The sequence below is a fragment of the Miscanthus floridulus genome, chromosome 3, assembly GCF_019320115.1.
Source record: "Miscanthus floridulus cultivar M001 chromosome 3, ASM1932011v1, whole genome shotgun sequence".
NCBI lineage: Eukaryota > Viridiplantae > Streptophyta > Magnoliopsida > Poales > Poaceae > Miscanthus > Miscanthus floridulus.
In genome coordinates this window covers 144,408,328-144,691,232 of record NC_089582.1, presented here as the reverse complement: position 1 = coordinate 144,691,232, position 282,905 = coordinate 144,408,328, and the positions used below count along the sequence as shown (strand labels likewise).

The 282,905-nt window shown below is 47.2% G+C and overlaps 20 protein-coding genes, 1 long non-coding RNA gene and 4 pseudogenes across 30 annotated transcripts; 13 read left to right on the top strand and 12 right to left on the bottom strand.

Annotated features, from left to right (window-relative positions):
- Window positions 1-12,451: 12,451 nt before the first annotated feature.
- On the bottom strand, window positions 12,452-15,367 carry LOC136547373 (uncharacterized). The gene is made up of 4 exons (XR_010781546.1): window positions 14,993-15,367; window positions 14,559-14,583; window positions 13,959-14,033; window positions 12,452-12,931 (listed from the first exon to the last, which is right to left on the bottom strand). It is a non-coding gene; the product is annotated as an uncharacterized lncRNA (long non-coding RNA).
- A 6,968-nt stretch (window positions 15,368-22,335) lies between these two features.
- LOC136544626 (glycine-rich cell wall structural protein 1.0-like) lies at window positions 22,336-22,803 on the bottom strand. The gene has a single exon (XM_066536719.1). It carries the CDS (start codon window positions 22,801-22,803, stop codon window positions 22,336-22,338), a length of 468 nt encoding a protein of 155 aa, XP_066392816.1.
- A 29,469-nt stretch (window positions 22,804-52,272) lies between these two features.
- LOC136544625 (protein NRT1/ PTR FAMILY 3.1-like) lies at window positions 52,273-56,625 on the bottom strand (annotated as a pseudogene).
- Window positions 56,626-57,315: 690 nt separating this feature from the next.
- On the top strand, window positions 57,316-63,017 carry LOC136542711 (BTB/POZ and MATH domain-containing protein 1-like). The gene is made up of 4 exons (XM_066535266.1): window positions 57,316-58,014; window positions 59,273-59,621; window positions 61,243-61,519; window positions 62,399-63,017. Exons 1-4 carry the CDS (start codon window positions 57,536-57,538, stop codon window positions 62,572-62,574), a joined length of 1,281 nt encoding a protein of 426 aa, XP_066391363.1. The 5' UTR covers window positions 57,316-57,535; the 3' UTR covers window positions 62,575-63,017.
- A 380-nt stretch (window positions 63,018-63,397) lies between these two features.
- LOC136547372 (rhomboid-like protein 19) lies at window positions 63,398-67,225 on the top strand. Its single transcript, XM_066539328.1, has 8 exons — window positions 63,398-63,679; window positions 64,030-64,154; window positions 64,611-64,671; window positions 65,270-65,436; window positions 65,530-65,641; window positions 65,732-65,934; window positions 66,019-66,153; window positions 66,532-67,225. Exons 1-8 carry the CDS (start codon window positions 63,635-63,637, stop codon window positions 66,629-66,631), a joined length of 948 nt encoding a protein of 315 aa, XP_066395425.1. The 5' UTR covers window positions 63,398-63,634; the 3' UTR covers window positions 66,632-67,225.
- A 516-nt stretch (window positions 67,226-67,741) lies between these two features.
- Window positions 67,742-84,778, top strand: LOC136542710 (protein HUA2-LIKE 3-like). 9 transcript variants are annotated; one of them, XM_066535265.1, is made up of 14 exons: window positions 67,742-68,092; window positions 70,648-70,745; window positions 71,892-74,075; window positions 74,289-74,751; window positions 75,296-75,404; window positions 75,486-75,598; window positions 75,687-75,868; window positions 76,509-76,974; window positions 77,063-77,693; window positions 77,929-78,035; window positions 83,734-83,794; window positions 83,934-84,021; window positions 84,150-84,240; window positions 84,352-84,778. In XM_066535265.1, the coding sequence occupies exons 1-12, from the start codon at window positions 67,967-67,969 to the stop codon at window positions 83,975-83,977; spliced, it is 4,584 nt and encodes a 1,527-aa protein (XP_066391362.1). In that variant the 5' UTR covers window positions 67,742-67,966; the 3' UTR covers window positions 83,978-84,021; window positions 84,150-84,240; window positions 84,352-84,778. The 9 variants fall into 9 exon arrangements, with proteins under 9 accessions (XP_066391362.1, XP_066391356.1, XP_066391353.1 ...); XM_066535259.1 differs by lacking the exon at window positions 83,734-83,794 and having other exon boundaries at window positions 77,929-78,003; window positions 84,198-84,240; XM_066535256.1 differs by lacking the exon at window positions 83,734-83,794 and having other exon boundaries at window positions 77,929-78,003.
- A 2,422-nt stretch (window positions 84,779-87,200) lies between these two features.
- LOC136547369 (probable pectinesterase 66) lies at window positions 87,201-88,638 on the top strand. The gene is made up of 4 exons (XM_066539326.1): window positions 87,201-87,391; window positions 87,616-87,832; window positions 87,918-88,387; window positions 88,485-88,638. Exons 1-4 carry the CDS (start codon window positions 87,204-87,206, stop codon window positions 88,636-88,638), a joined length of 1,029 nt encoding a protein of 342 aa, XP_066395423.1. The 5' UTR covers window positions 87,201-87,203.
- A 2,232-nt stretch (window positions 88,639-90,870) lies between these two features.
- LOC136547371 (uncharacterized) lies at window positions 90,871-91,710 on the top strand. The gene has a single exon (XM_066539327.1). It carries the CDS (start codon window positions 90,871-90,873, stop codon window positions 91,708-91,710), a length of 840 nt encoding a protein of 279 aa, XP_066395424.1.
- A 5,525-nt stretch (window positions 91,711-97,235) lies between these two features.
- LOC136544624 (uncharacterized) lies at window positions 97,236-98,822 on the top strand. Its single transcript, XM_066536717.1, has 3 exons — window positions 97,236-97,725; window positions 97,868-98,177; window positions 98,579-98,822. Exons 1-3 carry the CDS (start codon window positions 97,236-97,238, stop codon window positions 98,820-98,822), a joined length of 1,044 nt encoding a protein of 347 aa, XP_066392814.1.
- Window positions 98,823-100,393: 1,571 nt separating this feature from the next.
- LOC136547368 (uncharacterized) lies at window positions 100,394-105,655 on the top strand. Its single transcript, XM_066539325.1, has 9 exons — window positions 100,394-100,570; window positions 101,585-101,646; window positions 101,963-102,017; window positions 102,123-102,221; window positions 102,569-102,655; window positions 102,801-102,917; window positions 103,386-103,478; window positions 104,514-104,544; window positions 105,255-105,655. The coding sequence occupies exons 1-9, from the start codon at window positions 100,475-100,477 to the stop codon at window positions 105,428-105,430; spliced, it is 816 nt and encodes a 271-aa protein (XP_066395422.1). The 5' UTR covers window positions 100,394-100,474; the 3' UTR covers window positions 105,431-105,655.
- Window positions 105,656-107,651: 1,996 nt separating this feature from the next.
- On the top strand, window positions 107,652-131,727 carry LOC136544623 (protein trichome birefringence-like 11). The gene is made up of 4 exons (XM_066536716.1): window positions 107,652-108,065; window positions 108,195-108,599; window positions 131,046-131,207; window positions 131,340-131,727. The coding sequence occupies exons 1-4, from the start codon at window positions 107,809-107,811 to the stop codon at window positions 131,725-131,727; spliced, it is 1,212 nt and encodes a 403-aa protein (XP_066392813.1). The 5' UTR covers window positions 107,652-107,808.
- Window positions 131,728-135,563: 3,836 nt separating this feature from the next.
- Window positions 135,564-141,960, bottom strand: LOC136544622 (uncharacterized; annotated as a pseudogene).
- Window positions 141,961-147,477: 5,517 nt separating this feature from the next.
- On the bottom strand, window positions 147,478-151,805 carry LOC136542707 (DEAD-box ATP-dependent RNA helicase 57-like). Its single transcript, XM_066535254.1, has 11 exons — window positions 151,458-151,805; window positions 151,227-151,369; window positions 150,816-150,907; window positions 150,628-150,724; window positions 150,446-150,526; window positions 150,140-150,372; window positions 149,479-149,673; window positions 149,312-149,402; window positions 148,782-148,904; window positions 148,510-148,660; window positions 147,478-148,138 (listed from the first exon to the last, which is right to left on the bottom strand). The coding sequence occupies exons 1-11, from the start codon at window positions 151,687-151,689 to the stop codon at window positions 147,936-147,938; spliced, it is 1,641 nt and encodes a 546-aa protein (XP_066391351.1). The 5' UTR covers window positions 151,690-151,805; the 3' UTR covers window positions 147,478-147,935.
- Window positions 151,806-151,983: 178 nt separating this feature from the next.
- On the top strand, window positions 151,984-158,773 carry LOC136542709 (E3 ubiquitin-protein ligase SP1-like). The gene is made up of 11 exons (XM_066535255.1): window positions 151,984-152,202; window positions 152,287-152,339; window positions 153,059-153,183; window positions 153,284-153,379; window positions 153,880-154,017; window positions 154,093-154,158; window positions 154,271-154,383; window positions 154,458-154,568; window positions 157,396-157,439; window positions 157,518-157,623; window positions 158,160-158,773. The coding sequence occupies exons 1-11, from the start codon at window positions 152,126-152,128 to the stop codon at window positions 158,260-158,262; spliced, it is 1,032 nt and encodes a 343-aa protein (XP_066391352.1). The 5' UTR covers window positions 151,984-152,125; the 3' UTR covers window positions 158,263-158,773.
- Window positions 158,774-161,001: 2,228 nt separating this feature from the next.
- On the top strand, window positions 161,002-163,899 carry LOC136542708 (uncharacterized; annotated as a pseudogene).
- Window positions 163,900-164,437: 538 nt separating this feature from the next.
- Window positions 164,438-166,446, bottom strand: LOC136547367 (uncharacterized). Its single transcript, XM_066539324.1, has 3 exons — window positions 166,226-166,446; window positions 164,795-164,951; window positions 164,438-164,695 (listed from the first exon to the last, which is right to left on the bottom strand). The coding sequence occupies exons 1-3, from the start codon at window positions 166,429-166,431 to the stop codon at window positions 164,648-164,650; spliced, it is 411 nt and encodes a 136-aa protein (XP_066395421.1). The 5' UTR covers window positions 166,432-166,446; the 3' UTR covers window positions 164,438-164,647.
- A 1,091-nt stretch (window positions 166,447-167,537) lies between these two features.
- On the bottom strand, window positions 167,538-169,259 carry LOC136547366 (uncharacterized; annotated as a pseudogene).
- Window positions 169,260-171,444: 2,185 nt separating this feature from the next.
- LOC136544621 (uncharacterized) lies at window positions 171,445-204,010 on the top strand. Its single transcript, XM_066536715.1, is given in 11 exon segments — window positions 171,445-171,806; window positions 172,281-172,383; window positions 172,901-172,988; window positions 177,344-177,388; window positions 177,891-177,985; window positions 182,677-182,745; window positions 183,106-183,207; window positions 183,409-183,477; window positions 186,921-186,962; window positions 186,964-186,984; window positions 203,924-204,010. Coding segments are annotated over 11 exon segments (1,083 nt in total).
- A 16,144-nt stretch (window positions 204,011-220,154) lies between these two features.
- Window positions 220,155-225,653, top strand: LOC136547364 (cytochrome P450 734A5-like). Its single transcript, XM_066539322.1, has 2 exons — window positions 220,155-220,455; window positions 224,368-225,653. Exons 1-2 carry the CDS (start codon window positions 220,155-220,157, stop codon window positions 225,651-225,653), a joined length of 1,587 nt encoding a protein of 528 aa, XP_066395419.1.
- Window positions 225,654-226,740: 1,087 nt separating this feature from the next.
- Window positions 226,741-231,120, bottom strand: LOC136547365 (uncharacterized). Its single transcript, XM_066539323.1, has 11 exons — window positions 230,869-231,120; window positions 229,712-229,876; window positions 229,516-229,634; window positions 229,123-229,197; window positions 228,720-228,813; window positions 228,560-228,619; window positions 228,307-228,372; window positions 228,134-228,232; window positions 227,430-227,474; window positions 227,144-227,246; window positions 226,741-226,986 (listed from the first exon to the last, which is right to left on the bottom strand). Exons 1-11 carry the CDS (start codon window positions 230,974-230,976, stop codon window positions 226,910-226,912), a joined length of 1,011 nt encoding a protein of 336 aa, XP_066395420.1. The 5' UTR covers window positions 230,977-231,120; the 3' UTR covers window positions 226,741-226,909.
- A 7,009-nt stretch (window positions 231,121-238,129) lies between these two features.
- Window positions 238,130-239,896, bottom strand: LOC136547363 (probable galacturonosyltransferase-like 4). The gene has a single exon (XM_066539321.1). It carries the CDS (start codon window positions 239,764-239,766, stop codon window positions 238,693-238,695), a length of 1,074 nt encoding a protein of 357 aa, XP_066395418.1. The 5' UTR covers window positions 239,767-239,896; the 3' UTR covers window positions 238,130-238,692.
- A 6,282-nt stretch (window positions 239,897-246,178) lies between these two features.
- Window positions 246,179-247,810, top strand: LOC136542706 (uncharacterized). Of its 2 annotated transcripts, none has more exons than XM_066535252.1 (2): window positions 246,179-246,246; window positions 247,474-247,810. In XM_066535252.1, the coding sequence occupies exon 2, from the start codon at window positions 247,491-247,493 to the stop codon at window positions 247,800-247,802; it is 312 nt and encodes a 103-aa protein (XP_066391349.1). In that variant the 5' UTR covers window positions 246,179-246,246; window positions 247,474-247,490; the 3' UTR covers window positions 247,803-247,810. The 2 variants fall into 2 exon arrangements, with proteins under 2 accessions (XP_066391349.1, XP_066391348.1); XM_066535251.1 differs by lacking the exon at window positions 246,179-246,246 and adding an exon at window positions 246,585-247,355.
- A 1,272-nt stretch (window positions 247,811-249,082) lies between these two features.
- On the bottom strand, window positions 249,083-252,593 carry LOC136542705 (disease resistance protein RGA5-like). The gene is made up of 3 exons (XM_066535250.1): window positions 251,689-252,593; window positions 249,339-251,426; window positions 249,083-249,216 (listed from the first exon to the last, which is right to left on the bottom strand). Exons 1-2 carry the CDS (start codon window positions 252,486-252,488, stop codon window positions 249,449-249,451), a joined length of 2,778 nt encoding a protein of 925 aa, XP_066391347.1. The 5' UTR covers window positions 252,489-252,593; the 3' UTR covers window positions 249,083-249,216; window positions 249,339-249,448.
- Window positions 252,594-255,120: 2,527 nt separating this feature from the next.
- Window positions 255,121-259,736, bottom strand: LOC136547362 (disease resistance protein RGA5-like). The gene is made up of 2 exons (XM_066539319.1): window positions 258,649-259,736; window positions 255,121-257,521 (listed from the first exon to the last, which is right to left on the bottom strand). The coding sequence occupies exons 1-2, from the start codon at window positions 259,476-259,478 to the stop codon at window positions 255,424-255,426; spliced, it is 2,928 nt and encodes a 975-aa protein (XP_066395416.1). The 5' UTR covers window positions 259,479-259,736; the 3' UTR covers window positions 255,121-255,423.
- A 2,205-nt stretch (window positions 259,737-261,941) lies between these two features.
- Window positions 261,942-265,405, bottom strand: LOC136547361 (uncharacterized). The gene is made up of 4 exons (XM_066539318.1): window positions 265,048-265,405; window positions 264,692-264,959; window positions 262,802-262,906; window positions 261,942-262,430 (listed from the first exon to the last, which is right to left on the bottom strand). The coding sequence occupies exons 1-4, from the start codon at window positions 265,248-265,250 to the stop codon at window positions 262,320-262,322; spliced, it is 687 nt and encodes a 228-aa protein (XP_066395415.1). The 5' UTR covers window positions 265,251-265,405; the 3' UTR covers window positions 261,942-262,319.
- Between the last annotated feature and the right edge of the window lie 17,500 nt (window positions 265,406-282,905).

Here is a 282,905-nt window from a genome sequence, read left to right as displayed (position 1 = left end):
TGAGCCTCGGCCACGTACGGGCTCGCCCATAGTCATCCCTGACTCTATTGTCCTGGGGCGGCTGTCGAAACCCTTAGGGGCCTAGCCTTCGAACCCCTGGACCGTAACGGGCTTGATGCCCTTTATCATGTTTTGCTGAGCCCCCGAGTGCGAGTTCGGGTTGCTTGTCTTTGACCTGGTTGCTGGAAGTGTGACCCTCGCACATCCTTTTCGTTCAAAAGGAGGGTTCATTTGCCGAGCCCACGAGTGCAAGCCTGGGTCGTTGGGTCTTGGCTTGGTTGTAGGAAGAGCCCTCGAGCCTCCGCACAGAGCGAGAGGGCGATCAGGAGTTTCCCTGTCTTTTTTGTGCGACCCTCGCGCATCCTTTTCGCTCGGAAGGAGGGATTGTTTGCCGAGCCCTCGAGTGCGAGCCTGGGTCGCTGGGTCTTGGCTTGGTTGCAGGAAGAGCCCCCAAGCCTCCGCACAGAGTGAGAGGGCGATCAGGAGTTTCCCTATCTTTTTTGTGCGGCCCTCGCGCCTCCTTTTCGCTCGGAAGGAGGGCTGGAATATGTCAGGCTACCCTCGGTGGGCACGAGCGGTGACACTTTCGGTGAGCTATTATCGGGTAAGTCCGTGTGGAGGCTCGTGCCCCATTCGATAGGGGTCGGCTGGTGGTCCAGGGACGCACTCCAAAAGTACCAGAGGGCTTCTCTAGTGGGTCCTAGGGCCGTTCGATTGGCCCTGGGGGCTCGATGCCTCCCTATGGTGGGATCCCATTCAGAGACCTCCCTGCCGGTCTCGGACACAACTTAGGGCATCCCAAGCAGTCGCCTGCTTGGGCCTCGGCCATGTATGGGCTCGCCCATAGTCATCCCTGACTTTATTGTCCTGGGGCGGCTGTCGAGACCCTCGGGGGCCTAGCCTTCGAACCCCTAGACCATAACGGGCTTGGCATCCAGTTCCTTAGCCTGAAAGGAATCAGGTGGGGAATATTCCCTTCCCATTGGCTAACAATCGGCACGTGCGCCTTTTGAGGTGGTTTCTCGGGGAGACGGAACGGCGCCTGCTATCGCTGTGGTTGGATGCGATGTGATGTCAGCGGATGGGACGTTACTGTGCGTGCGTTTAATAAGGAAAAGGTGGGCACATGGACGGTTTAATTGGATCCAGATTAACTGCGCCAGATCTGAGGGAAACTTCCCTGATTTCGTCGCCCGTCCATTTCGCCCCCTTCCTGCATAAATATGTGATGAGCCTCGCCCCTTTCCTCCTTACCTTGCCTGCATTCGCCTTTTCTGCCTTCGAGCCGTTGCTAAAAACAGAGAGCGCCGAGGAGAGGAAGGGAGAAGGGCGAGGAAGAGAGAGAGAGAGAGAGCACGTGTTACCGTCGTAGTCGCGTTCTCCACTACACTCGTGGCTGGCGACGCTTTTGTCCTCCGGGTGGATCCTTAGGGTCCGTCTGACATGTCAGAGGAGACACTGCAGTCGCTCATCGATGATGGTCTCCTCCGCTCGGTCACCAACCCCAATAGGCTGGAGTGGATTGCTCCGAGGAGCGAGCTAGAGCCGAGGCCACATGATGGCTACGTCGTGAGCTTCGTGTCCTTCCACGAGCATGGCCTCGGCGTTTTCTCATGATGTGTCATCTTTTTCTCGAGTCTTCTCGTAGCGCTTGATGTCCGTTCTGCCTATCCAGGAGCTCGAGGCCCGGTCCCTCGGGAAGTCATTGTTCCTCCAGTGGGAGAGGGATGTCTGGGACCAGCTCCAATAGCAGAAGGACTTGCTCGCCAATGCCAACGAGTTTCTATCAGCGTGGAGCATGGAGGTGGAGGATCTCTGCCTTCGTTGTGCTGATATCAAGGCCAAGGCGGCCATGGCTTAGGAGCAGGCCTCCCCTTTGGTGGCATGAATCAAGGAGCTAGAGGAGGAGCTGACCCGGGTGGCTGGTGAGCGGGACTCCTTCAGGTCTCGGGCTGAAGAAGCGACGGCCTCTGCCAAGGCCATCACTGGGTAGCTAGGGGCAGAGCAGGGCACACACCTATAGGCGAAAGGCGCCCTGGCAGAGACCCACAAGGTGGCCGAGGCCTCCTGGGCTGAGGCTTTAGTTTGGAAGGGGAAGGCCGAGGATGAGTCCTGTTCCCCTTGTTTTATTTGTTTTTCTTGCGTTCGACCCCTAACTCCCCGATGTGGTGCAGAACTGGAGAAGGAGGCTTCTAGGGCGGCCGAGGCCTCTTGGGTCGAAGTCTAGCGCTGGAAAGAGAAGACCGAGGGTGAGTCACATAGGCCTTTGCCCCTATTTGGCTTATTTTCTTTTGCGCTTAACCCATCCTGCTTGTTTTGGCGCAGGGTTGGAGAAGGAGGTCTCCTGGGCAGCTGAGGCCTCTGTCGCAGTGTAGGCGGTGCTCGAGGCCAAGATTGGGGAGCACAACACGCTGCAGAGTGTCGCCCATACCATCTACGAGGCCCTGGAGGTTGAGGGGGTTGAGTCGGGCAGCTCCCTTAGGAGTCGCTTGACTGCGTTGAGTGGCCAAGCGCGCTAGTGACTCCGGGGGGCATTGCACACGGGCGTCAAGCGTGCCCTGGCCGTTGTCTCTTCGCACTACGCCGGCATCAACCTCGAGGCTATCAGTGACGGTTATGTCTTGGCTGAGGATGATGAGGAGGCCAATGAGGAGGTCATGAAGCTAATGGAGGCGGCTGAGGGCCCCGGCACGGCACTGTCTAAGCTGTTCAAAGAGGAGGTGGTTCCTCCCTCACCGTCCACCGATGCAGGAGACCCTAAGCCTTGACTTGGGCCAAAGGGGCCATGTAAACAGATTGAGATTATTATCGTACCGTGATGTTTGTGGCTGTTGAGGCCTTTATAAAGTACTTATGTGTATACGCTTTTTAATCGTTTTATTGTATTTTCGAGCCTCTACCCTCTGTCTCGCCTCTAAACATATCATTTGCAGAAAACTTCCTCGGAGCCTAAGCTGCCCCTCAGGTAAAAGGTGGTGAGGGAGTTGCCATAGCCTAGAGGCGTAGGCCATTCTCATGGCTCGGCCAGCCTTTTGGCCCTGAGACAGACTTTCGGTCCTTAGGTTTTTTACAATCAATTTGTCAGAACATGCCAGAGAGTTTGGCGTAGGAATTTATTCGAAAAACGATTAAAAATGGTGCGTGGGACTTAGGGGGGTTCCCTCCTTCTAGCCCTCGAGGGAGGCTCGGTTCTGCAGAGGTAGAGCCGAGTCTCCCTTATAGCGTTATCGTAACGTCGATTCCCCATCGATGGGGGGGTTTCTCGAAAAATTAGAACAACTAAAGAATGCTTCTTTAATGTATTTCGAGAAACAATGTATACAATGCTTGGAAATTTAAGGGTAGAAACGACGTAGATGTTCTATGTTCCAAGCGTTGGTGAGGATTTCGCCCTTCTCGTTGGCCAGCTTGTAGGTCCCAGGCTTTAGCACTTGGGCGACGATGTATGGCCCTTCCCATGGCGGGGTCAGCTTGTGGCGGCCCTTGTTGCTCTGCCTCAGCCTCAGCACTAGGTCGCCCACCTTCAGGTCTTGACTTCGAATGCGCCGGGCGTGATAGCGTCGTGGGGCTTGCTGGTACTTGGCCGAATGTAGCAGCACAACGTCTCGAGCTTCCTCCAGTTGGTCAAGGGCATCCTCGCGGGCAGTGCGGTTGCTTTGCTCGTTGTAGGCCTGTAGCCTTGGGGAACCATACTCCAAGTCAGTGGGGAGGATGGCCTCGGCTCCATAGACCAGGAAGAACGGTGTAAACCCCGTGGCTCGGCTCGAAGTGTTCCTCAGGCTCTAGATGACCGACAGGAGATCAGCAAGCCATTTCTTGCCAAAATTTTTCAACCAGTTGTATATTCTTGGCTTGAGGCCTTGTAGGATCATGTCGTTGGCACATTCTACTTGGTCGTTTGTCCTAGGGTGTCCTACGGCCGACCAAGCCATACGGATGTGGTGGTCGTCACAGAACGTCAGGAACTTGTGGCCGGTGAATTGTGTCCCATTATCGATGATGATGGTGTTTGGAACTCTGAACCTGTGGATGATATCAGTGAAGAACAGAACCGCTTGCTCATATTTGATTCGAGTGATCGGACGAGCCTCGATCCACTTGGAAAACTTGTCGATCGCTACCAGCAAATGGGTATAGCCCCCGAGGGCCTTCTATAGAGGCCCAACCATGTCTAGCCCCCATACAGCGAATGGCCATGTACTGGGGATGGTTTAGAGGGCTTGGGCCAGGAGGTGTGTCTGTTGCGCATAGTACTAACATCCCTCGCAAGAGCGTACTAGCTTGGTGGCGTCGGCAACCGCCATTGGCTAGTAGAACCCTTGGTGGAAGGCGTTTCCGACGAGCGCCCGAGGCGCTGCATGGTGCCCGTAGGCTCCCACGTGCAAGTCCCAAAGTAGGGCTTGGCCTGCCTCGGTGGTGATGCATCGTTGGAGGACACCAGATGGGCTTCGCCTGTACAACTCGCCGTTGCTAAGGACGTAAGTTTTGGCTCGTCGCGTAAGCCATCGGGCTTCGGTCCTGTCTGCAGGAAGCTCTCCTCGAACGAGGCAATCAAGGAACGGGACTCGCTAGTCTGTGCCCTGGTTGGCCTCGTGAGGTTCCACATTGATTTCCATGACCTTGGGCTCGGAAGCAGGGGTCTCGGTGACTGAGGGGGCCTCAGGCCCTGCGGTAAGCTCGACCGGTGGGCCCTCTTCTGCCGTCGAGGCATAGTTGACGGAAGGCTTGTGGAGGTCTCTGGCGAAGATGTTTGGGGGGACCGGAGCCCGCGTTGACACCATCTTTGCCAGTTCGTCCGCGTCCTCATTGAATCTTCGCGCAATGTGGTTGAGCTCAAGGCCATCAAACTTGTCTTCCAAGCGACGCACCAACTTGCAGTACGCCTCCATTTTGGGGTCATGGTAGTTTGACACCTTCATCACTTGATCGACAACGAGCTACGAATCGCCCCGTACGTCGAGACACCGTACTCCAAGTTCGATGGCAATCTACAAGCCGTTGACGAGGGCTTCGTACTTGGTTGTGTTGTTGGAGGCGGCGAAGTGGAGCCGAATCATGTAGTGCATGTGCACTCTGAGGGGTGAGATGAAGAGCAGACCTGCGCCTGCCTTGGTCTTCATCAGGGACCCGTCAAAGTACATGGTCCAGCATTCCGCCTGGATTTGAGCAGGTGGCAGTTGGGTATCGGTCCACTCCGCCACGAAATCGGCCAAGACCTAGGATTTAATTACTTTTCGAGGCATGAAAGACAGGGCTTCCCCCATGAGTTCCATGGCCCACTTGGCTGTCCTACTTGAGGCCTCCCGGTTATGGATTATCTCCCCTAGAGGGAAAGATGACACCACAGTCACCGGGTGGGACTCGAAGTAGTGACACAGCTTGCGTTGAGCCAAGACTATGGCGTAGATCAGCTTCTGGATGTTGGGGTAGCGTGTCTTAGTCTCGAAGAGTACCTCGCTGATGAAGTAAATAGGTCGTTGGATGGGTAGAGCATGCCCCTCTTCCTGCCTCTCAACTACTACGACCACACTGACCACTTAGGTTGTTGCGGTGACGTAGAGTAAGAGAGCCTCGCCCTTGGTCGGTGGTACCAGGACGGGAGGGTTGGTGAGCGGTGCCTTGAGCTTGGTGAGGGCTTATTCGGCCTCGGGGGTCCAAGAAAAGTGTTTGGATTTTCTCAAGAGACGGTACAGAGGTAAGCCTTTTTCACCAAGGCGCGAGATGAAGCGGCTCAGGGCCACGAGGTATCCCATAACCCTCTACACTCCCTTGAGGTCTCAGATTGGCCCCATATTAGTCATGGCCGAGACCTTCTCCGGGTTGGCCTCGATGCCATGTTCTGAGACTATGAACCCCAAGAGCATGCCTCAAGGGACCCTGAAGACACACTTCTCGGGATTAAGCTTGATGCCCTTCTCCCTGAGGCATTTGAAGGCTACTTCCAAGTCATCGACGAGGTCACCGGCCTTCCTGGACTTGACCATGATGTCGTCCACGTAGGCCTCGACGGTTCACCTGATGTGCTCGCCAAAGACCTAGGTCATGCACCGCTGGTACATGGCCCCTATGTTTCTAAGACCGAATGGCATAGTCACATAGCAGTACATGCCGAATGGGGTGATGAAAGAAGTCACAAGCTGGTTGGACTCTTTTATCTTGATTTGATGGTAACCGGAATACGCATCAAGGAAAGATAGGGTCTCGCATCCTGCAGTGGAGTCAATGATCTGGTCAATTCGAGGCAATGGAAATGGAACCTTTGCACATGCTTTATTTAAACCGGTGTAGTCTACACACATCCTCCACTTTCCATTTTTCTTCTTAACCAATACAGGATTAGCTAACCACTCTAGATGGGACACTTCCTTAATGAATCCGGCTGCCAAAAGCTTCTGCACCTCCTCGCCGATGGCCCTGCGCTTCTCCTCGTCGAATCGGCACAGGCGCTGCTTCACTGGTTTGGAGCCGGCCTGGATGTCCAAGGCGTGCTCAGCGACCTCCCTCGGTATGCCCAGCATGTCCAAGGGACTCCACACGAACATATCAGCATTCACGCGGAGAAAGTCGACGAGCACGACTTCCTATTTGCTGTCGAGGGTGGCGCTAATCCTTAGCGTTCGGTCGTTGGAGCAGTTGGGGTCGACTAGGACGAGCTTGACGACCTCTATGGGCTCGAAAGTCCTGGCACGATGCTTGGAGTCGGGCACTTCGCTACTGAGTTGGTCGAGGTTGACGATGAGGGCTTTGGCCTCCACGATAGCCTCGGCGTACTCGATGCATTCGACATCGCAGTCGTATGCATGCTCATACGTGGCTCGACAGTGATGACGCCGTTGGGGCCCGGCATCTTGAGCTTGAGGTAGGTGTAGTTGGGGATCGCCATGAATTTGGCATAGCATGGGCGCCCCAAGATAGCGTGATAGGTCCCCTTGAACCCAACCACCTCGAAAGTAAGGGTCTCCTTGCAGTAGTTGGAGGGAGTGCTGAAGCAGACGGGTAAGTCGATGCGCCCAAGGGGTCATGTGCGCTTCCCCGGCACGATGCCGTGGAAGGGTGCGGCACCGTCTCAGAGCCGTGGCTGGTCGAGCTCCAGGAGCTCCAGGGTGTTGGCGTAAAGGATGTTGAGGCCGCTGCTTCCGTCCATCAGTACCTTGGTGAGCCGGGTGTTGCCGATGATTGGGTCGACGACGAGCGGGTACTGCCTGGGGTTTGGGACATAATTGGGGTGGTCTTCCCGATCAAAGATGATTGCCTCCCGAGACCAGTCGAGGTGCTGGGGAGTGGCTACCTCAACTGAGAAGACCTCCTGGCGTTCCCTCTTCCGCTGACGCGCCGTGAGGCACGCTGAAGGCCCGCCGAAGATCATGAAGGCATTTTGTACCTCAGGGAACCCATCGTCCTTGTCATTGTCTCCATCGCCGGCGCCCTTCTTCTTGGCATCATCGTTGGGGAGCCTGAGCTTGGCGTAGTAACATCGAAGCATGGTGCACTCTTCGAGGGTATGCTTCACTGGGCCCTGGTGGTAAGGGCATGACTTCTTAAGCATGTCGTCGAAGAGCCCGGGGCCTCTAGCGGGGCCTCGGGGATTCTTGCGATCTGTGGCTATGACTAGACCGGCCTTGAGGACCTCCTGCTTCCCCTAGTGACCCTTTTTCTTTTTCTTAGGGAGGTGGGGGGCCGAGGCCCTGGGGGCCTCATCCTTCTGCTTCCCCTTGGCATCGCCATCGGGGAAGATGGCTCCGACAGCCTCTTCGCCCGAGGTGAAGTTGGTGGTGATGTCGAGGAGCACGGCCGCCGTGGTCGGTACGTTTCGGCCTAACTCTCGGACTAGGTCTCGGCAGGAGGTGCCGGAGAGGAAAGCCTAGACAATTTCTGAGTCGCCGATGCTGGGCAACTCGGTGCACTGCTTGGAGAAGCGTCAGATGAAGTCACGAAGAGACTCGTCTGGCTTCTGGCGATAACTCTTGAGGTCTCAGGAGTTCCCGGGGCACACGTATGTGCCCTGGAAATTCCCAACGAAGACATTGACCAAGTCACGCTAGTTGTGAATCTACAAGGAAGGGAGGTGTTCGAGCCAGGCTCGCGTCGAGTCTGACAGGAACAACGGGAGGTTTTGGATGATGAGCAGGTCATCATCCGCACCACCTAGCTAACAGGACAGGCGGTAATCTGCTAGCCAAAGCTTGGGGTTGGTCTCACTGTTGTACTTTGTGAGGTTGGCCGGTTGCCAAAACTGGGCCGGGAAGTGAGCGCCGCATATGGCCCTACTGAAGACTCGAGGGCCAGATAGCCCAGGAGAAGGGCTGCGGTCCTCCCCACTATCATAGCAACCACCTCGGTGCGGGTGGTAGCCTTAGGCAGGCCCATCATTGTCATGGTGCCGTCACCTGCTGACCACATCGTGGTCGCCTTGCGCCTTGCATCGGTAGCCGAGGCGGTCGTGCACCGAGGGGGCCCTGTTGGTTGTCGGCGCCCGAGCGGGCTCGAGATGAACTGAGGCCTCTCTATCCCACTGAGGCGATGCCGCAGGTAGTTCCGAGGCACCCCCGTGCCGTCGAGAGGCGAAACTTTCAGCCTACTGTATCGCGGCAGTTTTGAGGAGATCCCGGAGCTCACCGCGGGCCCGTCGCCCCTCCGTGGTAGAGGGCTCGGGCATCGTTTGGACTAGCATCGCTGCTACCATGACATTCTGGCTAATGCGATTGAAGATTGGGGGTTGCTCACTCCCTTCGTCATCATTGATGCGGTGGTGGACGTCCCGAGCCCTCCGCCGGGCTCCTCCGCCATCACCGTGACCTCGCTGCTCCTGCTCGAGAGTGTCTCGAAGCTGCTGCAGAAGGAATCAGTCTTGTTCGACTTTGGCCTAAAGCTCACGGAGCTGCTCTAGGTCAAGGCGTCGAAGTTCCTCAGGGGCGGGGTTCTTATTCCGCCCTGCCTGGGGCTCGATGAGTGGAGGCATGGCATCGCCTGCCCCTTGGCGGAGCGGGGAGTGGTTGCCTGCCCCTTCACTCTCATTGCTCGCCCTTGGCATCCCGAGCCCGATGTGGAAGCACTCTCGAGTGGGATCGTAAGTGCCTTCGTCGTCGGAGTTGGGGTAGCCAAAATAGTAGTCGCTCGCGGCCAAGAAGCGGCGCATAGCTTCAGGGTCGCGAAGCCTAGAGAAGTCCGCTCCGGCCCACGCCACATCCTCCTCCGAGGAGTCAGCGTGGGTGTGGGTCGAGGTTGTGGCGAAGAGGTCGAGGGTGAAACATTGGTGGCGTCCTGAGGGCTCCGCGTGAGTGGAAGCGTAGGCGGAAGCGAATGCGGCGGCGGCGTTGCTCAACCCGAAGGGGTACGGGGATGGTGCCATCGCCAAGCTCCGCTTCGCCGGAGTTGACTCCTTAGGAGGTGGCGGGGCGGAGCTCGATGACAGGGTGTTGCTGCACATCACCGGCGTCTTTCCCCTACCCAGGCTTAAGCTAGATAGGTCCCCAACCAGGGACTCTGTACCAATAGCCGGGCATGGGATACCGGCGGAGCGCGGTGCGTCGCCCTGAGCTCATGCGGTGTCGGGGTGGTCCCGCTCGCGTCGTGCCTAGCGAGCGCGACGAGAGCAACGGCCCAGGCGCCGCCTACGCCTAAGCTGCTGGTGCGTGACGTCGTCGTCGGTCGGTGGGGCTCTGGGCGTGAGGAGTACCATATCATACTCACAACCTAGAGACATGAACTATAGGGTCCCAAACCAGATCACCGTGCCGAGACGTAGAGGTCGCACGAGGTCTGCCATTCGGAACTTGTTGGGATGATTAAGCTAACACGCAGTATGACCCCCTACCTGGCGCATCAACTGTCGGTGTTTTAGACCGGGGGGTCCTCAACCAACTAGTGAATTTGAACCGCGTGCCCCTAATCCCGGATGGTGATGCAAAGAGACATAAAGTTTATACTAGTTCAGGCAATAGGTGCCCTACGTCCAGTCTGAGAGAGCGATCCTGTATTCCTTGCACCGAGGTGCTTCTAGTAGGGGTTTACAAGCAGGGCGAGAGAGGGAGTTAGTCCCAGGTCTCTGCATGGAGCGGCGTGGGTTGCTTGAGATATTGATCTCTCGCAGTGAGGAAGAGCGTGTGTTACAGAGTGTTGCTTGCGTGTGTGTGCGAGCGTGGTCCTCGATCTGTTCTCCCTCTATCTAGAAGCGGCCCCGGTCACTCCCTTTTATAGTCGAAGGAAGGCACGGGGATGGTACATGGATTGCTACGTGGCGTTTTATGAGCGGAGACGGCGTGCCGAGCCCTATAGCTTGTCACTGTGGCGGCATGGTCGATGGAGCGGTCTTGTCCTTGGTGCACTGGAGCGACGTGCCGGTCATGCCTGGTCCTGTGAGACGTGGGAGCTCCTGTGGTGGCAGGCGCGTCTTCTCCTGCGGGAGGTGTACTGGTTGCTGTATGTTTGACCGGTGTGGAGTGCCAAGGCCGGGCTAATGCGATGGCGTGGGTGTGCTGACTCTGAGGATACAAGGGTTTGGCCCTATGCGTGACGTGGGTGCAGCTTGGCGCAGGATATGATGCGTACTGCAGACGACGTGCCGGTCGCTGTGTGTCGACAGCGTAAAGAGCCGAGACTCAGTTGGTGCTGAGGCCGAGCCATCGTGGGGGGCTCGACGGGCGCGAATCCTGAGGCTGCCAAGACCCTGAAGCGGATTGCCAATGCTCGGATGGAGCAGTTGGTCCTGTACACTGATTTCGAGGCTACAGGGAGCCGGACCTGACTCTCCACGTCGCGCTGTCCTTGGAGCAGGAGTTAGATAGCATAGTTCAGTATGGGCATCAGCAGGGGGCACAGTGCCGAGCATAGTGGCCGGTAACCCCTGCCTCGCCTTGTCCCTGACTGCATGGCGTCGATGTGACTCCCGTCCCGTCGGCCACTCCGCTGTACTGTGCTGACGCGCGGCTGACGTTGCGGGAGTGGTTGGACGCGTTAATTGGACGTGACGTTTTGTCAGAGAAGTCGGTCGAGGCAGCGGTGACGGGTCGTTGTCGAGTCGGCCTCGAGCGAGGCGGAGAATCGGTACTTCGTCCGAGGCCTTACGGGCGGGGCCTCGGGCGAGGCAGAGAATCGGTACCTCGTCCGAGGCCTTGCGGGTTGGGGCCTCGGGCGAGGGGGCCTCGGCGAGGCGGAGAGTCGGCACCTCGCCAGAGGCTGTGCGGCCGGGGCCTCGGGCGAATCGGAGAATCACCCGAGGCCTCGCGGTTGTCACTTGGCTTCGATATTTACAAAGTCTAAGCAATTTTTTCAGTTCTTGCTCAGGGTACCTCTTTTTATGGTATCCGACAGCATTGTTCTTGAATTGTATTATTTTTGGAACGACAGAAGTAGTATCGGATAAAGCCTAGTCATAGAAAATACCGCAGTTCTAAAATGTGTTCAACAGCAACAAATACAACCATGGCAACATGCCAAGTCTTAATAGCCATAATCTAAGTTACATAACACATCTAACTAGAGATGCCCATAGTGCTAAATTATGTGAGGAAAATCTAAACTGATACATCTCCAAGAACAATGATCTCATTCATGGCTCTTCTTGTTGCGACAGGGTACTGTCGTTTTCTTCTTTCCTTGCGATTTTTGCTTTGTGCATGATATTTTCATAATAAATCTATCTGAAGACAAAATGTTGATAATATTTTATATAAATCTAGCTAAATTTAAAGTTAGTTGATTTCTCAGGAAGCAAGACTTAGTTTTCTACGACGGGAATAATTCTTATGAGTCCTCATTTATATATTGTGCAAACTTTATCCTCGATAGGGTACATTGAATAAATATGGTGATAATCTTGGTTCAGGTACAGATATATATACCAGCATACATACATGTCTTTAAAATAAACATAGAAAATGATAGTAGGATTATTGGAGAGAGAACGTGGAAATTGATACGTAACTGGAGCGAATAAAAAAACAAATTAACAAAACCATCTATGAGTCCTGCAAAAAAAAATTAGAAACGAAGTAGTGCCATAACGTTTTATTTTGCTTTTATAAATTTATATCTGGAACGGTGCTCATAGCGATGGACCAAGGAACGTGGGATGCATTTCTACTAGGGTCTTGTTTAGATGGCAAAAGTTAGAAAAATTTGGCACTGTAGCACTTTCGTTTGTATTTGACAATTATTGTTTAATCATGGATTAGCTAGGCTCAAAAGATTCGTCTTGTAATTTACAATCAAACTATATAATTAGTTATTTTTTTATCTATATTTACTACTGCATGTATGTATCCCTAGATTCGATGTGATGGAGAGAGAGCGAAAAAACTTGGAACTCTGAAGCCATCTAAACAAGGGCCTTGTTTAGATCACCTCCAAATTCAAGTTTTTTCACTCTCTCTCCATCACATCAATTTTTGAACGTATGCGTGGAGCATTAAACATAGATAAAAAAAATAACTAATTACACAGTTTGGTTGTAAATCACAAGACGAATCTTTTGAGTCTAGTTAGTCTATGATCGGACAAAGTTTGTTAAATACAAATGAAACGAGCTACGGTGTCCAGATTGCAAAAATTTACAATCTAAACCAGGCCGAGGCCTAGCATTCTTGACGAACTGTTGCTAAAGTACACCCCCATCGCATCGCTCCTTTGCAGTGCGCACAAAGCTTGAAGTCTGGCTCATGCCGTTTGGTCAGCTGTTGTCACATCTCATGCGCAGCAAGCAGTAACTCCGACCGTTGCATTTTTTAATTTTTTTATACCTGCAACAAGATAGGGGTCTCCGCCACTACATTCCGAATTTTTCATACATGAAGCAGAAAACTTTTGTTGCAACAGGGCAGGGGTGGCTCCGGCCACTGCATTTTGAATTTTTTTTTACACCACCAGTACTCCATAGAGGAATAGAGGCAAAAAGGCTGGTACTGATGTGATGTGATGTTTATATATGCTCCATCTGTTTCAAAGCATTTATAATATAATAAGTCCAAAAATAATATAATTAGCTTGTCCTAAACATCAATTAAAAAACAGTGAGTATATTGAATCAAAATATTTGTATAAAGTATGAACATATGACAACCAAAAAAAACATATGGCAACTATACGGTGAGCAGGGGAAGGAAGAACAGCACAGTGAATGGGTAAAATGGACAACAGGAGGGCGTCCTAGTAGAACAAATCCAATATTTTGACATGTATTATACACTGGCTGCTGATTCAAGCTACAGTGTTTTTGTCTTACACTGGCAGCAGCAGTCCAAAAGGCTTTTGTTATCATTTGTTCAAAGAGATATATACTATAATGATTTTAAGTATAGAAATAATTAAAAATCAAATTTTAAGTATAGATGTGTTGAGCAATAAACTCCGTACTATCATGTATTACCTCCATCCCAGATTATAAGACAGTTTGACTTTTTTGACACCAAGTTTGACCACTCGTCTTATTCAAAAATTTGTGCAAAATATCAATTCTTTTGTCGTGGCCTGCTTTATTAATAAAAGTTCTTCAAGAATGACTTAAATTTGACTATGTTTGCATAATTTTTTTAAATAAGAGGAGTGGTCAAACTTAAATAAGACGAGTGGTCAAACTTAAGGTCAAAAAAAAAAGTCAGACGTCTTATAATTTGGGACGAAGTAAGTAGCACACAACTTGTTCATGTTGATAATACAATAACTGGATAGGGCAACAGAACATGGCCTGAAACTCATATATATTGGCTGTGGATGGGAAATGGTTGCCTGACAAAACGTATTAAACACATGCAGATGCAACGTATGTGAGCTGGCACTGAACATTGTGCTATCCTCTCCACCTTTTTAGTTTGTAACAAGAATATTTTCTAACAAATTTATTACCAAAGTATACATTTGTAACACAAACAAATCACAGTATCGTTCAAATAAATATGTCAAGTGTATAGCAGCAGTGATACCCCAATAACCATTGAAATATCCAACAAGGTTCTCCACAGTACCTTCATGCTTATACGTGTAGAGTTGAGTTAAGTCTGTATCAAGCATTTGTCTGCTTCATTGCGGCATATCAGTACCTGTAGATAAATGTAGAAGTATGTGTGACAATTCTCAAAATATTCACAGAACTAAATCTCTTCCAAATAAGCATACAAGTAAATAGATCATGTGAGTTACATCTGCAAGCAAACAGACAGTTAATTTGTTTGGCAACAACACCCAACTTATCTTAAGTGGTATCTTGGTAATGAAAAATGCTCCAACCAATATCGATGACTGTTTTTTTTTCACAAAAACGTAAATCATTGAAATTTCCATGGTAGGTCAAAAGAAGATCCAGGATTGAGAAATCAATCTCAAATTTACTTAGGCATGGTAACTATGAAACAGAGTTGTCTGTGGTTCTTAGCACAGTATCATAAGAGCGCACTTGTTACAACTAAAAATGCTAGCACTAAAATCATTAGTTCTCCATTTTTCGCTTAATTGAGTTTAGTTGACTAACACATATTAAAACGCGTGGTTTCCAAAAAAGGAAGTAAAGGTCAATAATGAAGGGTTGTAAACTGAATTTAAGATACTGTCAAAGAAGTCCCCCTCACCGGATTCAGAAGTTCATGGCTTGTCCTGTGAATAAGAATAAAAACGAAGATGGATTAGTAAGGGTAAAGAGATATATTTGCATGAGCGTTTAGAAAATTCACAAGCAAAAATGAATTTTGCTATTATTTATAGGAGTCAACATGGAATGGGGTATGAATTATGAAGATTATGCCTAGTTCTAAACACCCATACAAAAAAAAACATTCTTAGTATTCCATTAGCAATAACAGAAACTTCTCAGTATTCCATTACCAATTTCAGATGGTCAAACAAACATAACCAAAAGCTAGATTGGGTAATGTTGTCAGCAGTAGAACCTACGTGTAGTCATACACAGGAGGAAATCAAACCAAATTGGGGTTGACTATACAACTATGCATTTACTATCGAATCAAACAGGAATAGGAGCAAATCAATCCATCAGAAAAGGTACCTTCATGATGAACAAATCCCGGATCTGAAGAGACATGAAAACCCCGGTCAAGAATGTGGCACTTCCCATGGAGAGAGAGGAAGGAGGGGGAGGGGCGGGGAGAGGAGCACACGCAGCAGCAGTACCGGAGAGAGAGGAGCAGCGTCGGAGAGAGGGGAGCGGCGCCGGAGAGGATCTTAGCTTGAGCAAAAGAGGAGAGAGAGGCGAGGATGAGATAGGGCAACCCGATGCGTGCTCGTCGTAGATGTGAGGCTGCCCGATGAGGACGAAGACGGTGGCGCGCTACGAAGAATGCGGTGGCGGCGCTTTTTTTTTTAACTTGTGGCGACGATCTTGGAAGGTGGCGGCGTATTCTAGGGGTCAGGGGATACGGGAGATGAGACCAGATGGAATGGGAGGGGACAAGAGAGAGAGACGCGCATGTGCATAGAGCTGAACGAGCCGAGCTCCAATTCACAACCCAGGCCGTGTTTAGATGCCATCCAAATTTCGAGTTTTTTCACTCTTTTTCCATCACATCAATTTTTAGCCGCTTGTATGAAGTATTAAATGTAGGTAAAAAAATAACTAATTACATAGTTTAGTTAAAAATCACGAGATAAATCTTTTAAGCCTAGTTAGTCTACGATTGGACAATATTTGTCAAATAAAACGAAAATGGTACTATTCATCAAGTTCACTTTTTTTTTTCAAAGTGAACGATGCCCGAGCCAAAGAAAATGAGCTGAACGTGTTGAGCCGGACGTACACGCATTCAAGTGGTCCTTTGTCTGACAAAAAATGTGCATGTACGTGGGTCACATACCAAAAAAACAGCCAACCAGAGGCCTGCAATAACCTGCACGGCCGTTGTACCACCGACAGACGCGGACAGCGTGGCGCGCGTGGCGGACTTAGGCCTCGTGCTCCTGCTCAACCCGCCGCCGCACGCCATGGCCCTCCTGGAGGCGCTGACCGGCAAGGCGCCGGCGCCCGACGCGCACATAGAGCTGTTCAACGTGGAGCCATGACCATCACGATGCGGCACCGGAGCAAGAAGCTGACGCAGCGAGGACGCTACCTCAGCACCGAGGCTATGCAGGTTGTCGAGTCCCTCAAGCGCGTCGCGCTCCGCGGCGGCCCCGCCACGTCCGCCGCTGCCGCACTGGAGCCCAAGCTGCGACGCCTCGTCAAGGCGGACGCGCTCCTGCCGCTGTCCGTGTCTGCACCCCGCCCAGCAGGACCGACTTCTTGGCGACCGGGAGGGAGCCGCTCCCGGCCTGCCGCGGCTCGCCAGAGCGCCCACAGCGGCGGCGGTGTCGCCTGCTCGCGCGCTCGCAATATGCTTGACAAAATGCATTGGCAAAGAGAGCTTTAAAGAGTCTAGTGCACTATGTAGAAAACGATTTTTTAGAAATGGATTGATTTTTTTTTTTAGAGACGGCTGGTGATGAAGCCGCTCCTATAGTTGCGTGCTCGGGTGGCCAAATACCAGTCGTCCCTACAAATGGAACAGCATGGACGACTGGTGTTACGAGCCACCCCTACTAATAGGGCCTGATTTGTAGGGGCGGCTTAATCACCAGCCGCCCCTGGAAATTCTATTTGTAGGGACGGCTGGTGATTGAGCCGTCCCTAAAAATGGCCCCGTATTTATAGCTCCTATTTGTAGGGGCGGCTCAATCACCAGCCGCCCCTACAAAAGGCCCCATATAAAACTGAGGCAGCACCTTCTTCCTCATCGGGTCATTCACTCCAACCCGTGAAAGAAAGGTGGGGAGGCCTTGGGCACCTCTCAAAAATTGCTCTACTAAGGGAAAAGGTTTTGATCTCAAATCCTTTGGTGGAGAGGTTGTAGAAGGTAAGAAAATGATATTCCACACTTTTTTTGAAATTTTAATGGTTGATTAATGAATAATTAGAGTTTTATTTTTCTCTCTTTTCTATGGTGCTTGAGCTATTTATGAGCAAATTAGATCCAATTTTTAAATGTACTAGGATAAATTAGGGAGGGGAACAAGACCATACCCTTATTTGGTCCATGTTTCTTGATTTTAATGAACCATTAGTTAGTTTTATGGATGTTTCATGTGCATGTAATCTAGATCTAGGGTTTGATTTTTTATTAATTTCGTTTTTGTAAATTTATGTTTGATAAAATTGGACTAGGGTTTGTACGAAAGATATTGGGTAAAGTATAATTATTGCTAATTGTTGTCTTTAAAATTGTTTATTGTAATCAATAAATATGTATTTTAATTATTTATGGATAAATGGGCCATTAATTAATTTTCCTCTGTCATGTTGTGTTTGTATGCTTTATGTAATTATATTAGATTTATATTCATATATATCTGAGGTATATACAATTATTCTCAAATAATTATTACTTTGATTAATTTTTATATATATCTGAATAAGTAGTCCTTTAATGTTTATTTTGTTGTTGTTGTAAAAGATGGAGTACAGGAACTCTTGGATGTATGGTTCGTTAAGGTTCAAGGCAGGTTTCCGTGAAAAGGTGGATAAATTTATTGAAGCCGTAACGAAGCATGCAACGACATTGAAAGAGAATAAGGATACAATTATTTGCCCCTGTAAAGATTGCAAGAACCGTATGTCGTGGACAGATATGACTATCATTAGATCACATTTGATTATACGAGGATTTGTTGAGGACTACACAGTGTGGATTCATCATGGTGAAACGGTTATTGTTAACGACGAGGATAAGGAGAAATACGACGATGAAACCATAGAATTCCTGTCCCAATATTCAGCCGAGCTTGATGCACAAATGGATTTCGAGTTTGGCAATGAACAAGGTGGTGATGCTGGTGGTTGGGATGGTAACGACAAAGGTGGTGCCAATAATGATGGTGGAGCACGTGTCGGAGTTGAAGATGATTTAGATGACATGATTCGAATCCTTGGATCAGAGATTTTACTAAATAGAAAATTTTGAAAGAGTGACAAAAGCATCGAAGGAGACTGTATATGGTGTTGAAAAGGGTTATCCGACACATTGGACATTGCTACGTTTCATGCTTGAGCTGCTCATCCTGAAGGCTAAGTACGGCTGGTCAGACTATAGTTTCAATGATCTATTGCATCTCCTGTCATGGGTGCTGCCACAACCAAACTCAGTTCCCGCCAACACATACCAAGCGAAGAAGATCATAAGTCCATTGACAATGGGGGTTGAAAAAATACATGCATGCCCCAACCACTGTATACTTTTTCGTGGTGAAACGTTCAAGTCATTGGATAAATATCCCCGGTGTGGGGTCAGCCGGTACAAGAACAATGACCTTTACGGTGGGGACGAACCATCCACGGGGAAAAAGAGGAATAAGAAGGGTACAAAAAAGGTGGTACATGAATCTCAGTCCCAGAGGACACTCCATTAGGCAACGATGCAAAGCAGAGAAGAATTCCTGCCCTAGTAATGTGGTACCTACCAGTGACCGACCATTTGAGACATATGTTCCTAAACCCTAAAGAAGCCATACTCATGACATGGTGGGATGATGAGCGCAAGGTGGATGATGATAAGATTGCACACCCGGCTGATTGTAGTCAGTGGCAAAGGTTTGATGAGAAGCACAAAGAATTCAGCGATGACCCAAGGAATGTACGGTTTGGCCTGAGCACCGATGGAATGAATCCCTTCAATAAGAGGATGAGCAATCACAACACATGGCCAGTGATCTTGACCATGTACAACATCCCAACATGGTTGTGTCAGAAGAGAAAGTACCTTATCCTCACTATTCTTATTTCTGACCCTAAACAACCAGGCATTGATATAGACGTGTTCCTTGAGCCCTTGATGTAAGAAATGGAGAGACTATGGAGGCATGGGGAGCAGATGTACGATGCGTTCCAAAAGGAGGACTTCATATATAGAGCAATAATATTTGTTACTATTAATGATTACCCCACGCTGTTTGCTTTGTCTGGAAAGATCAAAGGGAAGACAGAATGCTTGGTTTGCTTGGATGGTACTACATGGGTTTACCTGGATGCATCCAAGAAGATAGTTTACCTAAGGAATCGACGCTTCTTAAAGACAAGTCACAAGTACTATAGCAAATTATTCTTTAGATTTTATGATAACACCCCGGAGATTGAACCCCCTCCGGAGAGACGTCATAATGGAGAACATGTGTACAGAATGATAAAAAACATACGCATCGTCTATGGAAAGAAGAATCCGGATGGGACGAATAGAGATAGAAGCACACCTCCTATCGAAGGCGTACCTTTCAAGAAACAATCGATCTTCTTTCAGTATCTGCCTTATTGGCTAGACTTGGAGGTCCCCCATGCATTGATGCTATACACGTGCAGAAGAATGTCTTTGAGAGTCTCATTGCTACCTTGATGGACACAGGCAAGTCAAAGGATGGTCTGAAAGCATAGAAAAACATGGTGCAGCTAAACATGATGCCACAGCTTCACCCGGTAACTGAGGCTAATGGAAAATACACTCTACCCATGGCGTGCTTCAACCTAACACCAAACGAGAAGAGAGCTATATGCACTTTCCTGAGGGGGATCAAAGTCTCGACTGGGTTTTCAGCAAATGTGAAGAAGCTAGTGTCGATGAAGGACTTGTCAATAACACACTACAAGGCTCACGATTGCCATGTGATGCTGACAGTGTTTCTACCTATTGCAATCAGGGCTATAAAGCCAGAGTTCTTGAAAATGACCATCACCCGCATGTGTTACTTCTTTTTGAAGATCTCACAGAAGACGATTGGCAAGGAAGAGCTGAGTGACCTACATGAATTTGTGGTGGAGACACAAAACCAACTGGAGATGTGTTTACCTCCTGCTTTTTTTGATATAATGCCACATCTCATGATTCACATGGTTCATCAGATATAGGCGCTTGGCACTTGCTACTTGCATGAAATATGGTCCTATGAGCGGTTCATGTTGGTTTTAAGTCGATACGTGCATAATCGAGCATACCCAGAGGGCTCCATGATAGAGGGTTACAGTACTGAAGAAGTCGTCGAGTGCTGTCAAGAGTACCTAAAAGTATAGAAAGGGATTGGTAAACTCGATTCTCGTCACAAGGGTAGGCTGGCTGGGAAGGACACCAGTGGTAGAAAAGTGTTCATCGACCATGATTACAAAGAGGTAAGTCAGGCGCATTACAGTGTCTTGCAGAGTACACAACTGATGCAACCGTATATTGATGAACACTTGGCTATCATTATGGCAGAGAGAAATGGCCGTTCGGATGATTGGGTCATGAAACAACACAAGCAACGACTAACTATATGGTTGAAGGACCAAAATATACTGCCTGAAGAAACCATAGACTCTATTACCATCAGTAGGTTGGCGGAGGGGCCATCGAGACAAGTGACATCTTGGAATGCTTATGACATTAATGGGTACACGTACTATACCCACGCAAAGGATAGTAAATATGTGAACCAAAACAGCGACGTTCGAATAGAGGCTCTCGATAGATTAGGGCGAAAGATCCAATACTTTGGCATCATTGAAGAGATATGAGAACTTGACTATGGAAGGGATATAACGGTGACCCTGTTTCGATGCCGCTGGATCAAACAACACCAACTGAACAAGATTGGATTGAGAGTCCTAGACCTCGAGAATCTAAGCTACCAAGATGACCCTTGGGTGCTCGCTTCACGTGTCGCACAAGTTTTCTATATGTTTGACCCACAAAGTAACCTCCCCCCGAAGAAGAAGATAAAGCACGTGGTTGCCTTTGGAAAACAACACATTATTAGAGTTGATGGCGTGGATGATGTTGAAGCTTACAATAACTATGATGAGATGCCGCTATTCACAGACTTTTCTAAGAAGATCAGTGTTGTGGAAAAGAACATCCCCAAAGATATAATACCATGGAAACGAAAAGATGTCAATGGGAAAGTCGTTACAACGGGCTAGCTAGTTATTGAACGTGGAGTATTTGTGTAAGTGTGTGTTTGTAAGGCTTCATTTATGCATGCGTGTGAGACTATATATTTATGTATGTATGTAAGACTACATATTTTTATATGTGTATGAGACTACATTTTATGTATGTGTGTGAGACTACCCTTTGCAACATCCAGATGACTCTATTTGAACATCCACTCTATTGCAACATCTAGAAGTCATTTAGAGTTCATAATACTAGAGTCAAAGTGTTGTTTTTTCATTTGACCAAATTTAACTTGGTCAAACTTGCTCAAATGAGACACTATATGACCTAAGATGAAAAAACTCTAAATACCAAGTTTGATCATCTCAGCAAGATCTACAATTGTTACATAGCTCATTTTCGCATTTGAGAAAGTTTTATCAAACACTAGTCATAAATTCTTGAATCTCATATAGACTTTCTGAAACTATGTCACACACTTGTGAAATTTAAACTATATTTTGTTCAAACTTTCTCAAATGAAAAAATGGACTATATAAGTATTGTAGATCTTGATGAGCTGAACAAACTTGGTATTCAAAACTTTTCAATTTGAGATAACCTAGGGTTCCGAAAACTAGTTTGTAGGTGTTGAAATTTAAAAATCACAAATTTGAACCATCCAAACTTTCTCAAATGGAAAGTTGACCCAAACAATAATTGTAGATATTGATTCGTTTAACAAACTTGGTATTCAAAACTTTTCAATTTGAAGTCATTTAGAGTTCATAATACTAGAGTCAAAGTGTTGTTTTTTCATTTGACCAAATTTGACTTGGTCAAACTTGCTCAAGTGAGACACTACATGACCTCAGATGAAAAAACTCTGAATATCAAGTTTGATCATCTCAGCAAGATCTACAATTGTTACATAACTTATTTTCACATTTGAGAAAGTTTTATCAAACACTAGTCACAAATTTTTGAATCTCATATAGACTTTCTGAAACTATGTCACACACTTGTGAAATTTGAACTACATTTTTTTTAAACTTTCTCAAATGAAAAAATGGACTATATAAGTATTGTAGATCTTGATGAGCTGAACAAACTTGGTATTCAAGACTTTTCAATTTGAGATAACCTAGGATTCCGAAAACTAGTTTGTAGGCGTTGAAATTTAAAAATCACAAATTTGAACCGTCCAAACTTTCTCAAATGGAAAGTTGACCAAAACAACAATTGTAAATATTGATTCATTTAACAAACTTGGTATTCAAAACTTTTTAATTTGAAGTTATTTAGAGTTCATAATACTAGACTTAAAGTATTGTTTTTTCATTTGACCAAATGTATTTGTAGGGGCGGCTAGATCAGGAACCGCCCCTACAAATAGGAGGGAGTATAAATAGGAGAACCGACGTACGGGAGTCAGTCTAGGCACTGTCTTCTTCCACCAACGTCGTCAGGCTGCCCGCGCGCCTAGGGTTTCCGCCGCCAGTCCCGTGCCCGCCCCCGCGCCCTCGCTCGCCCCCGGCACCCGGCGCTCGGCGTCCCGCACCCATCCCCAGCGCTCGACGTCCCGCACCCGGCCCCCGGTGCCCGCCCACACCAGCCCCCGGTCCTGTGCCCGTGCCCGTGCCCGCCCCCGGCGCCCGGCGCTTGGCGTCCCGTACCCGGCCCCCGGCGCCCGTCCCCGCGCGCCGACCCCCGGTGCCCTCCCCCATGCGCCGGTCGACCCCCGGCGTCCCGCGCCCAGCCCCCGGCGCCCGCCCCCGCACGCCGACACCCGTACCCAGTCCCCAGCGCCTGCCCCCGCGTGCCGACCCCCAGCGTCCCGCGCCCAGCCCCCGACGCCCTCCCTCGCGCGCCGACCCCCAGCGTCCTCCCACGCCTGGCCCCCGGTGCCCGCCCCCGCACGCCGACGACTCATTTTCAGGTATTCATCGTTTTCAAGTTATGAACTGAATCCTTACTGTCTTGCATTGGATAGCCAGACAGTTTAGGTGGTCCTGTATTTGATGCATCTCTAGTCTTACAAGCAATATCTTGTGCAAAAAATCAAAATTCTTGCACCTCATACATGCCCATTTTTTGTGTGTTGTGCTGCAACATGGCGTTTGAGAGACCACTGAGGTTTTCTTTTGTCCATATTACTTTGTTGCCTTGCTTTGGTGTAATCACTTTGAGTTTTGGGGGCTTCTGCACACAATTACTAGTTAGTGCCCTGTTCTGATTCTTCTTGTAGCCATATATGCACCATGCTCCCATGAAAAGAAGTTTGTTTATCATGTGTTCATGAATTAAAGAAAAAGTATTTCTTCATCCTTGCTGCTATTTCCATCAAACAGACTGAAATATTTGATAAGACATTTTCATATATCTAGTGTGGATGATAACTTAGAGATGAAGTGTAGGACGGTGATACATACTTTTGGAGGATAAGACATTTTCATATATCTAGCCATTACACTTTGTCATATTCATTTCTCATTCTATTTTCCCAATGACAGAAGGAATATAAAAAAACATTCACAATCACATTTAAATCAAGGATAAGTATACATTCACAATCACACTTAAATCTGGATATTTACTGGATATTCTGGATATTTACTGTTCGTAGGCACCGGTCGGTCGTAGGCAACCCAGGTGGCCAGTCCACCAGCAGCGCCTCGCGCTCCTACACCGAGTCGAGCACCCCCTAGGCTAAGCGCTTGCTTTTTCGTTTGTGTGCCGTGCGTTGCTCCCTCTCGTTTCCTCTCGGCTGTGTGGAGACCTGCTGCCGATTCTGTAACACCCCGGTGTTACATTGTAATGTTTTGCTAAATCATCGCAGGAGCATCATGTATTTGTGCATATGTGTGTAAATTGGAGTATAAATCAATATACGACATTTGAAACGTTATCCGAAACGGGAAATAAATGTTAAGTTTCATGTCGCTTTATATTGTCTAGTATTCTAAACGAATTGTTATCAAATAAAAATGATGTAGAGCGTGTATGTGAACTTTATTAAAAATTTGTAGTACGTACTCAGTAGGCGACAATGGAACAAGTAAGTCGGAATTGGAATTCGACGCGAAACCGTTCGAAGTTTAAGTCATTTCACGTAAGTTATAAATGGGTCGACGAAGCCACTTTTGGTAATTTGTAGAAAACCCGTGCACGTCATCTGCTTCGGACAAGCCATCACTGACCATGGTCACCACTGTGCCTTGGTTGCCTGCCACCGCACGCAAGCACACGGTGCACGAGTCCTATCAGCTCTGCACTCGCGTGGGTCGACCGCGCGGACAGTCGCCTGGGCACGTCTCACTGTCTTCCGTCGTCTTGTGCACGCGTACCTTGTGTTAATGACCGTGGATGTGCCAACGCCTCTGTCTCCACTGAAGCCATGGCCAACGATACCTCTTGCTTTCATTTCGACGTGATCGTAGAGCGTTAATGAAATTCGTCGCATCCTTGGCTCCGCGAGACAGCCAGCAGCTTGATTGACACCACCTTGCCTATTATAGCACCTCACTGTGCTTCAATTTTGGAAGCACAGCTCCGCCTGCTCCATAAGAACGAGGTGAACTGCGCCGTCGTCCATCCACTGAACCAGAGCATACCAGTTTAATTCACCGCACTGCTAGCTTCTCCTTCAGCTGCTCATCGCACTGCCCACTTCATTCAAAGCTCCACCGCCGTTTTGCATCTTCTTTGTGGCCGGCGGAAGATCGCCCGAGCAGAGCAAGCTTACAGCAGCCGGCGGTGCGTTACTGTTCATCTTAGCTTGCTGACATCATCATGACGTCACCCCTACGTCACACGTGTTTGTGGCCGCTTTTCATGTAGGAAAATAAAGCCGTAATACGTTGAAATACGCCTCTGGGCCAGTTTCCTGCGCTTGCAGCCGCGCTGGGCCGGCCTGCCTGCCACTGCTACGCTGCTCGGCCCACTGCTGCACTGCCTGCGTCCGGCCTGCCTGCCACTGCTGCGCTGCCTGCGTCCGGCCTGCTGGCCCGCTATGCCGGTGCCGCACGAACGCATCTGCGCGTCGCTGGGCCGCGCTGGCCGCTGGGCCACGCCCGCTGCTTGCCGCTGGCTGGGCCGTGCTGCTGCTGCCGCACGCTCGGTCGCTGCCGCTGCTGCCGCGCCCACGCGCCGCGCGCTACTGGGCCGTGCCCACGCTGGGCCACGCACGCGCTCGCGCCTGCTAGGCCGCGCCCGCGCTGGTGCTGCTGGGCTGCGCCCGAGCCACTGTGGGCCGCGAAGGTGAATACGTTTTCTTAAGATCCAGAAGCATAGAAATGATTATTCAATTTAGTTTCAAGCTAACTTCGATAATTAGTAGTAAATTGCATGGTTGTCCAAAAATAGTGAAACCAGGTTCGTTAGATTCGCAAAAATACAACCTACTTATTAGTACAGTTAGATTGCAGTTAGCTATTATGATGATAGGTTCATAAATTTTAGTTAGCAAGCTTAGCATTATATAGATTGATAATTGTAGGAATTATTGTGGCAAATCGGTAATAGTTTTATCTTTGAAAATTTTACAGTAGGTTCACTAGGATATCGTGTACTTGTTGTAAATTTTATAGCCTTAGAACGAGTTGTTAGATAAAGTAGCTATTGCCTTTGCTTTATCGTATATAGCGTAAACTAGCATTAGGGGTAAGAATAGCGGTAGTTGCTATAACAATAATGATACTTCGAAATGGTTATCGGTGACAATAGGTAGCCTAGTACCGTGGTCGATATCCATAGCTTAGTAGCTAAATCAATGTACTTTTATTTTAAGAGCTGCTGTTGTTATATTCCTAAGCATTGCATCATCATTTCATGCATGTAGATCACGAGCTGGTAGACTTCGTGCCCGTCGTCGAGCCAGAGTACGACGAGGTGATCGAGGAGTACGAGGAGGAGATCTTCGCACAGGAGGAAGCCCAGGAGCCTGTTGGTGCTGACTTTGCTGACCCGGCACCTGCCCAAGGCAAGCCCCGGTGCATAACCCCTATTTTTAAATGATCACTGAATATATTTATATGATATGCATTTACGTTACAGGCATTTTATGGAAACTACATGCATAGATATATCCACCATGAGTCCTACTAGTGCAGGTCGAGTAGCTGCCATGCTCAGGATGTCGGTAGCGTGAGTAACCTGCCGTTACTCGCAAATAGGGGATTACACTATGATATCATGATGAAATAATGGAAATGAAAAATGGTGACCGGACAGGGATGTGGATTTGGTACTGGTGGGTGTGAGGGGTTGTGTCCTGCGGCCAACAGGGCATAGCTCGGTTACACTTTTTCCATGTCTGTGTCGATTAAGGACCGGTCGTTGCATATGACTCTAGGACAAGTCACAGACTATTGTCCCGAGCACATACTTGGGTATGGGCGCAGGGAAGACTTGCTGCTCTCTTGTCGCGGATCTGGCTCTTTCCGGACCGACTGATGGGAAGAGGAGGTGGTGGAGGTCCTTGCGCCGCACTGAGTCCGGGATTCAGAGGCGGGGGCTTGGAGTCCAAGTTTGGACAGGGACCTAGACACCCAGGGACAGGAGAGTGGTGGGTTAGTCCTGCTTGTGCCTGGGGTACAAGCGGAGCATGTGTCTTCGGGGCATCCTAGCAGGGTACATTGATTCGCGAATCACCGGGTTATCCGGTACGGCTTGTCTGCGGTTTAGCACCGTAGTAAGAACTGGAAGTGAAAAAGGAGAAGGAACAATATCGATTGCTCAACCCTTGCTTGAAAGTAGAACAGGTGCTTATATAGATTGACTAGATGAAAACTTAATCCGGCTGATGATAATAATGTATCAATAAGGATTCACTATTAGTATTGCTTTTTGCTAAAAGAGAACCAGCAACCATAAAGCCTAGCATATTCCTTGGAGTCGGGAAAGTATTCCCACTGATCGGATAAGTCTTGCGAGTACATTGTGTACTCAGGGTTTATTTACCCCTGTTGCAGGTGATGCTTGAGGAGTTCCTTGTGTGGAGGATCCATCTGGTGGGCTCAGACTGGAATCCTCGTTATCTTATCGCTAGATGTTATCTTTTAATATTCCGCTGTTTATCATTCCGCACTCTGTATTTGGTATTGTAATAATGTACTTTTAAGAAACTCTAATGTATGAGATGGACTTGTGTTGTAACTCAGTTTTCATTATTGGATCCTTGGGATAAATGTGGATCTTTCGAGTTCTCCCTCGGGGTGTGCCCGACGGATACCGCTCGTGGTAGTGGCTTTCGGGGTGCTTAGTGTCTGGTGGAAGACGAGCGCCTCCGTAAGTACGCTATTCCGGGTGGTTCTGCCACAGTTGGTACCAGAGCCAATAATGGTCATGAGTTCCTCACTCTTTTACAAAACTAAAAGTTTGACCAACAAAAGTTTTGCGAAAAGTAGGATGCGATTAAGTTAAGTTATATAAGTATAAGCCCTAGCTATATGGTGTATCTAGGATAGCGGCACTGGTTTTATCTAATCAGTTTTCTGCAGGTACACTGACTTACGTGGCGTAAGAAATCGCTTAGTATACGGAAAGTGAGTGTGCGATGTGCCAAAAATGTTATGAATGCCGCTATATTCCGGCTTGAGTGAACGTATAGGTCGAAGCATGCATCATATAGTAGCATCTTACTTGATCTAGGAATCCCCCTTCACGTATAATGAAAGTAGTAAATTGGTAGAACTAACTTAATGAATGCTTTAATAAATGTGCTGCCATTTCTTTAATCCCTGGATCCTGATTAGGAAGGTGTCCTAATGGTTGGTTCGTCTCTCTTACAGATGAATCTGAGGTCCGGACGTGGGAGCACTAGTTTGGGAGCGGCCAACGAGGGCCATGGTGACAGTGGTCGGGCCTTTGAGCATGACGATGAGGGAGCTCGGGAGGTTCCACCTTTGGTTCCTCATCCTTTCCCGCCACCGCCACCGCCTTCGCCGTTGTCCGCCGTGGAGGTCATGGTGGAGTTGTTGGCTGCTCGTCAGGAGTCAGCTGCTGCTCATCAGGAGACAGCTCGTGCCATGGAGATTATGGCACAGGCCGTCGCGGGTCTCGCCCGTGGAGGCCCCGGGGGCAACTGGTGGGAATGGGGGTGGTGCTCGCCATCCTGAGGGACAGTCCTCTTACCAGGACTTCCTCAAGACCCACCCACCCACGTTCACACCGTCGGACGATCCTTTGGAGGCGGAGCACTGGCTTCGCATGCTGGAGCAGAAGTTTCAGGCTGCTCGGAGTGGCCAACGAGCAGAAGGTGCACTTTGCGTCCCAGCAGCTTTTGGGGTCCGCAGGTGCCTGGTGGGAGACTTTCCAGGCCGCGGAGCTGCCGGATCACCCGGCAACGTGGCAAGGAGTTCTCCACCTGCCTTTCGTGAGTTCTTCATACCTGCTGGTGTTATCCACCAGAAGGTGACCGAGTTCATGGAGCTACGTCAGGGGAGTAGGACGGTAATGGAGTATGTGACCCAGTTTAACCACTTGGCTCAGTATGCTGGTAGTCAGGTGGACACGGATGACAAGAAGAAGGATCGCTTCTTTCACGGTCTCACTCCTGCTCTTCAGGAGAAACTGTACCTGGGGAACTATCAGACCTTTGGGGCTCTGATGAACGCCGCCATTGCTCTTGAGGGTTTTCAGCGGGCATCTCAGGCGGATTGGAAGCGGAGGAGGGTGGCAAGCTGGATCCTCCAGCCACCCTCATACTCAGAAGGTGCAAATTGTTAGGCGGGGGCCCTATCAACCATCCGGCGGGCCTCCGTTCCGGTCCCCCCAGCAGACATCACATACTTCTGCTACTCAGTACAAGGCACCTCAGCAGCAGGTGCAGCCCCAGCAGACTCAGGGACAGCAGGTCCCACCTCGTCAGGGATTCGGGAACAAGCCTGGTGCTTGTTTCAAGTGTGGCAAGGAGGGCCACTATGCCAGGGAGTGTCCTCAGCAGCAGACAGCTCAGCCGTCTCAGCCATCTGCAAATTCCAGGCTGATTAAGAGGACTTTCATCAAGAGGAAGGTGCCCAGCAGATCTGGTCAAGTGCACTTCACGGATGCTCAGCAGGTTGTGCATCAGGAAACAGTTATGGCTGGTATGTTTACCATCGAATCCCATCCAGCTTTGGTGTTGTTTGATTCTGGTGCATCGCATTCCTTTATGAGCATGGGGTTTGTAGAGCGGCACAACCTATCACTTGTGGCTATACCGTATGCCTATAAGATCCGTACTGCGGGTTCTCAGATGTTCATCAATACCCGCACGATACAGTAAGTTTGGTATTAGCCACCCACACTTACCGTCTACAGTTCATGATAATGCCTGGGCAAGGCATTGATGTTATTCTTGGAATGAACTGGTTGCGGGCGTATGGGGTAGTATTGGATATGAAGAGAAGAAGTGTAGAGTTACGGCTTCCGTCTTCTGAGGATAGGATGTCTCTCATCATACCCTCAGAACCGGTCTTACCTATTGCTGCCCATGCTGAAGCCGTTCCTGATCTTACCTCCATTCCAGTAGTATGTGAGTTCCCAGATGTTTTCCCTGAAGATCTTCCTGGATTGCCACCGGACCGTGAGGTAGAATTCTCCATTGAGCTTGAGCCTGGTACTGCTCCTATCTCTAGGCGTCCGTACCGTATGGCTCCGAGAGAACTGGCAGAAATGAAGAAACAACTGGAGGAGTTGATGGACAAGGGTTTCATCCGCCCAAGTTCTTCACCTTGGGGTTGCCCTGCAATTTTCGTGAAGAAGAAGGATGGTACTCTGCGGATGTGTGTGGATTACCGCCCTCTCAATGCGGTAATAGTTAAGAACAAGTATCCCTTGCCCCGCATAGATACTTTGTTTGATCAGTTAGCTAGGTGCCATGGTGTTCTCGAAGATAGATCTCCGATCGGGCTACCATCAGATCAAGATCAGGCCACAGGATATACCAAGGACAGCTTTCTCTACTAGGTATGGGTTGTATGAGTACCTAGTGATGTCTTTCGGTCTCACCAATGCCCCGGCTTTCTTCATGTACCTGATGAACTCAGTTTTCATGCCGGAGCTGGATAAGTTTGTGGTAGTTTTCATTGATGACATCTTAATCTATTCCAAGAATGAGGAAGAGCATGCCCGTCACCTCCGAATAATACTGACTCGGCTAAGGGAGCACCAGCTGTATGCTAAGTTCAGCAAGTGTGAGTTTTGGTTAGATCGAGTGCAGTTTTTGGGACATGTGTTGACACCTGAAGGCGTTTCTGTAGATCCCAGCAAGGTGCAAGATGTATTAGATTGGAAGTCTCCTAGGTCTGTACACCAGATCCGTCAGTTCCTTGGGCTAGCTGGATACTATCGACGTTTCATCCCTGATTTCTCCAAGATAGCCCAGTCCATGACTAAGCTGCTCCAGAAAGAAGCTAAGTTTGTTTGGAGTCCAGCTTGTGAAGAAGCTTTTCAGTCCCTGAAGACTTTTCTGACCACTGCTCCTGTATTGGCTCAACCTGATATTGAGAGGCCCTTTGATGTTTACTGTGATGCCTCGAAGACGGGTTTGGGGTGTGTGCTTATGCAAGAGGGGCATGTGATAGCTTATGCTTCGCGCCAACTGAAGAAGCACGAGGTGAACTACCCTACCCATGATTTAGAAGCTTGCTGCTGTAGTTCACTCTCTGAAGATTTGGAGGCATTATTTGTTGGGCAACAAAGTGCACATCTTCACTGACCACAAGAGCCTTAAGTATATTTTCACTCAGTCTGAGTTGAACATGAGGACAAAGGAGATGGTTAGAGTTGATCAAGGACTATAATTTGGAAGTCCACTACCATCCAGGAAAAGCCAATGTGGTAGCTGATGCCTTAAGTCGTAAGTCGCATCAGGTTGAGGAAATACCCTTGTCACTTCACCACACAGAGGTGCTAGCTCATATTGCATTGACATCAGAATTGCTGGAGCAAATTATTCGGGAGCAGAAGGAAGACCCCGAGGAGATTCCTCACATCAAGAAGTTGCTAGCTGAAGGACGTGGACCTCATTTTAGCATTGATGAGATGGGAGTCGTGAGATACAAGAATAGATTGGTGGTTCCGTCTAATGAGGAGCTGAAAAGGAAGATTCTAAAAGAAGCCCATCATTCCAAGCTATCTATCCACCCTGGTAGCAACAAGATGTACCATGATCTACGTCAACTGTACTGGTGGTCTTATATGAAGCAAGATATCACCCAGTTTGTTGCAGAGTGTGACACTTGTGGTAGAATCAAGGCAGATCATATGCGTACTCCTGGATATCTGCAGCCCTTGCCCATTCCTGTTTGGAAATGGGAGGATATTTCCCTGGATTTCATTGTGGGTTTACCCCGCACCTCCTCTGGCTTTGATTCTATTTGGGTCATTGTGGACCGTCTCACCAAGTCTACCCACTTCCTTCCGGTGGACACTAGATACAATGCAAAGAAGTATGCGGAGTTATACTTTGATCGGATTGTGACCCTACATGGAGTTCCTCTCACCATCATCTCTGATAGAGGGTCAGTTTTTGTCTCTCGTTTCTGGGAGAAACTCCAGGAGTGTTTGGGTACTCGTCTTCTCAGAAGCTCGGCATACCACCCACAGACTGATGGTCAAACTGAAAGGGTGAACCAGGTGCTCGAGGATATGCTGCGGGCTTGTACCATCTCTTTTCCTGAGAAGTGGGATCATTGTTTAAAGCTGGCAGAATTTTCTTATAATAACAGTTATCAGGAGAGTATTCGCATGGCGCCATTTGAAGCTTTATATGGACAAAAGTGTAGGACGCCACTAAACTGGGTTGAAGTAGGAGACCGTGGGTACTTCAGGCCTGATTTCATAAAGGAGGCCCGAGAGAAAGTAAATATAATTCGTGAACACTTGAAGGCAGCTCAGAGTCGACAGAAGGCTTACGCAGACAAGCGAAGAAGACCTTTGGAATTTGCAGCTGGAGATTTTGTGTATCTCAAGGTATCTCCTATGAGAGGGGTACATCGGTTTGGTGTCCATGGCAAGTTAGCCCCTCGGTATGTGGGTCCATACAAGGTGTTGCAGCAGTGTGGTCCCGTTGCTTATCGTCTCCAACTCCCAGAAATTCTCTCGGCAGTTCACAATGTATTTCACGTCTCGCAACTGAAGAAATGCCTACGAGTTCCTGAAGAATCTGTGGAAATAGAAGGACTTCCGCTCCAACCTGATCTGTCTTATGTGGAGCATCCTATAAAAATCTTGGATGAGAAGGAGAGAGTGACCAGGAACAGGGTGATAAAGTTTTACAAGGTGCAATGGCAAAACCATTCAGAGGACGAAGCCACCTGGGAGCAAGAGAGCTACTTAACAAAGCATTACCCCCATCTCCTCTCTGGGTCGGATAGTTAGTGTTGCGCCATATATATTTCCCTGTCTCTTTCTCACACTAGGCACATAAATCTCGGGTCGAGATTTTCTTTTAGGGGGGTAGATTTGTAACACCCCGGTGTTACATTGTAATGTTTTGCTAAAATCATCGCAGGAGCATCATGTATTTGTGCATATGTGTGTAAATTGGAGTATAAATCAATATACGACATTTGAAACGTTATCCGAAACGGGAAATAAATGTTAAGTTTCATGTCGCTTTATATTGTCTAGTATTCTAAACGAATTGTTATCAAATAAAAATGATGTAGAGCGTGTATGTGAACTTTATTAAAAATTTGTAGTACGTACTCAGTAGGCGACAATGGAACAAGTAAGTCGGAATTGGAATTCGACGCGAAACCGTTCGAAGTTTAAGTCATTTCGCGTAAGTTATAAATGGGTCGACGAAGCCACTTTTGGTAATTTGTAGAAAACCCGTGCACGTCATCTGCTTCGGACAAGCCATCACTGACCATGGTCACCACTGTGCCTTGGTTGCCTGCCACCGCACGCAAGCACACTGCGCACGAGTCCTATCAGCTCTGCACTCGCGTGGGTCGACCGCGCGGACAGTCGCCTGGGCACGTCTCACTGTCTTCCGTCGTCATGTGCACGCGTACCTTGTGTTAATGACCGTGGATGTGCCAACGCCTCTGTCTCCGCTGAAGCCATGGCCAACGGTACCTCTTGCTTTCAATTCGACAGTGACCGTAGAGCGTTAATGAAATTCGTCGCATCCTTGGCTCCGCGAGACAGCCAGCAGCTTGATTGACACCACCTTGCCTATTGTAGCACCTCACTGTGCTTCAATTTTGGAAGCACAGCTCCGCCTGCTCCATAAGAACGAGGTGAACTGCGCCGTCATCCATCCACTGAACTAGAGCATACCACTTCAATTCACCGCACTGCTAGCTTCTCCTTCAGCTGCTCATCGCACTGCCCACTTCATTCAAAGCTCCACCGCCGTTTTGCATCTTCTTCGTGGCCGGCGGAAGATCGCCCGAGCAGAGCAAGCTTACAGCAGCCGGCGGTGCGTTACTGTTCATCTTAGCTTGCTGACATCATCATGACGTCACCCCTACGTCACACGTGTTTGTGGCCGCTTTTCATGTAGGAAAATAAAGCCGTAATACGTTGAAATACGCCTCTGGGCCAGTTTCCCGCGCTTGCAGCCGCGCTGGGCCGGCCTGCCTGCCACTACCGCGCTGCTCGGCCCACTGCTGCGCTGCCTGCGTCCGGCCTGCCTGCCACTGCTGTGCTGCCTGCGTCCGGCCTACTGGCCCGCTGCCGCTGCCGCACGCACGCGTCTGCGCGTCGCTGGGCCGCGCTGGCCGCTGGGCCACGCCCGCTGCTGCCGCTGGCTGGGCCGCGCTGCTGTGCCGCGCGCTCGGTCCGCTGCCGCTGCTGCCGCGCCCACGCGCCGCGCGCTGCTGGGCCGTGCCCGCGCTGGGCCGCGCACACGCTCGCGCCTGCTAGGCCGCGCCCGCGCTGGTGCTGCTGGGCTGCGCCCGAGCCGCTGTGGGCCGCGAATGTGAATACGTTTTCTTAAGATCCAGAAGCATAGAAATGATTATTCAATTTAGTTTCAAGCTAACTTCGATAATTAGTAGTAAATTGCATGGTTGTCCAAAAATAGTGAAACCAGGTTCGTTAGATTCGCAAAAATACAATCTACTTATTAGTACAGTTAGATTGCAGTTAGCTATTATGATGATAGGTTCATAAATTTTAATTAGCAAGCTTAGCATTATATAGATTGATAATTGTAGGAATTATTGTGGCAAATCGGTAATAGTTTTATCTTTGAAAATTTTACAGTAGGTTCACTAGGATATCGTGTACTTGCTGTAAATTTTATAGCCTTAGAACGAGTTGTTAGATAAAGTAGCTATTGCCTTTGCTTTATCGTATATAGCGTAAACTAGCATTAGGGGTAAGAATAGCGGTAGTTGCTATAACAATAATGATACTTCGAAATGGTTATCGGTGACAATAGGTAGCCTAGTACCGTGGTCGATATCCATAGCTTAGTAGCTAAATCAATGTACTTTTATTTTAAGAGCTGCTGTTGTTATATTCCTAAGCATTGCATCATCATTTCATGCATGTAGATCACGAGCTGGTAGACTTCGTGCCCGTCGTCGAGCCGGAGTACGACGAGGTGATCGAGGAGTACGAGGAGGAGATCTTCGCACAGGAGGAAGCCCAGGAGCCTGTTGGTGCTGACTTTGCTGACCCGGCACCTGCCCAAGGCAAGCCCCGGTGCATAACCCCTATTTTTAAATGATCACTGAATATATTTATATGATATGCATTTACGTTACAGGCATTTTATGGAAACTACATGCATAGATATATCCACCATGAGTCCTACTAGTGCAGGTCGAGTAGCTGCTATGCTCAGGATGTCGGTAGCGTGAGTAACCTGCCGTTACTCGCAAATAGGTGATTACACTATGATATCATGATGAAATAATGGAAAGGAAAAATGGTGACCGGACAGGGATGTGGATTTGGTACTGGTGGGTGTGAGGGGTTGTGTCCTGCGGCCAACAGGGCATAGCTCGGTTACACTTTTTCCCTGTCTGTGTCGATTAAGGACCGGTCGTTGCATATGACTCTAGGCAAGTCACAGACTATTGTCCCGAGCACATACTTGGGTATGGGCGCAGGGAAGACTTGCTGCTCTCTTGTCGCGGATCCGGCTCTTTCCGGACCGACTGATGGGAAGAGGAGGTGGTGGAGGTCCTTGCGCCGCACTGAGTCCGGGATTCAGAGGCGGGGGCTTGGAGTCCAAGTTTGGACGGGGACCTGGACACCCGGGACAGGAGAGTGGTGGGTTAGTCCTGCTTGTGCCTGGGGTACAAGCGGGGCGTGTGTCTTCGGGGCACCCAGCTGGGTACATTGATTCGCGAATCGCCGGGTTATCCGGTACGGCTTGTCTGCGGTTTAGCACCGTAGTAAGAACTGGAAGTGAAAAAGGAGAAGGAACAATATCGATTGCTCAACCCTTGCTTGAAAGTAGAACAGGTGCTTATATAGATTGACTAGATGAAAACTTAATCCGGCTGATGATAATAATGTATCAATAAGGATTCACTATTAGTATTGCTTTTTGCTAAAAGAGAACCAGCAACCATAAAGCCTAGCATATTCCTTGGAGTCGGGAAAGTATTCCCACTGATCGGATAAGTCTTGCGAGTACATTGTGTACTCAGGGTTTATTTACCCCTGTTGCAGGTGATGCTTGAGGAGTTCCTTGTGTGGAGGATCCATCTGGTGGGCTCAGACGGAATCCTCGTTATCTTATCGCTAGATGTTATCTTTTAATATTCCGCTGTTTATCATTCCGCACTCTGTATTTGGTATTGTAATAATGTACTTTTAAGAAACTCTAATGTATGAGATGGACTTGTGTTGTAACTCGTTTTCATTATTGGATCCTTGGGATAAATGTGGATCTTTCGGGTTCTCCCTCGGGGTGTGCCCGACGGATACCGCTCGTGGTAGTGGCTTTCGGGGTGCTTAGTGTCTGGTGGAAGACGAGCGCCTCCGTAAGTACGCTATTCTGGGTGGTTCTGCCACAGATTCCTACCTCTCTCCTTCTGCTCTTTGCGTCTGTGTGCTCCAGGTCGCAAGCTAAGGAACAGATCAGTGAGTGTGGAATTTGTACCTTGGTTGGGCTGTTAGTTTTGACAAACCCTCTGGACTTGAGCACAGAGCCATGGCCGCCCTCTTCTTGCTGCTGCTCATCATCCTTGTTCAGAAATCCGATGATGGCCTTGGCGCCCTCGTGGTAGGGAGCACAGATGGCGTTCCTTGGAAGCCTGTACATGGCCGCTATGGGGCTGCAGATGCAGCAGTCCATGCTTCTGCTATCGCCGCCGCCGCCTCGCCTTGCTCTCCTTCTTCGTCCTCCTCCCTCTGCTTCTGGTGCTCTGCAATGGTGCTAACAGCAAGCTGTTCGCCATGGCCTTGAGTTGGGCGAGGGTATAAAAACGAATGGGAGAAGAGAAGAGGGGCAGCCTGTAGGATGGTGTGCTGTGATTTCTTTTTCTAGAACTGGTAATGATGCAATTGTTCCAGATTCCCATGGAACTAAATCCAGACAATAGAGTAGAAGAATAACTAGACTTGAGTCCACAACTCACGAATGACCAGTGCCCACTAGTGCCCTTTTTTAAATGAAAACATAACCTTGACACCATTTTCCAGCTGTTAGATGACGTTCTCCAATCTTTTAAATAATCAATATTTTCAGATGAATTCAAATTATAACTCAGATCTTGTATCTCTTATTGTTTATTTATGACAACATAACCTTGACATCATTTTCCATGTTTTCAGTGAAGTTGTAAAACATTCGAGTTCCATCTGTAGATGATGCTCTTCAATCTACTTACAAATGATAAACATTTTCTAGTCAAATCAAATTATGACTCAGATTTTTGTAACGGTTTGACCAAATAATCTAACACAGCGTCATTGCTACACATTCTTTTTCTTCTTTTATACAGTTTATTGTGACTGTTCTCTATATAAGTGCATGTTCTATGAGTTTAGCACATTTACCTACTATTTCTGATGGCAGTATATTTCTGTTCTCTATATAAGTGCATGTTCTTGCTTATCTACACCTTGTTATTTATAGACTTACACAGTATATTTCTGTTCTTGCTTACTTTTTTTAGATAACAGGTTCCTTACTACTATTGTCTACTACTTCTGATGGTAGTATGGCAGCTGTTGCTTTTTTTGGAAGCAGTAGCTGCTGTTTTTTACTAAATCTCCCCTCTCCTCTATTTTTGTCATATTTCCTATCCTCTATATTTGGGAAGCAATAGCTGCTTGTTTTTACACCTTTTCCTCTCTGTGTTTGTTAAGCAGCTGTTGCTTTTTTTTTTACCAAATCTTCCCTCTCCTCTCCCCTCCTTTGTTTTGCCGATGATGAAATTGTCTAAGTCCATACATTATATGGAATATGAGTTGATGATCAAGAACTTATGAGGAACTTAGCATCATTAGCAGCCGCCCCTACATTACCTTCTCATCTCTTCTCTGTTATGATGCCTTGATGTTCCAAGTTCAAGATCAGATGATGATTGACATGTTTTTGAGGCCTCTACCACTGCTACTTCTCGTTTTTTTTATATTGTTGTTTTATAGGACTACTTTGGTTTATTGACCTTTTTGATTTCTTATACCTTCTCACGTACCTGAAGCACACTTTCTTGCATCTTTTAGAACAAAGCACGAAATAATGTCGCGGACAACAGACCGTGCTGCTCGATGCCCCGAGCATGATGAGCAGCCAACCCTTGAGGAGCAAGCACTAGAGGACCAGCTTACTCAGGAACAGTTCGATAACGAGGTAGAAAATGATCTAGAAGTGATGCTTACTCCGGAGGAGTGTGACGAGGAGGAAGGCCCCGAAGCAGAGGTTGCTGAAGGCGAAGAAGAAAAGGATGATGAGTCAGAAGAGGGATATGAAAGTCCCGAGGATCCTTTCCCACCTAAAGCAAGAAGGAGGCCAACGGAGGAAGATTTGGATAAGGATTTTGACCCAAACGAGGAGGAAGAGAAGAAGCCTTAGCTTGTAAATTTTGCTAAAGCTTTGGCTGTGTTACCTCTGCTAACACTTTGACCTGTCCTATATATAGGTCCCTCCTGAAACTCAGAAAAGATGACATCGACGTCCACGACATCTCGCTGGACAAGACAGAGTAGAGGAAAGGAGAGCAGAGGCAACAACCACAGAGACGGATCACGATGCCTCTGCTCCACAAACTCAAGACACAATCACGACTACCAAGCCTAAGAGGAAACGAGGGGATAGAAAAGGAAATCTATAGTATGGGGGTAGTATTGGATATGAAGAGAAGAAATGTAGAGTTATAGCTTCCGTCTTCTGAGGATAGGATGTCTCTCATCATACCCTCAGAAACCGGTCTTACCTATTGCTGCCCATGCTGAAGCCGTTCCTGATCTTACCTCCATTCCAGTAGTATATGAGTCCCCAGATGTTTTCCCTGAAGATCTTCCTGGATTGCCACCGGACCGTGAGGTAGAATTCTCCATTGAGCTTGAGCCTGGTACTGCTCCTATCTCTAGGCGTCCGTACCGTATGGCTCCGAGAGAACTGGCAGAAATGAAGAAACACTGGAGGAGTTGATGGACAAGGGTTTTCATCCGCCCAAGTTCTTCACCTTGGGGTTTGCCCTGCAATTTTCGTGAAGAAGAAGGATGGTACTCTGCGGATGTGTGTGGATTACTGCCCTCTCAATGCGGTAATAGTTAAGAACAAGTATCCCTTGCCCCACATAGATACTTTGTTTGATCCGTTAGCTAGTGCCATGGTGTTTCTCAAAGATAGATCTCCGATCGGGCTACCCATCAGATCAAGAATCAGGCCACAGGATATACCAAGGACAGCTTTCTCTACTAGGTATGGGTTGTATGAGTACCTAGTGATTGTCTTTTCGGTCTCACCAATGCCCCGGCTTTCTTCATATACCTGATGAACTCAGTTTTCATGCCAGAGCTGGATAAGTTTTGTGGTAGTTTTCATTGATGACATCTTAATCTATTCCAAGAATGAGGAAGAGCATGCCCGTCACCTCCGAATAATACTGACTCGGCTAGGGAGCACCAGCTGTATGCTAAGTTCAGCAGTGTGAGTTTTGGTTAGATCGAGTGCAGTTTTTGGGACATGTGTTGACACCTGAAGGCGTTTCTGTAGATCCCAGCAAGGTGCAAGATGTATTAGATTAGAAGTCTCCTAGGTCTGTACACCAGATCCGTCCAGTTCCTTGGGCTAGCTAGATACTATCGACGTTTCATCATCCCTAATTTCTCCAAGATAGCCCAGTCCATGACTAAGCTACTCCAGAAAGAAGATAAGTTTGTTTGGAGTCCAGCTTGTGAAGAAGCTTTCAGTCCCTGAAGACTTTTCTGACCACTGCTCCTGTATTGGCTCAACCTGATATTGAGAGGCCCTTTGATGTTTACTGTGATGCCTCGAAGACGGGTTTGGGGTGTGTGCTTATGCAAGAGGGGCATGTGATAGCTTATGCTTCGCGCCAACTGAAGAAGCACGAGGTGAACTACCCTACCTATGATTTAGAACTTGCTGCTGTAGTTTCACTCTCTGAAGATTTGGAGGCATTATTTGTTGGGCAACAAAGTGCACATCTTCACTGACCACAAGAGCCTTAAGTATATTTTCACTCAGTCTGAGTTGAACATGAGGCAAAGGAGATGGTTAGAGTTGATCAAGGACTATAATTTGGAAGTCCACTACCATCCAGGAAAAGCTAATGTGGTAGCTGATGCCTTAAGTCATAAGTCGCATCAGGTTGAGGAAATACCCTTGTCACTTCACCACGCAGAGGTGCTAGCTCATATTGCATTGACATCAGAATTGCTGGAGCAAATTATTCGGGAGCAGAAGGAAGACCCCGAGGAGATTCCTCACATCAAGAAGTTGCTAGCTAAAGGACGTGGACCTCATTTTAGCATTGATGAGATGGGAGTCGTGAGATACAAGAATAGATTGGTGCTTCCGTCTAATGAGGAGCTGAAAAGGAAGATTCTAAAAGAAGCCCATCATTCCAAGCTATCTATCCACCCTAGTAGCAACAAGATGTACCATGATCTATGTAACTGTACTGGTGGTCTTGTATGAAGCAAGATATCACCTAGTTTGTTGCAGAGTGTGACACTTGTGGTAGAATCAAGGTAGATCATATGCGTACTCCTGGATATCTGCAGCCCTTGCCCATTCCTGTTTGGAAATGGGAGGATATTTCCCTGGATTTCATTGTGGGTTTACCCCGCACCTCCTCTGGCTTTGATTCTATTTGGGTCATTGTGGACCGTCTCACAAGTCTACCCACTTCCTTCCGGTGGACACTAGATACAATGCAAAGAAGTATGCGGAGTTATACTTTGATCGAATTGTGACCCTACATGGAGTTCCTCTCACCATCATCTCTGATAGAGGGTCAATTTTGTCTCTCGTTTCTGGAGAAACTCCAGGAGTGTTTGGGTACTCATCTTCTCAGAAGCTCGGCATACCACCCACAGACTGATGGTCAAACTAAAAGGGTGAACCAGGTGCTCGAGGATATGCTGCGGGCTTGTACCATCTCTTTTCCTGAGAAGTGGGATCATTGTTTAAAGCTGGCAGAATTTTCTTATAATAACAGTTATCAGGAGAGTATTCGCATGGCGCCATTTGAAGCTTTATATGGACAAAAGTGTAGGACGCCACTAAACTGGGTTGAAGTAGGAGACCGTGGGTACTTCAGGCCTGATTTCATAAAGGAGGCCCGAGAGAAAGTAAATATAATTCGTGAACACTTGAAGGCAGCTCAGAGTCGACAGAAGGCTTACGCAGACAAGCGAAGAAGACCTTTGGAATTTGCAGCTGGAGATTTTGTGTATCTCAAGGTATCTCCTATGAGAGGGGTACATCGGTTTGGTGTCCATGGCAAGTTAGCCCCTCGGTATGTGGGTCCATACAAGGTGTTGCAGCAGTGTGGTCCCGTTGCTTATCGTCTCCAACTCCCAGAAATTCTCTCGGCAGTTCACAATGTATTTCACGTCTCGCAACTGAAGAAATGCCTACGAGTTCCTGAAGAATCTGTGGAAATAGAAGGACTTCCGCTCCAACCTGATCTGTCTTATGTGGAGCATCCTATAAAAATCTTGGATGAGAAGGAGAGAGTGACCAGGAACAGGGTGATAAAGTTTTACAAGGTGCAATGGCAAACCATTCAGAGGACAAAGCCACCTGGGAGCAAGAGAGCTACTTAACAAAGCATTACCCCCATCTCCTCTCTGGGTCGGATAGTTAGTGTTGCGCCATATATATTTCCCTGTCTCTTTCTCACACTAGGCACATAAATCTCGGGTCGAGATTTTCTTTTAGGGGGGGTAGATTTGTAACACCCCGGTGTTACATTGTAATGTTTTACTAAATCATCGCAGGAGCATCATGTATTTGTGCATATGTGTGTAAATTGGAGTATAAATCAATATACGACATTTGAAACGTTATCCGAAACGGGAAATAAATGTTAAGTTTCATGTCGCTTTATATTGTCTAGTATTCTAAACGAATTGTTATCAAATAAAAATGATGTAGAGCGTGTATGTGAACTTTATTAAAAATTTGTAGTACGTACTCAGTAGGCGACAATGGAACAAGTAAGTCGGAATTGGAATTCGACGCGAAACCGTTTGAAGTTTAAGTCATTTCGCGTAAGTTATAAATGGGTCGACGAAGCCACTTTTGGTAATTTGTAGAAAACCCATGCAGGTCATCTGCTTCGGACAAGCCATCACTGACCATGGTCACCACTATGCCTTGGTTGCCTGCCACCGCACGCAAGCACACAGCGCACGAGTCCTATCAGCTCTGCACTCGCGTGGGTCGACCGCGCGGACAGTCGCCTAGGCACGTCTCACTGTCTTCCATCGTCTTGTGCACGCGTACCTTGTGTTAATGACCGTGGATGTGCCAACGCCTCTGTCTCCACTGAAGCCATGGCCAACGGTACCTCTTGCTTTCAATTCGACATGACCGTAGAGCGTTAATGAAATTCGTCGCATCCTTGGCTCCGCGAGACAGCCAGCAGCTTGATTGACACCACCTTGCCTATTGTAGCACCTCACTGTGCTTCAATTTTGGAAGCACAGCTCCGCCTGCTCCATAAGAACGAGGTGAACTGCGCCGTCATCCATCCACTGAACTAGAGCATACCACTTCAATTCACCGCACTGCTAGCTTCTCCTTCAGCTGCTCATCGCACTGCCCACTTCATTCAAAGCTCCACCGCCGTTTTGCATCTTCTTCGTGGCCGGCGGAAGATCGCCCGAGCAGAGCAAGCTTACAGCAGCCGGCGGTGCGTTACTGTTCATCTTAGCTTGCTGACATCATCATGACGTCACCCCTACGTCACACGTGTTTGTGGCCGCTTTTCATGTAGGAAAATAAAGCCGTAATACGTTTGAAATACGCCTCTGGGCCAGTTTCCCGCGCTTGCAGCCGCGCTGGGCCGGCCTGCCTGCCACTACCGCGCTGCTCGGCCCACTGCTGCGCTGCCTGCGTCCGGCCTGCCGCCACTGCTGTGCTGCCTGCGTCCGGCCTACTGGCCCGCTGCCGCTGCCGCACGCACGCGTCTGCGCGTCGCTGGGCCGCGCTGGCCGCTGGCCACGCCCGCTGCTGCCGCTGGCTGGGCCGCGCTGCTGTTGCCGCGCGCTCGGTCGCTGCCGCTGCTGCCGCGCCCACGCGCCGCGCGCTGCTGGGCCGTGCCCGCGCTGGGCCGCGCACACGCTCGCGCCTGCTAGGCCGCGCCCGCGCTGGTGCTGCTGGGCTGCGCCCGAGCCGCTGTGGGCCGCGAAGGTGAATACGTTTTCTTAAGATCCAGAAGCATAGAAATGATTATTCAATTTAGTTTCAAGCTAACTTCGATAATTAGTAGTAAATTGCATGGTTGTCCAAAAATAGTGAAACCAGGTTCGTTAGATTCGCAAAAATACAACCTACTTATTAGTACAGTTAGATTGCAGTTAGCTATTATGATGATAGGTTCATAAATTTTAGTTAGCAAGCTTAGCATTATATAGATTGATAATTGTAGGAATTATTGTGGCAAATCGGTAATAGTTTTATCTTTGAAAATTTTACAGTAGGTTCACTAGGATATCGTGTACTTGCTGTAAATTTTATAGCCTTAGAACGAGTTGTTAGATAAAGTAGCTATTGCCTTTGCTTTATCGTATATAGCGTAAACTAGCATTAGGGGTAAGAATAGCGGTAGTTGCTATAACAATAATGATACTTCGAAATGGTTATCGGTGACAATAGGTAGCCTAGTACCGTGGTCGATATCCATAGCTTAGTAGCTAAATCAATGTACTTTTATTTTAAGAGCTGCTGTTGTTATATTCCTAAGCATTGCATCATCATTTCATGCATGTAGATCACGAGCTGGTAGACTTCGTGCCCATCGTCGAGCCGGAGTACGACGAGGTGATCGAGGAGTACGAGGAGGAGATCTTCGCACAGGAGAAAGCCCAGGAGCCTGTTGGTGCTGACTTTGCTGACCCGGCACCTGCCCAAGGCAAGCCCCGGTGCATAACCCCTATTTTTAAATGATCACTGAATATATTTATATGATATGCATTTATGTTACAGGCATTTTATGGAAACTACATGCATAGATATATCCACCATGAGTCCTACTAGTGCAGGTCGAGTAGCTGCCATGCTCAGGATGTCGGTAGCGTGAGTAACCTGCCGTTACTCGCAAATAGGGGATTACACTATGATATCATGATGAAATAATGGAAATGAAAAATGGTGACCGGACAGGGATGTGGATTTGGTACTGGTGGGTGTGAGGGGTTGTGTCCTGCGGCCAACAGGGCATAGCTCGGTTACACTTTTTCCTGTCTGTGTCGATTAAGGACCGGTCATTGCATATGACTCTAGACAAGTCACAGACTATTGTCCCGAGCACATACTTGGGTATGGGCGCAGGGAAGACTTGTTGCTCTCTTGTCGCGGATCCGGCTCTTTTCAGACCGACTGATGGGAAGAGGAGGTGGTGGAGGTCCTTGCGCCGCACTGAGTCCGGGATTCAGAGGCGGGGGCTTGGAGTCCAAGTTTGGACGGGGACCTGGACACCTAGGACAGGAGAGTGGTGGGTTAGTCCTGCTTGTGCCTGGGGTACAAGCGGGGCGTGTGTCTTCGGGGCACCCAGCTGGGTACATTGATTCGCGAATCGCCGGGTTATCCGGTATGGCTTGTCTGCGGTTTAGCACCGTAGTAAGAACTGGAAGTGAAAAAGGAGAAGGAACAATATCGATTGCTCAACCCTTGCTTGAAAGTAGAACAGGTGCTTATATAGATTGACTAGATGAAAACTTAATCCGGCTGATGATAATAATGTATCAATAAGGATTCACTATTAGTATTGCTTTTTGCTAAAAGAGAACCAGCAACCATAAAGCCTAGCATATTCCTTGGAGTCGGGAAAGTATTCCTACTGATCGGATAAGTCTTGCAAGTACATTGTGTACTCAGGGTTTATTTACCCCTGTTGTAGGTGATGCTTGAGGAGTTCCTTGTGTGGAGGATCCATCTGGTGGGCTCAGACGGAATCCTCGTTATCTTATCGCTAGATGTTATCTTTTAATATTCCGCTGTTTATCATTCCGCACTCTGTATTTGGTATTGTAATAATGTACTTTTAAGAAACTCTAATGTATGAGATGGACTTGTGTTGTAACTCGTTTTCATTATTGGATCCTTGGGATAAATGTGGATCTTTCGGGTTCTCCCTCGGGGTGTGCTCGACGGATACCGCTCGTGGTAGTGGCTTTCGGGGTGCTTAGTGTCTGGTGGAAGACGAGCGCCTCCGTAAGTACGCTATTCTGGGTGGTTCTGCCACAGATTCCTACCTCTCTCCTTCTGCTCTTTGCGTCTGTGTGCTCCAGGTCGCAAGCTAAGGAACAGATCAGTGAGTGTGGAATTTGTACCTTGGTTGGGCTGTTAGTTTTGACAAACCCTCTGGACTTGAGCACAGAGCCATGGCCGCCCTCTTCTTGCTGCTGCTCATCATCCTTGTTCAGAAATCCGATGATGGCCTTGGCGCCCTCGTGGTAGGGAGCACAGATGGCGTTCCTTGGAAGCCTGTACATGGCCGCTATGGGGCTGCAGATGCAGCAGTCCATGCTTCTGCTATCGCCGCCGCCGCCTCGCCTTGCTCTCCTTCTTCGTCCTCCTCCCTCTGCTTCTGGTGCTCTGCAATGGTGCTAACAGCAAGCTGTTCGCCATGGCCTTGAGTTGGGCGAGGGTATAAAAACGAATGGGAGAAGAGAAGAGGGGCAGCCTGTAGGATGGTGTGCTGTGATTTCTTTTTCTAGAACTGGTAATGATGCAATTGTTCCAGATTCCCATGGAACTAAATCCAGACAATAGAGTAGAAGAATAACTAGACTTGAGTCCACAACTCACGAATGACCAGTGCCCACTAGTGCCCTTTTTTAAATGAAAACATAACCTTGACACCATTTTCCAGCTGTTAGATGACGTTCTCCAATCTTTTAAATAATCAATATTTTCAGATGAATTCAAATTATAACTCAGATCTTGTATCTCTTATTGTTTATTTTATGACAACATAACCTTGACATCATTTTCCATGTTTTCAGTGAAGTTGTAAAACATTCGAGTTCCATCTGTAGATGATGCTCTTCAATCTACTTACAAATGATAAACATTTTCTAGTCAAATCAAATTATGACTCAGATTTTTGTAACGGTTTGACCAAATAATCTAACACAGCGTCATTGCTACACATTCTTTTTCTTCTTTTATACAGTTTATTGTGACTGTTCTCTATATAAGTGCATGTTCTATGAGTTTAGCACATTTACCTACTATTTCTGATGGCAGTATATTTCTGTTCTCTATATAAGTGCATGTTCTTGCTTATCTACACCTTGTTATTTATAGACTTACACAGTATATTTCTGTTCTTGCTTACTTTTTTTAGATAACAGGTTCCTTACTACTATTGTCTACTACTTCTGATGGTAGTATGGCAGCTGTTGCTTTTTTTGGAAGCAGTAGCTGCTGTTTTTTACTAAATCTCCCCTCTCCTCTATTTTTGTCATATTTCCTATCCTCTATATTTGGGAAGCAATAGCTGCTTGTTTTTACACCTTTTCCTCTCTGTGTTTGTTAAGCAGCTGTTGCTTTTTTTTACCAAATCTTCCCTCTCCTCTCCCCTCCTTTGTTTTGCCGATGATGAAATTGTCTAAGTCCATACATTATATGGAATATGAGTTGATGATCAAGAACTTATGAGGAACTTAGCATCATTAGCAGCCGCCCCTACATTACCTTCTCATCTCTTCTCTGTTATGATGCCTTGATGTTCCAAGTTCAAGATCAGATGATGATTGACATGTTTTTGAGGCCTCTACCACTGCTACTTCTCGTTTTTTTATATTGTTGTTTTATAGGACTACTTTGGTTTATTGACCTTTTTGATTTCTTATACCTTCTCACGTACCTGAAGCACACTTTCTTGCATCTTTTAGAACAAAGCACGAAATAATGTCGCGGACAACAGACCGTGCTGCTCGATGCCCCGAGCATGATGAGCAGCCAACCCTTGAGGAGCAAGCACTAGAGGACCAGCTTACTCAGGAACAGTTCGATAACGAGGTAGAAAATGATCTAGAAGTGATGCTTACTCCGGAGGAGTGTGACGAGGAGGAAGGCCCCGAAGCAGAGGTTGCTGAAGGCGAAGAAGAAAAGGATGATGAGTCAGAAGAGGGATATGAAAGTCCCGAGGATCCTTTCCCACCTAAAGCAAGAAGGAGGCCAACGGAGGAAGATTTGGATAAGGATTTTGACCCAAACGAGGAGGAAGAGAAGAAGCCTTAGCTTGTAAATTTTGCTAAAGCTTTGGCTGTGTTACCTCTGCTAACACTTTGACCTGTCCTATATATAGGTCCCTCCTGAAACTCAGAAAAGATGACATCGACGTCCACGACATCTCGCTGGACAAGACAGAGTAGAGGAAAGGAGAGCAGAGGCAACAACCACAGAGACGGATCACGATGCCTCTGCTCCACAAACTCAAGACACAATCACGACTACCAAGCCTAAGAGGAAACGAGGGGATAGAAAAGGAAATCTATATCCAGATAAGGCTTGCTATGTGATAACGGAGGTTGGGCCAGCAGGGGAGATCCTTGAGCCAAAGGAATTAAGAGGACGATTCCGTAATGCGATCGGGGCCCTAGTAAGAGATAAATTAAACCCAGCAATCCCTAACTGGAAAGAGGTACCAGAGAACATAAAGAATGCACTATGGGATAGGCAGCTGAAGGTCAATTTTAGATTTCTGAAGGGTAAGCATGAATTGGTAAAAAATGCTATCAGAATGATGGGAGAGTCATTTCGACGTTGGAGGTCGGAGCTTAACACGAAGTATATCCAAAAGGGATTAACTCCCTTCAACGAGTTCGGCAAAATAACTCCTAGTCAATGGGAGGAGCTCGTGGCTCAGAAGACTTTAGCGGAGGCATTGGAGCTCAGTGCTCGTAACATCGAGCTAGCGAAGAGGAACAAACACCACCATCATCTAGGCCTCGGTGGCTACTATGCCAAGGAAGAGCAGTTTAGGAAGATGGATAAAGAGGCCGCAGCTGATGGGAATATCGATGTGACGAAGTTGAAGGTATGCTCAAGGAACTAGATATATGCGAGGAGTACAGAACCATCCGGCAGTAATCTTAAGTTTGATAAACCGGAGACCCAAGAGGTGGTATCAAGGATACTGAAATATGCTGAAGACAAAGAGACGGGCTCGTTCAATCCTTTCAGAGAGAGGGACGAGCTTAGCCTTGGCTTGGGAAACAAGGAGCACACAGGCCACACCAGGGGGCTAGGAAAAAGGATGACATGGAAGTAAGGATTCGAAGAGGACAGGCACATGTACAAGAAACATGGCCGAGACTGAGAGACTAGTCTTGAGCTCCAAGTGAAGGCTCTAGTTGCGAAGGCGCTGGAGGAGCAAGGAATATCTACGGAGCCATGTATATTAGTGATGCCACTGGGAGAAGTGGCATTAGTTACCAGCCCTCCGAAAGTTCCTAGCAGCCAAGGTTCCACTGCAGCCACAACCTCAGTCGATCTTATACGGGAACCTACTAGTTGCACCTTGGTGTTTCTCAGCGGCCGGCAGAACACTTGATGGAGGTGGCAACGGGTGTTGCACATCCTCTCGGTGGCTTACACCACAATAATAAGATACCGTCGAACTACACTAGAGTCGAGGTGCATATAGTGAAGCCCGAGTTCATGCAGTGGAGGATAGACTACGCAACTCCCGAGGGGCTGGTGTTACTTAGAGACGTTATGGGGCAGTTCATCCTCTGGCACAAACGGGACATTATATTGACTGCTTCTTCACCGCCTCCCCCTCTCCCAAATTTGGAGCAAGTTGTTAAGGCCAGGGAGATATTTTCACCGTCTCGTGACCCCTATATTCCTGAGATGCCACATTCTTCCCCGCCTCCTATCGAGCATGTGCCTGATGAGATGCCACAACCTTCTCTAGCTCGTACCGGGCAAGTGCATCATAAGATGCCACAGTCTTCTCAACAAGCACAACCGATACATGAACAACGAGTGCCTTCTGAAGAAGGTGATGCACAAGAAGATGAGGACGTGCCTGAATGGGAACTCCGAAAGAAGATTCCAATCCACATAAGGCCAGTTTATATTCCAATCAAAGACGTTTCGTCGGTGTCCAAGTGGTATTCCCATGATCAGTTCAAGCCTGAAAACCAAGTTAAAAAAGTCCCATCACAGGGTTCTGAGGAGGCCGTTAGTAGCAAACTTCACCAAATTACAAAGCAGTATCCAAATGTTGATACCATCGAATGGTCAAAGGATTGACCAAAAAAATATGAAAGAGGCAAGCCCTTCCTATCAAACCGGGACATCCAGCGCCTACCACTTGGAATGATAATATTCCATGATTGGTACTTGCATGTTCTCCCAACGAGCATAGATATCATACAAGCATGCTTTCCCACCGGCACATTTGGAAGCCCAGCCGGGAAAATTGTCTTTGACTTCAATGACATGCACACATGCTTTCACCTGGGAGAAATGGAGATTAATCTAATTCGCACGTGGTGCCTATAAGTCCTTGTCCTCCCAACATAATATGAATGTAATCTTTGAATTTTGTTGTAACTAACCCACGCCGTGATTTGTAGAATGCAAGTGCACATTATTAAACAAATGCCAAGTGTGAAAGCCGGGTATGTAGGCCCTCAAGCTATAGCCCAAACAAATTTTAATTACCCTAAACGGTGGACACTGGATGCTAAAGAGCTAGCAGCTGCAAAGATTCTTCGGGAGAAAGAGCGCATCCGTAGTGCGAAGCTAAGGGAAGAGTCCCTTAAGGTTGCGGCATATATTGCCTTGGCTTTCAAAAATCTCCAACACCACTCTACTATATGACTACCATACAACTTCGAGTAAGCTCAACTCTATACTTAAAGCTTTGTTCGATATATTTCATTCGATGCAAAAGGGCTTATCTAGTTTTATGATTAAATCTATACAGCAACCACTGGATTTGTATAGCCATCGATGTCGGGAGGAGCATGGCATGGGTCTTTGATTCTTTAGATAAGGACACGGTGACATACAAAGACTTCATATCGATTCTCAAGACGTATACATATCGACAATCCTCATTAGCTTATATGTTTGTATACATACTTGTCATGTTCACTTTTGGATACTAACAAGTTGTATTTGCTAAAATAATTTGAACAGGGCATTTAGGTTCTATGTCACTAATCATCATGGAAGGCATGATCCAGCAAAGAAGGAAAAGCTGACTATAAAAATACTATGTGCGGTAAGTGTAACTTACTTCTTCAGTACTCCATTACATGGCTATCAAAAGCATTACTTAACATTTTCATATGCAAAACACACAGTGCCCCAAACAGAAGCCTGAGAGTGTACATTGTAGATACTATATATGTTCTATGATGGGTAACACCGGTGCCTACAGCAGACACCCCTTAAGGATAAGTTTAAACCTCTTCACCCATAGTATAAAAACTTCATAAATAATATGAAATACTAAATTGAAACTTGTTTTCTTGTAGTGGAGAGAAGAGAAAGGAATGAAAAGAGACCCATACAAGGATGACCAACTCTTAGAGCTCGTCGGCGACCTTTGCAACTTCACATTAGACCAGATTGTACACGTCAGAGGCGCCTACCATGACCGAGAGTCTGACTTAGGTACAAATCCTCAGTACCAATATCTTCGTGAGACTGAAAGGCTAGCTCTAGGACGTTGATAACAATGTGTATGGAATTTATATATTTAATGATGGATTGTATATATTCATGTGAATTGGACTTGTAATTGTAGTTTATAGAATACTCTTATGCTTGTAGTCGCGGTCGCGGGGTGTTCGGCAACACGAACGTTGGTCACGGGGCGTTCGGCAACGCAAACGCGGTTCAGAACGTTGGTCGCGGAGCGTTCGGCAACGCGAACGTTGTTCGGAACGTTGGTTGTGGGACGTTCGGCAAAGTGATTTTGAATTGAAAATTTAATTTTTTTGCGGGAAAACGTACTGTAGGGGCGGTTCTAGATTGAACCGCCCCTACAAATACCTGTTTGTAGGGGCGGCTGGTATTACAGCCACCCCTACAAATCTATTTGTAGGGGCGGCTAGTAATAAGAGCCGCCCCTATAAATAGATTTATAGGGGCGGCTGGAAACACTAGCCGCCCCTACAAATCAATTTGTAGGGGCGGCCTGAGAACCGTCCCTACAAATGCATGATTTGTAGAGACCCTTGCGTAGGGGCGGCTGGACAAACCGCCCCTACAAATAGTCTACAATCGCCCCTAGAAATGCTTTTTGACGTAGTGGTGATCATACCACATCAACACGAGAAGCCAACACTAAGAGGTATGGACCTAAGTGATACAACTTAAAAAGTTTATGACCTAAAAAAAACCACTTTAAAAGTTGATGGACCTAACTGAAATCCGCTCACAAGTTAATGGACCTCGGGTGCATTTAACTCTATGTAAAATAATAGGCAAATTGCTAAAACTCATAAATATTTTTTTTTTCAAATTAGAAAAATATGAAATTGATAACATTTAAAAAAAATATGATCTATATCACCAAGATAACTTTAGTTTTTTTAATTTATTCATCCAAGCTGATTTGAACAATCCAAAAATTTTGAATTTCAAAAGATAAGAATTTGAAATGGAATTTTGGGACCATAATGATTTCAAATGAAACAATCATCAACTACAAGATCTACATTTTTGGTTTTTGGTCATTTCTCCATTCGAGTTTGTTCTAATATTCAAAAAAATTGAATTTCAAAATAAGAGATCTTCCAACATAATTTTAGGACCGTAAATGATTTCAAATAAAAGGTTCTCATCTATAAAGTTGCAGATCTCATCGAGATCTACAACTTTAGTATTGACCATTTTTCTCTATGAGTTCATTCGAATAATTGAAAAAAAAATCAAAATAAGAGAACTCTTGGTCCTACTAATTGAATTGTTGAGTATGTTTCTTCCCTTTTGAGAAATTAGTACCAGAAATATCAAATTAGCGACTGTACCTAATGGTCAATGCCTCCGGGGTTCCCCTTCTCTTCAACTCTCTCCAGTTTCACCGATGTGTTATGGCATGAAAGGCAATGGTCAGAAACCTACTTTCAAAGGTTACCGGACATGGGTTTAGCTACACGGAGCATCTCTTTCTTAACCTTCGTCCGATCGTTTAGCACGAACTTCACTGACGGTGTAGAAAATTTTTGGGAATGTAAATGATTCCAAATAAAACAATCACCAACTACTGAGTTGTATCTACAGCTCTGGTTTTAGTCATTTCTCCATCCGAGTTCGTTCAAATAGTTCAAAGAATTTAAATTTAAAAAAGAGAACTTCAAAAGTCTATTTGAAATAAAAATAATATTTAAACTTATAAATATTCATAACTAATTTATTTTAAATAGATATATCATATTTTTAGAAAAAAAAATTGGTACCAACTTTATATTTTTCTAATTTAATAAAAAGAACTATTTATGAATTTTAGCGATTTACCTATTACTTTATTATTTTTAAAAAATGCATATATACTCAAAACCACCTTTGAAACCAAGCCAAATTTGTCTTGTTTCCCGAAAGGGAAAAACATACTTAACAATTTGATTGACAGGACCAAAAGTTTCTCGTATTTTAAAATTTAAATTTTATGAATTGTTTGAACGAATTCGAATGGAGAAATGGTCAAAGTCATAGTTGTAGATCTCGATTATAGAGGATAACTTTTTTCATTTGAAATCATTTACAGTTCTAAAATTATGTTGGAAGATCCCATATTTTGAAATTCGATTTTTTTGAATTGTTTCAACGAACACGGATGGAAGATCTCATATTTTTTGAATTGTTTCCACTGGTGCACGGTGTCAGCAGCAGCGTGCTCGCGTAGCTTCCCAGCGAGATGGACAGCCAGAAGTCGTCGCCGTGCTGCGCATGCGCTCGGGCACCAGGTCGTACATGAACTTGAGATGCCCCACGGAGGTGAACGCCGTGCCGCGCGTACTGTGGCACCAGCCAGTAGCCCGACAGCGGAGACGCACCGGCGTCCGTGGCGCCGGCCGCCGCCGCGGCCTCCCTGTGGTGCCGCTCCACGAAGCCGGCGACCAGGGTGGCGAGCGAGCATGCTGATGGCGAAGCCGATGCCCATGCGGTGGAGGAAGGAGATGCCGCGGTCCAGCCCCGTGAAGGGGCCCGCCACGCGGACAAGCGCGCGGTCCTAGAAGAAGAGGGTGAAGAGCATGGCTCGCGGCGGTCCATGGTGCTCACCTGCTCGCGGCTGTCCATACGGATCACCGACTTGAGCTCCTCCACGCGTTGCACGGTGCTCAGACGCCATGGGTTCGGGACGGGGGCTGACGACGGCTTGCCGGAGTTCGCGTCCGTCAGCGTGACCAGGTCGCCGTCGGTGACGATCGCCGCGTGGTCTGCATGCCGGGAAACGGTGTTAGTTGAACTCAAATTTGGAGTGACAATTATTATAAAAATTCGAAACGGATACATGACTGAGACTAATTTTTGTTTCGTCCATAACACTTGTTTGTGAGTCATACTAATTTTAACATAGCCTCCAACGGATTTCAATTCTTAAACAATGGTATCGACACCAATCCATTTCAAAGTGACGACCAAAGGAGTAGTGCAGTGCACCTGCACGGCAGTGAAAGAACAGAGAGCAAGGTAGCGGACGCAGGTACCTGAGCAGCTGATCCGTATCACCGTGTGCACAAGCTTCCCGTACATCGAGATGGCCGCGTCGAAGTCGTCGTTCTTGTACAACCTCGCGGGGTCGACGTCCGCCGCCAGCAGCCGTCGCTTCTTGACAGCGGCGACGACCACCTGCGCTATCCGCGTGAACGGGCTCCCCGCGGGCTCCAGCCTCCGGTACATGGGGTACCCGGCCACGAAGGCGGCGACGGAGACGCCCATGCAGAAGGCCGGCACTCCGAGGCCCCAGCCCCAGCTCACGTACGTTGTCCTCCCCGTACACCGCGGCCATGACGGACAGCAGCATGGACGCGCCGTTGCAGAAGTAGTATGTAGTACCGGTTGAAGAAGCCCCAGCTCCGTGCGCGCTCCGCCGCCCGCGACTCAATGAACTGGTCCGCCCCGAACGCCACGACGCAGGGCCAGAGGCGGTACCCACCGGCGCCCACCGCGTTCAGTAGCAGGGACACGTACAGCACCGCCAGCTGCAACGGGGCGGCCTCCTGCCACGTCGCTGCGTCGCCCAACTTGCGCGGCGGCGGGCGGAACTGCAGGAGATCGAGGCGAGTGGGCCACGCGGGAATAGGAAGAGGAGGGACATTTCCCGTGCCCCGCTAACTCAGTGGCACATAAGCAAAAGTGATATTTTATATTTATTTTCTTTTGATAAAAACGTTAAAGTTCATATGAGGAGGTGTAAAAAAATTTGTTATAATAATAAAAGGTTAATAATACCCATCGGTGCTCACGGGAGTATAGGATTCACGGGCATTCAAGATGGCTCGGATTCAAAACTTAATGGGTAAGAGACCCGCGACGACCGTGATCGAATAGTTGACATCGCAAAAAGTTGGATCGTACGGTTAGCGGACTAACAAGCGACATGGCCCTATTCGGGTGCCCGCGATCTGGCTCGGGATTCATATAGAAAGATTTGTTTAAAGTCGGATTAACTCAGGACAAAGCTCAAATAAATTATAAATTGGAATGGAGGGGATATCAATCATTACTTTTTTTGATGCAAATATTACTACCCACTGCTTACATAGAATGTGGGCCGGGTCCTACCAACAACGGTTGAGTTCAAATTGTAAACCGTGGGAGAGAAACATATATAACTAAGAAATAAGTAAACGGAAAATAACAACAACGATTTTTTCATATCTAGATTGAGCCGTTAGATCTTTAAATTTACAAAGTTATAATAGGACATATCTAAAAAATTCAAGCATCTACATCAAGTTAACAATTTGAGTCCAAATAAGCAGATTCCCACATAAAAAACCCAACCACTAGCAACAATGATTTGACCGTTGTTATAGGGTTTGGAAGGTAGCCTAGTGGTTACAGGAGACTCAACAACACATCAAGTACCGGAGGGTTCGACTCTTTGTGAGAGCGAATATTTCAGGAGTTAATGACGTTGTGCTTTTAGTATTAGGCAACGTTCCCCTCGACAGTGAGACGCCTATGGTGACTTTGTCAATCTCAAGAATTTACTGTCTCAATCTTGGAAGATGATCATAGGAGTGAGTGTGCGTATGTTGCTATATCGGTTGTACTGTATAATGGAAAAAACAATGATTCGTCCTACCACTAGTAAAAGTTTGCCGACTTTCGAGCCCAGAGTTCCAGATCATAACACCTACAGTACTTCATCGAGAGTTCGTTGAATTGAAGGTGATCCAAATTTACCGTGTTCAAGGGACGGATCTAGGAATCTATAGAGAAAAAAAGAGGCTCAAGTCATTATCAACATCTATATTAACTATATACTATCTTCGTGTTTCTCTTTTCCATGTCTAAAAAAGTTTGAAAAAAAGTTCTATTGTCTGGTAGGAGAGTTTAAGCTTTAAGCCCCGCCCGTCCCACGGCTACATCCATCAGTGCCCCCAAATTCAGTACCTAATAACAACAGATCTTTTCATTCTTCTCATCTAAATTTAGTGAATCAAATATGCCAAGCATAAAAGCATTGACAAAAGTAAAATGGCTTCACAGACTACAGGCGCATCAGGCCATCTCCACGGGAAACAATCGACGGAGAGAGAAAGAATTCAAAACATAGTAACTAAGTAAAAAACAAAACAAAACTGTGCTGCATCACCACCTTTCCTATTCTCATATAACCAAAAAAAAAAAAATCGCATCACCATTCTCATCATACAAGAACAGAATTCTCGCGACGTGAGAAATTGGTTTCAAACGACAAACATTCAATGCAAACAGAGACGTGAAGTATAAGAATCAGGCAAGATTCATTCACCGACAAGGTGTCAGCAAAATCGATCTAAGCAAAACAGTACCTATACCGGAGAAGATCATTCACCACCGAGGTCTCAGCACATCATCCAAACAGAACAGTAGTTATCGACTATCGAAGAACACCAACACCACGATCGAAGTACTAGAATTAGTGCCGGTCCTAGGATTTTGAGGACCTTCTAGCGAATTTGTCGCGACGACCTCTCTCGACGAATGTTTCTTAGGTAATATTCTAAAATTCTAACACCCGACCTAAATTACAAGAAAAATATGACTATATGAGTATAAAGTACTAGACAAAAATTGAACAACGAAAAAAACCTAGAGCCTAGACAATTTGGACACGAACTTATTCAGAATCAAGATTCACAAATCACAAAAAGGGCAGAAGGCAATAACCAAGATCAGATGTCGTCGTCTTTGTCGAGCCCTGCCTCAGCTGCCTGGTCGCCGCCGTCGTCTGGCTTCTGGAAGACTGGAACTCGGGCGTCGGTGTCTCGGTGATCTGCGCTGGTGATCGCGTGGTGAACTGGTGATCGGCGTTGTGTCTCTCGTAGTCTCACGTCTCGTCATCTCGCCAGAAGTTCGAAAGTCGCGATCGCTATGTTCACGTGTGCGGGTGTTGGCGGCTCGGCTCCTTGCCTCCAGGAAAGAAAGAGGCCGACGACTCCTTTTGCTCATTAATCCTAAATCTTAATGAACTATAGCTAAAGGGTACGGAATATTATATACTTGGGCTTGGCCCCCCATCCCGCGAGGGCCCTTGGCCGTCGCACCTCCTGCCCCACCATTAGGGCCGGCACTGACTAGAATACCCGGAATCTGATTCAATCGCGGTCGACCCTCAACCTCCTATGGCGATCCTCAACGACCTCCCGCGGCGCCGTATTGCTCTCGCACTGGGTCGGCTTCGCCTCCTCCCCCTGCTGCCGCTGCACCCTCATGCAGCACGGCGCCCTCGTCGTCGACGTCGTCCTGGTGCTCCGGGAGCGCCTCCTCCTCGTCGTCGTCGTGGTGCTCTGAGAGCGCCTCGTGGTGGTGGTGGTGGTGCCCCAGGAGCGCCTCCTCCTCGTCGTTCGTGGTGGTGGTGGTGCCCTGGGAGCGCCTCCTCCTCGTCGTCGTGGAGCTCCGGGAGCGCCTCGCCGCCGCCGCCGCCGCCGCCGCCGCCGTGCTCCGGAAGCGGCTCCTCATCGGGACCGCTCTCAAACCCCTCCAACGCGGCCTCCAGCGCGTACCTCTCGTGGTCGGCGCGGGTGAGGTCCAGCAACCTCCTCTCCGCGACCTCAATGTGGAGGTCCGTGTGAGAGAAGTCTCTCCGGAAAAATCGCTCGAACATCTGCCGAGGCGGTGCCACGGCGGAGCGAGCATCCGGGCGCGCTGTGCGCACACCGGCGGCGAGGGATCGTCGCCCTTTCCCCATTTCTCTGAAAACTCTAAACTCTTGTGCAAGACATTGTGGGGGTATTGGGATGGGTTGGAGGTATCGGAACGGATTAGTTGGTTCTGATGTGGCGGACGGGTATATAGGCAAACGTACGTACTCCGCATACTAGAAATGGAGCCACAAACCACAATGCGGTAAGCCGGTAAGATCAATTAATATTTTTTTACACAACCCATGGCATATTTTATTATTTCATAAAAAATGTTATTTAAACATTTCTATAATAATAATAATATAGGGAAAAAAATTCCTCAAACAGGTCCTAGCGCAACTTCGCAATCTGGTTTGCCTGCCAGGCTGACAAGCTGCATGCAACGCGAACGTCGCCCACGGACCGCGGTGCACGTGTCCAACCTTCTCTCGTCTCGGGCCGAGTCGGCAAGTCCGCGACGGCGAGCCGTATATTACCCATACCCACCCAAGCCCAACCCGGACCAAAGAACACACCACCTGCTCGTCGGCTCGTCATCGCCATCATTTCATCGAGTCTCCATTCCATCCTCCCCAAATTCCCCCAAATCGATCTCCCCCGGAACCCTCGAATCCCCACGCCCCCGCGTCTGAATCCGGCGCGCCCCGCTCCGATCCGTCCGATCCGCGCCGAATCGCCGCCGCTCGGGGCGGAACCCTAGCCCGATCTCGACCCGTTTCCCCGCGATGGGCGCCGGCCGTGTCTGCCGCGGCGGCCCCTCCTCCGCCCACCCCGCCGCCGGCGCCGCCGCGGGGCGGCCGTTCCCGCCCCTCGCCGCGTCCTCCTCCGCCTACCCTTCCTCGGCCCCCTCCGAGACGGCGTCCTCGTCGGTCACCAAGACGGTGAACGGCTCCCACCACTTCAAGATCGCGGGCTACTCCCTCTCCAAAGGGATCGGGGTGGGGAAGTTCATCGCCTCCGAGTCCTTCAACGTGGGGGGATTCGACTGGGCGATCTACTTCTACCCCGACGGGAAGAGCGGCGAGGATGGCGCTGCCTACGTCTCGCTCTTCATAGCCCTTGCCAGCGAGGGCACCGATGTGCGCGCGCTGTTCGAGCTCACGCTCGTCGACCAGAGCGGCAAGGGCCAGGACAAGGTGCATACCCACTTTGGGAGGTCGCTCGAGAGCGGCCCATACACCCTCAAGTACCGCGGCAGCATGTGGTGAGTCTCCCTCAGCCTGTGCATGTGTTAGATAGGCGTGCCTGCCAAATTGAGCTGACCTGCCCAATCCCTCAAGTACCGTGGCAGTATGGGCTGAGTCTATCTCAGCCTGTGCATGTGTTAGATAGGCGTGCCTGCCAAATTGAACTGACCTGCCCAATGAGAATTTGCTAATTGATCATTATCTTGAGTAGGAAGTGATGTATGCCCTCTAAGATACATGGCTATGTTGGTGAAGCTTTAGTTTTGTATGATGTGAAACTGAGATGTTAGTGTGCATGTTAGGCTGGTTGCCCCTTCAGGTTTATTAGCCATTTTGTATTCACAAGTACTACTGTTTTGAGGTGAAGTACATTCAGTTTTTGATATTCTTAGGGCCTGTTTGGATACAAGGGCTAATTGCTAGCTAACTAAAAATTAGCTCAAGTGCATCCAAACAGGAGGGCTAATAGGTGGGTTTTTTTTTTTTTTTTTTTTTTGCCGAGTCTTCAACTAGTTAGCCAACTAGCTAACCAACCACACTTAATTTGGGCTAATATTTAGCCCCCACTAGTAACTACCATGTTTACCCAAATAGGCCCTTAGTTGCATTCCTCTTATCGTTAATGTCACAAAGTTCAAAACTGAGTTGGTTCCTGTTATTGCCATTGGCTAATGCTGAACGTTTGATGGTTTGGTTGTGTGGTTTGCTGTAAAAATTGTGATGAATTCAGGTTACTGGAGATTATTCTGCGTGCCTTGATCTTTTATGTGATCTGGAATTCGATTTGTTATACATGTGAACTTGGCTAGTTGGCTTCATGTCATGAGTTCATTGACTGCTCTATGACGGAGCTTGTTTCTGTTACACCTTACTTTCAGGATGTGCAGTAAGTGTCATGTGGTTTAGACGCAGAGCTTAATTGTCTGTTTTTGCCTCATTAGTTTGTGAATCAGGTGACTAGTGCTATAGATTTATGCCTTACCCTGTCAATATTAACTGGTTATTGTATTGTTATTATTGATTGGGCCATATAATTTGGTTTTGATGACTCTGGATTGAAAAAGAACCCTGTCAATATTACTTTTATTTGATGTATGTGTTGATTCATCTTTGTTCCCACTGTGCTTCCGTTATTACACATTATTTCATCTACTATCCAGTATCCAGTTTGACTGGCTGTGTAGTTGCTTCTTGGATATAGCTGCATGATTTGATCCTTGACTACTTTTTCCGTTCACTGGTTATGGGGAGTAACTTATCTTTCTGTGCATGCAGGGGCTACAAGCGTTTCTTCAAACGAACTGCCCTGGAAACATCAGACTATCTTAAAGATGATTGCCTTTTAGTGAACTGCACTGTTGGCGTTGTTCAATCACATACTGAAGGACCAAAGATATACACAATTCCAGTACCGCGGTCCAACATGGCTCTACATATTGGTCAGCTATTGACAAGTGGAAAGAGGACAGACATTGCATTCGAAGTTGATGGAGAGATGTTTCCTGCCCACAAAGTGATTCTTTCAGCCCGGTCTCCTGTTTTTAGGGCACAACTTTTTGGTCCGATGAAGGATAAGGACATGAAGTGTATAAAGATTGAAGACATGGAGGCTCCAGTATTCAAGGTGACCCTGGCTCCCGGTTTTACTTGGTTATATGTCTTCTTTGGTTTTGGTACTGTCATGTCTTGGGGCAATCTCTCCCGTGCTACTACTATCTCTGTGTTATATTTAATTAAAAATAAAATACAGTTCATGCATTTTGACATCAACGGCATATACTACCTCTGATCACTCAAATATGGCGTTTCAGACACAAGATAGGTAGAAGACAGATCATTTATATTGTCTGAAACATCATACCTAATTTACTGTAGGTAGTTTCAACACCCAGAACATAGACACGGTTCAATTATGCCCCAAGCCCCCAACTTGCAAAAATGGAAATTTTAAAATCTTTAGAAGCTAAAAGGCAAGTTTTATAGGACGGCGATTAGACCTGCTATGTTGTATGGTGCAGAATGTTGGCCTACGAAAAGACGACATGTTCAACAGATAAGTGTCGCGGAAATGCGTATGTTGCGTTGGATTTGCGGTCATACAAGAAGGGATCGAGTTCGGAACGATGATATACATGATAGATTAGGGGTAGCACCAATTGAAGAAAAGCTTGTCCAACACCGGTTGAGATGGTTTGGACATGTCCAACGGAGACCTCCAGAGGCACCGGTGCGTAGTGGAATCCTAAGACAGGATAGTAACGTGATGAGAGGCAGAGGAAGACCGAAGTTGACTTGGGTAGAGGCAATAAAAGGAGACTTGAAAGGATGGAATATACCCAAAGACTTAGCCTTATATAGGAGTGCTTGGAAGACGGCTATTCACGTGCCTGAACCTTGATTGCTTCTGCTGGGTTTCAACTCTAGCCTACCCCAACTTGTTTGGGACTTAAAGGCTTTGTTGTTGTTGTTGTAAGCATTAAAATCTTTCCTTTGATTGCATTTAGAGTGTCTGGAAGCAAATAAGGCAGAACTCTGCTGGTTTTCTGTTTGATGGTTGGTACAGTACTAACTAATGTTCCATGGTGTGCACCATTTTTAGGATATTTCAGCGATTCAATGTGCTGCTAGCATCGTTTCTGAGTTTCACTTAGTACCTATAGTTAAGCAGTCAAGTTCATCTACTATTAATTGCTTCATCGTATGGTAGTATGGTACTCCATTTCTTTATATAAGGTATGCACACATTTCAAGATTCAAACCTTGTAATTTTCAACCAATAACTAACATTACAGGATGTAGATTTAAAGTGATATCGTTAGATTCATAATTTCATATTTGAAAGTACCATAGTCTATGGTTATGATTTTGTTGCTACAAAGATCATATCATAAAAGAAATTACTGGTCAAAGTTAAGTTAATTGTTAATTGGTGAGATGTATGTTTGCTAAGTTTTGCCGCCTGGTGCAAGCGGTAGAGTCTTACCGCCTGTGACCAGAAGGTCCCGGGTTCGAGTCGTGGTCTCCTCGCATTGCACAGGCGGGGGTAAGGCTTGCCACTAACACCCTTCCCCAGACCCCGCACAGAGCGGGAGCTCTCTGCACTGGGTACTCCCCCCTTTTTATGTTTGCTAAGTTTTGCTTTTGAATTCCATTTGCTGTCAGAAGCATGTCACATTCAATTTCTTGCTTGTCAACGTCTAGCATTTATTTATTCATTCTGAGTTTATACACGTTGAATTTTGCAGGCCGTGCTCCATTTCATGTACTGGGATGAGTTGCCGGATATTGAAGAGCTTACTGGTGTAAATACAACTTGGGTATTCACCTTGATGGCTCAGCATTTACTTGCTGCTGCAGACCGTTATGCATTGGAGAGATTAAAATTGCTCTGTGAACTTAAGCTGTGTGAAGATGTTGCAATAAACACAGTGGCAAATACTTTGGCACTGGCTGAACAGCACCACTGTTATCAGCTAAAAACTGTTTGCTTGAAATTTGTGGCTCTACCTGAGAATTTGAAAGGCAAGTGCAGCATTTCTCTATGTTAACTTGATTTTATATTGATTGCTCATGTAAGTTGTTTGCTCTAGAAGGTCAAATTGAGTATGTATCTGCTCTAGTTGCTATTTAGTTTTATGATCATGTCAATAGCCAGACTTATTCTAGGCTCACATTTTGCTGAAAATCTGCAAGTGTAGCATTACTTGTCTGCACTGGTCTATGGTCTTTCAACACTACTGTAAGACTTAGGCCTATGATGCATAATTGCCTGATTAGATTCTGTGCACTGTAGCTTAAGTTATACGGGGACACTTCCAATTTCTCTTAATTTGATGCTGATGAATGCAAAGATATGATGAGCCTGCATCACAGTTGTCATGAGTAGAAGTTCTGATTATAATTTGTTAAGGGTTTAAATCCTGCCAACCATTTCTGGTTTAAATGTTCTTGTTAGCTCTATAACTTTGTTCACCGGATCTTTCCTTCTTTTTGTGGGTGGATGGGTGGGGGTCGACATGGTGATTCTTTCTAAATTTCATGTTTTTTTTTTTTTAAAAATGTGAAACATGTGGGTTCTTTTGAATTGAAAACTGTGTGGACAGTTTGTCTTGAGACTATTTGAGGAATGAGTAAAGAGCTTGTCAAAAAGATTTCTTTAGTCGTAACTGTTTATTGCTAATTTTGGCTGGGTAGTAACTGATCATATCATTTGTTATGTGGAATGCTTGCTGCAAAATATGATACTTAGAACTGTTCATCCTGTACCATGTGTTTCAGTATCATTATTATGTAATGTACTGTTTACTGGCATATATCACCTTTATGCTGGAACATAAATAGGTGGAGCACATGCTTTCATATATCAACATCTGCTTAACCATGTTTTTTGTTTCTTTGCAGCTGTCATGCAAACCGATGGGTTTGATTATTTGCAGCAAAGCTGCCCATCCATCCTAACCGAGCTTCTTGAATATGTGGCCAAGGTAGGAGAGCACTCAGTGAGCCCCTGCTTGTATTCAACTGAAGTCCTTGATGGTGGCGATGCCAATGGACGACGCGTGAAACCAAGGATCTAACGGCTGCCCAGATGAGCCTAGAAGAGGAGTTCCTCGTGTCTTTTTTTCGTTGTAAAGTGTTTCCAATGACGGGTGCTTCTGTGGTGCCATATCATGCATGTTGTAGCGTGTGGGTTTGTGTGTGTGTGTTGTTGTGACTTCCAGCCCTCTCCCCAGCCCTACTGCTGTTACTGTGGAGGGAGTTGTGGCTAATATATATCCTACTGACTAGTGTATTGCATTGCTGCTGCAAAGCAGCCTGTCATCATAAGTGCACACAGGTGGCATATGGCAAGGATGGTCTGGTGCAAAGGTTTGATCAAGGGGTAATAATGGCGCAGAATGTGTTTTGCAGAAGTTTTACCTTTTGCTAGGCCAGATTTGTCGATTCACGGTCGTCTGTATTTGACTGTATTCAATTGAAATGGTGAAATGCAATGAAATGTATCCTGGACATTCACTTCCATACTGATCCGTTCATCTTTCCTACCCTGAAATTCTGGAGTACTTTTCACCTTTTTGAAATACCCGTTTGGTTATCTTTCACCTTTGTGAAATATCCCCATTTGATTCGTGACAGGAAACTATTATATATGATGAAACGGCTGGTGGTAGAAGGATTTGTACCTTTCGTGGTTTCCTCTCTTTGGACAAAGTCATTCTAGAAGAGATCAGCCACTGGATACTTGATTAGTACCCCCCTCCTTATCTTAACGATGCAATCAAAAAAACAAAATTTAGTTAGGGCCTGTTTGGAATGCGGGAATTTTACAGGAATTTTACAAAAATCAGTTCAATTTCAGAGGAAAAACACAGGAATGGAGAAAAAATCCCGCATTCCAAGCCGGGGGAGAGGATTCAGCAGTATGCAGTTAAGCTAGCTAGCAGAGACAGAGGAGACAGGACTCAGGAGAGGAAACCTGCTCCGCTGCTCTCTCCAAACCCTGACTCCCCGACCCCCCACAACCTGCTTTGCTTGCTCTGCACTCCGCTAATTCCTTCCGCGGCGATCCCGAGCAAGAAATCCAGCAGCAGAAGTGCAAGCGGCGGCCGCGGATCTCGCCGGGCGGCGGCCGCCACTATGATGAGCGGCAGCTCGTTTTCGCCGCCCTCGCTTCCCGCCGGGGTACACCTCTCTCCATCTCTCTCTTCCCGCCGGGGTATACCTCTCCCGTTTCTCGCTAGATCTGGGAGTAACCTGTTTGTTTAGGGCGGGCGCCATGAATCAGGCGACCTTGTGATCTGATACTATCTGCCGTATCTAAGATTTTGATTCGGCCCCAGTGCGTTCGCGCGTGCTGCTCTCCACAGGCTAACCAATTTGTTGTTTGCTATTGTCTGGCGACAGAATTATGCTTGAAATTACTGTATGTCTCATCCTGCCCTTCGCCACCGATTAGATGCCGCGTGTTCGAATGAAAAAAAAAAATACTCCGTTCTCGCTCTCATGACATCTGGTCTCGCCAACGAATGCAGAGTGGAGGCTTCTTCAGGGGGTACACGAAGCTGTGCAAGGGCCTCGCCGTCATATTGCTCCTTGTGCACCTTGTAGTCCAGCTGTTCCCGTCCGCCGTCACCTATCTCACGCTTATCCCTGGAAGGTAGAAGCTCAGATCTCCACTCTGTTGGAATTCTGTATCCAGAGTAACATCTTTTACTAGTTGCCTGCTTGGCTCCTAGTTTGCCCTAGATCTGTTTCCTAGTTACCACCGCACTCAATGGCCAAATTGTTTCTTAGTCACCCTCTGAGGTGAAATACTTAGTACTGACTATTATGTGGAGCTACTGATATTGGTAACCAGAACATCCATTTGAAATGCAGGTTTAAGCTGCTGAGTGCTGAGTTATTGTAATTATAATAATTAGTCAGTGTGTTAAATTAATGACATGTCGGTTAGTTGGTTTCACGGTTTCACCACTAGATGTCTGGGCTTCATTCAGCATTGCATCTGGTTTGTTTGGGCCTATGAAATTAATTTACCAGATATTCTCTAAAGGAAAAACCACTGAACCAAATGCGTGTCTTGAATATTCAGCTATTTGATTTATATCTGCAGGACGATCCCTTTTGCTTGGAACCTGCTAACTGCTGGCTATGTCGAGCAAACAATTCCAGGGGTAAATTTTTCCATCCCATCATTTAATTTATTCAGAGCACCTTCCTCATATATGCATGTTTATTATCCTTTCACTTTCATGTGAAAGAAAAAGTACTTCCAAATCAAGACAAAAACCTAATGACGCTTATATGTAATTAGCTATCGAAAGAAGCAGCTAACTCAAAACAGGTAATGAACTGGTTGAAATTCAGGTAGGGGGTAGAGTATAGTACATTGTGTTGGTTTCTGCTTGTTTGGATGTAACTTATGTCATGGAATCAATCGCATTCAAATAAATACTAACTTAATTTAGCTTCTAGCTTTCTCTTATTACAGTGGTGGTATAGCATGGTTCTTGCTAATTATTACTTAGAGTTCTTCTAGATGTTTGTTGTACACTTGAATGTCACCTTAGGCAATGAAAAATACTAGCGTTCTGTTTTATAGATGTTTTTCCCTGGAGTGTTTGATCTGCTGTTTGCTGTTTTTGTGCTAAATAACATATTGCATCACATTTGTTAATGCATCTGCTTACTGGTGCTTTCGAGTATTACAAATATGTCATGTTTATTAACATATCAGAGCTCCTTCAACTCACATGACCAATATTTGTGCAGGTGGTTGTCAGCATCATTGGTCTTCTTTTATTTGGGAAGTTGTTAGAACCTCTATGGGGTTCAAAAGAGTTATCAAAGTTCATCTTTATTGTCAACTTTTCAACTTCTGCTTGTGTCTTCATGACTGCTATTGTGCTGTACTATATAACTCAGCAAGAGATCTACCTGTAAGTACTGTATTTCTCTTATCTCTACAAAATAAGTAGTTTGACATTTCATATTAGGTCCAGCCTTGGTGTTCTTACAATCTGTTTTTTCAGCTATACTCCTCTTTCTGGATTTTATGGGGTTCTATCAGGATTGTTGGTGGGCATTAAACAGCTTTTACCTGATCAAGAGCTTAATCTTTTTGTGCTAAACATCAAGGCAAAGGTCGGTCTCTTTGAATATCAATAAAAGTAACCTTAATTTTCATGCTACCATTAATGTTTGCTAACGATCTTATTTTTTCTGGCTACACAGTGGATTCCATCTCTTGTTGCATTGATCTCCATTGTTGTAAGCTTCTTCGTAAATGACTTGATGTCTTACCTCCCAGTTCTGTTGTTTGGCATTTATATGAGTTGGATCTACCTCCGTTACTTTCAAAAGAGACTTGAGACTGGCCTGAAAGGAGATCCAAGTGAGGAGTTCTCTTTCTCAAGCTTCTTCCCTGAATTTGTAAGGTAGTTCATTTTCCCTATATAGAAGCTCTAGACTATTCTGCAGTTCGCTGAAGTATATTCTGACAAATTTGTCAAAACATGCAGACCAATTCTCGACCCAATAGCATCTGTATTCCATAGGCTACTTTGTGGAAGATCCGAAAGATCTGATGCCAGGGGAGAAACACTAGATACCTCACCACTGCCTGGTTCAGATTCAATTGAGGCAAACAGGAGGAGGTTAGCTTTCGTGGCTTTGTCTTCAGTTTTATCAGTGCATTACTTTTTCCTGCTTGTAACATTTTGTTCCTAATAAGCAATCCTTCGGTCCAAGCAATATTACTTCTGTTGCCCTGCTTTTTGACAAACAAATGATCCTGGATTCTTCCTCATGGGTTCTAGACCGTCATGTTTTCTGTTGTCAAGTCCATGAGCTAGTGGAGTCACACATTGTTCCTGTGACTGTCATGTTTTCTGTCTTTGTTCAAATATTGCCGTAGCTTGTAGCTCCATTTGGTGGTTTCATAGCACATGACTCTGTTGGCACTTGCCAGTTGCTAGTTGCGTGCAACCGTGGTTCTATTCTGTCAGGCATAATGTTTGTTTGTCTCATTGTAGAGAGAGGGGTCAACGGGCGCTGGAGCAAAGATTAGCCGAGAAGCTGGCTGCAGTCAGAAGTTCAGAGGGCACATCACTGGATGCTGCTGACAAAGTTTGAGTCTTCTATGCACCGAACAACAAGCTGTGCAGTTTGTGAATTCCTGGCGATTCGTTTCTTTGTGATTTCCTGAAGGATTGATTGAATGCGAATGATTCATGTACCTTCAGCAGCCCCAGCCCCACTGCCGAGTGCTTCATTTTTTGATGTTTTTTCGTAGTTATCATCGGGAACCAACTAATGATGAAGCGGTGCGCTTCATTTTTCCCATGGTTTCTCTGTAGTCAACTAGTGAAGTGATCAAGTACTAAGCAGTGTACAATGCGATACTCCATAGGAGTATAGGACAAGAACTCATCTATGTTTAGTTTTCTGTTTGTTTCAAATGGTGAGGTTGATACTTGATAGTACGGAGTAGTTGACAAGGAACAAAATTATTTTTGTAACCTTTTAGAGCTTTGCACCCCACTTCTAAGCTCAAGGTAACTCTAATATTTACCTGTCGTCATTTCCACTTCGGTAGCCAAGGAAGATGAACCCAGCACACTCGGTCCATTGACCTTGCCCGCTTGTTATGACGCGATGGAATCGCCAAGGTTAGTAGCGTAATAGTTATCATAATAACAATCACTTTTGCTGAGTACTGGCTTTGTCTTTCTGTTTCATTCTCCCAATTTTAATTTTTGGTGTTCCTTTGGTCTAACACCCTGATCGCTTGGTCATATCAGTTATGATACAGTATTTTTTCTTTAAAAAAAACAGCATCAACTAATTTATAAACCATAGAAACGATCATGGGTGCGTTCGAGTGCTTGTCACGACCAAGAATTTTAAATCACGGTTCTCTCAATAAGGTTTTTGGTTAGCTAATTTGGAACCATTATCACAATCATACAACGCATCGATCTACAGAAATATAAAAACTTTATTACAAGTGGCTAACGTACGATTTACACTAGTGCTTACGTGGCTATAAGCACCTATCCTTCAATATACCTCAAGTTCATGGGCGTGATTGGCCTTTTAGGATTTTTGCTAGTCAGCAGCAAAAATAAAAAAAAAACATCTTTCTTGCCAAAAGAAACTCCTAAAAACACATAACAAAAACTCAAAAAGCAACAGCAAAAAAAAAAACTATAGAAATAAAAAAAGTTGGAAAAGAGAGCCAGTAAAATCAAATCGGAAAGGGAGAATCTCGAAGCCTAACCGGGACTCTGGCATCCCACTCCGGCGCCACATGCCTCCTGTCTCCCTCGCCGCCGCCGCCGCCGCCGCCACCACGAAGTCTGGACCCGCTTCCACCCCTTCAGCATCCGGCGGCGCTGCCGCTTCTGGTGCTAGCCGCAACGGAGCTTCCTTCTGAGGGCCGGTGGCGGGTGGGCGGGAGGGTCAGCGATGCCGCCGGCCCGTAAGAAGCGCGGGGCGGCGGCTGCCGCCGCCGCAGCAGCCGCGGCGGCGCAGTGGAAGGTGGGCGACCTCGTGCTCGCTAAGATGAAGGGCTTCCCGGCGTGGCCGGCCATGGTGAGTAGCACTGGCCACTTGTTCTCTCTGATCCGGCGCCCCCGGCACTAGTTTAGGCATCACGCAGTTTGGGGATTCTAGCTATAGTTGGAGAGCTTGCCTAGGGTTCGTCGTTTGACGAGAGCAGTCTTTTTTTTTACGGTGCTACTACGGACGGTAATCCCTACTAAAAGTTGAGGTTTCTATGGCTGCTCATTTTGATTTGGCAGACCTTTACAATTATGTTCTAGTTTTTGTGCTGCCTTTAGTGAGGCTTGGCATGTTCAGGGGCTTCTCGGTATATGAGATCAGTGGTGACCAACTTGCCGTGAATCTGTTCTGACCAGTTCGCAAGTTTCCACTAGTTCCATGCCCTAAGTATAATTTCTCACTGCAATGTCATATTGTTTCTCAAATATTGATTGCCTTGATAAGTGAATGATTACTGCAATTGAGATCTCTTCCTTCTGCTAATCGGGGTTGTAGAGTTTAATCGGCTGGTATATGGGAGCTTGTTTACCTTTGATATTGATGAAGATGTGCTAGATAAAAAACGTTTGTTGGAGCAAATGTTGGTTCCCCATGCCATAAGCTTGTGACCAAGGGTTATAGTCTATATTTCAACTAAATCCTGATCCTTTAGGCCAATCAGAGGTGCTAAGTGTTTTGCTTGTTAGTGCCAACGTGTTGGTTTCAGTGGTTTCTGAACGGTTTAGGTACTTGGATGCAACATGGTGATTTTCTGGTTGTGGAAGAACTGTGCCAGCTTTTGGGGAACCAACTGGTGTCTCTCAGGCTGTTGTTCGGTTCCATTCACTATGATTCTCTTTAGAATCCCTGTCCCATGCTTGTCTTTCCTCACCTTGGGTATTCCCTGGTTGGTCACGGTTGGCCACACCGCCACGGTGCCAATGTGCAATTAGCTTGGGCATATGGAACTGTGAAGTTTCAAATGGTTCTTTGATACTTGGCTTCGTTATTTCTGATGCTTGCATACTGTTTTATATTCCTCGGCAGTTCGGTCCTCTAAGGATTATATATTGTACTTGAACTGGTGAAGATTTGGAAGCAGCCATTGATGTTTTCATTAATGGAAACACAATATCCTTTAAAGAGGATCTGTCAATCCTTATAATCTCTCTGCATTTGAAGCCAACCTTGCACCACTCTCACTTGGTTTATGATGAAGTTTCTCAGAGCATGATTTAAAGCCCTGGTGATTTTGGCTCTTAAGGTTGGTGGGCACCATGAATTTGGTTGATATAATTCTTGTTTTCTTTCTCATGAGTCATGAGTGTGGGATTTGGAAATTTTTTGATAACCACCAATTGAAGTACTTTCTGGTTTGTTTTTGTTCATTTTCTATAGCAGTTCATCAAATACTCAGTCCACGTCAACATTTATAGATCTCAAGGCATAGTTGTGGTATAGGTGATACGGGTAAGCTCCTTTCGGATGAGTTTTAACCTGTGGTATTTAAGGGCAACATAAGTAGGTTCAGTTACTAATCGATTAATATTCTGAGCATTGAGGGGCAGGATCTTAATGCTGCTTCTTCGTTTATTTTTGTTTCTGAAATTTCATAAACGACGAGGAAATGAGCTCTATCAATAGTGAAATGATACATATAGATCTCTAAAGTTCAGCACATGTCTCTAGAATTTTATGCAGTTTGTTCCACACTTAAATTGGGGTGTCTGCTGTGAACACGGATTTCTCTAGATATTTTCTTCTCTGTCATATACTCATTTCTCATTTTCTCGCAGTTATACTTTTATGGCTTTCTTACTTTTGCGTGTTATGTAGTATTACGTAGGTGTTAATATGCATAGGATAACATTCTCGATCACCATGAACCTTGATACTAACCTATAGTCCTAGATTTGTTGTTGAGATTTTCATGGTTATAAGTGATAGACAATTACTTTCTTTTCGAGCTCTTCATCTACGGTGTACTCCAGCCATCCAAATCCGGCGACCACATTTGGTTTTGCCACCGTGACCAACCAGGGAATACCCCCCACCACACACACACACACACACACACACACACACACACACAAGTATCTAGTCTATTAACTCCGCGTTGTAGGAGGCACGATGTTGTTGGCGGAATGGGATGCATTAAAACTGCACTGCCCACGGACACTAGCATGCAGGAGAAATAGGTGTGGCGCAGTGAAGATAGAAATTCACTAGCGACCCACCCGAAGAGTATTTCTTTGGCTCTGCCGACAAACACAGTTAGGCGCTGATCAAGGATGGACGGAGAGAGTATTTCTTTGGCTCTGCCGGCAAAGGTTTCTTTTAATAATGTCTCTATTCTCTCAGAAGTTCTTTGGGCTATTTCAGGAAACCATTTTGTTTTTCATCTGTATGACATGTTTATAAGTCTTGCTTCACATAACCATGCCATTAAGCTGAGATTTCCTGGGCAAAGCTGCCTCTAATAATCTCCACCTTATTCATGCACTCGTAGCCTTTTTTTTACTCTTGGAGATGCGCGTGGTTGTAGAGTTGAAACTGAAAATATCCATGTTGAGGATCTCAATCCCTGAATTCCCATACTGTTACAGATAACTGAACCAGAGCAATGGGACCTTCCTGCAGCTAAAAAGAAGTTTATTGTAGCTAAAAAGAAGTTGCTGGTCTACTTTTATGGAACTAAAGAGATGTGAGTATCACTTTTAATTTAAGATCTTCCTTTTCGATTGATATTCTATATATGTTCCTCTTCATCCCATATACATTGTTTGCTTGGACCAGATAGCTCTTTTCTTAAGATGTATATTATTCAGAAATAATTTGACTCTTCGCCATGTCGTCACATGAAATTGGTAGGATCCTAGTAAACTACAAACTTTTAGGGTTTATTTATTTATAGCTTTACATGTTGGTAGGATCCTAGTAAATTAGTTTAACCTTTTCTAAGATTTTATTTGGATTTTTATTTTTAGTTGAGATAAGGAACATATAATATCATTAGACTTTTAGGATTTATTTATTTTTAGCCTTACATGTCAGTAGGATCCTAGTAAGTCAGTTTACCCTTTGTAAAATTCTAAGTTTTATTTGGATTTCTGAGAAAAAAATCCTAATGTGATCTTACAAATTGACACATTTTGCTAAATGTTCGTACAATTTTACAAATTTAAGAATGCATATAAAAAGGACTACATGATGATCACATTCCAAGTCAGTATCCCAGATGATGATTGTTTATGAAAGGAGCTATAGATGACAAAAGTGGACAACAGTCTGTGAAGAGGTTCTCAGACAAAATTATTCATGCAATGTAATGTTAGTACACAGTCAACAAGTGGGGAATTAAGTATCTATCTGGTTCGCCATGCTAGATGGACACCGTATTGAATGGGTTTGTTCGTCCAATTTTTGTGGAGTGCCATTTGTAGTGTGGTGGTGTTGGCATGGTTTCATTTCATACCATGAATCAAGATGATTTTTATTTAGAGTATCTTATTTCCTGGCAACTCTAAGAATCTAGAAGAATAAACTTCATGTGCTGATAAATTCAGAACCAGTGAAAGATATGTCTAGTTTTAGGAATCTTGTATTAGTTAATTATGATTTATGAAGCTTAATTCTGTGATCTCTTTTCTTACTTAATGTCCAGTTCTATACTAGCATCACTAACAATTTCTGACATTGAAGTGGGTTAGCCTAAAGACATTGGTAACTTGCAGGAGTTCTACGTCGTGGCAGCTATTAGCTTGGATATATATATTACTTAATTCATTAAATCCCTATCCCACAATATGCAATGCTTTTTCTGACATTAATCTTTTCAATTATATTGTAGTGCTTTGTGCAACTATGCTGACCTTGAGGCATTCACCGAAGAGAAGAAAAAATCTCTACTTGTTAAGCGACATGGGAAAGGAGCAGATTTTGTCCGAGCAGTTAAGGAAATAGTTGAGATTTATGATTCTTTAAAGGAAGACAAGAAAGACATTAATAATGATAATAATAAGAGTGGCTTTACTGAAAATAATTTGAAGATAGATGTCGAGAATCATGTCAATGACAGCAGCAGTTTGGATACAGAAGGTCCTGATGATGGTTCTGATCCAGGCAATGACAAGAAAATGGAGGATTGTCCCTCCTCTTGCATGGATCACAGCATGGTAGGTACTCAGTCTATTATCAACACAATGGAGGGTGAGCATTGTGTTGTGGATTCTGCAGATGACGATCCTATTGAAAAGTCATCTATCCTTCATGAGAGTAAGCATTCTCCTTTGCATGCTAGTTCATGCTCAAAGAAAAGACAAAAAGATTCACAGAAACAAAATGCTTGCACACATGGTAATTTTGCGTCATCATGGAGATCAAGAAGTTCATTAGGTGCTGAATTAAGAACAAGCCGGGATTCTGGTGGTCTGATGAATGGTACTAATCTGCCTTCTGTTGATTTGATTCCTGGTGACAAGCAAGAAGATTCTGCTCACCGTAAGTGCATTGAGGATGATAAACCAAGCCCGTGTTCTGTTTCTGCTACAAAGGAAGCAGTCTTGTCACATCCAAGTCGAGGAACCTGCAGTCAACTTGTGGCCTCTGGGACCAGTAATGATGATAAAGGCCCATGTACTGTCATACATAGTGTACAATGCACTTTTAGTAATGAAGTATCTAAAACTGGAGTCAGGGATAAAGAAGTCAACCTGAATGGAATGGTTGATCTTCCCATGACCACCACCCGAACTTTTAAAAGAAAAAGAAGGGCAAACACTTGTCGTGCTAATAATCCTGTCAGTAGTGAGCTAAAAAATATGGATAGGGCATTGCAGCCTAAGTCAATTGGAGATCTTGTATATTCTCCAAATTTAAGGAATGAAATTAACAGATCAGATGGAGATGAGCACTTGCCATTGGTCAAAAGGGCAAGAGTCCGAATGGAAAGGTGTCCACTGGAGAATGCCACGGTTGATGAACCTGGCCATTCTTCTGACCAAATAGAGCCAGTTAAACTTGATCCATGTATTAAGCATGCAACGTCTGCAATATCTGGGAAGGATCAATCAGCTGATGATGTACCTCCTGGCATAGATGCTTCACCCAAAACAAATTACTCTGACCTGCCAGGAGAAGTTCAGAATTCTTGTATGAATAACAATGAAGAGCAACCAATGGTTATGACATTGGATGTAGAAGCTGCTTTGCCTCCATCAAAACGCCTTCATCGTCTCTTAGAAGCTATGTCTGTTAATGCATCTGAGACTGTGAGTACTTTGCCTGAAGTTACAAAGTCAAAGGAGGTTACCCTGGAAGGCTGCACTGCTTCAACAGAGAGGTCCCCTCCTAAAAACTCTGCAGATGCACTTGTTGAAAGTCCCAAATCTGCAATGGCTAAAAGCCCTAAGGTATCTTTGACTGTGCTTCCTTTAGATGTCCCAACTGACCAAAAGCATATCACAGAAGCTGTCATGTTGAACAAGGATGCCCTCCCTCCTGTTTCTTTGGATTTAAGAACTGATGTCAGTGACAGTTTACCAAAGGACAAAGTTTCTGAAGAAACCTGCATAGACAGTGAAAATTTGAGAACTGATGTCAGTGACAGTGTACCAAAGGACAAAATTTCTGAAAAAACCTGCATAGACAGTGAAAATGTACCTGATTTGGTTGTACATACTGGGATTGATAGCAATGGCTGTGTAAAAGGTACGGCCTGTTCCATGAAATTGGAAGAGCCTGGCTTTGCGAAGTTTGATCGACTACCTTCATGTAACGCAAGTGGAAATAAGCCTACGGAATCCATCGAAGGCTCTACTAATGGTTTTGGCAAAACTATAGATGTATCTTCTGAGCCAATTAGCCGAGCAAGTGCTACTGTCTCGTATACTAGCGGCAGCTGTGATCCTGTGCCGCATGTTGGCACTGTTTTAGATAAATCAGTAGTTAGTGTGCGTGACAGAACAAGTGCCTCTTCTTTGGTTTCTAAAGTTCCATGTATTCATTCTGACACAAGCACCAGAGCATTTGAAATGTAAGTCTTCTCTTTAATGTGAAAAAATGAACCTTCAATTTGTTATGTAGGCATGTTTGTTTACTGGCATTACATGTTCTTGCATTAATTGATTTACTGCAAATCTTAGGAGCCATATGCTTGTAACTTACTAAGTTCTTCACTTCTTCTCAAGTCTTATGTTCATAATCATGTTGACATGGTTAATAATAGTTTCGATGTTTAATCTTGTAGGCATAGTTCTTCAGTTATTGCACCGGAAGACCTTGACCGCAGAATAAACCTAAAGGATAAGAGCTTATCTTCAGATTCAATGCCTACCGAAGAACTAGTTGCTGATGGACATGCTCATATATTCTCTCAATCAAATTCATTCATGGACAGTTCTCTAGATTCAAAATTTGCTTCGGAACCTTTGGTGAATATCCCTTCACTCAAAGAAGGATCAAGTAGCTGGTGTTCACCTTCAAATCATTCGATAAGGTCTGCATCAGATAGGGTTCATACTGAACAAGATAGTGGTGAGATTCCTTTTGATAATCTGCAACCGGAAGGCTTGTTAGCAGGTTGTAATGAAGCCCATTCATCACGGAGGGCGTTTGAAGCTTGCGTTGGTACACTAACACGAACAAAAGAAAGTATATCTCGTGCAACACGTCTTGCACTGGACTGTGCTAAGCATGGCATTGCTGGGGAGGTTAGGCCTTGCAAACTCCTCACCTTAATTTTAAAGGCATGCGGTTTCACTGTGGTTTATCTTAGATTAATTTCTCATGGTTTTATTATTACCGTTAACTTGCTTGTATTTGTACATTTGGTAGCTTGATAAGGCTAAGTTATTCATCTGAAGCCCCTGATTGTGATGATATCAACTCATGCCTGGGTTCCCATTTACAGATTAACTTTCATGCCAAAGGCTGATTTTGCTCATCATAGAAATATGGTCACCATAGCTGTTTTGTTCACCATAGTTTCCTGTATATCAATTCGTGGCCTTTGTATATATGACATAGCATGCTATTTACAAGCTAGAAATTAGTGGGTATGTTATGTTAACCACTATGGCACAATCTTCACTAGATTGAAAATTTTCAGGTTTTTTGTTTGAGCACAGTAACAGCTTTTGCTGCATTCAATCTTAAAAGTATGCCCTTTTATAGCCACTGGACCAATCAATCAGTTTTAAGTTGTGTGATGCAGATGTGATTTGATTCTGTTCTTTTTTTAACAAAATAATCTAGGTAATGGATATTATTATTGAACACCTGGAAAAGGAAAGTGATTTATATAAAAGGGTCGATCTGTTCTTCCTTGTCGATTCCATAATCAGATACTGTCGCAATCAGAAAGGTATGTGCATAATGTTTTTAAGTTTGTTTCATGGGAATGGGCAGATTTAAATCTACTAAGCTACTGCCATGAATCATGTAGGTGGACCTGGTGGTGCCTATCCTTCTCTCATCCAAGCAGTCTTGCCACGAATTATATATGCTTCTGCACCACCTGGAAATTCTGCTTGGGAGAATCGGAGGCAGTGTCTTAAGGCAAGTGAATTCAGTACCTGATTAAAGAATACGATAAGTTTAACGCTCTTTCACATTTCTTTCACATGCTTTGTTTCTTGGTGGTTAGGTTTTGAGGCTCTGGCTTGAGAGAAAAACCCTTTCAGAATACATCATTCGCCACCATATTAAAGAGCTTGAAGCTCTTAATGATGCGTCATTTGGAAGCTCCCACCGTCCTTCAGGTAGAGAGAGAGCTCTGAATGACCCTTTGCGGGATGATGAGGCATTTTTTGTTGATGAATATGGAAGGTAGGCCTCTACTTTTTGAATAAGAACCCATTTCTGAGGTTAAAATGAGTGTACTGCTGAGGCTTGTTTATGCTGTTTATTGCTATTGCACACAAAATATTCTGCATATTTACATTTTGTGTTGGTTTTGGTAATCTTACATAATTTGCAAAAGGAAAAAAAAACTGTTAGTACATGAGTTTGGTGCTGATAGCATGTCATCATCGTAGCCAGTAGGTAAATTGTTTCTGTTTTCCTTCAATCCAGATTGGCATTGTTGGAACTGTCTGCTATACAATTTCAGTGCTTGTATGTTTGGGACCTGTCAGATTGTAGCAAATGAGTGAAAGTATTATCAATACTAGAAAATCTTTCAAGAAATGTTGAAAAAGTTTAAAGGACATAAATAATAGTCATGACTCATGATGACACTTCAAGGTTATCTGAATGACTGCTGACTAGTGTTGTTGCTTATACGACTGAACAAAAATATGAAATGTCAATTTTTCAAACAAAATTTTGGATCTGTATTTGAGCGTGGTCTCACTTAGCATATGTAACAAACTGCGTTTATGCATGCTGAACTGCTGTACCATCGTTTTGTACTAAAAACTATCTGTTCACCATATCCCACGTTTATATGATTGATTATTCTTCACAGCAACGCTGGTCTTCATCTTCAAAATTTAATTTGCACGAAACTACTTGAAGATGAGGATGGGAGGTCCTCTGAGGAGAGGAGCTTTGAAGGTCTTACTCCTGAACATGAAGCTACTGGTGCTAATGAACAAGAGGCATGTCAATTGCATGTGACAAAGCATCAACTCCTATTGGAAGAAGTGGACGGTGAACTTGAGATGGAGGATGCAGCCCCGTCATCTGGAGCTGAAGCCAGTACTGGATGTCAAGAAGATCTGACTAATAACGATACTTCTATAGGAACTGCTCAGCATCTCAGTTCCGTTCCGCCACTACCTGATGATAAAGCTCCATCCCCTCCCCCATTGCCATCATCACCGCCACCATTACCACGTCCATCACGTCTTGTCTCTCAAGATTCTCAGGTGCAAGGCGCATTGCCTGTGGCATCCAATTGTGTTGAGCAACACCATCCAGGAGCCAACTATGTATGTAGCTCTTATTTTGTTTCTGCAGGAAAACTGCTCTGGAATTTGATTTGTGGTGAGTATAGTTACTCCGTGATGTTCTTTGCAGAATGTTGAAGGCCAACATGCTTATTCTGCTGCAAACAATCGAGGCAACGTGGATGCATGTATAGCTTCTTCACAGCCTCCAGTACCATACAATTCTGGATATGCAGGGCATACTAATCAGATATATCAACCGCCGCCACCGCCGCTGCCGCCACCACCACCACCACCACAGCCTATTGCAACATTCCCTTCTGGGCCCCATGGCAGCTTATGTGGGCCCTCAGTGCCACATCATGGAAATAACTATCACCATCCACCACCAGCACCACTGCCGAATAGTGGATACCATTTACAGCCACCGCCACACCCACCAGGTCCGAATCAGTTCCCATGTCCACCTGAACCAGAGCAGAGAGCACAGCCTTGGAATTGTGGCCCTCCGGCCCCTTCCTATCCTGAGAGATATCAGTATGTTGGACATGATAGAGGACACCATGGATATGATAGAAGACCTTACTTTGATGATAGAGGACATCACTTTGATGATAGGGGGCATCGCTTTGATGGTGGAGGGCATTACTTTGATGATGGAATGCATCACTTCGATGATAGATTGCGCCACTTTCATGATAGGGGGCAAATGCACCATGAAGTTATGGATGGTGGAAGGTTTCCCTCGTTCTTTCCACCAGGTATTCCCCCCTCCTCTTTCTGCCTATGCAACATTTTAGTTTTGCATCCAACTGGTCCCGTTTATTTATGAACAATTTTGCTGAAATACCGGATTTACTTGTGTTTTTCATGAATTAAACTTTTATGTTTAGCCAATTTTGTTCTTATCAGTATCCAGTTGATCCTATTCCTTTTCAAGCAACGTGCAGTTCATGTTATTTATCACTCATTGCACTATCTTCTACAATCATTCAGGCCCCCCATGTCCAGATCACTTCGAAGCGCCACCCAACCAATTTCACTGTGGACGACCATTGAATCCTCCACCAGGTCCATGTTCTGGGTGGCCTATGCCTCATAGGAGATCCTGATAGATAAGCCTAGTGCTAAAGCACTTGTATCTTACTTTTCCTGCATTTTTTACTTTCCTTGGCTTTCAAGTCTAGTGTTAGGAATATGCTCAGCATCCACTTTAGTGGTTGTAATATGTTGTAGCAAGTGGGAGTCCCCTTTGCCTATAAAGGGTAAGGGAGTGTCATTGTAAAAATAGGCCATTGTATTTTCCATTCAATCCAAGCGGCCAAGGGCCAAGCTGCCCTCTGGTAGTTCTAGATCTGAATCTGATATCCAATCGGGCCAACAATCTGGTATCAGATTCGAGAGGGTTCTTGAGTGAGTGAACGCCATGTCCACCGCCAGCCAGGTCGCGAGAGCACGCGCCGCTGCGGGTGCCAGAGCCAACGATCGCGCGACGCGCCTTGCTGCCGCAGAGGCTGCGGCGGCGGCCGAGGCGGCCAGGCAGGCGACGGCTGTGGCCTAGGCCGCGGTAGACGCGGTCGCAACACTGCACGCCGAGATGGAGCGGGAGCCGGAGCCAGCTGGAGGATCGCGTAGCCCGGTCGAGCGGCGTCGTGGTCGGCGCGGCCGCTCCCCGGTGCTGCAAACGGTCTACCGCGACTCCGGAGCAAGAACGCCCTGGCCGATGCTCACCAAGTCGAACTACCACGAGTGGAGCCTGCTGATGAAGGTCAAGTTGCAGGCCCGGCGGCTGTGGGAGGCGGTTCACGTCGGCGGCGGCGACTACGACGACGATCACCGGGCGCTGGAGGCGTTGTGCGCCGCTGTCCCCACCGAGCTCGGCACCTCCCTCGCCAACAAGGCTACGACAAAGCTGGCGTGGGAATCAATCGTCGCGGCACGCATCGGCGGAGATCGTGTGCGCCGGGCGACGTTGCAGCGCCTCCGAGGGGAGTGGATAGGCCTCGCCTTTTAGCTTGGTGAGCAAGTCGAGGACTTTGCCCTTCGTCTTACCAACCTGATGAAGCAGATGGCGCGCAATGGCGACACCGGCCTCACGGAGGAGCGCGCGGTGGAGAAATTCCTCTGCTGCATGCCGAGGAAGTACGCGCAGATCGTCATGTCGATTGAGACGCTCCTCGACTTCGAGCAGCTCACCGTCGAGGACGTGTCCGGGAGGATCAAGGCGGTGCAGGACCGGTGCAGGACCGCGAGGAGGGGCCTCACACCGAGCCGAGCGCCGCCGGAGGCAAGCTGCTATACACGATGGAGCAGTGGCGCGCCTTCGACAAGGAGGAAGGATCCGGTTCGTCCGGCTCCAAGGAGCGTCGCCGGCGTCCACGCAGCGGCAAGGAGGAGAAGGGACCTCGGGGCCAGGTCGGCGCTAATGGCGGCGCCGCCGGCGAGCGCAAGGCGATCCGGGATGACACCTGCAACAACTGTGGCAGGACTGGCCACTGGGCCAAGGACTGCCGCCTTCCTCCACGCCACGGTGGGTAGGCTCACGTCGTGCAAGCAGAAGAGTAGGATGCCACCCTGTTCCTGGCGCACGGGTGCGTCGAGCTGCGGCAAGACACAGGGGAGGGGGTGAAAGGTCCAAGCTTTCCCCTTTCCGGGTCGGCTGGCTCCGCCGAGCTCCACCTCGATGAACCGCGCGTCCACGCCTTCCTCGGCAAAGGTGCCGTCGATGATAAAATCGACGGCTGGTACCTCGACACTGGTGCGACGCACCACATGACTGGTCGGCGCGAGTTCTTCTCCGACCTAGACTCCGGCGTGAAGGGCTCCGTCAAGTTCGGTGATGCCTCCGCCGTAGAGATCAAGGGCGTCGGCTCGGTCATCTTCAAGGCCAAGACGGGGGAGCACCGTCTTCTCACCGGGGTGTACTACATCCCGGCCTTGAAGAACTCCATCATCAGCGTCGGGCTGCTGGACGAGAACGGCTCGCGGGTGGAGATTGAGGACAGCATGCTGCGCATCTGGGATAGAGGCCGCCGTCTTCTCGCCAAGGTGAACCGGGGAAGCAACCGCCTTTATGTGCTCCATGTACAGGTGGCGCACCCCCTCTGCCTTGCCGCGCGTTGGGATGATGAGGCGTGGCGTTAGCACGAGCGCTTCGGGCACCTTCACTTCGAAGCCCTGAAGCAGCTCGGCAAGAAGGAGATGGTCCGCGGCATGCCCTGCATCGACCACGTCGAGCAGCTCTGCGACACCTGTGTGGTGACCAAGCTGAGTGTCGGCCCTTCCTGCGTCAAGCCTCCTACCGAGCAGCTCGAGCTGGTGCACGGCGACCTCTGCGGTCCAGTGTCACCGGCCACTCCTGGAGGTCGGTGCTACTTCCTACTGCTCGTCGACAACGCTACCCGCTATATGTGGGCCATGCTGCTCGATTCCAAGGCAGCAGCTGCGGACGCCATCAAGCGCCACCAGGCAGCCGCGGAGGAGTGCGGCCGCAAGCTCCGGGTGCTCCGCACGGACAACGGCGGCAAATTCACGGCAATTGAGTTCGTGGCGTACTGCGCCAACGAGGGGATTCAACGCCACTACTCTGTGCCCTACTCACCGCAGCAGAACGACGTGGTCGAGCGCCGCAATCAGACGGTGGTGGCAGCGGCGCGCGCTCTCCTCAAACAGCGCGGCATGCCGACGGTCTACTGGGAGGCCGTAATGACAGCCGTACACCTGCTCAACCGCTCTCCGACCAGTGCGCTCGACGGCAAGACGCCATATGAGGCCTGGCACGGGCGCAAGCCGGCGGTCAGCTATCTGCGCATCTTCGGCTGCCTCGCTTTCGTCAAGGAGCTAAACCACGTCGGCAAGCTCGATGATCGCAGCTCGCCGGGGGTCTTTATCGGCTATGCAGAGGGGGCTAAGGCCTACCGCGTGCTCGACCCGGCGACACAGCGTGTGCGCGTGGCGCGCGACGCCGTGTTCGATGAAGGACGCGGCTGGGCATGGGATAAGGCGGTGGATGATGGGTTGGCGACCACGCTTCGCGACTTCACCGTCGAGTACGCATGGGCTGGAGGTGCTGAGGAAGCACAAGGTGCATCTTCATCGACGTATGGGTCTTCATCACCAGTGCTGACCTCTTCACCAACTTCGCCTCGTTCGCCATCACCAAATCCGTGGGAGCTCGGCAACCCATCGGCGGTGGTCGACAGTCCATCGTATTAGACAAAGGCCATTAGGCTTTGTATATTCCTTGATGATAGATTACAGAAGGGATTACACTAATATAGGAGAGAGAGGGGATGGCCCAAGGGGCCAGCAGTGTGAAAGGGCCAGTATAGCTGGCGCCTGCACAGATAGTTAGGAGATTACAGTAAAGGAGCAAATAATTCTAACACCCCCCCGCAGTCGGAACGTCGGTGGAGCGAACGTTCAGATTGGAGCGAAAGTCCATGAACACAGAAGACGGAAGCCCTTTGGTGAAGACATCTGCGAACTGTGAGGTGGTGGGAACGTGAAGCACACAAACAGCACCAATAGCAACGCGTTCTCGGACGAAGTGGAGGTCGATTTCCACGTGCTTGGTGCGCTGATGCTGAATGGGGTTGGAGGAGAGGTAGACGGCGCTGATGTTGTCGCAGTAGACGAGGGAGGCAGTCTGTAAAGGGTGGTGCAGCTCCTGTAGAAGTTGCTGCAGCCAGGATGCTTCGGCAACGCCGTTGGCAACAACCCGATATTCAGCTTCGGCACTCGACCGAGAGACAGTGGGCTGCCGCTTGGAGGACCAGGAGATGAGACTGCCCCCGAGGAAGACCGCATAGCCGGAGGTGGAGCGTCGAGTGTCAGGGCAGCCGGCCCAATCCGCATCAGTATACACAACAAGTTGCGTTGGAGTAGACCGAGGAATAATCAGACCGAAGCTGAGGGTGCCCTGAAGGTACCGAAGGATCCGCTTGGCAGCCACAAGGTGAACTTCCCAGGGATCATGCATGTGAAGGCAGATTTGCTGGACAGCATACGCGATGTCGGGTCGAGTAAATGTCAGGTACTGGAGTGCACCTGCAAGGCTGCGGTAGGCAGTGGGATCAGCAACAGGAAGACCGGCATCTGCAGGAACTTTGGCACAGGTGTCGACAGGAGTGGAGCAAGGCTTGCAGTCGCTCATCCCATGGCGAGCAAGAATGTCCAGGATGTACTGACGCTGTGACAGAGTGAGGTGATCCTTGTGGCGCTGAACTGCCACACCGAGGAAATGATGAAGGGGGCCAAGGTCCTTCATGGCAAACTTGTTCTTGAGTGCTGCAATCAGGCGATGCAGGAGCTGCTCGGAGGAGGCAGTGAGGATGATGTCGTCGACATAGAGAAGCAAGTAGACTGTCTCGGTGCCACGGCGAAGTATGAAGAGGGATGTATCGGACTTTGCTTCACTGAAACCCAAAGAAAGCAGGAAGGAGGCAAACCGGCTGTACCATGCCCGTGGAGCCTGTTTTAGTCCATAGAGGGATCTGTTGAGCTTGCATACATGACCAGGAAGTGCAGGATCACCAAAACCAGTGGGTTGTGAGCAGTAGACTGTTTCTGACAGGGTCCCGTGGAGGAAGGCGTTTTTCACATCAAGTTGATGAATCGGCCAATCTCGGGAGTGAGCCAAGGTGAGGACAGTCCGGACAGTAGCAGGCTTGACGACGGGGCTGAATGTCTCGTCGTAATCAACGCCGGGACGTTGGGTGAACCCGCGAAGCACCCAGCGAGCCTTGTATCTGTCCAGGGAACCATCGGCATGAAACTTATGCTTGAAGATCCATTTGCCGGTGACCACATTTGCCTTGGTAGGACGGGGAACGAGATCCCAAGTGTTGTTGTCCTGTAGGGCAGCATACTCCTCTTCCATGGCCCGACGCCAGTGTGGGTCGGCGAGGGCGTCGCGACAGGAGCGTGGTAGAGGTGACAGAGCCTCAGTGTGCAGCGCGAGGCGCGGCTGTCGGTAACCGGACTTCCCGCGGGTCGCCATGCCATGAGTGTTGGCGACTGGCGGGATGGGGACAGCTCCTGTTGGAAGAGGAGGGTCACCCTTGACGAAGCGCGGCGGTGAAGGAATCATGTTGGAGCGTCGAGGAGGTGGTCCAACAGGGGACGCAGGTGGCGAGCTGGGGGCGGGTGGACGCCGGGTGTAGACATGAATGACCGGTGGTTTGTTGAAGGAGGACGCCGGAGGTGCCACCACGGGCGCCTGTACAGAAGGACCCGTGGGCACCGGAGCAGAGGGCGCCTCTGCAGAGGGCGCCATGGGCGCCGACGAAGTGGGCGCTTGTTCAAAGGGCGCCATGGGCGCCTGTACAGGTCGAGCTAGAGAGGAGCCCGGCGGCCGGGGCACGAAGCCCGGCGGAGGCTGCCGGAGGGCCGGTGCGCCCAAGGTGGGCACCGGCTGGGAGAGCACACGGGCGGGCAGAGGGCCAGCAGCCCACGGTGTACCTGCAGGGAGAGGATTGGGCTACAGCAGATCACCTCCAGGGCTCGGCACAAGGCTTTGGGGGAGATTGATAGATAAGCCTAGTGTTAAAGCACTTGTATTTTACTTTTCCTGTACTTTTTACTTTCTTTGGCTTCCAAGCCTAGTGTTAAGAATATGCTCAGCATCCACTTTAGTAGTTGGAATATGTTGTAGCAAGTGAGAGTCTCCTTTGCCTATAAAGGGCAAGGGAATGTCATCGTAAAAATAGGCCATTGCATTTTTCATTCAATCCAAGCGGCCAAGGGTCAAGCTGTCCTCTGGTAGTTTTAGATCTGAATCTGAGATCCAATCGGGCCAACAGATCCAAGCACCCTCCAGATTCTAGACACTCAATGGAACCTCCAGTTTCCAATGGAGGAGGTATTCTATTTCATTTTTCCTTCTGATGGCAGTCCTCTAGGCTCTTATCATTATTTTCCATCATCACAAGCTCCGAATGTTTTAATAGTCACTTTTTTTTTCACTTGAAGCTGAATGCTAGTCTCTGTTGTAAAATCAGGTTGGAGGAGGCATGGAAGACGTGATTATGATAGATACCATTGATGACTGGTATCAGAAGTTTTATGTTGGAACTACTGTGCTTACACGTTAGTCCCTTTACAAATTTAACTTCTGAGATGCATGATTTACTTGGGATAAGGTACTCGTGAAGTGTGGAATACGAGCATTCCCCACTAAGTTTCCTACATACTATTTCTCTTTTGCATTATTTCAGAATGATATCGGACTCTGCGACTCAACTCTGATCATGGCTGATTTGCAGCGCTTGGTTGCCAGGGCTGGGTGGTGTTGTGGCAATGTTTATGGTACACATTTCGTCCTTTATAAACTATACTTGTTATATTATTTCTTGGCGCATCTGTTGTCGTTTTGTTTATTGATCTGACACATGTTTTTTTTCTGATTATTTTTTCTAGGTTTTCCTTGTCATTGGTGAATTATGAAGCATTCTTCAATGTCTCCGTTCACTGATGTGCTTAGTGTTAAGTCTTGAAAATAAGAGACGCAACCCACCACTGTACATATGTAGCTGTAGCAGTGTTCTGCAAATGCAGAAACGGGAGCCAGGCCAGTCGTCTGAAGGGTGCGAGGCATGTTGTTAACCTTAGCATTCCACCATCTTGTCGACATCGCTGTGTATTTCGTTCCTGTAACACTGTTGCATCGAACAATCATTTTTTTATGACCATTTAGTTTGTAGTTTGACAGTGGAGCACATGGCCAAAATTCAAATGATTTTTTTTTTGTACTTGTAGACTTTATTGGGCATCTTTTGATGACGTAAATATGGCTCAATATATTCTTGCGGCGAATGCAGCCGAGTCGCCACACACTGCGAGGCTGTTTGGCTCTTCTGAGGTCTGGGTTTGGGAATGTACAACTAGTTTCTACTACGATTTAATTGCAACTGCCCAAATTTAGTCTCGCTCGTCGATGACTCAAATTCAACCTAGGAAGGAAACCATGGTGGGATATTTTAGCGTAAAATAACCTTTCTTGTCGTTCAGATTTATCTCGGTCGGTGCTTGGTTTCGTCCCTCGACTATTATATATTAAACTGGTCATTTGAATCTTTTAGCCTTCCTTTTTGGCATGCCACTTTGGCGTGCCAAGACAAGCATATGCACGCGTCCCGTGTGCTGAGTCACACCGGCGGACCCAGGATCTGAGACCAGGGTAGTCCTGGTAAAAAAATTTCATGTGTAATACTATAAAATCCAAACAAAAAGTTCGGCAAACATAGCTATAAATTAACCAAATTACGATAATACATTTAAAATGTTCAAAACTTACATAATACTCCCTCCATACCGGTAAAGAAAGTCGTTTAGGATATGATTTAGCATACCCAGGAGTGATTAATTAAGGGGTATTTTTCCCTGTTTTCCCTTATTAAATAAGGTTGCGGGTATTGCCTATCCAATAAACTTTCGTAGCTGGACTAGTAAGCGTGTTGCAGCCCGAGGCACGAGGTCTCCGGTTCGATCCCTCTCGGGCGCGTTATTTTTTTTGAAGAGCTCGTGGATTTGCGGTGTCTTCGGTCTAGACTGAGACGAGAGTGACCGTGGACCAGTTTCTGAAAAGTAGTAATAGAATTTTAGGCCAAATTTGTGGGTAGTCCTGGGCCTACCTATGCTACCTGCTGGGTCCGCCACTGCTGAGTCATCATACATATACGAGGCCATGACCGTGCTTCAGCTCCGACTTTGTCGTTTGTGCACATGGCCATCTGAAAACTAATAACTCTCTCTAACTAGGCATTGTCAACATGGCGTCATCGCACAGGAGCATGCAGGGACTACAGTTAAGTGCTTTAGAACTTGAGATGAGATACATAAAATCAATGTGAGATCACACTACAATAAATATGAGATATCATCACTATTTTTATATGATATAAAATTATGTACTCATACAAAAATAGAGATCTCTCATTTGACGTGCATTTTAATATCTCATTTTTTATTTACACTGATATATAATATGAGATCATCATTACTAGAATTATAATTGTTTTAAAAAATCATTACTAGAATTATTAAAAAAACGTTTCCAAAATGTATTATTAATCTTTCCTTTAGTCAAATTATCGTATTAGAGATCGAATCAATGTTTTAATAGGATGCAAACGTGCTCTTGGTATCGCGGATAGGCCTTCTTATGCATATTTGTTTAATAAATGTAATAATAGGTAGGCTGATATATAAACTTCATCCTAAAAAGAGTGCTGGTTAAATTTTCTTAAGTTTAACTAGATTTGCAGAAAATATTCACAATACTTGTATCTTCAAATAAGTTTACTATTATGTATCTAAGGAAGCGAAGACTCGTAAAAGAAAATCTCTTACATACGTCAGCAATGCGCGTGCAATGCAAATAGAAATGCCGAGGAGTGTACGTTAGAAAAATTTCTAGTTCTGAAGTTTGTCGGCCTTTGCCAGGGCTTACTTGTTGTCAACTCATATTAATGCAGCTGGCGGCCACGTGCATCCATCTAAATCTCACAAGATTCGTTTGATTGATGCACGGCACCTGGTGCCTGTTTAGGTATCGTTTAGTTCCACTTCATTTTGTAAAATTTTTTAAGATTTTTTATCATATTGAATCTTTGGACCCATGCATGAAGCATTAAATATAAATAAAAAATAAAACTAATTACACAGTTTAGACGAAATTCACGAGACGAATCTTTTAAGCCTAATTAGACTATGATTAGACACTAATTGCCAAATAACAACGAAAGTGCTACAGTACCGTTTCGCCAAAAATTTCGCCAACTAAACAAGGCCTTAGTTCCCAAAATTTTGTAAAATTTTTCAAGATTCCCCGTCACATCGAATATTTGGACGCATGCATGAAGCATTAAATATAAATAAAAAATAAAAATAATTACACAGTTTAGACGAAATTCACGAGACGAATCTTTTAAGTCTAATTAGATTACGATTGGACACTAATTGCCAAATAACAACGAAAGTGCTATAGTACCATTTTCTAAAAAAATTCGCCAACTAAACAAGGCCCTAGCTAAACGACTCGTCAAGGCCACAATCATGCACCATATGAGCACACGGAAGCCACAGTACTAGTCGTCATATCTGTCGTGTACATATATGTACACCAAACCACATCATCATCATAATCATCTCATCAGAACAATCGTCTTTCGACGCGCGCACGCCAAAATACGCACAGAAGAATGCAGGCGTCTGCTTGCTTCTCCTCCATCTCGTCGCCACTGCTAGTGATGCCAGTAGTAGTCTTCGTAATGGCGCCGCTGCTGCTCGGGCTGCTGTCCACGACGCCGAGCCTGGCATGGGCGGCGCCGGTGTCCCGGACCATCACCGTGGACTGTCACGGGCGAGGTGACGTCAGGACGGTGCAGTCGGCGGTGGACTCCGTGCCGGACGGCAACCGCGACTGGATCAAGATCCATGTCATGGCCGGCACCTACTGGTTCGTTTCGTTCTACACTTATCTCTACTCTACTGCTGTTCTGTGCTAGCTAATACTAGTTCTAGTTCATTCGATATTATAACCTCTGGTATTATGTGGAAATTAAAAAGAATTGAAGGAACATACTCTAGTCTTAATTTGATTGCTGCTGCTGATGAAGCGATGAGCTAGCATCTAGCAGTTAATGCAATATGTCGGTACTTGCATGCATGCAAGCATTGCAGGGAGAAGGTGAGCATCCCAAAGCAGAAAGGCTACATCCTGCTGGAGGGGGACGGCTCGTCGACGACGGACATCAGCTTCGACGCGCACGCGCACGCCGGCATCGACGACATAATGGGCCGCCCCAACGTGACGGTGGACGAGCAGTCGCCGACGTTCCAAAGCGCCACCTTCACCGTCCTCGCCGACAACTTCGTCGCCCGGGGCATCGCCTTCAAGGTTATCCTTCGATCGTCGTCTTCTTCTTCTTGATCGATCGACGCTCGCAGGCCTCGCCAACGGGCAACGCGCGCGATGTGTGCAGAACACGTACAGGGCACCGGACGACCAGCTGAGCAAGGAGAACCAGGCGGTGGCGGCGCTGGTCGGCGGCGACAAGAGCGCCTTCTACGCCTGCGAGTTCCACGGCTTCCAGGACACGCTGTGCGACTTCCAGGGACGGCACTACTTCCGCGGCTGCCAGGTCCGGGGCGCCGTCGACTTCGTCTTCGGCTTCGGCCAGTCCATCTACGAGGACTGCGCGCTCGTGTCCGACATGCCGCCGGGCCCGCAGCTCGGGTGGGTGACCGCGCACGCGCGGGTCGCCGCCGGCAGCCCCGGTGGGCTCGTGTTCAAGGGCGGCGCAGTGCAGGCGGCGGGCGCGGCCCAGGGCCAGGGCCAGACCTACCTCGGCCGCGCGTGGAACGCCTTCGCCGCCGTCGTGTTCTACCGCACGCGCATGGACGGCGTCGTCGTGCCGCAGGGCTGGCAGGCCTGGAACGCCGCCAGCAGCGTGTAAGCATCTATCGTGCATGCCGCTGCTGCGCGCGGCGCCATGCATGCATTCGCCATGCGTGCGTGCGAAATGATTCATTTTGTTTTTTTTTTCCAGGTGGAGCGTCACGTTTGCAGAGGTTGAGTGCACGGGACCAGGGTCGGAGATGAGCAGAAGAGTTGGCTGGGAGAAGCGTTTGACCGAGGAGGAGGTGCAAAGATTCGTGGACATCAGATTCATCGACGATGGCTGGCTGTCAAACCAGCCATAGTCCACAGAGATTCAGCCTGTTCGGGAGGCCGTATCGTATCGTGGATTATTTACTACTGGCTGGTTTTGTGAGAGAGAAAAACACTGTTCCTGACTGAAAATTTACGATCGTTTACGAGCAAGCGAACAGACTGATTATTATTAGCTAGCTGAAGGAACTGAAATTAATTAATTAATCATCTTTTGCGAGCAAAAAGGCTCATGCTGTCGGCTACCTGAGTGCCGACAGGAACCTATAAGCCTGAATGGCCCACTGGGTTGTCGTATGCAGACCAGTTACTAGGTCTTGTCGGCTGTTCGACGGCCGATACAATCTTCTCGACCATACAAATGCCGATAAGTCTCCTATCCGTCCTTACATTTACAATTTCCCCTAAATAAATGCTATATTTACAATTAATCATTAAAAAATATTTAAAAAATTCAAAGAGTTAAGACCCACCTACTACAAAATCGCATTGTAGGTTCAATGTGTTGCTGTTCTAAACGTCATTTATTTCTATATTTTGCCACTGATGTTCTACAAACTATCGCGAAAACTGAGAACCTATCATTTTCTAACCCATAAATGAGAAAAAATTAACTGTAGGCCTGTAGCCTCTGGTCTGAATGACAAGAAGCTTAGCCGACCGAAGGAGTAGAACAGCGACACGATCGCACAAAATACTAGTTTGGCCCCTGATTAATATAGTACAAAAGATAAACAAACTACAGAGTTATAATGCCGTGGTGGGGTGCAGGATGTTAAGTTCATTTTAAACATATCAAGATGCTATTTAAAAAATAATAATTTTGGAAGACAAACTGACTCAAAAGCTATTTTCAAATTAAAGTTCACTTGACCCTACTACACAGTAAAATACAACAAAGAGCACATACCAAATTCAATTCAAATGAACCTTTAGCAAGATCAAGATCACACTAATCTAGAATTGACGGACCCAATGCATAAAGACCGAAGGACCCATATGTTGGGGACATAGAGGACTCTTTTGTATGTGGTATGGACTATTTTTGAGTTAATTAATCTAAGCCACTAGCACATGAGTGACTTGGGCCCACCACCAACCAGTTGGGGCCTTTTTAGATCCTCTCCTCTGAACTTTAGAGCTCTAAACTTTAGATATAGAGTCTCTAAACAAGTGGTCTAAAAATACCTCTAAACTTTAGCTCAACTCACATTAGAGCTTTAAATCTTAAACTAAGCTAAAATGTTGTAAAGTTTTTAGAGCTCTAAAGTTTAGAAGAGAGTATCCAAACAAGCTCTTATTGGTGGAAACGACGTTATTATTAGACAAAAGAAAGACCCTTATTGGTCGAAGCGATGTTTTTATTAGACGAAAGAAAGGCTCTACAATATCTGTTATGGGCCATTTAAACTAATATAGGTCATTGGATTACCATAAAATCCAACGGTGTTAGGGGAATTCTAGTCAACCATAGGATAGGGTCAGAGGATCACATACGGAAGAATCACATTCTTATTTTTATTTTATTTGAACAAACAATACCCAGGAAGAAAATGTCCATTAGCAGAGAAGTTTAAATTTATTTGAACAAACAATACTGTTGATATAGCTAGCAAAGAAAAAAACATAAGATCATGGCCTCAGGAGGCTGTAATCCGGTGAGAAAAAAAGGATATATAAATAGAACTAAAATTTGAGAGAGTCATATAACCACACCACGAGCCGACAACGCCCCACCCCCCAACACACACACACACACACCACAATGTCACACAAAGATAGCTAGGTGTGCAATAAACTAAGCAAGTCACACAAAGATCATCCATCCATAATAAAAGAAGCAAAGAAGAATTGAAAAAGAAGTCATCGTCCTCACACCACGAGTGGACTAAACAAACTGGACAATTGCCAATGGAAGTGGAAGTTGGGAGCATATCACACGGCGAGCATGAGGCACCTAGAACTCATCACCTTCTCCCCGCCTACTACTCCCATTCCAGCGCGAATCCAGCAACCATGCAAAGAGAAACATGCATCTGATGTCATGCATCATGGAATACACAGCTCGATCTATCTGACACGCACACATCGATGAGATCGGTCCATCCATAAGCATACGCATATATATAAAGCCGCGGCACTCATCTACCATGCATCGAACATCATCACCTACATTCTTGAAATCTTGAAGGATTAATACCCCTCCCTCCACCACCTCCACCGGCCGAGAGCGAGCGGCCGGCCGGGCGGGGTTTCGGTTCGGCATGGCTGCCCCGGCGCTCCGCGTGGCGATCCTCGCCGCGGTCCTGCTACTCCCATTCCTCAGCGTGCCGGGCGCCGAGGCGCAGACCAAGAAGTTCTGCCTCACGCAGTTCGCCATCGCCAGCCAGGCCTGCGCCATCCTGCCGCCCACCAGCCCCGAGCACCACCACCACGATCACGACGACGAGGACGAGGACAACGACGAAGACGAAGACGAAGACGAAGACGAAGACGAGGACAGTGACGACGGCGGCGGCGACCGCCGCCACCGTGACCAGGACAAGAAGAGCTCTAGCGGCGTCGTCAGTAAACCCGCCGCGTCCGCCAGTAAACCTGCCGCGTCCTCCATGATCACCGTCGAGGCGGAGGTGGACGCCTCCACCGACGACGACGACCGCAACGGCACCACCAGACACTCCTCCGTGGTGGGAAACGGAAACAACACCCGCAGCGGAGACGGCGGCGGCGGCAGCGCACGACGCCGCCACGGCTCCAGCAGCAGGCGCCGCCGTCGCCGCCGACACCGCCGTGGCCGTCTGCGTGATGGAGACGACGCCGACGCCGACGCCGAGGACGAAGACGAAGATGAGGACACCGACGAGGATGAGGACGAGGATGAAGACGAGGACGAGGACGAGGACGACGATGATGACGACGACGACGACGAGGAGGACGACCACCGCGCGTACAGGGACTGCTGCCGGTGGCTGAAGGAGGTGGAGCCGGACTGCGTGTGCGAGGCGCTGCTCCGCCTGCCGCCCTTCCTCGTGAAGCCGCAGCACAAGTACACCGTCAAGGTGGGCCACTCCTGCAAGTTCACCTACAGGTGCGGCGGCGTCTGATGATGAGCTGAAGGCCGTGGCCGGGCACGCTTGCATGCATGGCGCGAGAGCGTACGTATAAGGCTAGCTTGTGCTAGTTCTCTACGTACGTGCGAGCCATGTCCATACACTATATATACTGCGTGCTACGTGATTGACATTCGAAAAAACGACGTTATTACCGGCCGTAAGTATATCCATCCATCTGTGTGTCAACCATCGAGTTTGTGTTTATCAGGTGAGAAAAAAATCGTTTGGAAACCAATTAGAGATCGAGTTTGGCTTACATATATGTAAAACTGATCACTATATATAGGTAGCCAAAAATTTGTAATGTAATAGTAATATTGTAGTACGTGTTATATATGTCGGTATCTGTCGTGTAGCCAGTGATTTGTTGTTGTTCCAAATGCTATATGTATATGTTGTCCCTAAAGACGATGATGTGTTAAATATGTGTATGTGTTTGACATTGGTCAGACAAAAAATCATTGAGCTACCAATTGGTGACCCCTTTTTAAAATTACTCCGCTTCAATCATTTTTGACAAAAATAAAAAAAAATTGGTTTTCAATGACTTTCGACTTTAGCTTGACTCATTAATTAAGTTCGATTTGAAGTGCATCTCAGACAATTCAAAAGACTATAACTAATAATATTATGTCAACATTTTCCCAAAAAAAACTCAAAAAAAAGTGTTGCTGGCTCATTATCCATGCTCAAACAACGAGCCCGTTGCATTCCAACAAAGTACAGATCTAGAAAAACCATGATCATGGTACACAAAGGATTTGCGTGACTTGTTCTCCAATTTAGCTTCACACAAATGACCCAATGCAAAAACCACTCTCTTCGATAGAAGATATAATCCATTTAATGTATATATATAAGGTAAAACATTTACCACCAATAGCTGCTCCACGTAACATTATTATTAGGAAATAATTATATTACATGAAAAATAACTTTATCCATGAATATACTAACACCTATCTTACAAACTTTAAGAATATATATGTATCTATGTTTTTTGCAGTACAAAGACCATACAAAATTGAAACAAAAATATCATAAAATACGAAAACACTTTGATCATGAATATGTCAGCATAAATCTTATATATATGGAGTACAACATTAATCTGCATACCATTTTGGACTACAAAACAACCACGCATGTACCCACCAACACACGCATGAGTGTGACCATTTCAATAGCGTACTAATAAATTGCTCAAAGCACTAGTCTTGGCCTAAAGTCATGTGCACCATAACTTAAATCTGGGTGTGGATAGAGCCATATAGGGCGTGATTGGTTGTAGACCAAGTCATGAGTCAGGATGACTAGGCTATGCAGGATCAAAAAAGCTGGGTTGAGCTTGTGCAAGTGGTCGTGTTTGATTGTCTTTGTTGTTGGTCTAGTACAAGACGAGATTGTGTTTGGTTACATGCATGCATCGGTTTTTTGGGTGTCTGACGCATGGGTCCCTGCATCCTCTGGGTGAATCAAGTCATCCTGCACCATGAGGGAAGAAGAAATCCAGAAGACGGAGGAGTGCGGGATGAAGGAGGGCAAACGAATGAAAAGATGCAGGCAAAAGGTGTGAGCAGGGCAACCAAACACGACGCAAGTGCACGGAGGGATGCAGGATGCCCCTTCGGACGCCCTGGTTCGGCCCCAAGTTTGAGCGCTGTTGGTTTCGTTTGTCGGACGACTAAGAATGGCGACGGAGCAGGTTCGGATCGGGTGGAGTGTCTGGGCACCCAAAACCGAAACCTAAAACCCGAAACCGCCCCGAACACCAATTTGGGTGAAAATCCATCCCCGAAACCGAAACCCAAGGATCCCCGAAACCCGTCGGATAATCCAAAACTCGCCGAGCGCTGATGGGGGCACTCCGTGTCCGCGACCGAGAGAGAGACAGACTGAGAGAGGGCGAGCCGCAGTCGCCGAGTCGAGCGCCCGCTGCCACGCCACCGCCAGGAGAGGGGGGGAAGATTCGCCGTTGCCGCAGGGAGAGAGGGCACGCCCGCCGCCGTAGCCGCCATGTGTCGGTCCACCGCTGCCGGTAGAGCCTGCTCATGCGCCTGCCGCCGTTGCAGTTCCTCACCGTCGGTAGAGTCTGCCATGTGCCCGCCGTCGGGGTCTGCGCGCCGGATCCACCGTGGGGACGAGGGAGAGAGAGGAAGCCAGTGAGATCGCGGATTAGCGAGGCGCCGAGGTCGCCCGTCGAGGGCTCAGGGCGTCGGGTGGGTGCGGGCGTGCGGGACTGTGCCTGGGTGCGGGCGGATGAGGGTTGAGGGCTAATGGATTTCAGTTTCAAGCTTATATAGTTAGGGTTGGTAGTTGGGCTTCTAGTGGGCCAGAAGTTTGGGGCCCCAATGGAGCTCCACGGGTGAATTTAAGAATCCGCCCCAAACCTGTATTATTTCGGATATGCAAACCCGCAAATCTGTGGACGAAAACCGAGAACCGAAATCGAAACCCGTAGACCCAAAACTCACAGATATCCGCCCCGAACCCAATCCGCTACCATCCTTAGACGACTGGAAAAAATGGCCAAAGCACATAGAGGTTCTACCTCCTGGGCGTCCCATCCTGAGTTCGAGCCCTGTTGGGCGTGTTCGTCGAGCGACGGGAAAAACAGCCAAAGCACACGGATGGAGTTTTTTTTTTCATAAATGGCTGAAATAGTTTTATTCACAGAAATCCTAAAATTAATCTATATTTCAGATAGAAAGTGAAGCAAGATTATATCCAGTCTGCCTCCGCTCCAAAAAATGTGCCTCTTTTTTAGTCTACGTCCCACATGTTTTACCTCTTTTTTTTTAAAAAAAAAAGAACACAGTATCCATATGGATGCTCGCAACTCGCATGATCATACATGTACCACTCATTAATCATCTTATACTCAAGCAATATTAGATGGACAATATATATAGTTTTTTTTATCTCATGCCCAAGTCAAATAGACATGTATTTGAATCGCAAGGAGCATTTTATAGACATGTTGAAAGTGATAGTCAAAGTTTTTAGCTTTTTATATCACACGAGGGCACTTTTTATTTATCCGGTACGGCAATGGACAATAATAAACACATCATCCGCGTGTCTGATCCGGGGCCCACCCGCCAGTCTCTAGTCTCCACCGCCCGCAGCCAGAGGTGACCGGATCACGCGCGTCCCATCTGGGTGCTCCCCGCCGGGGACAGACACGGACGGTAGGTGGAAGTGGAGCCTTTTTCCTGTGTACCATTAAAAAAGATGGCCTTTTCCTACAGACCACTAAAAAGTTCGGACTTACCTAGGTGCCATGACACTTTATTTCTTTGCCCCCCAAGCCATTCCGTGCACGTTCTGTTTGGTTTTGACAGTTTCAAAGCCCTGACAGGTGGGACCGGACAGGAAATTTGTCCATCTTACCCTTCTATGAGGGAGAGGCCGTGTTGACCGAACTTGACCGCCATCGTATTCTCACTCTCGCTTCTCTCTCGTTCTCTTCCCCAAACCCTAGCTGAGGCGGGCAGTGGCGGACGCGGAACCCTAGCAGCGGCGGCGGACGCGGAACCCTAGCGGCGGCGGCGGGTTGAGAAGAAGATCAATCCCCCGTGCTTCTGGTGTCGAATGGGGTAGTCCTGCTTGGAGTTCACCGTGGATCCAGAGGATTGGCCGCGTATGGCGGTGAGGTGAAGAAGGGTGCGAGCGAGCGACCGAACTTGCGAGCTGCCGGGTGAGTGTTATTCCCCCTAGATTGCATGCTCCTTGGTATGTATGGATCGATTAGGTCGGGTAGTTGTGAATGTATGGATCGATTAGGTCGGGTAGTGAAGAATGTGGATCGATTGTGGTGTTGTTCCCCGTTGTTTGCGTTCTCCTTGATTGCGTGCTCCTTGTTGTTCATCTGTAGGATGGACGCAGACAATAGCTTCAACCTAGAAATGCGGATTGTTACTCCCAATTCGCGTGCTCGGTGGTTTTCTTTGAACAAAGTTGTGGATGCTGAGCTTACTAACTTCGAAGATCTGGTTCGTGATGTTGTTGACAAGTATCCACCCGATTTCGGTGAGGTAGCTCGACTGTTTTATTTCTGCAATCAGAGTAAGGTCAACGTTGAAGTAAGGAGTGACCAAGATATGCGTGAAATGTTTGCTAAAAGTAATGAATCAAAGTGTTGTTTTTTGACTGTTGCCTATAATAGGCCAACTAGTGAGCCTCAGATTCCTGATTGGGATTTTAGTCCCCCTGCCATCTCTGTTGAAGCCCCATTCACTCCTTCAGTCCACTGTCCTACCAGAGCAGAAGCAAGCAATGCCTCCCAGAGTGCCACCCAGAGTGAATGTGCTGAACCTGAATATCTGGCTAACCCAAACCCATCCAATGAGCATGTGGGTGTTGATGAGGAAGGGTTGTACATTAACCTTGGCCCCCAACATCCCCCACCTACCAAACCTCACAGTCAAGTTTGCAGTAAGCAAAGGCAGCCTGAAAGTTGTGATGGTTCAGACAGTGATGACTCTGACGATGAATCCTTGTCTGATGATGATAGTGAAGTAGAGGACTTAGATGATATTATTAAAGATAAAGAACCTGAACAAATGCCTGATGCTGATTATGACAAGAAGGACCCTCCTATGGCTGTAGGCACTGTTTATTCAGACATTCCTTCCTTTAAGCTGGCTTTAGCTACACATTCTGTGAAACATGAGTACCATTATAACATTGAGGCAAGTGACACAGGAAGGTATAGGGCAACCTGCACTGCCTAGAATGATGGCTGCCCGTGGAGAATCCATGCATCAACTCTGAAGGATGGTGTAACTGTTAAGGTACTGTGTATGTACTTTTTGTAAATGCTGATAGTAATTTGGTTTTGTTATTACTTATTGCAAATGCATGCAGTAACTGTGGAATGTATATTTGTTTTGCAGATAAAGAGGAACCCATTTTCCCATCAGTGCCAGAGCGCCAGAAGGCAAGGAGTCTGTGTAGGAGTGACTCAGTTCTGGGTTTGTCATCAAGTGGTTGATTGGCTCAAGGAAGATGGGACTGTGGGTGCCACTAAACTACAAAGGAGATTGAAGGATAAGCACAAGATTGCGGTGCCCTACAAAAGAGTATACAAAGGTAGACTACTTGCCATGGATAAGATTTATGGCCCATGGGACAAAAGTTTTGACAATCTTTTTAGATTTAAGGCCCAGATAGAGGAAACCAGTCCTGGTTCATGGGTTGTGATTGATCACCACACCATCAATAACAAGATAAGGTTTAATAGGCTCTTTTTTGCACTTAAACCTTGTGTTGATGGTTTCCTTAGAGGTTGTAGACCATATCTTGCAGTAGATAGCACATTTTTAACTGGGAGGTTTAGGGGCCAGTTGTGCATTTCCTGTGCAGTTGATGGGCACAACTAGATGTACCTAGTAGCAGTAGGTGTCATAGATTCTGAAACCAATGAAAATTGGGTATGGTTCATGGGGAGGTTGAAGGAAGCAATAGGCAGTCCACCTGGGCTTACTTTCTCCACAGATTGTGGCTAGGCAGTGATGAATGGAGTTAGTGAAGTGTTTCCAGAAGCTGAACATAGGGAGTGTATGTATCATCTAGTACAAAATTTCAAGAAGAGGTATAGTGGTAAAGTTTTTGATGAGCACTTGTGGGCTTCTGCATATTCTTGGAGTCCATATATGTTTGATAAGCATTATCAGGCAATGGCTGCTGCCAAAGCAGAAGCTATGAAGTACCTTCAAGACACTCACAAGAAGCTATGGACTAGGAGCCAGTTTGGCACTGCCTCAAAAGTTGATTATGTGACTAACAACTTGGCCGAGTCTTTCAATAACTGGATAAAGGGTGAGAAGCAGAAGCATCTGGATGACTTGATGGGCACCATCAGACAGAAGATATTGATCAAATGGAACCATAGGAAGAGGGTGGCCAGAAAGTTTGAAGGAAAGATTTTGCCCCATATTGTGCAGAAGCTAAAGGATGACAGTTACAATCTTGATATTGAAGTGATCACAAGCTCTCCTGAAGGTGTTGCAGAAATTTGTGCTAAGGGGGGGGTCTGGGTTTAAGTTTGTGGTGGACTTAAGAAATAGGACATGTTCCTGTAGAGTTTGGCAGGGGTCAGGAATACCCTGCAAGCATGCTATTGCCTACATCACCTCAATTCCAGGTGCAAGACTAGAAGATCATGTAGATGATTTCTTCTCTGTCCAGAAGTTCAAGGATGCCTATGCAGGCTCTATCCCATGCATTCCTGACAAGTCCATGTGGCCCAAAGCAACACTTGGCTTCTTCATGCACCTTCCATGTCTCAAGTCCACTGGTGGTAGGAGGAAGAACAGGATGAAGTCAGCTGTTGAGGGAGGCAGTAAGAAGAAGTCAAAGAAGCATGAGTGTCCTATATGCCATGAGTTAGGCCACCACTGGTACACCTGCAAGAATGGGAACCTAGAAGACATTACTGCAATGGAGGCTGAAAGGTAAACATGTACTTTATTTTCATTTGTCCTATAAAGTAAATACATGTACTAACTATAAACTTGTCCTTTGTAGGGGTACCCCAAAGAAAAGGCAGAAGAAAGTAGCAAGTTACAATACAGAGACTAGCCTTGTTGTGAAAACTCTTGTATCAGGTATGATTTTCCCACACAATGAGGCAGTGGCCAATGCTACACACCAGAAGAGGAAGAGGAAATCATCTTCTTCATCAAAGGGTCCAGCTACCAGTACATCAGCTACCAAGAAAAGTAAGGGCCTAGCTACCAGTACATCAACATGTCATACAAATTCCCAGACTAGTAGGTAAGCATGATCCAATTCTGCATTTGCACTTTTTGATGAAACTGTGTGCTTGACCTTTCCTGGTACTTGACTATAACAGGTCTGGAACCGGTTCCAATGACTATACTGTTCCCCTCCAGTCTATGTATCTTGCCCCATTTCATGAAGAGACTGTGCAGACAGAACCAATGGAGGTTGTTTTGCCCCAGCCTTCACCAAAGAAGAAGATAGGGTTGAAGAAGAAGCTTACACCAAAAAAGCTTTCAATTGTGCCAGCCTGCCCAGCCAGCCCAGCCAGCCCAGCTTCTAATACCAGGAGCAAAAAGAAGGTAGGGTTTAAATGAAAACCACCTGTATTTAGTTGTTATTTTGGTGATTTGGCTGCAAAAACTACTGCTGCTTTGCTATCACTTTATTTTGGCATGAGTGTGATGTAAGATGAAACTGTGATGTGAGATGAAACTGTGATGTGAGATGAATGACTATGAGATGGAACTCTATTGGTTAGATGAAACTTTGTGAGATGTTATTTTTTTTAGATGTCAGAATTACTATGTTATCATAAATTAGATCATAACTCTGATAAAAACCATTCATTCATACATCACTAGTCTTCATTCAAACACACACATACACAGTCTATATACATAGGGCCTTACTTTTTCATGATAGCATACAAAGCAAGAAAGATGCACATGAACACCAGCTTTTCAATCCACCTAAGCTGCTGAAGAACCCTATCTTCCACTACTGCATTGCCTACAATTCTAGCCGACTGGAAATCTTCCTAGACGATGGCTAGAGGAGCTGCTGTAGAGATAGGAGCTGGTGCTGCCACTGCCTACAGAGGAATGGCCTGTAATGGAGCAGGTGCTTTAGGTGGGTGCACAAGAGTGTTCTCCATTTCGTCCTCCCATTGATAAAACTGGCACCCTCCGGCCTATAAACAACAGCATCAACAGATTAGCACCAAACAGGGAATAAAGAACAACCTATGAATGAATGAGCAAGGAAGAAAAACGAACTGCAAAGTACGGGCACTTGTGAAAAGCACGATTGTGGTTGTTCGTAGTCATCGATATGAATCGATTAGCTAGCACACTACAGTTGGGGCACATGACCCGCCTGGACCTCCTCCCATAGCTGCTTGACGCTTGAGACATGGCACTGGCAGCAAGGTAGCAGGAGAGACAAAAAGAAGAAGAATGAGTAGGAAGGGAGGGCTGAGGGCCTATTTATAGCACCAAGCGGGGTCTCTTTGGCGCCAAGTCCAGTGCCTTTGGCGCCAAAAAACTTGCCCACGTCAGCCGTCTTGGCGCTCAAACGCTTGGTCAGGGAGTGGCACACAGGGCAAACGGCAATTTCACTCATCCTTCCTAGACTGAGGGCACTTCGGTCTTTTCTCCTCGCCGTTATACACCGTTACCAGCGAAAATGGACGGAATGGCTTGGGGGGCAAAGAAATAAAGTGTTATGGCACCTAGGTAAGTCCGAACTTTTTAGTGGCCTGTAGAAAAATGCCATCTTTTTTAATGGTACACAGGAAAAAGGCTCGTGGAAGTGGAAGCAAGGCGTGCGAGCCCGGCGAAGCGAAGCCTCCCCCTCCCTGTTTCCTCCCGTGCTCCCCACCCGGCCACCCGGGAAAAGGGGCAACGAGAAATCGAACCCACACGCACCGCGAGTACGCGACACCTCCACCTCCACCCGCTCGCCTCTCGCCTGTGGCCAGATCCAGCCGCCCGCATCTCTCTCTCTCGCTCGCGCGCGATGAGCTGCCGCGGCGGGCGGGCGTGCTAGCGGTAGCAGCGAGCGGTGCGCGAGGGCGGAGGAGGCGGAGGCGGGTGGGCGGATCCGGGGGGCGGCAAATCTGGCAGGCGCCGCGGTGGGGCTGCGAGCGCGGGGGAGGGCGGGGGGCTGGGCGGACGACGCGGAGGGCGGGGAGGGAGGGGAGGACTGCGGCAGGCTCAGGCCCTGGCGCAGGAGGCTGCTCGCGTCCATGGCGCTCTCGTGGCCCTCGGCCGTCCGCCTCGCCGTCGCCGCTGTCCTGCTCGTCGCCGTCGGCGTCGCGCTCTTCACGCTCCCCGTCGAGAAGGTTCGGGTTTCTGCAACTCTCCACCCCGCCGCTAGCTAAATCGGCCCGTTCGCGATTCCATGTTGGGATTATCAGAGGACACGCGTTTGGGATGATCTGTGCTGCTTATAGCTTCATTCATGGTGTGGTTAGGCATGGAAACAGTCATCCTGGTTGTTAAAACGTGGGTTCGTTTGCTCTCGTGATTGGTTCAGCTCCCCCTCCCTCCCCTCGGTACCCCAATCTGCCATGGTTATACTTCGTGTTGCTATCTATTTAGCCGGAAATTCCTGTTCGAGTGGAGCTAATGATGGGCCGTGTCAAATGTGCATTCGAATGTTTCAGTCATCAGAAATGTAGTATCGTTTTGGGTAGACTAGGTCAATGCGTTATGACATGACATGGTTGTAAGTAACGCATATCATGAATACATGTATTCCCAGATTGAAAGACTTTTCCTGTCTAGCAGGAAACTTCCAAAGGGTACTCTATTGCTTCTCACATCCACTGTTGCGTGCCATAGTAGGTCAGGATGCATGAATCAGGAGGATTAGTTGTTGGAATCATTTTTGTCATCTGACCATTCTAGTGCTTAATTTGTCATCCGTTCATGCCTTGTTCAATTATGGATATATCCTTGTGGTATTATCTAGTTCTGTCTTTAGTAACTGTTATACCCTGTTATGGTATTCTGTTAGGATATATACTGCTTTCTGTTTTAATTTGCCTCAAGATGGTCATAACTTAATACCTGAAGTTTACCTTTCTCAGCTGTCCAGCTCACAGCATTACCTGCTCTGCTTTTTTTCATCTTGATTGAGAGATTTTTTGTCAATTAGTTTTATTCTTTTTACCTAGTTTACATCATAATGCTGTGATATTTTAATTTACTAGGATAATCCAGAGTTTGAGAAGTTCTTGCTTCCCTTCTCCTCGCTTTCTTGTTGCCTATAAATCTTAAGATTATGGAGCTTAAAATGTAGATTAATTTAACTTCCGCATCAGGTACTTATTGGTTTAAGTTTACATTGACAGATTTTAAAGGACTTTCTGGTTTGGATCAAGGAGAACTTGGGTCCATGGGGTCCTTTGGTGTTGTAAGTATTGAACTCTCTGCACATAAGTGGTAGTTTCTCACTTGCAGCCACACTTTTGGAGCACACTTACTGCTATACTCCACTACACAGCTTTTCATAGAAAACATATGTCCTGCCCCTTAAATAAAACCCAAACCCACCTACAAGATATATATAAGCCTTGCTTTGTTATGCCTGGTACTGGTATTTGGCTTGCACTTGCAGTGACATGCCATAAAGCTGTGTAGTGGAGTATCGTTGTTCTATATTATGTTATATGACCTTACCATCTTTTTCATTTCCAACTTAATTATATTCGTGTTGTGTAATATTACAGGGCCCTCGCTTACATCCCTCTGACAGTCTTAGCTGTTCCAGCATCAATTCTTACAGTACGTTAGATTGCTATTTCCCCTTTTTACAAGCCTTGCCCTTTTCCTCTTTTAAGAGCCCTCACGTTAGATCACCTTTTTATGTTGCTGCAATTCTTTTACCAGCTTGGAGGGGGCTATTTATTTGGATTGCCAGTAGGGTTTGTTGCTGATTCCATTGGAGCAACAATTGGTGCAACTGCTGCATTTCTGCTTGGCAGGACGGTATGTATAGTAAATGTTCCTTTTTCTGTATTAAAAAAATTATATATTGCGAATCGAATAGTGCTGTAGGGTAAATGCTAAGTGCTAAATCAGTTCATTGCATCTGGTTGGTTGCCCAGTTATTGCTATCTTTCATGTTACAAACTGTGTATTCTGTGGTGCATGCCTTTTTTTTTTATCTTGTGTTTCGACTGTAACTACATGAAAGATAATTGGTTACACCTTATGCACCTTGTTCCTGTGGATAATTACGTCCGCTGAGTAGATTTCCAAGTACTGTAAGTTTCAATTATTTTCAAGTATTATTACTTTTGTGATATCGTAAGAGTTCTATAATATTGTTGCAGATTGGGAGGCCTTATGTTCTCTCGAAATGCAAAGATTACCCTAAGTTTCAAGCAGTAGCCATTGCCATCCAAAGATCTGGCTTCAAGGTAATTTTTTGCAGTCTGGAGGTTTTAGACACACAATTGGCTGAAAATAACATTGGACTGATATGGGATTGCCCAACTCTAACCATATTATGAATTTGTCTGATTCATTTACGTGGTTTCACTAAGGCTTCTAACATATGTGCAGATCGTGTTGCTACTAAGGCTTGTACCTTTACTTCCGTTCAACATGTTGAACTACCTGTTATCTGTCACTCCTGTTGGTGTTGGAGAGTACATGCTGGCTTCTTGGTTGGGAATGATGGTATGCTTCCACTTGTTACCTTTTTACATTTTATGTCATCTTTGTTGATGGCTTCTTTGGGCTTCATGTCTAGACTACCCCAAATGGTTGGGGAGAAAAAAAAGGCTCTGTTGCTGTATGACGGCACCAGGCTACTGGCACATACTATATCTGGCTCATTGAAACTTTGCTTTGTAACTATCTGCTACATTGTTTGCATAATTGCAACCATTTGTTTGTTTGCATAATTTGCTGTGTTAGACTATGCTTTATAAGTAAATGTGCTGTTTTCCTTTGGTACTTGTTTGATACTAAATCTATTTTATTGATAATATATTTACACAGAGAACTTTGTGAGTTGTGACTATTAACAGCATACTCATGTCATTAGCTAACTCAGCTTTATATTACCCTTTTCATTTATGAACTGTTCTTAGCCCATCAAGGCAATGCTACATTTCATTGTTGCTAATCATCCTTGTTTTACAGCCAATCACTCTTGCCTTGGTGTACGTTGGAACAACACTGAAAGATCTATCAGATGTGACACATGGGTGGAGCGAGATCTCGACTACTCGATGGGTGAGTAATACTAATGACGCATTATCTCAATTGCTGCATTGTGCTTGTGATGTCATGTATTGGCTTGTGTTTTGTAACTATCAGTTCATATAAAATTTCTGAATACAGAGTAAATAACTTTTTTCATAAAGAAAGAAAAATGTATCATTAGGTTCTTTTTTTTGCATTTATCTTTGGTTCCTACATGAACACAAGTCATTAAATATGCCTGTTTGCATAAACGATTTGTTTATCATACAGAATTAAGATGATTGGGATCTGATAAAATTTGTCCATTTGCGCTCCCAGTACATCCGTGTTACTATTAAGTTGTGTCATCAACGAACCTCTGCAAAACCTAGAAAACTTTGCAGTTATTTTGTTCATTTTCACTTGTACTTGAATGAGTGATTTAATCTTGGGATATTTGATTTGAGCTTGAGGGCAAAATTTTGATCACTGCCACAATTCTTACATGTGTGGTGGTATATCAGTGTGTTGATTAGGCTGTGCTTGATTTTGGTGGGTAGCACTTGGAAGTAGATGGAACAGTTGCAAGTTATGTCTTAGTTTTAGCGGAGACGTGCAAGGAAAACATTAAACATCCTATATCGACAAGCTCCTTCCATCCCAAAAAAGAATGCAAATCTAGGTGACAAGTCGAACTTTCTAAAATTTGACCATAGAAAATAATCTCAACATTTATGTCTCCAAATATGTTTACTATGAAATATATTCCATAATTGATCTAATGATATTTATTCAGTATCATAGTTTTCAGTACTTTTTTGTATAAATTTAGTCAAACTTAAAATTGTTTGACTCTTTTTGGGATGGAGGGAGTAGATAACAAATGCTACAGCAAAGAAAACCTCTTTCTTTTTGGTACCTCATCACCAGTGAATCAAATGTTTCTGTTAAGTTGTTCCTCATTTTTTTTCTCGAAGGATGCCGGAGAAGTTATTCCTCATTTGTATTTCAGAAGTAGATTTTGATTTAATACATTGGTTCTAGTAACTTCAGCTGATACCTATGCTTGTTTCTTTTTTCTTTCAGATTTTGATAATATCTGGCTTTGTATTATCAGGTATGTGCCATTATCCTCCCTCTATAGTTCTGATAGCATCTGTCTTTTTTGGTACTTAGTTACAGGTATAATTCACTCTAATTTTAACCAAAATCTTAATGTCTTAAAAATACCAAGCCAGTTGACTTAAAGTCATGTGTTTTTTACCTTATCTTTTTAATACATCAGGATCTTGTAAATTGAGCCATTCTCCTTATTTCATGTCCGGATTTATACACAAGTCCTAGGAGATTTTAAACATCCTTGCTTTTGGTTTCTGAATCTACTTATGAAAGAACAGCAGTGCATGCTGATAGCCGAGACATGGGGATCCCCTTGAAGGTTTTGCTTGCCCTGGTTATAGATGACTAATGAAATTTCATCTTGGCACAGCTTAGGCCTTGAGGAAATGAGGAGCAGATAAAACTGATTCAACTGAAATTTAATTGCAATTCTAGAAGGTCTATGGGACTTGGGAGAAATAAATTTGCACATTTTAACAAACCTGCATTCTTATTAATGGATATCCAGAAAGCAAACAGAACTGCATTCTAACTGTAGGCCTTCAATTCAGCTCAGTGGATTTGCAACATTGAGTGGGCAATCCCTTCTCTATAGAAAATTTGAAGAATTTATCTTAAAATGACATGTTAAATTATTCCTGTTCAGTTATCTTAACAAGCCTCTTCTTGCTCATGTATATACTGGCTGTTTTCACTGTGGTCCTGCAGTGGTCTTGATTATCTGCGTCACAAAAATTGCAAAATCATCTCTGGAGAAGGCATTGGCCGAGAATGGAGAGCTCGATGTAGGAACATCGCAGCTTCCTGTGGTAGCCTCTCCCTCGGATCTGCAACAACCTCTTGTAATCAAGATTGACACATCAAATGAAGATCATGAGAAGTAAAAGTGTTGGGTTTACAATCCCTGATGTACATTCTTTGGCTGTTGAGTCGGTAGACTATACCCATAGCTCCGGTGAGGCCGGTAAAAGGGTAAAAAACAACCCAAAAAGAGAGAAAATGAGGGTGAGTTTGACTGATAGGTAATAGTAATACGCTATGCGCTCTGTTTCACTCCACGTGCTACCATATCTTTGGTGAAAATGCAATTGTAGTATTTAGTTTTCTGACTTGCCCAAGTTTCGAGCTTCATTTGGGCCTACAGGCATACCTACGTTCTTTACATGGTTATAAACATAACCCACATTCCCCCCCAACACCCCACCCCTTTCTTCAACTACTTACTCGAATAAATTAATTCAAGTATTGTCTTAAGTTAAACTTTTTATGTTTGATCGAATATATAGAAAATAGCATAAATGTTTATGAAACTAAATGAGCATATTGGTCCTGTTCGTTTCGCTGAAAAAACAAGCTGAAATATTGTTTCGGATTTGTTGGGAGAGAAAACACGGTTTCGGTTCAAAAAATAAGCTAAAAAGTATGGATTATAATAGAAACAAACAGGGCTATTATGTAAATATATTTTTATGATAGATTTAATGATACTAATTTGGTGTCATAATTTTTTTTCTTTCTTTCCTATAAATTTAGTCAAACTTAAAATGGTTGACTTAAAAGATAATTCTAAAAATTGATTTGTTTGTGGGCGGATGTAGTATGTATTAGTCTATGATTTGTCGCTTTTGTTTGTAGTCAACTTTAATCTAGTTTATGGAAAAATACATAAACATCTACAAGTTCAAGTGAGATTATTAATTGGATTTCTGATGAAATATGTTTTAACAATGTATTCTTGAACTTGTATATAAATGTTGATGCACATATTTTATCTAAAAGCGTCGTTAAAGCTATTAGATAAAATTAAAGTGGATGGTGGGAGTAGCAGGATTGGTTAAACATACGCTTCTATCTGAACAGGTACGCTCTTTGGTACAATCAGCAATGTTTTACGGATGTGTGCTACATTGTCATCATGTTCTGTTATTCATACAAAGGTGAGCCGCTGGTCGTGTCCGCTAGATAGGCATAAAATGCCAAAACATCCTCTGCTTTTGGTGAATTTGTGGCCAAATCGAACTATATAGACCTTTTTGTCCGAATTTTATACGAGGCAAATGATTGGGCACTTTTGGGGTAGTTTTTTCTTTCTTTTTTGGGCTAGCAAAAACAAAAAGTAGCTCCATGACAGAGATAGCCAGATAGGTCGGGAGGAGTATAATCATTTTCACTTACGAATATGGGCCGGGCCGGGCCGGTATCTCGGGGTCTCAACTCAAAACAGCGACGCCCTTGACCTGGACTGTGTGTGTTTGGTTATGAGAAATGAGGTAGTCCTTCTTCTCACTCATTTTTTGTATTTGATTTGTGGAATGGAATAAGTTGATCTATCACCACATTATTCATTATAAGGTAACAATTAATATAAGCATGGGAAATGGGTTGATTTCACCAAAATTTATGGGATGAACTCATCATGCATCAGCTCATGAAGCACGTCTGCACATGGTGACTCCACGAACCAAACACACTAAATTCTATCTTTTTTTTATACATGTATAAAGTAGTATATACGCTCGCGGATGAAGCAAACTATGTACGATACTGATTTAGGTCCTGTTCGCTTGTCTTATGAGCCGTACTATTTTAACGAACGAATAGTGTTTTTATCTCACAATAAATCAACAAAATAGTACTTTCAGCCATGGATTTTGAGCGAAGCGAACATGGCCTTATTCCTTTTTTTTTGCTGATTTATTCTTTTTTTCCTGCTCTTAATTAATGTACGAGACTGATTTATTCATGCAACGGAGAAGCAGGGCGCTGCCAAATGCCAACTCGTCGGTTCCATTCCATCCTTGGATTTGTCGCTCGGTCGCCGGCCAGCCTGGCTCCTCTCTTGGTTCTTTCTTCCGCGTAGCCCAACAAGGAGAGAACAAAACAACCGCCCTTGCACTGGATCCATCACAATCACAAGAACGGCAGCAACAAGGCCGCCACAGAGACACGATCCCCGCCGTCTCCCCGCTCGCCCGCCTTTGTTCACTCGGTGCGCTCTCGCACTACACGTGCCATGCCGCATGCAGCGAGGAGGAGCCGCCGCTGTTAGCAAGCGACGATGGAGATGGCGAGCGCGCGGAGGAGGGCGAAGCTGCAGCAGGCGGCCGGCGGCGGAGACCAGCAGCTCGCGCTGTGGGCCACCTGCGTGCTCCTCTCCTCCCTCTCGCTGCTCATCGCCGCCGCTTCCTCGGGCCTCGGCGGCGACGCGAGGCTCACGCTCACGCTCACGGCCGGCCGGGATCGGGAGGCCGGTGCGCTCGTGATGAGGGCAACCGGCGCCGCCGCCGTTCACGGAGCGGTGGGCGACGGCAGGAGATACTGCGATGAGGACGACGACCTGATCCGCGGCATGTCCGTGGACGGGGAGTGGGTGCTGCGCGACGCCGACGAGTCCGAGCGGCACTACGGCCCCGGGCAGTGCCCGTTCGTCGACGAGGGGTTCCGGTGCAGGGAGAACGGCAGGCCGGACGGCCAGTACGCCGAGTGGGCATGGCGGCCGAGGCGCTGCGCGCTGCCAAGGTTCCCAACTCCCAAGCATGTGCATGCATATCTATCTATTGCACCTGGAAGCCGTGCGCACGCTGGCTTCGTCCTCGTTCTCACTACCTTGATCATGATCTTCATATGGAGTACGTATATGTATATCAGATTCGACGCGGCGAGGCTGCTGGGGATCCTCCGGAACCGGCGGCTGGTGTTCGTGGGCGACTCCATCGGGCGGAACCAGTGGGAGTCCATGCTGTGCATGCTCGCCTCGGCCGTCGCCGACGACGACGGCAAGCAGGGCGGCGCCATATACGAGGAGAACGGGAGCCCCATCACCAAGCACAAGGGCTTCCTCTCCTTCAGGTTCCGCGACTACAACTGCACCGTGGAGCACTACCGGTCGCCGTACCTGGTTCGCCGCGGCCGCCCGCCGCGCCGCTCGCCGAAGCACGTCGTCACCACGCTCCAGCTGGGCGTCATGGATCCCAGGGCTCCCCGGTGGAAGGACGCGGATATCTTGGTGTTCAACACGGGCCACTGGTGGAACCAGGAGAGGCTACACGAATTGTAAGTCCGTACTGTCACGGCCTAAACTCCTCTCTCTCTCTCTCTCTCTCTCAATGTCACGGTCTAATAAACTGCACACTGCAACGATAATCCAGTCTGATGAAAGAAGAATACAGAATCTAGAGGATTAATTAAGAGAAGAAGTAAGTAAAAAGGTTCTGGAAGAACTTATATATTAAGGGCTTGTTTGGATGTTGTCGGATAATTTCAACCCAATCCAGCTCAACATATATCTGGATTGATGTGGATCCGACTACGTCTAAACAATGCATAAGGTCTTGTTTATATGCATGTGTATTTACTTTAATCCACGTGTGTTGGAGTGGATTAGAATGAAACTTAGTTTAAATCTACTCCGATCCACTTCAGCACATGTGAATTGAGATGAATACATGGGCATCCATGCAAGGCCTAACGTGGGGGCAGATTAGGAAGAGGGGGGGGGGGGGGGGGTGTTAGGGTTTGAGTTATTATATCTCATGCTCATTTGTGTCTATTGCTTTGGTACTCCTAAATAACAATAAGCAATGAGCCGTTTTATTTAATTAGATCATATGGTTCAGATCATCTATTATTTCCGAAGAGATAATAGATGAATATATTCTATATAATTTTATTTTAAAATAGCTCATATAAGGAAAGTTTTATATAGAAAAATCGTTTTTATTATAAATTGGTGCATGCTATATTATTTTGTTGCATATGCATGCGTGATCTATATTATTTTGCTAGTCATTAATATAATTCCTAAATTAGAGCATGCAGAAGCGGTTTAATTTGTTTCCTTTTTCTGGCGCACCAAGTGATCTTTTTCTTTTGCATATCATTAATATAATACCGAGAGATTAGGGGACTCGGAAGTTGTTTGTTTCCTTTTTTCTTTTGAACATGTTGTTTGTTTCCTTTTACTGGCACACCAACGGAGATGGGAAGAGCCACCGTCTTTTATTTTTCTTCCAATATTTGGGGGGTTTGGGAGTTTTTCTTTTCTTTTTCTACTAGGTTACTTTTTTACTTAACTAATTTATATAAAATCTAAAAAATAGATGGTCCAGTTTGTTTCGACTATTATCTATTACCTCTTACTTATTATCGGGTAATGTGAGTACCGTACCATAAGTCCATACTTACTACAATGGGTCAGGCTAGCGTCCGGACGTCTAACCCTAGGCCAGCGTTCTGACGCAGCTCCCCACGCCCCGCGTCTGCTCCATGTCGCACGCCTCGCTTGCTCGGATTTCGCGCCGCTTTGAACGATTCACCCTACCCATGCTGTCACACCCGGTTTTCATAGACAAAACCAAGTGCACTCACATGTATGCCAGGATTTGTTTAATCATACATGGAACAACAAAATAGTGATACATAGCAGTGTTTATTACAAAAGCGTACATATTACAAAATGACCATAGGGTCTAAAACAAAAATTACATCAGAGTTCGAGTGAAACAGGGTCTTCATCCCCGCAGGAAGCCAACCGGGGGTACACCAGCCTAGCAACGACACCGTCTTCAGGAAAAACATCGTCTTCTAAGACTCCGTCTTCTAGTCTGAACAACTGAGTGGGGTAGCAAGGGGGACAAAGAGAAAGGTGAGTACATCGAAATGTACTCCGCAAGTGTAGAAAAATATAACATGAGGCCAACTCAAGGAAAGGCTTACCAAGTTTGACACAAGCACTTAAGCGACACATCCTATTATACCTTAGGAACCTTAGCACCTATTTACTATGTGATATTCACCTTCTCCTCGGAGAACCACCAGAACCACAATCGGATCCCATCCGAGCCAAACCACACATGGATTCCATCCAAGCAACCAACACTTGGATTCCATCCAAGCCAACTAACCAGAGCCATCTAATTCCGAAGAAATCCAAGCTGCTCTTGACCGTGAACACGGTTGATATATCAGTTTTATACTCTGCAAAGGTTGCACATTTTCACCATGAGTCATGATGCCCTTTTGCCCGACGTAGCTAGCCTCTTGACCCACTTCCAAGGTAGATCGGCAGGGTTCACTACAAAGCCTTTACAAAGCCCCTCCAAGTCTGTTTTACACCTCCACTAGGCGTTTACTGTGGCAGAACCGTCTAATCCAATGTCTTCCAGGAGTACTTGTCCTCCATTAAACACTAAGTACTCAAGAGAAGACACTAAACTACGCAGTTCTGTCGAGCACACCACAACGAAGAACTAAAAAATCCATATTTTTTCATCAAGATCATAAATGAGAGAATGAAGCTTACAATATTCTTAAATCATTTCTTACATCACTTTATTACAGTACCAGAATATTACCTCAATTTATTATAACAGTGGAATATAACAATGTTATCAGAGGTACAGAGGAAGCAGGATTAATTTAAGGACATGGTGGAGCATTAACATAGTGGACATTTATATACAAGAGATGCTAACAGATTTTACATCTTTTCTTATAAAAACATTTAGTAAGGGTTATAAATAAATACTGCGGTCATAGCGTGAAAGGAATCCTCTCTGAGTCCACCAGAAGGTTTCCACACATAAGAGTCAGCTCTAAGTATTCTCCAATCATCTACAACAGGGGAAATAAAACCCTGAGTACTCGATTATACTCAGCAAGACGTACCCGACAGGAGGAAAATAAAAGACTCCAAGGATATGTAAGACTTATTTGGCTTGTGGATTGTTGCATCTGCGAAAAGCATTACTAAATGTGCGTCCTTATATTCAATTTTATTAGCTGTCATCATTAGTTCATTAACTAACCATTCTATGTAAGCACATATGCTACTTTCAAGCATGTGGTAAGCAAGCAGAACCATTTTACCATCTTTCATATTCTAGTTCTTACTAAGGTGCTAGACCATAGCCAAGTCAGTACCATATCACACGGCGATTCGTAAACCAATGTATCCCAACTGGGTACCTCGAAACATATGCCTGCTTATACCCCAGGCACAAGCAAGACCAACCCACCACTCTCCTATCAAGGGGTCCAAGTTTCCGTCTAAATTTGGACTCCAAGCCCCCACTCTCGAGTTCCGAACTCAGTGTGGTGCTTAGACCTCCACCATCCCCGCCTCCAATTAGTCGGTCTAGAAAGAGCCAGAACCCATGATAAGAGAGCAACGAGTATTTCCGCTCCCATAAGCAAGTATGTGCTCAGCATAATAAGTCTGTGACCTGAATAAATCCACAGCAACGGACGGTCCTTAACCGACACAGGCGAAACAAGTGCAAATCCGAGCCTCGCTCGAATGCCTAACCAAGTCCAGATCCAAAGTACCATTTCGCCCGGTATCCAATTATCATTCATATATATTCCATATGATAGTAATATAATAACAACAATAATATCTTTCCTATCTCTCGCGAGTGACAGGTAATCACTCGATTTCTACCGGATCCTCTAGCATATCAATCTACACGGTCCTGACATACTAGTAGGACTATATATATATATGCAAGTGGTTTTTATTCAACTCCTTAAAACTTAACGCACAAGCAAAAGATAAAGTGCAGAACAATAGGGGTTATGCATCGGGCTTGCCTGTGTAAGATATAACTAAAAGTTAGCATTCTATCATGGTGACACGATCATCAAGGCACCATCTTTTTCGCTATTTCAGTCGACTCCCTAATCTATCATTGTTCCTATTATGATATACGTGGATGCAACACAGAGATATAAATAATCAACGACAACTACAGCTGTCAAATACGAGTACGCTCCGCAAGCTAACAAGCTAGCTTTAATGACTAACGTACTAGTTTACGTATCCATGTCATCAAGTAAGGCTTTGTGTTCCCAATAAGTGTTTTAGTCCTAAACTCTTAAGGTGTTTCGGTATTTTATTGATTAAACATATATTTTTGAACTAGGACTCATTTAGCTACCTAGTAAGCTAATTATTATGGTACTACAAAAATTACAGAGAGCACCTAATAATATTAGGGATTTACTGTAAAAGTTTCAGAGCCAACACTATCACCAATTCATCACAAAAATTCATACAAGTTTATATCTTATAATATTAAGCATCTTAAATTAATTAGATAACTCCTAGAAATATTACAAAACTATGTGAACCAAATATACTAGTAGATAGTTCACAATTTTAGGAACCTAACAAAATTTGTTTCACAATTTTTGGTTAACTATACAATTTTATATTGAATTTATAAATCTACCTTAGAAGCTAAATTAGAAAATGCTTAGAAAAGGAAAAGGGCCAGTGGCGACCATTTCGGCCCGGCAGCCTAGCGCGGCGCAGCTGCGCGCGCGTCACGACGGCCCAGCAATGGCCCAAGGCCGGGGCGCCCGCACGCGCTCGCGTTTTGCAAAAGAGAGCTCGGGCTTTTGGATAGTCACGCGGAGCAATGGAACACTATTACTACAGACTCAGTCTTTGCATTAAAGACCCTGAAATATGTTGCCTTTGCGACGGGGCAGCCCTCGGCGTGCCCGCGCGCGGCGGTGTGGCACACCGGCGGCAACGGCGGTTACATCGGGCCAACTAGCCTCGATACGACGAAAGTGAGGGGCCGACCATCATCTATAGCTAAACGAGCAAGGATGAGTGGGGGTTAGGGACTCAGAGGCACACTATCGTGGGTTGCAGCGGCGAGCGGGTATCCACGGTGGTGGCGCGACTGTTTCGGTGATCCTACGCCCTCACGGAAAGGTAGAGATGGCAGAGGAGCATTAGTAGCTCACCATGGTGCACGCCCTACTGACGGTTGAAGCAGGGGAGCATTGCAATGGTCTGGCCACGTGCAACCGAGCGGGGCGGCGACGCTCCAAGGTTGACACTGACGTGTCAGGTCCTCACTCACGCCGTTCCTAGTCAAATGAAGGTGAGCAACAGCACAAGGGGACCAAGTCTAGCTCATAGGAACAACTAGTTGAACCCCTACTGAGGGGTAGGGCCATACCCCCAAGTCCTGCTCTATTTCAGAGGCGTGGTGATCGGCGGCCATGGAAACATTAAATTCGTCCGTGCCGAGGCGCGGCAAAGCCTCGATAGGAGTCGACTGGCTAGTAGACTCCCTAGGCCACTTGCTGGTGCAAGGGATTGAACTGCAAAGCTCTGAGCTAAGCGAATCGAGAGGCAGAGGGCGCGGTGCTCCGCTGTGGTCATGTCATGGAGAGGCACATGAGTGAGCTCGAGTGAATTAAGATGCTGGCTTCGACCGATAGCTGTAGTAAGAGCACGTGCGCACAGGTGACAAGACCAACGCTTGAATGAAGCGGCCTGTCACGACGCGCTTGAATGAAGCGGCAAAACCCGAGCGGGCTCACCGGCGTTGGCTAGCGGAACAGGGCGAGGCAGGGAAACGTTCATCGCCGCTGCGTCCGACCTTCGACTCGTCACGTCGGCAAGGTTCTAGCTAAGAACTAGGTAGGGTAGGTAGAATGAGGGGCGGGGCGAGCACCACGTCCATCGCTTGATACAGCCGCAACCACGGCGTGGCCCAGTGGCTAGCCGTGCGAGCGCGGCGCACGTGCAGCAGCGAGACCAGCCGCAGCCAGCTGGGACCGACCAACGCCAGGCCATAGGCGCTGCGCGGCCTCACCCGGGCGCGCGAGCTGGCCAGCGGCAGCAGCCTAGCCTCGATCTGAGCTCAGCTCCAGCAGTGCCCACGCGCGTAGTGACCGCGAACTCGGGGCGAGAGGTAGCACTTGGCGTGCACGCATTTTAAAGCAAAGCAAAAGCTGCTAACAATCACGATCGAGGCTTAACTAATTTCTCTAACCTAAAGTCGATACTAACACCCAGCTAACGAAGCAAACCTCACGTCCAGAGAGCGACCATAGAGGGAGATAGGGAGGTGCCAACATGGGTTCGTCATGCTGAACGCCGGTTCACGAACCGAGCACCGAATCAGAGTTCACAAAGCGTTCTAGTGAAGTTAGGGCAATTTTAGAGCGAACAACTTGACATCCAACACAATGTCGACCTATGCCATGCTCAAGCACTCACTTTGATGCAATCAACAATACCAAAACATGCAACTAGTGTTTAAATATTTTTGTTAGAAATTAAATGTCAAAATATCACTGTTTTACTACTTTTTCATACCTAGGAAGTTAAGGATTTCAATTGAGGCTAAGTAACCATTAACTCTTTTATCGCAATTTTTATTAGATCTAAACCTTGTTAACTTCAACCAACAAATACTTCATGCAATAGTCCATACCTTATATTAACCCGTAGGAGCAAAATATTTAAGCATCATTTAACTATTTTGCTCAATATAATTCGCCAAAAATAGTATTTTAACCATAGTTCAAGTGTTTGCCAACTTAACCAAAAGAGCTTATCTTAACGTCAATTTGATCTTTGAGCTCCCAAATCACTAGTTAACAACATCTATTTTCTTAAAGTTAAAGTTGCATTTTCATCTACTAAACTTGTACTTCAATTTTTATTTAAGTACTAAATACAAGTTATGTTTGATCCTTATTCATAGAAATTGTTTTTCGCCTCACGTGCGTTATAAATTTTTAAAACCCAGAAACTTGTTAGACTAATCCTTCCCGGACCTAAATCTCAGTGCTAAGCAAGCTCGTAACACCAGTGATGTTACATTTACCCCCTACATAAGTCAAAGACCCCAGGGGATTGCTCTTGTGCCACTAAACAAACTCGATGTAGCATAACTCGGAGGAACTAATTAATTGGCCAGGTCCGTCCTATTCCAAAGCTCGTGGTTGCGCTGTTAAGCGGGTTACAGGCTTCGAGAACCGGTCCTTGGGATCCAGACATGATACTAGCACAAACCCAATCCACCAACATCAGCCGCCATACCATGGCATAAACCAACCTCAACCAAACGGTCCATCCTGTCGGATTTACCTACTCACCATGTTACTACCACCAACGGGTTACCAATCCACATAAAAGTTGCATAGCTCATTAGTCAAAATTAATATTAAACCTTCCCAACCCAAGAATGCAAGGCTAAGCATGATTCTACCCATCCAACCTAGGGGTTTCGAGGGTGATAAAAGCAAGTTCTAGTAAATCCCAACATGGGATTCAAATTTAAACTCTGCATTTTTTTCTCGTGGTAAAACCTGTCCAACCGGATTTAAATTCTTGACTTGGTACGGGTGCTCGTATTTTTTCGAATTTATTTTAGGATTTAACGGCGCTATGCTTTTAGTGGTAGGCGACGTCCCCGTCGACAGCGAGACGTCAGTGGTGACTTCGTGAATCTCGAGATCTGCCGGCTTAGTCCTTCGGAGGTGCTCATAGAGGTAGGGTTTACGTACGTATGTTTATAGGAGTGAGCATGCGTACATATTGTGGATGTCTACGTTGTACTATGTAATTCTTAACAAACAAACAAAATTATAGACTGCAACAACCATTCTTGATATGGACGAGCAAGAGGAAACCTCACCAGCACACAGCGGCAGCGCGGCGAGTACGAAGTAACGATGACGATGGAATTGCTTCTGTAGGGAGAGACGGGGTATGAGGAGGTGCCGAGATTCTGTGTGAGCATGGGTGACCCAAAGTGTGCTGCTCTATTTATAGGGAGAGAGAGGTTAGCAGCCAGCATGTGATTGATGGTGGAGCTTCCGTTGCCACTTGCCACTACATGCGATTCATATTTTGTGGGGTGGAAACTGATAGAAGATAAATGAAGCAATCAGTTGTGCTTGTTTGTGGACAACTGGGCATCGGTGGAGTTTTATTGATCCACTAGAAAAAATACTTTCTTAAGCGGTCATGGCATGCAACAGGATGACAGGTAACGCTCAAAGAGGAAGGCAATAATGGTGATCCGCGGCGCATGCGTGACAAGAAGACTTGGCTGGCTTATTTGCTGGTGGTACATGCATGCTTGAGATTAAATGACGTGCAAGGAAAAGAGGTCCAGGGGAAAAAAGTGACTTGCACATTTAGTAGAGAAGGAGATTAAAGGGCCAAGGAAGAGACGATACAATGCATGAACTTGGTTTGCAAAACTATAAAACTTGATTTTAATATTATTTGTGATTTCAAAAATATTTAAATAAAATTTTGAAATAATTTAAACTATACTTTGAAGCATTTTTTTACTTTATAAATAGAACAAAAACCTATTAGCGTCCTAATCGGATTTCTAAATCCATCTTTTACCCAATAAAGTTTAATGCAAAGGCATGAGTGCAAACGAACATATGAAATTAAATTCTAAATTTTTTGGAAAAACGTATTTTTACACTTTAAATTGTCAACTAAATAAATCTTGTAAATTTTTAGAAAACATATAAAATTATTTATTTTATTTAGTGTTTTTTATTAACAACCCAAAATTAAAATTTTGGGGCGTGACAGACTACCCCTTAATAGGAATCTCGTCCCGAGATTCGCTGAAACTACACTCATTAAAAAAAAACAAATCACTCAAGTTCATAACAACAAATCAAACAACCGCTTAAATGCACACTAAAATGATAGGGTCCTTAATGGAAAGCACACTAGCATACAACTTATTATCGTTACTGACCTAAAAGCGCCTAGGCTCAAAAACTTCCTATAAAGGGCATAGGATAGAACGGTCTTGAAAATCTTCGGTCTTGACAGGAATGATTCTTATTGATGGCTTCACGTTGAGATCTTCATCTCGTCAAACAACTTCAACTCTCGAAGTAGAATCTTGAACTCCTTCATTGATCTTGAAGAACAAAGGGCTCCGGTGAAATACTTTTATAAATAGAGCATAGAAGGAGCAAGACAAGTTTAGTTTATATGAAAATAGTTTTAGAAAATGACCATTGCTAACTAGGCTGGCGTCCTACGATCAATAGCCCACCCCCATGCAGGCCCACACCACCCGAACATCACCAGCATCGAGAAGAGGAGGAGACACTAAGATGAGGTAGCAAAAGGCGAGGAGGGAGATACAACACCCGATCTACTTTTCAAACATTCAAATGAAACATTTGCAACATAAGTTCAAAATAGTTGAAACACTTGCAACATATGTCTGAAACATTTGTAAAAAGACCTGAAAAACGCTTGAAAAAGCCATTGCAAATGATATACAACATCCAGATGAAACAAATGCAATATCCTGATAAACACACTTGCAACACGCGTCGGAAAAAATAGATGAAACATTGAGAACGGAAGCTTGCAACATAAGTGCACAACCATTACAACATAAGCAACACACCAATCTACTTATGCAATATCCATGTTGAAAGGATCAAGATGCCCAAGAGGAGGGGTGAATTGGACTAATTCTAAATTTCTTTGTAATAATTAAACTCTACGGTTAGCCTAATTAAACCCTTGTGCCTAGAAAGTGTTTCTATTGATGTAACACACAAAAGTTTAGCACCCTAAGTTCTAATCCTACTCTAGCATGATAATTCTAGGAATGTAAATGACAAGAATTGAATTGCTCAAAGTAAATGCTCAAAGTAAAGAGAGAAGGAGGAACACGGCGATGTTTTACCGAGGTATCGAGAGTCGCCACTTCCCACTAGTCCTCGTTGGAGCACTCGCACAAGGGTGTAGCTCCCCCTTGATCCGCGCAAGGATTAAGTGCTCTCTACGGGTTGATTCTTCGACACTCTATCACGGTGAATCACCCACAACCGCTCACAACTTGAGTTGGGTCATCCACAAGCTCTGCCGAATGATCACTAAGCTCTCTAATCACTACCAAGCCGTCTAGGTGATGGCGATCACCAAGAGTAACAAACACGAACTCTCACTTAACACGACAAGCCTAATGAGAAGGATGGATGCACACTTTGCTACTCTTGATCTCACTAATGAGGGCTCTCTTTGGGATTCTTAAATCTTAATCACCTCACTAGGACCTTGCTCTTCTTGGTACTCTCAAAGTTGTTTCTCAGCTGTTGGAATGAGCAAAAGTACCCCCACACACGAATGGAGGAAGTGTTTATAACATGGGCTAAAATGAACCGTTATGTGCCTCTGTGGGGTGACCGGACGCTCCGGTCATGTTGACCGGACACGCCGGTCAGTTCACCCCGAACTCTAGAGTTTACAGTGTGATCGGACACGTCCGGTCAAGATTTTTCCTCTGTGGAACCTTACTGGAGTCGACCGGACGCTGGCCCTCAGCATTTGGTCACTTGACCTCTCAGCATCCGGTCGCACCAGACGAAAACACCTCGGTCAAATGAACTGACCGGACCCTGAGCCAGTGTCTGGTCACACCAGAGCCAGCGTCCGGTCAGTATTTGACCCTCCATTCACTTCTAACTCTCGATCATACGTAAATGAAGTTTGCTCCATTGGATCTAAGGGCTATTTTGGAGCTACCGAGTGCTAGATTTAGCAAGTGTGCACCACACCTAACTCACTAGACTCACCTAGGTCAAGCTACCCGTCCATACCCCCCTTAATAGTATGGCCAAAGGAAAAACAAAGTACTAAACTACTCTAAGTGTCTCTTCAATTCCAAACGATACTTAGAACTAGTCCATCCTTAACCTTGTCGTCCATCATTTGAAAACCGAAATGATTTCCATCGTAGGGGCGTGACCACCATGATTGCCCAATCGATCTCCATTATCGTGACTTAGCTTAATTGCCTCTGCAAAACATATGTTAGTCACAGCAATCACGTATTGTCATTAATCACCAAAACCCAACTAGGGGCTTAGATGCTTTCAATCTCCCTCTTTTGGTGATTGATGACAATACTACCTCGAGTATGTGAAAAGAGATGAGGTTTTTAACATGCTTGGTTCATATAAGCTTTTGGCAATAAGAACAAAAGTATTAGGCAAGCTTATATGACCCAAGCCAACATGATATACTCAAAAGATATGAAATAAGCATGAGTACAAGTAATGAAACTCATTTGCATCGGAGTGAAATGCGGAAGCAAAGCAAATGAGCATGGCACAAGTGATATGACATATAACTAATTCAAAGTAGAGAGCACACATGTCATATATCACGATCACGTAGATATCACTATCACATAAATAGTTTAATGCATAAAAGTAAACACACGATGAATGCATAATAGTGTATCACACATGAAAACCAAATATAATAGATAGTTTAAGTAAACTAAGCTCCCCCTAAGTCGCTCCCCCTAAGTCTAGCATACTTGATCCCTCTCCCCCTTTGGCGTCAAACACCAAAACCTAAGGGTCGATCGGTGAGGCTGCAGCGGACGAGTCGGGCGCTAAGGTACGAGGAGTAAGCTAGAACTGAGTGCCATCATCATCTAAACCAGAGCTCTGAGCTATCTAACCCTCTATAGCTAGAAGCGATGCTGAAGCGATCTGGGTTGGATCAACAGCTGGAGCTGCTGTAGACTATGTAGGTATGACTGGAGCAGCTGGCTCTGATGATGCCACTGACGAAGAGAGCGTCTCTGTAGTCTTGATAATAGGTGCAATGATAGAAGGACCTGGGACATGCAAATATGGCGGAGTAGGCTGTCCTGTCAACTCACTGAAGGATGCACCAAGGCTCCTAGACATTGTAGTCTCTAGCACTAGCAGCGAAGAAATCTGAGCCGGTATAAAGCCCGTCTAAAGAGGTGTGAACTGCGGGGCTATCATGGGCGAAGCAAACCACTAGGGCACCTGCTCTATAGGTAAAGCAAACTATGCTGGTGGCTGTCCCTGACTCTAAAGCCCACTAGACTGTAACGCTGGAGTCATAGAAGTGGTGGCAGGCTGACCAAGCTGGGGTGAAGGCTGTGGCGGTGGAACCCCAATAGCTGTCACTACATGCTGCATAAATCTAAGGAGCTGCTACTGCATGAGGAGATGTTGCTGATGCATGGCTTGCTGCTGCTGCTGCTGAATGGCCTACTGCTACCACTAAAACTCATCATGTCGAGCCTGGAATTGTGTAAAGGTAGCAGTGGTCTCCTGAACTTGGCGAGCCTGATCCTGCCTCATCCGCTGAAGTATGACAAGTAGAGCGGGGTCTATCTACAATGCAGATGGAGCTAAACTGGAGCTACCAGTCTCATAATCATGTCATCGTGGAGGCATTTGAGGGATATTGTGGTAGTCCTCATCTGAGCTGTCACTAGGGTCGCTCTCGACCATCCCCTCCTGTTGAGCATCTAACTACTCCTCCTTTATAGCTACTATGCCCCTGATAGTATTATCCTACTGGGTTGCAGTCTCTGGCACCTCTGGACGATGGCGCGGCTAGCTAGGTGCAGTCAGTGTACTATGGCGGATCATCTGAGTTAGGTTATATGTAGGGAACTCTACGTAGCACCACTATACTCAGCTAGCATCTCAGGTGACCTCACTATAACTGCCCTGTGAATTAGAAACGTGATCTAGTGGGCATAGGGCAACTGTCGATGACCCATGAACCTCTTAGCAATAGTGTCCTCCATCTCAGATAGAAGGAGATTCCAAATATCAAACATTGTTTGCTGCATCAGACAATTTAGTAGCCACAACTGGATGCGAGTCAAGCCCTCGTGATACCCCATCCTCGGAAGGAGTGTCCTCCTCATAATGGCATCAAGCACTCTAGCAGTGGGAGTAAGATCACTAGGTGTCCTGCTCAACCCCTTGCCAAATGGCTCTGTGAAGCAGTGGTAGACTAGATCAGTAGGGGGCACCATCCCACCATGAGGATGTCTAGGGGGCGTTGTCTATCCGTAGCAAACCTCATGTAGCTAGACGGGCTGCTCCTAAAGCCTAAGTATCTCTCTGACCCTAGTGCTCGTTAGCCTGGAATCTCTATCACTAAATGCAAAATGTATGAATCTGTGTTGCGGGTCAATCCAGAGAGAAGCATAGAACTAATGGACCCAAGATGGAACATACAATCCTATCTATCCAAGTAAGTCTGTCAACCCTGGTAGGTAAGAAAGGTAGGGGCGAATGTGCTCTCCAGCTGCTGCAATAATAGACTCTATGTTGCACAACCTCTGAGATCTGAAAACAGCTCCACTGTTAAGATATGCATTATAGAAATCCTCCTGTAGTGGTGTGTAGAAGCCCTCTGATGCACACTCATCTCGCCTCGGTGGAAACCACTGCTCAAACTCCATAAATCTAAGCTGCTGCACCTACTTGGCCATGGCGGCCCTCAGATCTAGATGAGTCACTAGAGGCAGACCCTGTGGTCTAGGCGGTGGATGAGAACCCCTCTGCTGTGTATCTGCCCTCGGTGTGACTAGAGCACGAGTACGACTAGAGCGGCGAAGCTATGGCTGAGGTGCTTGCTCTATCTCCTAGGCATGATGTCCCTCCTGAGTCTGCTCTGCTGCTTGTGGCTCCTGCTGTGACTACCCCTGCGGCTGACTCTCATCTAAGACAACTCACCATCCCACAATCATGACGGTCCCAGCTAGACCACCATGACGGCGCTCAACCTGCTCAAGTACTTCTATTGTCGCTGGTGGAAGCTACTGATCTGCAATGACTACACCACTACGAGCACCTCATCTCTTAGCACGCTCTGCGGCCTCTACAACTACGACTGCTCTAGCTATATCAGCATCTGGATACTTGCGCTTCTTTGTTATGAAATTGAATAGAGGATATACTGATAATCTTAATTATTCATCTAGAGATACGAAACCCTAAGAAAGCAAGCAATTAGGTACGAAATTGAATCGAGGGCTTGCTACCTGATGAATCGGTGATCTGAAGAGATGAGATACGATACGCGGGGAACCACTGAATCGACTAGGGTTAAGGTTTGCGATGCGCTAGATCGGAAGTGGAGATGTACTGGTGGTGCTGGAGCAAGCTAGGGCACGACATGGGTGCCAACGTTCGAGTATGGCTTGAACATGGTGGCGGCGTTGGCGGTGCGCAGAGACATAGAGGCGGCGGCACACGAAGGCGCGGAGGCGGCGACGTGCGGAGGCTCGAAGGCGGCGGCACACGGAGGCACGCAGAGGCTGCAGCACGTGGAGGCATGGAGGCGGCGGCGCATGGCACAAACATCGGTGCGGCGGTGGGCGGAGGCATGGGCGACGCGACGGGCGGCGGTATAGGGTACGGCGGCCGTCGGTGGATTAGGTAAAGATACACGCAGCGAAAGGTTATATGGGGGTCCCCTGCATGTCAGAAAAGGAAAAGGAGAAAGAATCTGGGTCCCGCACGTTTTCTACTGACCAGACGCTCCGGTGACAGCGACCGGATGCTGCCACCCAGCGTCCGGTCGATTTCAGTAAGGTTCAAAACCCCTAGAATTATGACCGGACGTGTCTGGTGGACATCGACCGGACACAGCCAGAGTCTGGTGCAAGCTGTCTCCTTCGTCTTCGATCGACCGAACGTAGAGCCACCATCTGATCGGACGTTGGGAGAACACTGGCGTCCGGTCACTCCTTCGCAACAAGTTCACCTCCTGTGAACTAACCGGACACTGGACATCAGAGTCCAGTGCAGCATCCGATCACTCTTTTTCCAGCGAATCTTCAAAGCCCTTCGTGCTGCCTATTTCCAATCAAGTCTCAACTCCAATAAGATCCAAATAAACACCAATTAGGACTGATGTGAGTGACATCTCTCAAACCCTCATGTTTTTCAAAAATATTTTACCTTAGGCTATTATTCTTTTATGAAAATAGGCAATAAGAGAGCAATTGAAGATGCACAATAAAACAACATTTATGCATATACAATGCAATACTTGGAAGATAAATCTAGTTGTTTGTCAAGTTTAATCCAAGGTTAAGCTTCTTCACACGCTTTATGGTGGTTATCTTAACCATGTTAGACAAGCCCTATATGCATTACAAAAATTAAACATGTTGTATATTACAATACAATGCAAGGGACAACACAAGCTTATTTTTTAGTGAAGTTACTAAAATCAAGAACATTGAGCTCATTCCGCAATCTACAAAATGTTGCCTCATCTAGCAGTTTAGTAAAGATATCTGCTAATTGATCCTCGGTCCTTACACCTTCTAATAATATATCATTTTTAGCAACATGATCTCTAAGAAAGTGATGGTGGATATCTTTATACTTGGTGTGAGAGTGTTGAACCGGATTATTTGTAAGTTTTACCGCACTTTCATTATCGCACAAAAGAGATACTTTATCTAGAACTACATCATAGTCTAGTAAAGTTTGTTTCATGTAAAGTATTTGTATACAACAAGCACCTACGGCAATGTATTCCGCTTCGGCGGTGAACAAAGTCACACTATTTTACTTCTTGGAGGACCACGACACAAGTTATCTACCAAGCAAATGGCACTCTCTGGATGTGCTTTTTCTATCAACTTTGCAACCGGCATAATCCAAATCAGAATAGCCAACTAACTCAAATATAGCTCCTTTGAGATACCAAAGGCCAATGCTTGGTATGTGCTTAAGATACCTAAGAATTCTTTTTATGGTAATTAAATGAGTTTCCTTAGAATTAGCTTGAAATCTAGCACACATACACACACTAAACATGATGTCGGGCCTAGATGTGGTTAAATATAGCAAGCCACCAATCATAGAGCGGTAGAGAGTTTGATCAACCGTGTTACCTCCCTAATCTAGGTCGAGGTGTCCATTAGTTGGCATTGGTGTCTTGATTGACTTACATTCATCCATCTTGAATCTCTTAAGAAGATCATTTGTATATTTCCCTTGAGAGATAAAAATCTCTTCTCTCATTTATTTGATTTAAAAACCAAGAAAGAATGTAAGCTCTCCAATCATTGACATCTCGAACTCCTTCGATATCAATTCAAGAAACTCTTTGCAAGAATCTTCATTTGATGATTCAAAGATGATATCATCAACATACACTTGACAAATAAAGATATGCCCATCAAGCTTCTTGGTGAATAGTGTGGTGTCGACCTTCCCGATGGTGAAGCCCTTCTCAATGAGAAAGTCCTAAAGACGCTTATACCAAGCTCTTGGGGCTTGCTTAAGCCCATATAATGCCTTAGACAACCTATAAACATGATTAGGATATCTAGGGTCTTCAAACCCGGGAGGTTGATCAACATAGACTAGTTCATTAATAAAGCCATTTAAAAATGCACTTTTTACATCCATTTGATATAGTTTCATTTTATGATGTGATGCGTATGCAAGGAGGATATGAATGGCTTCTAGTTTTGCAACCGGTGCAAAGGTCTCTCCAAAATCCAACCCTTCAACTTGAGAGAACCCCTTTACAACTAGTCTTGCCTTGTTCCTCACAACTACACCTTGGTCATCTTGCTTGTTGTGGAACACCCACTTTATTTCAATGACTCTTGCTCCTTTTGGCAGCTCTTCAAGAGTCCATACTTCATTGCAGGTGAAGTTGTTCAACTCTTTATGCATGACATTTATCCAATTCGGATCTTGAAGAGCTTCTTCTACCTTGGTAGGCTCATAGCAAGAGACAAAAGAGCGATGAGCAATAAATAAAGCAAGTTTTTGTGAGCGAGTCATTACACTCTTTGATTAACTTCCTATGATAAGATCTTGTGGATGATCTTATAGTAGAGGTGTATTTCTTCTATTGACCACTTGAGGAGGAGGTTTTAGAGCATCAACATCTTATGCTTGTGCCATCATTTGATCATTGGAGACATGGGTGTCTTCATTTTCTACTATCCCATCTTTATCATCATCTTGTGGCACACTTGATGAAGGAGGTGGATCAACCACTTGTACATCATATTCATTATCTTTAGGTTTGATGTCTCCAACCGGAATGTTCTTCATAGCCTCCCTCAATGGTTCATCACCTACATCATCAAGATTCTTATGTGCTCCTTGGGAGCCATCAGATTCATCAAATTCCACATCATATATTTCTTCAACCAAGCCGATGACATGATTAAATACTCTATATGCTTTGGACTTTGATGAGTAACCAATAAGAAAACCAATATCACAATGTCTTTGAAACTTTTCTAGGTGTTGCCGCTTCTTATAGATATAGCATTTACAACCAAACACCCTAAAGAAGGAGATGTCCGGCTTTTTCCCATTGAGCAACTCATAAGGTGTCTTGCTAAGGAATTTTTAAAGGAATAGGCGGTTGGATGCATAGCATGTGGTGTTGATAGCTTCTGCCCATAGAACTTCGGGGTGTTGTACTCATCTAGCATTGTTCTTGCAAGAGTGATCAATGTCCAGTTCTTCCTCTCAACTACACCATTTTGTTAAGGAGTATATGTTACGGAGATCTCATGCTTGATCCTAACTTCATCACAATATGCTTCTATGTTTGTGTTGTCAAATTCCTTTCCATTGTCACTTCTTATCTTCTTGAGCTTCACTTTAAACTCATTTTATGCTCTCTTAGCAAACTTCTTGAAGCAAGATGCAACTTCAGATTTGTCATGAAAGAAGAATACCCATGTATATCTTGAATAGTCATCAACAATCACAAGACAATAAAGATTTCCTCCCAAACTCTTGTATGTTGTTGGCCCAAATAAGTCCATGTGAAGGAGTTCTAGCACTCTTGTGGTTAACATGAAAGCTTTGGTTGGATGAGTATTTACAACTTGCTTGCCGGCTTGACATGCACTATAAAGCTTGTCCTTCTCAAATTTCACATCCTTCAACTCTCTCACCAAATCATTCTTCATTAGCTTCTTGAGTGAGCTCATCCTAATATGAGCAAGTCTTCTATGCCATAGCCACCTAAGTGTTGTTTTGGTGAATAGGCAAGTCTTCAAATTTGCATCTTCGGAGGTGAAGTCCACTAGATATAGGTTGTTGTATCTAAATCCTTTGAATATCACTTGATCATCATTCTTTTTAGATACAACAACTTTCTTCTCGGTGAACAAGCATTGGAAGCCAAGATCACACAATTGTCTAACAGATAGCAAATTGAAGCTCAATAAAGCAACATATAGCACATTTGAGATAAAATGATCATTTGATATTGCCACTTTGCCTAATCCTTTAACCTTGTCCTTTGAGTTATCTCCAAATGTAATTCTTTCTTATCCATCTACTTCTTTATTTAGTGAGGTGAACATACGAGGATCATCGGTCATATATTGTGTGCAACCACTATCAATAACCTAATGACTTCCACCGGTCTTGTAGTTCACCTACACATAAAAGATTAAGCTTTAGGAACCCAAACTTGTTGAGGGCCCTTCACCTTCTCAACAAGTGACTTAGCAACCCAAATTTTCTTAGGCATATTCTTGTTGGAAAGTCCTAAGAACATAACTTTCATCTCTCCACTAGAATCCTTTCTAAACATGTAGTGAGCATTGAAGGCAAAAGGTCTAGCATGCTTGGGCAAGGGTTGTGGTGGAGTTTGGCACTCATGAGCAAAGTGGCCTTCTTGTCCATACTCAAAACACTTCTTTGGCTTTGGCTTTTGTTGTTGTTGACCTTAAGCCTTCTTTTCTTTATTTGCCATGTACCTAATGCCACTTCTATCCATCTTTATAATGGTGTTCATTAGTAGCTCACTTTGAAGATACTTGCCTCTAGTGAACTTGCTCAATCCAATCTTGAGATGCTCTTTCTCTAACTTGAGCTTCTTGTTCTCTTCCTTAAGAGCATCATTGTTTTTCTCTTCCTTGAGCTTCTTATTTTCTTCTTTAAGCTTCTCATTCTCAAGCATCAACTCACCATCATGATCAAGAGTTTCTAGCACAACGAACTTGGTGGTTTTGAGTTCTTCAAGATCTTTCTTGAGCTTTTCATTGTTATTTTTGAGCTTGACAAACTCATCATAATCATCGGTCTCAACCACTTGCTTGCCTTTGCTACTAGAACTTTGCTCAATGCTCTTAATGATGAAATCATCACATGATGTAGCTATATCAATCTTAACAACATTGTTAGTAGCATCATGTGGCTCATTGAATAAATATTCTTGAGCAATAACTAGATTATCATGATTAATCTTAAGAGTAGTATATTCATCTTTTAGCATATTATGGCTAGTGATGAGCTCTTTATGTATCCTCTCAAGTTTATCATATTTATCTTTAAGCTCTTTCTTAGAAGATTTGAGCTCCATGAGTTTGGATGACATAGCTTCATTTGCTTCTCTAAGCTCAACACTAGCCTTTTCGGCTATATCATATTTAGCTAAAAGAGAATCATTTTTAGCTTCTAGCTTGTCATTCTTAGCTCTAGTCTTTATAATGATCTTAGAGTATTTATTTAGCAATTTAACAAGGTCATCATAAGAAGGTGATCCATATTCATCATCATCACTATCGCTATCATCATTACTAGCATGTTCATCACCACTACTCTCATCATCATTTGATACCTTGCGTTCATCCTTGGCCATAAGGCATAGGTGTGTAGAGGATGATGACGATGGTGGCAGTGAAGATGATGAAGAGTCAATAACAATGACGGCCACCTTCTTGTTGTCACTATCATCATCGGATGAGCCACTAGATCAATCAATGTTCGTGAGCCAATCACCGACGATGTATGTCTTTCTACTCTTCTTCTTGTGGAAGTCCTTCTTGTCATCTCTCTTCTTGTGTGGCTTATCTTTCTTCTTCTCATCTTCATCACTTGAGTCATCTTTCTTGCCCTTGTTCTTGTTCTTGAATTTGTCTTTCTTGGGCTTTGTGCATTGGTGAGCTAGATGATCATGTTCTCCATAATTGTAGCAATCCATCTCAGAGATTGGCTTCCTTCTAGAGCTAGTGAAGAACTTCTTCTTCTTACCATCAAACTTGATGCCACTCTAGTTGAGCTTCTTTAGCATCTTGGCGGTTTTTCTCACCATGAGAGCAAGGCTTGCATCATCAACTTCATCATCACTTGAGCTCTCATACTCAAGCCTTGCTTTGCCCTTCTCTTGACTAGCTTTGAATGCTAAGTCATTTTCTTTCTTCTTGTTAGAGGATGAGCCATCTTGAGGTGTGATGTGCATGTACATCTCATGAGCATTGATCTTTCCCAAGATTTGTGTTGGTGTAGCGGTGGAAAGATCATATTGATGAAGCATGGTCATAATGTGCCCATATTTATCAATGGGGAGGACACTCAAGATCTTTCTTACAACATCGGATGGTTGCATTTGAGTGAGTCCAAACCCATTAACTTCCTCTACAAGAATATTCAAACGTGAAAACATTTTATTAGCACATTTTTTAGGAAGCATCTCAAAAGAGTTAAGCTTTTTTATGACAAGATGATAGCATTCCTCACGCTCACTCTTTGTTCCCTCATAGAGCGCACAAACGTCCGACCATAGTGTATGGACGTCTTTGTGGTTCCTTACCCGATTGAACATATCTTTACAAAGATCTCTAAATATGGTGTTTCTAGCCTTTGCATTCTATTTTTCATATTTCAACTCATCGCCTTATAGGTTAGTAGCATCCCGAGGTTTTGGGAAGCCTTGTGAGGTGGCTCTAAGTATTCCAACATATAGAGCTTCTAAGTACGTCTCCATGCGAATTTTCCAATATGGAAAATCATCCCCCTCAAAGATAGGAGGAGATCCATCCCCGTGAGACATCTTTCTCTAGGCGGTTAAGCCTAAATACGTGAGCACGAGGCTCCGATACCAATTGAAAGGATCAAGATGCCCAAGAGGGGGATGAATTGGACTAATTCTAAATTTCTTTGCAATAATTAAACTCTACGGTTAGCCTAATTAACTTCTTGTGCCTAGAAAGTGTTTCTATTGATCTAACGCACAAAAGTTTAGCACCCTAAGTTTCAATCCTACTCTAGCATGACAATTCTAGGAATATAAATGACAAGAATTGAATTGCTTAAAGTAAATGCTCAAAGTAAAGAGAGAAGAAGGAACGCAACGATGTTTTGTCGAGGAATCGGAGAGTCGTCACTCCCCACTAGTCCTCGTTGGAGCACCCGCGCAAGGGTGTAGCTCCCCCTTGATCCGTGTAAGGATCAAGTGCTCTCTACGGGTTGATTCTTCGACACTCCGTCACGGTAAATCACCCACAACCGCTCACAACTTGAGTTGGGTCATCCATAAGCTCCACTGGATGATCACCAAGCTCTCCAATCACCACCAAGCCGTCTAGGTGATGGCGATCACCAAGAGTAACAAGCACGAACTCTCACTTGACCACGACAAGCCTAATGAGAAGGATGGATGCACACTTTGCTACTCTTGATCTCACTAATGAGGGCTCTCTTTGAGATTCTTAAATCTCAATCATCTCACTAGGACCTTGCTCTTCTTGGCACTCTCAAAGATGTTTCTCAGCTGTTGGAATGAGCAAAAGTACCCACACACGAATGGAGGAAGTATTTATAACATGGGCTGAAAAATGAACTGTTATGTGCCTCTGTGGGGTGACCGGATGCGCCGGTCAGTTCACCCCGAACTCCAGTGTTTATAGTGTGACCGGACGCGTCCGGTCGAGATTTTTCCTCTCTGGAACCTTACTGGAGTCGACCGGACGCTGGCCCTCAGCGTCCGGTCACTTGACCTCTCAGCGTCCGATCGCACCAGACGAAAACACCTCGGTCAAATGAACTGACCGGACCCTGAGCTAGCGTCCGGTCACACCGGAGCCAACGTCCGATCAGTATTTGACCCTCCATTCACTTCCAACTCTCGATCATACGTGAATGAAGTTTGCTCCATTGGATCTAAGGACTATTTTAGAGCTACCTAGTGCTAGATTTAGCAAGTGTGCACCACACCTAACTCACTAGACTCACCTAGGTCAAGCTACCCGTCCATACCCCCTTAATAGTACGGCTAAAGGAAAAACAAAGTTCTAAACTACTCTAAGTGTCTCTTTAACTCTAAACGACACTTAAAACTAGTCCATCCTTAACCTTGTCGTCCATCCTTTGAAAACCGAAACAATTTCCATCGTAGGGGCATGACCCCCATGATTGCCCAATCGATCTCTATTACCGTGACCTAACTTAATTGCCTCTGCAAAACATTCGTTAGTCACAGCAATCATGTATTGTCATTAATCATCGAAACCCAACTAGGGACCTAGATGCTTTCACATGTGAAACAAATTGCAATATGCATATAAAACACTTGAAACATACACTTTCAACATGTGTTTTTCACCCTTCTTCCGAACGACGCAAAGCAGAGCGGGGAACGGCCGGTTCCGGCCAGCTGGCAACCGAGGATGGTGGCACGGCATGGCAGTGGCCAGCTGCGCTTACACCTGGCCTGGTCTGGTCACTCTGGATCTCTGATGTCGCGAACTGAGGACGAGCGTCGCAGCGGCGCCGACATCGAAGCGGCCACGACCTTCTGGCAGGGAATGGTGGCGTCGGCAGCACCTCAACACGGCGGGGGACGGGGCATGGCGCTCAACTAAGGGGCACAGGGCATGACACATAGGGGCGGGGAAGGGGCACCTCGCTGCGTGGGATGGGGCGCAACGATGTGGAGTGTGCGCACACAGGATGGGGGCGCTGCGTGATGTGAGGCGGAGAGGAAGCGAAGGGTATTGGGGATTTTTGTTTTTCTAAGAGAAGGTGGGGATTTCTGAGGGAGCAGCCCCGTTGTTAATTTGTTTCTCCTGTACTGACGTACGTACTGTACGTGTGGTGAAATATATGAAGAGGATGCTACTTCCAGGAGGGCAAGACGGTGCGGCTGAACATGAGCGTGGAGAACGCCTACCAAAGGGCGCTGAAGACGCTGCAGAAATGGGTCCAGAAGGAAGTAAACACCACAAAAACACTGGTCGTCCTCCGAACATACTCACCGGCACATGTAAGCAGGTACAGTACATTACATTACATACGGTGATCGATCGAGCAGCTTGCATTGCATTGCATTGCTTGCTTGCTTCCTACTCCTACTTAACTTGTAGATGGTGCCTGGTGCCGGCCGGTGGCGGTGCATATATGCAGGGCTTCCAACGGCAGTGGAGGCTGGTGTCGCAGGGAGACGGTGCCGGAGCAGAACACGTCCAGGATCGCGCTGCACCGGTGGCCGGGCCTGCTGAACCCGAGCCCGGCTTTTATTGAAGCGGCGGCGGCGGCGAAGCAGAAGAAGCGGCGGCGGCCGGTGATGCATGTCCTGAACGTGACCCTGATGACGGCGCAGCGGCGAGACGGCCACCCGTCGGTGTACAACGTCGTCCGCCTCCCGTCGCCGGCGGGCGTGCAGGCGCAGCAGGAGCAGGTGATGAGGGCGGCGGACTGCAGCCACTGGTGCCTGCCCGGCGTGCCGGACGCGTGGAACCAGCTCCTCTACGCTTTGATTCTACGTAGTAGTATGTCAGGAGGATCGGATTGATCGGAGCTAGTAGTTAGTATAGCCAGCTACCTAGCTGAGGTATTTTTATTTATTTATTTATATTAATTATATATATAAATTAATTCTCCTAATAATAATACCAATGACGTGTCCGGCCCAATTTTCCATTTCCCTAAACACTCTTAATTGCAACTTATCATGAATAATAGATTGAGAAAGCCTTGCAGGGAGTAGTCAAATTTACAAAATCATAATTTAGATCGACTCGTGTGCCGCTATATTAATTAATGGATGGATTATTGTATACCAATCAATAATTTGAAAATTACACGGGACGAGATGCTAAAAATTCATCTTTCCTTTGATTCTTTGGTGGTACAGACTGAGATGTTTTGACTTTTAAAAAAGTTAAAATAACTTATAATTTAGAAGGAAGAGAGTATATAATAACTAAAAGGTCTTAGGACGGCAAAAATGTGTACTGTATGCTGCCTAAGAGTCGTTTGCATGCCGCAATGGAGTTATCATGGTAGATCGTGATGGTCCCTGTTCCTAGCATAGCTAGGAGCCGCACATGACAACAGGCGGGCAACAACACAACACAGCATATGTTACGCCAGCAGTAGCAGGAGGCAACAGAGAAGGCGTAGATGGGTCATGCATGGCCGGTGTACGTATCACTCGAGGTGATTGTGATCCCAGTGATGTCGCGCGCGCGTGGGCGTCGATGAGTGAACGAACAAAAAATTAAAGGAGATAGACACGTGCGGCCGCACGGCATATATGTGTCTACTGTCTTATATATACCCACTCCGTACTAAAAAAAAAATAAAGTCATTTTATACAGCGACACGGTCTTCAAAGTATTATTTTGACTCTTTATTTTTATAAAAATATTTATCAAAAAGTGATATATGTATATTTTTATAAATGTATTTTTCAAGACAAATCTATTTATATGGCTTTCATATTTCCAAACTCAACAACTTAAAAGTTATGCATGACTTATATTCCCAATATTTGACCCAAGCCTTGTCCAAAATGACTTTATTTTTAAATACGGAGGGAGTATTAAATTAATAACAAATATTTGATGATGTAACAAAGCGATCATCATAAAGTTAAATGGAGTTTCTAGTTGAGTTGATTCTTGATAACGACACTACTTTCATGCATATATATGTTACTCATTCATACATAATTGTTCTCACATAATAGTTATAACGCACTGGTAAAATTCTAGCAAGTAGCAATAAGCAGTAAAATGCATGTCCAGTGATGATGTATTACTCTCAGTCTTAGCATAGCACAGGAGAAGCCTTCTCTTGAGCCTTAATACAGAATCTTCTCGTCTCTCGTTTCTCTTGTTGCGGTCTTGCGGAGGCTTCTCCGATGCATAAGAGTATGTCCAAGTATAAACATTGTCGCATTGCTTGGTTAATGTCAATTTTTGCTTTGATGCTGGACCTATAAGAGTTCTTCAAAACTCGATAACTTGTTGTCAGGTATCGATATTAGGAATACCCAAAGCAAGAAAGTTAACGTCAACGTTGACTTCCTCGGATGGCTCGAGACGTATTAAAAGGTCCCGCCCGACCCTAAGGCCACGGGCTTCGTCTCGCCCGGCCTCGAGGCCACGGGCTCCGTCTCGCCGGACCCCAAGGACGCGGGTTCTGTCTCGCCCAAGGTTGCGGGATCCATCTCGCCCGACCTCGAGGACGCGGGCTCCGTCTTGCTCGACCTCGAGGCCGTGGGCTCCGTCTCGCCTGACCCTTTGGCTGCGGGCTCTGTCTTACCCGACCGAAGGTCGCGGTTTCCGTCTCGCCCAAGGTCACGGGCTCCGTCTCATTCGACCTCGAGGACGCGGGTTCCGTCTCGTCCGACGGGGACCCATACCGCCGCCAACCACTCCAGGTCCAAGCGTATGAGCCTGGGTCAAAACTCTGATGCCAGGGAAGAGGCTGGCATGCCTCGATGTAACCCGTGGCCATGACGGGCCATACTTGGGGATTCACATCAAGAACAGTGTCGGGCATGCCGGTGCTGTTCTGCATAACCCTCGTACGGACGCTAACATGCGCGTCAGTTCACCACGATGTTCGCCAGGACGGAGTGGAACGCCATGACCGGCAGATGACGCCTGCGCATGGCTCCAGTGACGAACAGAGCCACGACATGGAGCCGTCCCTATTGACATCTACAGGATCGGCGGGACCCGCATGAAGAAGAAGAAGGACCCGGCAACCCTAGAAGTCTTCTTCTCTCTCGTTCTTCTCTATTTCCTTCTCTGTAACCCGTGCTTTTCCTTCGTCTATAAAAGGGAAATCAGGGCATCCCATGAAAGAGGGATCTTGAATTCTTGACACAAGAGCACGACACGACAACATGGCTAAGCGACAAGCGAGCTCTAAGCACCTGTTCACTCCTTCCACCAGAGACTTAGGACCCTCTCCCTCTCTCGCCTGTTTGTAACCCCTACTGTAAACCCAGTGCCGGTAACACGAGCAGCAGCGAACTGGACGTAGGGACGTTTCGCCCGAACCAATATAAACCCTTGTGTCCTCTAAGCACACCATCCGAGTCAGATGCGCAAATACAAATTTACTCGTCGGTGGTTCGAAAATATCGACACTTGTAGACCTCCTATGAAAGCTCCATCCGCTTTTATGTTTTATCTTATATATATGGCCTTCAGCGTGAAATTCAGTAATTGATACGAGGAATAGGAATTGTAAATTCTACAGTTACTTTCCACACACACATAATACAAAAGAACTAAATAACATATATATTGTAAAAGTGGAAGTACTTCTCCGTCCGTTTAAAATTGTAAGTCGTTTTGGCTTTTTAGATTCATAGTTTTTATTATGTATATAGCCACACATAGTATGTGCATATCTAGGTGCCCAAAAAAAACTATGTAACTATAAAACACAAAATGATAGCAATTTAGAGCAGAGGAAGTACTATTTATTTTTATCTAATATTTATGTTTTATATTGTTTCCTTTTTATCCAAATTTAGGTAGTGAAGGTCTATTGGTCTATGCACTAATTTATTTCATAAAAAAATGGTGTGTTACTTTGTGAGCTTAGATCATCTCCAAAAGAGTCCTCAAAACACCCCTCCAATTCAGAATTTTTGGTAAGATTGAAAAAAAACACCATCAACAACTCCAAACCCTAGTCCCCAATCTTTTAGCACTTGGAAAAACCGAGGCACCCGTGTGGGAAAATACACGTAGTTGCGCGTTCGCGTGTCCTCCTCGCGCCAGGTTTCTCGGGCGATATGCTCCTTCGCAGCCGTCCCCAGACTTGTTTGGCTACCCCTAGGCTGGCCTTGCCTGCCTACGGGCGGCTGGCCCTGGTTGTCGTGCCCTGTTTGGCTGCTGGCTGCCTGTGGCCGGTTGTGGCTGGCTGCTTAGCGGCTGTGGTGAGGCGTGGCGGTCGTGGCGTGGATGGAGGCGGCCACGATCAGGCACTACTATAGAAGTTAACTGTAGGGACGTCTCTAGAGCCTCTGTAGGGGCGGATGCGCCAGCCGCCCTTCCCAGAGTGTTTCTACAGACAGTGCCTCTGTAGGGGTAGTTTTCTGACCGCCCCTGTAGTGCCCTCTGTAGGGGCGGCTGGTGTTTTCAGCCGCCCCTACAGTGCCCTCTATAGGGGCGGCTGGTAATATCAGCCGCCCCTATAGTGGACTTCTATAAAGGCGGCTGTATCACCAGCCGCCCCTGTTGTGTGTATTTGTAAGGGCGGTTCAATTAAGGACCGCCCCTACAGTGGATTTTCCAGTAAAAAAAATAATTCAAATTTAAATCTGACCACACATATATATATATATAATTCAAATTCGAATCTGACCGCCACAAATATACACTAGTCCATCAAGTCACCCTCATAAGATGGCACCTTACCCTCCTAACTACTGGCATTACCACTACCCTCCTTATCACCGGCATCTCCAGCAAAGCTTATCAGATCCCCCAGTTGCCCAGTAGGAAGGAAGGGGAGCTTTGTTGTTAAGACCAATGTTAGGAGCAGTGCAAGTTTTACGTAACTCAGGACTGACGACGAGAAGGCCTAAGGGGAATTTCTTGCTTGTAACCTAACACTAGGGAACACCATGGCTAGATAGGCACGGCCGAGTCTGATCAGTCTAAGCAGGAGGGTGTAGCCCATGGAGCTAGCAACTGCGCTTTTTATGTCGCAGAAGCTGATCAGAGTTGCCTTCCTCTGTGTCCTGAGGAATTGCTTCTGTATCCTGCTGAAAAAGTGGTTGATGGAGACTTCCTGCCTATATGTTTCAGATTGCACTGTCTTAATTTGTGCATGTATTCATCTCCTCTGAATTAAGAATTGAAGCAGAAGAATACTCACATTGACAGGGTAAAAATGACGAACTAAGAACCCGATAATTGAACCGAGCAACGCACACAATATTGCAATGACCGACACCGATGTAGTCCCCAAGCCTGCAAATCCATAAGCCAAACATCAGCAGCGTGATATTGTCACAAGCTTTCACAACAAACCCGTTAGCAAGACTAGCAACTACATAGGCTATTCACTGTAGTATATGTTTACTGATTTCTCCAAAAAAAATGGAGCAGGGAGTCCACATAGCACCATATCACTATCACTATTCTAAGTAAAACACTGTCAGGTTTTTTTTATGAAACCTGTCAGGCATTGCTAATAGACTGTAGATGAAAATGTTTTGAGGCCAGAAATACGAGACAAGGAAAAATGAAGTTGTCATCATTGAATCCCCAAAGCAGTTAGTAGAAACTAATTATAAAGTATCTCAAATATAAGTTGAATGATGGAGCAAAAACCCTGATGCATATCCGGATAAGGCAGAATACATGTTATCAAGAAAAGCTACTTATATACACTGGAACAATCAGCACATTTTACCAGCCTTTGTGCACAAATAATCTTAGGCTATGCATGAAATTTTTAAATTGGAAGACATTGGTACCATGACAGGTAAATGTTGTTGACATAACAGGTGGCCAGAGTAAAACACAATAAAGTCAAGCACTAAACATAAGTTACTAAGTCACAGCACCTATGCAGCAGTATTAAGTTAAAGCAAGTTGGAGGTCCATTCAGTATTTACCTGACTGTTTTTCACGCGCACAATCTTCTGCCTTTAGATTGATTTGTCTAACCATTCGATTTCCTCTGTCAGCTACTAACAGGGCACAAATTTGGGGACATAAACAAGCTCAAAATCTAGTCGAGAAAGTAGCATTCTGTGCCTAGTCCATCCCTGCGATCATGCCCTGATGAGAGGCCTCCGGCAACCGTAGTAGTATAACCTAGCAATGACAAATTTGTAGCAAGAAATCAGGAGCAAGGTGATGTTATTGGCCAACACGTAAATATCAGTATACCTGATACTCCCTCCATTCCAAATTGCAAGTCATTCTGAGCAATACCAAAGTGGTGCACAATTCTGGCAAGATGTGCACATGCGACTAATCATAGCCTTGATAGCATCACAAATCCTCCTACTAGGGACTGCTGAGCACACAGGAAGCAAATAAGTCCACTGTTGCCCTTCTCCCACTTCCTGTCCTCTCCATTTGGTTCCACTATGTTTGCTAGGGCAGTTTGAACCAGTGTTTGTGAAGTTCCCCCTTGCAAGTAAGACAGGAAATTAGCTCATTAATTTGTTAGCAGAGTGTCATAATAAATCAATGTTAAGATAGAACAGTCTGAAATGGCATAGAAAAATAGGGACCTATTCTGACATAAACCGGCATACACTTCTGTTTTGCTGGATGCCATGGTAAAGGACACATTAGAACAGGAACATGAACCTGACTTAAAATCTGAGAGAGTACCTGAAGGGTGCTTATGTGCACCCAGCCTTCCAGAACAACGAGAAAACTATTCTATAAAGCAACTCAAACATGTAGATAAATGTTGATCTATAGTCTCGAACACAGGGGTAGTTCTACTTGTATCTCTGAAGCCAGAACATAGCAACATGTACCATTTGAGTATCAAATCAAATTTGAGTTTCATCGAATTAAGACATGAATGTATCAAATAAAATGTCTAAGACCATGTGTGCTCTTAGGAGGCTTGCAGCCTGCTTGGCGGGTGGGCCTGTGCCACCCTGAGCTGACGACAACTGCAGCCGAAGTGTAGAAAGCAATCGCCTCGTGCTCATCGCCGCTTCGGGAGGGAAGGGGAGAGAGGGAGAGTAAGGGGAGGGAGGGCAGAGGAGGAGGATGGGCGGCCACCGCCACGGAGGCAGTGGGTAGCGCTCGTCGTTGGCCCACGGTCGTCCACCACGGCACCAACGGCCATGGCCTTCCGGAAGGTTGTTGCCTACACAGATCGGACAGGAGGACAGATGGATCTGGCCATGGAGGCACCGGATCCGCCAGATCCATCGGTTTAGGGCCTCCGCCAGCAAGGAAGACCGAGCTGACAAGGCTACATCGACGTCCGTCCCCGGCGCCGGGCGTGGGAAGGGGAGGGGGAGGAAGGGAGAGAGCGAACCCTAACCTGCGTAGCGGCCAGGCAGTAGAGGCCAGTGGCCAGGCCTCCCACGGAAGTGTCAGCGGTGGTTGCGGCCCGTGTCACCCCGGCTGCGTGCAGCGGCTGTCGTCGTCTTGACCGCATCGGGAGAGAGAGGTAGCGAGTGGAGAGGAGAGAGGGGGGAGCGCACGACGTGGGTGTGTGGGGGGGGGGAGGGGGAGGAGGAGGGCGGCCGCACTTGCACCGGCCCGCCGGTGTGCTCCGCGCACGGTCGCCATGGCGGCATGGATCGAGAGAGGGAGAGAGAGAGAGAGAGAGAGAGAGAGAGAGAGAGAGAGAGAGAGAGAGAGAGAGAGAGAGAGAGAGAGCGGGGAGGAGGAGGGCGTCGGGGTCGGGAGAGCCGGCGAGGGTTTCGTCGCGGGTGGGGCGCACTGTAGCGAACGGTGGAGGCAGCCTGGACCGTGGATAGGAGAATCGGACGGCCAGTGGAATTTCGGGCGATGTGGCCACCCTGGCTGGCGGCCAAACTCCCCTGCTTCTCTGGAATTTTTCTAACAATTGTGTTTGTGTTTTGTGCTTGGCCATTTATTTCAGATGTTTTACTACAACAAGTGCATTGGAGCAATTGATCGTTAGCAAAGGCAATTGAGTTCAAGGAGCTCCAATGCAATTGTAGAAATTGCCTAGGCCCTTATCTGCAAATTCAGTGCAGATGACTTGAGAAGACTGGACAAGGAAGATTAGCAAAGGCAATTGAGTTCAAAGAGCTCCAATGCAAAACTACTAAAATAATTTTGAGACACCAAATGATCTCAAATGAAAATTTGATAAACATAAAAGTTGTAGAGGTCATGAAGATCTACAACTTTTATTTTGGTCATCTTGTCATTTGACAAAATTTGAACCTTTTAAATTTGAAATTTTAAAAAATGACAAGTTCGAACCAAAATTTGAGACCCAAAATGATTTCAACATAAAAAGTGATGAATACCAAAGTTGTTCAACTCATTAATATCTACAACTTTTATTTCAGTCATCTTGTCATTTGACAAAATTTGAACCTTTCAAATTTGAAATTTTGAAAAATGACAAGTTCGAACAAAAATTTGAGACCCAAATTTATTTCAACATAAAAAGTGATGAATATCAAAGTTGTTCAACTCATGAATATCTACAACTTTTATTTTGGTTATTTTTTCATTTAACAAATTCTTAACATACATTGTTTACTAATCTTATACATGTCTCATATAGTTTATAAAACCTTACGAGAGATGTGTCACATTTGTGAACAATATCATTACCACTTTGTCATATGAAGAAATGACCAATACAAAAGTTGTAGATCTTGATGAGTTATTCAACTTTGGTATTTATCACTTTTTCAGCTGAAATCATTTGGGGTACCAAAATCTTGTCTGAAGTTTCATTTTTTTGAAATTCAAAATTTAAATTGCTCAAACTTTTCATATGTATATATTGACAAAACCAACAAAATAAATTGATAGAGAATGATTTTATAAAATTTTAGGAAAAAAAATCATCAGATTTGAAGTTAGTATGAGGAAGAAAAACTAGTTACAAAGTTGACCCACAGATTAAAAAAAGAAATCACACTGTTCACTATAATCATGTAAGGATCATCTAGAACAGCGTGATTTCTCTTTTTAATCTGTGGGTAAACTTTGTAACTAGTTGTTCTCCCTCGTACTAACTCCAAATATGATGGTTTTTTTTCTAAAAATTCTAAAATCATGCTTCAGCATCCAAGTTTGATCAAACTTGGATGTGACAATGTTTTACATATTTTAAAATTTGAAATTTGACATGTTCAAACTAAATTTTAAAATCCTAAATGATTTTAGATGTAAAAGTGATGAATACAAAAGTTGTTCAACTCATCAATATCTACAACTTTTATTTTGGTTATCTCATCATTTGACTAAATTTGAACCTTTCAAATTTTGAAATTTAAAAAAAGATAAATGGACGCTACAGGGGCGACTGGTGATTGAACCGCCTCTACAGATCAACCCCAACTGTAGAGGCGGCTCAGGTTACCAGCCATCCCTATAGTGCCATCTGTAGGGGCGGCTGGGCTGCTGGGGTCCGAAGACGTCTATTGTAGGGGCGCCTCCAACCCCAGCCGCCCCTGTAATAACTCAAAAATCCATACACCAAAAATCCCAACTATAAAATTTTTCTTCAAAACCACATGTGTTGATGAGTGACAATTGTAAGAGCTAACCCTAAGTGTTGCATTAGTCGTAATCCAACTAAACAAACTCATAAGCATAGCATGTCACTTGTTGTATATGTGTGTGTTTAAAATCCCTAACACATACATTCTTGCATGCATTTTAATTCTAAATAAGTGAGTTGCCTTTTATTGATCTTTTGTTGTGCAAATAAAAGTGACCACTTATAATTAATTTATTATGCAATAAATTAATCACCTAAGTACCACCTAAGTATGTGGGCCCCACCAACCAGCCATAAGCTCCACCCTTAATCAAGGTGCACACCTGTACATGAAACTAAATAAATCAAACCATAACTAAATTGGCAACAAATAAAAGAGAAAGGAAAGAAGAGGGAGCAGCAGCAGCCCAGGCCTGCTCGGCCTTGCGAGCCAGCCTGGCCGAGCCCGCCTACCCTCCCACTCACGCGCGCGGCCCACGAAGCTGGCCCAGCAGCACCCTACCGCCCGCGCGCGCACAAGCCGCTGACGAGCCAGACCCGCCCGTCAGTCGTCACGCACCGCACACCGCCGCATCAGGACAAGCTGACAAACAGGCCCCCTCTGTCAGCCGCCTAGCTACAGCATCATCGTCTTCCCCACGCTCCCTCCACCGCACGACCGGGAGCCGACCAGCGTGGCAGGCGCGGGCCCGAGGTCACGCAAGAAGCATGACCCTGTTCCCCCCTTGCGCCGTGCTTACGCTACCACACGCGGGCCGTCGGATGCGTCGCACGCATTACCACCGCTCGATCGCCGTCCGCCATTGGAGCCCTTGGAGCTCGACTATAAAAGCCAACGTCCGTGAGCCCTAACCCTCAGCCCGTTCGCCGCCGCCGCTGGTGGCACAGCACCACACAGCGTCAAGCCGAGAGATAGGGAGGAGGGAGAAGCAAAGGGGAGAAGGAGAGGCACGGAGAAGGATGCCGCTACCGGAGCAAGAAGGGAGGAGCCGCCGGTGCGGAAGACAATGAGTACCTCTGTCCCGGCTCGACTCTGCTACACCGTCGACACCGCACCACCACCATCTCCATTGAGCTCCCCACGGTGAGCCATCCTGCTGAGACTACCTCCCTAGCCAAATGGAACGTGCACCGCCATGATCGAAACCTTGCTCAAGCTTCGAGCTCTAGCCTAGCCCAACTAATTAGCTAGGGAGACCGCCATGGCCACGCTTGCCGAGACCCAGGATGTGCCGTGCGCGCTGCCATCAGCTAAAAGGAGGACCCCAGCCATGATGTTGTACATCAAAGCAGGAGCGCACATGCACGGGCACGCTCACCATGGCTGAGAGCACAACCAGGGCGAGACCATCGCGTCTTCTACGTTGTGGTAAAGGCGACGTTGACACCCCGACTGGCTCCGCCATGATGAGAGACACACCACGCTCACTTTAGCCGAGGAAGAAGCCCACCGGAGCCCTACGTGGACGCACTGCACCTCGTCGGAGCGCCACCGCCTCTGTTTTGCCCCCACCACCATGGCCGGGGCCACTGGGAGCACCAAAAGCTCCTTTAACACGCCCACCGTGGCCATAGAAGCACCGTGGAGCTCACACACTCCTCCAACTGGGCTCTCGCTACCACTATAGCCTTGTCCATGCATGCCGACGAACCCACGCCACCGTTCACCGTAGCCAGAGCCCTAGTAAGCCCTAGCCGTCGCCTCGACCCCACCGTCACAGTCGCCAGGGCATGGGGAAGCTATTGCCTACCCTAATCGGACGCTAGCACCGCCGCGGGGGCTCACCGGTGACCTCACCGCCGGCGAGAGCCCTGTCGGGGAAGAGAAGGGGATTTTCCCCTCGTTGGCCACACGTCCAAGCACTGTGCGTGCTGATCTTTCAGCGAACCTGATGGGAATTCTCTTCATCCACGTCGACCATGTTTCGAGCAGCTCCGTCGAGCTCCGACCATGACCATGTCGACCACGTTCCAAGCAGCTCCACCGAACTCCGACCACGATCACGTCGACCACGTCCCGAGTAGCTCCACCGAGCTCCGACCACGACCACGTCGTGCATGTGAACCAAACCCTGGGAAGGAGTAAGTGGGCCAAGCCCAACCCGAATCCAGCCCAATCGGCCTAGTCGAGCTCCGGCCTGTATTGACCGTTGATCGATCAACATTGACTTTGACCGAACCCACATGTCAGTGACCCAAGAGCCCCCGGTCCCACCTGTCAAAACTGATGACGTTGATGACGTCATGCTGACGTCAAGCTGACATCAGCGGGACCCCACCTGTCAGCTCAGAACCGAGATGATAACGCCATGCTGATGTCATGCTGGCGTTAGCATGCCACGTGGACCAGTCACAGTGTGACACGTGTCAGCCCAGGATTAATTCAGTCTTTTCCCATTTTCAGAAATGATTGAAACTTCGGAAATTCATAACTAATTCATACGAACTTAGAAAAATACAAGACCAGGACCAAAATTCATCTAAAATCAAGCTCTACGCAATGAATCCATGTTTGAGTGCATTTGGCTCTTTTGAATTTTCATTGCTTTTTATGTTATTCTATAGACGTTGCTAACGCGACTATAATACGATCGTTTGCAGACTTGGAGGAGAACCAGACAGACGAGGACCGAGGGTACCATGAGGAGTACGGAGACGACTACACTGAAGGTGCCACATCCCACCCAATCTCGTAGCACCTATTATGCATGGCTAATATAGAGCTGCTATTGTTTTACTTCATTGTTATATTCACACTATGATAGGACTTGCATGATAGTATACTTACTTGATGGCCTTTATCTTGACGCAATCTTACCCCTGCTCACCCTACTGCTAGACTAGTCACACGCTCGCTGCTATATTTCACTGCTTATTATTTCTGCTACACTTATATACTATATTGATGCGTGGTGGAAACTAGAGTTATCTGGACTTTGGGGAGAGTGCTGTGTGTGTGACTTGGGTGTATGGAGGGTGAGGGTTGTGTCGACCAAGTTAGAGTATACGATGAGCCTGAGGCAAGTCTTGCCGTGAGGTGCTACCTGGGCACCCATGGAATGGATACCTGTGGTGGATAAATGGTATATGAGGTGGTCCTGGGTGTGAACCTATGATGGGAGGAGCCCGGGGTGGAGGTGCTATGGTGGCACGGTAAATGGAAACCCTGATGAAGACATTCTGGCTTGGTCATCCCTAAGGACTTACTAGTACTCAGATTCACCGGGAAGCCTTACATACCACTCGCCCTATATGGTGCGGAACGGCCGGACTACTTGGTAGGATTTTGCCACTACTGCTAGGTTGATAGCGGACAGTGCGAGGAGGTACAGGGCACGGAGGATTCCCCCACACCCTTCCGAGACTTCATGGAGACCTTATGGACTCGGCTCATGACTCACAGTTTTAGCCACCCCAGACTAGGCTTGGGGTGTACCAGGGCTGAATGGTAGAAGTGGCATTATCCTAGGCTAGCAAGCGGCCGGAATCAGTCCAGTTGACGACGGTCAGCGAAGAAGACAGATCTTGTGGTTATATAAAACCTCTGCAGAGTGTATGGTTGATCGATTGATACATGTGCCAACTTGTCGGCTATGGACCTTTCCTGGGTTTTGCTTAAACTAGATAGTGAGATGAGTCTTTCTCTTCTTCCCCCGTGAGAGAGTGTCGGTCGTAGCCAGGGGCTACAGGCCAGGAGATAGTGCCGAGAGGGAGTTGGTCTGTCGACTGAGCGATTGTATGGTGGTGGTATGGTGATGATATGGAGATGGTGGTATATAGATCCTAGGATCGAAACCTGGCTCTGGATGGAAAGGGGGTGGAATATGTGTGGGAATGGTGTTAAAACTTGACTATACTATTATATACTTGATATGCTAATACATAGAAAACCCCAGTCTTATAGGTTCCTTTTGATTATATCCAACTTGCATCCAATTTTCACAAAGCATAGCTCATAGGGTGGGAGTGGCCAGTACAAATCGTACTGATAAATTTTGGCACATAGGTTCTGCTGAGGAGTATAGCTCCGAGGAGTTTGACGGTTGAGGGGTTCGTTCCTACGCTCGAGTTTGGCGATCTTATCTTCAAGCTGTTCTGAATGAATGCTACTTTTGATTCCGCTAATACGCCGATGTAATAATTTATGTAATTCCGCACTAATTGTACTCTGATATTATCGTTGTATGGATATGGTATTCGACTGGAATTTGGATAATATGATCTACAACGGTCATAATACACTTCGACTCTATGGATTTCCCTTCGTGGAAATCAGGTCGCTTCAGCCCCTACAGTAAAAATGCCCCCGTTCCTGGTGTAAGAATCTGGCGTAGTGAGGATGCAGGCGTAGACGTGATCTCCCGTGTGTCCAAGTTTTTTATACTTTAGGAGTTACTTTTTGAAAACTGTTGGAGAGACCTGCTGCTCCCAATTATTTTTGGCAACTTAGAAAACTCAAGGATTTTAAGAACTAAATTTTGGGAACTCTCGGAGATGCTCTTAAAAAAATGTACTGAACTAATTTTTTGGTAATACTTGGTGACAAAGTGCACCACTTAAAAGTTTGCATGTATTGATATGTAGTAAGTGAAGACTAAAAATGGCAAGCAAAATATCTCCAATTCATTAAGTGAACTTGATGTGGATTGTGAACTTTTAGGACGTAGACCTCTGCGTGAGAGACGAGAAGGAAAAAGGAGATGAAGAGAATGACGCGCCAGCCTATAGCGGCAGTGAGACAAAAGAGACCCACTCATGGGCTCCAATTTGGTGGTTGCTGGGTCTACCGTGAAGCTCTCACAAACACTTCTACGAGAAATAGTGGGATCTCAATCTATGATGGAGCTACTACAAGTTGGATCTAGTTTTTCAAAGCTAGAGCTCTGCCAAACAAGAAAAAAGCGAGACAGAAGAAGGATGATTAAAAAAATAAAAAAAAGATTGGAAGAAATACTTCGCTCTTTAATACTAAAAGTACGTAGATATAAATTTACCCTGACTAATACGTAGACCTGTACATAAAGATAAATTCTAAACCTTGTTTATTTTTCATTTTTTTTTCTACACATGCAAAGTGTAAGTAACTAAGTTTTCTCGAAACAGGACACACTTGCATGTACGTATTCTCGTAAGATTCTTTGCATTGGATGGACGCCGCACTTGCATGTATTATTTTAGATGGAAAAGACCTGCTTTGTTTAGAGCATTTTGCACCGGTAATCTTGAATCTGGAGTTTCTGTTCCAGGCGATCTTTTACCGGAAGGAAGGCAACGTCTTTTCCCAGAGCGTGCGTGGGGCGGGAAACCCCCCTGACCTAAATATAGCAACGACCAGATTAAATTAAACCAGTTGATCCTGAATTTCCTGACATCCACTCTCTCTCTCTCTATATATATATATATATATATATATATATATATATATAACTACTATTCTGTAGCTAGCTACAAAATAACTTATTATGTAGTCACTTTGAGTTACATTAATTAATATGTTAATTTATGAGATTATAGTAACTCCTTACTAAGTGGTTTACTTTAACCTAATTATCGTAAATATGTATTGACATTATCGTAAATTAGTATATAAAATTATCGTAAATAGAGACGGCTACATAACAACTTATTTTATAGTTGGCTACTGAATATACTCTCCACACACACATATATATATATATGTATATATATATATATATATGTATATATATATATAATAATAATAATAATGATAATAATAATAATAATAATAATAATAATAATAATAATAATAATAAGCTAAGGTAAAGACGACCCTTATCTTTCCCCACCAGTAACATAAGTAGCGCCGGCCGTGCCACCAAGAATAAGAAAGTTCTCTCAGTCTCAGTCTCAGAAGAAAAGAAGGGCGGGCCGGGCGATCATGGCGGCAAAGAAGGTGGGCAGCTGGCGTCTCATCATCGTGGCGGCGCTAGTGCTGCTGGGCCTGCTGCTGTTGGCGGGGCTGCGGGAGGCTGACGCCGCCGACCTGTGCGCCAGAGATCCCCTTTTCCAAACATTCTGCGACGATGAACCGTCGCCAAATGCATCAGTTGGGCTGGCCGCAGGGCCAGGATCTCTGATGATCACGCGAGAAGACAGCATGCATTTGGTCTCTACTCTCTACTGCTTATGAATTCTTATATTAATTTATTCAGTCCCTATACTATGTACTTTCTTCGTTCCAATTTATGGGTCGTTCTAATTTACCGTCATACTAAAACGTTTGGAAATGAGCGATCGAAAATAACAAAATACTGTAGGCCAGTTGTTCAGACTTCCGACAAGCAGAATTGTCAGACTCCCTTAAAAAAAGAATAATCGGACAGTTGGCACATATTCCTTTTATTATGTTCCCTAATTGGAGGTGTCCTTGACTGAAAATCTTCGATGCTGGATGAACAGTGCAGTAGCCATTGACAAGGTCCCTGTCCATCTGTACTTATATGGCATACGATTAGTTCCGCAAGAAATCATGGTAACAAGATTATAAATACTTAACAAACTATATACTGTTGAAGAATTCCAATTTAAATAAGTGTTATTTCTGTAAAAAAAATACTCCATTCAGTACCTGCAATGTTTTTTTTTGTGACTTCAGTAGCTGCAATGTTGCAAAGCACGGTCTATATTAGTTACTCTGTCATTCAGTTACCGCTGTGAAGAATGGAGGATTTGCATTATGCAACTTCAACAGTTTCATTCACATGCTCCTTACCTCTAATTAAAGTTTCACATGCATATACAACCTATGCTCTTATCATCAGATGGCAACAACCATATTATCGCCTCGGCCAGACATTGATTTCTTATATAATGTAATCCTCGGCATCACTTATATAGGAGTCTGTCAGCCATGTAACTGCATTGGCTAAAGCGCATTTTTCTTCTTATCAAGCTGGTCTACTTTGGCCGCTAACCAGCCGGTCCACATCACCTCAAATTGTTTTCACCGTTGGATTTCGCGATCTACGGCCCTGGTTGCTCCCACCGATTCCTACAGCAACCGCCTCGAAATATCTACTCCCCGCGCGTCCGCACCCTCCCGTCCCCTCCAGTCGTCCCGTCAAAAAAAGAAGAAAGAAAACCCCGTCTCCCTCGATCCCTCCACGACGCTCGCTGCCCCCTTCCAGGGATGCGCCGCGCGCACGCGTATCCTATCAGTTCAGGTGACATTCTCCCTTCGATTGTATAACAGCCGCAATTCTCCGTGGAGTGTGGCCCGCCGCCGGTTGAGCGTTTGCAGAGACTCTTGTGAGAGACTAATTGCAATCTGACTAGCTCTAGGCCAAACAGAATCGAGCTACTCTACTTGTGGATTCACTGATGGACCACAGAAACCGTATCATAATTAACAAAGATATACTGATGCCACGTATTGGGTTGTGGCTAAACAAACTGATCGATACACTGGGCATTCAAACAGGGAAAACTGAAGCCAACGTGCCATCTCGGAAGTGCAGGGTTACAGTACCACTCTGGACAGTCTGTGTTATATATCCCAAAAAAAAGAGCTATGTTACAAAGCCACTCTCAATCTTCATCAGGTAAGTTGGAGATTGGGTCCCTATCCACCCTATGCTTCTTTCGCTTGAGCTTTGGCAGTGCCATTATCCAGGAAGGCACTTCACAGCCTGAAGATACCAACACATTGGCGATATTCCTCAAAAATGGCTTGTCCTCCTCTGTGAAGAACGTGATAGCCTCCCCAGACCTACCAGCTCTTCCGCATCGTCCTGTACAGAGGAAATATAGATACATTTATAAGGCATTTCAGTATCACAAGGTGCCCACACCAGATGCACATATGCAAACTAATGTGACTGCAAACTAATTAAAGGATCACTTAATAATCTTATTAGTGCAAGAAAAAGCTGGGCACGTTTATATCTGATAAGTATTCAAAGAAAGGAACCTAACAGGCACGATGATAAGCCATATTTGAAAAGAAACTAATCTAAAATTCTATTATATTTCTATATAAATTCATAACCATGAATCAATATTGAGCCAATCAAATGTAGGAGTACATCAGAGCTCAGGCATCAACACTGTCAGTGTGCAGGCAGAAGTGTCTGCGTCAGTCAAATCCAAATGTCTTTCTTACCTATCCTGTGAATATAGGCAGCAGCTGACTCCGGAAAATCATAGTTTATCACGCAGTTTACACCTTTGAAGTCCATTCCTCGGGCAATGACTTCTGTTGCTATCAGTACCCAGGTCTTTCCAGCTCTCAAATTGTCAACAGCATCTTGACGCTGCAGTAAAGCAAACATATGTTGACAACATGTGAACCTGATACAAAAGTACCGCAACTCCAAACAAAATAGCACCGACGTCTCTGAAATATAGCAGTAACAATAATATGCAAAGCAATACCTGCTGCTCATTGAGATCTGCATGGATTGCATCAACTCTAACGTCGTCAAATGCCAGTTCTTTGTAAAGATCTTTGGCCCTCTCTTTGCTTTGAACAAAAATCAATACTGGAGGATTGAGAGACTGCAGTTAATGAAAAAAAAAATCTGATGAGAAATAAGTAACATTATCTAAAAACATTATAAAAAAGAAACCTTCATGTATAACAGTATTTTTAGTTAGGTATTTTTCAAATATTATGTTCAAAAACATAATTGCAGCAGCAGACTATGTCCATGTCTGACATTGTTATCCATATGTGTGCACTGTTAGCGCATAAATGGGTAGTACATGGAACTGTAGAGAGCTAAGCTCAGCGTTAACAATGCAATTCGTGCAGCAACAGTATTTATACTTCAAATAACTGCACTTCACAAGTGAAATTCCATGCAGATACATTTGCATTCCTTGGTTTACCCATATTTGGAACCCTGAAAGTGCATTGGATATTTGGAACACAGACACAAAACCCGAGAAGGGTTAATAAATACCTCTTGAAAGCTTTGGCGAAGAGCTAGCAACTTTCCCCTCTCAGTTCCAGTGAAAATCAACTTTTGCTTAATCAGTGAGGAGGCCGAATTCCTGTTAAGTTGAACAGAAAGTGATGAAATAAGGAAACAGACCAGATTTAGGTTCATATTTAGAGGAAGAAACTCACTTTCTGCCAACAATGACTCGAATGGCATCATGCATTATAGTGCGTGCAAGAGCCTCAATTGAGTCGGGCAAAGTGGCACTGAACAGAGACCGAATTATTGAAGGATTGGAAGAGGCTTCAACAACTGAATCAACCACTTCAACAAATCCAAGCTCAAAAAGTTTATCAGATTCATCCAAGACAAGGTATTCCACGCTGCAAAGGAGGTTCTGTTATTCAGATTATGCTTTACAATGCGGAAAGAAACAATTCACTAGTTCATCCTTTAATAACAAGAAAACATAGGTGAGTTGGAAAACAGAACAAGGGTAGCTTAACTGATCTTTCAAAATTATGATTCCTAAATTAAATAAATAAGAATAAAGGAATCACAGGCTTTGTACTATTTCTAACAGAACTCTATTTCTGAATGACACATGAAGAATTGTAGCCTCCTACAAGTTTTTTTTTTTTTTGATGAAATGCTACAGACTGCACAAGTGTGCAATAATCTGTTTTTAAAATAATGTTAGAAAATGGAACACCATGTTTCAGCCATGATTCAAACAATTAAACATAAACCAAAACAACCTGCCAGAAATGGCCATCAATACATTGCTTATGTGAAACCAAAACCAGTGGAAAACAAAACAGCAAAGGATTCAAAGTCATGCTCACATACCTACTTAAATCAAGGTCTCTTTTCTTTACAGCATGGTCCAAACGAAGAGGGGTGGAAACAAGGATATCACAGTGCATATCTTTGAAATTCCCTGATTTGGATAATTCTTTGGTCATCAATTTAATATAGTACTTCCTCCCCTTAACCAACTTCTTGCATTCTCTCACAGTTTGTGCAGCCAATTCCCTTGTTGGGCAAAGAATCACGGCTTTAACACCACCTTTTGATCCTGGCTATTAGAACAAAACTCATCAAGAGTCATATCGACCAATCTGAACACTATAGTGCAATACTATAAAGACATACCTTAATTTTCATAAGAAGTGGAAACAAGAAAGCCAGTGTCTTGCCAGAACCAGTAGGTGCACACGCAAAGCATTCCCTACCCTGAAAGTAAGGAATGCAAGATAAATCACCCTAAGGGCTTAAACAATTATAAGAGTTTCCCAGGCAAGAGTATTAAATCCAGAGAGTTCAAACTCACTCACCGAAAGAAGAATGGGCATGGCCTGCCTTTGTATTGGTGTAGGTTCCTGAAAACCAAGTTTTGACAAGTTCCCAACCAAATAAGAATCACAACCATACCTAGTGCAAAAACGAAGTCAACTTAACCACCTCAAATGATTCCATTATAACCATAATCTGAAGTTGATCTGTTATGGTAGAAAATCCTAACCTTGAAATCAATTCTTCAAAGCTCTCAAGTGGTGCTGGAGCATTTTGCCCGGCAATGTGGATGTCAAACCTCTTACGAAGAACTGCGGCCCTCTGCAAAGGGAAAAGCAAAATCAAACCAATAAAACTCCAGCCATCTGCCATCCAGATGAAACAGTGATAACAAACAAACTTTGGAAATTGCAATTGCAAACATAATACATCTAACTGTAATCTCCGGCACTACTGTCAATTCAAGCAGGCTACTGAAGGGGCCACACCACAAATTTTAGGACACACAGGCTTTTAGTAATAATCAAATCTTCATGAGTGATAATCCAGGTCAACAAAAAACTGGCCCCTTGCTTACATGAATGGGATAAGCATGTCATGTAATACACCCAACACCAGTGAATTGAAGAATTTCAATTACCTCGATTTCCCTCTCAATCTCCTTCCGCCGCCTCACAGACACCGAATCCTCATCCTTCCTCATATTCATATCCACCTTCAAAGAACGCAGCTCTGCATTATTATCCGCCAATCCCTTGAACACGCTGAACCCCTCCACAACATCTGCAGAGCACAGCACAAGCGGCATGATTGAGTTACCAACGCAATCATTAACTAAGCGGCAAGCCAACCAACCGGTAGCGAACCATACCCGACGAGGCGGCGGCCGCCGCATCTTCGGCTCGCTTCTTCTTATTCTTCTTCGCCTTTGCCTTGCCGCTCTTGCGCTTCCGCTTCTTCTCCGGGGACGGCGCGGAGGGGGCGGCGGCGGCGGCGGATGGGAGAGCCGGGCCTTTACGGAACCGAGCGAAGTCGGCGGCGAAGCGCTTGCGGTCAAAGTGGGTCCCGGCGAAGAGCGCCGATGAGAGCTTCGTGTTCTCCATGGCTCGCCGTCGCCGCCGCGGAGAACCCCCTTGCTCTAAAACCCTAGGCACCCCTGCTTCTCTCTGTGATTGCTGCGGGACCCCCACGCAGTGAGAGAGCTAGTAGAGTTGGCCTGGCGGCCTGTCCCCACGTCACAGCGACAGAGCACTGGAGTAGGGACCAACGCAGCCTCGTGTCACTGGGGTAGGGGGTGGGCACTGCAGACCCCACTAGTCAGTGAATCTGACAGTGTGGACCCACTCCTCGATGACGCGGCGTCCGTTTCCGCTTGTGGTAGGTATCCGTATCCAGTTCCTTGCTTTGCCCCTCCGCCGCCCCCTTCCTCTCCCTCCCCGCGCTGCCTGCCGTAGGAAGGGGAAGGAAAAATAATAATTCGGCGCGCAAATCTCCGCCTCCATTCGCACGCCGCGATTCTCGTGCGCGATCCGCCGCGAGATGATGATCCCGTGGGGCGGCGTGGGGTGTTGCCTCAGCGCTGCGGCGCTGTATCTCCTCGGCAGGAGCAGCGGAAGGTACCGATCCCTGGCGTGTTAATTTTCGGTGCGATTTCAGCGAGATTCATGCTAGTATTTTTATTTTGGTTGTTTGGTGCTCAGGGATGCGGAGGTGCTGCGGTCGGTGGCGAGGGCTGGCAGCATGAAGGATTTAGGTCAGTTTGTGACGGGCTAGGGTTTGGTTAGTCAATTTGTGGTTATTCAGCCTTTGCGAAGGTTCATTGTTTGATTTCATCTATTCTGTTTTTCTATATGATACAAATGATAGTGAAACCGAAGTGTGTATATGTGAAAGGAAAAAGTCAGACCAAGCTTTTAGTGGTACTTTTTTATTCTACATATCTGTTGAAATGATCTTAGATTACTACTCCTGATTCTTAGGTTACCACTACTCCACTAGGGTGTTGTCATATGGTTTTGTTCCCTGGTAGAATTGTACCAGGTTTACACTGACCTGACTTGTCATTTTATGATCTATATACACGGTTGTAAAAAAATTGACTGTTCACTTTGATATGCTTGCTTGATTGTTTCTCCAGTCATTTCACTCTATATTTAGGCATATATGTTGGTTTTAGTGTGTGTCTCTAAGACCTCCTAATGGGTGGATACTAACCTATGCTCTCGGTAAAAGTGCAAACAGGATAAGTTTCTCAACTGGGGTTCATATTTGGCAATTAAAGCTTTTGCAGATTTTCTCAGTATACAATCAAGATAGAGAACTGTAGTCTTGTTGTGTTTTGGTTGCTTATAAGAATCTATAAAAGAACTTCAGTTTAGGTGTATATTTGTACAGAATTTATCGGTCATTTTAATTGTCTGAGTATATGAATGATAAATTTTTTTTTTGGCATGTCTGCACTGTCTTCAACAGCTGCTATCTTGGACACTGCAAGTAAAGTCCTACCACTTGTAGTTGCTGTCTCTGGGAGAGTTGGTTCGGACACACCACTTATATGCCAACAAAGCGGCATGAGAGGTGTAATCGTTGAGGAAACGGTAACTACTGATTTCATTCATTATTTTGTTATTATTACGATGGGTAATGTGATGCAATTAATATAGTATTTCTATTTCTGCTTAACCTTTCTCTTTGTAGGCAGAACAACACTTCCTGAAGCACAACGATGCTGGATCCTGGATTCAAGATTCTGCGGTGATGCTTTCTGTTAGCAAAGAGGTTCCATGGTATCTGGTAACTAACTGCTGTAGCTATTATGCTGTGATTTGCTTTGCTTTTTCAAATATAAGACTTCCAATTTAGCCTGGGCTCGAACTATCACTACTGTCAATATGCTAATTTATGCAAACTTGGGTTTACAACTAAGCTTATTGTCTTTTCTTGGCAAGCTTACTGATTTCGCTTGTTGTGTGGATAAACTAAGCTCCAAAGCCCCAGCCTTGCTAGCTCTGGCTGGCCAGGCTTACACCTTAAATTAGCCCCTAGCTTAGGCAGTGTTGATATCGTACATGAGCTTCTTGTCCCAAATGAATGATAATTCTAAGCATTGGATATGACAATGGGTATTTAAACGTTTATCAAGTTACAGCTCAGGATGAAAATGAATATGGCTATTCCAGATTTGCTATATGGATCCCTTCATGCAAAAAAAAAAAAAAAATGATATCATTTCTAATAATTTTTATTCGCAGTTTGCAACTGGGAAGCTTCTCTAACCTTTAAATAATCACTAGGATGATGGAACTGGACGCGTATATGTGGTCGGTGCTCGTTCTGCAGCTGGTTTAATTTTAACTGTTGCTAGTGAGGTTTTTGAGGAGTCGGGGAGGACTCTTGTACGTGGAACTCTAGATTATTTACAAGGGTTGAAGGTTTGTCTAATCACATCTTCAGCAGTGCCAATACTTATGGAAACACAGCTAGTAATTAAGCAATTATCTCTATAGATGCTGGGAGTAAAGCGAACTGAAAGGGTTCTTCCAACCGGAACCTCATTGACAGTTGTTGGTGAGGTATTATTTCTATTATTCATTGGTCTGTGCTGTGTTGCATTAGTCTTTGTTGACATGTCTAATGTATATTTGTCTCTTCCTTTTGTTCTTTATTCTTATATTGCATGAACAGGCTATTAAAGATGATGTTGGAACTATTCGAATTCAGCGACCACATAAAGGACCCTTTTATGTATCACCAAAAAGCATTGATCAACTTATTATGAATCTTGGAAAATGGGCCAAGTAGGAAAAATTGTTAGAACATTTTCTTTTGTTCTTAGTTAGGGTATCTTATGCTAGTAGCATGTTTGTGACAGGTTATACCGCCTTGCTTCAATGAGCTTTGCAACATTTGGTGTCTTCCTTCTTGCAAAGCGTGCAATACAACATTTTCTAGAAAGAAAGCGCCGACATGAACTGCAAAAAAGGTGCCTAACTTCTTACGTCACTTCCTTTTAGAACATTCAAATCCAAATGAAATGTAGTAGCATTCTTTAAGGTTTAAGTGTTCGGGTTTTTAAAGAGGTTTATCTTTCTGTTCTGGCCATGATAGAATGTAAATGACTTGCACTATTACAATTTATTGTGTAACTTTGTAATCTTTGTATGCCTTTCTATTGACACATGTGCAACCTGTAGCTAATTTAAAACTTTTGTAGACGTCGCATGGAATTGGAAAGGATGGGTGATTGGGTGAATACGTCGTATGTTCTTAAGCCTAGACACAGATTCGGTGACTTGCCTCTTGCAAGTAACGCCGGGACTTACCCTGCCGTATCCACCGTCCAAGGATAGTCCAAAGGCTAGCTAGCGATTTCATCCTAGGATTTGGCTTTTCACCCGTGAATGACAGGCCGCGAGCCTTTCTCAACACCCTGTGCACTGCATCGGACTGGAAGAGCTGGTGGTTCTTGCTCCGCCCCCGGAGGGAGAGGGAGGAGGGCAGGCAGTCGTCAGAACGCCATCGATGAGAAGCAAGCAAGCCACCACCAGGGCGCCAGGTAGCTGTCGAGGAAAGGATGAGCGCTAGCGAGATTAAGATGAGGCCGTGGAAGCAGACTCTTGTGTCCATCCCTATGTGCGCGAACTCGGCCTCCACAGAGGATTCCGGCGCCACGCCAGAGGATATTGACGGCTGGGCAGCCGCCTAGATTCCCATGCCATTCCAAAGGATGTTGGAGAAGGGTCGAGACTCCGTAGAGTGGTGCAACTGCGGTGTCGGGTTCATAAACCTAGGGACCCTCGGGGACCGGCTTCCCAACGAAGGCTTGGCCCAAGTAGACAACGCGCAACTCATGGGCCGGCCCAAGAACCTGAACAACAGGCCGGAAGGTCTGGCCGAGGAGGAGCGGCGCCCGTTTTCCAACTCCGGCCCACCTCTCCGACCGGAGCGTTCACTTCGGTCGGCAGCCCGCCTCCGGACGGCCTCTCCGACCGGAGCGCTCACTTCGGTCTCCAGCCCGCCTCCGGACGGCCTCTCCGACCGGAAGGCCTGGCCAAAGCACTACTTCCGACTCCGACCCCATGTCTCCGACCGAAGTATGCAAAAACCCTGCTAACTGATATTCTCCGACTGGCGCAATCAGAGCCGACTGGGACCAATCGACCGGGGACGCCCGCTCGGAAAGGACCAGGGAACGAACGGAGAAAGCAAGGCAGGGCGCACAAGTCAAACCACGATATCAGGGACCGTACCCTGTACGCCTGCAGAAACAGTACTCTGCAACCTCCCTGACACACAGTGTTGTAGGCGCCGACATTTTTTCCCTACAGTAAGCCCCCCCCCCCCCCCCACATGCGTTTGGGCATCGACAATGTTGTGGGCGCCGACATTTACCATACCGAGTGAACATGGTGAAACTCCTCACATGCCTCTGGGCATCAACAGTATAGCAGGTACCGACATCTGCCATACCCGAACAAAACGACGCAGCCTCCCACGTGCGTCCGACATCCAACAGTGTTGTGGGCGCTTACTATCATCCTGTACCCGCCAGCGTGGGCAACAAGACTTAGAAGCATATGTACTCTCTCCCTCTCACTTGTAAGGTCATTCTCTTCATCTATAAAAGGGGATGCGCTCTCTCCCAACAAGGGGTGATTCCGGATTCATTAGATCGACCAAGTTCACTAGCACACAACCAGGTTAGCCAAAATGCAGAGGAGTTGGCCAGGTTCAAACCACAAGCACACGCTTGAACACTTAGCTCATAGCGGAGCTCCTGTCGCTCTCGGCCCTTCCGACCGGAGCCCAGCCGGACCTCTTGTAGCCTCCATCTTTCTCCTTCTCGTTTGTAACCCTACTGCAAACTTCGAGCACCTGGGCTCAGGAATAAAGTCACCGACCGACTCAAACTGGACGTAGGGCACGTTGCCTGAACCAGTATAAATCCTGTGTCATTGAGTGCTGGGCCACCTCCGATCACAACGTATGGCAAAACTACAAATATTTACTTGTTGGTCACTTTCTACACCGACATGCAGTATCCTGTAGGGCCGGACCCAACGAGGCCTTTGCTTCTCCAACATCGGGTGCTTCATGGCCTACGCGGACAAACGGTTTGACGAAGCATGAGGACTTGTTCTACATCCATGGCTGGGCCCTTTTTCGGCCTGATGGTGATTGGCACTTGCGTCAAACATGTGTCAGCAGACTATGACAAGTGTGGCTGCATGGGCACCGAGGTAGTTTCCACGGTAGCACGAGGACATGGTGATGGTGCTTGACCACACCTGCTTCACGTGTTCATGTGCCCATTGCATCGCAGAGGCGCACTAGCTGTCCACCGGTTGCCCATCGCAAGTGAAGCCCTTTTGCGTGGTCACGATAGCAGAGATGATGGCAGCGAGGTCTGTTGGCCCTGAATGCATCGTTGTCTCCAGCTGATGGCACCAGTGCCAAGGCAAGGTCAAGCAAATAGCAGAAGTGCGGAGCTCCACCTCACCTGGGGCATGCCACCAGGCCTCTTTCTGCTGAAAATGCTAAGTCTGGAAGGGGAGATAGAGGACGATAGTCGACTGGGAGCAAGCCGTTGGATAGGAAACGGGTGTTGGGGATGGATGCCAAGTCACGTGGTAACTTACCAGAGCTACGTTATTGAATCTGCATCCCTTAAGCCTGGGACTAATACCAGTACTAATAGATTCTGTTTGTGTTTAGTGTTACTGTTACCACAGACTAATGCTAATGCATGTATTTGCATACTAAGGCTTTAGTGAGCACAGAAGATTCTGATACTATTTTTATCCATATAGGGTTCTTAATGCAGCAGCACAAAGGCAAGCTAGAGAAGCTGAAGGTGATTTCCTTATATATTGATATGTTGTATTATTAGTAATTGTCATGTTTAATTATTATCTTGTATTATTTTGTTCAGGGAGCAATGGTTCATCGGACACAGAGCCTAACAGTAAAAAAGACCAATTAGTGTTGGACATATGTGTCATATGCCTTGAGCAAGAGTACAATGCCGTTTTTGTGCCGTAAGTGTTGTATGTTTTCCAGAGCATGAATGTTCTTTGTTGAGAATGAAGCAGCTTGATTTCCTCTATTTTTCTATTTCCGTTTCCTTTTCCATAATTCCAAATATGCTAGGGAACATTATGGTTGTCCTGTTTCCTGTTTACTAGTAGTTTCTTAATTTTTCTCTTAACAGCTTGCCTCATAACTTGACAAAACTTGAATACTGCTAAGGCCTTCTTTGGATGTTGTAGTATTGAGAAACTATAATTTTAGAACCCATTGATCTGCGAAACTATGGTTCACAAAAAAGCGGTCTAGAGTGGAGTTTTAAAAACTCGAAAAAGACTACAGTTTTTAGCAATACCATGGTATTCAAAACCATAAAGTTTGTTGCAGTATTTTGCACAATGCTTCACCAAGAAGCCTGAGAAAATAGTCGAACTGCAGATATGCAAATTTCGGTCATAATTTTAATCCTTGCTATCATTGTTGTCGCCACCGAAAGTTTCTGTTTGGATTTTAAAGTGACTTGGTAATTAATCTAATAATTACACAGGTGTGGTCACATGTGTTGCTGTATGGCGTGCTCTTCACATTTGACAAACTGCCCACTTTGCCGGAGAAGAATTGACCAAGCTGTCAGAACATTCCGCCATTGACGGTGATATATATGATGCAAAAAAACTGGCATGGTACCACCACGTGCACTGCTTCTGAAACCAATTGATTATTGGAAGTGCTGGCTGCTGTCAACCAACGACATGAACTGCAATACTGGGGCGAAGCAGCTTCAAGGAGTTTGCTTTTCGAACAAAACAGCGAGTGATACAAGTTGCAAGCTCATAATTGGCAGTTAAGATACTCTCTAGATAGTGCCATTGGGTGCACTTGCCTGTAATGTACTACAATTGTGTACAGGACGCTCTTGTGATAATCGATTTTTCTGGTGAATGGGAATGAGAGGCGTCTCTTGGGGGTTTCTTTTGTGCCCAGTTGTATTTGGCAGGATCATAGGAAACAGAAGATTTGTAATAAGTTGTATATTTTAAGGCTCATTTTGTAACCTGTACTGTATGTGAAACTCCATGTTGACACATTAGTTTTCTCTCCATGCATGTTCTGTGCTGATTTACAGACGTGCAATAAGGTATAACACTAGACTGACTTTCAGTGAACGAAATTATGAACTGGGTGGTTATTGCCGTTTGGCCGGGTAATTGTGCGTAGTCCGTAAGTTTCATGTAAGGCGTCATTGGACCTGTCGCCGTCTCCCACTTTTCTATTTTGACTATTAGTATCTCGGAGTATCTTATAATGTTTATGACTAAGTATAACATTATATAAAATTGTTTTCCAAATATGAATCTGATACTTAGATTGAGTGTCAGTCAAAGATTAATGTTTGAATCTTACATTGTTTGCGTGTTTTATAATTATAAAAATAAAAGGAGGGAGTGCAAAATTGTTTCACTTTTCTAAATTGCTAAATCGCTGACTAAACACGTGCAAAAGAAACAAAAGAAAATCATATTGGCCTTGGAGTTACTCCCATATAAAAAAAGGAGTATATAGCTCTAATGGTGTGTGTGGGTGTGTGTATTTGTAAGAGTTTTCTACCATTTTTATTTTTTTAATATAATGATATGTAGCTCTCATATAGTATATGTAATAAGTTCAAGAGAAAATTTTACTGAAGTCTTATCAATTTTAGCAAACTTAACTATAGTCATTAGGGATAAAAACTTTCTTGTTGTGGGAATGCTATCAGGTTACCATCCGTCTCAATCTACAAAAAGTTTACCCGCCGCGAGTAGCAGAGTGTCACGTGAGACAGGACCCGGGTAGGAGTCATAAGGCCAGTTTTAGTGAAAATTTCATGTTTAAGTTTCCAAGACTCGTGTGTCGAAATAGACAAGTTTCACCCTGTAAAACTCATTTTATCTCATGAGACTTTCATCATACCTCTCTTTGTCAATAATATGCCATGTCAACTCATGTAATATCCATAAAACTTCCATGAAACTCCACAACTAGCCTAACAATAACTGGCTAATGCACAACAACAAGGTAAGAAGGCGTAGCTAGAGGTGGGACTTCGGTTATGTGGTGCTGGCCCGACACTCTCGTGTTTCATACTGCTTTGGATCGTGTCTTTGCTTCGGCCCAAGCATGACCCGTAGCAGATGATCCTCAAAATATCTTTGCTTATTTTCTTTGTCCGTTTGTGATATACAAAGAAATATATTTTGTATGTACCATTTTCATTAAAAGTATCAATAGTTTTTGTAATGCTTTCAAAAGTTTTAATGATTTTCGTTGTTCATTCAATAATTAGATGAGAGGTCGTATAGTAATAACTAGAAAATTGCATTGTAGCGTTATGTGCTATTTTTAGTGTCGTGCCAACAGAAAACAAGAAGAAAATACTCTCCTGCTAAATTTTCCTAAAGCATGAGCCAGTCCATTAGCACTCCTATGACCTTTGACTTTGAAGTCTTGAAAAAGTCTCAACATTTTTTTTGCCTGCTCAATGATGATGCAACTAGGGGATCAATTTGGATTATTGCAATTGAGTGCCTTACTGTAGCAAGGTAGTCAGATTCCAGCCATATAGGCCCCGTAGAGGTCGAGAGAGTATTTCGGATTCCCACAAAGCCACTAATTTTCAGCTTCTTCGACTGAGGAACATAAACAATCACTGGTCCGGTGTGAAAAACCACAACACAATGTATAGGCATTCATATAAGATATGTCCTCATAAGGTAATGTAATTTGATTGAAAATCGACAAGAAAAATCATATGAGGGTTTCCTCGATATAGATACCCACCCGGATATGTGGTGGAAAAATGATACTCTCCTTGTTCTATTATACCGAGTCAAACTGGTTTAAGTTTAATCAATTGTTATTATATTCATTGTATATCACATGTATATTTGGCCCATGAATATGGATACTGTTTTCTAAATATTCGATCAAGCTTTAAATAAAACAAAATTTGAGGAATGTTTGAGTTTGGAGTGGGGTCATGAGGTGCCATCTTTTGGTGCCTGCCTCTCCTGCTGATTTCTACGCCCGCAACCCAGGATTTTTTTTTTTTGGATAACATGGCTATTATCACCTGGGAGTCAAGTCTTAATCCTAATCCAAAAGGATGCCATACCCATTCCCTGAAACGAAGACGTCCGCCCTAGAGGGAATCGCAATCTCAGAATCCAGCCGAGCCGAGCAGAGCTCCCCTAATCCGGTAATGCCTTCCGCCAGATTCCCATTCCCAATCCTGCACTCCCCGCTCGCCGCCGCCGTCCTCGCCTCCTCCGGGCGGGCGTTCGTTCGTGAGGCGACGCTCGGTGCCCCCCCCCCCCCCCCCCCCCCCCCCCCCCCGTAAATATCACAGATTCGTAGTTGTCGTCGGAGAAGCCTCAAGAGCTCCTTCGCCTTCCAGTAGCGGACAGGCGAGTCGCATGGAGAGGTGGCGGCAGTCGTCGGCCGGTAGCTTAGCTGTCTAGGTTATTAGTAGATCTGTAGGAGTTTGCCGGTGGAGTTAGCAGCGGCTCCAGACCGTGTCTTCTTCCTCCGGGTCGATGATGTGCTCGGGGTTTTGGTGGCAGGAGCCATGTTTTTCATTGTAGATTTTTTGTGTACAAGGTTCCTGTTTTGTATTATGCATATATGCCATTCTTGATCTAATATAAGTCACCCCTTCTCAAAAGAAAAAAGAAGAAAAATCACAAATTCAGATGAGGTCTTTACTTTCTTTCTTTTTTATTAAAAAAAAAACTTTCAGGTGCCCAAGTGCCAACCTTGTCTGCATCTCGACGCTTGGCATGCACTCCAATTTGTAACGCCATGTGCTTTGTTTTTAGGTGCTCTTCTCTATGGTTAGGTCAGCATAGTGTTTTCTAGCGGGGCATTGTCATAGTCTGAAGCGATTCAGTAGTGTCATGTTGTGCTACGAAGCATTATGCACACAGACTAATTGATTTTCTTTTTCTCATTTTTTGTTCTAGACTAGAGATGAATCACAGTCAAGGCCCTAGAATTGTTCGTGGCAGGGATAGAAATAAAAGGATGTGGACAGCAGATGAAGATGACGAGCTTGTCAAAGCCTTGTGTGAGGTATCTGCTGATCCTAGATGTAAGGTTGAAGGAGGGGCCTTCAAGAACTGTTACTCTCAAGGCATAGAGAACATTCTTGCACAGAAGCTACCTGGCCGTGGTATTAAACCAGCCCTCATGTTGATTCTCGGCTGAAAGTGATGAAGCGGAAGTATTATTCAATCAAGGATATGTTAGCATCGCCAGGCTTCTCTTGGGATGACACAAGAAAGATGATCCAATGTGAAAAACAATGATACGATGAATATTGCAGAGTACGTTATTCTGAGTATTTTTGCACTTCTATATTTTTCATCATAGTATGTTTCTGTTTTGACTTGTTATTTGCTGCAGGACCATCCTAGAGCCAAGGGCCTGGTGTCCCATTTGTATATTTTGATACATTTGATGCAATATATGGCAAGGACAGATCTGCTGGAGAGGGGTTGGAAGGGTCTGAAGATGCAATTGCTAACATGGAGAATGAAAATACAAACGAAGTTGGAGATGACGAAGTGGAGGAGGACAGGATGTCCACAGGAATATCTGGTCGCTCCTTGGCCGCAACATTAAGCTCTAAGAGTCAGAAGAAGTACACGCATGACTGGAAAAGGAATAGGACTGAATCAAATTGCCCATCTCTGGACAAGTTCAAGGATGTACATGTTCAGTTTCAGAATGCCATTCAGCATGCCAGCACGATGGCTGCTGCAAGGGAGCTGTTCAAGGATGTACATGATCACTTTCAAAGTGTCGTTCAGCATGCTGGTGCTATGGCAGCAGCAATGGAGCTGTTCAATGATGCACACAGTCGTTTTCAGAGTGTTGTTCAGCATGTCAACACCTCGACAACAGTAATTGAACAGTTCAAGGACGCTCTTGATCATTTTCAAAGTATTACGCAGAATGGCAAGGTGATAGCAACTGTGGAGTATGATACTGAAATGCAAGAGAAGTCAATGTGTGAAGAGCCCCAGAGGAAGGCCAAAGTAACAGCCATCGCTGAAGTACTGAAGCTTGGGTTTAGTGGAACTGAAGTGGTAACCACCGCAAGCATTTTCGCAAAGGAACCAAACCAAATGGACATGTTTCTAGCACTGCCAGAAATCTATAAGAAGGATTACATACTCCAGATGCTCAGTGGTATGCCATGTGATCCTCTGATCCTTTATACAATGCATCTCACTTCATTTAAGGCTGTAAAGGTCATTTAGCATATTTTCTTTTTAATTCTAGCATTGGCATTTGCAGCAGGTTTCAACTTTCTGATGCATATGTATATATGATTGTTAAGCTGCTTACGCTAGTTTCTGTTGGTTTCAATTTGAGTTTATGCCTGTTAGCCTTCAGGTTGCTTCTCCTAGGAGTGCAACGTGTGCATACTACAGGGTTTGGGACCATTCGTGGATCGTCCTTTCTGCATATGTCGTCTTTAGTTGACTGTGTACTAAAAAACATGATCGTGCTACCACATTTAGTTTGCTCTAGTTATTAGTCTGTTGCTGCTTGTTTCTGCCATGTCAATCAAGTTATGTGCACATGAGGTGAGAATAGATAATTACTTGTTGCTAGTTTTATGAGCAACCATGTGATGTATTGAAGGATGATTATACTCGACATTTCTTACCTGTTACTTCACATTATATGCAAGAACATTGTATTTAACTATGTACTACGTATTTATTTATGATTATCCTTCTTTTGGTAAAATATGAACCAGTTTTATTTGCCAGCCATTATATGCTCTTTGAGAAGCGGTTGTAAATTTGCGATGCTTTTTTTTAGAAAACCAAGACTTTTATCCTGCAGTACAAGTATGTGCGGCAATTGGTTGGTTGTGCCTAGATGGAACACAACGAGATGAAGTTTCTTCCCATGTAAGATGAAGCTAACTCGTGTTGCGTTTCCTTTTGTTTCAGGTGGACAATGCATCCAATACTCAGCCGGTTAGTCTGTATTCATCGGGTTAGTAGTCGGCTAGATATTTGTAAACAGTTAGCAGTGCCCCCCACCCGTTTCTTGTTAAATATCTGATGTAGTCTGTGAGACTAAGCATGGGTTAAAGATTATTTTCACTTTCTTAGTGTTGTGGTCCTTTCCAAGTGTAATGTGTTTTCGATTTTGGATGTGGTATTAATCCGCATGTGCAAGATTATTCTAACTATCGAGTAGTTTTGTAGTGATGCAAGAAGAATTATCTGTAACTTGTCTTTCCTTCCCTCGAACCAGCAGTTACCCATACAGTTCATTCCTGCCCGAAGCATTCCTGTGTAGCAAGTACTTGCGTTTCCATTCCAATTCCCAAAACCAAAAACTGAGTTATTACGTTGCAATCACATTAGGATAAAATAGAACCAAATGCTGAGTTATTACGTTACAGTTGCATTTGGATAAAATAAGCTCGATAAATGGATATACTACAAGACTAGTGCTGTCCTTTTTCAGTGGAGGTGGAACAAAGATGACAGTCGTCAACCTGATATGCAAGACTAGTGCTGTTCTTCCGTGGAGGTGGAGAAACATCAAGCCGCTAAACGAATGGGTTTGATTTCTCATACGTACTCCTACGTGTGAAAGAGAAAAAAAAACATTTTCCGCCTGGTTTGACAGTTATGCATGCTTCAGCCAGATTTATGCATGACGTGGAGCGGAGCAGCTCATGAACAGAGTAACATGATTACACCTCACCAGGAGAAAAAAAAACAAGGCCAGCTTCAATTGAAAGGATACACAAAAGACGAAAGGAATGGAGTAATTAACCAAAACAGCGACAATACTGATCTTCAAGTTGCTGGCGTTTCATATCCACAAATACAAACAGAAAAATCATGCGAAAATGTAGTCGACTTGTTCTTTGACAGTATTATTTTGCAAGCAAAGAAGACTTCATAGTCTGGATGGTATGACTTCCATGCCAAGTAGAAACACTAGCTAACCAGTGGAAGGTCACTCTTTTTTCCCAATCCCATGAGACATGTTGTAAACTCCACGCCCCTGTTCGTAAAACCAGGAAACAAACCACCAGGTGAGAGGAAACAACAAAAAGGAAAGTTAAACAAGTAATAATCTCTAAGGTTGAAAGTTCAAACTTACAATCATGAACATGCTGGAGGCAGCAAGTGCAAGGGGGATGGCAACGGAGGTGATCACATCGAAGCGCCCTTTCAGGTAGGTGTGCTTGGTCAAGTTCTGGAAGTAATGTTGCTGCTTGAAGAGCCTCTCACGCGGCAGAAATGGTGCTTCTGTCATCCTGCATCAAAAGAGAATAAATTTACAGCCTATACTACCATAATGAGAGAACAAGCCTTTTTGAACTAATCTTCTGATATAGAGTACTTTTCATGGTTACTTAGGGTGCAATCACTGATTGTAACAGTAAACATAAAAAAATAAGCACAATTGACTTTAAAAATCCTAAACACATTTAACCCTCACAGAGTAAGTTAGTTGTTTGGCTCACCTATCACAACAGGGGGGAAATAGCAATCTAGAATCCAATCACTTCTGTCTAAAAAGAATCAAGAAATACTTCAATCTAGCATTTTTTTACGAGTTCCTTTAGAAACATTACAAGACAATTTGGTTTGCAATTAAACACATGTCTAATCATATGGTGACTGGTTGATCTATACTGGATAGCTGGAAAGAAACAAGTAGTGCAAGTGATCATCCAGAACTAAAATGTCTAGTACAGGCTTCAAAGCACTCATACCCAGGGCAGAGTTAAGGGGGAAAGGCAAATCCTTGGCCAAAATGTCCTCTGCCCTGGTTGAACATGACCAGAACAGTGTAGCACAAAATTAAATATTAAATATTTATTAAATTCAAAATTTTGCATCAATAAAGTTTCCAAGCATGGTAAGAAAATTCCATTGCAAGAAAGTCTGACGATATTTTAAAAGAATTTGCAAGCATGTTATGCAGACATTAACCATTTCTCAAAGGCAAACCTCTACAATCGTTATTCCTAATCATAACCTCAGCATCAACCAACTCTCCAGATGAAAAGACAAGAGACTAGGTGTCTAGGTCCATGCATTCCGCAGGGGAAAACTATGATTTCACATCTCTTCGCAATCAGTAATACTGCGAAAGTACCCTAAACAATGTCTTGATATCGCAAGGTAGCAGCAATTCGAGAGACACAGCTAACCATTACACCACACGGCACAATTCAACAAGCCAGAGTTTGAACCGCTTAATCCAATCGCTCGACTAGGTAAGATACAGATAGGCAGCAGCCAGCAGATCGGAGTCGAACACCCAAGTCGGAGAAGACGACATCACGAAATCGCGGGTAAAAAGCCCGTCACATCGACAGGAAAAGAGATAAAAACGCAGGCGCACGCGACACCGCAGATCCGACGGAGGAACGGCCCCAACGACGCAGGCGATGCATTCGGCGCCACCAAATCAGAATAGGTAAGCTACCCACCCTTCGCCCGCTCCTGATTCGGGGACGAATCGGCGCGACGGAGGGCTAGGTTTATGGCAAAGGGAAGGAGAGAGCTTCCCGACGCGTACCTGGCTGCCGAGGGGAGCGACGCGATGGCCGGCGGCGGAGCGGGTGGGGATCTGCGAGAGGGAGGCTGACCTGACCTTACGGAGGCGAAGGAATGGAACGAGTCAGGGAGGGCACGGCTTTTGTGGATTCGCTCCGTGGGCCAATCATTTATGGGCCCGTACTGGGCCGACAAAATGGCCCAGTTCACTGAGAAAAGAATTGCCATGACATTTCTCTTTGAAAAATTTCCAGAATATTCCCCTCAAAAAAAAATCTCCAGAATATTTAGAAACCTTTTATCCAAGTTATTATTAGCAATCTGTCTACACCGTCTATCATTAGCATTAGCAATCTCTGATCGGTTCACGTCATGAAAACAGAAAGAAAGAATGAAAGAAAGGTAAAAAAACAAAACTGCACACGGTATGGTGACACTGTACATCAGCTGCATAAAAAACAAGTGTCGTTATCAAAAAAAAAAAAAAAAAGTGTGATGGATTTTGTCAGAAACGTGGATGCTCCCGGTAGTATATAAGGATTCCAAGAATTGATCGTAACGGTAGTCAGAAATATGATGTCCAGGAGCATCGTCCGGTAGGAAAAGAGACCAGCAGGACCAGCGAAAGGACCGTTTGCTGTGCTGAGAATGAAATTCAGATAGACAGGAGTAAAGCTCTCGAGAGAAAGATTACCTTCGCTGCTTCTTTTTCTCCACATAATATTACCACTCAAGCAAAAGAACTAAACAGTGACTCGGCCTGGCAGCAAATAACTTGGAACTTCCAGTGCAATTGAGGCAGAAGACAGAAGGAAAAAACACATCGACTTAGCCTTTATACTGTATATATATGCAGAAATCATAGGCAAATGTGATGCCCTGGCCTTCCAATCTGGTGCAGCGAAAAGCAAGCGAAGAGTGACAGTGGTAAACGGTGATGCATATGCAAAGAGACATTCCCAGTTAAAAAGCACCGAGTACTAGACAATCCTTCAAAAACATATGTAGCTTCTCCATAACCTTTAAATGAATGAATCAGAAGATGTCAATGTTTGTTGTTCCTGCTACTCACCGGTGAAGGCAATTTGACCCATCAATGTTCTCTCAAGGCATTCATTCATCATGCTCATCCACTATCTGGAGTAACTTGACAAAGCTCAACTACTGAAAGAAATGTCCTCAATGGTGGTTCTGATATAAATTGTTCAAACGCTGTCCCAAATTCTGGTGTAGCAAATGTACATTAATAAACAAACAACATTATAACATGTGACGCAAGTCAAATAATGTTTACAGTAAATAAATACCACATAGACAACATAATAGATTGACGCTTAGCCAATTGCCACTTGATATCATCGAACTAGAGAGTTTACAGTGTACACACGTGTCCATAGCATAAGGATCACAATTAACCAATCATTATTGGCCAAATCACAGTATCTTGTGCAAGTAATGAAAGGTAAGAAATGTAGAAATACAATTGACACTTCCATACCACCATTGGCATTCAAGCATTATCATCATCGTCCTCGATATCCCAGCTTAAATCCTCATCATCTTCAGCAACGCTCAGCCTCTTGCGCAGCTCCTCCTTCAGAGCAGGGCTTGAGGTGTGGGTGCTGCCTTTCTTTTCTTCATGCTCTCCTAGATCCTCAATCTCATCCCATTCAAGATCCTCTTCCTCCGCCGTTCGCTGTCTAGACACTATGGAGTAATTGCTGTCCTTGCTCGAATCACTCGTCTCATGCTTTGCTCCTTCCTTCTTGTCACCCGATTCTTCGACATTCGACTTGGAGGGCTCTGCATTCTCACCCTCGCCCACCACAACCAAAGAGCTACCGAGAACCGCTGGTTGTGGCTCATCAGCATTCTGCCGTTCCTCCTCCTTGTCCACTACCACCAAAGAGCTACCGAGAACAACTGGCTGTGGCTCGACGGCATTCTTCTCTTCCTTCTCCAAATCAGGCACTTCTTCCACTGCCTCAACTCTGCTCTCTTCTACAACTCTCTCCCCATTTTCTTATCAGCCACATCCTGTCTGACTTCTTCTTTGATCGTCTCTTGCCTCCTTTCCGCTAGCTCCTCCGTGCTGTCTTTGTGCTGCTCTTCCTCTTCCTCTTCCTCGTCATCGACCTCCCAGCTCAAGTCCTCGTCCTCCTCCTGCGCGATCACACGCTGCACGAGCTTCGCCCTGGCGTCCTCCTGCTGCTTCAGCTTATGGACGCGGTAAAAGTACCTCGCCCAGAACACCTCGCGGGGCACGGCGTCCGGGACGAGCCTGTCCGCCATGGCTTCCAGCGCGTCGCTGTCGTAGCACAGGGCCTCGATCTCCTCCTCCCTCTCGTCCAGGCTAAACCCCTCGCTCCACGCGGCGTAGTCCTCGGCGTCCTCGGGATCGGACGTGAACGTGGCCGGATCCGCCTGGAGCGCGCGCAGCTGCGCCTCGAAGCGGCTGTATCGGACGTGGGCCCCGGACGCGGAGCTGAGGTCGGAGTCGCCGCCGCCGCCGTCGGAGGCCTGGGGCCCGGCGGAAGCGGCGGCGGCCTGGGAGAGCGCCTCCTTGCCCTGCGTGACGATGTCGGCGAGCCCGTCGAGCGCGTGCGCGGAGGACGGCAGGTCCCGCGCGGCCCGGGCGGCGGCCTCGCGGAGCACCTCCGTCTCGCGGCGCAGGCCGGTGCCGAACTCGGCAAGGTCGCGGCGGTAGGCCTCCAGCACGGTCTCGGACTGCGAGGTGAGCGTCTTGAGCAGGCCGCCAAAGCCCCACCCGCCGCCGCCGCCGCTGGAGGAGGAGGCGGATCCAGCGGGTTCCGGCTCCGGCTCCTGCTCGGGCGGCGGGGACGCCGGGTCCGGATCGGGCTCGGCGAGGATGGACTTGAAGAAATCCATGGCGGCTTGGATCGGATCGGAGACGTTGGTCGTGGGTTTGGCCGCGGGGACGGGAGGGGAGCAGTCGTTTCGATTTCGTTCGGGGGTGGGAGCCGAGCCGGGGAGGGCTTTGCTCTCGCTTCGCTTTCGCTTGCTGTGCACGGGTTCGTGACTGCCGTGTGCCCTCAGCCGCGGCCCGGAAGGCTTCCCCTCCCTGTGCCCCGGAGTGGAATAAAACGTTGTACACGTATTCCTGCCGTGATGCCGTTTTGCCCGAATTTTTTTACATTTTAACCCTTTTTTATTGAAAATCTCTCGTAAATAGATTCATGGAGAAAAGATTTCAGAATATAGATCCTTAGCTCAGTGCCATTAATGCTGGCGCCGAGCTAACACGTCTTGGCTCGACGCGAACATGGAAGGTGATATGGTAGGGAGCTCGGCGCCGTCTAGGCTCGACGCGAACGTGGAAGGCGGCGCCGAGCTCGGCGCCAGAGTGACTAGCGCCGAACTCCTTGCCATTTAACCCAGCCCAAGCTTCGTGACCGAGCGTTCTTCCTCTTCTTTATCCTCCATCTCGGGGTTTTTTCTCTCCCCACTTCACCCTACCTCACGAATCAACATGTTGGACCTTAGGAACTTTGATTTGATCCGTAGATCTTCGAGAGCAAGGTATCATCGCTCCTCTCTTAATTTTTTTCGTATCGATTCGATATATATTAGTCGAATTTTTGAACGTAATAATTGTCATCACTTAGAATTTCATTCTATCCCTCAATATATGTATTATTCAAACGTAGGATGATGTTAAGGCATGAAAAAGCTAGCAAACCTAGGCGCATGCAGTTATGTTATAGGTTCATTGTTGTGCATCAAATAGAAAGCCCTAGGTTTAGGGTTTAATGTTAACTGCTTTCGGTTCTTAGAAAGAAATTGGTTGTATTGTAGCTATGGTTCTCATTGACATTTATTTGTGATGTTTTAATTTATGTTTGTTAAATTACATCCGTTTTGTTAGATGCAAGAAATGTTTCGGGGGGACTTTTGGAAAAAACGGTGTCGTCCTCGAGAATTATACCCTGACGCGTCTAGCAAAGATGCCATCATCCCTCCTGACCTCACTATCCCTAACTGTGACTGTGGTTTTTCGGTCCATGTTTTTCAATCGAAACATTCGGACACAGCGGCGCGTTGCTTCTACACATGCAGTCATTTTAATGTAAGAAATTATTTTCACTATCCTTTTTCTTTATTTGTGTAAGTATGGTACTAATATTTTGTTGGAATCTCGTTGTGTAGTACCATGAGAGGTGTTTTCTCTTTCAGTAGAACGACGGTGCAGACAAGTTTGATCCTAGGTACATCCTTTTCGACGATTGGTTTAGAGGGAGACATCCACGTGAGCACTTCAAGCGGTGGGTTCCACTCCTCTAACCCTCCGCCAATGACGGCTAAGGAGAAGCACCTAGCCATAGTTAGACAACTCGAGAAACCTCCTCTGTGCGATTGTGGAGATCGAGCTGTGATAAACCCTAAGAATACGTTGAAGTTTGTGTGTCCAAACAAGCATGAAATAAGTGCAAAGTGTATGTGTTGAAATATTGAGCTATATGTGTTCATATACTAATGTCTACTTATTTTGGTGTTTTCAATGTCGAAGTATCGTTTCAAGGAGTGGTTGTATGGTCCTAAGAACCAATGGCCGAAAGAACCGCGAAAGGTTAAGGAAAAGAAGAAAGAAAGAGTAATTTACAAAGCACCTCCTGTCATGTGCGAATGTGGTGTTAAATCCAACTATGGCCTAGTCCCTTCGGAGCTTGGAATAGGCCATTATTGCGGCCATATGGTTGAGTATGATGAGGTTGGTTATTTTTGTGGTAAACATGAAATCGTATTTTATTTCTTTTGCTAAGACATATATGATATAATTTTTCGTTTGAACAAAGTACTAGGAAATACAGGTGGGAATGCATTTTCAAACCTACAACTAATGCAAAACTATCTTATTGCATGAATAAGTTGGATTTTATGTTTTATCTCTGAACCCGCCTGACTTAGTTCAATAAGATAGTTATGTTCCTGTCAAATATATTTAATTTATGGATCTTTTGGTTGTAATATCCAAAATAAATTTAATAGGTGTATGAGAGCCGTCAATGTAGTTAGAAGCAGAGCTCCGGGCAGTAAATTAAATGAGAGTTGAGCTTGCACAAGTTCGTCTAATCTCACTGAAATTCATGTCATCGTCAGGCAACTAAATTCAGAAGTTTGAAATCCATGTATGTGCATGGCTCGAAATTAAAAGCTAGAAAGTGACCCGACCTGGAACTGGAAGAGTCTCGCACTGAGGGATACCTGTGGTGGCATCACGTGATGATGAAGACTGGATATCGCCTGGGCGGAGGGGTTGAGCATGACGGCAGCGCTGCGGAGGTTGTGCTCGCTCCTGGCCTAGTTGCAGTCACCGATCGAGTGCTGACGGCGCCGCCACCGAGGGCGCCGCGATCACGGCGCGGGGGCTTTGGATTGCGATCGTCGCGGTGCCCGTCGCTCGAGGCCCGGTGCTGGACTGCCGCCGATGTGCGCGCGGAGATCGTGGCTTGCACGCGGAGATCGTGGCGGCGCAAAGATAGAGGTCTTGCTGGCGGCGTCGACGGTAGTGTCCTTTGCGGTGGGTACGACAGCTACTCTGCCGTCGCGGCGGAGGCAGCAACCAAACAAGTGGAGGGCGCAGGGTCTGTGGCCTGCGCGCAGAGATCGTGGAGGGCGCGGAGATCATGGAGTCGCGACGATAGCGGCCAGTGTCCTCGGCGGTTTCCTTTATTTTTCTTCGGCGATATGGACGGGAGCGATGAAGCCTCCGTGATGATGAGTCTTAAGTTTTCAATTATAGTAGAGATGCAAAACTATGCAATTTCGTCGAAAATGCACATACATACAATCTTTATTTTAAGCACGGGGATGGTAACACACATGTCAAGCAGTGATGGTTAGTTGTCTTTGAGTAAAACGGGCAATGGCTCCAGCCTCCGTCAGCAGAGGCATCACCTACATAGTGCATGTTGGTTCAGTAAGAGTTTCCCTGAAATCCCATGATGAAATAATGATAATCAATATGCAGAGTCCTAAAATATGAAGCACACAGAGACCGCGAAATGTTTGCCTTGAGTGTAAACTCAGTAATTTGTGCTTGGAATACCAATATTCAGCTTGAAAGAATATGATTTGGCACTTCATTTGTCAGCTGATTTGTTCTTATTTTTTTCTGTTGACAAACAGGATAGGAAATTTATTTATATAGAGACCAAAGCTGTACAGTAATATTTGCAAAGGACTGTACAAAGAAGAAGCAAAAAAGAAACCAGTGATTTGGTCTTTGTTACAGATGCTTTTGTATTATTAATTAATTAATTTGTTAGTATTACATGCCTCTTGCAAGTTGTTCAGTATAGTTAATTAGCTTTGGACTTATGTGGCCCGTAGCATTAGCAGTGTCATAAATATTTGTTTCATAAAAAAACATTCAGCAAAAATGATAAATGTCGTCGACGGAGGACGACCGGGATCCTGATCCTGCTTGTCTCCAGGTTCTGGATGCTCGGTGGTGATTGGTTTCGCTGCTAAAACGACCTGGAGATCACCTGTACTACACGCCTGGGTACACCATCGTAGCTACCACGCAAAATGTAACTTAGATGGTCATAATATTAGAAAATTATACGTAGACTCAAGTACAATTGTTTTTACATTAGACTATACAAAAATAATTTTATTGTTTTAAGAGACATTCTCAAGAAAAATCTGTAACGTTAGTACGGGCATTATACAGGTTGGTCTGAAGGTTGTCATGATGAGTCCTGGTTTTGTATATGAGCCGTACAGCCCACGGGGACACATTCCCTTCTGGAAAAGGTTTTTCTCTTAGGGCTCCATTGGATGCAGGCCCCAAAAACCCACGTGTATTTAAGCCCCTAAGGGGTATTCTCCCTTGCACTTGCCACCCCTTCCTCCAGGAGTCAGAATAGCCGGCTACCATTTGGAAAACACAGGGATATAAATCCCAGATGACCAAAATATATTTAAAATAATCAGAAAAAAGCAAAGAAGTTAGAAATGACATTTTCTCAAGCTAAAACTTAGTACCGCAAACAAATTTAGTACTGCTACATAATTACAATCATTTGCATAGGCTTTCAGATTACGGAAGTAAAGACAGACATGTAGCTACATCCACTTCAAGCACGGCATCATGGCAATCTGATCTCTTAGTAGATTTGATGTATGGTACTTCATCTAGATGGTGTATCTTGTCTCTTTAGATGTCCTGCACACTCAAGTCTGCATTAACAAACATTGTCATTAGAGAAGTTTGGAACAATGATGAAAAATATCTTCAGACAGTTGATGGTTGAGAAGATTGACAGCTAGTGATTTTGCACATAAACTTAAATACAACATAGGTTCATTGGACATCTAGTACAACCCACATACTACACAGATTCCTGTATGCATGAGAATTAAAATAATGCTGAGCAAACCAGCATCACTTCAAACTACATAACAAATATATACAATAGTATAATCTGCACATAGATAACTGAAAATAAGCCTGCACTTTTCACTTGATTGTTAGGATTGCAAAAGAAATATCACATTCATGGACAAGAAGTGTACAATGCACACAAGCTGGTCAGCTATTGTTAGTCATGACAGCAGCAAAAATGTGAGTACAACAGCTCACTAAACTCAATTTTCTGAAAGCTCGCAGAAAGTCAAACAGTCAATTGCAGCACTAGGCACTGGCAGGTCATATTTCATAATAGATTCTATGAGACCTTAGCAAACAAGAAAGAAACATGATCACAAGCAACAATATTAATTTCTCTACCTGAAAAATAAAGTACGTGATTAGTACTTCATTTTTCTCTCTGAACCAAAAACTAGAACTAGATCACAGATAGCAATACTAATTTTGCAAGCATGGGCGAACTAAAAACATAGGCATGTCCACATCATGAACAGATTTATTGCAGGAAGCTAGCATCTAACAGCCAAAAATGCCAGTCTGCGTTGATTAATGGTGGTGAACTACATCAGAGACAACGCAACTTTGGCATTGCCAAACTCTCTAAGCAGCTATCAATATCATGAGGACCATAGTTGGCAGAAAACGAATATTCAGACGGGTAGTACTAGTACTGGCTAACATAAAATGCATATTCACATCCAAAATAAAATTTCTCAGTTTCTCAACACTAGTATAAGTAAACTAGCAGGACCATACAGAGCACTGACAAGCAGAGCATTAAATAAGTGAAAATAGCACTGACAGCATTACGGTTATTAAATATTCAAAATTAATAACACATCTTAGGTGCTTGTATTCAGTAAAGACACAAGTCGGGTGCCTCACCAATTGATCCAAAATTTGGAGAACACTTGTGCAGTTAGCCATTGACCTCTTGTGCAGCTAACCACATCCCAAAAGTGAATCTTTTTAGGAGGCATTTGGATGCATAAGCTCCATAAATGCAATGCTCAATTAATTATTAGTGTGCGTATCAACCAGCAGGTAGCAATTAATTAAGAGAGCAAACGCTTAAGAATGGACAAAGGTGCTGTGAATGGCGAGGTAAAAAGGAACTATTACTTATAGCATCTAAGTATAATTTGTAGGCATAGCTATAATCCAGAACGAGTAACTCAGTTCAAGTTTTGAAAAGCCTATCTTCTCCCTTAGCATACTCAAAATCCCAAACAAAACAAATCCAATATCCTACACTTAACGGTGATAAAGCAAAGATTTTTTTCTAAACAGATCTGCACTCCGAATGAAACTAATTCCGGTCAGCCACCCACAGATCAGTTGTGTGACAAAAAATTGCTAATCAGCTCAACATCGCAAAGCATTACCAAGTTTAGATTAGTTACAACCTTGAGGAGCAGTGCGACAACAGAGTTGTCGGCCTCGTCGATATTGCGCTTCGGTGACTTCTTCCCCTCCAGGATGGCCGTCAAGTAGTCCTTCTTCCCCTTCCTGCACATGCCATCGCCGAAAAACAATTATCAAGCGAATCCACCATCGGAATATCAAAAACCAAGCATCGTAGATCGGGGCCAGCCAAACCCTAGGTGTCCACCAAATCATATCGGGCCGAGAGGAGGGAGAGAGAGGCGATGATATCTTACAGATCGAAAGCAGATGCCGAGGGCTCCCCTTGGTTCGCCATGTTGGCAGTGGCGGCGACGACAGTGGAGGGTGAGGCGGATGAGGGCTTGAGAACGTCGGTTACCACTTGGAGAGAGGCCGACGCGCGAGTTGGGAGAGGGGCGATAGATGCCTTGGAGATGGAGGGAGCGATGATGGACGGCGCATGAGTTGGAGAGAGCGGCTCCCAAACCCTAGCCGCCATTCTTCCTTTGTGAGAAGAGACACACACCACACGAGAGACGGAGAGAGCGACGGGGAAGAAGAATCGCCAGTCAAGAGGTGTTTATTCTAAGCCCCGTGGATCGACGGGGATGGGGCCAAAAAGGCTCGGGCTAATTCTGTCCCCTCTAGCATCCAAATGGCCGCGTGGATCACGGAGGGGAGCAGCACCGCGGGCCTCTCTCCACCCGCGGATCAGGCCGAGATCCCCGCGGGTATGCCCCTATCCAAAGGAGCCCTTAGAGATTTCAGAATATGGCACTCAATGCCTATTTCTGTTCATCTGGTTGTGTGAGGAATATCTGCTATTGCTGCAGTACATAGCTACTATTAGACTGGTATAGTTCACCATGCCTCAAAAGAATGAAATTTTGTTTGAAAGTTTTAGCTAGTGAATAAATATCTTGAAACATCGATTTGCTATATGCATGAGACCTATAATCTTTTGCTAGTTCTAGCGACTAACAAATGATGTTTTGGACATTAACAATAACTTCAGAACACAAGTTTGATCTGCACCTCATATTGCAATGTCCTCCCTCCGTTCCAAACTATTAGATTATTTGGCTTCTCTAGATACATTGCTTTTAGTGTATTCTAAGTACATAGCAAAAGCTATGTATCTAGAAAAGCCAAAACATCTTATAATTTAGAATGGAGGGAGTATTTCAGATTCTGTTAAAATTGTAATAGAGTTAAATGCATGAGCGGCCCCTGAACTTGTCAAGGGGTGTCATTTAGGTCTACGAATTTGAAAAATGCATTTATGGGTCACTAAACTTGTTAACTGGTGCACCGCAGGTCCACACTAGCCATGTTGGCAATTTTATCTGACGTGGTACGCCACTGTAACGCTGATTGTGTCTGCTATTTTGCGTTTAACCACTCGTCTTAGACTCGTCTATTTGTGTTTAAGAGAGAGAGAGAGAGAGAGGGGGGGGGGGGGCGCACTCAAGGACACATTTGCTCACTTTGGCCCCGCGAGCCGACGACAGTGGCCTCGCAGCCAGCGTCGACCGTGTTGGCCGCGCTAGCAGCTAGCACCGTCCGCAGCCTAGCCTTCACGAGAAGCAACCGCGGACCGATGGACGAGCACCTTCGTTGTGGCTGTGAGCCTGTAACATGGCCCTTGCTCCCTATAGCAGCCAAGGCCGCGAAGCCGGGCCCGGCAAGTCGAGCTTCTCCTTCCATAGTTATCTTCTACCTCAGTCATCCACTCATCCTTGCCCAGGCTGTGCCTACGCGCGCTGCGAGTGATGAATTCCGTGATCGATCCATGGCAACAGCGGCCAAGTCCATCAACCGGCTTGCGGCGCACCAAGTTGTCCCAGTCAAGCCCACACCAGCTGGCCTACTCCGCCTCTTCTGGCTCGACCGGTAGCCCACACAGATGGCGCTCATCGAGTCGCTGACTCGCTGCATGTGTTCAAGGCGGCCCCCGACCGGCCGGTCACTGCCACCAATACCGAGGGCATTGACGGCGCCGCCGCCAGCCCAGCCAGGACCATCGAGCGCCCACTCGCCTGGTCTATCGGAGTCCCGGCGCGCAGCAGGCGGTGGACATGGACTGCAACAACGTTGGCGTGTGGTTCACGGAGGCCGAAGCCGGCTACACCCTCGTGGGCCTCCGCTTTAGCCACGCCATCGCCGACGACCCGGTCGCCGCGCAGTTCATGAACGCGGTCGGGGAGCTGGCCCGCGTCGCCACCGCAGGCGCGGTGTCGGTGGAGTCGCAGTGGTGCCGCCGGCCACGACGCGATCCCAAACCCCGCGGCCGAGTTCGAGCCGGACTCCCCCGTGCACCTCTGCTTCACCATGAACGCGCGGCCCATGCTGTACGCCTCACTCCCGCGGGGCGGCGCCGGGTTCTACGGCAACTGCTACTACATCGAGACGCAGGAGCCGGCAGGCGACAGATCTCACTGACGTGGACCGTGTAGTGCTGCAGGATGTTGCAGAGGATTGAGATCTCGCCGAAGGAGCTCTCTGGCTCCAGCATTAGCAGAGGGGTGAGGATGGTGCGCCACCACCAAGGCCGCGCCACCAAGCTCGCTGGCAAGCCCACTGTATGACCGCCAGCATCCCCTGCGAAGGATGAGGAGGGTGCGCCACCACCATGGCCGCGCCGCCGCAGCAACCAGTGGCTAGCGCCGCCCATAGGCTTGTCGGTTGCACGCCGCCAGTGCGTTTGCGGGCCGCGGGCCGCCCCTGTTCTTGCCGTCCCCCGACCCCGTCTTGGCTTCCAAATGGCTTTGGCCTCGGACACAAATCCGCTCCCTCCCGGAGCTCCTTCCCTCCCGGATCTCAGATATTTGATTGTTGATCACCTATTTTTCTTTATGCTATTTTCTTGCACCAAATATGCGCTGACTAGCTTAGGTGCCTTAACAGATGAAGAACGCATATGCTGTTTCAAGGCTGAGGAAGAAAACTGGGTATACCAAAAAGCAATTCTATGATCAAGCATTAAAAATATACAAGGAGGTACATCTTATTTATTTGTTGGAAACTGCTCATATAATTTAAGAAGTTAGACTACATTGGTGTGAGTTTCAGACTTGCTTGCATGTACCGCAATCTGGTTTCTGGTTTATGCAGTGTTTAAATTCTTAGAATAAGAAATAATACCTAACACGTTTCGGCAAGTGTATAGTTTCATGAGAAGACAAGATAAATGAAACTAGATAGGTTTATTAGCTATTTAGCAAATCGACTGTCCAAATTATTGATCTACTTGCTTTATGGTTTTGACTTTTTCTTTGCTAGTTCTAATAAACCACCCAGACAGATTTGTAGTAACAGCTATTAGCCAAGTGATGAAGTAGCCATTATCCTGATCACATTGTGTGGATGTTTGCAGGGCCTTTACAGAAATTTTCAACATGATCCATTTAACATTTCTGTCCAATGTTGCCCTTAATCTGTCATTGGCTGGTGATTTTGTTTTCATCTTTTGAATTGCAACAGTTGCAAGATCAGCGTTGATCTTGCAGCTGTTGAGCGCATAGCACGTGTGACTTGTATTAACAATGTCTAATCATGAAGTTTTATTTTTTTTTCTCGAAAAACGCAGGAGATCTACGTCTCATTGTATTAAGAAGAAAAGAGGGTATAAGAACTCAGACTTACAAACACCCTAAACACAACACACACACGACACAAGCTACAGCAGCCAAGGCACAAACGCAGCTTGTCTGGTTGAAGTTGACCTGCAGAGATCCCAGGAACTAATCACCTGGGAGATGGGCGGTCAAGAGGGAGAGCCCTCGAGCCCCTGCACTGGTCCACAACCGACGTTCTTCACTGGCCATTACAACAGCCCCAACCACACTTGGAGCTGTTCCATCAAAGACACAGCGATTGCGATGTTTCCAAAGAGTCCAGGCCCCCAAAATAATTAGGTTTAACACTTCCAACTTTTGAAAGAAACAGTGTCCTCCCATGAATACTGTTCATATGCCAGTGGCAGCCCTATGACACAAATTGAAGTTCCTATTGTCATTGATATCATCAGCTCTACCTTCTTTTACTAAACATATGCCATTTTAGCCTTTCCATTTTGCTGCTAGATATATATTATATGTCATTTCGCCATTGCATTTTTTTACATTCACTGCAGTCACAATCGATCGTTACAACAGCAACAAAGTTTTTAAGTCACAAACAAGTTAGGGTAGGCTAGAGTTGAAACCCAGTAGAAGCCATCAAGGTTCAGGCACGTGAATAACTGTTTCCAAGCACTCCTATTTAAGGCTAAGTCTTTGGGTATATTCCATCCTTCCAAGTCTTATTTTATTGCCTCTACCCAAGTCAACTTTGGTCTTCTTCTGCCTCTCTTCACGTTACTATCCTGGCTTAGGATTCCACTACGCACTGGTGCCTCTGGAGTTCCCCGTTGGACATGTCCAAACCATCTCAACCGGTGTTGAACAAGCTTTTCTTCAATTGGTGCTACCCCTAATCTATCACGTATATCATCGTTCCGAACTCGATCCCTTCTTGTATGACCGCAAATCCAATGCAACATACGTATTTTCGCGACACTTATCTGTTGAACACGTCGTCTTTTCGTAGGCCAACATTCTGCACCATACAACATAGCAGGTCTAATCGCCGTCCTATAAAACTTGCCTTTTAGCTTCTGTGATACCCTTTTATCACATAGGACACTAGATGCTTAGCGCCACTTCATCCACCCTACTTTGATTCTATGGCTAACATCTTCATCAATATTCCCGTCTCTCTGTAGCATTGATCCTAAATATCGAAAGGTATCATTTCTAGCCACTACTTGGCCTTCTAAACTAATATCTTTATCCTCCCGAGTAGTAGTGCCGAAGTCACATCTCATATACCTAGTTTTAGTTCTACTGAGTCTAAAACCTTTGGACTCCAAAGTCTCCCACCATAACTGCAGTTTTTGATTCACTCATGTCCGGCTTTCATCAACTAGCACTACATCGTCTACGAAAAGCATACACCAAGGGATGTCCCCTTGTATGTCCCTTGTGACCTCATCCATCACTAAGGTAAACAGATAAGGGCTCAAAGTTGACCCTTGATGTAGTCCTATCCTAATCGGGAAGTCATCCGTGTCTCCATCACTTGTTCGAACACTAGTCACAACATTGTTGTACATGTCCTTAATGAGCCCGACGTACTTCGTTGGGACTTTATGTTTGTCCAAAGCCCACCATATAACATTCCTTGGTATTTTATCATAAGCCTTCTCCAAGTCAATAAAAACCATGTGTAGGTCCTTCTTTTTCTTCCTATACCGCTCCATAACTTGTCTTATTAAGAAAATGGCTTCCATGGTTGACCTTCCGGGCATAAAACCAAATTGGTTCATAGAGACCCGTGTTATTGCTCTCAAGCGATGCTCGATAACTCTCTCCCATAGCTTCATAGTATGGCTCATCAACTTAATTACCCGGTAATTAGTACAACTTTGAATATCCCCTTTATTCTTGTAGATCGGTACCAATATACTTATCCTCCACTCGTCAGGCATTTTGTTCGATCGAAAAATATGGTTGAACAGCTTGGTTAGCCATACTATAGCTATGTCCCTGAGGCATCTCCACACCTCGATTGGGATACCATCCGGTCCCATCGTCTTACCTCCTTTCATCCTTTTTCAACGTCTCTCTGACCTCAGATTTTTGGATTCTCTGCACAAAGCGCCTATTGGTGTCATCAAAAGAGTCATTCAACTGAAAGGTTGTGTCCGTATTCTCACCATTAAACAATTTATCAAAATACTATTGCCATCGATGTTAGATCTTATCCTCCTTCATCAAGAGATGCTCCCTTTCATTCTTAATGCACTTAACTTGGTTGAAGTTATTTGTCTTTCTCTCACGAACCCTAGCCATCCTATAAATGTCCTTCTCTCCTTCCTTCGTACTTAAATGTTGGTAAAGATCCTCGTACGCTCTACCCCTTGCCACACTTACAGCTCGCTTTGCAGTCTTCTTTGCCATCTTGTACTTCTCTATGTTGTCCATACTCTTGTCAAGGTACAAGCGTCTATAGCATTCTTTCTTCTCCTTAATAGCCCTTTGGACTTTCTCGTTCCACCACCAAGTATCTTTAGCCTTGCCTCCACTTCCTTTGGTTACTCCACACACCTCTGAGGCCACATTCCGAATGTTGGTTGCCATCTTCTCTCACATGTTGTTTATGTCCTCTTCTTCCTTCCAAGAGTCCTCTTTGATAACCCTTTTCCTGAATACCTCTGACGTCTCCCCTTTCAGTTTCCACCACTTTGTTCTTTCAATCTTAGCTTGTTTATCCCTACGGGCACGCACCTGAAAACGAAAGTCTGCCACCAAAAGCTTATATTGAGAAACAACACACTCCCCTGGTATCACCTTGCAACCCAAGCATGCTCGTTTGTCCTTTCTTCTTGCGAGGACAAAGTCAATCTGGCTTGAGTGTTGTCTGCTACTGAAGGTCACTAGATGAGATTCTCTCTTTCTAAAGAAAGTGCTGGCTATCATCAGGTCAAAAGCTACCGCGAAGTCCAGAACTTCCTCCCCTCCTGATTCCTACTATCATACCCAAAACCTCCATGAACTGCCTCGAAACCTGCGCTTGTAGTATCTACATGCCCATTAGATCTCCTCCTATAAAAAAGCTTCTCACTACTAGGTACAACTCTAATCAAGCCATCTAAGTCTTCTCAGAACTGTCTCTTAGCACTCTCGTCGAAGTCTACTTGGGGGGGCATACGCACTAATTACGTTCAAGACCATATCACCAACGACAAGCTTGACTAAGATAATCCTATCTCCTTGCCTTCTCACTCCCACCACACTATTCTTGAGGCTTTTATCAATCAAAACTCCTACTCCATTTCTATTCGCGACTGTCCCTGTGTACCAAAGCTTGAAACCTGTATTGTCCATCTCCTTCACCTTCTGACCCTTCCATTTAGTCTCTTGAACGCATAATATATTTACACGCCTCCTAGTCGCGGTATCAACTAATTCTCTTAACTTACCTGTAAGCGACCCTACATTCAAACTACCTAAACGGATCCTAGTTGGTTCGACTAGCTTCCTTACCCTTCGCACCCGTCGACTCAGATATGAAGACCCTTGCTCATTTTTTACTACACCCGGGCGCCGATGTAACGCGCCACTAAGGAAGTGACGATCCGATCCTTGCTCACTTGACACCATGCCCAGATCGCGACACGGCGCGTCACCAAGAGGGTGCCGACCCGACCCTTGCCCATTTAACACCATACCCGGGTTCCGATATGGCGCGTCGCTAAGAGGGTTACGCCCCAACGGTTTTCTTTCTGGTTTCATCTCTATTAGAATGGCTAGATTTAACGTTGGCTCGCTACGCCTATCACAACCCTCCTCCTTTACCAGGGCTTGGGACCTGCTATGTTGAGACAACATAGGCGGAGTTAGTCACAATCAATCATTAACTAAAATATATCTTCCTAAGAGAAATTTGTCCCTCTTAGCATGGGAAAGTACAGAATATGTTCATCAAGTAACTATCATCGCATCATTGCCATTTCCCTTGTGCTTGTGCAAGAACCCAGGGTAACATCTACTTAGAAAGTAGAAACAGAGTACAATTGCATAATACAATCTTTTTAACCTGTGAAATGCCTCTGTGTCTGCTCACATTGTTTAATCTACTTGATTCAGGTTAACACTCTGATGGCACATGGAGACACATCATCGCTCCGGAAAATTCTGACCGAGAGGATGCATTCTGTAAGGCCCTGTTTAGATGTTAAGTTTTTTTTTTTTTGTAGTTTTAGAAAATACCATGGTTTTGTGTAATAGCTTTGTTTTGGAAAACCATGAGGTGTTCGAATGTAACAAACCTGGTAAGTTTGAAAGCTATGATATGCTAAAACTGTAGTCTTTTGGAGTTTTAGAAACTCAACTCTAGACCCCTTTTTTCTAAACCTTGGTTTTGTACATCTCAATATTCTAAAATTACAGTTTTCTAATACCACGGTTTCTGAAAACTACAGCATTAAAAAAGGTCCTTATTTTTGAACAAATTCATGCTAGATGATTTACAAGGATTTTGCTGTTTATTATTTCCTCTTCTCTTTTCGGCTGAAGACTATAAAAAATGAACTAAAGAGAAGACAGTCCATGTGGAATTCTGTACATTGGGAACTGGTGGAGCCTGCTGTTAGTATCAGAACTTTGAGGGCTCGCATGGTAAGCTACTTCTGTTAGACTGTATATCTGTACGTTCCAATGTTCCATAGATGAATTAGCATATTGTGGTATGTACACCTATTTAAGATCAAGGTGTACATGCTAAATTTTTTAACTCCAATATAATCTCTCTAATAAATTTATATTTGTTGTACTATGTTTTCCTGATTGGATATAGTTGGAATGTTTTTTGCTTTGCAGATTGGCCTCGATAAGAATGACCTTGATAAAGTTTTTATACAGCTTACACTTAAGTTTGTTACAAAACAGGTTTCATTCTCTCAGACTTCTCATGCAATTTAATCTAGTTCATATATACCTACGTTTGTTTGTGTTTGAATTATTAGCTTGATGCAGAACATGATTCACTGGTCGTGTTCTGTCTCTTTATCTAAATTTCATAGCTTGTATCTTCATTAATTGCTCTCCACTTTTAAGTCCTGCTCTTTATCTTTAAAATGGATAATATCTCCTGTTTACACAGAACAATCATGGGAGCTGTGTATCTTTGCAATATTCATGTTTTATTTTCCTTGTACAATCCTTTACTGTTCAAGGATGGTGTTGTGGAGGTGAGAAGGCAAGGGGATATGATCATCTTAGTTAAACTTGTCATTAGTGATATGGTCTTAAACGTAATTAGTGCGAATGCCCCCAAAGTAGGCCATGATGAGAGTGCTAAGCGGCTTTTCTAGGAAGACTTAGATCGCTTGGTTAGAGCTGTCCCTATTAGCGAGAAGCTCTTTATAGGAGGTGATTTTAATGGCCATGTGGGTACATCAAGTGCAGGTTTCGAGGCGGTTCATGGGAGTTTCGGATATGGTAGTAGGAACCAGGAGGGAGAGGAAGTCTTAGACTTTGCCATAGCTTTTGATCTGATGATAGCTAACACTTTCTTCCGTAAGAGAGAGTCCCATTTAGTGACCTTTAGTAGCGGTCAGTTCTCTAGTCAAATCGGCTTTGTCCTTACAAGAATGAGGGATAAACGAACATGCGTGGACTGTAAGGTGATACCTGGAGAATGTGTGGTCGCTCAACACAAGCTGGTGGTGGCTAACTTTCGCTTTCTGGTGTAAGCTCATGGGAACAAACAAGCTTGGGTTGCTAGAACGAAGTGGTGGAAAATAGAAGGAGAGGCATCAAAGGTCTTTAAGGAAAAGGTCATTGAAGAGGGCCCTTGAAATGATGAAGGCGATGCAAACAGCATGTGGGAGAAGATGGCAACATGCGTTCGGAAAATTGCTTCAGAGGTGCTTGGAGTGACCAAAGGGAGCGGATGCGACTCGAAAGACACTTGGTGGTGGAATGAAGATGTGCAAAAGGCTATTAAGGAAAAGAAGGAGTGCTATAAGCGCTTGTATCATGACAGGTGTGCAAACAACATAGAGAAGTACAAGGTGGCAAAAAAGACTGCAAAACGAGCGGTGAGTGAGGCAAAGGGGCGGGCCTATGAGGACCTTTACCGACGTTTGAGTACAAAGGAAGAGGAGAAGGGCATTTATAGGATGGCTAGGGCTTGCGATAGGAAGACAAGGGACTTCAACCAAGTCAAGTGCATAAAGGATGAGAGGGAGCAGCTCTTGGTGAAGGAGGATGAGATCACACATAGATGTCAGGAGTATTTTGATAAATTGTTCAATGGTGGGAACGAGAACACCACCTTTCAGCTGGATGACTCGTTTGATGACACTAACAGGCGCTTTGTGCGGATGATTCAAGAATAAGAGGTCAGAGAAGCCTTGAAAAGGATGAAAGGGGGCAAAACGATGGGCCCTGATGGTATCACAATCAAGGTGTGGAGATGTCTCGGGGATATAGCTATAGTATGGCTAACCAAGATGTTCAACAATATCTTTCGATCGAACAAGATGCCTGAGGAGTGGAGAAGAAGCATATTGGTACCATTCTACAAGAACAAGAGAAATATCCAAAGTTAATCTACAAGAACAAGGGAGATATCCAAAGTTGTACTAATTATCGGGGAATTAAGTTGATGAGCCATACTATGAAGCTATTGGAGAGAGTCATCGAGCAGCGCCTGCGAGGAACGACGTAGATATCAACAAACCAATTTGGTTTCATGTCCGGAAGGTCAACCACAGAAGCAATCTTCTTAATAAGACAGGTTATGGAGCGGTTTAGAGAGCAGAAGAAGGACCTCCACTTGGTTTTCATTGACTTGGAGAAGGCTTATGACAAGATACCAAAAAATGTTATGTGGTGGTCTTTGGACAAACATAAAGTCCCATCAAAGTACGTGACCCTCATCAAGGACATGTACAACAATGCTATGACTAGTGTTCGAACAAACGATGGTAACACAGATTACGTCTCGATTAAAATTGGACTTCATCAAGGGTCAGCCTTAAGCCCGCATCTCTTTGCCTTGGTAATGGATGAGGTTATCAGGAACATACAAGGAGATATCCCTTGGTGTATATTGTTCGTTAATGATGTAGTGTTAGTGGACGAAAGCCAGGCGGTAGTAAATAGGAAAGTAGAGTTATGGCGGCAGACCCTTGAGTCTAAAGGTTTTAGATTGAGCAGAACTAAAACCGAATACATGAGATGCGACTTTGGCGGAGTTATACAGGAGGAGGGAGGTGTGAGTTTGGAAGGTCAAGTAGTGCCTAAGAAGGATACCTTTCGGTATCTGGGATCGATGCTACAGAGGGATGGAGATATTGATGCGAACGTTAGCCATAGAATCAAAGCAGGGTGGATCAAGTGACGACAAGCTTCTGGCATTCTCTGTGACAAGAGGGTACCACATAAGCTAAAAGACAAGTTCTATAGAACGGCGATTAGACCGGCTATGTTGTATGGAGCAGAATGTTGGCCTACAAAGATTCGACATGTTCAACAACTGAATGTTGCAGAAATGCGTATGTTGCGATGGATTTGCGGTCACAGAAGAATGGACCGAGTTCAGAATGATGATATACGTGATCGCCTAGAGGTAGCACCAATTGAAGAAAAGCTTGTCCAACATCGGTTGAGGTGATTTTGCTATGTCCAAAGGAGACCTCTGTAGGCACCAGTGCATTGTGGAGTCCTAAGCCAAGCTAATAATATGAGGAGAGGTAGAGGAAAACCGAAATTGACATGGGGGAGGCAATAAAAAGAGATTTGAAAGCTTGGGATATACCTAGAGATCTATGTTTGAATATGAGTACTTGGAAAACAGCTATTGAAGTGCCTGAACCGTGACTTGGGGCTCTCGGTGGGTTTCAACTCTAGCCTACTCCAACTTGCTTGGGACTGAAAGGCTATGTTGTTGTTGTTATTGTTGTTGTAGTAGTAGTACAATCCTTTACTGTTCTGATGCTGAGCTTTTTTGTTCTTGATAATAAGATCTACTCTGGACACCTCATTGGTGCTGAAGTGTTGCTTTCGTGTCGTGCTTGTATGCAGCACTTTTTAAGTAAATTCTGGCCTTTTTTTTTGTAACTTACATCTGGGTATCATTAAAGTAAGTCCTTGAAGTTCACATCCCTAATAACTAATAAGCATCAAAATTAGAATATGTATAACTTCTACGTTCAAAAAATCAAAACACAACGGCAAAAATGAGTATGTTTTTCTATTTACTCCCTGGTGATGTGCTATCAGCGCCAATGAATATCTCAGCTCTTAAAATCTGCAGTAATCTATTGTTTTATGTAGTGCTTCATGCACATATTGTGAACAATCTTTTTTATTTTTTTCTGTAGAAATTTGAAGCCTATAATTCAAGGGGTGCAGTTGTGTCTGGACTCTGGAGACAAGTCGAAGGAGGTAAATTAAATACGCCTGAACATTTGGAATTGTAGTGTCAAACAAGTTAGACTAAGATTAGCTAGTCTCTAGAAAACACCAAGTGTATGAACTAACCCTCAGAACTGCTTACAAGTCTATCAAAGTTTAATAGTTCCTTGTTCAATTTGTCCTCAGGAGTCAGGATGTCTTCCACACTGACCTAGTTTACATTGTTTTACTGGTTGATTACACTTTATGCATACCAATATTAAATTAATGTCAACTTGTCAAGTAACAATCAGGCAAGTGTTGAAGAGACGTAATTGCTGTTATGCTGGTTCTATTTTAGTGGTGATGGATATAACCAGAACCTTGCTTTTTCTGGCTGCTGGCCTGATCTCCTCAACTAGGTAGTTGCCTTGCCGGCAGTAACATATAGCTAGTTGCAGGAAGCTGTAGCTTAGATAGGAGCTGGAGAAAAACTACCATTTTTAGCCAACTACCCGCTAAGAACTGGTTGATACTTTTAGTTTTAGAGATGATTTTCTTGTCTGCAACTGTTAAGATAACCTATTCAACACGCCATCATAAGCATGATTCACCGCACAACTATAATTCAGTAGTGCAGTAGACATTAGACAATCAGTTTTGGTTTAGTCAAATAGCTGGTTTAGCCTCACCAGTTCTATCTGACTGTTTGTTATCACTTATCTGTTAAGTCAAATATCAAGTGGCTTTAGTTGAACTCTGTAGGAAAAAAATTTGTCAGAACGTGTAATGAATTGGAGAGCATCCGCGTGTCCACATCCTATGCCTCAGTCACTATTCAATTTCCATTAAGAACTGCTCCATATGGAGACTACTTGTAACTGTGTACACAAGGCACGGTTTAACCAGGTGATTTTTAGGGTGCTTTGGGGCCACAGTGGCCCTGTTATAGGGCTCTTCACTATAGAAGGGAGGCAGGACACAAAATCTACCAGAGCTATTAGGTGAAGTTAATCGAATGATATGTAATCCTGTGTGTAATAATAACTAAAAATCTTGGTCGATGTAGGGGAGAAGGCAAGGGTGCTTTCAGTATTAGTCTAGATAAACAAAGTGCTTGTTTCAAAGGAATACTAGTGTCGGGTACCGCAGAACGGGGTACCCCGAGCGAATATCAAAGGGGTCACTTAAGTCCCATCAAAAAACAAAGCTAGAAGGTAAGCCGTGGGCCCCTCACCCGCCACGTCCGAGCCCACCAGGCGCTCCGCCTCGCCTCGAGCCTCGCGCAGGAGGTCTTGGCGTCCTAACGCAATCTCCGCCTCGCGCGAGGCTCTTCACGGAAGGCCTCGGCAAGGAACACAATCTCCGTCTCGCGCGAGCCTCTTCACGGAAGGCCTCGGCAGGGAACACAATCTCCGCCTCGCGCGAGGCTCTTCACGGAAGGCCTCGGCAGGGAGTGCAATCTCCGCCTCGCGCGAGGCTCTTCACGGAAGGCCTCGGCAGGGAGTGCAATCTCCGCCTCGCGCGAGGCCTTTCACGGAAGGCCTCGGCAAGGAGTCCGATCTCCGTCTCGCGCGAGGCCTCGCTCTCCGTCTCGCGCGAGGCCTCATTCTCCATATCGCGCGAGACCAGCTTATCCATAGTCCGTCGCCCCCGCCTCGGCCGGTCTTCCCGACAGCACGTCATGTCCCATTAATACTTCAACCACTTTCGCAATCTCAGCCGAACGATGGCTCGTCACCACAGAATGGCCGACGGGACATGAGGTCGCATCAGCCCCATACCGGCTGAGACAGGGCACGACGGGGATTACCGGTCACTGTATCCTGATGCTGTGCCCACGATCAGCGTCCACACTGCACTGTGCCCCACGATCCCCGCCTCGAAAACAACACGACATGGACGGCCTGGTCCGGTTCATCACCGTCTCCAAGCTAGCACCCCGGATCAACCGCTCTCTCCGGGCCTCAGCACCATGCACCAGGGTCTCGGCTACCTCGGGATTCGTGTCTACCAAGACCCCCCACTGCGGTGCAGCCTCGGCACCGACCGAGCCTCGGCCTCACGCGCCGCCAATCCACAGCGATCCGCGCCCTGGCCACCGCGCTTACTCCGAGGCAGCCCAGGGGCTCCCATGATGCACAGGGTCGGACGTGACCAGCACATCGCCCCAGTGCTCCAAGGACGGACCGCTCCGACGACCACGCCGCCACAGGAACAGGCCACAGGGCTCGGACACACCGCCCCTGTTGGCACGACGCCGTATAGTCAGCACATGTACTATCCTTGTCCTCCCTTCAACTATAAAAGGAGAGGACTTGGGCCACTTAGAGGGGGACGGACGGGGAAGAACACCTTGTAACACACACATACACATCCCCGCCGCTTGAGAGCAACGTCTCAAGCAGCCCACATGACCTCTCGCCGAGACCTAGGATCAGCTCCCTCTCTCACCTAGCTTGTAACCCCCTACTACAAGCACTTCGGTGCAAGGAATACAAGATCGATCTCTCAGACTGGACGTAGGGCACCGATTGCCTGAACCAGTATAAACCTTGTGTCTCTTTGCATCACCATTCGGGATTAGGGGCACGCAGTTCAAATTCATTAGTCGATTGAGGACCCCCTGGTCCGAAACACCGACAGTTGGTGCGCTAGGTAGGGGCCTCTGCGTGTCAGTTTCGTCATCCCAGTAAGTTCCAGATGGCAGACCCCGTACGACCGTTGCGTCTCAGCATGATGGTTTGGTTTGGAAGCCTAGAGTTCAAGTCTCTAGGGCATGAGTACGACATGGTACTTCTCACTCCTCGAGCCCCACCAACCGATGACGAAGTCACGCACCGGCAGCCCAGGCGCAGGCAGCGCCTGGGCGGCCGCTCTCGCCGCGCTCACCGGGCATGACACGAGCAAGATCACCCCGACGCTACGCGAATCCAGGGCAACACGCCGCTCCCCGCCGATATCCTACGACCAGCTGTTGGCGCAGGGTCCCTGGTCGAGGACCTGTCTAGCCTGAGCTTGGACAAGGGAAAAATGCCGGTGGAACGCGGCAACGCCCAGTCATCAGTCTCTGCTCCACCACCCCCTGAGAGCCCGACTCCAGCGGAGCAGAGCCCGGCGGTGGCACCATCCCTGTACCCCTTTGGGTTGAGAAATGCTGCCACCTCCTATGCTTACGCTTACACTGCTGCTCATGAGGATGCCTTGGGACGCCGCCAGCGCTTCGCTCTCGACCTGGGCACCCACGCCGACTCCTCGGAGGAGGACAAGGCATGGCCCGGAGCGGATTTCTCTGGACTCCACGACCCTAGGGCTATGCGCCAGTTCTTGGCCACAAGCGACTACTGCTTAGGCTACTCCGACTCTGACGACGAGGGCACCTATGACCCCACTCGCGAGTGTTTCCACGTCGGGCTCGGGATGCCAAGGGCGGGCGAGGAAGACGAGGGGGCGGGTAGCCATTCCCCACTTCGCCCGAGTACAGGCACCGCCACACCTCCGTGCATTGTCCTATCGGCAGCACGGAATGAGAACCTCGCTCTTGCGTGACCTCAACGTCCAGACCTAGAACAGCTCCGTGAGCTCTAGGCTAAGGTCGAACAAGACCGACTTCTTCTACAGTAGCTTCGAGACTCTCTCGATCAGGAGCAGCGAGGTCACGGCGAAGGCGAAGGAGCCCGACGGAGGGCCCGCGATGTGCATCACTGCATCCATGACGTCGAAGGGAGTGAGCAACCCCCAGTCTTCAATCGCGCTAGCCAGAACATCGTGGCTGTGGCAATGCTGGTCCGTGCAATGCCTGAGCCTTCTACCACTGAGGGGCGGCGGGTCCACGGCGAGCTCTGAGATCTCCTAGAGACCGCCGCAGTATAGCAGGCCGAAAGTTCCGCCTCCCGACGGCACGGGGGCACCTCGAACTTGCCCACAGCCCCGCCTCGGCAGGATAGGGAAGCCTCGGTTCGTCCCGAGCCTGCTCGAGCACCGATAGCCCACAGGGCCCTGTGCTTCTTGACCGCCTCGGCAATCGACGTGAGGTGCAGGGAGACCATGAGGTGGTCAGCAGGCGACGACGCCATGACAACGAAGGGCTCGCTCGGGGTTACCACCCACACCGAGGCGGCCGCTATGACAGCGAGGAAGACCGTAGTCCTTCTCCTGAACCGCCAGGCCCTCGGGTCTTCAGTAGGGCCATCCACGCTGCTCTTTTCCTAGCCCGGTTTTGGCAACCAGTCAATCTCGCGAAGTATAACGGCGAGACCAACCCTAAACTCTGGCTTACCGATTACCGCCTGGCCTGCTAGCTAGGTGGCGCGGATGATGACCTACTCATCATCTGCAACCTCCCCTTACTCTTGTCAGACTCGACACGAGCCTGGCTTGAGCACCTTCCTCCCTCACAAATCCACGACTGGCACGACTTGGTTAGGATCTTCATTGGGAACTTCCAAGGCACGTACGTGCGCCCTGGGAACTCCTGGGATCTTAAAAACTGTCACCAGAAACTAGATGAGTCTCTCCAAGACTTCATCCGGTGCTTCTCCAAACAGTGCACCGAGTTGCCCAGCGTCGGCGACTCAGAGACCGTCCAGGCTTTCCTCTCCGACACCACCTGCCGAGACTTGGTTCGAGAGTTAGGTCAGAACGTGCCACGCTCAGCTGCCATGCTCCTCGACATCGCCACCAACTTTGCCTCAGGTGAGGAGGCTGTTGGAGCCATCTTCCCCGACGGCGACACCAAGGGTAAGCAGAGGGATGAGGCCCCTGAGGCCTCGGACTCCCGCCTCCCCAAGAGAAAGAAGAAGGGGCACCTAGGGAAGCAGGAGGTCCTGGGGGCCAATCTGGTTGCGGCCACAGAACGCAAGAATCCCCGAGGCCCCAAAGGCCCTAGGCCTTTCGACAACATGCTTAAGAAACCCTGCCCTTACCACCAAGGCCCAGTCAAGCATGCCCTCGAGGATTGCTCCATGCTGCGGCGTTACTACGCCAGGCTCGGGCTCCCCGACGACGACGCTAAGCAGAAGGGTGCCGGCGACCGAGATGATGACAAGGATGACGGTTTCCCTGAGGTACGCAATGCCTTCATGTTCTTCGGCGGTCCCTTGGCGTGCCTTACGGCGCGGTAGCGCAAGAGGGAACGCCGAGAAGTCTTCTCGATCAAGGTGGCCACCCCCCGATACCTCGATTGGTCTTAGGAGGCGATCACCTTTGATCGAGACGACCACCCTGACCATGTCCCGAATCCTGGGCAGTACCCACTGGTCATCGACCCGATCATCGATAACACCTGACTCTCCAAGGTGTTGATGGACGGAGGCAGCGGCCTCAATATCCTCTACGTCAATACCCTGGAGCTCTTGGAGATCGACTGGTCGAGGCTCCGAGGTGACGTCGCACCCTTCCATGGCATCGTGCCAGGGAAGCACACGTGACCCCTCGGGCGCATCGACCTTCCCGTCTACTTCGGCACCCCCTCCAACTACCACAAGGAAGTCCTTACCTTTGAGGTAGTCGGGTTCAGGGGAGCCTACCATGCCATCCTGGGGCGGCTATGCTACGCCAAGTTCATGGTAGTCCCCAACTATACCTACCTCAAGCTCAAGATGCCAGGCCCCAGCGGTATCATCATGATTGAGTCCACGTACGAACATGTATACGACTACGACGTTGAGTGCATCGAGTATGCCGAGGCTCTTATAGAGGCCGAGACCCTCATCGCCCACCTTGACCAACTTAGTGGCGAGGCACCTGACTCCAAGCATCGTGCGGGGGCGTTCGAGCTTGCGGAGGCCATCAAACTCGTCCCGATCGACCCCGCCTGCCCCGACGACCGAGCGCTGAGGATCAGCGCCACCCTCGACATCAAATAGGAAGCCGTGCTCGTTGACTTTCTCTGTGCGAATGCCGACATATTCGCATGGAGTCCCTCGGACATGCCGGGCATACCGAGGGAGGTCGCCGAGCACGCCCTAGACATCCAGGCCGGATCTAGACCGGCGAGGCAACGCCTGCGCCGCTTTGACGAGGAAAAGCGTAGGGCCATCGGTGAGGAGATACAGAAACTCTTGGCGGCCGGATTCATCAAAGAAGTGTCCCACCTAGAGTGGTTGGCTAACCCCGTGTTAGTCAAGAAGAAAAATGGGAAATGTAGGATGTGCGTAGACTACACCAGTTTGAACAAAGCCTGTCCAAAAGTCCCCTTTCCATTACCCCGAATCGATCAAATCATTGATTCCACTGCAGGGTGTGAGACCCTGTCTTTCCTTGATGCGTATTCTGGTTACCATCAAATCAAGATGAAAGAGTCAGACCAGCTCATGACTTCTTTCATCACACCATTCGGCATGTACTGCTACGTGACTATGCCTTTCGGCCTCAGAAACACAGGTGCCACGTACCAGCGGTGCATGACCCAGGTCTTTGGCGACAACATTGGGTGGACCGTTGAGGCCTACGTAGACAACATTATGGTCAAGACCAGAAAGGCCGAGGATCTCGTCGACGACTTGAGGATAACCTTCAAATGCCTTAGAGAGAAGGGCATCAAGCTCAATCCTAAGAAGTGTGTGTTCGGGATCCCCCGAGGCATGCTCTTGGGGTTCATAGTCTCGAAACGCGGCATTAAAGCCAACCCAGAGAAGGTCTCGGCCATAACCAGCATGGGACCAATTAGAGACCTCAAGGGAGTACAGAGGGTCATGGGATGCCTCGCGGCCCTGAGCCGCTTCATCTCACGCCTCGGTGAAAAAGGTTTGCCTCTGTATCGACTCTTGAGAAAATCTGAGCATTTTTCTTGGACCCTCGAGGCCGAAGAAGCCCTCGACAGACTCAAAACACTGCTCACAAATCCTCCCGTCCTGGTACCCCCGGCCAGGGACGAGGCCCTCTTACTCTACGTCACCGCAACGACCCAAGTGGTCAGCACTGCCATAGCGGTAGAGAGGCAGGAAGAGGGGCATGCTCTACCCACCCAACGTCCTGTTTATTTCATCAGTGAGGTGCTCTCCAAGACCAAAGCACGCTACCCCCACATCCAGAAGCTGGTCTACGCTGTGGTCCTGGCCTAGCATAAATTGCGTCACTACTTCGACTCTCACCTAGTGACTGTGGTATCATCTTTCCCCCTGGGAGAGATAGTTCATAACCGGGAGGCCTCGGGCAGGATAGCCAAGTGGGCCATCAAGCTTATGGGGAAACCTTGACTTTTACGCCTCGAAAAGTGATCAAGTCTCAGGTCTTGGCCGATTTTGTGGCTGAGTGGACAGACACCCAACTGCCACCTGCTCAAATTCAGACGGAGTGCTGGACCCTGTACTTCGATGGATCCCTGATGAAGACCGGGGCAGGCATGGGTCTACTCTTCATCTCGCCCCTCAGAGTACACATGCGCTACATGGTGTGGCTCCACTTTACCACCTCCAACAACGTGGCCGAGTATGAGGCCCTCATCAATGGCTTGTAAGTCACCATCAAACTTGGGGCACGGCGTCTCGACGTCCGAGGCGACTCGCAGCTTGTCGTGGATCAAGTGATGAAGGAGTCAAATTGCCTCGACCCCAAAATGGAGGCTTACTGCAAATTGGTATGTCGCCTAGAAGACAAGTTCGATGGCCTCGAACTAAACCACATCGCGCGGAAGTACAATGAGGCCGTCGACGAGCTAGCAAAGATGGCCTTGGCACGGGCCCCGGTCCCCCCGAACGTCTTCGCCAGAGACCTCCACAAACCTTCCATTGACTACACCTCGACGACAGAGGAGGGCCCACCTATGGGACCCACGGCAAAGCTCGACGCCCCCTCTGCTGCCGAGACCCCCTCGACCGAGCCCGAGGTCATGGAAGTCAACACCAAGCCTCCGCAGACTGATCAGGATGCGGATTGGCAAATCCCATTCCTCGATTGGCTTGATCGGGGGGAGCTTCCTGGCGACAGGGCCGAAGCACGATGGCTTGCGCGCTGAGCCAAGACCTACGTCCTCTACAATGACGAATTGTACAGGCGAAGTCCCTCAGGTGTCCTCCAACGATGTATCACTACCAAGACGGGCCGAGCCCTGCTTTGGGACTTGCACGCACCATGCGGCGCCTCGGACGCTCGTGGGGAATGCTTTCCGCCAAGGGTTCTACTGGCCGACAGCGGTCGCCGATGCTACCAAGCTAGTACGCTCCTACGAAGGATGCCAGTACTATGCTCAGTAGACACATCTCCCGCCCCTGGCCCTACAAACCATCCCTATCACGTGGCCATTCGCCGTGTGGGGGCTCGACATGGTCGGGCCTCTACAAAAGGCCCCCGGGGGCTACACCCATCTACTGGTATCAATCGACAAGTTCTCCAAATGGATCGAGGCTCGTCCGATCAATCGAATCAAATCTGAGCAGGCAGTGCTGTTCTTCACTGACATTATCCACAGATTTGGGGTCCCCAACACCATCATCACCGACAACGGGACACAGTTCACCGATAAAAAGTTCCTGGCATTTTGCGACGACCACCACATCCGTGTGGCCTGGTCAGTCGTAGGACACCCAAGGACCAACGACCAAGTAGAGCGTGCCAATGGCATGATCCTACAAGGCCTCAAGCCAAGGATTCACAACCGGTTGAAAAAGTTTGACAAGAAATGGCTCGCCGAACTCCCATTGGTCATCTAGAGCCTGAGGAACACTCCAAGCCGAGCCACAGGGTTCACGCCTTTCTTCCTGGTCTATGGGGCCGAGGCCATCCTCCCCACTGACTTGGAATATGGTTCCCCGAGGCTACAAGCCTATAATGGACAAAGTAACCGCACCACCCGAGAGGACGCCCTCGATCAACTAGAGGAAGCCCAAGATATCGCGCTACTACACTCGGCCAAATACCAGCAGAGCCTACGGCGCTATCAGGCCCGACGTGTCCGAAGGCGAAGCTTGAAGGTAGGCGACCTGGTATTGAGGCTAGCACAGAGCAACAAGGGCTGCCACAAGCTGACCCCGCCATGGGAAGGGCCGTACATCATCGCCCAAGTACTGAAGCCCGGGACCTACAAGTTGGCCAACGAGAAGGGCAAAATCCTCACCAACGCTTGGAACATAGAACAGCTACGTCGCTTTTATCCCTAAATTTCCAAAGCATTGTATATGTTGTTTCTTGGAATACAATTAAAAAGCGTTCTTTAGTTGGTCTAATTTTTCGAGAAACCCCCGAGCCCATCGTGGGTCTCGGCAATACAATAACACGGCAAGGGAGGCTCGACTCTACCTCAGCAGAACCAAGCCTCCCTCGGGGGCTAGATGGGGGACTCCCCCTAGGTCCCACGCACCATTCTTCAGTCGTTTTTTGCAAAAATTCCTACGCCAAGACTCTAGCATGCTCTGATGAATCGGTTGTAAAAACCCCTCGGACCAAGGTCTGTTTCCTAAGCAAGAGGCTGGTAGAGTCACGAGATAGCCTATGCCTCCGGGCTACGGCACTCCCTCACTCCCTCTCGCCCAAGGGACAGCTTAGGCCCCAAGGGGGTGTTTTGCAAACGAAATCTGATCAGGAGCAATAGAGGGCAGAGGCTCGAAAACATGAGAAAAACAACTAAGAAACACAAATACTTCAAAAATAAAGGCCTCGACGGCCACAAGCGTTACGATACAAAAATAACTCCTACTCTATTTTTACATAGCCCCCGAGGCCCAGATCAAGGCTTAGGGCCTTCAGCACCGGCAGATGGTAGGGGAGGAACCACCTCCTCTTCGAAGAGCGTCGCCAGCGCCGTGCCAGGGCCTTCCGTCACCTCCATCAGCTTCATGACCGCCACGTCGGTCTCCTCGTCATCATTAGGTAGGACATACCCATCACTGATGGCCGGGAGGTCGACGCCAACATAGTGAGAGGAGATGACGGCCAACGCCCGCTTGACACCCGTGTGCAGCGCTCCTCGGAGCCGCTCGCGCATCTGGCTGCTCAGCGCAATCAAATGGCTCCTAAGGGAGCTGCCTAACTGAACACCTTCGACCTCCAAGGCCTCGCAGGCAGAAAGGGTGGCACATTTCAGTGCCTTGTGCTCCTCGATCTCGGTCTCGAGCACTGTCTGCACCGTGTTGGAAGCCTCGGCTGCCCGAGTAATCTCCGCCTCTAACTCTGCACCACGGAAAACAGAATGAGGTCGAGCGAGGGGAAAAAACAACCTAAGTTAGGGGCGGAAGCCCACAGAACTCACCCTTGGCCTTCTGCTCCCAGCATCGGGTCTCGACCTGACAGGCCTCGACTTTCTCCTTCTAGTGCAGGGCCTCAGCTTGGGAAGCCTCGGCCTCCTCCTTCAAGTGCTGGGCCTCAACTCGAGAAGCCTCGGTCGCCCTAGAAGCTTCACTCCCCAGCTCTGCGTCACACAAGGGAGTTAGAGAGCGAACATAAGGGAAAGAAAACAAAATGAGGGGGCTAAAACTCACCCTCAACCGTCCCCCTCCAAACCACAGCCTCGGTTCGTGAGGCCTCAGCTACAGTAAGGGCCTCATCCAAGGCACCTTTCGTCAGCTGGTGCGCCCTCTGTTTCGCCCCCAGCTGCCCCGCGAGAGCCACGGCCAAGGCCGTTGCTTCAACGGCTCGGCCCCCTAAAGGCATCCCGATCGCTGACCGTGTGGGTGAGCTCCTCCTCCAACTCCTTGACCCGCGCCGCTAGAGGGGCGAGCTGCGTCTGGGCCGTGGCCGCCTCGACCTTCGCGTCAGCACAACGAAGGCGGAGGTCCTCTACCTCCGCGCTCCACGCCGACAGGAGCTCGTTGGCATCGGCAAGAAGGCCCTTCTGCCGCTGAAGCTGGTCCTAGATGCCCCTCTTCCGTTGGAGAAAGACCAACTTCCCAAGGGACCGGGTCTCGAGCTCCTGGGGAAGCAGAATAGGGGTCATTGATTGCAACGAAACCAGAAAAGGACAACGTCGCGCGAGAAAGGAAAACGCGAACCTGGGCGACTCCGGGTAGTTCGTCGGCCACCACGGACAGGGCCATCCATAGCGACTGCTCCACCAGCTGGCGGTATTGCTCGAAGGTGCCCCAGCACCCGCCCTCGACTGTGTCCTCGAGGGCGAACAGAGGCTCCCCCTTAGGGTTGTCCTGGCTCTGCCACAGTACCCACGGGTGATCCCACCCACGAGGCTCGGGTCATGCCCGCACGAGGGCCAAGCTTCCCTCATCCAAGATCGGCACTGGCTGTTCCACGGCACCTGCCTCCTCAGCGTTGACCACCTCCCACGCCCGAGAAGTATCGTCAGAGGAGATCGAATAGACCTCCGCCTCCCAGGCGCTCTCTCGCAACAACGGCGGCCCCTGAACCAAGGGTGCCATCGAGGCCTCTGCTGCCTTCATCTCCACCTCCTAGACAGATGGCCTCACCACCATCATGACGGCCTTGGTGATCTCGAGGGCTCCGGCCTCCGCAATTATGGCCTCGACGGTCTCGGGGGCTCCAGCCTCCGCCATCGTGGCCTCGATGGATGCAGAAACACCGACCGCGGCCACTGCGGTCTCGGTGGTCTTGGGCGTCCTAGCCTCCATCGCCTCAGCCTTAGAGACCCCGGGGGCCTCGGTAACCAAGGGCATGTCGGCCCCATCCGACTTGTGAGCCTCGCCCTCGCGGGGCGAAAGCACTCCCTCCCTCGTCTATGTAGGGGTCACCTCGGTGGCCCCTCCTTGGGCGGCCGGCTCCTTTGGGTCAGCCCTCGCCGACACCACGCCATGTTGGATAGTGGCTTGTGCCTCCGCCACCTAGTGGGCGGAGGAGCCGGGGCTTGCCTTGAGTGCCTTAAGGGGCGCTAAGGGAAGCTTGTCTACAGGCCGCTTCTGACTAAGGAAAAATAACCTATAGGGTCAGCGTGAGACCAAAAGGCGAACGGAAGGCACTATGACCCTACCAAAAATACACCTACCTTGAACAGGGCAGCAACCGCTTCGCCACGGCAAACCTCATCCGGAAAGGTAGAGGCAGTGGCAGAGGCATCGCCTCCGTGTCCATCGGCGCTGGCCGGTCCTCAAGGGACCCCGGCGCCCCGTCGGTCCTCTGCGGAGGCGGTAGGATCGCCTCCACCATCGCTTGCTCCACCATCGCCGTCGAGCCCACCGGGCTGATGGCGCATTTGCCCAACGCTCGCGCCTCGGGCGTGTCGGCCTCGGCCCCGGAGCGAGCAACCGCCGACCCCGGGTCCGCTTCTCCTCCTCCTCCCGGGAGTGCTAGGCTGCTTGCCAACGCCCCGGGCACCACCTCCACTATGTCAGGAAGGTGGTCTAGGGGACCTCGCCCCACCTCGCCCCTGCCATCCCCGTCTGAGGCCTCCGTCGACAGCGATGACGACGGGGATTCCTCCAACGGGAGACCATCCTTCCATTGTTGACGGCGGCGCTTATCTAGCTCTTCACGCGCGAGGATTTGCTTCGTGCGCTTCGCCGCCTTGGCATCTTTTCGCTTCTTCTACGCGTCGGCATGCGCCCGGTTGATCGCCCGCCGCCTCGCGTCCTCGGGAACGAGCGGCGGAGAAGAGCGCACGTCCCTCATCCCCTGTAGGAACGACGGACGTGCATAAGGGAACAAGGGGTAAGGGCAAACTGAGGAGGCTCGGAGGCTACAGCGACACATGACTTACCATTGAGAGGAACCCCTGCGATGGCCGCATCACGATAGGGATCAAGTTGCCGCCCCTCAGCTTCGCCTCTACCGTCTCTCCCACCCAACGAAGAATTTCCTCATCGGAAAGGGCGGAGGAGGACATCCGGATGCCCTTAATAGGCTCACCCGGCTTCATCTCGAACAGCCGCCACCACCGAGCCATCAGCGGCAACACCCTCCGACGGTGGAAGGCGGCCACGACCACAGCCATAGTGAGACCATGGCCCCGCAGCCTCGCCAGCCCCTCTAGAAGCGGCTGCAGCTTGGGCTAGTCATCCTTCGGGATGCCGTACTTCCATCTCTTCGGGCAACTCCCCACAATCCGCCCAGTGTAGGGGGGAAGTCCTCCGTCATCATTGCGAAGGTAGAACCAACTCGTGTACCACCGACGATTGGATGACATGAGTTGGGCCGGGATGTAGAGGTGCAGGCGGTCCTGGCGCACTTGGAGAGTGCAGCCGCCGGCCCTCGTCGCCTTCCTCATACCCGATGTGCCCATCGGCTTGGTAGTGTGCCCCGCCCGAAATAGGTGGAGCCACAGCTCCTAATGGGGAGCAATCCCCAAATACCCCTCGCAGACGGCAACAAAGATAGCCGCCTAAGCGATGGAGTTGGGATTGAAGTTGTGGAGCTCCACGCCGTAGTAGTGCGGGAGCGCCCGCATGAACCGATCCGCCAGGATGCCAAGGCTACGCTCGTGAAAGGAGACGAAGCTTATGATGTAGCCATCGTGAGGCCTTGGCTCTGGCTCGCCATACGGAGCAATCCACTCTGGCCTGGTGGGGTCTATCACCGGGCGAAGGAGTCCACCATCGATAAGCGACTGAAGCATCTCCTTGGTGACGTCCGACGGATCCCAGGGGTCTGCCTCGACAACGACGATGTCGCTAGCCATGAGTGCGATGGAGGAATCGGATACGGCGGTGAGTTTTTCTCTCTCTCCCACGCTCTCGCTTTTTTCTCGCTTTCTCCCTAGGCTCGCTCTTCTCCCCTCTTCTTCTCGGCACCTGCTGCTCTAGCGACGGCTCGATGGAGGTAGTGCTAATGTAGGCAAGGTAAGACGAGGAGGGGCGAGACTCTTTGGGTATTTATGCAGGGAGGAGGCGAAACGAACGGGCGACGAAATCAGGGAAGTTCCCCCCTCCCCGATCCGGCGCAGTTAACCACGAGCCAATTTCGCCAGCCCACGCGCCCACGTCTTCCTCATTAAATGCGAGAATAGTTACGTCCCATCCACCACGTCATGCTCAGCCACTACGGCAGCAGGCGTCGTTTCGCCTCCCTAGGAAACTGCCTCAAAAGGCGCGCCACCCGTTGCCGAGCCAATAGGGAAGATATTCCCCCCCCCCGGCCTATTCCTTTCATATGAAGGAACTAGGCTCTGAGCCTATTACGGTCTAGGGGTTCGAAGGCTGGGCCCCAAGGGGTTTTGACAGCCGCCCCAGGACAACAGAGTCAGGGACGACCACGGGCGAGCCTATACGAGGCTGAGGCCCAAGCAAGCAAAACACTTGGGATGCCCCAAGTCGTGTCCAAGACCGGCAGGGGAGTCTCCGAATGGGATCCCACCATAGGAAGGCACCGAGCCACCGAGGCCCAGCGAACGGCCTCGGCACCCACTAGAGAAACCCTCCGATACTCTTAGAGTGCGTCTCCGGACCACTAGCCGACCCTTAGTGAACGGGGTTTGGGCCTCCACTCGGACTACCCGACAACAGCTTACCGGAAGTGCCACCGCTCGTGCCCACCGAGGGTAGCGAGGCACATTCCACCCCTCCTTCCAAGCGAAAAGGAAGCATGAGGGTCGTACAAAAAGTTAGGGGAACCCCCGACGGCCTTCTCGCTCTATGCAGAGGCTAAGGGACTCTTCCTGCAACCTTGCCGAGACCCAGCGACCCTGGCTCGCACTCGAAGGGGCTCGGCAAAACAAACCCTCCTTCCGAGCAAAAAGGAAGCGTGAGGGTCGTACAAAAAGACAGGGGAGCTCCTGATGGCCCTCTTGCCCTATGCGGAGGCTAGGGGGCTCTTCCTGCAGATACGCCAAGACCCCATGACCCAGGCTCACGTCCAAAGGGGCCTCGGCAAACAAACCCTCACGCGCGAGGGGCGTATAAAAAGCCAGAGGAACTCCCGACGGCCCTCTCGCTCCACGTAGAGGCTAGGGGCTCTTCCTGCAACCTTGCCGAGACCAGCGGCTCCGGCTCGCACCAGAATGGGCTCGGCAAACAAACCCTCCATCCGAACGAAAAGGATATGTGAGGCTCGGATGAAAAAGCCAGGGGACCCCTGATCGCCCTCCTACTCCTGGCGGAGGCTCAGGGGCTCCTCCTGCGCCCAAGACAAAGACAAACGGTCTAAGTCCACGCTAGAAGTTTCGTTACAAATACGATAAAGGGCACCGAGCCCGTTACGGTCTAGGGATTCGAAGGCTGGGCCTCCAGAGGTTTCAACAGCCACCCTAGGGCAACAGAGTCAGGGACGACCTTGGGGCGAGCCTACGAATGGCCGAGGCCCGAGCGAACAATCGCTCAGGGCATCCTAAGTCATGTCCGAGACCGGCAAGGAAGTCTCCGAATGGGATCCCACCGTAGGTAGGCACCGAGCCACCGAGGCCCAGTGAACGGCCTCGGCACCCACTAGAGAAACCCTCTGGTACTCTTGGAGTGCGTCTTTGGACCGCTAGCCGTCCCCTAGCGAACGGGGTATGGGCCTCCACTCGGACTCACCCGATAACAGCTCACCAAAAGTGTCCACGCTCGTGCCCATCGATTGTAGCCTGGCACATTCCACCCCTCCTTCCGAGCGAAAAGGAAGTGTGAGGGCCGTACCCAAAGTCAGGGGGACCCCTAACGGACCTCTCGCTCCGTGCGGAGGCTAGAGGGCTTTTCCTGCAGCCTCGCCGAGACCCCCGCAACCTGAACTTGCGCTTATGGGCTCGGCAAATGCGATAAAAACTCCTCGCTCAAACACGAAAACGAAAAAAGCCCCTGGAGGAGTAACTCCACTCCTCCAGGGCCTCGGGGGCTACACCCGGCGGGTGCGCTCGCGCGCACCCACCGAAACCTCAAGAAACAAAACCCAATTCCTACGGGAGCGGGTATAAACCAAGCCTCGGCAAACCCTCAGGGAGAGTGCACGCACTCCCCAGGAGGCTCGGGGGCTACTGTCGGGTATCGTAGAACGGGGTACCCCGAGCGGACATTAAAGGGGTCACTTAAGTCCCATCAAAAAACAAAGCTAAAAGGTAAGCCGTGGGCCCCTCACCCGCCACGTCCGAGCCCACCAGGCTCTCCGCCTCGCCTTGAGCCTCGCGCAGGAGGTCTCGGCGTCCTGACGCAATCTCCGCCTCACGCGAGGCTCTTCACGGAAGGCCTCGGTAGGGAACACAATCTCCGCCTCGCGCGAGGCTCTTCACGGAAGGCCTCGGCAGGGAACACAATCTCCTCCTCGCGCGAGGCTCTTCACGGAAGGCCTCGGCAGGGAGTGCAATCTCCGCCTCGCGTGAGGCCTTTCACGGAAGGCCTCGGCAAGGAGTCCGATCTTCGTCTCGCGCGAGGCCTCGCTCTCCGTCTCGCGCGAGGCCTCATTCTCCGTATCGCGCGAGACCAGCTTATCCATAGTCCGTCGCCCCTGCCTCGGCCGGTCTTCCCGACAGCACGTCATGTCCCATTAATACTTCAACCACTCCCGCAATCTCAGCCGAACGTTGGCTCGATACCACAGAATGGCCGACGGGACATGAGGTCGCATCAGCCCCATACCGGCTGAGACAGGGCACGGCGGGGATTACCGGTCACTGTATCCTGACGCTGTGCCCACGATCAGCACCCACACTGCACTGTGCCCCGCGATCCCCGCCTCGAAAACAACACGACATGGACGGCCTGGTTCGGTTCATCACTGTCCTTGTCCTTCCTTCAACTATAAAAGGAGAGGACTTGGGCCACTTAGAGGGGGACAGACGGGGAAGAACACCTTGTAACACACACATACACATCCCCGCCGCTTGAGAGCAACGTCTCAAGCAGCCCACACGACCCCTCGCCGAGACCTGGGAATAGCTCCCTCTCTCACCTAGCTTGTAACCCCCTACTACAAGCACTTCGGTGCAAGGAATACAAGATCGATCTCTCAGACTGGACGTAGGGCACCGATTGCCTGAACCAGTATAAACCTTGTGTCTCTTTGCATCACCATCCAGGATTAGGGGCACGCAGTTCAAATTCACTAGTCGGTTGAGGACCCCCCGGTCTGAAACACCGACAACTAGGATTTTATTTCCTTGCCCATTCATAACGAGATGTAATAACCAGGCATACCGTGTTAAACATTCTCATGATCAATTCTGGTATCTGCATGTATTCTGTAGGTACTTGTGAAAGACATTTGGGTGTTTAAGAGGTCCCTTTTTCACCCTGGAGCATGTTGGCGTGTATGTGGAAGAATTACTCTGTAACGATATCTGTTTGGTGATCACATTCTCGCCTGGAGCTGAACAATGCCTTTTTGTCGTGCCAAGTAGTTGAATAAAATTTTGCCCAGCCCTCCTGTTTTTTTCTCCGGTCTAACTGATGTCTATCTAACAGGGTCTTCAGACACAAATAGGCAACGAATGTGGTATTTATGTTTTTCTTCTTCTTTGTGTTCTTTATTAGCAGAAAATACAGGTTTTCTGTTTATGCTTTTGTTAGAGAGCTAGCTTTTCGGGGGCATATTGACCCCATTTGGAAGAGTTTGCATATCATCATCATCATCATCAGGTATCAGAATTCAGAAATATACTGCCCAGTGTGTGCGACAAGGAAAAGCTGGAGCTCTTTCGTCCATGGCACTTTGCTTTTGCTCATGCTATTCGGACGCCGATCTTCTCGCAATTTCCGTTTAATTAATTTTCTGGTGGTAGTAGTAAGGCTAGAGGAAGCCTTCCAAGGCCAGGCACCTCTGTGTAACTGTCATGTGACCTGGTTGACACTATTCTGAACATTCATCTTGTCCTGCTGAACGCCCGGGCTTCGCTCAGCGACTGAACAAAAAAAAGGGGGTTGGGGGATAGGGACAACCTACTTGTCTGCCAAGTACTACCCATCGTATCTGCGAAGTATTCTGGACGTGATTTGCAGGCATCATGCACCGCGTAGTATAATTCTTTCTCACAAGAAGCTCGCTGAGCTCCCGTGTTCATATGCATCTTACACTTGGTTGGCTGGCCGCCTTAACAATTGTTGTTTGCCAGAGCCTAGGGCCGCCAGTCCCTCATTATTGTCCATTGATCTATTCCCGCGGCCATCGTCTGTCTCAAAAAAGAAAGAGAAAGGGTAACAAAAAAGAAAGAACTAGAGGCGGGCAGCTATGCTCTCGACTCGATCGCTCAGCTTCACCTGCACCCTCCTGTCGACGCAGGCAGGCTCGTTGACCTGGGCACCTGATATCATCATATCATACGATAGCGTTCGGTTACATGCACGTACAATAAACCACAGCAATGAAAATAAAGCAAGGTAAACTCCGCAATCGCAATCATGCATGCCGGCTGCACTGCATGCAGCCGCCTCTCCCTCGCAATCGCATCGCAGTGTCAACGGCGGCTGCGTGCGTTGGCGTACGTATGCATGCTGCTGGGCTGGGCAGCGGTGACCATAAGCTGGTTTCGCATTGGCTACGTCCGTCCTGCCGTCTCTCTGTTCGTTCCAAGTTAGTTTCGTGTTTAAGTTAAGTTAGTTTTAAGTGGCGATCGAGGACTGGACAAGAGCGCATGGCGACGACGGCAGCGAGCTCCGATCCATTGGCCCGCCGAGATTAAATTAGGGTAAGGTTGCGTTCGTCTGGCAGGGAACGGTGACCAGGAACCATTCCTACCAAGAATGCTAGCGTAATTTGTATAGTCAATCCTCACCAAGAACTATTCCTGGTCAGGGATGGCCATAAACGAACGAGCTCTAAGTATATATCACGCGCGCCGACCCTATGGATTTGTTAATCAGCTTGTTCGCTGGTTGGTTTCTAGGCTGATAAACCCGACTGATGTTGGTTTGTTGTTAGAGAAAAATATTATACCATGGCTGATAAGCCCTGGCTGAAACCAAGTGAACAAGCTGAATGACTACACACTCCGGTGACAGCGTAGATACAGTGGTATCTCTATCGATCTCTTGCGTTCGGTTCGGGTGATTACGATTCGTCGGCGGCGTCGAGAGAATATATTTGTAGTTTTTATATGTTTTGTATACATATATTATTATATATACATACACAAAATGCAAGTGATATTATAGATGGGTTCCTGATCGAACGGCCGGACACCGGGATTAACAACGAAGCGACGACTTTGAGAGGGAGACGGTTACGACAATAATCAGCTGTGCTGTGACTGTGCTAGCTAGCTTGTGAGCGAAGATGATATGGGGGATCGGAGTTCGGAGCGAGCATGTATGTAGAGAGACGACCGGGCCGTGTGGTGTGTGACGATATATGCCGAATGCATGGCTTTGTGGACACAAAAGTAAACCACGCAACGCAATGCAAGCAGCCCTTGCATATCTGCATCCATATATCATCTATCATCTGACATGCCATCTAGAAGGAATGCATGCGCGGTAGGACCACAGGATGGGGGATGCATGCGCTATCCATGTGTGCAGTGTGAAAAGGCGATGACGGAATGGAAGCACGTATTGTACCGTACTATGCATCACGGATTGCTATATAGGCCTTGTTTAGTTAAAAACTTTTCCCGAAAAGTGCTACAGTATCCATTATATCGAATCTTGCGATACGTGCATGAAGCATTAAATATAGACAAAAAAACTAATTGTACAGTTTGATTGAAAATCGTGTGACGAACGTTTTAAGCCTAATTAGTCCATGATTGAATACTAATTACCAAATAAAAACGAAAGTACTACAGTAGCCAAATTTCTAAATTTCGTCCAACTAAACAAGATCATATCATCTATTCTATCATCGCCTTTTCACACTGCACGCGCGCGCGCGCGCGCGCGCACACACACATATAATATATATATATATATATATATATATATATATATATATATATATATATATATATATATATATATATATATATATATATATATATATATATATATAGAACTACTATCCTGTAGCTGGCTACAGAATAACTTATTCTGTAGCCACTTTGAGTTATGATAATTACTATGTTAATTTACGAGATTATAGTAACTCCTTACTAAGTGGTTTAATATAACGTTATGGTAAATATCCTCATATGTTATAGTAACCCAACTATCGTAAATATGTATTGACATTATGGTAAATTAGTATATAAAATTATAGTAACTGGAGGTGGCTACAGAATAACTTATTTTGTAGCCGGCTACTGAATAGTCTCTCCCTATATATATATATATATATATATATATATATTCATTCCGATCGAGATGCTAAATATAATAAAAGCAAGAAGCATATATATTATATAAATAAAAGGTAGGAGTTGTATTAGAGCCTATTAGACGTAGCTTCACCAACAATTTCACGAGCAGTTATGAGTTTTTTTTTTGCCAAACACACTTTTTCAAAATAGCTTTACGGGTGAAGTTGTTTTTTTTTGCCAAACACACTTTTTCAAAATAGCTTTATGGGTGAAGTTGTTTTTTTTCTCTTCTCACAAAGCGATGAGTGAGGATTAGGGATGAAATTGGTATGGATAATCCTCCGGCCCAATCCGCTCCGAATCCAAATTTTAAAGATACAGAGAAGTGTTTTTAATATCCGTGCAGATGCGAATAATCTGAATCCAATTATATGTGGATGCGGTGTAGGATATGAGATTGGCAAAATCCGGCGGATATGGTTGAACGCGGATTATTCAACGCTTATAATAGGATAACATGAATATTTTAAGGAGCCCAAACAGCAAGAATACAAGTTAGCCCAGCCTACGACACAAGTATTATTATATTATAGTCCACAAGCAAAACTCGTCAACTAAGTATACTATTTTAAGTATTTTTCCACACGACATGGAACGGTAATCCTAGTGTTGGTGCAGAAAGTGACCAACAAGTAAATATTTGTAATTTTGCCATTCGTTGTGATCGTAGGTGACCTAGCACTCAATGACACATGGTTTATACCGAATAGAATGACTTTGATTAGGCTGGATCAACTCTCTTTTTTGGGAGGGGCGCATCCCCTTTTATAGATGAAGAGGGTGGCCTTACAAGTGAGAGGGAGAGAGTACGTATGCTTCTAAACCTTGTTGTCCATGCCGGCAGGTACAGGATGATGGTAGGCGCCCACAACACTGTTGATGTTGGATGCACGTGGGAGATTACGTCGTCTTGTTTGGGTATGGCAGATGTCGGTATCTGCTATACTGTTGATGCCCAGAGACATGTGAGGAGTTTTCACCATGTTCACTCGGTACGGTAATTCCAACGTCCACAACACTGTCGAAGCCCAGAGGCATGTGGGGGGAGCCTTACCGTATGGGAGTCAATGGCGCCCACAATACTGTAGGGAAAATGTCGGCGTCTACAACACTGTGTGTGTCAGGGAGGTTGCAGATTACTTTTCCTACAGGCGTATAGGGTATGGTCCCTAGAATCGTGGTTTGATTTGTGCGCCCTGCCTTGCTTTCTCCATTTGTTCCTTGGTCCTTTTCGAGCGGACGTCCCCAGTCGGTTGGTCCTAGTCAGCTTTGGTTGCGCTAGTCGGAGAAGAGCGGTGAGCAGGGCTTCTGCGAACCCCGGTCGGAGACACGGGGTCAGAGTCAGAAGTAGTGCTTGGGCCAGGCCTTCCGATCGAAGAGGCTGCCCGGAGGCAGCTGGAGTCCGAAGTGAGCGCTCCGGTCGGAGAGGTGGGCCAAAGTAGTCGACAAGCGGGCGTTGTTCCTCCTCGGCCAGACCTTCCGATCGGTGACTGGACCGCCCTTCTAGCCTGTTGTTTTAGACTCTTGGGCCAGCCCATGAGTTGCGTGCTGTCTGCTTGGGTCGAGCCTTGGCGTGGAAGTTGGTCCCCGAGGGACCCCGGGTTTATGAACTTGATAGGAGCCCCCGAGCCCCCGGGCGATTCAGGCAGAATCATCCGGGGGATTTTTGTTTTGACGGCGGGTGCATGCGAGCGCACCCGCGGGTGTAGCCCTCGAGCCCTCGGGCGGTTCAGGCAGAACCGTCTAGGGGGGTTTCTGTGTTGTCGGTGGGGGAGGTTTTTGTTTCATCGACGGGTGCGCGCAAGCACACCCACGGGTGTAGCCCCCGAGCCCTCGGGCGGTTTGAGCAGAACCATCTAGGGGGTGTTCGTTAGCAGGCGTGTGTGCATGTTTTTCAGTCGAGGTGGAGTTCGTCAACTAAGGCGTCGTTGCGCAGCCGTGGCGTTTAGTCGCTTTAGAGATTGGGTGAGATGGAGCTTGTGGATCCTGGCATCGATGCGCGCCGTAGGATCGGGTGAGGCAGTTAGTCAAGGGATTTGGACGAGACGTAGCTCACTGATCCTAGCATCAATGCGCGCCGTGGGATCGGATGAGGCAGCATCGTGGATCCTGGCCTCGGTGCGACTCGTGCAACTGAGGTAGTTAGTTTAGTTAGTTTGGGATCGGCCGAGCCAGAGCTCGTAGATCCTGATGGGGTGATATCGGGGTCATAGACCCAGGTAGTTTTCAAAGCGCAGTCGGAGCATAGTCGGATGGGGCGAGATCGGGGTCACAGACCTAGGTGTTTGGAGCGCAGTCAGAGCATAGCCGGATGGGACGAGATTGGGGTTACAGACCCAGGTAGTTTTTGGAGCACAGTCGGAGCGTAGCCGGATGGGGCGAGATTGGGGTCGTAGATCCAGGTAGTTTTTGGAGCGCAGTCGAAGCATAGTCGGATGGGGCGAGATCAGGGTCGCAGACCTAGGTGTTTGGAGCGCAGTCGGAGCATAGCCGGATAGGGCAAGATCGGGGTCGTAGACCCACACGTTTTGTATCTTGAGCCCCCGAGCCCTGTTGGGCTTTAGTAGGGGTCGGTTTGAGTTATGTGCGTTACCCTGTCCTCGGTTCCTCACAACCGGAAGGGATAAGTTCTGTCGCTTTTCCCGATCGCTCGGGCTCGAGTGACGCGCTCGGTGAGTTCACTAACGGGTATGATCGAGTGGAATCTAGGTCCGTCATTCGTGATGGGGTCGGCATTGCCCTCTTGTGACATTCCACTTCTCCTTTACCTGCAACCCGATAGATACCTGGGTCATTCTGGAGATCGACCCAGGTGGCCTAACGGCCTCCCTTTGATAGAGATTATGTGGGCTTGGCAAGAGGTACAAGATCGAACAAGAAGGTTGAGATGACCCTATCTGCCAGACTAGGTGAGGGCCGCACGGGGCTCATCTGCATTTTTCTCCCTTGGCTCTGTTGTTGCTCATGTCGAATGAGGAAACTGCCGCTTCGTGACGCAACATGGAGCGTTGTGATGCATTTCGCTGCACGAGCAATGCTTAGTTCTCGAGCCCTCGGGCGGTTCAGGGCCTAAACTGTCCAGGAGGCACGGGCGTATGGAATGAATACGCATATGGATGTATGAAATGATTATAATAAAGAAATAGCGGGGGTCGGTAGGGTTACCATGATGACTCAAGTGACAGGGTTTGAAGAGCTCCAGTCAGAAATGTTCAACTAGGACTCGTGCTCGTCGTTCGTGACGGAGTCGGCATGGCCCACATGGGGCGTCCCTTTGCTCCTTACTTGTCTCTCGGTATTTTTCCTGAGCTGTTTGATCGACTTTTGGAAGCCTAACGGTCTCTCCTGGTGGAGATTTCATTTTTGGGTTTTTCCAAGTCCCATCTAGGGATGCGGAGGGCCGCCTGTGTGCGGTGGCGCTTTAGTTCTTGTGTCCGGTGTGCGGTAGTGGATGGCGTGCGGTAGTGGTGGGCCATACCCAGGCCATGTTTCGTTTGATTAGGAGCCGTTCCGTCGAGCAAGGCACGTCTCATCGATCAGGGCACGTCTCATCTACATTAAATGGGAAAGAGAGAGGTTTTTTCGCTCCGCCGTTTTGTCCTTCCCGATCGGCGCACCCTCCCCTAACTATTGTACCCTTTTCCATAAGTAGGTGAAGGGAGAAGGTTTTCGCCCTATTCTTTCGCCTATTCCTCATTTGCCTCCTCCTCTCCTTTTCCATCTTGCCGTGAGCGTTCTTGAGAGCCACGGTGGTTTCTAGAAAAGAAAAGGGAGAGAGTGAGGGAGAAGAGAAAAACTCACCAATCCTCCTGTGATCCCGGAGCGAAATGTTGGACTGGAGGTCGTCCACTGTGAGGGAGTCAGTGTTGAAGGCCTTCGCTGAGAAGGGGTTTCTACCGCTGAAGGAGGTGGTGGACTAGAGGGCTCCCGAGAGGGAGGAGTTCCCATAACCTCGGCCTTCCTTTCTTACCTTCCATGAGCGTGGGTTAGGATACCCCGCGCACTGGTTCATGTGCGGGCTCCTTAATGAGTGGGGTCTAGAGCTGCAGCACATTAATCTGACGGGGGTGCTACACATCACCAGCTTTGTCACCATCCGTGAGGCTTTCCTCGAGATGGAGCCACACGCGGACTTCTTCTGGTGGCTGTTCTCTGGGAGAGCTTTGACGACGATGAATTTGTCCGAGGTCGCACCGATGGGGGGTTTCACCCTACAGAGAAAACCAAGCACGGGAGGCTCGTATCCCGCATACATCCCCTATGACTCCAACCGGAGGGTGGCACGAGGAGTGGTTTTATATCAGGAATCCAGCGGCGGTGCTGTTTCCGGCGTTCACCAATGGGAGGTCGGAGAAGTAGGACAGTTGGTCATGGGGTTGTGCCCATAAGGAGAAGCATAAGGTGGGGGTTATCGAGGAGGAGCTCTAGAAGCTCGTGCGGCACGGTCTTGATGGGGTGTGGGTGTTCCACACCCTCTACCGCTGCCGGGTTGCATCGTTGGTGGAGAGGACATGGTCGATGTGGATGTACAATGGCCCGTCAAACCCAGACCGCGCATCACCGGAGGATCTACCGTACGATGAGGTTTGGAGTCGCCTTGGCCGGGTGCTATAGCTGAAGCCCAAAGAGAGGGTCGAAGGGAAGCCCGCGCCTTTCAAGTCCGCGATCATGTTCAGACTGGTATGCTCCCTTCTCTTTAGTTCGTACTTCTTCCTCTACTTTTCCTATTTTTTTGATTTGGAGCCACACGTTCTGCAGGGGCTTGGAGTTTACAAGTCCTAGCCACACCTTTCCAAGGGTCCAAAGGGCGTGGCCCGGTAGGCCGCCCAGAAGGAGGCGGCAGATGCTAGGAAGAAGAAGAGAACCAAGGAGGTTTGGCGGAAGTAAGAGAAGGAGCAAGAGGTTGCCCGGCATGTGAAGGCCGAGGAGTGTAGGAGCAACGTTGAGTCGGAGCTCACGTCAGAGGATCCCACGGATGTGGACGACATGGTTTTCTCCGAGGAGGAAAGTCGGGAGGTCATTGTGACCTCGGCGGAGCGTTGCGACCCAACAGCGATGTCCGCTGGTGATGAGCAGGAGGCGGAGAGGCTCACGGTGGTTCTCGTGCTAAGGAAGCACGCGGTGAGCGCGGACGTCATTGGCGAATAGGAACCAAAGCGGGCACGGTCACCGCGTCCCTTGGTGGCGTCGCTGGCCCTGTCCCCGCCTGCCATGGACGTGGCCAAGCAAGCCGGGCAATCCGAGGAGCGGACTGGCATCGGTGTGTCGCCGGGATTGGTGCTAGCGTGTGACTCGTAGCAGGAGGATGCATCGCCTACCGCGAACACGGTCGAGCAAGCTGGGCGGTCCGAGGAGCGGACTGGCACCCATGCGCCCGACTCGTAGCCAGAGGATGCTCCGCCCGCTGCTCCGATCGGGGAGTCCCGAGCCGAGGGTCGCGGCGGCCCACAGGCCGAGAAGGAGCCAATTGGGATGACTCCGCCCCTGGCTGAAGTGAGGGGGCGCGGGTCGCAGCCTGGGAGCGATCCTTGTCATGTAGGCCCATCGACGTTGGGTCTTGCCTTCAGGGTCATGCCGCTTACCTCTAGGTACATTTTTCTTCATTTCTTTTCGATCTTTTGTTGTTGAGTCTTTTTGGAGTGTGACTTACTTGCACTTTCTGTTAGTGGTCGGGTGATGACGAGGTTGAGCATCGCCCCAACTCCCATGCAGGAGGCTTGGAGGCCCACCCTGCAGCGTGTCGCGGCGAGCGGCAGGGGGAACAGGGTGGCGGTGGTGAGCCCTTCCCTTCTAGGGGTGGTGACCCCCGGTTTGATTGCTGATATGGTGGCGGCGGTGGCGGCGGCATTGGCGGCAATCCTGGTGCCGACGGCGGAGGTTGCGTCGGAGGTAACCCTCGTGGCCCCTCCTCCATAAGCTATGATGAAAGAGGAGAGGGAGACCGAGCTCCTTGCCTCGCTAAGTGGAGGGCTGCATAGCTCACCCTCATGGTCGGAGCGGAAGGCACCGGGGGGAAACATGGCTGGGGCGAAATCAGAACGCCCGGTGGCGGCCTGCGCAACTGAGGTGGTGGACATCTCAACCGACGACGAGGCTGATGACATGGCAGAGCTGCCGGTGTCGTTGTGGGAGCTGGCGGTGGTTCCATCGGAGGCTGGGCCCTCCGATGGGCTATCGGAGGGTGATTTGGAGTGGCCCTGCCCTGAGGACCCGACAAAGGTGCAATTCATTCTTTGGGATTTGTAGGAGCGTCAACTCTGGGACATCCTTGGGGAGCAAGGACATGACGCGGTGTTTGAACTCGCCAACCTATCCACGAAGCTTGGAGACGCCCAGGAGTGGGTTAAGTCCACCCAGCAGTTAGTCGAGGTTGACCTATAGCTTGCTGCGGAGGTGAGTTTCCCGTACTTGTCCTTGACCTCTGGATCTTTTGTTGGTTGCCTTAGCATGCTTGTTTTTCGTATAGTCTAAAGAGGATGTCATTTTGCAAGTCCCGCTTTCTCCGAATGGAGCACGCCCGGGTGGCTGAGGTTAAGCGTCAGCTAGAGTCCGCTCACCGTGAGTCCCAGGACCAGGCAGCCAAAGCGACCACAGCGCGGGTGGAGGGGCAGCGTGCAGCAGAGCGGGCAACCACCATTGAGCAAGGGCTTGAGGTGGTGAAGGCCCGCCAAGCGGAGACTGAGGCAGGGTTGTGGACATCCCTAGTGGACACCGAGGTGGCACTCTAGAAATCCCTAGAGACCCTCGAGTCAGAGTGGAGCACCTTGGTGTCGGAGCGAAATGCCCTAGAGTTGGCGCGGAAGGCCCTAGAGTCAGAGCAGAAGGCCCGATCGAAGGTAGACCGGGAAGTGCTCGCGCTTCAGGGCCAGGTGATGGGGACGGAGGAGGCGACCGCCCGGCTGTGCGTGTAGGTGGCTCGACAGGCAGGGTAACTCTGTGTCCTTGAGAACTTCCGCGTCGGTGCATACCTTTTCTGTTTCTTGTCATGTTGGTTTCTTTCTTTAGCCTATTTCTAAGCTTGTCGCTCTTCTCTCAGAGCTGGGTGGAAAGGTGAAGTTGTTGGAGTAGGACCTGGAGATGGTCAAGGTGACTTTTAGTCAGAATGCAGAGGAGCTGGCCAAGTCCTATGAAGAGCGACGTACTCTCGAGGGGGAACTTGACCAGATCCGTAATGTTGCCCAGCTTGTCGTCTTGGAGGTCTTTGGGTTGGTGCCAAGTACCAGTGCACCTGCTGTCCAGCTCATGGAGGTTCTAGATGCAGTCCCGGACCTTATCACAAGTGGCCTGTTCTATGGAGCATTGGGGGTGTTGACGTCGGTGGCGATGCACCACCCGAACTTGGACTTCGCCACTATCTGCAGTGGGTATACTGAAGGCTTGAGCACGGAGGACATCCAATCGATCAGGGAGGGCTTGCTGCCGCACGCAAGGTCGGTGGCAGAGCAAGTCTCTGTCCAGTGGCCAGTGGGTGATGGATGTCCACCGTGAAGACATGGCTAGAAGCATGCGTGGGGAGGACGTTGCCTAGGCTACGGATGGCACGAAGCCTAGGTCGGAGGTGGACGTCACCCCGGCTTTGACCGAGCCGAATGTCGCGCCACCGCAAAGTGAGCAGCCCGCGCCTTCATCGGTCGCACCGACAGCAGATGCCGCCGAGCTAGTCCAATAGCTTGTAAAATATAAGTAGTTTAGTGAACGTAAAAAGTTTAAGTTCGTGGGGGAGCCCCCGTGTAAACGTTCCTATGTGCTTAATGACTACGGTTGGTTTTTTTTCTATGATGGAGTCACTCCGTTCGGGGAAGCTTGTTCCCCTTTTGTTCCTTAGTTTTCCTTAGCATAATTTTGTTTTTTTATTCTTTCTTTCTCATACCTGCCTATTTGTCACATAGACTGCAACCTTGGGAGCTCGAGGCATGGCCCGTGAGGCTCGGCTGCTCGTAACCATAGGAAAAGGCGGGGTGTGATTGGTCGGAATGTTTTAAAGCAAAGCTACGTAAGCCAAATTAAAGGAACGAACTACCCTTTTGGTTGGGTAGGAAGGAATTTCACCATATGATAGTAAACAAAACAGAGAGGTAGTAGTGTACCCTAGTGGAGCCCCCGAGCGCCCCAAGCCAAAAAGTGTTCGGGTCGGGGTGGTTTTATAGGAGCATACACTAAGTAAATAATGGTAAGACTAAAACTTAGGGGAAGAAAAATGACACAGCCGTTGCAAGCGTTCGGAGAGAATGTTGTCGTTGTTGTCCTTCAGTTGGTAGGTGTCCGGTCGGATCACTTCAACCTTCAGTCGTTCGGATCCTTGCCCGCTATGCCCCCTTTCTAGGTCGCTGCTTCTTCGCCTTTTTCTTTCTTTGGCCTGCCAGCCTGCCGTAGAAGACGCTTGAGGAGTTGGTAGTCCTTGTAGAGATGTTTGATGGGGTAGTCGTGGTTGGTGCATGGGCTCTCTATGAGCTCGTGGAAGTGGCCAGGAAGGTCCTGCTGGGGCTACATGCCCACGTGATCAGCCATGGCGTCCAACGTGGAGTTGGCCGGTCGGTGGCCTTTCTATTCTTTTCCCCCCTCTATGTGGAGGGGCCCTCGTCCTAATCCTAGCGCTTGGCCTTACCTTTGTCCTGGCCTCCGTTGGAGTGCAGCGGGAGCGGTGCTCGCTGGAGGTTTTGGACAAAGGTCCACGGTCCTAGGCCATCAGGGCTGGGACTCCGGTCGCTGCTGCGTGTGTCTTAGTTTGGCCCGAGCCGCGCGTAGATAGGTGGTCGGTATGGAGCGGTCATCAAGTCAAGGTGAGGTGCCAATGCGGCCTCCTGTGCCGCGCTCAGTGGCCGTCATGGTGATCAGGTGGAGCGACACATCTGCTGTGTCCCTATTCCCCTAGTGGGGAGTGAGGTCGTGAGTTGGCATTGCGATACAGAGCTCTCTGCTTGTTGCACAGCGGTGGTCTCCACTAGTGCCCGGAGGTTCCGGTGGATCACCTAAGGACAGGCCATACAGAAGCATTGCCGCGACAGCGATGTTTTTACTGGCCCGAGCGAACTATGGGGGATCGGTCCCCCTATCTATGGTGTTGCGCTAGACCTGACGGGCGTGACCCTAGGCGCCACTTGTCGGTCTATGCGCACGGGGCACACTGTGGTGCGCCAAGCACGCTGGCGCAGTCGGTGGCTGATGCAGCCACTATTGTTGTAGTGCCTCACCGTGCTCCCATGTGAGCTCGAGGGTCTCCACACGAGAGTCCGATGAGGTGTGAGTCTATGAGGACTCTGCTTCTACCGGTGGGTGTCCTAGAGCATCTGCCATGGCGCACCCTTAGGACGGACGGTGGCTAGGCGCCATGTCACCGATGCTGGAGCCGTCACTCTCGCCATCGTCATCCATGAGGTCAAGGAAATAGGTGGGAGCATAGCTCACAATTCCCACAAATTCGGATGCGAGAGGGGGCGGCACTGGCATCCTTTGGTGCCCCCGGGCGTATGCGTCCGCGGAAGACGTGAGGCCATAGGGGAACCGGTCGTATGGCGGTCGCGTCGAGGACAATGGGGTTACTCTAGGTATTCAGCGGAAGATAGAGAATAGTAAGTAAATAACAGCATGTACATTACTCACAGCGGGGTTTGAGCAGAGAGTTTGCTCGGAATGAAGCGCAGATGCAGCGTAGTCGAAGTCGTGCGTCCCGGAGTCGATGGAGGGCACCCCTCTGACAGGTGTTGAGACGTGAGCCTCCTCGCAGAGGTATAGTACGCCGAGTTGGTCGGCGACGAAGTCCAGGCTTTCGAAGAGGAAGGCATGGGATGGCTCGAAGATGGGTGGAACCCGCATCCCAACCGGTGGGGGAGCGGGAAACTCGAGCGAGCCGAGGCGAATCGTATCGCCTGAGCCCGCCACGGCGAGGGTGGTGGAAAAGTGGGACATCCGATGACCAAAAAGTGTTGAACGTACAACGTCTTCCCCACGGACGACGCCAACTGTCGATTCAGAAAGTGACCAATAAGTAAATATTTATAGTTTTGTCGTACGTTGTGATCGGAGGTGGCCTAGCTCTTAATGACACAGGGTTTATGCTAGTTCAGGCAACATGCCCTACGTCCAGTTTGAGTTGGTTGGTGACTTTATTACTAAGTCCAGGTGCTCGAAGTTTGCAGTGGGGTTACAAACGAGAAGGAGAAAGATGGGGGGTACAAGAGGTCCGGTCCGCTCCGGTCGGAAGGGTCGAGAGCGACAGGAACTCCGCTATGAGCTAAGTGTTCAAGCGTGTGCTTGAGGTTCGAACCTGGCGGTTCTGTGGTCATGTACTAGAGAACTTGATCGATCTAGTGAGAATGGAATGACTTTGACTAGGCTGGATCAACTCTCTTTTTTGGAGGGGCACATCCCCTTTTATAGATGAAGGGGATGGCCTTACAAGTGAGAGGAAGAGAGTACGTATGCTTCTAAACCTTGTTGCCCATGTCGGCAGGTACAAGATGATGGTAGGCGTCCACAACACTGTTGATGTCGGATGCACGTGGGAGGTTACGTCGTTTTGTTTGGGTATGGTAGATGTCGGTATCTGCTATACTGTTGATGCCCAGAGGCATGTGAGGGGTTTTCACCATGTTCACTCGGTACGGTAATTCCGATGCCCACAACACTGTCAATGCCCAGAGGCATGTGGGGGAGCCTTACCGTATGGGAGTCAATGGCGCCCACAACACTGTAGGGAAAATGTCGACGCCTACAACACTGTGTGTGTCAGGGAGGTTGTAGAGTACTGTTCATGCAGGCGTACAGGGTATGGTCCCTGGTATCGTGGTTTGATTTGTGCGCCCTGCCTTGCTTTCTCCGTTTGTTCCCTGGTCCTTTCCGAGCGGGCGTCCTCGGTCGGTTGGTCCTTTTCGGCTCTGGTTGCGCCAGTCGGAGAAGAGCTGTGAGCAGGGCTTCTGCGAACCCCGGTCGGAGACGCGGGGTCGGAGTCAGAAGTAGTGCTTGGGCCAGGCCTTCCGATCGGAGAGGCTGCCCGGAGGCGGCTGGAGTCCGAAGTGAGCGCTCCGGTCGGAGAGGTGGACCGAAGTAGTCGACAAGCGGGCGCTGTTCCTCCTCGGCCAGACCTTCCGGTCGGTGACTTGGACCTCCTTCGCCCTTCTAGCCTATTATTTTAGACACTTGGGCCGGCCCATGAGTTGCGTACTGTCTGCTTGGGTCGAGCCATGGCGTGGAAGCCGGTCCCCGAGGGACACCGGATTTATGAACCCGACACCTAGTGATTGCCTATTTGCCTGATTGGCGGCTAATCAGCAAACGGTGAAGTTTTACTTTAATATTTTAATTAAGAATTTTTTATTATTTTACACACTTGTTTTATACTTTAAATCCAAACTAAGAACTTGTACTAACTTTGTGAGCTCTTAAATTGAAGTGGTGGATTGATGATAATTATTTCGTATTGTATTGCTGCTTTATGACTTTAGTTAATGAATTGTTTCTCATCTTAAAAAACAACATGTAAGCACACACTATCTGACTTAATAAAGTTCGCTTCCGCTCCCTAGTCCAAATCCTACCATTTCCAACATCTAAAAAATCCCTATTCCTACTCGAATCCATATGGACTTAAAAAATTCCGTGAGAAAAAAAAGAAGGAAAAAAGATAAACAAGGGGTATTATAGTTATTTCATTCATTTGCCTCATCGTGTGAAAATAGCTCAGCTTCAATAAGAAAGCCGCTCATGAATAAAAAAACGATTTAAGTGGTGAAGCTGAGCTATGTCAAACTGCTTTAGTAAATTAGTAATAAAAATAAAAAAGGAGAAAGACGAGGAATGAAGGGGATGGGAGCTACCGACCGGTGCGTGGCAGCGTGGGGAGGCCAGGCTGTGGCGAGCCAACTGTGCGCGGCTGGCGGGGACAGGGCCCCAACTGTGCGCGCCACGCTTTTCCCGGAGGGACAGCAACACAACAAGCAGCCGCAACCCGCAAGTGCACGCCCCTGGCTGCCTGCGATTGCGCTTGCGCTGCGGGCGGCCCCCACCCCAGGGTGCCTCAATGCAAAATATATGGAGTACATATATATAATGGGCAGGCAAAAAGGGAAAAGGCGTGCTAGAGGCTAGACGACGACGACGACGACTTGAACACAACAAACAACATGTCTCTGCCTTCAACATGACTTGGTCGCCCTCGCTCTTCTTTCTTTTTCTCATAAGAAAAAGATAGATTTTTAGCATCAGTGCGGTTCGGTAAAGCAAGGACACAGCATACATCGTTAGTACGTTCTTCTGCCTTTCCGACGATCCAGTATGTAATGTAAGCTGCCCGCATTTCAAACGAGGCCCGAGTAGTGCGCGCGTCAACTGGCTGGATTTTGGACATGCATGTAAATCCGATCCTGACCAGTGCAATGTGAAACCTCGCCCTTGTTTAGTTCACCAAAAATCCCAACTTTTGCACTATGCAAAAAGAAGATTCTCCGTCACATCAAACTTGCGGTACATGCATGGAGTACTAAATGTTGATGAAATCAAAAACTAATTGCACAGTTTGGTTGTACTTTGCGAGACGAACGTTTTGAGCCTAATTAGTCAACGATTGGACAATTATTACCAAATAAAAACGAAACGCTACAGCGCGCGACAGTACCAACCGAATTCTGCCGGCGCCAACTCTGGGGTGAACTAAACGGGCCCCTCTTTTTCCTCAGAGATTCAACGACATGGCCGGCCGGCCCCATGTATGTTTGAATCTTAGGATGCTTTCATTCGTTTCAAACTTTGTGGCCATTACTCACCTACCCAGGAATGAAGAATACTATAAAATATATACCGCTTCCTTAACTTGCTTCATCAAACCATATACTGCATATATGTTCTCCAAAATGTTAATAAATAAACAGGAAGAAAACAATAATGTACTCCATGGATGGCAGTAATAATCTGGACGACAGCAAGGTATTATTCAATTCAATTCAAATACGAAAAGGTCGATCGCTCGCAGAGTCGCAGTCGCAGCCTTCCTCTGCTTCTGCTGTTGCCCAGCAGCACCCAACAGCTATCTATCTATCTATATAAACCCGGCGACGGCGGCGGCAAGGCGTACTACTACGCCATTGCGGCCTCCTGCCTCCTCGTCCACCAAAGGTCGCGGGGCAGCTAGCAGCTGCCTGCCTGCTTCTTCTTCTTCCACGCCGGTGTGCCGCCCGGCCATCCACCGCGCGCCATGACGTGGTGGCCGTGGCCGTGGTCGTGGCAAGCGACCGCGCTCGCCGCCGCGGCGTGGCTGTGCCTCCACCTAGCCGTGGCGCGGCTCATGGAGGCGCTGTGGTGGCGGCCGCGCCGGCTGGAGCGCCACTTCGCGCACCACGGCGTGCGCGGGCCGGGCTACCGCTTCTTCTTCGGCAGCTCCATCGAGCTCATCCGCCTCATGGTGGACGCCTCCTCCCGCCCCGCGCCGCCCCAAGCGCCGCACGACGTCCTCCCCAGGGTGCTCGCCTTCTACCACCATTGGAGGAAGCTCTACGGTACGGTAATTTCCATGCATCTTCATCAATCAATCCAGCTCTTTGCTTACGAACTGAGATTGATCGTCTCTGGATCAAATTTGGATCATTCCTAACTAGCTACTGCCTTGACACTTTTCTTCGAAACCTTTTTATTTTCTTTGTCGTCGTCGTTATGGTTTCTTTGTGTTTTTTTTTTCGGACAAGCCAAAAACAAAAATCAACGGTGCAACTTTACAGGTTTACTAGTTCCAACTTCACATGAATGAAACTTAAACAAGAAAAGAAAAGCGTGCATTTGCGCGTATACATATACAAATATATATATATACATATAATTAAAAGAGTGGACGCTCACGCGTAAACCGCAGGAAAGGAGGGGACATGCTTCCATGCTTTTGCAAATAGAAACAAGAGCACAAATTCTAAACTATGCTCGATTAGGTGACCTTCATTTCATTTCAATTTCACTTTGGTACTACTGTATCCTACCTATATTCCTATATATCCTACCACCACTACTTGCCTCCATCACTTTTGGTACTAGTGATGACAGCAAGCTATAGCTAACAAATTCGTCTGCAAATTAAAAACCGCCTCCCAAGTCAAACCTTGGCTGTGTATGTACGTTGTCAGCAAGTATATGATCCATCCATCTCTCCACCAGGCTGTCAATGCATGCAGCAGGTCAATGATAATAATGCGAGTAGATTAACAACGGCCCGGTAATCTTAAGAGATTAGCTACATATGAGCCGGATGTGTGTGTGTGTGTGTGTGTGTGTGTGTGTGTGTGTGTGTGTGTGTGTGTGTGTGTGTGTGTGTGTGAGAGAGAGAGAGAGAGAGAGAGAGAGAGCCGGTAATCTTAAGAGATTAGCTACACACACACATATGTAGATCCATCCGTCCGGCAATCCAGAGGTAGAGGCAGAGCACATGCATGCCTTCATGCTTGCTTGCTTTGTGCTTCGTTCAGCTGCTCTCTCTGCATATGGTCACAACATGCATATATATATATATATATATATGACATTGCCAGATATACAGCATGCATTTCAGTTGAGAATCCAAAACAGTTGCATGCAGTTGGTTACTCGCTGTTGAGGCGATTAGTTTATGCTAACCTTTGCGGCGATCGATGATAATTCCCGCTGTTTTTCAACGGTATGTGGAGTATAGTATGGAAAGGACAACCCTAGCTAGCTATAGAGGCAAGCATCTGCGTTTGATCCAAGTGGTGGACAACGAATCTTGTTTGTTGGTCAGTTAATGAATTTGTGTGATTTGTCCACATGAAAACACTCAAGTTAAGTGCTGGCTTAGCTTCGCTCCACGGCAACCCGGCCAGTAGAGCTAGAGATCATTGCACTTGCCTTGCCATGCATGGTATCACATGCGTTAATGCCGCCTGCTTGATTCGACCTTGCATGATGATTAATTTCATATATCAACTTGCATGGTTTGATCAAAACTTGAGATATGTGCCAACAATTCGAGCGAAGTGTGTGCTTGATTTTGTCAAAAATATTACTAGACGACGCTTATTATTTATATACATTCATACAGTACACATGATGAAAAACTAGCATATCGTACTGGTAAAACGTGTGTATACACACACACACACACACACACACACACACACACACATATATATATATATATATATATAGGGAGAGGCTATTCAGTAGCCGGCTACAAAATAAGTTATTCTGTAGCCACCTTCATTTACTATAATTTTATATACTAATTTACCATAATATAAATACATATTTACGATAGTTGGGTTACTATAACACATGGGGATATTTACCATAACGTTATATTAAACCACTTAGTAAGGAGTTACTATAATCTCGTAAAATAACATAGTAATTATCGTAACTCAAAGTGGCTACAGAATAAGTTATTCTGTAGCCAGCTACAGGATAGTAGTTCTATATATATATATATATATATATATATATATATATATATATATATATATATAGGGAGAGGCTATTCAGTAGCCAGCTACAGAATAAGTTATTCTGTAGCCACCTCTATTTACCATAATTTTATATACTAATTTACCATAATGTCAATATATATTTACTATAGTTGGGTTACTATAACACACGGGGATATTTACCATAACGTTATAGTAAACCACTTAGTAAGGAGTTACTATAATCTCATAAATTAATATAGTAATTATCGTAACTCAAAGTGGCTACAGAATAAGTTATTTTGTAGCCAGCTACAGAGTAGTAGTTCTATATATATATATATATATATATATATATATATATATATATATATATATATATATATATATATATATATAGAGAGAGAGAGAGAGAGAGAGAGAGAGAGAGAGATAGAGAGATAGAGAGAGAGAGAGAGTGTTAAATGCACCAGAGGTCCATTAACTTGTGAGGAGGTTTCGGTTAGGTCCATCAACTTTCAAAGTGATTTTTTGGGTCCATAAACTTTGTATACCGCATCACTTAGATCCATATCCCGCCACGCGGGCTTCTCATGCTGACGTGGCATGTTAACATGTCCTTCTGAAGCAGCTCTTGGCAATGCATTTTGTCAAACAGCTTGTGGACGAGCGCCACTGCCTCGGCGCCGAACATTGGATGCACATGGGGTCACCGCGCGCCTGCTGCTCGAAGTACCAGAACGCGTTCACGATGCGGTCCGACGGCGTCGGGTTCCCGCTGCTGTTGGACGACCTCGTGCTCTTCCGGTGGGGCTTCAGCACGGACGTGGCGCGGCCGACGAGCTCCGTGAGGTGGAGCACGATGAGCGACATGGGCGAGTCGCGGGAGGAGCCCGACGCCTCCAGCAGGTCGATCAACGGCGTCGCGTGGTCCTCGCTGTAGAGGCAGGTGAGCACGCGGAGTTTGACACTGAGCCGCGCGTGCTCTAGCAACCGCCGCTTCGCCCGCGCGAACTGCCTCGACGGGTAGTGCTCCGCCGTCGCCTTCATGGTGTCGCCCCAGTTGTTGATGGCGGCCACCTCCACGATGCCCCGGATGTTGAGCATGAGCGCCAGCACGATGGTGTCCCGGAACGGCATGGTGAAGAAGAGCCCTGCGGCGACGCAGCCGACGAGCTTGCCCGACACGCAGAGCGCCACAAACAGCTCCAGCGCGCACCACTTCTCCGACGCCTCGGACCTGGTGAACTCGGCGAGGTCGGTGCGGTAGCCAAAGAGCGCCATGTAGACGGGCAGGAAGAGCGCGATGAAGGAGTCGAGGCGCTTCGTCATGGTGGCACCGATGGTCCTGCCATGGCCAGGCAGCTGATGGTCCTGTACCCGTACGTGCTATGGATAACCACGTTCTCCTCCGACAGCGTCACCTACATGCCGTCGAACAGCAGCGTCACGGGCGGCCACGCCACGGTGGTGGTGTTGAAGCACGTGTGGTGTTGAAGCACGTGTCGAACCCTCCCAGCGAGGACACGGGCGCGTCGACGCGGCGCCGGACCCCTGCTGAGGCTGGGCGCAATGCGCTCGCTGGTCCACCTCGACGTGAGCGGGAACGCGCTGTCGGGCTCGCTGCTCGGCGCGCCGGGGACGGTGTCGCCGTCGCCCAGAAGTTGTTTGACAAAATGCATTACCAAGAGCTGCTTCAGAAGGATATGTCAGCAGGCCACGTCAGCGTGAGAAGCCCGCGTAGCAGGATATGGACCTAAGTGATACGGCATACAAAGTTTATGGACCCAAAAAGTCATTTTAGAAGTTGATGGACCTAACCGAAACCTCCTCACAAGTTAATAGAACTTTGGTGCATTTAACTTATATATATATATATATATATATATATATATATATATATATATATATATATATATATATATATATATATATATATATATATATATATATATATATATGCGCATGCATGCAAATTAATTTATGCAAATGTATATATGCGTGCAGGTCCGATGCATCTGATTTGGTTCGGGAGGACGCCGCGTCTGGTCGTGAGCTCGCCGGAGCTGATCCGGGAGGTGCTGCTGTCGCGATCGGAGCATTTCGACCGGTACGAGGCGCACCCGCTGATCCGCCAGTTCGAGGGCCTCGGCCTCAGCAACCTCCACGGCGACGAGTGGGCGCGCCGCCGCAAGATTCTTACGCCCGCCTTCAACGCCGAGAACCTCAAGCTGCTCGCGCCCTTCGTCGCCGACACGGTGCAGCGGATGCTGGAGGAGCGCGTGCTGCTACCGTCGTCATCGGCGGCGGGCGGGTCCGGCGAGGTGGAGGTGGACGTGGCGGAGTGGTACCAGCGGCTGCCGAAGGAGGCCATCACCGTCGCCACGTTCGGCCGCAACAGCGACGAGGGCAGCGCCGTGTTCCGGCTGCAGGCCGAGCATGCCAGCTACGCCACCGAGGCGCACAGCAAGGTCTTCATCCCGGGCTACAGGTTCCTGCCCACCAGGAGGAACAGGCGCGTGTGGCAGCTCGGCAGGGAGATCAGGAGCCTCCTGGCCAAGCTCGTCGCCGACCTGCAGAGCGGCGGCGAGGACCACCGACACCGGGGCCGGGACCACGGGCGCGCCGGCGGCATGAGGGACTTCATGAGCTTCATGGCCCCGGCCATGACGGCGGACGAGATCATCGAGGAGTCCAAGAATTTCTTCTTCGCCGGACTGGAGACGCTGACCAGCCTCCTCACCTGGGCCACCGTCGCGCTCGCCATGCATCCGGAGTGGCAGGACCGCGCTCGCCGGGAGGTCCTCGAAGTCTGCGGCCGCCGGGGCGTCCCCACCAAGGACCACCTCCCCAGGCTCAGGACGCTCGGGATGGTCGTGAACGAGACGCTCAGGCTCTACCCGCCGGCGGTGGCCACCATCCGGAAGGCGAAGCGGGTCGTGGAGCTCGGCGGCTGCGTCGTGCCGGCGGGCACGGAGGTCATGATTCCCATCATGGCCGTGCACCACGACGCCGACGTGTGGGGCGCTGACGCCACGGAATTCAACCCCGCGCGCTTCGCGGACGACGGCGGCGACCGCCGGCCGCGGCAGCAGATGGCGTTCATGCCGTTCGGCGGCGGCGTGCGGGTGTGCATCGGCCAGTACCTGGCGCTCATGGAGGCCAAGATCGCCTTGGCCATGGTGCTGCAGCGCTGCCAGTTCCGGCTGTCGCCGTCGTACGTGCACGCGCCGAGGGTGCTCATGATACTCAACCCGCAGCACGGCGCGCCGGTCATCTTCCGGCCGTTGTGACACGTCATTCCAGCCAGACATCTCGCAGCTCAGCTCAGAAATCCAAATCGATTGGATTCAATTCCTTCCTTCCTTCCTGTAAATTATCATCCCCCATTACCAATTGCAAATATATAAAGTATACCATACGACAGGTATCAGATATAGAAAGGATAGAAAAAAAGTTTCTAGATGTTATTTTTCACTCGTATTCGTTCGTATACGTATTTGGCCTTGAGAATTTGAGCTGTATAGTGTGTCCTGTGCCCTGAATCTCACGTAAAAGTTGTCAAGAATTTGCAAATGTTAGGCATCAAAATTCAAAATATACTACATGACAAGTGAACCCAACAATTCACTTATGGACAGCTGAACGCCGGAAGCGCCACGGACTGCAACAGGAGGCGCCGTGCGCTTTGTGCGACCAGCATGATGAGACCACGAACCACCTCCTGTGCTCGTGCGTCTACACGCGGGAGGTCTGGTTCCGCCTGCTACAGCCGGTCGCCTATCATGGCCTCGCGCCGCAGGATGCCTCAACCCTGCTCGATTGGTGGCAGCGCGGACGTTTGTGTCTGCCACGGAACCTCAGGAGATGGTGCTGCTGGTGACTTGGGGACTCTGGAAGGAGCGGAACCGGCGAACTTTCGATCACAAGTCAAGGACACCGACACAGCTGATCGCCATGGTCCTGGATGAAGCGGATGCTTGGATCGGCGACGGGTACGGGAGTCTGGCGTCGATCACCGCTCAGGTTATTTGACCTACGCGGCCAACTCCTAGACGCAACGTCGCGCCAATCGTTACTTAGTTAGTACAACCGTTATTCTCCATCGCCTGACGGTGATCTGTGCCCAGTGTGCGCCCCTGGTCCTAAACGGCGAAGGCTACGGAGCTTGTAATGTTTCCCAATTCCACTTAACGAAGCACGTGCTATAGCACGCTTTCGAAAAAAAGTGAACCCAATTCAAATGCCAGACACTCTCACCACAATTCTTAATGGTATCAACACCACAACATAATGCAGATTATTCCTGTTGCGAATTTTGCTACAGTGTATCAGCGTCGCGTCAACAAATTTCTGATAGGGATGCTAAGTGTTCTCACGGAGAATGCAATTTGTAGCCAAACTTTTTCCATATATATGAAAGACAAGCTCTATACAGGGCATAATATTACACAGGAAGAATCTCTTCAAAATATTGAGGGGAGAAAGGGGTTGACTTTTCCTCTACATCAACATCAACATCAAGGATATGTTTGAATTTCCCGAGGGTTTATACTGACAACCGCACAAGCTTCTCGATCTCTTTGATAATTAGATCTCTCTCCTCATCAAGTTGTTCATCTTCACCTGCCAAATGGGACACATTATTAGCGCTCCAATGTGCATCTCTCAGAAATCTTAACATCGAGTTCCAGTTATGATATTTGGTTACTCTATTACTAGCATCACAATTGCTTGGTCACAGAATAGGGCTAGGGTTAAGTTGGAAGTCGCAATACATTACCTTTGCTTGTGGGGAGATTGTGGAGTAGCTTCAACAGTTCTCTGTGATTGTCAACCAAAACCTGAATAATCTCACGAGGCTTGTTTGGATTGGCAACAAATACCTGCATCCATGTAGTGAAAATGAACCTCCAAAAAATGGTAACAGTAGTGTTCACATTAAGTTATGATTAATTAAAAACAACAGCTAATCCAACTTAAAATTTCAAAACCCGAGCAAGGCCCGATCGAGTGTGAAGCCACCGAAAGGGTAAACGTATGAAACTTTCAAGTGTGCAACTTATTACCTTAAAAATGTGGAAGGAACATATCCTGATATTTTTGCTTGAATCCTACAAAAGACACCAGTTAGTACTTAGTAGAGGCATTAAAAAAAGATGTGTATAGGCATGAAAAGATCGCACTAGTTATGAAGATGAAAACAAACTATCTATGACTAGTCTGTGTTGTTTTCATCACTTAGTTGTCATAAAAGGAGAAAATCTGTAGCACTGGTTTCTTGCAAGTGTGTATATTTGAACTACTTTTGTATTAGATAGAAACTAAGAAAACTGCTCGAATACACACTGTTAGACACAAGATGACTGGTACCCAAGCAGTACATAAATAGCTCGGAGGAATAAAATGATAGTGTTCAACATGAATAATGGTGCTATGCATTTTAACTATAAACAGAAAGCCATTTAGATCTGGATGGCTGGATCTCTGGTAGTCACTAAAGAACAATTGCAAGAGTATAGTTGTGTACGTATATCTTAGCCTCTCAGGATGACCTTTGCTTGGCAAGATATCCAAAAGCCAGTAAAAGAAAGCAGGATCTCTCATGTATTGTGCTAATAACAACCACCATTATTTTCACTAGATAATGGCACTAGAATGTCATAACTACTTGTATGAAAAATCAAGAAACAGAGGAAGTGAGAAGGGTGATCAATATCATTGCTGATTCATTTAAATATAAGCAGGGAACTTATAACTAATACTCTAATACCTTCAGAAGACCCATCATAATGTTTAAGTAACGAACTTCCAAAATGTAACGCTTCATTATTTGAGCATTTGGGGCCTCCAACAGAAACTCTGAAAGAAACTGGCATGCCGCAGAGTGCTTTTAAGCATCATATTTTTGTACCCTACAAGAAATTGCAATTTAAATAGTCTAACCTTCACTGATTGTCTTCGTGTCACATAATTAGTTGAAGATAAAAGTTTTGTGTAGAGTCCAAAAAACTGCACATGTTTACAATGGATGAGTGCTTCAAAACTTTAGCAATACAAAAGGCAAAAGGTGGCATGGAGGAAGATACAAAGTACAAGGAACAAGGTAGAGGAAAACTACTGGCCCTCTTATTTATTTGGAATAAACATTAAAATTATGGATTTCATTCATTCTACAGAAAGGTATCATTTGGCTGACCTGTTCATAATGTGAGCTCAGAAATTCAGAGACTTGATCTTCATGTTTGGTTAGCAAATCCTGCAAATATCTTGCCAACAGCAAACATCAATCCTGAAGAAGCAAACATAAAGCCATTTTTTTATTTAAAAAAAAATCAAATTGACAAGATTAGATTTACCTTGAAGGTGTTCAGAGCGTCAGAAGCAATATCGAAGTTTGGCAATTCAACATACTGGAAAAACAACTCGAAGCTACTTGACTCCAATATATATCTGAAAGAGCACTACAAAATCAAATGTATGAAAAATTAATCATTAGCATAATTAACTAAATCATCTATTTGTTGTTTGCTTTAGTTTTATTGCAAAATCTAACATCTGCATACTGCAGAGTACATTTGCATGTCTGCTTGTTTTGGTCATTATATTATGTACTATATCTGTCCATGCATGCAACTACAGAGGGTCAGAGGCTCTAAAAGAACAGACATGTCAGGCGAAGGCATATATGCTGGAAACTGTATGCTATTGCAGAGCCACTAAGAAAAGAAAATATAGTTGAACAAATAATCCAAGCCTTACTTTGCAAGTGTCGGATATTTTATGCATTCTCGCAACATGTTCCCACAATTCAACGCAACTTCCAAGTTCTTGTAGCTGGTAGAACATAGTTAAATCAATCAAGCACAAGAGTATTACAATGGCATATACTACAGGAGCAGTACATAAAACACACAAAATAATGCAAGTACAAGTTGTAAAATTATCGCATATATCACAGGTGCATTTCATAAACAAACACCCAAAAAAAAAATACAACTATGCAAGTATATATAAGCAGTAAAAATAAATAGGTACATGAAGCAAGCAAACATCAATATATTTCTGCAATTGCATTCCCACCAAAAAAACGAATCAGCATGCTCCAACTCGTTGTGTTCCATTCTAATTCATAACTTGAGAAATAGGCCTTACCAAACAACAAGGAAATCCAAAAGATCTAAATGATTTTCAATATACTGGACACAACAATGGCCTTCATCAACCTTCTGTCTCAACAAAATACACCAGCAGTGGACAAGATCCTTTCTAGCCTGCAACATAGAACCAATAAGGCTAATAACACAGTGAAAAAAAAGGTTATCACATTCAATTTGTGAATATAACATACCTCCCAACCCAAGGAAGGAAGATTCTGAACAAAGAGGGAAAGAACACCCTCCTTGCAAATCTCAAGGGCTATCTGCAGAACCTGCTCTTGATTTGGTTCTACTTCTCCATCACCAGCAAGTGTATGCCTCAACGTAAGTAAGTTTTTCTCAGAATCCTCGAGAGCCTAACAGGAGCATACACAAATTCATGAGCAACATGATTTTTGTACCATGGTGTTCACTGTTCAGTGCACAAGAATTCTATACGGGGGCAACACATCAATCAGAGAACAACCAAAACTGTAAATTAAATAAGTAAACATGTGCTCGCTTAAAGCAGGGTCAACATACATCTCCGTTTCTGTGAGAACAGTGTTAAAAAGAACATGAACAGAAGTACAGATTTATAGTTGATCTGGCTCTTGTAGTTGTTGTATGTCAAAACTCAATACTATGTTGCAAACAGATCCCAACTGCTAACTTATACATTTGATGAACAAGACAAATTGTCCTCTCACTGTCATGATTACTAACTTGATAACTACATCAAACAAATGAGTGAAATCTACTCAATCAATGTACACTTGTATACTTCTCGCAAAAAGGGTATGTTTGTATACCTATAGAACAAATCTCCATGACACAACAGGTAGAAACAAACTTTTAGATCCGGTTAATTTTTTCGATTTAATTCACCTCATCAACATAAATGCCTTTACCGCCACTAACATGGATGCAAAAATATGCAATCCAGTGACAATTGCAACCTCACAGGCCCCATTATGATCCACTAGTCAGTGGTTTTCTTAAGCTTTGAGCGACAGGCTAAAGAGACAGACGAACCACCCAAAACCATCCCTGACAATTAACAAATTATCAGGCATTTCCCCGACCAATACCAGCACAGTCTCTACTTCCAGTTGCCAAGCAAAATTCGTCAACTACCAGAGAACTGGAGTACTGTCAGTCTGTCACCGACATCAGGGAGTCTACCAAAAAAAAAACGCGATGGATCCAGGGACTCCGCACAAGTCCACAAACAAAGCAACTTAACCTCGTTGACAGCACCCAAAATGACGAGACGCTAGCGGCGAGCCTGCACGGGCGGATCGGGCCCGGGCGGGCCACGGAGCGGATGGGAATGCGGGAGCAAGATGCTGGAGGGCCGCGCGTATACCTTGGCGCCGATCTTGGTGTCGAGGGCAACGAGGGAGTCCTTGATGGAGCGGGCGATCTCCTGCGGCGACGGGCGCTGCCGCGTCGCGGCCCGGAAGAAGAAGGACATCTCGCCGCTGGCCGGCGGAAATCCAGATGGAATCGGGGGGCGAGCTCTTCTCAGTCTGTCAGTCTCGTCGGCTCGTAGCCTGACGAAGACGACTTGGGGTTCCCGTCTCTAATCGGTGGTCGCGTAAACTTTGTGGTATCTGTTTGTTCACTCCTGTTGAAGGCGTACGCTAACTAGAGACACCTTACTTTTTTTGTAAAAGGAAAATGGAGTGAAATGTACTACGGTTGTTTTTGTCCATAGTAGACTCTAAAAACGGAAATGTAGGTACTTCAAATTTCTAACCATTTGTAAATAAATAAAGTGGTTTATTTTAGGTCCAATTATGAATTTAGATTCTCACATGGAGTGAACCTCCTGGGACCTAAATCCTCGCTCCGAGAGCTTATGGGCAAGACAAGAATCTTGAACACAGTTGCTTCATAAAAATCGTGATGAATGGATTCAATTTTATAGAGAAAATATAGGGTTCATAAACAAATACCCATGTTGTACATGAAGCGATTCAATTTTATATGAAAATGGAATAAAAAATTATAGGGAAAATATAGGGTTCAAAGATAAATAATTGTGTTTCAAACAAGGTTTTAAGAACTCACAATGTGTTTCACTATTTTTTCCCATGTGACCAAGAGCAACATTTTACAACAACACGGACAATATCATTACTATGGATTAAATACAAAAGAAAACACCAACTGGAGACCAAGTATGTATTGATGCGGGACCCACAGGATACACCGCAAGGAAGAGAGGGGATCTAGTTTGATTAGGATTCCTCCCAAATCCTAGTAGTAATACTACCCTGTAATCCTACTATGAATCTACATTGTAAACCGACTAGGACTCTAGTCTCCTGACTATATAAAGGAGGGCAGAGCTCCTTAGAGCAGAAGAGGGTTAGAGGGGGACAACACAACACTTTACAATTAATCCAACGCAAAGGCTAACGCCGACTGGATGTAGGGCTATTACTCGATCACGGTCGAGGGCCCGAACCAGGATAAATCGACTGTCTCTTGCGTTTATCGTCGAGTTCTGCATACGCTGAAGCCCGAACAAACTACCCCGGGTACCCCCGTGGCAGGCTATCGGTGGCGAAACATCGACAGCTGGCGCGCCAGGTAGGGGCTTTCGGCGAAACTGCATCCGAGAGCTCGACGGACCTCGACAACATGATCTTCCCGATGGGATCAACCTTCATCTTCGGTTCATGGATCTGCGAGGCAGATGATGATAGCAAGCTCCAAAGCCATCTCCTTGAAGATTCGGATCACCATGAAGACCTTTCTATTTCAGCGACTATGACGGATCAACTCGCCGAAAGATTCGCGCAGCTCGTGATGACCGATCCAACTCAGATTTTGCGGCTTTGCGCATCCAACTCAAACTCAGGCTCCGCATCCGAGACGGAGTCCTACCCGAGTTCTTTTGAGAGGCCAAGTTCTTTTTCGGTAGGGTTCCAGAACGCGGTTTCGGCCTATCAAGAATACAACTCGGAGTACACTCAGAATCCTTTCAAGAAGTCGAGTCCTTTTCCATTCGAACTCCACAAAATGGCAAAGTCTTATCAGGCACGGCCCGAAGGATCCCTCGATCCGGTGCTTAGAATGCCACTGAAAGGAGCTCAGCAAGGCCTGGTATTAACTATAACATCTCAAAACTACATCGTCCACTGGCCAGGTTCTGTTCCTGAGGAGAGCGAAACTCGACTAGTCGGCACGACGACGACAGCGGTTCTACCCTACCAAGAAGGAGACTCAATCTATGACCTTGAAGCCTCTACTAAAGTTGTCAGTGACTCCGACAGTATGGAAGCCAACGTCGATAACAGAACAATTCACGCACGAGAAGTATTCATGGTTCGCCGTCCTCGATCACCATTGGTCCCCCCAGAAGCACCCGACATCAAGTCATCAGATGAATCTGAGTCCAACATATCACCCTTTATCTAGGGGCACGATGGTGAGACTGAGAATCAGAAGCAAGCTAGAGAAAGAAGAAACAAATTGAAACAAGGACGCCAACGCCGTGCTAGGCAGCGCAAGGAAGCTTGGATCAAATATGAGTCAAATCTGGCCGAGTACAATAGAAGAAAATCAGAACAAAAAGTAGAAGAAAGACGCGCGGCGAATACACCCTACAATAGGATCCGAGAAGCACTAGAAGAACTCGGAGCGACCTCACTTCCTGGTGAAAAACAGGAACAACTCCGGGACCTTCTCCGGTCAACGATCCTAAGGGTACACGATGAAGAGACCCGCTCAAGACTACCTGCCAGGTCAACATCTCATAGGAAGGAAGATCAAAATCAAAGGAGGTCTGCTTTCGAGAGACTTGGACCAAGTGGGAGTCACAATAGAGAAAGTAGAAGGGACCATAGTCAAAACTACCAAGTCGAACAACCAAGGAAGATCAGAAGTGAAGCATCCATTTAGACATCCCCGTAGAACTACTCTCGCCAAAACGACAGTTGGCAGGAAGGAGGTGCCGAATCAGAATACAAAGAAGCTGAAACGCACGATAGATTCTCCTGTTTTGCGAACAGATTTGCTTCAATGCGACTACCTCACAAGTTCAAGTCATCCAACCACTCTAAATATGATGGCAAGACCGAACCAAGGCAGTGGCTCAGGATTTACTCGTAGTCGATTGAACTAGCCGGAGGAGACGACAACATCAAGACCTTGTTCTTTCCCATGGCCCTAGAAACCATGCCCCTCCAATGGTTCGATAAATTAAATCCAGGGTCAATCAAAAATTGGGAGGACTTGCAAAGAGTTTTCTGTGAAAATTTCGCGGGTATCATTACGCACCCCATCACCCACGCAGAATTAAAAGGACTCAAGCAGAAAGGAGGCGAAAGTCTCAGAGATTACTATCGATGATTTGACGAACTACGTGCTTAAGTACATGACATCACCGAACGAGAAGTAATTGAAGCTTTCTCTCACGGAATCATGGCTAGGTGGCAATTTCAGGACTTCTGCAAAGAAAATCCGAGAAACAATAAAGAATTCAGACGCACAATAGAAAAGATGAGAGAAGACACGAGAGAGGTTCCCGGATAGAAACAACCGAGACAACCCGGACAAGCAAAATTATCGAAACATCGACAGCTGGCGCGTACAAGTTGATAACTGAAGATGAAAAAGAAGTCAACAATACATGGCACATCAGTCAACTAAGAAGATTCTACGCATGAAAATAACTCAAGGAAGAATATATATACAAGCCACAATAGATCAACGTTCATGATCAATAAAGATGGTGTTCCTCGATAACATATGTCTTAGTATGGCTTTCCTCCAGTTGTTTTCACTGAGCATACCGGCCGGGAGCAAAAGAGCTAAAAAGATGCTTGAGCCCGCCGATGAGGGTAGCTAATAAGCTAATACCCGAACCAAAAAGCAAAATGGCTGAAATTATGCATGAGCATATCGGCCGAGAGCAAAAGAGCTAAAAAAGATGCTTAAGCCCGCCGATGAGGGTAGCTAATAAGCTAACATCCGAACCAAAAAGTAAAATGGCTAAAATTATGTTTAAACATACCGACCGAGAGCAAAAGAGCTGAAAAGATGCTTGAGCCCGCCGATAAGGGTAGCTAATAAGCTAACACCCGAACCAAAAAGCAAAATGGCTGAAATTATGCCTAAGCATACCGGCCGAGAGCAAAAGGGCTAAAAAGATGCTTGAGCCCGCCGATGAGGGTAGCTAATAAGCTAACACCCAAACTAAAAAGCAAAATGGCTGAAATTATGCCTGAGCATACCGGCCGAGAGCAAAAGAGCTGAAAAGATGCTTGAGCCCGCCGATGAGGGTAGCTAATAAGCTAACACCCGAACCAAAAAGCAAAATGGTTGAAATTATGCCTGAACATACCGGCCGAGAGCAAAAGAGCTGAAAAGATGCTTGAGCCTGCCGATGAGGATAACTAATAAGCTAACACCCGAACCAAAAAACAAATATAGCTGAAATTATGTCTGAGTATACCGACCGAGAGCAAAAGAGTTGAAAAGATGCTTGAGCCCGCCGATGAGGGTAGCTAATAAGCTAACACCCGAACCAAAAAGCAAAATGGCTGAAACAAGCCAGTTGTCTGACTACTCGTCACAATTTCTGACTACTTTGGCTGCGGTGACCAACTACTCAACAGCTCATGTCCAAGTACTCGCAAGTTGATGCTCGGGGCTACAACCATTGGGATCTCCTGAGCGCAAAATGTCAGGATCGCGCGTTGATTCTACCACGCGGCCGTCAATCAAGCTAAGTCATGGTTTAATATTTTTTCAAATATTCTTTAATCATCATATATCTCTGGATATTATCCATATGCCTTCGTGGCTCTACTACAGTTGATTTACCTGGGTCGCTGAGGCCTTAATCCGTGAAGCCTACTCGCCGAAAAGGGAACCATTTTCTAGACCACGTCATCAAATAAGGAGCTCGCCCACCACTGGTTGCCTTACTTGGCCACTACTTCGTTGGGTGAGACACATGCCCCATGCTGTCTTACTCGGTTGCTGCTCTAGAAGTCACCAGGACGTCCGACTACTCGGCCGCGGTGATCGACTACTCGGTTGGGGTGATCAACTACTCGACAGCTAAGGTCGACCTTGTTGCGGTGATTTGGAAATTCTAAGGTGGGGGTGATACGGGTCTTCGGTGAGGGGATTGCCCACCCAAAGCCTTTTGATGAATTATCTAGGTTGCCTTACTTGGATCGGATCATGGTCGAACGAGAAGATTTTGCGTCAGCAAGATGAGCACGAATATGAGGATGCACGTGCATATTTATATGTACTTTCTTTACTCAAGCGAAACAAAGGAAGAGGCATGACATACAGTAGCATGCAAGAAGACATCAAGCATGCAAGATAATTATGGAAAGTACTCGGTGGCGCAACTGTGTTGACTTGCAATGGTATATGGATAGCCTACTGCAGTTCGCGGGTTACTTGGATACACCCTTGAGAATGTCTATAAGATCCTACATATCCTCAGAAGAGGTTTTCAGTTCTTTGAACAACTCAGATTCAAGACCCTCCAACTTTTTGTTTTAAATAGCAAGAGAATCGGGGGCTACACTCAGTGAGTGCACTTTTTCTTCCGAAAAGCGCACATCACTCAGTAGACTTCTTCAAGACAGGAGTTTTCAAACAACATAAGATTCAAGACCCTCTAACTTTTTGTTCCAAATAGCAAGAGGCTCAGGAGCTACACTTAGTGAGTGCACTTTTTTCTTCGAAAAAGCGCATGTCACCAAGAAGACTTCTTCAAGACAGACCACTTTAAGGCTTCACGATAAAAAGAACCCGGACCGAGCTATATCCGAGTTCTTTTTTATAAAGAACCCGAGTATATGCTCGGGAGCCCTTCGACGAAGAATCAGAGCAATTTCAAGACAAGACCCTCCAGCTCCTTGTTCCAAATAGCAAGAGGCTCGGGGGCTATACCAAGATAGGAGTATTTTTTTTCTTCAAAAAAGCACACACCACTCGAAGATCCCAAGAAGCGCTACATGGTTTCACTCAAGAAAGCACTCGGACGACGCTTGTTCCTACTCGGGAAGACCTGAAGGAACAAGACGAAGCTTTCAGAGCTCAACCATGAAGTGCTCGGGGGCTTATCGATGCGGGACCCACAGGATACACCGCAAGGAAGAGAGGAGATCTAGTTTGATTAGGATTCCTCCCATATAATCCTAGTAGTAATACTACCCTATAATCCTACTATGACTCTACATTGTAAACCGACTAGGACTCTGGCCTCCTGACTATATAAAGGAGGGCAGGGCTCCTTAGAGCAGAAGAGGGTTAGAGGGGGACAACACAACACTTTACAATTAATCCAACGCAAAGGCTAATGCCGACTGGACGTAGGGCTATTACTCGATCACGGTCGAGGGCCCGAACCAGGATAAATCGATTGTCTCTTGCGTTTACCGTTGAGTTCTGCATACGCTGAAGCCCGAATAAACTGCCCCGGGTACCCCCGTGGCAGGCTATCGGTGGTGAAACATCGACAGTATGTACATAAATTTCATTGTGTTTGTTTTTTATCATTGTTTTCTCATGTTGCAGGAGTAGATTGTTGTTGGAAGAGTTTTGTTAGTTAGTAGTTGTTAGTTTGTTACTATTGTTTTCTATCATAAACCCCTTTTGGGGTTGTATTTTGTCCACTCTAAACCTTTTTATTAATATAATCAGTACTCCCTACATCCTAAAAGAATGCAATTCTTGAACAGTGTCATGTTTTAGTATATCAAGTTTGACCAATTATAAATAAACAAGTATAAATATTTATAATATAAAACAAATATCATTATATTAATTACGAAATGCATTTTCATAATAAATTAATTTAGAGTCGTAAATGTGAATACTATTTACTAGAAACTTGGTCAAATGTGAAGTACTTTAACTAGCACGCAACCCGTAGTTGCATCCTTTTAGGGACAGAGGTAGCACATCTTATACTTAGTTTGTTTAAAAAAGCAATATATACATCAGTACTCCATGTATCCTATCCAAGTAATTTTATAACCAAATAAGAAGTTTGGCAAAAGACTAATCTACCCCTCAATAGTTAGTTAGTTTAGTTGTTAACTTGCTTGATTTTCTAGTAAGCTATAACTTAAAAATGCATGTAATTGTTTTGGGCTACAATTACCTGAAAATTAGACAAATTCTCCCTTTAATTAGCTGGCTTTGCTTTTCTATATATATGTTATAGTAACAATAAAATAGTTTAATATCTAAAAAATCACAACTAAATCATTAATCAGAAAAAAATCAGAACTAATTCAAATTTCTTCTAAAAATAAGAGTTTTTGCCTTTTCATAGTTTTTCTATTTTAAAATGAATTAGGTATGAATTTTTGGAGTTTAAACAATATTTTTATTGTTTTTGGAAAAGATATATAGAGGTAAAATTAATTAATCCAATATATGAAACTAGCTAAAAATGCTAAATTTGTTTGGTTTCTGTAGTCCGTTCACCGTTGGTCAACGAGATATTTGGTTTATGATGAGTCCGATGACCAAAATAATACCTTGGTATAATAGTTTGTGGTAAAAAATTTTGACTTCTCCCTATGACAAATGAATGAACGAAGGGCAACATGGCTCTTGATTTTGCCTGTGTTTTCTCTGTGTGTGTGTTCAGTAGTACAATACTTTGATTTTGTTAGTGTCATACACTGTGTATCCCTTCGACTGCACACCACCCCCTAATCGATCTCTTTACAAATTAACAACACACCACCAGCCCGCCTGATGACCTATACAAACACGACGACGAAGGATCGATCGGATCGACGAACCCAATCAAAACGAGAGGAAGAGCGAGAGGTCTCGATCGAGACATGCACGACGACCATTATTCCCTCCGGCCGGCCTACACGTACGATTGATCATTCACGCATGCATCGAATCGATCTTCCTCCAACTCACCCCTCTCTTCGATCTCCTCTCATCAGTAATATACAATCCTTCGTCGTCGTTGAGCTCTCATCTTGATCGGAGTAGTTCTCGTCTGAATGATGCCCTATCTGCTCGCTGCTGTGTGCACGCACACGGCACACACCTCTTGGATTGGACCGTCGTCTCTCCCTCCTCGCCGTCGGCCGTCGTCGTCCCCCCGGTTCGATCGTTGACCCATGGCCGGCCGGCCATGATGCATTCCGGTATAGCTTAGCACGGACTGATCACACTACTACTCCTCCAGCGCGGTGGCCGCGGCCTTGTAGAGGTCGTAGGGCGCCCAGAGGTAGTCGACGGTGCAGGGCTTCCGTGCGTCGAGCCGGAGCCAGGGCTTGCCCTTGCCGCTCCAGTGAAGCAGGCTGATGGGGCCCGGGTGCAGGCTCCGGCACCTGCCCTCCACGTTGTCGCCGCCGAGCCCGTGCTGGTTCCAGCGGTGGTCGACGGGCCTGATGTCCCCGGCGAGCACCAGCAGGAACGGCGGCAGCGACCCCAGGTGGTAGATCCGCTTCCGCTTCTGCACCGACATCCACTCCTCCACCCGCCGGGTGTACCCGCCGCGGCGCCACCGCGCCACGTCCATGACCATCACTCCCGTGTTGAAGTAGCAGGGGCGGCGGCCCCGGAACGCGGCGCTCAGGTCCCCGTCCGACCAGAAGGCGTCGGTGAAGTACTTGGTGAAGTTGGCGTGGCAGTACTCGGGCGCCGCCACCACGTGGCGCGCGCCCAGGTCCACGGACCAGAGCTTGCGCACGTCGTCCACCACCACCACGTCGGAGTCGAGGTAGATGACCCGGCGCACGTCGGCGGGGAGCGTGTCGGCCAGGTAGATGCGCGCGTAGTTGAGCGGCTGGTCCAGCGCGTGGCGCACGGAGCGGGAGATGCGGCCGCGCACACGGGACGGGTCGAACCGGTGCACGCTCGGGTCAAGGTACGGGAACGTGGCGCAGATCGCCGCCAGCGGGTCCGGGTCGCCGTCGGTGGCGGGCGCGGCGGCGGCCAGGAAGTGGAACGCCACGTTCTCCGGGCACGCCGTGTGCTGCAGGATGGAGAAGACGGCCGCCATGGTGCCGCGCAGGTAGTTGGCGTCCAGCGTCATGGCGACGTCGACGCGGCCGTCGGGGGAGCCACGGGGCGGGCACTCGTCCCCGTTGCGGAACGCGGGCGCCTCGCGGAACGCCGGGGACGACGGCGGCGCGGACGACGATTGGAGGCGGAACACGTCCACCCGGATGCCCGACGCGGCGGCGGCCACGAGCAGGAGCAGCGCCAGGACCAGGAGGGGGGCCATCCTGCAGGCCCTCGCCATGGTGACCGCGCGCACCGGACCGGACCAACCCGACCGGGGGTGGTGGCAGACGTGGGAAGGGCGCCACGCCACCACCGCACGCCGGAGGTGTTTGTGGGTGGCGGGGCAGGGGAGGATAAAGTTGGTAGGGGAGGGGGCGGGCGGGACGCGCGCGCGGAGGGCAGGCAAGGTTGGTAGCGAGGGACGGACGGACGGACGGCGACGACGACGCCCTGCTAGCTGTGCGAGCCGCGCCTATGCTATACTTAGACGACAATGATCCATATCATCAGTAGGTGACGGCACATGCGCCAACGACTAACAATCATCAATCCCTGCGCTGCCAATCATCATCCATCTCCACATGCCTGCCTGCTTCTTGCTTGCAGCTAGCCTGCTTATCTATCTATCTGCTCGATCAGCCGCCGTGGGCTGCAAATGGACTGGGTCGTGTCTGCGCTGCGGCTGCTGCTGCCGGCGGCGTCCTGATTGGAGAGGAGAGGAGCCGCCGTGCCGTGGCCCGTGACAACAATGCTGGAGCTGGAGGGTGTCCGGATCGGTTTATATTTATACATGGGACGACGTGAGGCAGAGCGGAGGAGGAAGCGATGGGGATGGGAGGAGGAGGAAGACGGAGGACGGACGGACGTGTCGGCGAGCAGTCCGGCTTGCCGCTGCGCGTCCAATGCAAGGTCAAGGCCCGGGACAGGGGCTCCAGCTCCACCACCACGTATATGCATGTCTCAATCAAACCAACCTCTGAATTCTGTTGAGCCAGCTGCTCGTGACATGCGTGCGTGCATGTGCTGTTAGTTGCATTGCATTCCATGCGCTGCAGCCATTCCTCTCAATCAGCGGTTGTTGGAGGGTCGCCTCCTGGGGTTCCTCCCTAAAAAAATATTGCCAGCAGTTAATTGTACTTAAGGTTACTTTAGTACTTTTAGCTAGTCATTAACTCTAATTGACGTTCCATTTTCTTTAGCGCATGAAATTCACGATCTCAAGACCACGCCGCCGCCGCCGTCCGCGTCGCCGGCGCTCGCCTCCCTGAGTCGTCGTTGCTCCCGCCCGCTGTTCGACTTTAAACCTGCCACGGACATGCCGGCCGCCGCAAGGTGAACCTGAGGGCTCGGTACTTTTGCCTATCAAAGCCAAAGCGCATGGAGTGGTGGGGCTACTGGGAGGAGGCCGCCGATGTGATGGGTATCACCGTGGATGGCGGCATGGCGCAGCCCGGGCTGTGACTGACAAAATGAACCACCTGCACCCAACCATCCTGGAGAGGCAGCGAGCTCAATTGCAAGGTAGATTACGGTCAATCCCAACTCAGCAAATCGAGGTTCTTGGGGTTGTGTCTGGCAAGGCATTTGACGGTATCACCTCCTCGTAGTTCCACATGAGCCCGTGGCGATGAAGTCATACGCGTCCAGCAGCACGGGACGGTGCCCAAGCCACGGCGGAAGTCACGTAGGAATGAAAACGGTATGGATATTTTCCGATCGTATTCGAAACCGAATCCGTTTAGAGGGGTTGAGATCTGTCCGTATCCGAGTCTGGATATCCAACATCCGATACCGTATCCGTATCTGAATACTTAAATCGCATATTTATGATATCGATATACAATCGTATCCTATCCGACATAGTTGACACTATCCGTATTCGAATCTGAATCCGGACAAAAATATGAAAACAAATGTAATATCGGTGATATCCGTCCGTATCCGATCCGTTTTCATCCCTACATGTATGCGTGCAGGCGACACTAACGGTAATGAAGATGGAGAATCCCAATTACTATTATGTCCTTCCTATTAAATTAGAAACATGTTCCGGGCTCACTTATTTCAGGTTCCGGGCCGCCACTTAAGTTCTGTCTAATTGGTTCTTCCTATTTCAAAATTATTAGATCTTGCTAGACGAAGGGCTCTTATTATTTCCAAGCACCGTAAAAATTCACTATAGTTTAAGGTGAACTGTCTATGTCATCATATTTATCCTAATGGTAGCACATACTATTTATGTTTATTTTAAGTTAAGAGGAGTAGAAATATGCAATTTAGAATCACTTGCCCATGTGTTGAACATAACCTAATACGTATAGGAATCAGACTACGTATCATCGCTAGATGCAAGTTGTCATGACTTGTATGAGCACGGGGCATGAGTCTTGGTCACATACGAGATACGTAGGGCGCGATCCCTGACCCAATATGTATTGGAATCGGACTCCGTATTCATCATCACTAGACGCGAGTTGCCCTAACTCGTATAACTATGAGTCATGAGTTCAATCACATTTGAGACACGGAGAACGTGAGTGCAATTTGTAGTAAAAACGGGATGGAAGAAACTCTCAATTGCCCAGGTAGTTAGGGAGAGGTGGATCAAAAAATTGGTGGAGAAAAGTTTTGCCTTTTTAATACTGGATATAGATAGATATTGATATACTCCCTCTCCCTGAATAAATAGATTCTCAGAGTTGTCTTAAGTCAAACTTTTTAATCTTTGACTAAAATTTCTAGAAAACCCTGTTAAAATTTATGACATCAAATTGGTATCATTAGATATACCATAGAATATAGTTTCATAATATGCTCATTTTATATCATAGATGTTGTTACTCTTTTCTATAAAGTTAATTAAACTTAAGATAGTTTGACTTGCACAGATTCAATGAGTTGATTAATTTGGGGACGTAGGGGGTAGATATAAATAAGTAGCGTACTTTTTAGTTATTTAATTTTTAAGATATATAGATTTGAGAGACATTTTATTTTGTTTGTTATTGAAGACTTTTAATGATAATAAGATTAAGATGGCAGCCGATGACATGTCACATGTCTTAGACGATGGCCAGGCGTCTACGACAACTTAATCGAGTTCAAGATAATAAGATGTGCTGGTCCAATTTCTCCGAGTTGTCTATAGTGCTCTGAGTATGTGTGCATCAATGCATATACGTGACTTTCCACGCTTGCTTTTAAACAAAAAGCACAGACTGCGACGTGACTGCCGAGGATACCTTGGTTTTGGCAAAAAGAATAATTGGCGTGGATCACTAGTGTCCTACTGTATCAAACCTAGAGAAGTGCTCGACCGCCGTGTGCATCAATATTTATACCACGTGAGACGAGAGAAAAAAAAACGTTGATTGATCCAAGTCAATAACCCGCTGCGTAGCTACCCGCTGCCAACCAACAATAACCCTTCTTGCTACTGTTGTATAACTTGGAGCTTGTTTGAATCTCCGGTCTAAAGTTTAGTAATTAAAATTGAAGACTAAAATTGTAGACCACACTTTAGCTCACTTGTATGGTTAATGTTTCTGTGAGACGTTCTAAACTTTAGATCTCCTGCTTGAAGTCTCAAGAGTTATAATGTTCTAAAGTTTAATGGCTAAATTATAGATCATAGGATCCAAACAGAACCTTACAAGCTACTTATGACTAAAATAGGTTTAACAATTAGGGTGGTTTTAGGCGGTTTTTCTTTTGAGCGTGTTTATTTCCACTGCCCAATTTTACTAAAAAGTAAATCAGTATTCTGACCATGTTTTTACTCCATTTATACAACTTCTCGAGAAAAAGCTTCTCACGGAAGCTCTTCTAAATGGGGCCAATGGCATCCTACCGACACACGCGTAATAACCAGTGTAGCAATGTGGTAGGATTGCTTCACTTGTGGTTAAGAAAAGAAATGACGGGAAATGACCGTAGCTTAGCTAATTAGATTCCTTGTGATAGGACTTGCCTATCCGAATTTAAGCTCTCAACTTGATGTGAGTGCTCGTATTTTTATGAAGTTATTCTGTGATTTAATGAGGCTATTTTTTTAGTGGTAGAGGATGTGTCGGACAATAGAGGTTTTGGTGAATTTGCATTGTCAACTTTGAGATTTACCGACTCAGTCTTTCGAACGTGCTATATGCATACGTTCTTAGGGGCATTTTAGAGGTGGGATGTGTATGTGTATCTATAGACACGAGTGTATATGTATGTGAGCATCGTACGATGATTTGAAAAAATTGAAAATGAAATGATGAGCATAGCAATAATGTTTTGACAAAGAAACGAAACCTACCGTCAGAGAACCAAATCACCTGCGGTCAAGAAAGATCAACACTTTCGTTCAAAAGAAAAGGACAAAAGAACAAGTACTACGTGTGACCTTTTTTTTGTGTGTTTTGAAAGATCGAGTTTTTCTTTTGTTTGGAGGACCAAGGGAACCTGAACAGCGAATATTCGTTGAGATTGTGGTGCCTTCCCAGTCATGACATAGAAGCTGTATTGTATGCAGCATCTTCCTTGGATTTCTTTAATTAGTGGTAGTCACAGAACAATCAGTGCCACTACTAACGTTGCCTCGAGGAGGAGGGAAGTGGTAGTTTGACTATTTAATCGTTGGTTCGTCTAACTGTAACCGAGCTGGACAAAGGCCCAGGCCAGCTACGTACACTGCGACTTCTTGGTTCTTGCATTCTCTCCTTTTTTTTCCGCCAATAAACAATATTTTTCTCTCACACTAAATCAGCCGACAGTATTTTCAGCCATAGCTTATCAGCCAAATAAGCCCAAGCGAACAGGACGTCTGTTGCTCTGCTGAACCGACCGACCAAGAGTTTCGCTCTTGTTTCTTGGAGGACGCAATGCAATGCAAATGCAAATGCGATGCGAGGCTCTCGTGGTTGTGGTTGCCATTCACGACGTCGTTTTCTCTGAACGATTCTCTCCATCTCCAGAATAATCGATTCGATGGCCTGTCCTGTCCGTTGCCTTCAATGTTTTCCTGGCGTTGGCAATTCAGAGTTTCAGACCATACATTCCCCATGAATGAATGCAGAATTACAGATGCAGAAGCAGAACAGCATCATAGCATAGCATATGCGGTGGTTCCTCCAATCCAACGCTGAACACGCGGAGTTCAGGCACGCATGCGCAACACGCGGCCTTGCATTCTGTCGGCGCAGGCTAGCTGGTCACAACTCTCACATGGTTGGAAAGCAACACGCGGCATCAGCAATTCAGCATCACTGCAGTTGACATCATGGGGCAGCGTCAGGCAACACCGCAACAGGCAACAGCCACGGGTGAACGTTTCAGCTTCAGGAGCTGCAGAACTGCAATTGCTCTGCTACAAGAGGAGCTTCATGTATGTTGCTGCGAAATACTGAAACAAACGTACGGGGCTAAGCAGTCCAAGAAACATACATATTTCCGTACAAAATTGTGAGATGATTCATCACTTTGCCCGATAGAGCTTATCGAATTGTGCTGGACGATCAGCTAACTGAAAGCAGCCTTTGAAGACAAAACTAGGCGACCTTTTCTTGTCAGCCGAGTTGGATGTCACTACAGTACATTAGAAAGAAAATTTAATGACTACAACGCCACAAGCACAACTTATTATGGCTGCATGTCATTGAGGTCAACCGTCGAGGACAAGGGGTGGTCGATATAAGGATACGTCATTGAGGCCAGGCTAGGGATTACATCATGTTCGATTTAGAGATAACGGAAAAGCTGCAAAGATGGACTCCACCATATCTCAACTACTCGTTCTCTAGATTAATTCTTATCCACTCGTCTCTCAACCTTCCGCCGACACCGTCTCCTGCTCTACCTCTTCTTCAGACTAACATCCGCTCGCCCAACTCCATCCCACCACGCCCCCTTCCCCCACCCCGCCCCGTCTCTCGCCACGTCGTGCGCTTCCCCCCACCGCGCCGCGCCCCCACTCCATCTCACTGGTCGCGGCCGTGGCGTCACTAGGCCACCACCAACCCAACGCTACCAGTAGGAGGTCGTCGCCAGCCTGGACATCGTCTCCTGCGGCTAGCCAAAGACACCACGACAGGGAGGGAGGTCCAGCAGCGGAGGTGTACACTAGGCCGTTGTTCTTGACGTCCTCCTGATTTGAGCTAGCTAGCCACTGCAATTCCCCACCAGGTAGGCAATGGGCACCAGCGATGCTGTGTTTAAGTGTTTAAGGTGTTTTTAGACATATTGTAAGCCTATGTTTCAAGTATTTCAGTTGTTTCAGATATATGTTTCAAGTGTGTTGATATGAATGTTGCAAAAGTAGATCGGGATGTTGCATATGTTGCAGTGGCTGCACACTTATGTTGCAAGCGTCTGTTCCCAATGTTTCATCTATTTTCAGACGTATGTTGCAAGTGTGTTTATCTGGATGTTACATATGTTTCACACATATGTTGTAAGCGTTTTATCTGTATGTTGCGTATGTTTGCAATGATTTTTAAGTGTTTTCAAGTATTTTTACAAGTGTTTCAGATTTTCATTGCAAGTGTTTCAATTGTTTCTGATATATGTTACATGTGTTTCATCTAGATGTTGCACATGTTGTGAGCAGGCAAGGGAAGAGGGCTCAGGCGGAGGCGGGCCTCAGGCCGCAGGTGGTCCCCATGTGTGCGCGGGAAGCGAGGCGGGCGAGGGTGGTCCCCATGGAGCGGCGCGGGCAAGCAGGCGGGCGGGTAGGCAGGTGAGCAGCACAGTAGGACAGCAGCCGCGGGCGTCCGTCCGGACGTCCGGGCGCTAGCAGTTCCCTAGAGATAAAGAAAGCTTTTCTTTCCCAGATTACACCCCTTTAGATTCTTAAAATTTTCAAGTGGTCCATTCTAAGTTTACTTTAGATCCAATAATGGATCCAGAGGAGAATATTGAAAAAGTTTATACACCCATGATGCATTTCACTTTTTTGTAAATTTGTTCACTACTTTGTTTTACTTTGTTATTAAAACCTCCCAATTTCAGTAAGTGAATGGGCTATCTACCTGCTTTATAGACTGTGATGGCTCGCACGATACGTCTTTATTATGTATATATAATGGGGTATTCAAGGGCTGATAGTTTGTCATCTACTTAGTTACAGCAGTTGTTCTGAACTTACAGAACAAAGTCTTCATCCTCTTTAGGCTAAATAAAGATAAGATGAACTGCACAAACGGTTCAAAGCAATAGTTTAAGCAGCAACTTTAATTAAAGCTTGCAGCTTACTAGTATGTATTCCCTACAAAATGATGCACTCAAAACGTATCCAGCCAAAGCAAGGATGGCTTTTGCATATTCCCCACGCATGTTTTTTTCTCCCTATTTTTATTCTTTTTCAAACAAAAGACAAAGCTGTGCTTTTCTCGTCGTCCTCTTTTTCTTTATTCCTCTTTCACCTTCACTTTGGCTCCTGCTCACGTGCCTCCTCATCAGCCTTGACATTTTCCCTCCCTCTCCTCCCCTCTCAAATGAATGACACTTTTTATCTTTCCTTTGCATCTTGCTAATTTTCATCGTATGCTGTTACGGAAAGAAGATTAGTTTTTATTCTAACCAACGGAAAGAGCTCTGCACTTTTCATCGGCTGTGCAATTTCCTCTGGTTCCTTGACATGATGCTCACTCGTGCACTCACTCACTGCCAGTTCAATGGCAATCCTTTTCCATTCCACCTTTTCCCTTCTTTGCAACGGCAAAGATCGCCGGCCCTTTGCTTGGCTGCTTGCTTATAAGCAGGTACATTCTGCTGTCAATGTGTCATCTCATATCCGTTGCTGCTTGGTGTCCAAACTCCAAAGCGAGAGCTCAAACTAGCTAGCTGGTACTGGTAGCTTGCATGGACAACCCTCCTAGCTTGCTCTTCTTCAACCTCCGGTTCATCTTTGTTCAGCTGAGCTCACAATCTCGCTTGATTTCTACTCTGCTATTGCATACTGCAGGTTAAACCGAGTTCACCATGGGTCTCCAAAGGAAGATCCTGGGAAAGAGAAGCATCCAGCAGGTGCCAGAAGAAGAAGTGGAAGCTGTTAGTATTCCGCAGCTGGTGGAGCTGCGGTCACTGAAGCTGAAGCGGTCTCACTCCCACGGCGGCGACGACGACGATGAAGATCCACGACAGCTTTCACCGCCGCCGTCGGCGAACGGTGCTGGAACTGAACGCCCCCTGCACTGCCCACCGGCGCCGAAGAAGCCGAGGCTCGAGCTGGGGTGTAGCCTGGACGGATTCAAGGTGCTGCGTGTCATGGACCTGCGTTGCTTCCTGCGCTGAGGGCTGAGCCAGTGGCCTCTTGAGTTTTGACTGCAGCATCAGTTCAACTCAATGAAAAACGCGTCAACGAACGTGTTCACGGAAGAAAAAAAGACTGCAGCATCAGTTACATTTATCTGTCCAAGTTCCAGATGTCTGATCTGAATATCTGATAGTATGCTCTGTCGAGACTCACATAATTCACCAATGTAATGGCGGTCAGTTGCCAGCCATATATTTGTCAATATCCATCTGGATTCGAATTTAGACTTGGCTTAGGTGACCGTGTACTTTTTTTTTCTAATATAGAAGTGTGAGTGTCGATATTCATAGATTTGCATGCATGTAGGCATACATATATGCATCTATATTGTGTTTTAGAAAAAGTACTAAAAAAGACATACAAGTAATAGGACAATTTGTATGTCGAATCTAGGTGTGGAATTGTAGGTGGAGACGGGAGGAAATTAAGCAGAGTTTAAGCCGGCTCTTAAATCCTGTCTTTCAGGTGAACAATCACATGCGGTTGCTTCAACTCAACCTTCAACATTTTATCTTCTTCCCTCATAAAAAGACTCTGTACATAGGGGCAGGGATTACTTGGTGCACCTGGACTTTTTGCATTTTGACATTGATCCTGGGCAAGCTCACAAGCTCAAGGAAGTTCATTGATGGGAAGCCTATTGCTTTCTCTGTTGCAACACTTGCATTGACGAAGCAGTGTAGCATCGGCTGGAATGTCGTCACCTCTACCATGCCAGTGAGTGCAAGGAAACTTATTCCCTTGAATACATGGCTATTATTTAGATCTGCAATTTTAGTGCCCATGATTCCATACCTAGTTCCCTTTCTGTCGTGCAGCAGTGGCCACTTCTCCTTTGATTTCGCACGGGTCCACTCCAAAAACGACCTGTTATTTTGCCGTTGCTGTCACCAGCATAATTTCTTTAGGCTGTCTTATGCTCTGCAATCGACATTAGCACCACTTTCTTTCTTGGTCACATATTTTAATGACAACTCATCTAGCTCATTCCAGATCTTTACAAACTTACTTTGTCGGTTCTGTTGCCAATGTCTCTTAAACAGCTCCACAAGGTCCTTATCTCCAAGATGTGCCTGCAATCTCTCCATAGGAGTGGCTCCAAACGGTTACAGTTATTCTAAGAGTTCCTCCATAGGATCCTGCAACTCCCTTTTGCGATGCGGTCATGTATAATGCAGACATCAGGATGCTCCTTCACGATTGTTTGCGCTCGGGTGCATGTTCGCGAAAAAATTGTTTGCTCTATGCAATTCAGGAAGCCCAGGTAATCCAAGAAACATACAGATCTCTCTTCAAAGCTGGGAGATTATCCAGTTATGCAGGATCTTCCCATTCAGGAAGCAGTCTTGAAGAGGAAATTTGACAATTCTTTCTCAGAAGAGTTACATGTCACTGCATTAAGAAGAAAGTTTAATGATTACAACACATACACACACAATTTTTGGTTGTATGTTATTTAAAAAAAAAAAGTGGTTGCATGTCTTCCCTTCTGGGACGACATTCTACAAGCTAACCTCAATGGAGTATGTAGTGCGAAGTGTCGAGCTTTCCATTTTGGCAATAAGCACAAACTGCAGAAGCAACATACTGTACATGACATCCAACGTCATGTTTTTCGTGGTCCTTATTCTGTGCCTGCCAGCCGACTCCGTCTACGAAATCTGATATCAAGCGTTGGAGAGTTGGGGAGCATCTTTAGGCCACTGATGACAGACTTGACGGCTTCCTCCACTGGATCATTACCACCTTCAGAAATCATCCAGACAATGAGCACGATATGTTTGAGAGATGAGAGGTGGTGGATGCCAACCTCCAAACTGCCATATGTTGATTGTGCTTTATCTGCATCGAATCCGAGCCTAAGCCATTCTAGCATTCGCATGCCTCCTTCAAATATCAAACCAGGTCCATCTATATTACAGAATTCGAAACGCCTTAGGCATCGGAATGCACCACGACTGATGATGAGCCCATCTTCAGAAACTTGCTTTACGAAAAGGTATAGCGAACGGATGGCGGGCAGATCTTCAAGAATGCGTAGATATTCTTGCTCCATCTTTTCAACTTTTATATCCAAGTGGGTGAGATCACATAGACAGGAACTAATCCACTTAGGAAACCTGGAGAAGTATTGACTGATATGAATGAACTTTTGGAGGAGACGTGGAGGCGGGTACCACGAATCCACAAAACAATCTCCACCACCAACATGGTCATCAATAGTGACATGCCGAAGGTTGTTTCCTCCAAGTTTGCAGAGGGATGACATCAAAGATTTCTTTCTAGTTTCCATATCACTTGTTTCGAGCCCAATGAAAGTCACTCGGAGCACCCTCAATCTGCTCAAAAGTGCTAGATCTTCCCCAAAATTGATGGAGCACTTCCAGCAATCAATAGTCCCTAATTCCTGAAGGGATTCCATGTTACCAAACCCATCTGGCATGATGAGACGTTGACCAATAAGAAGCATCAGTCGCTTGAGCCGAACAATACTTTCTGGCAGCTGTGTTACTCCAGTCCCGCTTAAATCGATGGTCTGCAGATAGTGTAGATTTCCAATTTGATCCGGTAGCACAACACCGCTTGCACTACAGAACCCCAGGTATCTCAGATGAAATAAACTTAAAATGCAATCAGGGTCAACAATCCTCAAATCACGGCATCCCTCTAGATCTAACACTCGAAGGACAGGTAGGTCTAAAACAGGAGGCATAGTCCAACCTCCAACATTGCATATACTAACTGACCGGAGATGGGACAGATTCATGGTTTCTCGAGAGACTGCCAGTGCATGTTCTGGATTGTCCCAGACAGAGAGCCGACGAATCCTTTGATCTGAAGATGGAACCCCCTGGCCATACAACATAGTTAAAAAATTTTCTTCAGTTGAACGAGAGATGAGGAAGTTCAATACAATATCATGGACTCGACATCCTCCTTCTCCACGAGTTTCATATCTTGAACGCAAGGTTATGGGCTGGACCAAACTCCTGTTTACAAACTCATAAAAGTAACTCTCAGCAACTTGTTCCAAAGTAAAGCCTTGTTTTTCAGCGATAAATCCTTCAGCTATCCATCTCCATACTAAGATATCTTTGTAAATCATGTGATCCTCTGGAAATGTACTCAGATACAATAAGCAATTTCTCATATTGTGAGGTAGATCGCTGTAACTCAGAGACAGTATCTTATCTATCACTTCCAGGCCACTGTCTTTTTCGTGCATAGAATGGATAGAATTAAGTGCCCTCTCCCATTCTTCCTCTGTTCTTGGTTTAGTAGCTATCATGCTAGCTAGAGTAACAATGGCCAGTGGCAAACCATCACATTTTTCAATTATCTCATCTTTAATCCCCTCCAGCTGAACAGGGAACTCATCTTCATCACATAATGTCCTTTTCAGAAATAATTTTTCAGAATCATTTCTGCTAAGAGGTTTCATTTGATAGATAAAACCCTCATCTGAAGCGCAGGAGAACTGACCTACACTGTTGATACGTGTCGTCATAATTACTTTACTTGTATGGCCATTATTAGGAAGAGCACATTGTATGGTTTCCCATGCTGACTTTGTCCAAACATCATCTATCACAACGAGATACCTATAAGCAAGTTTGTGAAGCAGTGAAAATCATTTCTGTATAAAGGCAATAGAAACGGTTGTGCATACATATAAAAATCGTACAAAAGTTTATGAAAAATACAAATACCTTAACTTTGGATTGTCATCATGCAAAACTACTTATTGTTGTGTCAGAGAAATTTGGTGTAATTAATGGCTGTACAAGCAAATAACCACTGAGATTCACAAATTTCTAGTACGTGTTCTGAATTAAGCTAACTAAAAAGAAAAGTTAAACTAACCTCTGATTTTTAAGATGTGATCTTAGGCTGTCAATCAGTTGCTTTTCGCTGCGAGATCCTATTGCCATCAATCCTAAATCTCCACCGTTGCTCCCAATTTGAGATAGAAACTCCCATAGAAGGCTAATCATATTGGGCTTTTGCGACACAGACACAAAAGCTGCACAAGAGAATTGGCCCCTAATTTTCTCGTACACCTGTTTAGCAAGTGTAGTCTTGCCTGAACCTCCAGATCCAACAATGGCGACAACCCTCTGTCGCTCCACTGGCGGGTTCTCGCCGACGAGCCGGCCAATGATCTCCTGGCTTGGGCCCTGGATGCCCACGAGCTTCTCCACCTCCACATAGAGTGCCTGTAACCGAGGATCGATCTCCGCGTGCGAGATGCTAGAACCGCCCTCCTCAATCCTGTATCTCTTTCTACGCCGGTACGATTCGTTGGCAAGATCATGAAGCTCTTTGATCTCCTGAGCAAACCTGTGGCGGTAGTGGAGTTTCTTGAGCTTCCGGATCATCCGGAGGAAGAACCTCTTGACGCCGGTGGTGGTGTCCGGCGGTTCGTGGTCGACGTGGTGGGTGAAGAGGTCGATGCTGTCCTCCAAGTCGTAGGCCAGCTCGCGCATCTCCGCCGCCCACGCCTTCGCCTGCGCGTCCGGGCTCTCCATGGCCGCGTGCTTCTCCAACGCTAGGTTGATGGCGATCAGCTCCTTCCTCAGCTGCTCCATCTTCTTCCTCACGTTTTTGAGCTCGGTGTACTTCTCGACGAGGCTAGCGAGCTTGTCGAGCACGGGGCCCATCATCCCCGCCAAGGCGCTCTCCTCCCCAGTTCCTCCCCTCTTCGATTCCTCCTCCCCTCTCCGACTCACATAATTATCGGATCTTGAAGTTAGGGAACTAGATGTGGATCCAAGAAAAAAATTCCTGTTAGTGGTAGTAGAAATCTTGCTTTGAAACAAAGCACTTGCTAAAATAAATGAAAAAAAGTCTACTTAGTCCCCACCTTTCGTACTCGTCTACTTCACCCCCAACTATAAAACCGTTTATTTTACCCCCTGAATTTTCTAAAACCGTCTATTAACTTTCTAAAACCGTCTATTTTATCCCTGAACGGTTTTTCAGCGATGGTTTTGCAACAGTAACATCGGGTCTGCTACAGCAACCGTGGGTTTGCTACAGTCCCGGTGTTTTGAATTTTTTTTCTTTATTTATTTTCGGTGAATTTTTGAAAAATCATAGAAAAATCATAAAATAAAAAATATTATTTTATTGGACTCCACGTGAGTAGATCTACACAGTGAATATATAATACGGTATGCTTTAGTACAAATTTTTTTTATAGCTTTAGATTAATTGGAAAATCCAATTTTGTCTGTAATTAATTAGAATTTATCTATAACTAAGTTATACATAGTCCAATGAGTACGAAATTTTTACTATAGTTCAAGCATACAATAATTAGCGTACCATAAAAATTTCATCACAATTGGACCATAGAAGCTGCAGCTATGAATTATTCCAATTAATTAGAGACAAAATTAGATTTTTCAATTAATCTAAGGCTAAAAAAAATTGTACTAAAGCATACCGTATTATATATTCACTGTGTAGATCTACTCATGTGGAGTCAAATAAAATTAGATTTTTCATTTTATGATTTTCTATGATTTACTATGATTTTTCAAAAATTCACCGAAAATAAATAAAAAAAAAAGGAAATTCAAAACCACCGGCACTGTAGCAGACCCGTTGTTACTATAGCACACCACCACTCAGAACCGCTCAAGGGGTAAAATAGACGGTTTTAGAAAATTCAGGGGGTAAAATAGACGATTTCATAGTTGGGGGTGAAGTAGACCAAATATGAAAGGGGGTTAAGTAGACTTTTTCCTGAAATAAATTGTTCGAGGAGATGAGCTGCTCTCACTTACTGATGAGATGAGTGTAGGAATCCGTATTTTGGAAAATAGTTTGTAATTAGTAGGCTATGAAATCTAAGGTTGTTTGGATGGATACTATTATCTCTTTGACAGATGGACAGATGGATTACTCACGACCCCACACAAACTGGCACTGGCCGAAGACGTGAGGAATTGTATCTTGTCCTAATACACTTCACGCAGACACTACAATTCGTGGGCAAACTCGTCGCTATCCCTACGATAGCTATGCCGATATCAATTTGATTTGAAAAAAGTCTAAAATACTACCCTCAAACATGGTCTATGTTTAGATAACTCCTAAACTATTATTTAGTTTGCTGTACTTCTCTCAATTATTTCAGTTCCTCCAATTATCCTTCAACAAAAATTATCTTTTTTTTTGTTTCTCAACATTCAAATTGATTTTTAATTTCAAATTCTGTGAGGGGGGTAGCTAACACCATAGTTTATGTTTAAAAAATATGTCACAAAATTTAATCATTATTTTGATAGGTTAGGACATATAATAATAAATTAATACTAGAAATATAAATTTGTGTTAAATATAATGATATAAAATCATAACTTTTTTTAAATAACTTATGGTGTCCATTGTCACCTCACAAATTTCAAAATAAAAATTAAACTTGTGCGTAGAGAAATTAAAAAACCAAATCTTATTAGAGGGTAAATTGGATCAACCGGAATAGTTAAGAGGAGTAAATCGAATCAAACATTAATGTAGGGGTTGCCTGGACATAAGTGATACTTGAAGGTAGCAATTTGGACTTTTTTCATTTAAAGCTAATCATGGGTGTATACAAACGATAACTACTACATAAAAAAAAAGATACATACGTCTTTTGTCAACGTTCTTAATTTATCTAAAAATTTACAAAAACTTATTTATTATAAAACGGATAGAGTAAATATCCTGCACAATGATGAAAAGCACGGGATGACATGAGACAAAGGCCTATATGCACATTGAGAATTCCCAAAAAAAAACGGTGAAGAACTCGGGAATCTTTACATTGCAACCTTTATATCCTGCATGTCTACGTAATTTACCAAAACGACACATATACTATAATGGAGCCTAAGCAGGGGTAGATCTAGCACCAGGTACCAAAGCTATATACTATCAGCCTGTTCGCTTGTTGATTTCAGTCAGAGTTTATTAACTAGCCAACAGTGTTTTCCTCTCACAACAAATCAACACCAGCCAGACTTATCAGCTCAGAAACCACCCAGCAAACAGGCTGTATAATAGAGCCTAAGGGGCAGGTCTAGCACCGGGTCAGCCGAGGCACGAGCCCCCGCTACCGCAGGCGATGTATAGAGCCCCTCCAAAGATCCCTGTACAAGTTTATAGTCCCTGAAACTTAGAAGCAGAAGCTAAATGTAGAAAACATGTGAGAGAAGCCCCTCCGTCCTAGCGTATGTTCCTAGATCTGTAAGCCTAAGTAACAAAAAAAAAAAGCATACAGATTTATGTACGAAGCTGTGAGATTATCATTTCCCTGATGAAGATTATCAAACTGTGACAAGCCAACCAATCAGGAAGCAGTCTTGAAGAGAAAATTTGGCAAATTCTCTTCTCAGAAGATTTAAGAAGAAAATCGAATGATAACTTGTGGTTGCATGTCTTTCCTTCTAGGACGACAGTCTACCTATTAATAACCTAAATACAGCAAGTATAGTGCAAGTGTCCAAGCTTTCCAGTTTGGAAACAAGCACAAACTGCAGAAGCAAACATACGTACAACAGTACAGTAAGCCAACCACAAGCCGTTACATACATCCTATGGGTTCTTCTATGTGGCCCTATTGTACCTGTCAGGTGAAAACCGACTCCGTCTACTAAATCCAATGTCCACTGTGGCGCAGTTGGGAAGCATATTTACTTGGCCATTGATGACAGATTTGACGGCCTTCTCCGCGGGATCATTTTCACCTTCAGAAATCATCCGGATAGTAAGACCGATACGTTTAACATTTGAGAGGTGCCCAATGCCACTCTCTAAACTGCCATGTGTTGAAACTGCTTTATCTGCGTCGAATCCGAGCCTAAGCCATTCCAGCATTCGCATACCTCCTTCAAATACCAAACCAGGTCCGTCTACATTATAGAATTGGAAACATGTTAGACTTCGAAATGCACCGTAACTGACGATGAGTCCATCTTCTGCAACTTCCTTCACATCAAGGTATAGGACACGAATGGCAGGCAAATCTTCTAGAATACGCAGATATTCCCTTTCCATCTTCTGAACAAGTATATCCAAGTAGGTGAGATCACAAAGACTGGGATTAATCCACTTCGGAAACCTGGAGTATTTACTGATATGAATAAACTTTTGGAGGCGGCATGGTGCAGGGTACCACGATTCCACAAGACAATCTCCACCACCAACATTGTCATAAATATAGACAGACTGAAGGTTGTTTCCTCCGAGTTTGCAGAGAGATGAAATCAAAGATTCCTTTCTAGCTCCCAGATCACTTGTTCTGTTCCACATGAACGTCACTCGGAGTACCCTCAACTTGCTCAAAAGTGCTAGATCTTCCCCAAAATTTATGGAGCAGTTGCAGCCATCTAGATTCCCTAACTCCTCAAGGGATTCCATGTTACCAAACCCATCTGGCATCATGAGTTGGTACCCAACAAGACACATCAATCGCTTGAGCTGAACAATACTTTCTGGAAGCTGTGTTACTCTAGCTCCGCTTAAATCAAGAGTCTGCAGATACTGTAGAGTCCCAATTTGAGCTGGTAGTGTGACATCCATTGCTCCACCAAACCTCAGATATCTCAGATGGAATAAACTTAAAATGCAATCAGGATCAACAATCCGATTCCTTGTTTGGGCTGGTAGCGTGACACCATTTGATCTAAAGAACCTCCAATACCCCAGTTGAAATAAAATTATAATGCCATCAGGATCAAGAATCCTCAAATCATTGTATTCCTCTATATCTAACACCCGAAGAACAGGTAGGTCCAAAACAGGAGGCATCGTCCATCCTCCAACATCGCATATACTAATTGAACGGAGATGAGACAGATTCATGGTTCCTCGAGAGACTGCCTGTGCATGTATTGAATTGTACCAGACAGAGAGCCGACGAATCCTTTGATTTGAAGATGGAATACCCTGGCCATCCAACATAGTTACAAAATTTTCTTCAGCTGACCGAGAGATGAGGAAGTTCAATACAATATCATGGACTCGACATCCTTCTTCTACCGTGTACATTCCAAATCTTGGAACCAAGGTTATGGGCTGTATCAAACTCCTATTTATAAACTCATAAAAGTAACTCTCAGCAACTTGCTCCAAAGTAAAACCTTGTTTTTCAGTGACAAATCCTTCGGCTATCCATCTCCATAGCAATATATCTTTGTAAATCTCATGATCCTCTGGAAATGTACTGAGATGCAGTAAGCAATTTCTCATATGGTATGGTAGATCGTTGTAACTCAGAGTAAGTATCTTATCTATTACTTCCATCCCACTGTCTTTTTCATGCATATAACGGATAGAATTAAGTGCTCTCTCCCATTCTTCCTTTGTTCTCGGTTTATTAGCTAACAAACTAGCTAGAGTAATAATAGCCAATGGCAAACCATCGCATTTTTCAAGTATATCATTTTTTATCCCCTCCAGTTGAATAGGAAACCTATCTTCATCAGCACAAAGTGTCATTTTGAGAAATAAATTTTCAGAATCACTTCTGCTAAGAGGTTTCATTTGATAAAGAAAGACCTCATCTGAAGTGCGGCACAACTGTCCTACACTGTTGATGCGTGTCGTCATGATTATTCTACTTGTACAGGCATTTTTAGGAAGAGCATATTGTATGTATTGCCATGCTTCCTCTGTCCAAACGTCATCAATCACAACAAGATACCTATATAAGCAAGTTTGTGAAGAAGTGAGAATCATTTTTTCAGTAAATACAACAAAATTTTGCACACATGCAAATACGTTAAGGGAGTTTTAGGGCTGGTATTCTTTGGTCAATCCCTAGCTTTGTTTACAGTATATATTTGCTAGCTTGTGTATCATAAAGAACGGGTGGTGCATCACCGTGATGATGGATTAATTAAAAGGTTCTTAGAATTCGATTGTTAAGTTTTGGATTACAATCATTCAAATTGCAAAACTGTAATTAAAGGCTGTGCAGGTGTACTCATTTACCCTTACCCACAAATAACCACTAGTAGTATTGACAATTTATACTAGTGGTTCGTTCGAGGAAAAAAAATTGGGGGAATTTCTTGTGAGCCATTAAAAAAGATCGCAATCCCCTGTGAGCCACTGGAAAAGTTTAGCGGTCTTCAGCGCCACTGCTCCAACTTTTTTTTTGTCCTCCATGCCACTGCCGTCAGATTAGGCCCTAACGGTGTCAAACTGCAGGTGTGAAAAGTCAAAAATACCCTTAAGTCTAAATATGTCATTAAATTTTTTTAGCATCTTAACGACTTCAAATAAAAAAACTCAAAACTAGAAAGTTGTAGATCTCGTCGAGATCTATAATTTTTATATAAAAATTATCTTCTTTTAATACCGCAAAAAAGATATGATTAAATGAAGATATGATTTGATATGATTAATATATCTTAGAAAAATCATATATTTTTTGCAGTATTAAAAGAAGATAATTTTTACATAGAAATTATAGATCTCGACGAGATCTACAACTTTCTAGTTTTGAGTTTTTCCATTTGAAGTCGTTAAGATCCTCAAAAAATTAATGACATATTTAGACTTAAGGGTATTTTCGACTTTTCACACCTGCAGTTTAACACCGTTAGGGCCTAATCTGACGGCAGTGGTATGGAGGGCAAAAAAAAAAGTTAGAACAGTGGCGCTGAAGACCGCTGAATTTTTCCAGTGGCTCACAGGGGATTGCGATCTTTTTTAATGGCTCACTGGGAATTCTCTCAAAAAAATTCTACCAGTGGTAACTAGTAAGATTCACAAATTTCTAAAAGTTACTGAAGCAAGCAAAAAGAAAAAGAATGGTAAACTAACCTTTGATTTTCGAGATGTGATCTTAGTTGGTCGATCAGTTGTAGGTCACTGCAAGATCCCATTGCCATCCATTCTTTAACTCCAGTTTGATATTGTAAGTCACGTAGAAGGTTATTCATGTTGGGTTTCTGTGATACAGACACAAAAGCTGCACAAGAAAACTGACCCTTGATTTTCTCGTACACTTGTTTTGCTAGCGTAGTCTTGCCTGAACCTCCAGATCCAACAATGGAGACAATCCTACATCCCTTTGCTAGGTTCTCGCCGACGAGCCGACCAATGATCTCGTTGCTTGGTTTTTCAACGCCCACGAGTTTCTCCACCTCCACGTACAGTGCCTGTAACCGAGGATCGATCTCCGCGCACGAGATGCTAGAACTGCAGAAGCTGCGCTCGTCAATCTTGTATCTCTTTCTACGCCCATATGCTTCGTTGACAAGATCAAAATGTTCTTGGATCTCCTTGGCAAACCTATGGCGGTAGTGTAGTTTCTTGAGCTTTCTGATCTTGTTGCGGAAGAATCTCTTGACTCCGGTGGTGGTGTCCATCGGCTCATGGTCGACGTGGTGGGTGAACAGATCGATGCTGTCCTCCAAGTCGTAGGCCAGCTCGCGCATCTCCGCCGCCCAGGCCTTCGCCTGCGCGTCTGGGTTCTCCATGGCCGCGAGCTTCTCCAGCGCGAGGTTGATGGCCACCAGCTCCTTCCTGAGCTGCTCCAGCTTCTTCCTCACGTTCTTGAGCTCGGTGTACTTCTTCTCGATGAGGCTAGTGAGCTTGCCGACCACTGTGCTCATCACCCCCGTTAAAATCTTCTCCCCAACTCCTCCCATCTTCAGATGTCGCTAGTTTCTCAAATCCTTGTTGGAATTGATCCTTCTCTCCAAGCAATTGATCCTCCCCACTCTAGATCTGGCTGCAATAACAATCCTGTGTGGTCGTGGTGGTTACGGAATACCCTTCACTTACAGTGAGGCGCTGACTTCGCAGCAGCTCTTCGTTTCTTCAATGGTGGGCCCGACACAGGCTGGCCGAAGGGCCGAATTTTTTTGCTTTTTAGCCTTTTTTTTAAAAAAAATTATAAATATGCACCTGGATGTATGATTTCAAAATCTGGACTCTTAGCGCGACGCTATCGTTGGTGGCGCCGAGTTTACGTGTCTCGGCGTCATAGATTTTGGCGCCTAGGTCTAGAGCTCGATTCAGACGTGACGGTGACTTAGCAGACAACTTGGCGCCGTAGATCTTGGCGCCGAGCTTGACGCCGTAGATCTTGACGCCAAGCTCTATTTTACGTATGGGCCCTCCCTTCCTTTCTCTCTTCCTCTCTCTATATATATCGCTCCCGAGCCGGCGCCCGCCGCCGCGCGTAGCCCCGGTCGCCCACGCCGGCCACTTTTCCTTTCTTAGGGCATCGGGATTCTCTTCCATCGCTGCTTTCGCTCGGCATGCATGCTCAAGCTTCTTCTCCCTCTCCTCCATGTAAGCAGCAACACGCCTCCTTTTCTCCTCTTCCTTGTGCTTCTTTTTTTACAGCCTCATCTCCGCGTCTTCTCTCCATCATCTCCTTGTCCTCTGCCTCCCACCGCAACAGTTCTGCATCCATTCCTTGTCTTCAGGCTTGATCTCAGTGTCGATCTACTGCTCAAAATCACAGAGCGGTGAAGGGGTCTGCAAAAAATGCAATTGTTACAAAACAAAAAAAATCATACAAGATGTCATATGATACAAACATCAATTGCTCACCATCTTGTTAATGCGGCGCTGACGAAGTGTAGGCTCAAACGCAAAATTAAAACACATCTAATACCTCTACCTATACGTGTCATCTTCATCGAACTTGGCTACCTTGCAAGGATTGCCGCAAAAACACATGGACACTGGAACACCACTAAGCAGAGGCAATGGGTCGAAGGCATTTCCGGTCATCCGGCCATAACTATAATTTAGCCATTTTCGTTCTAAGAACTAAAATCAATTAACATTAAACCCTACACCTAGGGTTTCCCATTTGATCCACAACAATAAACCCATAACATAACAACGTGCGCTGAGGTTACCTTGGTTTGTTAGCTTTCCCACGCCTTGGCATTCTACGGTTGTATAATATCAATATTAAAATCGCATGAAACCCTAAGTAATGACGATTTTTAAGTTAAAAATCCGACTAATATATACCGAAGGATCAAATCAAAGTTTTCAAGGTCCAATATGCCAATTCGTGAGGTAGGACAAAGTGGGGAGAGAAAAAACCCGAGAGGGAGAAGAAAGAAGAGGAAGAAGGCTCGGGCAGGAAGGTTAGGGCTGGGTTAAAACACCACCTCGACGCTAAAGATCTTGGCGTCGTTCTCGGCGCTAAGATCTACGGCGCCAAGGTGCCTGCCAAGTCATCGTCACGTCTACACCGAGCCCAAGACTTAGGCGTCAGAATCTATGGCACCGAGACGTGTAAGCTCAGCGCCATCAACAATAGCGCCGAGCTAAGGGTCCAGATTTTGAAAGTATACCCTCAGGAGCATATTTGTGAAAAAAATTAAAAAAAAAAGGCTAAAAAACAAAAAAAAATCGGGCCGAAGACTTTGCCTTTTTCAAAGGTTTGCAGCACCTAACGTAGATGGTGATCCAAAATTAAGAAATTTGCTACAGCTATGCCCATATTATAAGTTTCATTTTTAATTAAATTGATGTAAAGAGCACCTTCTCCAGCTAAGCTAGGATACCATACCACAGCATCCACAAAAACTGTTTCTCATGGAATGTTGCTCGGCTCTAAAAGAACGTTGACCATTGATTTAGAAAGGACACTACAAAAACAAGAAGTTTCGCAATTATAAGTGTGGTCGTGTGGATAATTTGTTCACAAGCCCTGTTTGGCAGGACTTCACTTCACTAGTGAAGCCATTTTTTTTTTGCTTCAACTCCACCAGCGGTTTTGGTAAACCGTTTGGCAAAATAGCTTCCCTATGAGAGCATGTTTTTATGGGCCTGGAGGAGGAGCCGGGAGAAGCCACTTTTTTTTTTTTTGCTCCATCCCACCCCAAATCACTATGAAAGCATGTTTTTAGGGGCTTCACAAGTGAAGCTATTTTACTTTACCCCGTTTAGTAGAAAACGGCTCCAAACGACTCCTGAAGCGGGTGAAGAAGCCCTGCCAAACAGAGCCTTAATAGACCTCTCAACTCAACCATCAGCCTCAAGTTTGCTGGATCTGTCTGGCGCCACACATCTCAAATGACTGCTGAACCAGACGCAAGTGCCACTGCCAACCATTTGAAAACACACTTTAACTTGTAGAATTTTCGTGGCAATTTATACTCAGAAATAGTTTTAAATGATACATAGAGATAAGAAATGTCCTGCAGTAGGGTGAACATGAGCACTGCAATTCTAGAATTGAAATAATATAAACCAACATCATCCCACAGCGTTATCTTTAACTTGGTCATAACAGATTTCTTTCCACAATATACAGCCACAAGGGACACTGAGATAGAGGGGCGATGAATCCTTTTCACTCTAATCTATATCCAACACCAGTACAAGTCTAGACAAACAAACAGGATGACAGGAGAGGGAAGATCATGAAATCTCTATCAAGGGGGTGATCAGCAACTACATACAAAAATCTTGCGGCATAACATGGTATGATCAAGTAAATGTGTGACAACGGAAGGTCATCGACCAAATAAACTTGTTGCTGAGGACAACAGACCAGACGAGATGAATTTCAGTCCACTAGATCCTCCAGGAAAGTAGGATATAGTGTAATATGCAAGGGCCAGAACCTGGGTCAAGAAAAGAGTGAAAAATTGAGTCTGAAAAGCAGAATGCACAAGAGAATGCTGAGGTATTGCAGTTTCGCAGGCCATATGCCAGATGACAGCTCATCATGACACTGTATTGTTGATAAAGAAGTAGGGAAGGAGAATTATTTTTGTTTTCTTTTCTTTTTTGGGAGTGGAGGGGAAGGCAAACTCTTCCCTCCCCTTTGAAGAAGGCACTGGTTATGAACTCATTGTTCAGATTAGCAGCCTGTTCTAGATGTGTCATAAACAGAAACTACACCTAATGCACTAAAACAAGTGACCTTACAGTATATCAAGATTTGAACAAACATAGATTGAGTCCAAAAAAAAAATCTTAGTCAAAGACATACCTGAAGGACTGAGAAGATCACAGAGAGGAAATAGCTGTGAAGCACCATAGAAACATAGATCGTACCAACCATGCATCCAATAAATCCCACTGAAAACAGGAGCCTCTGAATAGGATAGCAGACAAAAATATTCATCGGATATCATGTGTTTCAATGTTACAAATATTGCAGCCATTTAAGAAAATTAAGACGGTACAAGAACTACTTATAAATTTTATAGAAACAATAAAAAAGGTCTAGCTTCACTATGAAGTCATCGTTAATAGTTTTAAAGAAAATCCCCTTGTCTTGCCAGCTAGAAGAATATGAAGTTATGAACAAAGTAGTAATTGCCAAAGACAAATAAATTTACCAAGCAGTGGATTAACAATTGAACTAGACTCAAGATGTACTCATTGACATGCATCAAACGACTTGATTTCTAAAATTAGAAAGTTCAACCTAGCACAAGTGGGAAATATGTAGCTGGTAAGGACTTGCAGCTTTTATGATGTTTTTGAAGGCATTAAGGGTGTGGAAGGTAGATTGGGCAGGCTAAGCAACCATTAAGCAATAGTGGGAAGTCATTTCGCCATAGGCATCAAAGCAATGTTGTCATCAACTTCAGCTAGGGGTGATGCTGGACAAAATAAAGAATACCCCACAGCCGCAACATTTTTATTTTGACCCAATTTCGGCTGATGAAAGTGACTCTCAACAAATGACTCGACAATTTCAGCTGATGAAAGTGACTCCCACCAGATGACTCGTCTCTTTCAACTCTAGATTTTATGTAATGTTGTCAACAAGCAAAACAAGATGAGAGGCTGGATAAAGAGCCACATCTTTATTTGGAACCAATTTGGGCTAATAGAAGTGACTCCAGCCAAAAAAAAAATGCATTTCATTCAGGTCTAGATTGGAATTCCCTAGAAACTTGAGGTTTCCAAATCCTGATACTGATGGTATAACACTGCACATTATGATTAGAAATAAGCAAGATGAATGAAGAGCATATTGAAGCCTGTTATAGTAAAAAACACAACTGAACTTAAAATAATAATTCTGAGTTGGGAGGAGGTTGTTCCTATGGATTTTAAGTTGCACCAACCATTCTGTCCACTACACAGATCCAAGAGTATTTCATCTGCACTCCACAGATTTAATTACTAGAAAACATTGTAGCAAACTTTGTTAGAAAGCTCAGACTGTTGAGCCAAATATGCTTTTATAGGATATATCTAAAGAACCCAAACCATTTGTTTAGATTGATGAACTTACCCTCCGAATTGCTTGTTTGGTATTTTATTATGTTATCTTTTATCAGACAATCTATATATGAAACAGAAGGGGATAAGGAACCGTTACTTCAACTTCGCAATAAGGAGAATTGCCCTAAAACAGACAAAAAAAAAAATGAAGTGTGATACTAAAAAAGAACACAGATAAGCTACAGCCGATTCTAGAGAAATATCCATTGATAGACATCGAAACAAATGCTCAATATCAATTAATAACAGTCCTTTGCAGCTTGGAGATGGCCATAATTTATAAGCTGAGCTCACCAAGGAACTCAAGAGCAAGATTTGCTTCTTGTTACCAACAACAACAACAACAAAGCCTATGTTGGGTTCAAAAGTCTAGTGGTAACAAACCAGCGACCACCGACAAATCCTGAGTTCCTGACCAATATAACAGGATCAAACTGATAACTAGCATGATTTATGGCTTCAAGGTCTTGGAAATTTTCAGAAAACAGCTTACAAACCCAGTTTGACTATATATCATTAGTTTATAACAGATTATAGAAGCAACAGCATACCACCTCCCAAAGGATAAAGTGAAGCTTAATGTTTAAATTACGGGAAACGTAGAAGTAACAGCGGTGCAGAGCGAAGCTAACTACATTACCTCCTTGGAGGTCATGTGGGCGAGCTGGTTGGCTGGCCCCTTGAGCGCGAAGAGCGAGGCAATGATGAGCGCGCACCCGAGCGTGAAGCAGATGGCGAACTTCTGCGGCATGAGCACCATGACGGGGAGGAAGAGCGCGAAGGCGATGAAGACGAAGAAGATGCCGGTGGCGAGGAAGAGGCCGAAGTACATGAGCGCCTTCCCGGAGGGGAAGCTGCTGGTGGCGCTCTGGAAGCTCCCCGGGAGCTCCCGCACGCCCTTGGTGACCCTGCGGCGGTCAGATCGGATCCGATGAGAGGGAGCGGGGGGAGACCGGATCTGAGGGTTTGGGGTCGGGATGGGGAAGCGGAACTCACGAACTGAAGGTGCCAGAGACGGTGTCGTTGGCGGAGCGGACGGCGGCCTCGATGTCGAAGGGGAGCGGCGAGGAGGAGGAGGCGTCGGAGCGGGTGGCGGCGTACGAGTTCCAGTCGGCGAGGAGGGACGGCTGCGACTCGACGGCGGTGCCGGAGGAGGCGGCGGTTCCGCCGGTGAACCAGGCCTGCGCCGTCTTGTGCATCGCGGCAGCTGCGGGCCTGCGGCGGCGTCGACGGGGTGCGGCGGGGCGGGCGGGAGTGGAAGCGGACAGCGGAGGGAAATGGGAGGAAAACGACGGGACTTATTTTTCGAGAAAGAATTGGCTTTCTTACAGCTGAGGGAAAGATTTTGTCTGCGCGTCCGTCCAGAACTCCAGGTTTATTGCTCTCTGGCGGGCAGCCATGCTTCTCAATGAAGGAACTCCCACGTTTGAGAAAAAATGGATGATTCGGGTCTGTTTGTCTGAATTTATAAGCCAGCTTATCGGTTAGAATCTATAGTATTTTTTTTAACAATAAAATAGCTTCAGCTGGCTTATCAGCTGTTTTTAATATCAGCCAAACAAGCCTGAAGGTAGCGAGGCTTGATTTCTTTTTTACTTTTATTTTTATTTTTTAAATTTAGGATCAACTGAATGAGATTTAATCGCTCTCCCTGTTTGCTTGGCTTATAAGCCATACTTTTTTAGTCAATAATTTCTTTTTTACTTTTATTTTTATTTTTTAAATTTAGGATCAACTGAATGAGATTTAATCGCTCTTCCTGTTTGCTTGGCTTATAAGCTATACTTTTTTAGCCAACGAACTATATTTTTCTCGCACAATAAATCAGCCAACAGTTCTTTCAGTCGTGGCTTATTAACCAAGCAAACAGGACAAAAACTTGCTTAAAATGTTACTCCATCTAGTCTATCTAGTCATAATGACAACATCCCAAAACAAAATGCAGCTATGTTTATGTTTGTGCACCTGAACAATATAAAACTGTAAGTATTCATATTGTTCGGCTACACGAATAAGCGGCTGCTGCAACAATATAGAACTGTAAGTATTCATATTGTTCTAGAACTGTAAGTATTCATATTGTTCGTGTCGGTGTTTCGGACCGGGTGTTGCTCAACCAACTAGTGAATTTGAACTGCGTGCTCCTAATCCCGGATGGTGATGCAAAGAGACACAAGGTTTATACTGGTTCAGGCAATCGATGCCCTACATCCAGTCTGAGAGATCGATCTTATATTCCTTGCACCGAAGTGCTCGTAGTAGGGGGTTACAAGCTAGGTGAGAGAGGGAGCTAGTCCTAGGTCTCGGCGAGGTGTCGCGTGGGCTACCTGAGACGTTGCTCTCAGGCGGCTGGGATGTGTATGCGTGTGTGTTACAAGGTGCTCTCTTCCGTCCGTCCCCTCTAAGTGGCCCAAGTCTTCTCCTTTTATAGTTGAAGGGAGGACAAGGACAGTACATGTGTTAACTATACGGCATCGTGCCAACAGGGGTGGCATGTCCGAGCCCTGTGGCCCGTTCCTGTGGCGGCGTGATCGTTGGAGTGGTTCGTCCTTGGAGCACTGGGGCGGCGTGCTAGTCCCATCCGATCCTGTGCGTCGGAGGAGCCCCGGGACTGCCTCGGAGTGGGTACAGCGGTGAACGCGTGAGCCGCTGTAGACTGACTGTGTGCGAGGCCGAGGCTTGGTCGATGCCGAGGCTGCACTGCAGTGGGGGGGTCTCGGCGGGCACGGACCTCGAGATAGCCAAGACCTTGGTGTACAGTGCCGAGGCCTCGAGAGGGCGGCTGATCTGCCGCGCTGGCTTGGAGGCGGTGATGACCCGGGCCAAGTTGTCCGCATGATGTTGTTTTCGAGGCGGGGATCACGGGGCACAGTGCGGTGCGGGCGCTGATCGTGGGCACAGCGTCAGAACACAGTGGCCGGTAATCCCCGCCGTGCCCTATCCCAGCCGGTATGGCGTTGATGCGACCTCAGGTCCCGTCGACCATTCTATGGTGTTGAGCCATCGTCCGGGCGAGATTGCGGGAGTGGTTGAAGTATTAATGGGACATGACGTGCTGTCAGGAGGGTTGGTCGAGGCGGGGGCGATAGACTACGGATAAGCTGGCCTCGTGTGAGACGGAGAGTGAGGCCTCGCGCGAGTCGGAGAGTGAGGCCTCGCGCGAGACGGAGAGTGAGGCCTCGCGTGAGACGGAGAGTGAGGCCTCGTGCGAGACGGAGATCGTACTCCCTGTCGAGGCCTTCCGTGAAGAGCCTCGCGCGAGGCGGAGATTGCGTCAGGACGCCGAGACCTTCTGCGCGAGGCTCGAGGCAAGGCGAGGAGCCTGGTGGGCTCGGACGTGGCCGGTGAGGGGCCCATGGCTTACCTTCTGGCTTTGTTTTTTGATGGGACTTAAGTGACTCTTTTGTCGTTCGCTCGGGGTACCCCGTTCTTCGGTACCCGACAGTAGCCCCCGAGCCTCCGGGGGAGTGCGTGCACTCTCCCTGAGGGTTTGCCGTGGCTTGGTTTATTTCCGCTCCCATAGGAATTGGGTTTTGTTTCTTGAGGTTCTGGTGGGTGTGCGCGAGCGCACCCGCCGGGTGTAGCCCCCGAGGCCCTGGAGGAGTGGAGTTACTCCTCCAGGGGCTTTTTTTATTTTTGCGTTTTGAGCGAGTAGTTCTTATCGTATTTGCCGAGCCCATAAGCGCAAGTTCGGGTTGCGGGGGTATCGGCGAGGCTGCAAGAAAAAGCCCTCTAGCCTTCGCACGGAGCGAGAGGTCCGTCAGGGGTCCCCTTGACTTTGGGTACGACCCTCATGCTTCCTTTTCGCTCGGAAGGAGGGGTGGAATGTGCTAGGCTGAAAGGTCCTAATGGCTAGAGGGGGGGGGTGAATAGCCTAATAAAATTTCTACAACAACACTTAACAAAGTGGTTAGACAATTATGAGGCGAAGCGAGTGTTGCGCTAGCCTACTTAAAATGCAAGCCACCTACCACAATTCTAGTTTAGATAGTGTCTATTCACACAATAGCAAAGACACTATCCTATGTTAGTGTGCTCTCAAAGACTAACTAAAGAGCCACACCAACCAAGCAAGCAAGCTCTCACAACTAGCTACACTAAAGAGCTTGTCAACTAGTTTGCGGTAAAGTAAAGAGAGTGATTTGAGATAGTTATACCGCCGTGTAGATGAAGTACCAATCAATCACAAAGATGAATAACAATGGAGACCAATCACCTCGGAATCAAAGGATGAACACAATGATTTTTACCGAGGTTCACTTGCTTGCCGGCAAGCTAGTCCTCGTTGTGGCGATTCACTCACTTGGAGGTTCACGCGCTAATTGGCTTCACACGCCAAACCCTCAATAGGGTGCCGCACAACCAACACAAGATGAGGATCACACAAGCCACGAGCAATTCACTAAAGTACCTTTTGGCTCTCCGCCGGGGACAAGGTCAAGAACCCCTCACAATCACCACGATCGGAGCCGGAGACAATCACCACCTCCGCTCGACGATCCTCGCTGCTCCAAGCCGTCTAGGTGGCGGCAACCACCAAGAGTAACAAGCAAAATCCGTAGCGAAACACGATCACTAAGTGCCTCTAGATGCAATCACTCGAGCAATGCACTTGGATCACTCCCAATCTCACTATGATGATGAATCAATGATGTAGATGAGTGGGAGTCCTTTGGCTAGGCTCACAAGGTTGCTATGTCAATGAAAATGTGTAAGGGCTGTCCCTTGAGCCGGCCATGGGGCTATAAATAGAGCCCCCATCAAATAGAGCCGTTATACCCCTTCACTGGGCAAAACGCGTTCTGACCGGACGCTCCAGTCGTGTTGACCGGACGCTGGACCCCAGCGTCCGGTCGCTCGCAGACGACCACGTGTCCTGATTCCAACGGTCACTTGACCTGACCGGACGCTCCGGTATAAACTGACCAGACGCTGAAGTCCCAGCGTCCGGTCGTTTCCAGTAAGCTCCCGAGCATGACCGGACGCGTCCGGTCGAATGGGATCGGACGCAGCCAGCGTCCGGTCACATTCCAGCTACTGTGTCACCGTACGTCAGCGCGACCGGACGCAGCCTGCCAGCGTTCGGTGCATTCAGATTTAGCGTCCGGTCAGTTGACCGACGCTGGCATCTTTGCGACCAACTCGTTTTCACTTCTAACTTCTTCACCCTTGCTCCAATGAGCCAATCACCAAGAATTTTGCATCCGGCGCAATAGAAAATAGACATTTCATTTTTCCAAAAGCGCCGAATCCCGCCTCGCAAGCTCGGCGGGAGGGAGAGAGGGACCCAAACCCATCTCAACCCTGCAAGCACCTTGTGCACATGTGTTAGCATATTTTCACAAATGTTATCAAGGGTGTTAGCACTCCACTAGATCCTAAATGCATATGCAATAAGTTAGAGCATCTAGTGGCACTTTGATAACCGCATTCCGATATGAGTTTCACCCCTCTTAATAGTACGGCTATCAAACCTAAATGTGATCACACTCTCTAAGTGTCTTGATCACCAAAACAAAATAGCTCCTATGGTTTATACCTTTGCCTTGAGCTTTTTGTTTTTCTCTTTCTTCTCTTCAAGTTTAAGCCCTTGATCATCTCCATGCTATCACCATTGTCATGCTATGATCTTCATTAGCTTCTTCTACTTGAAGTGTGCTACCTATGTCATGATCACTTGATAAACTAGGTTAGCACTTAGGGTTTCATCAATTCACCAAAACCAAACTAGAGCTTTCATAGGCTACCATCGATGGGCACGAGCGTAGGCACTTCCGGTGAGCTGTTATCGGGTGAGTCCGAGTGGAGGCCCGTACCCCGTTCGCTAGGGGACAGCTAGTGGTCCAGAGACGCACTCCAAGAGTACCAGAGGGTTTCTCTAGTGGGTGCCAAGGCCGTTCGCTGGGCCTCGGTGGCTCGGTGCCTCCCTACGGTGGGATCCTATTCGGAGACTTCCCTGCCGGTCTCGGACACGACTTAGGACGCCCCGAGCGATTGCTCGCTTAGGCCTCGGCCATTCGTAGGCTCGCCCCGAAGTCGTCCCTGACTCTGTTACCCTGGGGCGGCTGTCGAAACCTCTTAGAGGCCCAGCCTTCGAACTCCTGGACCATAACGGGCTTGGTGCCCTTTATCGTGTTTGTAATGAAACCTCTAGCGTGGACTTGGACCGTTTGTCTTTGTCTTGGGTGCAAGAGGAGCCCCCGAGCCTCCACCTGGAGCAAGAGGGCGGTCGGGGGTCCCCTGACCTTTTCATCCGACCCTCATATATCCTTTTCGTTCGGACGGAGGGTTTGTTTGCCGAGCCCATTCTAGTCTCGGCAAGGTTGCAGGAAGAGCCCCTAGCCTCTGCGTGGAGCGAGAGGGCCATCAGGAGTTCCCCTGACATTTTATACGCCCCTCGCGCGTGAGGGTTTGTTTGCCGAGGCCCTTTTGGGCGTGAGCCCGGGTCGTGGGGTCTCGGCGTATTTGTAGGAAGAGCCCATAGCCTCTGCGCGGAGCGAGAGGGCCATCGGGAGTTCCCCTGACTTTTTATATGCCCCTCACGCTTCCTTTTCGCTCGAAAGGAGGGTTTCTTTTATCGAGCCCCTTCGAGTGCGAGCCGGGGTTGCTGGGTCTCGGCAAGGTTGCAGAAAGAGCCCCCTAGCCTCTGCATAGAGCGAGAAGGCCATCGGGGGTTCCCCTGACTTTTTATGCAACTCTCACGCTTCCTTTTCGCTCGGAAGGAGGGGTGGAATGTGCCTCGCTACCCTCGGTGGGCACGAGCGGTGGCACTTCCGGTGAGCTGTTATCGGGTAGTCCGAGTGGAGGCCCGAACCCCGTTCGCTAAGGGACGGCTAGCGGTCCAGAGACACACTCTAAGAGTACTAGAGGATTTCTCTAGTGGGTGCCAAGGCCGTTTGCTGGGCCTCGGTGGCTCGGTGCCTCCCTACGGTGGGATCCCATTCGGAGACTTTCCTGCCGGTCTCAGACACGACTTTGGGCATCCTAAGCATTTTGTTTGCTTGGGCCTCGGCCCCGTATAGGCTCGCCCATGGTCGTCCCTGACTCTGTTATCCTGGGGCGGCTGTTGAAACCCTTTGGGGCCCAGTCTTCGAACCCCTGGATCATAATAGGCTCAGAGCCTGGTTCCTTCATATGAAAGGAATAGGCCGCGGGGAATATCTTCCCTATTGGCTCGGCAACGGGTGGCGCGCCTTTTGAGGCGGTTTCATGGGGAGGCAAAACGACGCCTGCTGCCGTAGTGGCCGAGTGTGACATGGTGGATGGGACGTAACTGTCCTCGCATTTAATGCGGGAGATGTAGGTGCGTGGGCCGGTGAAATCGGCTCGTGGTTAACTGCGCCGGATTGGGGGAAAACTTCCCCGATTTCGTCGCTTGTTCGTTTCGCCTCCTCCCTGCATAAATACCCGACGAGTCTCACCCCTCCTCATCTTACCTTGCCTGTATTAGCACTGCCTCTGTTGAGTTGTTGCTAGAGCAGAGGAGAGAAGGGTGAGCCTAGGAAGAAAGCGAGGAAAAAAGCGAGAGCGTGGGAGAGAAAGAAAAAACTCACCGCCACACCTAATTCCTCCATCGCACCCATGGCCGGTGATATCATCGTTGTCGAGGCGGACCCCTGGGATCCTTCGAACGTCACTGAGGAGATGCTTCAGTCGCTTGTCGATGGTGGACTCCTCCGCCCAGTGATAGACCCCCCCACCAGGCCGAAGTGAATTGCTCCGTACGGCGAGCCGGAGCCGAGGCCTCACGACGGCTACGTTGTGAGCTTCGTCTCTTTCCACGAGCGCGGCCTCAGCATCTCGGCAGACCGGTTCATGCGGGCGCTCCCGCACTACTACGGCGTAGAGCTCCACAACTTCAATCCCAACTCCATCGCTCAGGCGGCTATCTTTGTTGCCGTCTATGAGGGGTATTTGGGGATTGCTCCCCATTGGGAGTTGTGGCTCCACCTATTCTAGGCAGGGCACACTACCAAGCCGACAGGCACGTCGGGTAAGAGGAAGGCGACGAGGGCCAGTGGCTGCACTCTTCAAGTGCGCCAGGACCGCCTGCACCTCTACATCACGGCCCAACTCGCGTCCTCCAATCGCCGGTGGTACATGAGTTGGTTTTACCTTCGCAACAACGACGGAGGGCTTCCTCCCTACACTGGGCAGATTGTGGGGAGTTGCCCAGAGAGATGGAAGTATGGCGTCCCGAAGGACGACCAGCCCAAGCTGTAGCCGCTTCTGGAGGGGCTGGCGAGGCTGTGGGGCCACGGTCTCACCGTGGCTGTGGTCGTGGCTGCCTTCCACCGCCGGAGGGTGCTGCCGCTGATGGCTCGGCAGCGGCGGCTGTTCGAGATAAAGCCGGGTGAGCCCATTGAGGGCATCTGGATGTCCTCCTCTGCCCTTTCCGACGAGGAAATTCTTCGTCGGGTGGGGGAGACGGTGGAGGCGAAGCTGAGGGGCGGCAACTTGACCCCTATCGCGATGCGGCCATCGCGGGGGTTCCTCTCGTTGGTAAGTCGTGTGCCGCTGTAGCCCCTGAGCCTTCTCAATCTCCCCTTACCCCCTATTTTCTTATGCGAGTCCGTCATCCCTACAGGGGGTGAGGGACGTGCGCTCCTCTCCGCCACCCGTTCCCAAGGACGCGAGGCGGCGGGCGATCAACCGCGCGCACGCCGACGCGCAGAAGAAGCAGAAGGACGCCAAGGCGGCAAAGCACACGAAGCAAATCCTTGCGCGCGAGGAGCTGGATAAGCGCCGCCGTCAACAACGGAAGGATGGCCTCCCGTTGGAGGAATCCCCGTTGACGTCGCTGTTGACAGAGGCCACGGATGGGGATGACAGGGGCGAGGTGGGGCGAGGTCCCCTGGACCACCTTCCTGACGTAGTGGAGGTGGTGCCCGAGGCGTTGGCAAGCAGCTCGGCGCTCCTGGGAGGAGGAGGAGAAGCGGACCCGGGGTCGGCGATTGCCCGCTCTGGGGCCGAGGCCGATACGCCCGAGGCATGGGCGTTGGGCAAACGCGCCATCAGCCCAGTGGGCTCGACGGCCGTGGTGGAACAAGTGGCGGTGGAGGCGACGCCACCGCCCCCGCAGAGGACTAAAGGGGCGCCGGAGTCCCATGAGGACCGACCGGCGCCGATGGATACGGAAGCGACGCCTCTGCCGCCGCCTCCGCCGTTGCGGATGAGGTTTGCCGTGGTGAAGCGGTTGCCACCCCGTTCAAGGTAAGTCTATTTTAGGCAGGGTCATAGCGTCTTCCGTTCACCTTTTGGTCTCGCACTGACCCTATAGGTTATTTTTCCTTAGCCGAAAGCGGCCCGTGGACGAGCTTCCCTGGGCGCCCCTTAAGGTGCTCAAGGCGAGCCTCGGCTCCTCTGCCCACTGGGTGGCGGAGGCACAAGCCACTATCCAACGCAGAGCGGCATCGGCGAGGGTCGATCCGAAGGAACTGGCCGCTCTAGGAGGGGCTACCGAGGTGGCCCCTACACAGACGAGGGAGGGAGTGTCTCTGCCCCGTGAGGGCGAGGCTCTCGAGTCGGATAGGGCCGGTGTGCCCTTGGTTGCCGAGGCCCCCGGGGTTTCCGAGGCTAAGGCGACGGAGGCCAGGGCACCCAAGACCGCCGAGACCGTAGTGGCCGCAGTCGATGTTTCTGCGTCCTCCGAGGCCACGATGGTGGAGGCCAGAGCCCCCGAGACCACCAAGGCTGTCATGATGGCGGCGAGGCCCTCTATCTAGGAGGTGGAGATGAAGGCGGCGGTAGAGGCCTCAGTGGCGCCCTTGGTTCAGGGGCCGCTGGTGTTGCGAGAGAGCGCCCGGGAGGCGGAGGTCTATCCGATCTCCTCCGACGATACTTCCCGGGCACTGGAGGTGGTCGACGCTGAGGATGCCGGTGCCGTGGAACAGCCAGCGCCGATCTTGGACGAGGGAAGCTCGGCCCTCGTGTGGGCGCGACCTGAGCCTCGCGGGTGGGATCACCCGTGGGTACTATGGCGGAGCCGGGACGACCCTGAGGGGGAGCCTCTGTTCGCCCTCGAGGACGCAGTTGAGGGCAGGCACTGGGGTGCCTTTGAGCAATACCACCAGCTGGCGGAACAGTCGCTATGGATGGCCCTGTCCATGGTGGCCGACGATCTGCCCGGAGTCGCCCAGGTTCGCGTTTTCGTTTTTCGCGCGATGTTGTCCTTTTCTGGTTTTGTTGCAATCAATGACCCCTGTTCTGCTTCCCCAGGAGCTCGAGACCTGGTCCCTTGGGAAGTCGGTCTTTCTCCGACAGGAGAGGGGCATCTAGGACCAGCTTCAGTGGCAGAAGGGCCTTCTTGCCGGCGCCAACAAGCTCCTATCGGCGCGGAGCGCGGAGGTGGAGGACCTCCGCCTTCGTTGTGCTGACGCAAAGGTCGAGGCGGCCATGGCCCAGACGCAGCTCGCCCCTCTGGCGGCGTGGGTCAAGGAGTTGGAGGAAGAGCTCACTCGCGCGGTCAGCGATCGGGATGCCTTCAGGGGCTGAGCCACTGAAGCTAAGGCGTCGGCCGTGGCTCTCACGGGGCAGCTGGGGGGCGGAACAGAGGGCGCACCAACTGACAAAAGGTGCCTTGGATGAGGCCCTTGCTGCAGCTGAGGCTTAGCGAACCGAGGCTATGGTTTGGAGGAGGACGGTCGAGGGTGAGTTTTAGTCCCCTCGTTTTGTTTTCTTTTCCTTATGTTCGATCCCTAACTCCCTTATGTGACGTAGAGCTAGGGAGTGAAGCTTCCAAGGCGGTTGAGGCTTCTTGGGTTGAGGCCCAGCGCCTGAAGGAGGAGGCCGAGGCTTCCCGGGATGAGGCCCTACGCTAGAAGGAGAAAGCCGAGGCCTGTCAGGTCGAGGCCCGACACTGGGAGCTTAAGGCCAAGGGTGAGTTCCGTGGGCTTCATCTCCTAATTTGGGTTGTTTTTTCCCTCGCTCAACCTTACTCTGTTCTCCATGGTGCAGAGTCAGAGGCGGAGGTTACTCGGGCAGCCGAGGCTTCCAGCGCGGTGCAGACGGTGCTCGACAATGAGATTGGGGAGCACGAGGCGCTGAAACGTGCTGCCCTTTCCACCTGCGAGGCCTTGGAGGTTGAAGGGGTTCAGTCAGGTAGCTCCTTAGGGAGCCGTTTGATCACGCTGAGCAACCAGATGCGCGAGCGGCTCCGAGGAGCGCTGCACACGGGTGTCAAGCGTGCGCTGGCCGTCATCTCTTCTCACTACGTCGGCATCGACCTCCCAGCCATCAGTGATGGGTATGTCCTGCCTGATGATGACGAGGAGGCTGACGTGGCGGTCACGAAGCTGATGGAGGCGACGAAAGGCCCTGGCACGGCGCTGGCGACGCTCTTCGAAGAGGAGGTGGTTCCTCCCCTACCATCTGCCGGTGCTGAAGGCCCTAAGCCTTGATCTAGGCCCTTGGGGGTTATGTAAAAATAGAGTAGGAGTTATTTTTGTATCGTAATGCTTGTGGCCATTGAGGCCTTTATTTTTTAAGCATTCGTGTTTCTTAATTGTTTTTCACATGTTTCTGAGCCTCTGCTCTCTGTTGCTCCTGATCAGATTTTGTTTGCAAAACACCCCCTTGGGGCCTAAGCCATCCCTTGGGTGAGAGGTAGTGAGGGAGTGCCGTAGCCCGGGGGCGTAGGCCGTCTCATGACTCTACCGGCCTCTTGCTTAGGAAACAGACCTTGGTCCGAGGGGTTTTTACAACCGATTTGTTAGAGCATGCTAGAGTCTTGGCGTAGGAATTTTTGTGAAAAATGACTAAAGAATGGTGCATGGGACCTAGGGGGAGTCCCCCATCTAGCCCCCAAGGGAGGCTCGGTTTTACCGAGGTAGAGCCGAGTCTCCCTTGTCGTGTTAATGTATTGCCAAGGCCTACGATGGGCTCGGGGGTTTCTCAAAAAATTAGATCAACTAAAGAACGCTTTTTAATTGTATTTTGAGAAACGACATATATAATGCTTGGAATTTTAGGGATAAAAGCAACGTAGCTGTTCTATGTTCCAAGCGTTGATGAAGACTTCGCCCTTCTCGTTGGCCAACTTGTAGGTCCCGGGCTTCAGTACTTGGGCGATGATGTATGGTCCTTCCCATGGCGGGGTCAGCTTGTGGCGGCCCTTGTTGCTCTGTGCTAGCCTCAACACCAGGTTGCCTACCTTCAAGTCTCGGCCTCGGACACGTCAGGCCTGATAGCGCCGTAGGCTCTGCTGGTATTTGGCCGAGTGTAGTAGCGTGACGTCTCGGGCTTCCTCCAGTTGATCGAGGGCGTCTTCTCGGGTGGTGCAGTTACTTTGTTCGTTATAGGCTTGTAGCCTCGGGGAACCATATTCCAAGTCAGTGGGGAGGATGGCCTCGGCCCCATAGACCAGGAAGAAAGGTGTGAACCCCATGGCTCGGCAAGGAGTGTTCCTCAGGCGCCAGATGACCGATGGGAGTTCAGCGAGCCATTTCTTGCCAAACTTTTTCAACTGGTTATGAATCCTTAGTTTGAGGCCTTGTAGGATCATGCCGTTGGCACGCTCTACTTGGCCATTGGTCCTTGGGTGTCCTACGACTGACCAGGCCACACGGATGTGGTGGTCGTCGCAAAACATCAGGAACTTTTTGCCGGTGAACTGTGTCCCGTTGTCGGTGATTATGGTGTTGGGGACCCTAAATCTGTGGATAATGTCAGTAAAGAACAGCACCGCCTGCTCGGATTTTATTTGATTGATCGGACGAGCCTCAATCCATTTGGAGAACTTGTCGATTGATACCAGTAGGTGGGTGTAGCCCCTGAGGGCCTTTTGTAGAGGCCCGACCATGTCGAGCCCCCACATGGCGAACGACCAGGTGATGGGGATGGTTTGTAGGGCCAGGGCCGAGAGATGTGTCTGCCGAGCATAGTACTGGTATCCCTCGCAGGAGCGTACTAGCTTGGTAGCATCGGCGACCGTCGTCGGCCAGTAGAACCCTTGGCGGAAAGCGTTCCCCACAAGCGTCCGAGGCGCCGCATGGTGCCCGCAAGCGCCTACGTGCAAGTCCCAAAGCAGGGCTCGGCCTGCCTCAGTAGTGATACATCGTTGGAGGATACCTGAGGGACTTTGCCTGTACAATTTGTCATTGTAGAGGACGTAGGTCTTGGCTTGGCGCGCAAGCCATCGTGCTTCGGTCCTATCGCTAGGAAGCTCCCCCCGATCAAGCCAATTGAGGAACAGGATTCGCCAATCCCCGTCTTGATCAGTCTGCGAAGGCTCGGTGTTGACTTCCATGACCTTGGGCTTGGTCAAGGGGGTCTTGGCAGCAGAGGGGGAGTTGAGCTTTGCCGTGGGTCCCGTAGGTGGGCCTTCCTCTGTCGTCGAGGTGTAGTTAATGGAAGGTTTGTGGAGGTCTCTAGCAAAGACGTTCGGGGGGACCGGAGCCCGTGCCGAGGCCATCTTTGCCAGCTCATCGGCGGCCTCGTTGTACTTCCACGCGACGTGGTTTAGTTCGAGGCCGTTGAACTTGTCTTCTAGGTGATGTACCAATTTGCAATAAGCCTCCATTTTGGGGTCGAGGCAATTGGACTCCTTCATCACTTGATCCACGATGAGCTGCGAGTCGCCTCGGACATCAAGACGCTGTGCCCCAAGTTCGATGGTGACTTGCAAGCCATTGATGAGGGCCTCGTACTCAGCCATGTTGTTGGAGGCGGCGAAGTGGAGCCGCACCATGTAGCGCATGTGTATTCCGAGGGGCGAGATGAACAGTAGACCCACGCCTGCCCCGATTTTCATCAGGGATCTGTCGAAGTACAGGGTCCAACACTCCGTCTAAGTTTGAGCCGGTGGCAGTTGGGTGTCTGTCCACTCAGCCACGAAATTGGCCAAGACCTGAGACTTGATCGCTTTCCGAGGCGCAAAAGTCAAGGTTTCCCCCATAAGCTCGACGACCCACTTGGCTATCCTGCCCGAGGCCTCCCGGTTATGAACTATCTCCCCTAGGAGAAAAGATGATACCACAGTCACTGGGTGAGACTCGAAGTAGTGATGCAGTTTGCGCCGGGCCAGGACTACGGCGTAGACCAGTTTCTAGATGTGGGGGTAGCGTGCTTTGGTCTCGGAGAGCACCTCGCTGATGAAATAAACAGGTCGTTGGGTGGGCAGAGTATGCCCCTCTTCCTGCCTCTCCACTACTACGACAGTGCTGACCACTTGGGTCGTTGCGGCGACGTAGAGCAAGAGGGCCTCGTCCCTGGCCTGGGGCACCAGGACAGGAGGATTTGCGAGCAGCGTTTTGAGTCTGTCGAGGGCTTCTTCGGCCTCGGGGGTCCAAGAGAAATGCTTGGATTTTCTCAAGAGTCGGTACAGAGGCAAACCTTTTTTGCCGAGGCGCGAGATGAAGCGGCTCAGGGCCGCAAGGCATCCCATGACCCTTTGTACTCCCTTGAGGTCTCTGATTGGTCCCATGGTGGTTATAGCCGAGACCTTCTCTAGGTTGGCTTCAATGCCGCATTCCGAGACTATAAATCCCAAGAGCATGCCTCGGGGGACCCTGAACACACACTTCTCGGGATTGAGCTTGATGCCCTTCTCTCTAAGGCATTGGAAGGTTATCCTCAAGTCATCGATGAGATCTTCGGCCTTTCTAGTCTTGACCACGATGTCGTCTATGTAGGCCTCGACGGTCCGCCCAATGTTGTCGCCAAAGACCCGGGTCATGCACCGCTGGTACGTGGCACCTGCATTTCTGAGGTCGAAAGGCATAGTCACGTAGCAGTACATGCCGAATGGCATGATGAAAGAGGTCACGAGCTGGTCGGACTCTTTCATCTTGATTTGATGGTAACCAGAATAAGCATCAAGGAAAGACAGGGTCTCGCACCCTGTAGTGGAATCAACGATTTGATCGATTCGAGGTAAGGGAAAGGGGACTTTTGGATAGGCTTTGTTCAAACCGGTGTAGTCTACGCACATCCTCCATTTCCCATTTTTCTTCTTGACTAACACGGGGTTGGCCAACCACTCTAGGTGTGACACTTCTTTGATGAACCCGGCCACCAAGAGTTTCTGTATCTCCTCACCGATGGCCCTACGCTTTTCCTCATCGAAGCGGCGCAGGCATTGCCTCGCCGGTCTAGATCCGGCCCGGATGTCCAGGGCGTGCTCGGCGACTTCCCTCAGTATGCTCGGCATGTCCGAGGGACTCCATGCGAATATGCCAGCATTTGCACGGAGAAAGTCGACGAGCACGGCTTTCTATTTGGTGTCAAGGGCGGCGCTGATCCTCAGCGCCCAGTCGTCGGGGCAGGCGGGGTCGACCGGGATGAGTTTGATGGCCTCTGTGGGCTTGAATGTTCCTACACAGCGCTTAGAGTCCGGCGCATCGCCACTGAGTTGGTCGAGGTGGGTGATGAGGGTCTCGGCCTCCGCAAGAGCCTCGGCGTACTCGATGCACTCGACGTCGCAGTCGTATGCATGTTCGTACGTGGACTCAATCGTGATGATACCGCTGGGGCCTGGCATCTTGAGCTTGAGGTAGGTATAGTTGGGGACTGCCATGAACTTGGCATAGCACGACCGCCCTAGGATGGCGTGGTAGGCTCCCCCAAACCCGACTACCTCGAAGGTAAGGACTTCCTTGCGGTAGTTGGAGGGGGTGCCAAAGCAGATGGGAAGGTCGATGCGCCCAAGGGGTCGCGTGCGCTTCCCTGGCACGATGCCATGGAAGGGTGCAACGTCGCCTCGGAGCCTTGAATGGTCGATCTCCAAGAGCTCTAGGGTATTGACGTAGAGGATATTGAGGCTGCTGCCTCCATCCATCAACACTTTGGAGAGTCGGGTGTTGTCGATGATTGGGTCGACAACCAGTGGGTACTGCCTGAGATTCAGAACATGGTCCGGGTGGTCGTCTCGATCGAAGGTGATCGCCTCCCGAGACCAGTCGAGGTACTGGGGGGTGGCCACCTTGATCGAGAAGACCTCTCGGCGTTCCCTCTTGCGCTGCCGCGCCGTAAGGCACGCCGAGGGTCCACCGAAGATCATGAAGGCGTTGCGTACCTCGGGGAACCCATCGTCCTTGTCCTCGTCCCGGTCGCCGGTGCCCTTCTGTTTGGCATCGTCGTCGGGGAGCCCAAGCCTGGCGTAGTAACGTCTCAGCATGGAGCAATCCTTGAGGGCGTGCTTGACCGGGCCTTAGTGGTAAGGGCAGGGTTTCTTAAGCATGTCATCGAAGGGCCTAGGGGCTTTGGGGCCTCAGGGATTCTTGTGTTCTGCGGCCGCGACTAGATCGGCCTCTAGGACCTCCTGCTTCCCTAGGCGCCCCTTTTTCTTTCTCTTAGGAAGGTGGGAGGCAGAGGCCTCGGGGGCCTCGTCCCTCCGCTTACCCTTGGTGTCGCTGTCGGGGAAGATGGCTCCGACAGCCTCCTCACCAGAGGCAAAGTTGGTGGCGATGTCGAGGAGCACGGCAGCGGAGCGCGGCACGTTCTGACCTAACTCTCGAACCAAGTCTCGGTAGGTGGTGCCAGAGAGGAAAGCCTGGACGATCTCCGAGTCGCCGACGCTGGGCAACTCAGTGCACTGTTTGAAGAAGTGCCGGATGAAGTCTCGGAGAGACTTGTCCGGCTTCTGGCGGCAGCTCTTAAGATCCCAGGAGTTCCCAGGGCGCACGTATGTGCCCTGAAAGTTCCCGACGAAGATCCTAATCAAGTCGCGCTAGTCGTGGATTTGTGAGGGGGCAAGGTGCTCGAGCCAGGCTTGCGCCGAGTCTGACAAGAGCAAAGGGAGGTTGCGGATGATGAGCAGGTCATCATCCGTGCCACCTAGCTGGCAGGCTAGGTGATAATCGGCAAGCCAGAGTTTGGGGTTGGTCTCGCCGCTATATTTCGCGAGATTGGCTGGTTGTCGAAACCGAGCCGGGAAAAGGGCAGCGCGGATGGCCTTGCTGAAGACCCAAGGGCCTGGCGGTTCAGGAGAAGGACTGCGGTCCTCCTCACTGTCGTAGCGACCGCCTCGGTGTGGGTGGTAGCCCTGAGCGGGCCCCTCGTTGTCGTGGCGTCGTCGCCTGCTGACCACCTCATGGTCTCCCCGCACCTCGCGTCGATTGCCGAGACGGTCTAGAAGCACGGGGACCCTGTGGGCTATTGGTGCTCGAGCGGGCTCGGGACGAGCCGAGGCTTCCTTGTCCTGCCGAGGCGAAGCCGCGGGCAGGTTTGAGACGCCCCCGTGCCGTCGGGAGGCAGAACTCTCGGCCTGTTGAACCGTAGCTGTCTCTAGGAGATCCCAGAGCTCACCGTGGACCCGCCGCCCCTCCGTGGTAGAAGGCTCGGGCATCGCGCGGACCAGCATTGCCGCAGCCATGACGTTCTGGCTAGCGCGGTTGAAGACTGGGGGTTGCTCACTCCCTTCGTCGTCATGGATGCGGTGATGTACATCACGAGCCCTCCGTCGGGCTCCTCCGCCTTCACCGCGACCTCGCTGCTTCTGTTCGAGAGTGTCTCGGAGTTGCTGTAGAAGAAGTTGGTCTTGTTCGACCTTGGCCTAGAGCTCACGGAGCTGTTCCAGGTCTGGGCGCTAAGGTCGCGCAAGAGCGACGTTCTCGTTCTGTGCTGCCGGTAGGACAATGCGCGGAGGTGTGGCGGCGCCTGTACTCGGGCAAAGCGGGGAACGGCTACCTGCCCCCTCGTCCTCCTCGCCTGCTCTCGGCATCCTGAGCTCGACGTGAAAACACTCACGAGTGGGGTCGTAGGTGCCCTCATCGTCGGAGTCGGAGTAGCCGAAGCAGTAGTCGCTTACGACCAAGAACTGGCGCACAGCCCCAGGGTCATGGAGTCCAGATAAATCCATTCCAGGCCATGCCTCGTCCTCCTCCGAGGAGTCAGCGTGGGTGCTTAGGTCGAGAGCAAAGCGCTGGCAGCGTTCTGAGGGATCCTCATGAGCAGCAGTGTAAGCGTAGGCGTAAGAGGCGGCGGCATTTCTCAACCCAAAGGGGTATGGAGATGGCGCCATCGCCAGATTCTGCTTTGTCAGGATCGGCTCCTTAGGGAGTGGTGGAGCGGAGCTTGACGACTGGGTATCGCCGCGTGTCACCGATGATTTTCCTTTGTCCAAGCTCAGGCTAGACAGGTCCCCAGCCAGGGACCCTATACCAACAGCTGGTCATAGGATATCGGCAGGGAGCGGCGTGCCGCCCTGGATTCATGTAGCGTCGGGGTGGTCTTGCTCGCGTCGTGCCTAGAGAGCGCGGCGAGAGCGGCCGCCCGAACGCCGCCTGCGTCTGGGCTGCCGGTGCGTGACTTCATCGTCGGTTGGTGGGGCTCGAGGAGTGAGGAGTACCATGTCATACTCATGCCCTAGAGACATAAACTCTAGGCTCCCAAACCAAACCACCGTGCCGAGACGCAATGGTCGTACGGGGTCTGCCATCCGGAACTTGCTAGGATGACAAAACTGACACGCAGAGCCCCCTACCTGACGCGCCAACTGTCGGTGTTTTGGACCAGGGGGTCGTCAACCAACTAGTAAATTTGAACTACGTGCTCCTAATCTCGGATGGTGATGCAAAGAGATACAAGGTTTATACTGGTTTAGGCAATCGATGCCCTACATCCAGTCTGAGAGATCGATCTTGTATTCCTTGCACCGAAGTGCTCGTAATATGGGGTTACAAGCTAGGTGAGAGAGGGAGCTAGTCCTAGGTCTCGGCGAGGTGTCGCGTGGGCTGCCTGAGACGTTGCTCTCAGGCGGCTGGGATGTGTATGCGTGTGTGTTACAAGGTGCTCTCTTCCGCCCGTCTCCTCTAAGTGGCCCAAGTCCTCTCCTTTTATAGTTGAAGGGAGGACAAGGACAGTACATGTGTTAACTATACGACGTCGTGCCAATAGGGGTGGCATGTCCGAGCCCT

Bases quoted from the DNA above. Each gene is read 5' to 3' on its own strand.
- LOC136544626 (XM_066536719.1), bottom strand. From the start codon at position 22,803: ATGAGTCGTCGGCGTGCGGGGGCGGGCACCGGGGGCCAGGCGTGGGAG.
- LOC136542711 (XM_066535266.1), top strand. From the start codon at position 57,536: ATGGGCGCCGGCCGTGTCTGCCGCGGCGGCCCCTCCTCCGCCCACCCC. The intron at 59,622-61,242 runs GTGACCCTGGCT...TGAATTTTGCAG, and splicing joins TGGAGGCTCCAGTATTCAAG to GCCGTGCTCCATTTCATGTA. The intron at 61,520-62,398 runs GCAAGTGCAGCA...GTTTCTTTGCAG, and splicing joins TCTACCTGAGAATTTGAAAG to CTGTCATGCAAACCGATGGG.
- LOC136547372 (XM_066539328.1), top strand. From the start codon at position 63,635: ATGATGAGCGGCAGCTCGTTTTCGCCGCCCTCGCTTCCCGCCGGG. The intron at 64,155-64,610 runs GTAGAAGCTCAG...TTATATCTGCAG, and splicing joins CTCACGCTTATCCCTGGAAG to GACGATCCCTTTTGCTTGGA. The intron at 65,437-65,529 runs GTAAGTACTGTA...CTGTTTTTTCAG, and splicing joins ACTCAGCAAGAGATCTACCT to CTATACTCCTCTTTCTGGAT.
- LOC136542710 (XM_066535265.1), top strand. From the start codon at position 67,967: ATGCCGCCGGCCCGTAAGAAGCGCGGGGCGGCGGCTGCCGCCGCCGCA. The intron at 70,746-71,891 runs GTGAGTATCACT...ATTATATTGTAG, and splicing joins TTTTATGGAACTAAAGAGAT to TGCTTTGTGCAACTATGCTG. The intron at 75,869-76,508 runs GTAGGCCTCTAC...TATTCTTCACAG, and splicing joins TTTGTTGATGAATATGGAAG to CAACGCTGGTCTTCATCTTC.
- LOC136547369 (XM_066539326.1), top strand. From the start codon at position 87,204: ATGGCGCCGCTGCTGCTCGGGCTGCTGTCCACGACGCCGAGCCTGGCA. The intron at 87,392-87,615 runs GTTCGTTTCGTT...CAAGCATTGCAG, and splicing joins GTCATGGCCGGCACCTACTG to GGAGAAGGTGAGCATCCCAA. The intron at 88,388-88,484 runs GTAAGCATCTAT...TTTTTTTTCCAG, and splicing joins TGGAACGCCGCCAGCAGCGT to GTGGAGCGTCACGTTTGCAG.
- LOC136547371 (XM_066539327.1), top strand. From the start codon at position 90,871: ATGGCTGCCCCGGCGCTCCGCGTGGCGATCCTCGCCGCGGTCCTGCTA.
- LOC136544624 (XM_066536717.1), top strand. From the start codon at position 97,236: ATGAATGGAGTTAGTGAAGTGTTTCCAGAAGCTGAACATAGGGAGTGT. The intron at 97,726-97,867 runs GTGTTGCAGAAA...CCTCAATTCCAG, and splicing joins GATCACAAGCTCTCCTGAAG to GTGCAAGACTAGAAGATCAT. The intron at 98,178-98,578 runs GTAAACATGTAC...TGACTATAACAG, and splicing joins ACTGCAATGGAGGCTGAAAG to GTCTGGAACCGGTTCCAATG.
- LOC136547368 (XM_066539325.1), top strand. From the start codon at position 100,475: ATGGCGCTCTCGTGGCCCTCGGCCGTCCGCCTCGCCGTCGCCGCTGTC. The intron at 101,647-101,962 runs GTAAGTATTGAA...GTAATATTACAG, and splicing joins CCATGGGGTCCTTTGGTGTT to GGCCCTCGCTTACATCCCTC. The intron at 102,656-102,800 runs GTAATTTTTTGC...ACATATGTGCAG, and splicing joins TCCAAAGATCTGGCTTCAAG to ATCGTGTTGCTACTAAGGCT.
- LOC136544623 (XM_066536716.1), top strand. From the start codon at position 107,809: ATGAGGGCAACCGGCGCCGCCGCCGTTCACGGAGCGGTGGGCGACGGC. The intron at 108,066-108,194 runs GTTCCCAACTCC...TATGTATATCAG, and splicing joins AGGCGCTGCGCGCTGCCAAG to ATTCGACGCGGCGAGGCTGC. The intron at 131,208-131,339 runs GTACAGTACATT...GCATATATGCAG, and splicing joins TCACCGGCACATGTAAGCAG to GGCTTCCAACGGCAGTGGAG.
- LOC136542707 (XM_066535254.1), bottom strand. From the start codon at position 151,689: ATGGAGAACACGAAGCTCTCATCGGCGCTCTTCGCCGGGACCCACTTT. The intron at 149,674-150,139 runs GTATGTGAGCAT...CCTCCTTTGCAG, and splicing joins AGAGACCTTGATTTAAGTAG to CGTGGAATACCTTGTCTTGG. The intron at 149,403-149,478 runs GTGAGTTTCTTC...TCAACTTAACAG, and splicing joins CGAGTCATTGTTGGCAGAAA to GAATTCGGCCTCCTCACTGA.
- LOC136542709 (XM_066535255.1), top strand. From the start codon at position 152,126: ATGATGATCCCGTGGGGCGGCGTGGGGTGTTGCCTCAGCGCTGCGGCG. The intron at 153,184-153,283 runs GTAACTACTGAT...TTCTCTTTGTAG, and splicing joins GTGTAATCGTTGAGGAAACG to GCAGAACAACACTTCCTGAA. The intron at 154,384-154,457 runs GTAGGAAAAATT...TGTTTGTGACAG, and splicing joins AATCTTGGAAAATGGGCCAA to GTTATACCGCCTTGCTTCAA.
- LOC136547367 (XM_066539324.1), bottom strand. From the start codon at position 166,431: ATGGCAATTCTTTTCTCAGTGAACTGGGCCATTTTGTCGGCCCAGTAC. The intron at 164,952-166,225 runs GTACGCGTCGGG...CTTTTGATGCAG, and splicing joins TCGCTCCCCTCGGCAGCCAG to GATGACAGAAGCACCATTTC. The intron at 164,696-164,794 runs GTAAGTTTGAAC...TTTTACGAACAG, and splicing joins CCTCCAGCATGTTCATGATT to GGGCGTGGAGTTTACAACAT.
- LOC136547364 (XM_066539322.1), top strand. From the start codon at position 220,155: ATGACGTGGTGGCCGTGGCCGTGGTCGTGGCAAGCGACCGCGCTCGCC. The intron at 220,456-224,367 runs GTACGGTAATTT...ATATGCGTGCAG, and splicing joins CCATTGGAGGAAGCTCTACG to GTCCGATGCATCTGATTTGG.
- LOC136547365 (XM_066539323.1), bottom strand. From the start codon at position 230,976: ATGTCCTTCTTCTTCCGGGCCGCGACGCGGCAGCGCCCGTCGCCGCAG. The intron at 229,198-229,515 runs GTAAGGCCTATT...ATGTTCTACCAG, and splicing joins TTGGATTTCCTTGTTGTTTG to CTACAAGAACTTGGAAGTTG. The intron at 228,233-228,306 runs GTTAGACTATTT...GCGGCATGCCAG, and splicing joins CACGAAGACAATCAGTGAAG to TTTCTTTCAGAGTTTCTGTT.
- LOC136547363 (XM_066539321.1), bottom strand. From the start codon at position 239,766: ATGGCGAGGGCCTGCAGGATGGCCCCCCTCCTGGTCCTGGCGCTGCTC.
- LOC136542706 (XM_066535252.1), top strand. From the start codon at position 247,491: ATGGGTCTCCAAAGGAAGATCCTGGGAAAGAGAAGCATCCAGCAGGTG.
- LOC136542705 (XM_066535250.1), bottom strand. From the start codon at position 252,488: ATGATGGGCCCCGTGCTCGACAAGCTCGCTAGCCTCGTCGAGAAGTAC. The intron at 251,427-251,688 runs GTTAGTTTAACT...ACTTGCTTATAG, and splicing joins TCACATCTTAAAAATCAGAG to GTATCTCGTTGTGATAGATG.
- LOC136547362 (XM_066539319.1), bottom strand. From the start codon at position 259,478: ATGGGAGGAGTTGGGGAGAAGATTTTAACGGGGGTGATGAGCACAGTG. The intron at 257,522-258,648 runs GTTAGTTTACCA...TTGCTTATATAG, and splicing joins TCACATCTCGAAAATCAAAG to GTATCTTGTTGTGATTGATG.
- LOC136547361 (XM_066539318.1), bottom strand. From the start codon at position 265,250: ATGCACAAGACGGCGCAGGCCTGGTTCACCGGCGGAACCGCCGCCTCC. The intron at 262,907-264,691 runs GTAATGTAGTTA...TATCCTATTCAG, and splicing joins CCCACATGACCTCCAAGGAG to AGGCTCCTGTTTTCAGTGGG. The intron at 262,431-262,801 runs GTATGTCTTTGA...TTCTTGACCCAG, and splicing joins TGATCTTCTCAGTCCTTCAG to GTTCTGGCCCTTGCATATTA.